Source organism: Magnolia sinica, chromosome 10 (assembly GCF_029962835.1).
Source record: "Magnolia sinica isolate HGM2019 chromosome 10, MsV1, whole genome shotgun sequence".
NCBI lineage: Eukaryota > Viridiplantae > Streptophyta > Magnoliopsida > Magnoliales > Magnoliaceae > Magnolia > Magnolia sinica.
The window spans coordinates 84,416,920-84,705,277 of NC_080582.1; the positions used below are offsets into that span (position 1 = coordinate 84,416,920).

At 40.8% G+C, this 288,358-nt stretch overlaps 9 protein-coding genes, 3 long non-coding RNA genes and 1 other non-coding gene across 19 annotated transcripts; 7 read left to right on the forward strand and 6 right to left on the reverse strand.

Annotated features, from left to right (window-relative positions):
• Positions 1-10,392: 10,392 nt before the first annotated feature.
• On the forward strand, positions 10,393-17,509 carry LOC131217239 (glycine-rich RNA-binding protein 4, mitochondrial-like). 3 transcript variants are annotated; one of them, XR_009157235.1, is made up of 3 exons: positions 10,393-10,513; positions 15,698-16,286; positions 16,980-17,509. XR_009157235.1 is itself a non-coding variant. In XM_058212092.1 (2 exons), exon 2 carries the CDS (start codon positions 15,782-15,784, stop codon positions 16,172-16,174), a length of 393 nt encoding a protein of 130 aa, XP_058068075.1. In that variant the 5' UTR covers positions 10,393-10,513; positions 15,698-15,781; the 3' UTR covers positions 16,175-17,020. The 3 variants fall into 3 exon arrangements, 2 of the variants coding, with proteins under 2 accessions (XP_058068075.1, XP_058068076.1); XM_058212092.1 differs by having other exon boundaries at positions 15,698-17,020; XM_058212093.1 differs by having other exon boundaries at positions 10,440-10,581; positions 15,698-17,020.
• On the forward strand, positions 14,737-14,824 carry LOC131217982 (small nucleolar RNA snoR128). Its single transcript, XR_009157563.1, has one exon. It is a non-coding gene; the product is annotated as a small nucleolar RNA snoR128 (small nucleolar RNA).
• A 1,740-nt stretch (positions 17,510-19,249) lies between the features above and the next one.
• LOC131217236 (probable protein phosphatase 2C 59) lies at positions 19,250-36,026 on the reverse strand. The gene is made up of 9 exons (XM_058212090.1): positions 35,879-36,026; positions 35,598-35,795; positions 30,976-31,103; positions 30,474-30,572; positions 30,214-30,372; positions 21,737-21,823; positions 21,537-21,628; positions 20,240-20,314; positions 19,250-19,796 (listed from the first exon to the last, which is right to left on the reverse strand). The coding sequence occupies exons 2-9, from the start codon at positions 35,672-35,674 to the stop codon at positions 19,641-19,643; spliced, it is 873 nt and encodes a 290-aa protein (XP_058068073.1). The 5' UTR covers positions 35,675-35,795; positions 35,879-36,026; the 3' UTR covers positions 19,250-19,640.
• A 9,882-nt stretch (positions 36,027-45,908) lies between these two features.
• Positions 45,909-76,318, reverse strand: LOC131217240 (uncharacterized). Of its 4 annotated transcripts, none has more exons than XM_058212095.1 (14): positions 75,957-76,317; positions 67,121-67,247; positions 66,732-66,978; positions 66,235-66,276; positions 64,965-65,036; positions 58,154-58,289; positions 57,794-57,951; positions 56,739-56,823; positions 56,237-56,439; positions 55,370-55,531; positions 54,214-54,363; positions 52,502-52,762; positions 48,499-48,780; positions 45,909-46,184 (listed from the first exon to the last, which is right to left on the reverse strand). In XM_058212095.1, the coding sequence occupies exons 1-14, from the start codon at positions 76,027-76,029 to the stop codon at positions 45,930-45,932; spliced, it is 2,253 nt and encodes a 750-aa protein (XP_058068078.1). In that variant the 5' UTR covers positions 76,030-76,317; the 3' UTR covers positions 45,909-45,929. The 4 variants fall into 4 exon arrangements, with proteins under 4 accessions (XP_058068078.1, XP_058068077.1, XP_058068080.1 ...); XM_058212094.1 differs by having other exon boundaries at positions 75,951-76,315; XM_058212097.1 differs by lacking the exon at positions 55,370-55,531 and having other exon boundaries at positions 75,951-76,318.
• Positions 76,319-78,746: 2,428 nt separating this feature from the next.
• Positions 78,747-82,010, forward strand: LOC131257583 (uncharacterized). The gene is made up of 3 exons (XR_009177509.1): positions 78,747-78,988; positions 81,609-81,683; positions 81,781-82,010. It is a non-coding gene; the product is annotated as an uncharacterized LOC131257583 (long non-coding RNA).
• Positions 82,011-97,683: 15,673 nt separating this feature from the next.
• Positions 97,684-99,967, reverse strand: LOC131217241 (uncharacterized). Its single transcript, XM_058212099.1, has one exon. It carries the CDS (start codon positions 99,798-99,800, stop codon positions 97,884-97,886), a length of 1,917 nt encoding a protein of 638 aa, XP_058068082.1. The 5' UTR covers positions 99,801-99,967; the 3' UTR covers positions 97,684-97,883.
• A 9,479-nt stretch (positions 99,968-109,446) lies between these two features.
• LOC131217653 (pentatricopeptide repeat-containing protein At2g35030, mitochondrial-like) lies at positions 109,447-116,880 on the reverse strand. The gene is made up of 7 exons (XM_058212601.1): positions 116,788-116,880; positions 116,477-116,698; positions 115,054-115,088; positions 114,692-114,767; positions 111,307-111,687; positions 109,845-109,879; positions 109,447-109,558 (listed from the first exon to the last, which is right to left on the reverse strand). Exons 1-7 carry the CDS (start codon positions 116,878-116,880, stop codon positions 109,447-109,449), a joined length of 954 nt encoding a protein of 317 aa, XP_058068584.1.
• Positions 116,881-126,522: 9,642 nt separating this feature from the next.
• Positions 126,523-127,406, reverse strand: LOC131217242 (uncharacterized). The gene is made up of 2 exons (XM_058212100.1): positions 126,952-127,406; positions 126,523-126,775 (listed from the first exon to the last, which is right to left on the reverse strand). Exons 1-2 carry the CDS (start codon positions 127,142-127,144, stop codon positions 126,654-126,656), a joined length of 315 nt encoding a protein of 104 aa, XP_058068083.1. The 5' UTR covers positions 127,145-127,406; the 3' UTR covers positions 126,523-126,653.
• An 8,396-nt stretch (positions 127,407-135,802) lies between these two features.
• On the forward strand, positions 135,803-146,074 carry LOC131217243 (uncharacterized). 2 transcript variants are annotated; one of them, XR_009157237.1, is made up of 6 exons: positions 135,803-135,842; positions 138,770-138,846; positions 139,151-139,218; positions 143,620-143,719; positions 144,959-145,156; positions 145,618-146,074. It is a non-coding gene; the product is annotated as an uncharacterized LOC131217243 (long non-coding RNA). The 2 variants fall into 2 exon arrangements; XR_009157236.1 differs by having other exon boundaries at positions 135,824-135,867.
• A 44,665-nt stretch (positions 146,075-190,739) lies between these two features.
• Positions 190,740-191,748, forward strand: LOC131257584 (uncharacterized). The gene is made up of 2 exons (XR_009177510.1): positions 190,740-190,925; positions 191,234-191,748. It is a non-coding gene; the product is annotated as an uncharacterized LOC131257584 (long non-coding RNA).
• Positions 191,749-192,994: 1,246 nt separating this feature from the next.
• Positions 192,995-195,468, reverse strand: LOC131217244 (AAA-ATPase At3g28510-like). The gene is made up of 2 exons (XM_058212101.1): positions 194,011-195,468; positions 192,995-193,389 (listed from the first exon to the last, which is right to left on the reverse strand). Exons 1-2 carry the CDS (start codon positions 195,367-195,369, stop codon positions 193,297-193,299), a joined length of 1,452 nt encoding a protein of 483 aa, XP_058068084.1. The 5' UTR covers positions 195,370-195,468; the 3' UTR covers positions 192,995-193,296.
• Positions 195,469-225,219: 29,751 nt separating this feature from the next.
• On the forward strand, positions 225,220-227,657 carry LOC131217245 (WRKY transcription factor WRKY51-like). The gene is made up of 3 exons (XM_058212102.1): positions 225,220-225,950; positions 226,249-226,374; positions 226,502-227,657. The coding sequence occupies exons 1-3, from the start codon at positions 225,325-225,327 to the stop codon at positions 226,659-226,661; spliced, it is 912 nt and encodes a 303-aa protein (XP_058068085.1). The 5' UTR covers positions 225,220-225,324; the 3' UTR covers positions 226,662-227,657.
• A 37,287-nt stretch (positions 227,658-264,944) lies between these two features.
• On the forward strand, positions 264,945-266,651 carry LOC131217654 (uncharacterized). Its single transcript, XM_058212602.1, has 3 exons — positions 264,945-265,391; positions 265,509-265,931; positions 266,070-266,651. Exons 1-3 carry the CDS (start codon positions 264,945-264,947, stop codon positions 266,649-266,651), a joined length of 1,452 nt encoding a protein of 483 aa, XP_058068585.1.
• The last annotated feature ends 21,707 nt before the right edge of the window (positions 266,652-288,358 follow it).

A 288,358-nucleotide genomic window follows, 5' to 3' on the forward strand; every position in this document is an offset into this window, starting at 1 on the left:
AAGAGATGCAATAAAAGTAGCTTGTTAAAGTGGCTCTTTGACAGACAAGCATTGGCAACAAAAAGTGTTCGAAGTGGGTGACCACGTTATGGTCCATCTGCACAAAGAAAGATTTCTTACCGAGATATACAACAATTGAAGAATAAAAAGATTGGACTGATACCAATCACCTAAAAGATCAATGACAACGCTTACGTTGCTAATCTTCCAGATGACATGGTGATTTCACGGACTTTCAATGTCGTAGACCTGATCGAGTATCATGAACCCGAGCAGGATGAGAACTCGAGGACGAGTTCTTTTGAAGTGAAGGGGACTGATGTAAAGAGGCGCAGATAATTTCATGACCAAGATGAATCAAAAAAGGCTCGGTCGACGATAAAAGTGATCCGAACCGTCGAACCTTAAATCAGGCGTATCTCGCAATCCAAAATGAGTTATCGGATGAAAAATATATGATTTTGGGGTAGAACGAGCTACTTTAGCCACCCAACCCGCTATGCCCGGTTGCACAAGCTAAAATTGTGAAATACCACCAAATCGACGGTCGCTTCCCTATTTTAATTCCATTTTTACTCTAAATAGTAAATTTTAGTTTAATTATAACTCTTCATCCGTTGGGTTTTAGGAGTTGCGCCCAACGTGGAAAGATGTAACGTCCTGAATTTTCACAGTTTTGGATTTCTAAAAAAAAAAACCCTTTGAAAACCTTCGATGTGACTAACTTACGTTGTCGCTATTGACCCTTGATGCTCGAAGTGAGCCTATACACTGGTGATACCAGTAAAGAACCGTACAAATTTAACTAATCAATCGTAGAAAGCCAACGAATCCGCCCAATCACTTAAGCACCGAGTATAACCTTCTGATTTGTTCGCATAGGGCCAAAATCTAGCTAACCTATCACCGACTAATCAAAACGACCATAACTAAATTAAATATCTACCTAAAGTCGGGACAACTTGGGGTTGGATCGTAATTAACAAATCAAGGTAACCCAATTATCCATATAGCCTACGAACCGATGATTTAAAGTGATTATGATTGAATCGTCATTTTCACTAATTACGAAATAAGCCACACTATGAACATAGTTAATACAAACCCTAATTATTGCGCACAGGAAATCTTGGTATCTAATTCATTCCATAAATGATTTGCTTTTCCAAACGAGCTCTTGACTACTCGTTAGTGGGCCACTAGTTCCGAAATTATAGAATAATGTCCATCTTACTGGGCTTGACATCCATTGCGAGACATCCAGTCGAGATCATGACTCAAATCGCTCAACTTGGACTCACAAGGTCAGTACATAAGTTGTGGGAATATTCTTGAAATTTAGCAAGAACTTAAGTCACTTATATACATTCGGTCTTTGCCCAAGTTGTAGCTTTCGGAATATTAGATCACGACCAAATTTGGGGCAACAACCTAGAGTAATGTCTTACACAGATCCGTATAGTTGCGGGCCCGATCGATAGTCAGTAACCGTCGAACAGACTTTCAATCATACCCGTTGATCGACGCATCCAAATGATAGGCTGATTGTGTCTGTGAGTAGATCATCGTTAGGGCCAACTATCCAATGGTGGGTGTCTACTTCCTACGCCCCGTAGTGGCCCCCAAATGGTAGAAAAACACTTCCATAAGGCTAATATAGTAAAAACCCAGCACTTAGGCTCATTTACACCAAATTTGTCACTATATAAAGGCCTTATTTGGGCACCCCCTCCTCTCATACGAATTTTATGCCCTAAAGCAAGAGAAAAAAAATGAAGAAATGGAGAAGAGAGAGAGGAGAAAGGAGAAGAGAGAGCGCTTAGGGTGTAAGTGTTGATGCACCGCCGCCCTCACATCCTATCTATAGCCGCCTCGCCATAACAAGAGTCGTCGCCGGAGTTTTCCCGACAATAAATGGAGGTAAGTGTTGAATTCCGCTTGTAATCTAAGGTTTCAATAATTGTTTGTCTCTATTCTCACAAGCTTGTATGCCGCTTAGGTATTTCAATGATCTTTCTCAAAACTATAATCTAAGGAGCGCCATGAATTGGGCGAAACATCACAAGGCGTGGATTATGAATGTTTAGGTTGCGATTTATCAATTATTTCCTTATAGTTAATAATTTATGATTGCTAATGTAGGATTTCTTGTTGTCTTAAGCATACTTATTTTTCTGTCTAATGAATTGATGAATTGCATGTTGTAATTGACGTTGTCTATGTGTTTGATGAAATGCCTAAATGAATAATTTATTAATATTACTTATCGAATATTAACTCATATGTTATGAATGTCTGTTAACATGATTTGGATAGGAATAGGGCTACGAATGTGGTCCAGACAACCGATAAACTTACACGTTTGGGTAGCCAAATTGGGTTGATTACCTTGGGTAAATTCAAAAGACACGGGTCGGATGTTGACTATCGACAGTGGCTAAGCCACGAGGGGTGCTCACGTGCTCCATGCCGGTTATGTTAGTGTGCGCCCGTACTAATCGAAATTGCCTAAAGAAGCGGTTGACATATTGTATGTTCACCATGTATGAGCGCAATTGCTTGAATCTAAGGTACCCCCTCACTATTGTAAAGATCCACCTTTAACCATGATCCTTAAGACTCATGAGCCGGGCATGGTGGTATGGGATATCGTGTTCATGTTGTTGGCCTACGCTGGGATGATGAGCCTCCCCGTAATGACCACGAGCACCACTTCTTACAACTTGCTTATCGTATTTATTTATCTAGGAGTGACAAACCTAGACGGATCAAGAACATATGATTATGACCGTTGCAGTCGTCCAATGCTTAGTGATTCGGTTAGAATCGATGTTTAAAAGGGAGGTATCCTAGCTTCCCCAAATTACTGGATACATGAGCATAATTAATCACTCGGTTAACATGATTATGTACCGCATTGCATTAGTTAGAATGTGACAAAACAGGCGTTTGGGTTGCACGTTTGAGAGAATGTTGCCATGTGCGAAACAGGTGGTCGGAGTCACGTGTTGAGGGAATGTCGATGGGTGAAGGCATGTATCATTACATAAACTTCATTCTCGCATTAAAAAGAGTAGTTAGGAAGTGATTGCATTATATTGCCTTATCATTACTGTATTGATTGACTTGATAACATGTGTAACTTTTACTTTATGGAACCACTGAGTTGATCACTCACTTCTACTTTGGGACGGTGTTTTAAAACACCAACCAGACACTAGTGTAGATACAGGTACTGCTGATGTCAATACATTGGAGTAGGCTTTCTTGGACGAAGGGGAGGAATTCTCCTATTTCCAACTCTCGGATGGGCTGATCTGGGCCATGTACCGTTGGACAGGGAGCGCTGGGCATATGGGCTTAGTTGGATGTTACATTTCCATATTTTGCTGTTTTTTTGAAATTATATATCTATACATTAAACCCATCCGTGGACCCATACTCTGGAAGGAACTTATCGATATATATGTTTTGATTTACGCATCTACTTTAATTACATTAAACCTGGAGTATGGTACGTTGTTTACTATAATTCTATGCATGCTCAAATATCCAATGTAAAGGAAATCAGGATATTGGCTTCCACAAGACATAAGTGATGTTCGGAATCTCGGGAGTCGAGCTTTGTTCGACCCTCGAAATTCAGAGCATTACAAAAGAGCTAAGAATAATTGTGAGAACAGCTTGGTGAAGCCAAATAGGACACTCATTATTTTTGGCCAAAAGCCTTGCGCACTAGTAAACATCACGACCGTCTATAAAAAGTAAGTTTATTATTTATAGTAAGTTGTGAATTATAGTAGTTTAAATTATAGTTTGATTCTGATTTCTCTCCCACTGCCTGGTATTCCTATTTAAAGGATTGTGAACTCGTTTATTTCAATCATCAATCAATTTATGAATTTATTAGAATTTATTTCTATTTTCTTTCTTTCTTTCCTCGTGCATTCGAGAAGTCTCTATGATGAGTTCAGATAAGTTCCGTGGATTCGGAACAGTTATCCTCTCGAGGAAGACAGTGCTCGACCTCACGTCCTCCCTGCGTCACTCTTGTTAGATTAAAGTAGAGATGTCAAATGAGCCCTAAGTTTTATTACACTCACATTGTCTAACTATCTAGTGAGATCATTATGACGCATGAGCCCCAAAATTGAGTCGTATCTACGGCTAAAGTGAACCACACCACAAAAGGTAGTTGGGACAATGACTCCCACCATTGAAACATTCCTAAGGCCACCTTCATGTTTATTTGCTATCAAACCCGTTCACAAGGTCACACACACCTAAAGGAAGGGACAACCTGCCACGAGGTTACACCAACTTGAATGGAAGGTAAAAAACAAATATCAATTTGATTCAAAACTTTGACGACTCCAAAAAGGTTTCAATGGTAGATAATAGATGCTCAAATCCCATTGCTTTATGAAGTATGGTCCACCTGAGTTTTAGATTTGTCTAGTTTTTCGGCTCAAGCCTTAAAACAACGTCATGAAATGGCCATACGGTTTAGATATAACACATACATCGTGGTGGCCCCCACACAAGGGATTTGTGGGGCCCATTGTGATATATGTGTTTTGGCCCAACCATCTATTCATTTTGAAAGACTATTTTAAGGTATGAACATAAAAATTAGGAAGTTCGAAGACTCAAGTGGGCCACACTATAGGAAATAGTGAGAATTGAATGGCTACCACTGAAAACCTGTTGCAGCCACATAAGTTTTGGATCAAGTTGATATTTATATTTTCCCTTTATCCAAGTCTATATGACCTTACGGATATGTTAGATGACAAAAATACATCAAGGTGGGCCGCCTTAAGAAGGTTTCAACAGTAGGGATCATAGTCACCACTACTTGTGGCGTGGTCTACTCGAGCCTTCCATCTACTTAGTTTTTGAGCTCATACAGTAAAACAATCTTTAAAAATGGATGGATGACCTGGATAAGACACATATCACAGTAGCCCGTAACAAGATTGTCTCTAGCTATGTCCTAGCGGGGTAGTACCCAATCCCCACCCCAACTGTCACGTGTGTTTTCAATTCACTTTTTCCTATTATTTTTGTGTGTGAGTCAAAAGGAGAGATAAATCTAACCCTCAAATGGATTAGGCCTAATTCTCTGTTTCCCCTCTTCCTCATTCGTGCAACCTTTATGAACAAGTTGAATGTCAAATAAGCAACACATGGGGACTTGGAAGGTTTCAATAGTGGGCATCATTATCGGCGCTGCTTCTCATGGTGTGGTCCACTTGAGCCATAGATTTGTTTTTTTTGGAGCTCATGCCCTAAAATGATTTCTCAATACGAATAAACAACATGAATAAAAAACATATATCATGGTGGCCCAACATAGCTCCTGCGTGGAGGACACATTTGCATTCATACGCAGCTTCAATGGATATGTAATTGTGGGGCCTATCCTAATGCATTTATCTTATATCCATATCATCCATTTTATTTCCCAAGTTATGTTAGTGCATGAGCCAAAAAAATGTAGTAGATTCAACTCTTAAGAGGTTTGCACCAGAGAAAACACAAATGAGCCATCTAAATATCAAGACCATGCCATAGGAAGCACCGGGTATTAACCATTGAACATTTCTCACCGACTATAAAAGTTTCGGATCTAACTGACATTTGTGTGCTATTTTTAGGCATTTGTGATTAGAGGTGGGCATCGGACGACTCGATCCGACTAACTCAACTCGTCCAACTCGTTCAGATCCGACTCAACCCGATCCGAATGAGTGAGTCGGTCCGAACCGAGTGGGCTTCGCCCAATCCGAACTCGAATCGAATCAAGTTCAAGTTACCCAGTAACTCAACCCAAAACTTGATCCGGTTAGACTCAACTCGATCTGAAACCCGACTCTCTAATAACCCTACCCGCTACACCCTACCCTGACCTGATCCCAAAATCTTTCTCTCCCTCCCTCATCCTCCTCCTTAGAGGTGGGCATCGAGTCGATTCGAACCGGATTGGGTCCAACTCAACTCGGTCCGAAACTTTCAATGCATGATTCGAACTTGATTCGATTCAGGACCGAATCTGGGTCCTCGGACTCGATCCAATCCATTGCACAGCTGGCCTGACCCGAACCGAGTCCGACTCAGTTAGGGAAATCGAGTCGGATTGGGTTGGGTAAGGTTTGGATCGAATCTTCTATTTTTTATTTTTTATTTTTTTATAGTGTGGTTAGCTTGATCTTTAGATCTGTCTTATTTTTCGGCTAAGGCCTTAAGACGAGCCCACCAAATGGATGGACAATTTGGATATAACACATACCTCTTGATGGGACCCACATAAGTTACTGACATCAATATACAAGCACGGTACACCCGCCAGTCCACTTCTCGTTCAAAAGTTAAGTGAGGTTACGGGTTGCCCTCTATTGAAACATTTATAATCATTTTTTGGGCCCACCGAGTGTGGTTCACAAATCCAGACTATCCATTATGTGTGTCCCACTTGAATGACGAGTCATACCAAGTTTCAGATGCATCCAATTTTTATGTGGGCCCCACCAAGTGCTTTTATATATTTTAGGAATGTCTTCACATGATTTTAGATGGTATGGTCCACCTGAGTTCCATATACGGCTGATTTTTGGGATATCACATAAATTGAAGGGGACCCATCAAATGCATGGTGTTGATGTTAGACATGCATCACGGTGGGGCCCACACAGCTAGACCTCGTGGAAAGTTCCCATGAGCTTGATTGCATTGAACCATTACCCTATTTATGGTAGTCTGGCAAGTTCGGTGCTCAATGCACCACGAGCCATGCGCTGCCTGAGAGGACTGATCGGTTATGCCCCCTGCCACCAGCCGATGGCTGGTGGTCAGTGCTCTGTGGACCCCACCATGATGTATTTATTTCATCCATGCCGTCCATCTATTTTTCTAAATCATTTTATGGTATTAAACAAAAAGATGAGGTAATCCTAATCTCAAGTGGACAACATTACAGGAAACAATGTTGAATGAATATCGTGGCCGTCGGTTTGGTTCGAATTGGGCCGGATCCACCGGATCGAGTCAGACATGCCCAGCTCTACTCCTCCTCTTCTAAGCTCAGCAACCCACCACCATCACCCTCTTCCTCCTCCTCTTCTAAGCTCAGCAACCCACCACCATCACCCTCTTCCTCCTCCTCCTCCTCTCTCTCCTCTCCACTCCCTCCCTCCCTCATCTCTCAATTCGACTCGGTGCCAACTCGACTCGATTCGGTACTTCTGATCGGATCGGACTCACTCCGGATCAATACAGGTCAGACCGAACTCGGATTGAGTTCAGGTTAGACCTATTTCAAAACCGAATCGAGTCGAGTCAGCCCTAACTTGGTCTAACTGGACTCAATGCCCAACTCTATTTGTGATTGACAGCCCAAGAAGTTTCATGGGGGGCGTCACCTGACTCACCTCCCTACAGCTCGGGCCTGGAAAATCAGAATTTTGAATAAGTCCGGCCCGAAACAATTCAAAGTCCAAACCAAGACCAACCCAGACTCGGCCCGAGACAATTCAAAATCCGGGCAAGACCTACCCAGGCCCAGCCCGTTGACATCCTATTGGGCATCCTCCGTCAAGGACGCTGTTGTAGGAAACTTGCAAAACAAAAGGCCATATGAGGTCCACCGCGATGGCTGTGTGGCATCCACTCCATCCATCCTTGGCACCAGCTCATGGCAGGACGCGGGCAAAAAAAAAAAGGCTGATCCAAAGTGTAAGTTACCCACGTCGCAGGGAAAAGTAGGAAGGCCACACCATGCTGAGGGACTTGCCATATGAACGGTTGGCCCCTTTGGAAACGGATTGGCTACTCCCCCTGACACCAACCTCGGGGCTGGTGGTCGGTGCTCTGTGGGACCCACCATGATGTATGTGTTTCATCCATTCCGTTCATCCATTTTTACAGATCATTTTATGGCTTGATTTCAAAATGAGAGGTATATAAATCTCAGGTGGACCACACCACATGAAAACAATAGTGGTTGGATATCCATCATTAAAATCCTCCTAAGGCCCACTGTACTGTTTATTTGACATCTAATATTTTGATTAGGTCATACAGGCCCAGATGAAGGGAAAAAACAAAAATCATCTTGATCCGAAACTTTTATGGCCACAAAATGTTTTTTAATGGTCGACGCTCATTCAACAGTGTTTCATGTAATGTGGTCCACTTAAGATTGGGATATACCTAATTTTTGGTCTCATACTGTAAAATGATCCGTAAAAATAGATGGACGGCATGGATGAAACACGTACATCATGGTGGGTCCCACGGAGCACCGACCATCAGCCATTGGCTGGTGTCAGAGGGAGTAGCCAATCCGCGTCGAGTCCCATTCCCACTGTTTTACGTACCATGGCCCACTTGAGGTATGATTTGGCTTGATTTTTCAGTTCAGTGCTGGCACAAATGATGGACCGAATGAATGTCCCAACAAATCATGGTCGGACGGGCTCCCTTTCTTGGAAGTTGACTGGGTACTGCGCCCTCCGCGACAGAATCGGTCAAGGCAGGGTCTCTGTGAGCCCAATGTGATGTGTGAGTTTTATTCACACCATTCATCCATTTTTTATATTATTTTAGAATATGAACTCAAAAATGAAGTACATCCAAGGCTTAAGTGGACAACACAATAAGAAGGCCTAACATTAAAAACTTCTTAGAAGCAGAAAAGTTTTGGATCAAAATTAAATTTGTATTTTCCATTCCCATTTGACTTCACGAATATGCAATGTTTCAACGGTGGGTGTCATTTTGGAAAAAAGATTTCACTTACTACAATTACATGATTGACACATCATACAGTAACTACTGATTATAAGTTTTATAGTTATTAGTTAGGGCGCAGTCCTTTTTTTTTTTCGAATCCCAACTATTAAAAAAAATCCAACGTGTCACACACTAAGCACAGCAGTTCCAGCGGAGGATCAACCACTACTTCCTATGGTGTGATCCACTTATCATTATATCTATGTCAGTTACTATATGATGCCCTACAAATTTTGAAAAAAATGAACGAAAGGCGTGATTAAAAACCATATGGTGGCCTCATAGTGCCCCTGCCCACACCAACAAGCATGTAGCTTAATGGTAAGCATATAGGCATTAAGTATCACCTGGGTCACAAAATTAGCGTTCGTTTCCTTGACTATGAGACTTACCTTGATGTATATGTTGTATTAAAACATGGTCTTAAAAAATGAAGTAGATGCCAATCTCAAGTAGACCATATGACAGAGATTGACTGTCCACTGTTAAAAACTCTTTGGAGACTACAAAAGTTCTGGATTAAGTTGATATTTATATTTTCTCTTAAGTATTTAATAAATATTTTAGTGGGGCTTAGGAATTTTTTTTTAATGGGACGTAGTTCATTTGGACCTGCTTTGTTTATGACACTATACTCTAAAAGAAGTACAAAAGCTAATTAGACTGTACAAATATTCAACAAGTATATCAAGGTCGGCAAGGTGGTGAGAAAAACACCAACTAACGTGTTACCGTGTCCATATATGGAATGGCTCAACAGGGATGTGGATTAGGTGAGACCTAGGCCTCTCCTGATGGGCTTAATGTATGTATTCTATATCTATGTAGTACATTAATTTGTTTGTTTTTGTTTTTTTTTTTCCAAATCATTGTAAGTCATTATCCAAAAAATGAAGGATAACCAATCATCAAGTAGATCATGGCATACAATGGTGATTGACCATTAATGGGCCACATAAGTTTTGGATCAAGCCGAGTGACTTTCCCTCATCAAGGCTTACGTGACCTCATCAACAAAAATAAACACTAGGAGAATATTAAGTTGTACCTAAGAAGTTTTTAATAGTAGAGCGTTCGATAACCATTGGCTCTCATGGTCTGCTCCACCCGATAAACGGATCTACTTTATTTTTTAGCTAATGTCATAAAATATCTGAAAAAACGGATGTACGGCATGGATGTCCCCACCGTAAGGGCCGCACGCTCGTAGATGAGTAAGGGTATCACGTAATCCGCTCTGCAAGAGTGTATAGTGAACAATGCTTCATTGATCCAGGCCGTTCGTCCGTAGGATCCGTCAGTTGATGAACCATCCATTAAAAATCTCCCACAGTAGCATATCCTGGCCACCTATACACCGCCTTTTTCCAGTTAAATACTTCTTGACCGTCTCTTTCCATTCCACAAATCAGAAGTATGGGATTATTACATCAAGGATATTTTTGGGGAGTGGTCCATCGACGGCGATCCAAAACAGACCAATGGTCTGAATCGCTGAGATATGGCCCCACCATTTGAAAAAAAACCCGAGTATAATCCGACATCCTCGAGCCGATGGCCCAGTATTATGTACAACTGTATTGCAGCGTCCGTAAATACGTGGGAAGGATAAGGGCATTTGGGAAAGATCCAGCTATAAGTAACGGCTTAGGGCTAGGGTTTTCGAAGCAGCGCCTCCCTTTAGTAGGGTTTATCTGTGAAGAAGGGGAAGCAGCTTGAGGTGAAATTCCATATTCTTCAAATCACATTTCAGCACATACGATTTTAGCTATTTCATTTTGATATAACGTGAAATTCCAATTTCTAAGGATCAAATTTCAGCAGCTACGCGTTTGGCAGCTTCTCTATTTCATTTTAGCTGTTTTTATTGATAGAACGAGGATTTCTTCTTCTTATATATATATATATATATATATATATATATATATATATATATATATATATATATATATATATCTGATTTCCTTGATGGAGGACGATGACGATTTGATTTATTAGACAAGGTTCGCTCGTCGTAAATGGCAGTTATCGCCTTTGACGATTTGTCTATTTTCCGAGTCCTCTTTCTTTGGATTTCTTCTTCTTTTTTCCTGTTCTCCACTCGTTTGTTTGGCGAGAAGGAGAGGTTGAAGATTTGATTCGTGCCACAAGCGTGTGACATCCGTGGGTGGGCCCTGTCATGGCGTTGGTCCAGAAATGGTGTCGGTCCACTCATTTGGAGAGTGGACCGGGTTGATTTTTGGTGGTGATCGTGTTCGCCATGGCCCACACGTGATGAACGGCCCGGATCTTGCAAGCATGCTGTGAGGGCATCCGCGAAATGCATCAGCATGGCTCTTGTTTCACTGCTTTGATATTGCCATTGCTGCTGCTGTGGATTTTCTATGTGGACTGTGTTTTCTGAGTAGTGATAGGGGTTGTTTGATAGAGGTGATTCACGTGCGGTGAGATTGAAGAGATGAACTGCTGCACACATGCTGTCATGCCAAACTTGCCAATGTTGCATACTTGTGTGAGATCCGGACCATTCTTACTTCAGACTGGCTGTGGTCATGCTCAAGTCCATGGATTAGGCCAATCCACTCATAAGATGGGCTACCCTCTTATAATGAAAATAAATGGTTAGAAAAGAAATCGCCAGTAGCCCATGCTCAACATAAGCCCACCGAATGGGTGGGTCGGTGCAAAAATGGTAATGCAGGGGCATCGAAGCTGCAGGAATCGAATTTATAAGAAACCCAATTTTTGAAACTTGAGTTTATGGGTGTGGAAGTTGAGAGTTTTGCTCAACATAAACTCAGATTTCAAAAAAAATAATAATAATTGGAAACTTCAGAAAAATAAAATGGGTGTGGGGTCCAATCCTTGGCAAGGCCAAGTCCTAGACCTCTCTAGCTTAGGTTTTTGGATGCCAATCCCTAGTAGCCCCATAAGTGGTCCAATGAAAAAGCAACATATATGCTTGTAAGATGTAGAGGTCTAGTGAAAAAGAATCACATGTGCTTTTTAGATTTCAGGTCTGCAGTTGAAAGCCCAAAACTGTCACTTCACAGACAAGAATCTTAGGGGGTGTTTGGACGGTGGGAATAGATGACATTAGATGAGATGAGTTTAAAAAAAATGTAATGATGGACTTTGTTAGGGAATTGTCTTACAATGCCATGGGTTTTGTAATTCCATGTGATCCTGTGCCATGGTGTTTGGATGACATGGGATGGAAGGGTTTCAATAACTCCCAGTTGGTGCTCTGTGGGCCCCACCATGATGTATGTGTTTCATCCATGTTGTCCACCCATTTTTCCATGTCATTTTAGGGGGTGTTTGGACGGTGGGAATAGATGGGAGTATGTGGGAGTGGCTTCGTGAAATCCATGGATTTTAGCTTGGGCCTGTTTGGGGTTGACGTTGGAAGTGGGTTTGCAGGGTCTTCTTGGAAGCAGCGCTGACCTATTTTGGGTTTCCTGTGGCTAGTGGTTGGTGCTAGGTGGGCCCCACCATAATATGTGTTTTATCTATGCTGTCCATCCATTTTAAAATATAATTTTAGGGCTTGATCCAAAAAATGAGGTAGATACAAATCTCAGGTGGACCACACCATGGGAAAACAGTACTGATTGAATTACACTATTAAAAATCTCCTAAGGCCAACTGTGCGGTCCACTTGAGATTTGGATCAAACTCATTTTTGGGCTCATACCATAAAATGACATGGAAGAATGGGTGGACGGCATGGATGAAACACATACATCATGGTGGGGCCCACAAAGCACTGACTAGGAGTTGTTGAAACCCTTCCATCCCATGCCATCCAAACACCATGACACATGATCCCATGGACTTACAAAACCCATGGCATTGTAAGACAATTCCCTAACAAAGCCCATCATTATATTTTTTTAAACCCATCCCACCTAATGCCATCTATTCCCACCGTCCAAACACCCCCTTATGGTATGAGTCCAAAAATGAGTTTGATTCAAATCTCAAATGGACCACACAGTTGGCCTTTGGAGGTTTTTAATGGTGTAATTCAATCACTATTGTTTTCCCATGGTGTGGTCCACCTGAGATTTGTATCTACCTCATTTTTGGGATCAAGCCCTAAAATTATATTTCAAAATGGATGGACGGCATAGATAAAACACATGTATTATGGTGGGGTCCACCTAGCACCGACCACTAGCCACACGAAACCCAAAGTAGGCCGACGCTGCTTCCAAGACGACCCTGCAAACCCACGTCTAACGTCAATCCCAAATAGGCCCTAGCTAAAATTCATAGGTTTCACAAAGCCACTCTCACCTACTCCTATCTATTCCCACCGTCCAAACACTCCCATAGAGGTTGTTTGACACCTTGGATTGGAGGGGATTTGAGGGGGTTCCAAATCACCTGGTTGTTTGGCAGCATAAAGTAACTGGGGTTTCAAATCCTCTCTGAGGGGGTTTTGCAATCCAAGGCAAGAGCTTGGATTATACCTAAAATCATTTCAATAGTTGCAGGTGTAACATGTGTGTCACTATACACTATCATTCTATTGGGCACATGTCCCACTAATGATGATCAACACTGTCCAAACATTGTCCATGTAAATCAACGGTTAAAAATCGTTGGTTAGTCACTCAGACATGATCTTGTGCCTGTGGCCCCTCTGAGACTTGGAATTTTATCATTTTCGGGCAAAGCATATAATTCAGTGGGCTTATCACAACCATTGTGTCAAAAATTACATATCTCACTAATTAGGGATATTAAAGTTGATTTAGTAATTAAATTCAAACGCCTGTAAATATACCATGCATAGGTACTTTTGGATTAATGTTGATTCACACTCCAGGGTGCCAAACACACTGGGAGGATTTTAAATCTAGGGGGTTTCCAATCCTGGGGGTTCCGAATCCATGCTCCCAAAGAGGCCGCATTTTACAATGAGCATATGGCTTAGGTTTCTATGGGTCCTAGGGACTTTTGGTTGATAATTGGGTAAAAGAGTCAGGACTCTCTTGGTATATTTCAACTAGGTTAGATGATCGATAGCTTGTTCATGGGTGGGGGTGTCTATAGTTGCCCCATTCGGCATAAGCTGTGTCAATTAAATGCCCCATATCATGCATGTATTGAAAGATGGGCTTAAATCCTCAAAATCAAAAGGATGGGGTTAGTTAACTGTTGGGATTGGAGTGATCAGACGTTGTATTGAAGATAATTTACTTTTGAGATTCTTGACTTCAATGTTACTTGAACAGGTCAACCACAGGCAATATTATCAATTGTCTAACTGGCTGAACTTTGCATGATTCAATTGAGGATTAAGTTTTCGTGAGGCTGTTGTGGTTTGATCTAATCAATACTTCTTGCCTACCACCAAGAGCTCTTTAGTGCCTTGGATAATGGTTGCGTTGAAGATGATGAGATTCAACATAAAACCTGCTGCTTTTTTTCCTTTCCCCCTATTACAAAAAAAAAAAGTCCATTTTCTTTTCAAAATGCAAAGCACATTGAAAGATAGAAATTTTATGTCTCCCTTTTTGTGTTTTTGTTTTAGCCATTTTCCCCTTTGATATTCTTTGTTTGTTGGGTATTTATATCATATGCAATATATACATGTTCCATTTTGATTTGACAGCCCTTGATAGAGTGGAATGGCATATCAGGATTCATGTAGCTGGCCTCAGTTAAATGTGACAGGGCTTAGATTATGGTAGTGATGATGATGATGCAATAGACATCTGTGTGTTTGTTCTCAAGTGTTTTTTTTTTTGTTGTTGTTACATTTGAAAAACTATCCCAAAAATGAGGCAGTCTAGACTTCAATTGACACACACCCTTTTAACACTCTCTTCCATCTGGTTTGATTTCAGTCTCTATTTGCCTTGCATGAATTTTTTTAGTGTTTCCAGTATTTGATATGATAATCCTTTATGCATTTTTGAGGATACATTGTTGCAATGATGATCAGCGATTCATTGAAAGTGTTATCCTTTCTGGAGATGCTTGATGAGATGTTAGTCCTGAGCGGTTACCTGAGCAACATTCTTCCTCAATTGAAATCCTCTTTAGAACTTAAACGTTGGCTACATTTTTGTATCTCTTAAGAAAATCCCAAAGGGGTTGTTTGGATGGCTGTAAAGTCCTCAAGTTATAAAGGGATTACAGGGGCTGTTTGTATGCATGCATTTGCCTGTAAAGGCTTTACGCTGTAAACAGATTACAGCTTTTTAGCTGTAATTTCATACCTGGTAAAAAGCCATGTTTCAGATTATGGGTAAAGTCCATACAGCCAGATAGGCATTATACATGTTAGAACACAATGGTTAATATGCATTCATCCATTTTGGAGATGCTTGACAGGATGTTGATCCTGAGGGTTATACGAGCAGCATCCTTCCTCAATTGAAATCCTTTACATTAGACTACATTCCATCGTCTCCCGGGAAATCCCTATTGCCAACTTTCAAATCAGTTTTTTTTTTTTCGAAAATAAATTCTTTAAATGATCCATCTCTTCTATTTTCTGCCAAAAAACATCAGCGTGCCAATAAATCCTTTGAATTTTAAATATTCTAAAAGTCAATTGTTCAGTAACTGTAAGGTCAACTTGGCTTCTGGGACATGGCATGTTCACATAGAGCCTCAACATGTACATGATCCAAGCCTTGCCCACATCTATCGTGATTTATTTCTGCCAGTTGAAACATAGTGTGTGGGACAATCCCTTGTGTTTTCCCCGCTGATCTTTTCTGAAATTTTGGTGGGAAAAGTGTATCGGCATTCTGCGATACCACCTACACATTCACAAAATCATATGGGCTCATGCAAGTTGTGCTGTGTTATTATTTAAAATTTCTGCACCTTCAGTCCATACTGTAGAATATATAACAGTAATTTTGGTTACTATTTCCAGGTCAACGTCTTTTAGGTGGAGGATAGACCAAAGATTGATAAAAGGAGCTGCATACACATGCCTGTGTGATCACAATAGTCAACCATGCTGATTGTTAGGAGCCTGGGCCGCCCATCTTTACTTTTTCGCTCGTATTGTGCACAGCCCTCCCCTTCCTCCCCCACTTCTAGGCTCTTTGTTGGAGGTCTATCATGGTCGGTCGATGAGAAGTCATTGAAGGATGCTTTCTCTTCCTTTGGAGAAGTCACCGAAGTCAGGATCATGTACGACAGAAACTCTGGGAGATCAAGAGGCTTTGGATTTGTACATTTTTCAGACACTGAAAATGCTACATGTGCTAAGGATGCCATGGATGGAAAGGCTTTGTTAGGTCGGCCTTTAAGGATAAATTTTGCCATTGACAAGGTCCGTGGGGGGCCTGTGGTAGTCCCTCGACTTTCCTCCATTGAAGGAGAGGCCACCAGCCAAAAATCATAAACCCCTATGGTTGGAGATGTCTATTACTTGTGTCTAAAGGCAGGATCGAAGATGCAAAATGATCCTTCCTCTACTGAATTAGAGTGCTCTCGAGCTCTGAAGGAGAATCAAGGTATGTTCTGCCTACCGAAGCAATGGACGAAAGCTATCTCTTTTCCCTTTATGGTAACAAGATTTTGCTTTTCAAGAACTAAGCCTAGGAAGTACATAGCATATCCTTCCACGACACGAAGACATGCACAGCTTCCTAACTCTCTGGGACAATAAACACGGACAATTTCCAATGAGAATGCCTGTTGCTGAAGAAGTTTATGTTTTTCCATTAAGAGGATCGATGGGTGAATCTTGAGCCTCCATCCACGACTTGAGATTTAGCTGATGGGGCCCATGTTTTGCGGGCCAAACAGTAAGGAAATGACTTCTGAGTAGGTTTTGAATAGGTTTGGGTGACCCATGATTAGACTCTTCCTAGTATGGTGTGGTTCCTAGTATAGCTGTTCCGTATCCCTTGTTCAATCAACGCGATAAGTGTGCCATCAAAACTCAACTTGATGTATCTACAGCTTAGAATGAAGAATGAAATGGCCAGGGGCCTGGCCCATTACTATAACATTATAACTTTTAGGGCAGTTTCGGATCGGAGTTTCTGTGGCATCCCACTTTGCATGGTGCCCTTGCTTTCTCATTCTTGCTGTTCTTTCCAAATAGGTCCTTTATGTAATTAATCTTTAAAAAAAAATAAATTGTTTTTTGGGTATCAGCAGCTGATATTGTCCCTTGTCCTGTCATTTGTTTTTTTCCTCAGGTTGTGGACAATGCACCATTACTTTCCACTAATCCCAGGCCTCACCTTTAATAAGCGAAAAAAGGGCCGTTTGAGTTGATGGTTGTGATTATCCCTTCAAGACAACTCCTTGGTAGGTTATCAGTGGCGGAGTCGAGTTGGATGTGGCCCAACTTTCATGATGGTTGTACAGCATTTGTTCATGCGGGAGTTGGAATTCCTAAGGGGAAATGAATGTAACAAAAATTTTCATAGGTGCAAGAGAAGATCTAACTTTTGGCTACCTATCATTTTTGTATAGTACATAGCCCTGGAAATAAGAATTAGTTCCTTGTTGCGTGTGTGCTTAAAGAGAGGTCTTGATGATCACACTCATCATGCGGGTCACCTGTATGTTTGATGTAGGGACTTTTATTATTTTTTTTTACTTTTATTAACTTTACCTCTCTTAATGGGGGCATTTCCACCGTTCCAACTATTTGTGTGATGAGTACTTCGTACGTTGTAAAGTCAACAAATAAAATGCTCTGAATTCAATTATTTCAGCCTCTTTATTATTTTGGCTCCTTTTGCTTTGAATACTACGATCAAAGGGTGGAAACATCCATCGGAGAGTTCTTTCTTGCAATCCTGATCAAAGGGTTAAATATTCCATCTTGATCCCTTGTCCAAGACCATGTGTAATCAGTGATGTCCTCTCCCAAAGTCATACCATCCAATGCTCAAGTGGGCCACAGTACAGTGGGAAATGGATTGGCCATTATATAAATATTCTTCAGCCCAAAGTACGGGGAAGTGGAAAATGGAAACGGATTGGCCATTATATAAATATTGTTTAGGCCTGCAGAAGTTTTGGATTAGAGGCTGATATCTGCTTTTCAGTTCATGCTGGTGCGGATAGGCCTAATCTTTTTTGCTCTCATCTTACAGACTGGATGTTATGCGCAGGTCATTGAGTGGATGTGTATGGATTGATCTTGCATGGAATTAACTTCAATCTCAACATAGTCCCACGACTAGCTCCTCCCTCAGACATGCCTCTTACTGATTCGGCCACTAACATCTCTTTCTCAAGCACCCCCATTGGTGCATTCCTAGCTGACTGATCGTTGTTGTTCAATTTGACGGCACTGATCAAATGTATGATAAAATGCCCCACTTCAGAGTATCAACAGTCGCTTGCCCACATACTTGAATCCAATCCATACCATTGATGTGATTAGCCCCATTGTAGCCGGTCCAACCTTTTCTTTTTGAAAGGCTAGTTCTGAGTTAGTCTCTCTCTCTCTCTCTCTCTCTCTCTCTCTCGGTGGTGGGTCTCTTTAGGTTATGTGATATCCCAAAAATCAGTCCTATACCGTCTAAAACCATGTGAAGACGTGCCTAAAATATATAAAAGCATTTGTTGGGGCTCACTTGAGTTTTGGATGCGGCTGAACCTTGGTCTGACCGCTCATCACATAATGGATGGGCTAGATTTGTGAACCACATCTCAGTGGGCCCAATAAATGATTATGATTGTTTTAATGGGAGGGTAACCCCTTTCAACTGTTGTACGTGGTGTGGCCCACCCAAGTTATGGATTGACTTGATTTTTAAGCCCGTGGCCCACCATGAAATGGTGCATCTGACTGATGGGGTAGATGTTCAACATCACAGTGGGGAAAGGTTTGCAATTTGTTACTACAAAAAAAAATGGTAATTCACATTCGCTAATTGTATACATGCCAATGCATGTCACCATTCCCTATATCACTCATTGGCAAGGACTGAGCAATTCATAGAAATAGAATACATAGTTCGACCCAACACATTTATTTGACGCCCCCTTCGGATGGGGCATGTCTTGAAAGATGAGAACTACATTGGAATATTCCTACCCCTCAATCATTTGACTCTTTTTATAATTAAAGGATTGAAATATTTCAGGGTCCTTTTCTTGTCTTTTTTGGGTATCTGCCATCAGCTGTGATGCCCGCCATATAAACAGCTTAGATCACAAGGACCCGATCCAGTGGCCAATGACCCAATGTATCCTATGTGCTAATCAAGATGTATTCCAGCAAACTTCATTTTTGCTTCAATTAGAGAATGGAACAATCCACACTCCATGGTCAAAAGATTCAATATACCTTCTTCTTTTCCAGTGGCTCCAATAAGTTTCAAGCCCTCTAATGAGTGGGTAAAACAACACAAGATCATCTAAGCCTCATCCTGAGTAATCATGGTCAGCTCTGCAAATCCTGTTCCAGTCCTCATCTTCATTCAAGCCTTATACTAACAAATCAGGGTCTCGGAAACATGAATCCTGTTCTGCCATTTTCAAAATAAACTGAATTCGACTATTTTGGAAGTGAAGGCATTTTGAACTACATCGATCAAGCAAGCAAAGATAAAGCTGTCTTTACATAATCATACATACACCATCATGCGATCTTTCCATAACCATAGCATAAGGGTTAGTAGCCTTACAGAGATGAAAGTAGGGTTTCCCTCAAATCATACAATATCTGCCTTTCAGAGGTCTGAGAGAAGTCCTTACCCTACCTTACCACATTCCGGCCTCGGATTCTACAATCACTTCTCTTGGTAACAATTTTATTTCAGGTCAGCTGCCATCGGATCCAGATGCCTCAATCTGGACCCAAGAACGAGAGTGTGCAACAAGACAGATGTGCTTTCTCAGCTCTGCTGCTGAATTGGTTCCTCTTGGCAGGCCAAGAAACGGACCACGACACAGGTGATGTTGTCTGCACTGCCTCTTTGATAGGCTTCCTGCATCAGCCTCCTTGCCGCCTGTTCAGGGTCTTCGATGGATTTAATCATGGAAACTGCCTCCTGAAAAATTTTTAGAGACCAAAGGGGAAAAGCAGTTAAGTTTCGGAAGAGACATTTCTACCTGCAAATTCACTTCTACGAGTGTCAATGAGAGCCCCATCAGGTGGGGCCCCATGGGGAATAAGCTCCAGCAAAAAAATCCAGGCTGGACCAGACATCAGCTTGGCCCACACATGTACAATGAGTGTGGAGCATTTGGATAACCATTTTTAACCATCCATAATTGCCGTATGATGAGATCCACCTGATAAGTAGACCACCCACAATTTCAGGCTAGGTCCCCTTCACCATGCCGCCCAGCCTGATGAAAAAGTGTGGAACTTGCACATGTGCTACGTTGGCATGTGGTCGCAGATGCACAATTAGCAAGTAGCATTTCTCCAGAACAGGTGCACTGAATTGCAACATATGCAGAAGATATCAGAAATGGGGTGATGAGAAACCTCGTTTGTAACAACGTCCCACAGTCCGTCACTCGCAAGGATAAGAAACTCGAGGGAGCTATCGACCACCTCTTCCTGTGTTTTTTTTTCCAAAGCAATACAAATTAGCCAGCTGAATAATGAGAAACAATGCGAGCATTGCAAAGCACATAGAGGATTACAATCACAAAATCTCAAAACCAGCTGATGAAGAGAAACAATGCGAGCATTGCAAAGCAGATAGAGGATTACAATCACAAAATCTTCTCAAAACCAGATTCCCTCAGATTTGATATTGCACTTCCCAAAGAAACTAGAAACCGAAAGATTTCTCTGCTATTTGAGCTATGCCTAGTTCGGTTCACATCACTCCTAGAGTATAATAATAATATTATTGCATGCACTCTATGGTTTTGACTTGAGTGAATATGAGAGGCATTATATCCAAAGATTGGAAATCGGTTTCGGTGTACGGGACCATTCACCACCAAAACCGGGCCGTATCTTCCTGTTTCAGGTATGGGGTTGATACAGCTGTATTGTTTATGGCCGAAACCCATTTGCATTGGGTGGTATGCACTGGTTTCCTATGCTACTTTAAACATTGATTATAACATAGCTCATAGAGTAGAATATGATGTCCTAAGAATGAAATTACATGGCCCATTCACAGTTGGCTCCATCAGAGCACCAGATTGGATCACTAAAGCATGGGCCCACCATAGTTCAAAAACACCAAAACTTAACTCAATGTTTTAATATATTTTTATTATTTAATTCATTTAAAATTGTTTGAAATGTATAAAAACAACTAAAATACCCAAGCACAACATAACAGTGCAGCGTAGTGCAGTGGTAGCATGTTGTGACCCTGTCAAATAAGGCTGCCTTTTCAATTTGTGCATAAAGTGCGTTTTAGTTTTACAACAGAAACCCAGAAGCCTGGACTAGTGACTTAGAGTCATGCTGAGTCGAACCGAGTTGGCAAAGTTTTCGAGCCAACTCGACGAGTCTTGTTGAGACCTGACCAACTCATGCCGGTCAGTGAGTTTCAATAAGACGGCTCAAAATCCCATCAATTCAAGTGAACTCAACTGAGTTTTGAGTCCATCCACCAAGTTTTAAAACTATGGTGCCCGCTTATAAAATATTCTTTGGACTGAGGGCACTATTTTCCTTGGGCTGAGGATCATATAGTTTTGTGAAGATACCAGCAATCAGAAAGTTTCCCATACAGGGTGCTGGTGAAACTCTTGTAGCTCCCAAGGCTAATGCAAAAGAATAATGTCGCATAACACATCAATGTCAAGATCATTACCTGAATCTCCGGATCTGCAACAACAAATTGCTTCAAGAGCCTGTCACCGAATGCACGGGAGACAGCAAGTACACCACCAACGCGCCAAGTGCCTACAGTTGCATGCCAGGCCAGTCATTTAACCATATAAAAATACTAATTTGCAACTTCAGTATCATATGATATAATGAGGATGGTGGTGGGGCCAGATGCCCTTTTACCGGCCCAAATCACGTATCCTCCAGCATCCTCAATCCGTTGCCGTTCGTCAGTTTGGTCTGGCTTGTGATCCCGTGAAACAGCTATAGCTGTAGGGAGTTGCACGATGGATCAATTAGATTGCAAGTTAGGAAAGGAAGTAGGAGACGAAACAAGGAATACTAAGGCTCAAAATACATCCAGATTTGGACAGCATAAACAGGCTGTGTTTGGATGCCCAAGTGAATTGAAATGCAATCAGTTTAACCAAGAAAAAATCTACAAATTTGAATTCAAATGCAATCAGTTTAACCAAGAAAAAATCTACAAATTTTAATAGTGTGCTGAGGCATTTATGAATCACAATAAAATAAGTAACCCTCAGATTGCAGTTGCTCGTATTTCAAAGTCCAACCTAAAAGCAACTCCAATTGCAATTTAGAGTCCACACCTCAACATAACTGCTAAGGATCGTTACAATTTGGAAATGCCAACCTTATGAGACTAATAATCACAATTCAGTTTGACGGTGCACCCAAACATGCCCATAAATGAAGATTCACCACATGGTTAGGGAAGCCAGTGTAAGAAAAAAGACTACGCATGTATCAGTTTCTTTTTCACAAAATCATTTCGGGCATAGAAAAAATCACTAAACATACTCTCCAAGACTTGAACCTCAGACTAGCTCACTGATGTGGACATCAGAGGATCTACTCATATGTACCAGAGACGGAGATGACCACCCACATCAGCACAACTTTCTTTGTGGATGAGAGATGAGTTCCAGATGGGGCCCGCTGGGCCATTTTGAAGACCCCAAATGCATTGGACATGCATCAGGAAGATCCTACATTGGGATGATGCATGCGGACTACTTAGGAGATCATTTTAGTCATACAATTTATATTTCGTGTCGATCCGACCGTTGGATCTTGTCGATTAGGCCATTGGGCCACTAGATCTTTCAGATCTGGGCCCCTTGGACTATGATATTGCTTTATTATGTTTTTCATTATTTTTAGGAGTTATTTGATAGTTCAGATTGATAATAAATGTTTTAATTTTCTTATTTTAGATGATGGGTCACTTCACTAAGTAAGTGACATGGTTGTAATTATGTTGAAATTTAACTCTGAATTTTTAATTATAAAAGCACGGGGGGGGGTTCCAACCTTATTGGATATTTGAGAAGAAAAAAAGAAAAAAGAAACTCTCTTGTATGAAGGAATTTTCCTCTTTATTTTTTAGGGTTTTTTTTTTTTTTTTTGGAAAAAAAACCATCCATTCCAATTAAATTGTGGAAGGGTAGAAGCTTGTTTCGTGGTGGATTCCAAGGTATTCTTCATCTTACATCTTTCCTCTCTTCTTCGAAAGGTATTTTTCTTCTCTTATCTTCCTCTTTTCCCTTCCATTATAACCTTCTAAACCCTAGATCTTCAATTTCCTATTTTTTTTCAATTTCTAAAAACCCTAATTCCCATGAACCCTAATTCTCCATATTTCAGATTTGCCCCTTCCTAACCCTAATAATAAAACCTACTAGTCTTTCCCTTGAGTGTGGAACGTGCCTATGCCAAATTGAAAGTTTTATCCTTCCATCGACCCTAGTTTTAATTGATTTATGTGCTTTCTTAGCATACGGGCATGAGATTTAGGTTAAATCAAATTTTATTTCTTATTGTTTACTCTTAATTACTTTGTGGATTGACATCTTTTGTTAATTGAATTACTTTATGGACTCTTTCATAATCTCCACATTACATGCTAGCATTAAATCATGTGTCCTGCATCAAATTTGGTATTAGAGAATACGTTTAGCATAGGAATTTTGTGTTGTATCTAAGTTAGAGTCACATCTAGGGTTAGTAGAACATTTATTGCATATAGGATCATATTACTGATTTTTTTAAAAAAAAATTATTTATTATTCTTTTTTTTAAGTATCATATTGCTGAATTTTCAGCTAGTGTTTCCATATATACCATTGCTAGATTTTCAATATAGAAATCTCAAGGCATCACATTGCTGAATTTTCAGTTTAGCACCCTTGGATTACTAACTTGCTGAATTTTCAACATAATATTTGAGAATAATGGCTTGCTGAATTTTCTAGTTGGTGTGTTCAGCTTGATCTTTAGGTTAGTTTTATCATTGTCCTAGGATATAGAGTTTCCCTTTTGGAGTTACCTTATGTATGCCCCCACTTGTTCTGGATGTAGCTTTGGTCTACATTCCACTATGAATCTAAAACAGATTAACGGGGCCCTTAACGCTATCAACAACCGTCTGACGGCTATTGAAGCGCACAATGGGACCACTACAACTTAATTGACCGTGATCAATGTGCGTGACAATCGGCTTGAAACCTCACTTCAGGCAAACCCCGACACTCAGGAAGATGTCCAATCACAAGTCATGGATCAAGTTAAGACTGCCACTTGCAATTATTAGTTGTGCCTTAAGCCAAATTGTAAAAAGTGATGATTGGTGCAGGGATTCAATTTTCCACACTTATGCCAAGTATGGTGGCAAAAATTACAAGATGATCATTGATAGTGGCAGTTGCATTAATATGGTATTTGCTCACACCGTGGACCGCTTAGGTATGCTAGTCGTTCCTTACTCTCAGCCCTATCGAGTCTCATGGGTTGATGCATCTTCAATTATGGTTTCTCAGCATTGTCCTATTCCTATCCAATTTTGTTCTTATACGGACACGTTGTACTGTGATGTTTTGCCTATGGATATAGGCCACATCATTTTGGGCAGGCCTTGGTTGTATAACATGGACGCAACACTATTCAATTGCTCGAATATGTGTTCGTTTCTATATGGAAGCAAAAAGATTGTCTTGAAGTCTCTCCTGCCCAAAAGCATCCCTAAAAAGGAGGACATCAAGACATGTAGCCTTAAAGATGTGATGAAACTCCAACTTGAGTCTCTTCCTATAGTTAATGCCAGAGAGTTGGAAAGAGAGACAAACTGATTTGGCATTGTATGCACACGTGGCAAGTAAGGTTACACTTAAAATTATTATGGAGATGCCACTTAAGGTTACACTTGAGGGTAGTGTAGAGTTACCATATGAGGTGAGTCCGGTATTGGAGGAGTCCAGTATTGTTATTCCAGTGGGCATATCGAATGAGTTTACACTCATGCGGGACATTCACGCATTGACTCCACCAAACCTTCATCACGATCAAATGAGTACTAGGAAGGAAGTGGATTTGAAAAGACAAGTAGATGAGCCTAGGACTCCTATAGATTGCATGCCCATGTCTTTGTTCCATAGGCCTTCAGAGTCGACACAGGTATCTACACAACATATGCATGACTTGCATGTAGATTTTAGAAAAAGAATCAATATAAGTAATGAAACATACAAAATGATTGCTGACTCACACCATAGGTTTAAAGAGTTTGTTATGGGTGATGAAGTCATGATTAAAATACGTCCAAAAAGGCTTGCACAAAGAATCATAAAAAAATTACAAGCCCGTAGCGCTGGACCATATAAAATCTTTAAAAGACTGGGTTCGAATGCTTACTTGATATATCTTCCACCTAACATGGGTATTAGTTCCACATTTAATGTGAAAGATCTTGTACCGTTTCATGGACCTTCCCCTAACCCTCACATGAACTTTGACGATGATGCCCTTGACCTTTTCCAAAGCCCATGTCCATTACCTGACCCATCTTCTCAACCTTTACCATCCGTACCATCCATACCTATGAGAAGAGAGGAGATAGAAGATACCTAAGATGAAGAAGTAGTCCCCACACGACATGGCGGTTACCAAGAGTACCTTGTTAAGTGGAAGGGCAGACCAAAATTAGACAATACGTGAATCACAGAGGCAGACCTTCAACAACAAGACTTGGATCTCTTCAAGTATCATTGCATCTTTATTTCGCCAGACGAGAAATTTTCTCAACCGAGGGGAATTGATGGGGACATCAGAGGACTTACTCATATGTACCAAAGACAGAGACGACCACCCACATCAGCACAACTTTATTTGTGGATAGGATACAAGTCCCAGATGGGGCTCGCTGGGCCATTTTGAAGACCCCACATGCATTGGACGTGCATCAGGAAGACCCTACATTAGGATGATGCATGTGGGCTGCTTAGGTGATCATTTTAGTTGTACAATTTATATTTCGTGTCGATCCGACCATTGGATCTTATCAATCAGGCCATTGGGCCACCAAATCTTTTAGATCTGGGCCCCTTGGACTATGATATTGCTTTATTTATGTTTTTTGTTATTTTTAGGAGTTATTTGATGGTTCGGATTGATAATAAATGTTTTAGTTTTCTTATTTTGGATGATGGGTTACTTCACTTAAGTGAGTGACATAGTTGTAATTATGCTGAATTTTAATTCCGAATTTTTAATTATAAAAGCACAGAGGGGGTGGAGTTCCAACCCTATTGGATATTTGAGAAGAAAAAAGAAAAGAAAAGAGAGAAGCTCTCTTGTGTGAAGGAATTTTTCTCTTTATTTTCTAGAATTTTTTGTTTTTTTGAAAAAACCCTTCCTTCCAATTAAATTGTAAAAGGGTAGAAGCTTGTTTGGTGGTAGATTCCAAGGTATTCTTCGTCTTACATCTTTCCTCTCTCTTCTTCGAAAGATATTCTTCTTCTCGTCTTCCTCTTTTCCCTTCCGTTACAACCTTCTAAACCCTAAATATTCAATTTCCTATTTTTTCCAATCTTTAAAAACCCTAATTCCAAAATCTCCAATTCTCATAAACCCTAATTCTCCATATTTCAGATTTTTCCCTTCTTAACCCTAATCATAAAACCTATTAGTCTTTCCCTTGAGTGGAACATGCCTATGCTAAATTAGAAGTTTCATCCTTCTATCGACCCTAGTTTTAATTGATTTATATGATTTCTTAGCATGCGGGCATGTGATTTATGTTAAATCGGATTTTATTTCCTATTGTTTACTCTTAATTACTAGGTGGATTGGCATCTTTTGTTAATTAAATTACTTTATGGACTCTTTCATAATCTCCACGTTGCATGCTAGCATTAAATCATGTGTCCTGCATCACTCATTGACAGCGCATCATGATAAGAGCTATGACAAATTCCAGACCTACAAACCATGATGCAACCAACTGCTAGGGCTACAACGCTTAAGATTGTGCATGGGGATCTGCTCCTAAAATGTCCAATGTACTTTACCGTGACCGGTTTCAGCCAAACAAGGTTTGCCTACCAGGGGCTGAAGAATACTCTTGCAATTCTGACATGGCCCAACCCCACGAAGAAAGGGGGAAAGGCATCATTTCACGCAGGGGAATCTCTAATTTCACTGTTGGGTCATATTTGATGGATGCACATGTCACTTTTGCATGAGGCTGTGTCAGGGCTGCGGTTTCTTTTATTTGAAGGGTCCTGAGCCCTGGTTGTGGGCGATCCACGTCCATTTCAGCTTATGATACCTGGAAATTGATTGTATGCAACCAGGGGCTGCAGGAATCCCCAGTTACTAGCAACCCACATCGATGATACCTGGATCCTCTGAATCCCTACACGTGTCAAGAAGTTTGCAACTGGTTTGCTTTTACTCATTTTCTAAGCATAAAAATTGCTTACTTCCATAGCTTATGCCTTTGTTATTTATCAGCAAGAAGATAACTACACAGAAGTCTATGCCCCATGGCAGACGATGAGATATTCAGGTTGGCAATTAAGATAGAAAATCACATTAAAAAATGGGATTAAGGGCCCATCAGTAACATAGTTCTAAAACTCGCTGGCTCTACTCAAAAATTGGATGATTCGACTTGGCAAGATGTCAAGCTGATCCTCTGAGAAACTTGGGTCTGATCTCAACAAGCCTCATTGAGTCAGCTTGACAATTCGGCTGACTTGATATGACTTGGCATGACTCGAGTCAGCCACCAATTCAGGGCCCTTCAAGTAATTTAAAAAAAAAAAAAGAAGAAAAGAATGAAAAGCAGCAGCCAGCAACAACTGAAGATGGGAGAGTGCGTGGGGAGCATGGCCCTGTTACCAGCATTCTGCAGCAAATGAATAATTTTATATATGTAACCATTTTAAATTGATGATTGTGGCATACCATGTGTCATTCAAAAGGTTTGGGGAGGTTGCTAACATCCCATGAAGGTGGGGACGTTAGCGAAACCCTTCAAATATTTATTCACAATGCACATATTCTTCAATTATATGTTATAATATCGAGTCAAGTCAGTTTAATACTCGTTCAAGTCTTTGAGTCAACCCTACCCGACTGGACATCAAGTCAAGTTTTCAGGTTTTTGAACTATGGTTAATAATAATAGGTTAGTTGTTTTGTTCAAGGACTAGTCGGTACCTAGGTTGCAGGAGCACGAAGTATGAAAATGGATTGAGCTTAACTAGGATATGGAAAAAGGGGGATTTAACCTGATGTTTGCTGTCTACTGCCATTTTCCAACTTCAGCAGAAGGGGTAATCATTCAGTTAGCAGATGTCGGGTCCTCAGGTATCAGGGGAGAGATGCCCGTTACACATTGCAACAGAATGTTATATTCATCAAACCCATATAATCCTCAAAATCACCTCTAAAATGGTACTCGATGATTGACAAGAATGATTTTTTGATCCTCTGCAAGATGGAATTAGTGGCCACTGACCATAAAGCTACTTTTTTCTTCTTCTTCTTCTTCTTCTTCTTTTTTTTTTTGTGGGGGGGGGGGGGGGTTTCTGTTGATTCAACGCCTTCCATTAGCTTTTGAGCTCTCCTTGGTCAACTAAGAATGACAGAAGATTCTAATCCAGAATTCTGAGAGAACCATCTCCACAAATACTGAAATGCAAAGATCACATACCTCCGTCACCATGGTACCCCAATTACTAAAGGCAGGTCCAGGATGAAATTTTCCATTAAGCAAGCCAAGTCAAGGTATTTCAGAAAAAAACCATTGTCACCTGACTTAGAAGAGAGGACTCATCTTGCCATTATCTCCAGAGGGGAAGACACAAATCTCGAGGTATCACAGAACAATCTTTATCAGGTTTATATAAATAAACAGGTCAAAGTGGATGCCAGAAAGATAAACTCACCAAAAGCCCTATGCACCAATTTGAATATGTATCTAGAGGCCTTTGGTGAGAAGCTTGTATTGCTTTGATTCTTACACTTAATCTTTATTTGATGCCCTTCCAGTTTAAAGGGTTATCACTCATTTGAACTACGATCAGGGCACCAGTAGGCCATCATATGGACATTCCCAAGGGCCTGTTTGGTAGACACCTAGAAATGAGTTCATCTCATTTTAGTTGATCACAGTAATGTATCATCGATCATATGATTGTTGGTAATTGAGATTATTTTTACTCCTTATAAAAAAGAAATATAATCTCTATTGCATAATAACTACAATACCTAAAACAAGATGAGCTCATTTCTAGGTGTCTACCCAACAGGTAAGAATTTCCAAAGCCAAATATCTATTCAGTACACATGCATATTGGATAAAACAGCAATGCTACAATGGAAATGTCCCAACACCCCTACCCTGTCCTTAAGAAATATTAGCTAGCAAAAGAAATAAATGTCCACAAGGCATATCGGAAAGTGCTTCCCCCTATAAGGGAAAAAAAGACATTACATAGCTAACATCTAGAAGGTTATCTTTGTTAAACAGCTACATCAAATTCATCCTTGATAGGAAAGCAAAATGTAGCGTAGATATGCGTTTATCACAGTTCAGATGTTTACACTGTCATGAAATAAAATGCAAGACAAATTCCATGCCTCGTGCAGACAGTATGTGATATTTCCGCAGACAAAATAGAAGCCGAGGAATGAAAGGAAGGGTATTTGACTGATAACCATGGATCCATTAGAGTCTGACTAATTCAATTTTAGTTTCCATTTAGTATGTCCCATGGGTATTAAATCATCCATTGCGCGTATGACTTGAAAGATTTAAATATTCTCACTACTCAAACCAGTTAGAATCAGTCATTGACTTCATGGAATACAAGTCAGTAACAAATTCAACAGCTTAACCAAGTTCATGAAGGGCATGTTTGCATCATTTACCAAAAAAAATAAATGAAGGGCATGTTTGGATACGTGAAATCCAGGGGAAAAGAAAGGAAAAAAAAATCCAGTGATAGTTTCCATGAGAACTATTGAATCATGGATTCCAGTTTTGAGTTCTGGTTTGGATAGGAAATGGAAATCTTATATTCCTCTCACAATACTCACCTAGTTTCTTCTGCCAAGAATTCAAATTATGGAGAAGTGAAATGATTGCTTGGTGGAATCCACTCTTTTCTTTGCTATCCAAATTCCAAACAACACAAATCATCATATAAAAGGAAAACCTTTTCCTTTTCCATTGTTTGGCCTGGATTCCATGGTTTCCAAACATGGCCTAAGTGTCCTACCAAAAGATGAACCGATCAAGAAATGAAAATTTTCAAACAGCGACTCGTAGAAAAGGAAATCTCAATACCTACCATTTCCACCCCTGCAGATAACAGCCCTTGAGTCCCCAACATTCGCAACCAGCAAACGATCCCCAACAAGAATTGCAGTGGAAGCTGTTGAGCCAGCATCTCTGTTATGAGTGACATCTGTCTTGAGAAATTCCGAATCTGTGTGGTTGTAAGCATCGGCTGCACAAGCAGAAAGGATGTCAATAGTATAATCCCAGAAACCAATGATTTGAATAAAAGTTCAATTAAGCATTTAGACTGAGAAGGGGAAAAAACAGCACCGATAGCTGATTTGGTATCAGAAATGAACTTTGGATGGTTGATCAAATTACTGAAGAGATTTTGTTTAACATACTCTGCGGCTCGAGCACCGCCATGACCTAAAAAAACAATTACAAATGCACACAACTATGAAAATCATCATCATCATCATCATCTAAGCCTTGCCCCCACTAATTGGGGTCGGCAAACTATCAAAATACATTTAAGCAAAAAAACACTTCATTTATTGCCATTGTCCAAACAGCATAACCTATGCAACAGTACAAGTTGAAGAACATCAATTTCAGATAAATTTATTTATCTGTACACAACTTTTTTTAAATTATTTTTTAATAGCCTCTCCACATTTTTTTTTGGGAAAGGCCATGGTCCCTCCACAACAATTTTATCATCTGAAAGAAAAAGAAAGCCAGTTTCTGCAAATGTGCTCAACTTCTGCAGGATTAGTGTCCTGCTTTTATGATACTAATGCATGTGCAGAAAGCAAACATTAATACTCACCATCAAATACTCCAAACAGACCAACTATTTCGCCATCGACACCATCAATTCTGGTTTCATAAAAGTCTTCCATTGAAGCCCTTTTCCCTGGAGAGCTTGCATATCCGTAGCTAAACTTCCCATTCTGACTGTTGGGAGATAACAGGTAGATCATTAGGAATGGAGACAGCCTATGCAACTTACCATGTGCCACATACAAAAACAACAAAAAATTCTAGTGTGTATATGCTGGAAAGCTTGTAAGGCTAATACTTGATACTTATAATCCTTATCACTGATTTTTCTCGGATCAATAACCATTGAAGAGAAGTGTTGCAGAATATTTGCCTTGAACATGACTGGATTGTGTTTAATGCAAGTTGATGTCACTAAGAGCCAAGACCTATACAAAATACCAAGGGGTTGTTTGGCACCATGGATTTGGGGGCGTTTGAGGGGATTTCAAATCCCTTGGTATGTTTGGCACCATATAAGTAACTGGGGGTTTCAAATCTAGGGGGTTTCAAATCTCCTCAAAGAGGGGGTTTGAAATCCACGGTGAAAGCTTGGATTACATCTAAAATCCTTCCAAGAGTTGCATGTGTAACATGTTTGTCACTAGACTATTAATCTATTGGGCACATGGCCCACAGATGATATCCCAAAACAATTAGATTATCAACTACATCACTATAATTACTTTAATACGATGATCTGCACCGTCCAAACATTGTCCATGTAAAATAATGGTTAAAAATCATTGGTTAGTCGCTCGAATGTGATCTTGCGCTTGTTGCCCATTCGAGACTTGGAATTTCATCATTTTCATGCAAAGTATATACTTCAACGGGCTTATTACAACAATTGTATCAAACATTGCACACGTACACTAATTAGAGAAATTAAAGTTGATTTAATAATTAAATTCAAAACCCTGTAAATATACTATGCATAGCTACTTTTGGATTATAAGGGATTCTAAATCCAGGGTACCAAACACAATAGGAGGATTTCAAATCCAGGGGGTTTCAAATCTAGGGTATACTGAATCCAGAGGGTTCCAAATCCATGCTCCCAAACAGGCCCTAAAACTAATGACCAAAAAATATTTTTCAATATGATGCTGTTATTTCTGTACAAATAAATTACTATAAAAATATATCTTCTTCAGAACTAGTTGGCTGAGACATGCAGTGCATGCAAACACATGAAGACAATAGGGAATGGGTGAGTGGGCAAAAGGATGAAATTTGATTTTGGGTGGAGCATTTAGGAATAAATGGTATAATATATCATTGCACATTTGCAATATAAAAGGTAGAGGCATCTTTCGCGTGTATTATTTATGAGGTTGCAAGTTTGCGATGACATAACTGGGGGCAATCTCAAGAATGGGAACTATAAATATTTAAATATAGGGGAGTTATTTGATATTCTAGCCAATTATGATGGTTGATATGCAAGCGCTCAGAAATTGTACGTGTGGCATACATTAAGTCCAATTAGACCATCCAAATTGTGTAACCCGATGTATGTAAGCCATCATACCAAAATCATATTGATCGCAAAAACCTAACCTCTGATTCGTGGACACTTGTTTGATGAATTCAGCCTGTTGGATATTTTTCATTTCAACCATCCAATAGATTTCCACCATTTTGTAATTAAGTTAGTGTACTCTTCTGTTTATGATCCATCAAAATTGGAGCCCACAAATTGGACGGTTCAATTTGAGTTACTTGTATGTGACCTTTACAGTGTCCTACTGACTACACATCAAAGATCACACTTTGCCAAAGTATTGAAATTCTTAACTTACATAAACCACAGCTTTCCTAATCTATTAAGGAGAGGGATTCTATAGATGCATGGTAGAATCTAATGATACCAAGATACACAGAGACATGGAAGGGATATGCTGTGAGCATGCCTTTTCACCTAATATTTAATGGGACATTGTCCCCATGGATATGGTTCAATACAGATACATTACTTATTTTGGAGACCAGGTTATTATAGGGTTAAATTCGGAACCTAATAGTTGGAATAGATGTAAATGAAATAAATGCTTAAATAGCAGTATTGTGCATGTGTAAATTGCAATCCAGTGGTGCAGGGCCTTTGGAATGACTAGTATAAAAACAACTGAAATAGGTAAAACCGGGTATTATCTTAAATGTCAAGATTCTATGTTTTAAACAGTTGTCAGAAAAAAAGCAAGCCTCGAATCTGCACTACAGAACAAAATATTGACAAAGTACAATCAAGCATGTTAAGATAAGCTACCTGTCAACCAATCACCAACAAGGCAAAATGAATAACAGAATTTTTGTTTTCTGAAGAATCCAATCATAAGAGATTCATCCAAATGGAGGGAGAGAGAGAGAGAGAGAGAGAGAGAGAGAGAGAGAGAGAGAGAGAGACTTCAAAAATTACATTTGTGCATTCTTGCTTTTGGCGGCAATGGGATGGGATGCGCTACTCTGCTCCATTCAAGCCTGATCGTTTTTTTTTGTTTTTTTTTTAAATAATCTTTTTTTGAAAGGTTCAAACCTGATCTTGTCTTGTTGGTGGTTTGGAGCAGAAAAAGAAATGGATGGTTTCCATTTCCGAGCAGCCCCAAATGCCTAGTAGACTTGTTCTTCCGAAAAACAAAACCAGCTGCATTTCACAGGTACATCCAAATATGTCCTTACACATCCAAATTCATCTCAATCACTATGGGTTCTTATCCAAGCGATAAACCAGAAACCAGCAATTCCGCAGCTCCTAAACTTTTGCTAGTTTAAATCAATGTTTTAAAGAGCTACACTATGTAGCATAGCTTAGCCTTAACACACCCTGATCCATAGCTCAAGTGGTAGACTGAGTGAAGATACCCTCATTTCAACACTGAGGTCTTGGTATCAATTCCCTAGTGGGGGTGGCTAACAGTGGGATGTGTACTAACAAGCTAACCAAAAAATAGAAGCTTAGCCTTAATACTAAGTAGATCATGAAAATAGCTTAAGTTGGATGTAGCCTACGTTACAAGATAATTTTTCTACATTGCATGATAATCCGCATATGCTACACGCTGCATAAACTACACCATATGCTATGTAGCTTACACAACAAGTTATTTTTCACTATAACATTAAAATCAATGAATGTTTTCAACGATTTGTTACATGTTTCTAGTTTCAATAAAAATTAGTTAATCTTTTCAATGGTTTTAGTAAATTAATATAAGTAACAATATTAAATCAGTTTCGTTGCTCTTTCTTTACCTAATTACCTTTATACTTAATCATTGCCATTTCCTATTATTTTAGGTTGCATTTGATTGCACCAAATATCACAAAATTTTGAAAATTTTCATTATTAATCAGCCTAATTTGGTGTAGAATATCATGAAATTGGTGCAACCAAGCGCAACCTTGATTAAAAATCTAGAAGTAGACATCATGTAGCTTACGCCTCACACTTCAGAGGGGTGAACGCTACGCTACATGTTATTCACTATTTAAAACACTGCTTTAAATAGCAATACTTAACCCCTATTTTTGATCTCCACACGCTTAAATTTTTTATTTTTTTTAAATAAAATAAATAAATCTCTGCACCCGGTTCTTTACAACCCACTGAGGCTTGGACAGGTTTGGTAGGGTTGAGGGTCAACCCAAGCCCAACACAACCTCAAGAGGACCCAAACCCGCAACCCGACATGCAAGATATTCCTTAACAGTAACAGTGTCAGTAAAAGCCACCACTGTTACCCTAGTGATACAGGTCGTTACAATGCTTTTTTTAAAGACCTGTATCAGCCCCATAACAGGGCCATTACGGATGGTTTTTTTTCCATGACAGCTGTTAAAACCCCATAACATGTAACAGTAATGGCCATTGTGGCACACCTTGCTGAGGTGCCCAACCCGAATTCCTCTATACCAGACCCGACCCAACCAAACCCGAAGCAAATATGTACGATTATTCCAAACCCAATTTCAAATTAGGTTAGCAATTTCCAACCCAAACCCAACCCAAGGATATTGAAAACCCAACCTGACTCATCCCAAAATCAGGTTGGCTCGATCAGATTCAAGTTGACCAGCATCCAACTAGCAGCCCTACAATCCATATGCTACTGCACACCAAAACCGGCAACCTTAACCTGTTTCGAAAGGGTGAACCACATGACAGGACAGTTACATGGCAACTCCAATACAACCTACTTCCTACCATACACATACCAGAGCGGAAGGTGGATCAGGACCGTCCACCTAACACAGCTAACCATGGATGAATCTCAGCCATAAAATCACACCGACCAGCCTAGCTTAGCAACCCAATCAATCACCTTAAATCGTCAATCAACAACAAAAGGCAACAGCTAAGATCGTCCAATTGGTAGGGTTCTCAAACAGTGGCCCATCGTAGATGGACGAACCCAATCAACCTTCCCCTCCACAGGGTTAATTGCATAATCTGAAGAATCTCAGCTTCAAATGAGAATCAGAATATCATAAATGACTCATAATACCACAAAAACATCGATAATTACAACAATACCACCGAATTGCAATAAATGAAAAATCAGTAAAAAAAAAAAAACATTAAAAAAGAATTAAGAAAGAAAAGGAGAGGGTAATATTGTAATTAACCTAAGGCCTCCGCCGCTGACGGGAGATTCTTCGACCCGCGGCCCGCTCGCAGATATACCGGAGTTTATGTACCCCATGATCGGACGGACCGAGTCGCTTCCCAGAAAGAGAAAGACGAGAATTACGAGAAGGGGATTCGTTTTCAGTGAAATTCCAGTAATGCCCTCTCCTTCGTCATCGGGAGATCCTAAATCAGTCCTGTGAGATTTCAAATGAAAGGCCGGGATTAGAGAGAATGGCAAGAAGTGTAAATTTCGGCTGATCGAGAGGCAAAATGGTACCTGGAAGCGGAGAGAAGCCATAGAAGAGAGAGAAAGGAGAGGTTTTGAGAGAGAGAGAAACAGGCTGAGGAAAAAAGGGCGTGGCGGGTTCTGTTTCTTCATGCTAAAAACGGTGGACACGTGTCGGTTTCTCATACGCTGGGACTGGCCTAGGGACGACTCGGTCAAACCAAGGGCCCTTCGAAAGAGAAATGATCATATACAGCGGCTGTATCATACGTCATAGTGCTCCTATTTGCATCCGAATAATTAGACCATCCAATCCATTGATCTAGACTGTTCATTGGGTTCATCATTCATTTTATGGTATCCATACGAACATCACATCTATCTAATGATGTTAACCATCTGATCACTAGAATTTAATATTGACGGGCAGGATCGTTTACACAAAAGTAGGTCCAGTAAAAAAAAATTGATCCATGCATTTGTTAAGACCCATCATGTTTTGCTTTTGATTGTAAAGGATTGATTTTGGGTTAGACAAAGGATGGCTAGAAAACATGCCAAGTCAATGATGGAATGGATCATCCAATCAGTGTGAAATGTGTTGTGGACTTGATGGACGGTTCAGATATATAGAAGATTGAACTGTCCAAATGACCCAATGCAAACTAGGAGAAACGATAACTCCAAGTGCTCTGAGAGCACCGGAGCATTTATAAGTTATGATACATTTATTTTTTTCTTCTAACTTTTCATGTAAGTACAATATCTTATCCGTACAAATGGTAGACCAGACCGTAAAGATAACAAGATAGGAAATTTAGGCCGATCCGATCATTGGGTGGTCCACACCGTTACACCATGTCATACCATCGGTTGCCTTACTGATGCTGATGCTGTATCGTCTTGTATCTGTACATCGGCCTGATTTTCGTATCAAGTGATTCTTTTGGTGTGGTCCGCCTTTCGTGCGGATAAGATATTCTATATATGTGACAAGTTGGCGGGAAAAAAAATAGAAGCCTCTGTATCTCATCATCTCTCCCTCCTAAAAGGAAGTTATGATACAGCTGAGTAAAGCTTGGGGAGTTAATTAGATACTCTGGCAGGGGATGGCGCTTGATACTCGGGTACTCAGAATTGGTCCACGTGGTATACATTAACTCGGAGACCACTTTAGGTTAAGTCTCGTTCCAAAGTAAGAGTGGCTGAACATCATAAGCTCTGATCCTTATACACCATTTTGCTGTGGAAATATTGCTGTGTATGTGTGTGTTTTTGTGTTGAGCGGTCCAATAAAACTCCAATTCAATATTCAGATGGTCAAATGTCATTTAAAATGGGACCTGACAACGAGGTAAGAATTGTGGACGACCCGTTAAAATTCAGGTCCGATTCAGGTAAAAATTGTCGGCCTACCGATTTAATGAGTTCGGTAGACCCAAATTTGACCCATTTATCACGGCAACTTGATTTGAATTGGAAGCGGATTGTGTCCTGCCCTGCCTGGACAGAAATTGGTCAGCAAGGGCTTTATGGGGCCCACCTTGATGTGTGGGTTTTATTGATATTCTTCGTATGTTTTTTTTTATAAAATAAATAAATAAATTTAAATCATTTATGAGACAAATCCAAAGCTTAAGTGGACTATACAATGGGAAGAGTGGTGATAATGACACCCACAATTGAAGCCTTCATAGGGCCCATTAGGATGTTTATTTGTCGATGAAGGGAAAAAATATCTTAACTTGATCCAAAACTTTAATGGCCCCTAAGAAGTTTTTAATGGTGAGCGTTTAATCCTTATTGTGTGGTCCACCTATGCCCTTATTTTTTAGGCTCAAATCCTCGAATGGTCTTAAAAAAATTATGAACAGCATAGATACAACCTATACATCATGGACAGCCCCACAAATCCCCTGCTTAGACCAATTCCATCCCAGCAGGGCAAGACACAATTCACTCATATTTGAATTATGTTTTGTAATTGAATATTATGCGAATAATACTCCAAACCATCTAATTAATAGTCGCTACCAATTTTTATGATAAAGAATAAGGATATGAATCTAGATTCAACGGATATGATCAAATGACTAGGATATGAATCTAAAAAGGTTTTAGAGAATTAGCATAATTAATTATTTTTGTTAGGCCCGACCAATTTCAAACTTATTAAAAAAAGATATAGATTAGGGGTTGAGCTTGGATTGAGTCTAGCCATGGCCATTTCAATATGACCTCACTGACACAAAACAAGAGTGGATATATATATATATATATATATATATATATATATATATATATATATATATATATATATATATATATATATATATGGGTTGGGCTAGCTTAATTCTGGTAGAAGGTTGATTCTGAGAAAAACTAGACCTGGCCCCTTTAGAGGTTAAATCAAATGTTGGAGCTAAACACAGCTCCATGAGTTTTTATTTAGACCCCACTCCTTAAAATGTCTAGGTCAATCCAACGACCATCCTACATCCGTAAGTCATTTAGAAGCCCATGTAGTTGACTAACGTTGTAAGGTCTAGATGTACACTTAAAAAACATCACAATGGTTTAGATTTTACTCTCTCTCTCTCTCTCTCTCTCTCTCTCTCTCCCTCCACATAACTCCAAAATTCTCTTCCTCTCCTTGCATCATTTTTTTCTTTATACTCGAAAAAAACATCACAATGGTTTAGATTTTACCGTCTCTCTACATATCTTTAAAATTTATTCCCATCCTTGCACCATTTTTTATTTTTTATTTTTGTATGTAGCCGGCATTTTTTCCATGATGCCTATCTTTTTACCCTTGCTCTATCTCAAATTTGATATAACACCCACATTGAAAAACATTCATATTAGAAATCAGATTCCTTGAAGAAAAACCTATCATCACTCCTTAAAAAATTGTACTTTGGCAATACTCAAAAGTAATGGGATACATAACATTTTTATAGTGAATTTTATGAAACAATACCTTATTAATAAGATATTAACATTATAGTCTCTTTCGACGTTAAGTTTTCATTAAACTACCTTATTAATAAAGTTATTGTCAAAAGAGTGCCTTAGGTTAAAATGACAAAAATGCTTTGATAATAAATTGATCAATGAGATAGCTTTATGAAAACTTAATTTTAAAATGTACTAGATGTAAATGCTATACTACTGAGATACTATTTTTGTAAAATTCCCTTTTTATATAAATTGCTTTTTAAAATTATAAGATATGTTTTTTCAGTGATGGAATGCGGTTCCTTAAAAGGCTACTTTCTGTACGTGATTAAGTCTGACCTCAAAATAAATTGGTTGTCTTATCCAATTGAGTAACACGTATCTTATTCAAAATCTTGAAAGAGAAACTTTAAGGGCCTGTTTGGTTTTTAGATTATCATGTAAATAGACTCGAAATTGGTATTTATTATTTATATCGGTAATTTCCTTATTCTGCTTTCCTTTAAAGTGACAATTGCCGTCATCTACTTTACCTTGAAGTGACAGCCATTTATGTTTGGAAGGTCTAGCTCATTGACAGAAAAAAAGCTACAATGAATGCATTAAAATTTGTGGGGCCAACTGATATGTATGTCTAATCCATGTTGTCTATCTATTTTACTTGCTCATTTTATGGTATGACCCAAGAGTGAAACAAGTGTGAAGCTAAAATTAACCACACAGAGAAAACGAAGAGAATCGAATGATTACCGTTAAAAACTTATCGTGGGCCATGAAAATTTTGAACCATGCTGATATTTATGTTTATCCTTCATCCTTGTATATGTGACGTTATGAACAGGTTGGACGACAGCCCCACAACCTTATGGGCCCCAGGAAAGTTTTGGTTTTGAATGGTACAAGTCATTATCTCCTTGCTTCCTCTAGTGTGGTTCAATTAAGCTTACAATCTGCCTTAGTTTTTGGTCAATGCCCTGAAATGAGATGGTAAAACATTTGGATGGCGTGGATCAGACATATATATGATTGTGGGATCCATAGATTTTGCCACCATGTATTTCTGTCCGATTTTACGCATATAGGTGGGATTTTCGAGATACATTTAAGAGAACTATTTCTTCCTTTTTCAAACATGATGTACAAGTAATTATAACTTATTTCCATTCATTTACATGTAATTTTTAAAACTAAACAGGCCCTAATACTCTAGTGGCACATGATAAATGATACACAGGCCCTTAGAAATTACTTACACTTTTTTTACATGATATAAGTCCAAATACTGGTTTTCCTGTTTAGTTGTATCATGAACTAAAATACACATTTAACTGATCATTTAAGTATTAGATTGGTGGACATTTGTTGGATGGTTTAAAATGAAATCATCCAATTATCTTACTTCAACAAACAAGTGTCTATGAATTAAAGATTAGAATCGGTAATCCAATCCGATGCTAGGACCATATCTTAGCAACGATGGGTCCCACAACTTAACTGGTTTTAATTAAATTAATGTGTAATGTGTATAGTTTTTTAGTGCCTGTGTATCATGTGCCATATGCCGCCAGAGTATTGTATGACTCATTGGTCACATCTTGTCTGCCGATGGGCTCAATTCAATTCGAGCAAATACCCAATTGTGAATTGGCCCGATTTGGCAGACCCGATAACTTAATTATGAGATTGAGGCCCACCTCCTCTCATACGAACAGAGTTTCTCAAGCTCCTTAGATACATCAGCTGTATTGTACTGCTTTTCTTTTTTCCGTGGACGTATCAGATCCATGCAAAAAGTGGGACACACCATGATGATTGGGTGACGTGTAATCAAGTTGTCCGTTCATTTGTGGATCACAAACCTGGTATGAAAATCAGGCTTATCCACTCATTGGCTGAGACACAAAGGAAAGATTTATAGACAGGGGATCGAATTATTGAGTGTATTGGTGTGGCCCACGCAATGAATGGCTCGGCCTGATTTTCGTACCAGGTGATCACAAGGTGCGGTCCACCTTTTTCGAAGATGGATATTCTATAATGGTCCATCGCTCAGTGCTCCAAGCTACATGGGTATATGAGGAGCATTCAATCAATTGATCTGGACCGTCTGGTGTGGAATAGACCATCGTGCAAAAGTTACAATAATCAAATGATCTATCCATCCAAAAGTTGGCCTTCGTTTTTATATCCATCCATTTCCAATCTGTGAAAGGGATGGATAGGATTATTTAATTTAAGTGATTCTTCAGAAGCGTAAGCAATCCATGATGGCCCCTGCCAAATGCACGGTTCAGATTCTTTGACATCCATGATTGTGGATTGATTCTCCTGTATTTTAACAATTTAGTGGGGAGTATGTTGGTGGTAGACAATTGGATTTGAACGTTCAAATATAAGAACGGATCAGACCGTTCCTAAAATCGAGTGTGCCACGTGTACGGAAAATGGATTATCCAAAAAAGGCCACCACCTCTCTAACCTAATCAGTGGACGTTCTTGATTCTTTTGCCACGGTATGTTCAGGTGGGAATTCGTGTGTAAGATCCAAGCCATCCATTAGATGGGCCGTGCTATGAGGGCCGGATGAAGCAAATGATTTCTAAGCCATCCATTCGTGTCCTAGTTCCTACACTGAGGCCCACCCAGTGAGTTGGGCAGCTTCACTTTCTCCACACGTACCAGAGCATGGACTGTTGCACAAGTGTGCGGATGGGGACAGGTCAGATAATATCGTAGAGCCATCTATACACAGCACACGTGGCAGGGTGACATATGAATCGGGACCATCCATCTACTTTCCTACACTGTAACGATCTTAGCCATCTGATTTAGTAGCATTCAAAGAGACGGTCGAAAAACAAAAACAGTTAACAGATAATATTCATCATCAGATGGAAGGCACCGACTAATGCATCGACATGCCACGTGTGCCGTAGAGAGATGGCTCTACGGACGGCATTGTCCTTTTGCTATCTAAGCCTTCCACGTGGATGGTGGGTGCTATACACGGTGCTGAAATTCTCAATCCTAACATCATCTAATTCGATCTGTTAGGTAATTTCTTACCTACCAAAATGAGTGACGAGAAAAAGTTCGTCATGGTGGACACTACACGTGTCATCCAACCACTTTCATCTGGACGCGGCTTGGGTGGATTCCCGGATCCACCGAGGTCGGTCGATCCCTGACTGTGGGGCCCACCTTGATGTATTTGCCTTGCATCCACGCCGCCCATCTGTTTTGACAGCAGCTCATTTAGTGGATGATCCAATAAATGAAACAAATCCAAATCTTACGTGGACCACACCACAGGAAACAGTGGTGATTGAATACCCACCCTTAATTTCTTAGGGGCCACATCTAACTTGTTGATAAGGTCACAAAGACGTGGATGAAGAGACCATACAAATATCAGCTTGATCCAAAACTTTTGTGGACCACAAGAAGTTTTTAATTGTCATTCACACCTTTTCCTGTGGTGTGGTCCACCTGAGACTTGGATCTGCTTCATTGGAACATACCCTAAAATCGTCTGTCAAAACGTATGGACGGCGTAGATGTAAGGCACATACATCAAGGAAGGCTCCACAGTCAGGGATCGACCGACCTCGGTGGTTCCGGAATCCACCGAACCCGCCTCTTTCATCACGAACACGTGGGACAGGAATTATGCGATGGGGAGTTATTTAATACTCTTGCTGCCTATACCGCTTGATACGCAGGCACTTCAAAATGGTGCACGTGGCATGTATTAACTCAAATTAGACCGAAATTGGGAAGCATCCTGTTTCTGAGTTGTACTCCAAAATTAAGATTGGCTAGGCAACCCAAACTCTGATTCCTGGACATTTTTATTTTTTTTTCTAAATAAGACCATTTTATAGCAATAAAATACCCGAATAAAAGTAATTTTTAGTTCCTGATACCACTAAAATGGTACCTATAATTTGGACGGTTTATTTCAAACCACTTGTCCACCACATGCATTTTCTGCCTGCATATCATCCATCACACCACCCCAGAGTATCAAAGTTTTTCTTTTAGATAGTACGTGTACAGTTAGGGCTGTACACGAACCGAGTTAGCTCGGCTAGAAAAGGCTCAATTCGGCTCGGTTGGAAACTGAGTTGGAGCTGAATTTCTAACCGAGTTCGAGCTTGCCTGTGCCCGACTAGACTTGGATCAAACCCAAAACGAATCGAACTCAGATGGAACCAGTTTGGTGACTCGGTTACTTTAATATTGATGTTGCTCACCAAGCGTTTGATGAAAATGCTGTACAGGTGAACTCGACCGGAACTGCCTGAGCTGCTGACCGAACCGAGCCGAGGCGAGGGGTACCGCTGTACACCCGTTCCCAAACCTGCCAAGTGAAGCCCATGGTTTTGCAATCCAGATTGCGTACTTGAATGGCTAGGAGCACCAGCTCATTGTAATCACCATCTACGACTTGGTGACGGGACATGTGCGTGTGGCCCACCTCCCCCGATGAGTGGGAAATGCCAGTGGAATTCCTGAGAATGGAGATGGAATCATGAGATTCTTCTGATCCAGGTGCATCGTCATCACATGATACCAATCCATAGACGATTGAGACGTGGAACTGTAATCATATCTAAATGACTACAATCGTTTGAAAAAGAGGAAAATGCAATCTATGATGTGGCCACTGGTAGCTGTTCTCGGGTTGCCTAGTGGAGCACACAGCACCGACGTGGTACTGTGTGCTACTGGAAAAGCTGTGGGCCCCACCATGATGTATGTATTTTACACAAGCCATCCATCCATCCATCCATTTTGCCAGCTCATTTTATCGCATGAGCCAAAAAATGAGGTAGATCCAAATCTCAAGTGAACCACACCATAGCAAACAGTAGCGATTGAATGACCACCATTAAAAACTTCTCAGGGGCCACAAGTTTTGGATCAAGCTGATATGTGGGTTTTCCCTTCATCCAGCTGATAGCCAATAAACATTACAGTGGGCCCATGATGTTTTTAATGGTAGTCATTTAACCACCACTTTTCCCTGTGGTGTGGTCCACCTGAGATTTGGATCAACTTTATTTTCGGGCTCATGTCCTAAAATGAGCCGGCCAAACAGACGGACGGCATAGATATAGAACACATACATCATGGTTGGGCCCACAGTGCTTTTCCAGCACTACACAGTACTGATAGCTAGCTCATTGATGGTGCACAATAGGGGCCCACTCTAATCCTCTAACAAGGAGAAATGATCCAGTTCTCCCCGACCGACCAATCTGGATCTTTGATCATATCCATCAAAAACTTCTTGGGTCACCATGCAAAATTCACTGATCCGAAGATCTGATCAGCCGTAAGCTGGCTTTATTTTTACAGCCATCCGTTTGTTGGGATTGCCGAAACAGTACTACTGGACAACCATAAGAGGTATATAACTCATATTACCACGGGTCCCATTTTAGATACATCATAAATGAAAATTTACAACTGATTACCCAGCTGGCCAATTGATAGATAACTAATGTGCCACTTTAATAAGGCGGACGGTCCAATTTTTATTTTTATTTAAAAAGAGGGTCCATCAATCAGAAATCAGGAACGTCCAATCAATCCAACCTTGGGTTATTTGGACCTCTGCGTCATGGGTTTCACGATACGAACATTTCAGTACGTTAATTACGCGAATGCCACACATACAATTTATGAGCGCATGCGTGTGAACCATCACACACTATCGGGCGCGGATTGGATACTGACACGGTCAGTAGCCAAATCGCTACTGAAGTGACGTCACCTAGCTCTGTGGACCCCACCATGATGCAGGTGTTGTATCCATACCGTCCAACCATTTTTAGAGATCGTTTTATGGCATTGCAAAGAGAACGAGATAGATCTAAAGTGAAAGTGGACCCCACCATAGAAAATAGTGGGGACAGTGACATCCACCGTTCCAAACTTCTTAGGGGCCACGGTAGTTTCCGATGAAGATGATATATTTTTTTTTCACTTCATCTATCTCTATGTTAACTTATGAACAGGATGGATCTCAAAAATACATCACTGTGGGCCCTATAAATGTTTCAACGGTGGGTGTGATGGCTCCCACAGTTTTATGTGGTGGGTCCACTTAAAATTTAGATCTATCTCATTCTCTTTGTAATGCCATAAAATGATCTCTACAAATGGTTGGACGGTATGGATACAACACGTGCATCATGGTGGGGTCCACAGAGCTTGGTGACGTCACTTCAGTAGCGATTTGGCTACTGACCTTGTCAGTATCCAATCCGCGCCCCACACTATCAGAGTATCATATAATTCCCTATTTTTCAATAATTTAGGACAAGGTTGCAGACATCTGTTTTTGTCATCGTTGGTTTGAACCATCCACAAGACCCAGCACTGAAGTTACATATCAGCAGATGTGTCACATGTGAGCCACACACAGGCCTGGCCCAAACAGCCCATTGTCAGCAATTCGGCACACGACATAAATGTATGTCACTGCAATTATTTATTAGGCAACACATACATCTTGTGTTGCAATCTTCAAACGTGAGCATTGGTTTCATTTTTTTCTAATGTTTACTTCTTCGTGCATGTGTGGCCTGGCCCACTCGATCGGCGGATTATGAACGTCATATGGGAAATAGGGATTTTGATCCATTTTCTGACTGGGCTCGACCAATTCTTTTCAGGCTATGGTTTGTGTCTGCTGTGCTACTCCCATTCTGGGCTTGAGGCTTGGATTGTAAGTGTCGGGTCCATCCTTATGTCCGGGGGAGGCAAAATGAAAATGGGTCAGGCCCATAAGCATTGGGCACCAGCCCAGACTAATATGCTAGCAAAGGATCCAATCTCACTATCCTAGATCGACCTTCAGTGGCAGTTTTAGGTCCATATTTCAATTAGAATGTGGATCTATAGCTGGTCTGGGTGAACCCCAGATGCCGAAGGCGTTCTGGGGATGAAGACTGTCACTCATGTATTCCGCCACTGCAGGATGTCCAAATCAAGAAGGTTTAGTCATTTCACAATGGCAATCTAGTCATTTGGAAAACTCAAATCAATGGTTGGCAGGAATTTGCTGATGCCTACCATTCTGTGCAAAAACGCAAGACAACAGTTCCTCTGGCTCAGGAAGAAAATCATTTCATTTTGGTGAATCATCTGGTCTATGTGGTTCGTCTACCTTATGAAGAAACCTAGATACACACAGCCAAAAAGCTTCTGGTAGCTTAAGGCGTGAATGCCTTGCCAAGGCAGAAATGACATCCAAAGTAAATCTATGGACCTCTGGTTTCAGTGCCATGCGTATTAGCATTGCAGTCCATACCTCTGGTGCCGAATTCACAGCAAGTCGAAATGAAAGAAACCCATTCACCACCCTCGTGAACATTGCATGTCCCTGCAGAAACACAATAGCATCACTCGCATAAGGGAATTCAAGATCATATAATCAACAACACATGCAAAAGGGATTATTGTGTACATGGTTTAGAAAGGCAGGCTGGGTCAAGTCCAACTCTGGGATTGAACAGGCAAGGTGCTTGACTGAGTTGGGTCCCTCAAGACCCTTAAGGGCCTCTTGAATAGAATGCAAAACTGTGGAATGCAACCAATTTTTAATGACAAGGCACTTGACACTTGTTTGGGAAGATGCGGATGCTGTGGCAAACTGTTTGCATTTGCTTTCCTAGACAAGAGAGTACAACCTTTATTTTCAAAATGTCAAATGAAAGAAAAGAATTTGCCTCTGATGTGACATTTTAAATGGCAATTTTGCAGGAGAAAAAATGTTTCCTTATGTGGGATTGCAATCAAAACAGTTGCAAATTCAAAGGAAAGGCATTTTCTAGGATTTTTCTTCAATAAAACAAACAGATGAAAAGGGTTCGCTTCCCCTAGTGCTAATTTCAGTTTAACCTCCCACTTATGTTACATTTTTTTCTACCTCCCTTGCATTCATCTAGTTTACCTTTAATCCAAAAAGGCCCTAAATTTCATAAGGGCTTAGATTGGGAGCTTGTAAATGGGAAATGGATTTGGAGGTAAATGAATTGAGAGTAAATTGCTTACATAGTTGTCTTTGGATGGGAGTAATGAAAATGCTTTTAAAATCAAAAGATTCTGTTTGGATGGGAGTAAATGGGAGGAATTGAAATATATTTGAATTTTTCAATATATTCACAGGAATACATGCAATATGCCAAATCAGCTTAATATCCCAACTTAGTGTACGTATGCAATATTTATTAAAATGACTGTAATAAGCCCATTGAAATATATACTTTAGCCAAAAATGAGGAAATTTCGAGCCTCAGGTAGGCCACAAACAAGCAACTTGCCAACTTTTTTTTAACCGTCCATTTAGATGGCCATCCTGTGAACGGTTTGGATCATTCTTTTGGTGTGAATTTAGTGATGTAGTCAATATTTGGATTGTTTTGGAGTATCATTAGTATGACTAATGTACGGTGGACATGTGAATAGCAACACCTTTGTTCACACGTGTGACTCTTCAAGGGAACTCAAAAAGGCAGTTCACCCCCATTTACTTCCAAATCCTCTTGTAGAGAGGATTTCATTAACATGCACATTTACTCCTATTTCATTTCATTTACATGTGTTTACTTCCATCCAAACACACCTCAAATACCATTTACTTCTATTTACTCCCAATTTCACCCATTCACTCCCATCCAAATGGCCCCTAAAGGAAGATGTACTCGGGTACACGGTTATGCACATACCATCACATGAACCTACACACACACATGAATGCCTAGCCACACATGCATGCTGTTGCAAAAAAATGCAGATGAACAGGTGCATACAAATAGGCCTGCTTCACTGCAAACGAAGTTCTATTCCGGACAGACTGTCTGGGTCATGCCGTCTTGGAGCCACTATCTAGGTCTTGGGTCACAGTCTTGGATAGGCCATCCAGGTCTTGGGTCACACCATCTTCGATAGGCTATCTAGGTCTTGCCATCTTATATGCTGTTTGTCAAACACCCTGGAATAGGGAGTAAAGACGGACAGTGACACATGGCACACGTGAGGAGCATAAAGATGGATGGTGGCATATGTTGGGAGGATAAGGTGCATAAGCACATCGACACATGTGGCGCCTGTAGGGCACTAGAATATTTATGGTGGCACATTGGGCAGTGGAACATGGACGTTGGCACGCGGCACAGTCGGTACATGTGACCCATGTGCACAGACTGTTTTTTTCTGAAGTGCACTAAAGTGGGGATGGGGTTTACTTGTCTTCATTTAAACTTTTTTAGGGACATGCTATCCTGCTTTATTCCACCTTTTGGGGACAAGCTGGTCCTTATTTTGTAAGGTTCCTGTGTATAAATGGTTTACACAAACCATGAACAAGCCGTCTGGCCCAGACAGCCTGTGCCGGATAGAACTTTCCTTGCATACAAATGGCCCTATATATGCATGAACATAAGATACACACACCAGCTTAGGTGATTCCACATTTACATGCATATGCTTTTATAGGTTACCTGAATAAGCACTAGTGTCGACCTTGACAAGTAGATTACTGCATACTGATGGTCATCAATTACGACAGCAGAGTACCCAAAGCTAAGAGTAGAAGGGTGTGTTTGGTTGCACCAAATGTCATGATATTTCATGAAATATCATGAAATTTGGTGCAACCAAATGCACCCTAAACAAAATGATGAACTCCAACAAACCTCGAAATCTGATGTCTCTCTCAGACCATGATTCTCATTGAAAATGCAACGCAGAGCTTCCCCATGAAGAAAGGCATCTCCTGCCTTGATTATGTCCTTAACAAGGAAAACCCGCACCCTTCGACCTTTCTCTGATAGAATGAAATGAAATAAATCTTCTGTCGCAGCAACAACAGAGCGCATGTCAAAGGACTTCCATCCTCGAGCATGTGAAGCATTTGTACCAGATTTATCAGATTTCTCTTCAGCTGACTCAGATGCCTGTTCAGAAATTGCTGCTACCTGGAATAAAGGAGAATTACATTTCAGAGAACGTTTGAGGCCCCAGTTGCAGGATCCCTAAAGACAAAAGGAAATTAATGGTAACTGATAAATTTATTCTCTTTAATCAGGGTCGGAATATTTGGTAGGCATTATTGATGCAGCCATCATTTGATCCTCCAATTGCTAAGTTCAAATCAGGCAATGATTTATCGTTTGATTGGGTTGTGGGGCCCACAGATCCAATTGGATGCCCCATTCAATGGTTTGATTGGCCTGTGAGCGCCCAACATGGCCCATTAATGATCCAATTGGCCTTTGAAGCCAACAAGACAAATTGGGTGATTCAAATGGACTGATTGGACTGTAGACGCCCCACAAGTCCAACAGGAAGCTGCTTTTATTTATTTCTTTTTCCACACCAACTGTTTTTATTTTTGGTGTTGTTTTAACTGGACCCAACCCTTGTATAGTAGGATGGTATTTGGACTCTTTTAGATGGCTTTTAATTTAGTCCTTTTATCTCTTTCAATACAAATTCAAGATCCTTTTAAAAAAAAAAAAAAATCAGCAAGTGAGATCACTGGAAGAAACAGCAGGACAGGAAAAAATCTGATAAGGCGATGGATAGTCCCTCCATACAAAGATATATCGACCCCTCCTTTGCAAGCGAATCTACAATATAATCAAGATTTGAAGTATGTTCCAAAACTGGCACTATTGCCTGATACGTATTGGTATCATCCATGAACAATACGGCTGTATCGGCCTGTATCAGCCCAAAACAGACTGACACGGGCAATAGGGGGCGTTACCTAGTAAACCGATTCTAAACCTTGAGTATTACTAGCTTCCCTAGGAATGAATATGCTTGACTTCCAAGGACTGAGACAGCATCTTTAGGCCATTTACAATAAAGACTAAATTCGGAGGATGTTTACTTCTCCCAGAAAGCCCAAGTGATTACAAAGGATGAGTCCCCTAAAACCATATGAGGGCCACCCACATGATTATTAAAGATATCCAGCCCAGTTTTAATCACTAACTATTCCATGCTATTAGAGTTCCCAATCCACACAGTCAGGGTGAATTTGATGGTGCCATGTTCATCCTTTAAAGCTCTCCCCCTATACAGGAATCTCTACCCAAGGAGCTCCCATCAACATCGGGCTTCCAAAGACCCAAAGGACGAATCATTGGATTTCCTTTCAAACACAGCCTCCAAAAACCATCACTACCTTCCATTCCTAGAGAAGATCCAAAATCAGAATTCCTTTGGACACATTAGAGGTGCTACCCCAATTCGCCAAATCCTTCTTAATCTTGGCCACTAAATGGGTCAAGCTTGAGACCTTGCCTTAGAAAACTCTTTTTTTTTTTTTTCTCCTTCCAAATTACCACGTAATCACATGAGGAAGCATTCTCAAGGTTTTAAGTTGGGGCTTGAATGACCAAACTGTTGCATTAAGAAAGTTCTTGAGTCAAATTACAAATGCCTATATGTGGGCCGATGTGATTTAAGATTTGGTTTATTTTGAGTAGGAATCTAGAGAAGGCTATAAAGGCTTACATACGAGATGGAATAAGAGACACTGACACTATGATTATTATTGTTATTATTGGTAGAGAAAATCACTCTTCTTTATGTTTCTTGTGATTGGGAAATCATCTAGTCATGTGATGCTTCTAGACAAACTTTGGGAGTGATTCCCTTGGGCTTTTGTGTGGTTTGACTTGACATAGTCATACTCTTTCCTTTATTTCTTTAATTTTAAGCAATTGTTGGATTGATTGAGAAGTAATTGGAACATATTGTGGAGGAAATTAATCATAGAAATTGGTATGAATTCAATTCTCTGTGGTTCATGAATAATGGGGGTCAAGATTTTGTTTGGACGACCCGCCGGGGGTTTGGGCGAATGGCTAGCGTCGTGGGTTTGCTCCCCATAGACGTAAGTTCGATTCCCCTCCCCGTTCTTTACCCAATGCACGTGATTTGCAGGCATCCGCAGGGATTAGTCTCACCTTGAAAAGGGGCGGGGATACCCATTGCCATTTTTTAAAAAAAACAAAGAAAAAAGAAGAAAAATAAAGGAAAGAAAGGAAGAAGATTTTGTTTGGATGAAATCCTAATGAGAATTACAGAGCAGCACATCACAGTTTCACCATGCCACATGCACCTCTAAATGCAGCTGCATCCAAGCAATGCATCAGGTGGGCCCCACCATGAAGATGACCTATCCAAGAATACACCAGCCAACTCACATGCACCTCTAAATGCAGCCGCATCCAAGCAATGCATCAGGTGGGCCCCACCGTGAAGATGACCTGTCCAAGAATACACCAGCCAACTCACATTGGCCATGCGTGAATGACAACAAACTGATTGAAAGGATAGACAATAGTCCAATGTTGGTGTAAATGTGGCCAGTCTGATGAGTTGACCAGCCTGATTTTTGGTCCAAATAATCTAAAAGGAGGGGTCCAGCTAATGCATGGCAAAGATACCCCAGCATGTGGGATTAACAATACTCATTAGTGTACATAGTGTTTGTAGTATTGGTATCATTACATGTATCATTCATTGGGGATACAGAAACATGCATTGACATCGCCAATATTATCACTCAAGCCTGGAAATGTATTGCTAACTAAGGGAAACGTAGGAAACACAAAGAAATAGTGGAATTTCTCAAGGAAACTTTAGGAGATGCAAAAATACACATATTTGTATATTTATGAATCAAATAATTACAAAAAAGACGCATACATGATAAGTTTCTCTTCGATGAGGGTCTAAAAGCATGTACTGTTGACTAAGGGAAACATTACAAAAAAAATGGGAAAATGGTGGAATTTTTTAATGATACTTCAGGAGATAACTAAAATACACATATATGCATATTTAAGAATAAAAAATAGCAAAAAAGACACATATTTGCATATTTATGAATCAAATAATAAGTTTCCCTTTAATGGAGCCTAAAAGCATGTATCATTGACTGAAGGAAACATTGGAGAAACATGGGGAAATGGTGGATCCATCCATCCATGCATGCACATACATATGTACAAACACACATGCTTGATCCATCCATGCATGTGTGCGTGCACACACACACATCCATCTATCCATCCATCCACCCACCCAACCAACCAACCATCCAACCAATCATCCATCCATCCATCCATCCATGCACGCATGCATATACACACACATACAAACATGCATTTCATCATACAACCATGTGCCCATAAAAAAAAAATTTAATGGATTTTTTTTTTTTAATAAACAGACTTTTGGCAATATCGATACATTGGTGATATTATCGAAATATCACCGATACACTGGTGATACAAGCGATGCCTAGAATTTGCATAGTTGAAAAGCTTGGCGATACAAGAGACGCCTAGAAGTTACACGGTTGAAAATATTGGCGATACTTAACGATATATAGCCAATACCTGGAATTTCTGATACTACTAGTATTATCAATATCACCAATCTGGAGATACAGATAATATCGGGGATATTATTTATCATATCAGGATACCCTGAACAATGTAATCAGCTATTACCAGTCAACTTGACAGTCGCATAAAAGCAATTTACGAAAGGAGACTTTCATTTTTCAGCACGTCTTGAAGAAACATTTCAGATGAACCACAAGTTAGTAATAAGAAATTAGTAAAAGGTGGTACTTGAATGTAACAAAAAACTAACAAGGAGTAGATTTCCCACCAGGCGTTCTAACCGGTTCCATCGGATGGAGCCATTGTTGCGGATAAGAAGCTCCCTTAATATTTTCCTCATATCAGGATTTGGGTCTGCAAGGAGTCTCCCGATGACAAAAGGATATGCACTCTCGAGAACTTTGAAATCAGGATCCAATGCTTTTGCAGTCCCTTCTAATGACCCCAATGCTCTTATTACCAGAGCATAATCTGGGGGCAGAGAGAAGTCAAACTCATACATAACATCATAAAACTGGTCCATTATACCCTGAAAGTATTGAATGCAAAAAATTTCAGCCACATTAATGCTTTCTTCTTTATGTCGAATCCATCATATTGTCTGAAAATGGAAAATGGTAAGCCACGGGTCAGGAAACAAACCATACTGGAAACTGGGGCATCATGCCTCTTTGTGACAATACGTTATGGGTCATATCATAGCAGGCATCATTTGAGAAGAATTTAGATATTCAGAAGATCTCAAGCTCTATTACGGAGCCCACCAATTCATCCATTGAATGAAAACATACAAAAAAGTACAGAAATTGTTTTAAAACAACCTCCAAGACATGATTCAAGTGTAGAAACTTTCTTGCAACAGCCTTCTTAAAACATGACATATATAGAAACTGTCTTGAAATAACCCTCTTAAGACATGATGTAAATAATACTACAAAGTATAGGAAATGTCCTCAAACAACCCTCTAAGACATACTTACTCCAGGTCCAATCCTCCGTGCCATAATAAAATGTATTGAAGCAGACCCTTACCATGGAAGAGAAGTACATGATCCTTGACCCAAGGATACGCATGGTATCCTTGGGCCTCGAGACTGTACAAGGGAAGGGGCCCATGGTTTGGCTACCCAGAAAGTTGATCAGAGAGGCCTCACTGCTCTCCCCCCCCCCCCCCCCCAAATCAAAGGTAATAGGAATGGATTCCCTAGACAAAGGGCAGATCAGATAACACCCTTCTAGATAAAATGCTGCCAACATTATTTTGCTTCTCTTCCAACTTGGACAAACCATGGCCCCACTTGTAGAGATTCAAGGCCTGAGGCTACTATACATATTCACAGGTTGAGGGCATAATTCGTCTAACATATAGTCCAAGCCATGCAGAACAAGAGGGACTATGTGCTTCAACTAAACCAAGCAGCAAACATCTTTACCAAGATGTCTAGCAAAATATCTGGGAGCACTCAAAACAAGATCGCCGAGCTTATGAATTCACGACAGGCACTAAACTGTTTGAATGTCAATAAATCATCTCATAATCATTATTGCATTAGAAGTGGTACTTCCGCCATGTCTAGAAGTAACCATGTTTCTTCGGGAAGACAACTTGATAATATACAAAATAAGATAAAAACAGGTGGAGCTGTTCTCGCCCTGCTATTGGCTTGGAGAGAATACCAAGGCACATGCTAACCTTTTAAACATATGCTTATCTGTTTCAGGAAGGATAGCCAATTTAACCGCAATTTCGAGTTCATCCAAATGGTACCATTTTGCAAATCATCATGCATAAACATCAATGAATATGTGACTAAGGTCGCATTGTTATTCATCTTTATCAACTTCAACATGAAAGCAGAACTAGTTATGATCCCAGATAAACTAAGACCTCCAGAAAGGGAAAATATTAAAAACGAGGAAGAAGAAGAAGACAATTAAACAATGAAATAAGAAAAACTAGAAAAGGACGGTGATACAAACCTGGAAATCCTGTGTTTGTCTGGATTCATCACCAAAGGATGCTTTTAAGGCATCTGCAATTAACTGAATATCTTCCCCTTCGGGAACAAACCCCAGAGAAAGAAAGTCATTTGCCAAGCCCAGGGAGTCACGGTTAACAAAGTGCACAAGCTGAAAGAAACAAGTTTGACTTAGTTACAAAAAAATTATACAAATGTTCAGGATTAACTGCAATACCCAACAAAGCAAGGAAGAAAAGCCACTGAGCACGGGAAGTTCTAAAGAGACAATGAAGAAACAGAAGGTCAAAGCATAACTATATAAATGAATAATTAGCTCCCCATAAATAATTAATAATTTATAGGATTCAATTACATGCTCGAGATCTACTTATTCAACGAAAAATAGAAATGGGAAATGGGCACCTCACAAAAAAAGAAAAAAGAAAAAAAGATTCAAATCTTAAGGCCAATGGCAAGCTATTTGGAGAGTCAACAACATATGGGAGTGTTGAGAATCAACCCCTTCTGCAAAGCCATCATGTTTGTCATATTATGTGGCATTGCACTTGAAGGAATCGTACTCAAATTAAACCCATCAGTTAGTAACATGATAATCAGAGTACTCTCCAAACATCAGCTAATCCAGTTTATTGTGCTAGAACACGGTGTAGAACATCACTTCATTTAGTAGTAGAGGATGTGGTCAAGCCTGAACACATGAGGAGCAAAGAACAAATAGCAAACCAAGGACTAGAAGAACTTCTGGACCATTTTTTATTGGACATAGTTCAGATACACACACACACACACACAAAAATTTAAATAAATAAATAAATAATCCCAAAATTAGCAACTACATTCACACTCCACTTTGCTTTCTCCTACTCAGCACTGGTCTCCTGTCATGTAAGACCAGCAAGTAAGTAGAGTTCTTAACCTGGACCGAGCATTGAGATATGCCAACCACTTGTATTACAGCAAGTACAAGACTAGTTAATAGTGCCACCAGCTTAAATCAGGCAGAAGTTCAGGAATGTGGAAAATTAGTCTGTGAGTATATCTTATATATAATTGAAGTAAACCTTACAAGCATGCACAATCAAATGTAAAGGGACTAAGAATTTAGAGCTGCCATGGATATTCTGCAGTAGACCTATGGTGCAAGGAAAACTAACCACTTGGATAAGTCCTACACGATAATGACGTGGTATATCTCCCATCATACCAAAGTCAAAGTATGCAAGGGATCCATCTCTTGTGGCAACAAGATTGCCAGGATGTGGATCAGCATGAAAGAAGCCCTCTTCAAGCAATTGCCTGAATGAGCAATAAAGTCCCTAATAAACCAAATGAAAGAAAAGTTAGAGTATGTTATGGTTGGTCAGATTTTATGTTCTAACATCTAAAACCATGCCAAGTGATTGATCTCAACAAAAAACCAGTACTATAAGCATCGGGTTGATCCATGCATGTGCTGTGCCTTTTTTCTTTTTCTTTTTTGTCATTGTCAATTCTGAGTAAAAGTTCTGGTGCTTGATCATGATGGATATGAGTTTCAAGAACACTGGTGAAATGACAACAAAGGTTGGGAAACAAGCACCAGAGCAATTTTCATATTTCAGTTCCAAACGGACCATATCCAAACCAATACAAAAAATACCAGTCCATGATTCAGAACCAAACCAGGGACACAGCTCCAAGTTTTGAGGCTGAAGCATTCAAACGATGGAGATATCACAGGAGCGGTTACATAATGGCCATACCTGTGGTGTAAACATTACGGGTTACGGGGCGAAACGGCCATAATGGCTGTTACAGAATATATGGCCCGTTACAGGCCCGTAACAGGGCCCGAAGCAGATGTTTTTTTTTTTCAAAAGAAAAAAAGAGAAGGCCCGTATCATAATGGTAACATTGGTGGCCATTATGGCCACCATTACCGTTATGGAATACATTGATCATAGGTCATTCTACTGATCATCAAAGTTATAAGAACAAAGCTACATATCATGGTTTCACTGAGGAGCAATATATACAGAAACCTGATCAATCAATTGCTTTCGGTTCAAAGATGCTTCCATCATGCGATCCACGTCAGTGAGTTTGATACCATCTATCCATTCCATTGTAAGCACAGCCTTACGGGTGAAGTTCCAATATATTTTTGGCACCTTGATACAATTTTTCCTTGAATTTCCAATGCCATCCACAGCTGATTTTCTTTTATTATTGTTCTGATCACTGCCTGTCAATCAAAAGCTGATTTTGATCAACGTGTTTCAAATGCACCAGTAACAATATTGTTTAAGAGTTATGACAATAGCCAGCATCAAATCTCAATGTCTTGCAGTAGCTTCTTTACAGAAGTTACTTTAGGACAAAAAAAATTTTCAATCTGCCAGAGCAGTAGTAAACTTGTAGTTCTTCATTTTCTCTGACGAAAGAATGCCAATAACATTTGAGTCCATGGCAAATAAAGGTAAAAAACAAAAACAAAATTAAGTTTTGCAAATGTGAATATGAAAAGTAGAGTGGAGGCATTACTTGGATAGAAAGCATAAAGTGAAGCAAACCGCTCTGCATTCTGTGCCTCTGAGATGTAATCAATTTCTTCAAACATGTGCCTGACCTGCACAGTTACATAAAGCCTGGAGAAATGGATAAGCTTGTCCTCCAGCTATCATCTTAGAACCAAGTAGAAAATACATATCAGTGAAGAAGAAAAAAATTAACAGCAAATTGCATTTGGAACAATCAATAAACTATGTAACCTGGGCATCGACAGATCTCAATGTCGCATTACAATTCCTAGCAACTAGATTTGTCAACACATCCATATAAATGCATTGAAATGTCAAACATTATTGAATAGCATAGAGTAATTATTTATATGTAAAATATGCCAAAAAATAAAATACTCCAATAAAACCTAAAATTACATGTGAAAGATTCCAAAAAATAAAATATGATAATAAAACCTAATATTTAACATTATACATTGAATTGTGCCAAGGTTGTAGCTGTCTTCATGCTTGTCTGCATTGATGGATGTTGACAGAGCAGGAAGCTAATAAGTGTTGTCCTTGCTTCAAATATTCAATAATTACAAGAGATAAATGGCGCTGAATTTTACATGACATACAGATCTCATTCTTTTATTGATTAGTTAACTTGGAGATTAAGTATAGCCAAGGAATGTTCATTAATTCCTCCAGTCAGCTAGAAGATTCAAAGATCCAATGCATATGAGCAAGGACCAGCATGGTTTAAACCAAGTATGCATATGAAGATATGGAGTCTTTGTGAATTATTTTGGGACCAGTCAGCGAATCCTACACAATGCCTCTTATCAATGGACTTTATGATGATGTGTTATCATCTCAAGTCTTTTTTTCCTTTTCTTTTCTTTCCTTCTGTTTTGCTGATGATCTAAAATCTGTATTAGATCATACTCAAAATGTTCCAACTGACAGCATAAAAAAATTGCAAAATGCATAAGATTTTGAGACAGAGCACTATATATTACAAGGCAAGTATCCACATAAGAAAACCCTAACATATTAAAGGCAAAAAAAAAAGGGAGAGAAATGGTAGCGCACCATCTCATTCACTGCTACCAATAGATCCTTCCGAGCCTTGGCAAATCGCTTCAATTGGCCTCCAATCATATTAAACAATAGGGCGTCAAGAGTCAATGAGAGTGACATACCAGGTCTCTGCACTTTAACAGCGACAAGTTCCCCAGAATGCAGGTGAGCTGCATGACTTGAAACAACAAAAGAAAGCATTTAGACCTGGATAAATTAACACAAACATTAACGAATATGTATTTATGTATGCATAAGTTTGTATGTGCAAGAATCCACTTCAAGAGCCGCCATGAAGTACACACAAGTACAAAACCATATTACAAGGAGAACAACACATGCCCTCATATCTACAATGATAGATTCTCTAACCTTTATACACCTGCCCCAGGGATGCTGCTGCAATAGGTTTCTGGCTGATATCAGCAAAAATTTGTGAAACCGGAGCACCCAACTGAGACTCAATTGACCTCATTGCAACATGATTTGGGAAAGGTGGGATTTGATCCTACCAATGAATTCAAAATATACAATTAATAAATGAAAAGGAAAGAATTAAGGGCCCTCTCAGAATTGAGAAGATTGGGAATAAATTTGCAGCTCTTAAACACACCAAAAGAACTAAGAAATTAGGATAGTCGCAACATGTAATGGCTCATATTAGATTAGTAGTAGGGGTTGGATGTGTGAGCCAATCAAATCATTTTTCACGACAATCATGACCACATAATGTATGGAAAATCTTCATGATTCATGACTCGCATTAATTTCACAGAGAAAAATAAACTTCCAGAATAGAATCAGGTCTAATGTGAAACTATTTAACACATGCACAAAAGCAGAAACCATTGTAATTGTGCATGATTTTTCAGTAATGTTTGTTACAATGCAGGGTCACAGAAATTTTAGTTATCTCAAAAATGAAAATCTTGGAGGTGGAAAAAGGAAAGGCAGTCGTCGAAGAAGACAGTAACTTCTCCCGCAGAGAAGATGAAGGGGATTGGGTGAAAGTCCAGAGTCGAAGGAATGTCAAGGCCTCCGCTCCTTTCGGAAGATCCAAATATTTCTCCTATCCAACCTTGTTCGTTAAGGGCTACCCTCTTGGGTGGTATCCTCTGAATCTTGAAAAGATTTTCGGTCGTGCCGTTGCAGTTATGGAGGTGATAACGCCAAGAGATAAACAAAGTGGGGAGTATCGTGGATTTGCCCTCATTCGTATGGGTAGTGAGGTCGAAATTGCTAGAGCAGTAAGCATGATTCACAGAATGAGTTTTGGAGGCAAGAAGATCCTAGTGCAACGTGCGAGATACGGCCCCGAATCGCTTCCTGGTTCGCAGGTTCCTCCCAGGCAGGCTTCATCCAAACCTACTGTCCCACCTCCAAATCCCGTCTATCGCCCTAAACCTCAGCCTTCAACTATATCGTTCCCTCAACCATTTAAGGATGCCCTTCTCCTCGGTGTTCCGATTCCCTCTCCCAATGCAGTGCATGACAATCCCAAGGTCGCTTCGACGGAGATGGTCTTCACCTCCTCACCTGCTGATGATTTTGAATCGGTATCTGATCCTTTTATCTCGGTTGATCAGGATAGTTTCCTTCAAAACAGTGCTAATGTAGCCAAATCTATTGTCCTCACTACTAAAGAGGGAGTCACCATCACGGTGGTAAGAGATTGGATCTTCGATACGTTCGGGATCAAGCACGGCTTGCTTGAGTTCAAACCGTTGGGCCTCAATTCTCTCTGGATTAGGGCGGGGGCGTCTTTTCTCTCTAGTTCTGTGGAGACCTCTCCATCTTCCTCTTCTCCAGTGATCAAAGTTCTGCCATGGGAAGAATACTCCATCTTCGGAAAAGAAAACATATGGGTTCTAATAAGGGATATTCCGATGGAATGTTGGTACGACGAGTTTATAATAGCAGCGGCTTCATCCCTGGGGTTTCTCCTTGAATTGGACTCTAAGACAAAACTTGGAATAGAAGTTGGGATGATCAGAGCAAGGATCAAGAGGAAGAAAGGTTTTCCTCTGCCAGAGGCAGTAAAGGTAAGAGTCGATAAACGAACTATCTTTCTTCCTGTTAAAATGGAGATTCCTGGTGTTTCCCATCCTCGTTGGGGAGAAGTGTGGAGCTTGAGAGAATCGGGGTGCTCGACAATGGTGGAGTGGTCAACATTCAACGATGATGTACTCTCTCGGAGCTCCTGCGGATTACTGGATGTTTGTCAAGCGGGAAAACAAGACTCTCTCCATCAATGTCTCCTTCTGAATGAGACGTGTCCGCTCCTCCGGAAATCCGCCTCCTCTGCCAGATGAGTCACTTCGCTTCGCCGCCACGTTATCTCGTGCTAAAGAGGACGTTACACGTGTCCTCAATCCTGCTTCTAAATCTCGCCTTCTCAGCAATCCTGTTCTGCTAAACGCTCCGGAGACGACACGTAAATCTTGTCAGCACGCTTGCATTAATGAAGGAGGCATGCCTCCCGATTCAACTCATCTCATCTCTGACGCTGCTTCAGCTCCCATCCCAGCCGTCCACATGTCTGATCAGCCTTCGCAGCCCGTTGCCGATCCCTTATCTCCGCACGGGTCTTTCGGTCCGGGTCCGGGTTCGACCCGTTTCCATTTTTCGCCGGACAATTGGGGTCCGATTAAAATATCTACCCCATCTAAAGGTCCCCTTCTAGTCCTTCCCTCTTTATCGGGTCCTTCTGGGTGTTCTCCTCCAATCAGGTGGGGAGACGCTTCGTCTGGGGGAGCCGACTCTGATAGTATGATCTCCGATTGTCAGACCTCCAGCTCCCCGCCTCAATCCCCTGTGTAGCTATCCGACTGGACCGAAATGGGCCCCCTCACTCTGTTTCACGAGAACCAGCCCAATGAAGTGCTAGACGCCGAACCGCTGCAGGCCTATTCCAACTGCCACCCTCATCAGCAAGACCTCACTATATCACCTCCAGTCATGCAACTAGAAGACAGCTCAGGGAATAGCTCGGAAGGTAACAGTAGAAAGGCTATATTCGACGAAATTCAGAATAAGAAATGGATTCATGATGCGATCGGACACGTTGAAAGATCCCTCGGATTATCTTTCGGGAACAGACCAGAAGATTTCACTAGCTTGTTCCAGTTTATTGAAGATCATGGCAGACCCCTTCCTGCTTCTCGAACTCCTTCCAAACCTAGCTTGCGGTCCTCCAATAGAGAACTCCTTCGTCTTCATTTGAGTCCAGATCCAGCATCGTCGGCGGCGGGTCGTCGTGGTCGTAAGGGAGTCCGGGGCAGCATAGTTCCCCAATGATTATAATCTCCTGGAATGTTAGGGGCTTGGGGTCTAAACAAAAGAGGGGTCTGATCAGGGAATTCATCAGGAAAAAGAATCCGGACATTGTTTGTCTTCAGGAAACAAAAGTTCCCCGCTTCTCAAACAAGCTCATGTCGTCGATTTGGAGAGATGGTGATGTTAACCGAGTTTCTTTGGATGCGGTGGGATCTTCGGGAGGCATTTTGGTTGCTTGGAAATCCTCCAATTGGGCTCTGCAATCCTCTGCGATAGGACAGTTCTCCGTCTCCGTCATTCTTCAAGCTAAGTTCTCTAATTTCTGCTGTAATATTATAAATGTTTACGGTCCTAATGACGATTCTATCAGGTCCTCTTTTTGGAATGATCTCACTTCGGCTAGACAGTCTTTCTCAGGGCCTACTTGCTTCGTAGGAGACTTCATTGTCACGTGATTCTCTGAGGACCACTCTCGTCTCAGGAGAACCTCTCCAGCCATGATTCAATTCTCCGATTGGATCCACTCTCAAGAACTGATCAACCTTCCTCTATCAGGCGCCTCATTCACGTGGTCCAATTGTTGCCGATCTCCTATCCAATCAAGACTGGACAGGTTCCTTCTCTCACCTGAGTGGTTGGAGTCCTATCCTTCAGTCTATCAGGTCGCCCTCCCCAGAACAACATCTGATCACTGTCCGATCATGCTAGCCACAGACAATGCTAATTGGGGCCCTAAACCTTTTAAATTTAATTCGGCTTGGCTCTCTGTTGAAGGTTTTAAGGAAAAAGTGGTGGAATGGTGGCACTCTTTTCAGGTGGAAGGATTCGCGGGTCACCGTCTATTATGTAAGCTCAGATTGCTTAAAGACAAGATCAAGGATTGGAAGGTCAATGATCCCAACAAAAGAGAGAAGGAGACTGATTCTCTCCTGGCTGAACTACAGCAGATCGATGTCTCTTTTGATGGCGAGGAAATCCCGTCCGAATTCTTATCAATGCAGATTCATATTATTCAGAATTTATTAGCCCGAGCTTTGGAAGACGAACTTAATTGGAAGGTTAAATCCCGTGTGAAGTGGCTCAAAGAAGGAGACAGAAATACCAAATATTTTCACAACATTGCCAATTTAAGAGCTCGTGCTAAAATCATTCGTTCCATCATTGTGGAAGATAGACAGATTGAAGACAAACATGAGATAAGGCAATGTGCGATCAATCATTTTCGATCTATCCTTACCTCTGAAGGATGGATCAGACCCCGGCTTGATGGTATCGCTTTCTCTGCTATTCAAAGATCTAAAGCGGATTTGCTTGAGGCTCCTTTCTCTGTCGAAGAAGCAAAAGCAGCTGTTTTTGCTATGTCAGGAGATAAAGCCCTTGGTCTAGATGGTTACACTGTTTTTTTATCAGGTTTTCTGGGACATTCTTCAATCGGACATCATGGCTTTTCTGAACGAGTTCCATGAAAGGGGTACGATCTCTAAAGGTTTAGGTGCTTCCTTCATCACTCTGATCCCCAAAGTCTCCAGTCCCTCTTCCCTATCAGATTATAGGCCTATCAGTTTAATCGACAGTCCTTACAAAATTCTAGCCAGGATTCTGTCCACAAGACTTGCTGCTGTTATGGGGAACCTCATTTCAATCCACCAAAACGCATTCATTAAAGGAAGACAAATCATTGATGGGGCGCTAATCGCCAACGAATGCTTGCATTCTTCTCACAGATCCGGCATAAAAACATTATTTTATAAGCTAGACATAGAAAAGGCATATGATCACGCTGATTGGGATTTTCTGCATTGCATGTTCCTCAGAATGGGCTTTGGTGATAGATGGCGACAATGGATCAGATCGTGTGTTCAGTCTGCTCATTTCTCTATTCTATTAAATGAATCTCCTCATGGTTTCTTTCCCAGTTCGAGAGGTTTACGCCAAGGCGACCCTCTTTCCCCTCTGCTGTTTCTTCTCATTGTTGAGGCTTTGTCGCAAATGCTGCTTAGAGGGGAGGCTGCGGGTCTATACAGAGGCTCTATTGTTGCTGACAATGTAAATCTTATTTCACATATCCAATTTGCCAATGATACCCTAATTATGATCGATGCGGCTGATTCTTCTGTCAACCATCTTCATACGACACTAAGGTGCTTTGAGGTTGTCTCAGGTCAGAATATTAACATGGCTAAATCCAAAATTTATGGTGTGCATGTTTCTGATGAGGAGCTCTCCGACTTTGCTAATATTCTCGGTTGCACGCCGGCTTCATTTCCTACGTCCTTTGTTGGCCTCCCCCTCTCTATTAGTCCCCCCCCCCCAACCCACGGTGATGTGGGAAAAGATTGTTACTAAAACTCAAAAGAAATTAGCTATATGGCAATGTCGTTATCTGTCAATTGGGGGTAGAATCACTCTAATTAAGGCTGCGCTATCCAACCTTCCTCTTTATTTCATGTCTCTATACAAATGTCCAAGTCCTGTGCTGAAGTGTATAGATATGCTCAGAAGAAACTTTCTTTGGTGCGGCAAGGAAAATCACAACAAATTTCATCTAATGGATTGGAAGGAAGTTTGCTCTCACTTCAGGAATGGGGGAGCCAATATAAAAAATCTTAAGATCATGAATTCGGCTCTTCTGGGTAAGTGGCACTGGCGTTTGGGTAATGAAAACGAAGCTTTATGGAACATTATCGTGAAAGGAAAATACGGGACCAGTCCTGGAGGTTGGTGGACTATTGATTCTTCCTTTTACAGAGCCTCTTTTGTTTGGAAATGCATCTTGCGCCACAAATCTGTTGTGCTTTCTAACATATCTTTTGTTCAGGGCAATGGCATGAGAATTCGATTTTGGGAAGATCAGTGGACGGGAGAGTAGACTCTCAGAAATAGATTCCCGGCCATCTATAAATTGCGGCTAACAAAAACAGCACCATTGCCAGCAACTATTCCTATTCGGGATCCATTGGGGTTTGGAAAATCAATTGTCTTAGAAAGCTGTGTGATCGGGAGGTCCTCGAGTATGCCCATCTGCTTCAATGTCTTTCTTCCGTCTCCTTAGATTTATCCTCCCTTGACAAGCTATCCTGGAATCGCCATAGGTCCGGTATGTTTTCGGTGAAATCATTATATGCTGCAATGGCTCCCATCTCCTCCACGGCATCTTCAGTCATCCCTTTTGTCTGGAAATATGCTGCTCCTCCTAAGTTCTTATGTTTTGCTTGGCTCATTGCCATGAATCGGATCCTCACGATTGATAACCTCAGAAAAAGGGGGATGCAGCTTGTCAACATTTGTAGCTGCTGCATGCGGGAAGAAGAGACTGTTGACCATCTTCTAGTTCAGTGCCCTTTTATTAACCTCATCTTGTGGGACTTTTCGCCTAGATTCAATTTTATTGGATGCATTCCTAACTCTACTGCTTCCTTACTCGCAGTTTGGCATGGTCATAAAATTGGTAAAGTCAAAACCAGAATTTGGAGAATGGCATTCATTGCAATCTGGTGGGCAGTTTGGACAGAAAGGAACGACAGAGTTTTCAATGACTCTAAGGCCACGGCCAAATCAGTTGGTTCCTTCGCCAAAAAGTTGATCTTTGAGTGGGTTTTGAATGTTATGGGTCTAAAAGATTATAATCTTCTTTTCTTAGGTTCCTAGTTTTTTCTGGCTGCTATCTCAGCAGTTCTCTTTGTATCCTTCTTCTCTTTTAATATAATTTCTTCGTTACTTTAAATTTAAAAAAAAAAAGAAAAAAGAAACCATTAAAACAACAAAACATCAACAAACAGTCTACTGAATCCAAGCTTCTAAAAGGCAACAAGAAAAAAGCCAATTCTAGGTACCCAATAGTGCAATTTTGCTTGTATAACCATGTTCCTGAGCAGAACTTGGAATCAGGACAAAGATAAAAGCATACCTGTAACTTAGCAAGCTCTTGGCAATAAACGTTAGGTAATATATCTGGTCGAGTGCTCAAGGCTTGCCCAAGCTGTAAACCAAGAGAAAAGAAAGCTGAACAGTCAAGAACAAACTAATGATTAACACTGCAAGCATTACATCAATAAACCACAAAAACCTGGGAATAATTAGAGAATGGAGTAGAGAACAATCTAGGAATCCACAAGGCCACAGGATACCATGAATCTCAAGGTTTGTACACTGTACATAACCCAATCAAGCAAAGAGGCCTGACTCCTATAACCACAGTTTACAGTGCCTTCAAAGAAATTGTTCCCTGAATGTATTGCATTGCTCGCAATCGATTGATGATTACCCAAAAATATACATTTGCATTTCAATGTGGAATATTTTCATATTAAAGCACCACCTTTTTCTCCATTACCTTGGCTCTATTATTCAAAAAGAATGGAGACATCGATAAGGATCTTTACAATGGAATTACAGCTGGATGGATCATATAGAGATGTGCCTCCAGAGTGCTATATGATCACTGCTTGCCTTTGTAAGTTTAAGGAATTTTTTTCAAGACAATTATTCAGGAGGCTATGCTTTGTGGGGTAGTGTGCTGGATGGTTAGCAAGCAACATGAGTTGAGGATGACTGCTGCAGAGATGAGAACCTTGAGATGGGTCAGTGGGAAGATAAAGAAGAAAAGAATGACATCAGTAGCCAAAGAAGCATGAGAGTATACTCAATAAGAGTTAAAATGAAGAGCATAGTAAGACGGTTCAAAGAATGGAGTCAGCTCCAATAAAAGGGGAACCTTGATTAGGGTTGAAGAGCCTGAAAAGAGGATGAAAAGAAGTCCTAAAAAGACAGACACTGAGGTGGTAGAAGGGATATGAAGGTTGTTCACTTGCCAAGGATAGGGGTCAGACAGGAATGATTGGCTAAATAAGATTTTGTAAAACTGACGCCAATTGTTTGGGCAAGGCTATGATGATGATGATAAAGTGAAGTACTTGTATCAAATTAAAAGCTACAAATCTAAAACAAAAAGACCCAGCAAAGGGAGCAGTACCCACCAAAGTCACAATTCAGGCATGCACCGCCATCTGTTAACAATATTATGGTTCACAACAAAGTTTGCTATTTCCTACAACTAAATTTTATAGTGGATTCAGGGATCCTAAAGGAATATTGGATGCAACTTAGCATATGTGAAACATTACACAATTAACTTCTCAACTAGCGGTTTAATGGTAAAGTTGTAAAGAGAGAGTTACCTTGGTATAAAAAGGCCCCAAGCGGATTAGAGTCTCCCGAAACTGGGACAAACCAAAACAAAACAGTCAACAAAATGAATTTCAGGAAAAGGGCTCATCTATCTTTGTGAGTGCAGTTCATATATCTACCTATCCATGTGTAGTTCAGATATCTATCCATCCATGTGTAGTTCATATGACCCTCACTCCCTTCCCCTCCCTCTGTGTGTGTATGTAGCCCTACCATAGTCAATCCCAAGAGTCCGGGCAAAGGAGGAAGGTTCACGCCAGTTGGGCAGGTGATAGAAAAACTTCTGCCAGCCTACCATGTAAATGCCAACCCCCAATTGATGGGAGAAAGGCGAAGATGATTTTGATGATTATATGTGTGCTTGTGCACATGCAGATGCGTGTGTGTGCATTGGCATGTATGGATCTTCATCGAATAAAGAGAAGTGCAGTGAGGTCATAGAAGGAAACAATAGACACCATCGCTGACATGAATTAAGGAGAAATACCTTAATAGCACGTTTACGTATGTCATGAACAAAAAAGTGCCATATGGTCAGCTTAGCTACATGGAATGAGATAATTGCAGCTCTGTACAACGCCAAGAATGGACCAAAATGATAGAAAGCTGAAACACTTTTCGAGCTATAAGTTCCAAGGGCATGCCCAAATTCACTTTCCAGTGATTCTTTCCTCAATTTTGCATACTCTGCTGATGGCCTATCTCCATGGACGCTAGAGAAGCCAGTAGAGAAACTGTTCAAGTAACACAACACTAATTAAAAAAAAAAAAACATGTGGTGATTCTAGAGCAGCTATTTCGAACAATTTCCCATATCTAAGCTATCATAGACACATCAACATAGTGCAATATCTTAGAAAAGGGCAGTGCACATACGAATGCTGATGAAATAGATATGATGGGAAACAATCAACTCTTCTCCAGCTTCTAAATTCAATAATTGCTTGACCTCTAAATAGATGCTTCCACGATAGGTTTCCAAAGATATTACCATCATGTAAAGCTGCAAGATAACAGAAATGAGAAGTATTTAAAAAACATAATATTAGGATGGGTGTTACAAGCCTATAATAAATTCTGCCATGATGAAAAATTGTCTCCCACACAACCATGATTGATCAGACTCTTTTACACAACTATTCTATGAGAGGCTTACCATCTCCAATGGTCTGTTTCAGCAATGTAAGAAAGAGCTTTATTTGAAACCTCACATAGAGAAAAATAGAAGGAAACAATGCGAGGGGGAAGTTACATGCAGAGGAAAGAGAGGGAAAAATAGAAAGAAACAATGAGAGGAAGAAGTTACATGAAGAGGAAAAAAAGTCTTTGAGTACATACAATAATAATCACTTCCCCTTTTAACTGTCAATGCTTCTTTTTAAGGACATCTTTCAACTAGTCCTTTTCCCTGTTTTCTGAGCTTCTCTCTCATGACCTTTACTGAGGATTTATTGTGATTAGTATGTTAGATTTATTTGTCCAGTTCTTTTTTTCATTCAGATACTATCTTTCCACTATTACGATCATGATGATGCTTCTAAACTTGCATAATAGTTATTACTTTTTTCTTTTAATGATGCTTGTTTAGATTGCAACTGAGGATTTCAGGTTGGTTAGAAGTTGGCATCTCTTGAGTTTATAATGTTCTTGTGTTAGGAGAGAATGGAGAGGAAAGTTAGTTCTTGAAGGGAGGTTGTGCACCTTAAGTTGCATTACATATGGAACCAGCCCCCGCTTAGGTGGCCATGGAAACTAAAGTTCTATTTTGATAGTTTATTAAGGGAGCCACTTTGCACACCACCTTGATTGATTTGCTTGCACGTGTTTCCCTTTTGGAGTACACTTTAAAACTATTTCAATTCCCAGAATGTTGTACTGTTTCAATTCCCAGTATAGAAATGGGTGTGTTGGCATCAAAATTTTGCTTAGTCCAAACTGCGCAAACCATAACTGGCCAGCACAGGACAATCCATGCTCATTCCCAGCCTAGCACAGGACCAGCTGATGTGTTGACCAAGGTCAGTGTGGAACCCTTTTAAACACTCTCCACGCCAGCGGTCAAGGCCAGTGTGGGTCTGATTGTCCACTCCCCGCTCACTGTCCAAGGGCAACACAAGATGATAACAGGCAGTTTCCAAGGAACCAAAATCCACTCCACTCACTATCTATGGCCAGCGCGGGACCAAGTATGCCGTACCGCGCTAATTATCTACAGGCTGTGGCGCCTTTCTCTTCAACAGAAGTCCATTCTGCGCTAACAACCAAGGCCAACAGGACAATATTTTGCACTTAGGCACGCCAATGGAAAGTACTTCGAGTCGTCCAATGGTAGTGTGACACGCGTCTATAACCGCCTAACAAACTTCTAGGCAGGAAATAGCCATGTAACCACTTCATGGCAGGAAATAACTGTCTCCCATCACTATGAACACTCCATTAGGTTTTCATCCTATAACTCATGCCATTTGGTTCCTAGGATTGCTTAGGAGCTCTCAAAATCCTTTGCAAGACACTTCTCTTCCTTCTCCTCGCACCAATGCTCGGGATAAGGTGAGAACGAGAGTTTAAGGACTCAAAAACTTTTGAAATGTTTCTTCGCACCTTTAGACATCCAGAAGTGGCTCTGCGCCAACTGTCTAAGTACTAGCAATCTGGGCCTGCACTGACTGACTGAGATACATTAGCAGTGGTCTAGCACTGACTGTTTAGGGTTGGGTGGCGATCCCATACTGACTATCCAGAGCCCCAAACAATGGCCCTGCATTGACTTTTGAACTATTGAATTAAACCCCCAGATGATCTCAGGCAAACTGTGAAGGCAATCCGTGCTAACCTCTGGTTTCTCTATCAGATGGCACAGTGTTGGCCTTTTAGATGTCTAAAAGCAAATCATACATGCTGCTGGAACTTTCGAACTTCCTGGAGCTATACAGTGAATGAACACTAAGGCTATTGGAGTCCTTGAAGCACCAGAATGCTTGCCTAATCGATGATCTGGACATTGAAGATAAAGAACCGGAGGTTAGAATTTTATGCATCATTTGTATTACTCTACTTTGTACCATACCATGTAATAGACTAGTTTTCTCTGATTTTTACTTTTAAATCAAGGGTTTTTTTTTTTTTTCCTTATAAGATATGTAATTAAAGGCCTCTGCCATACCATAGCTTGGAACATACTTTCTTTCCAGATTAATAAAAGCCACTCAATGGGCATGTTTGGGTGCATATCCTTGCAATAGAGTTAATGATCAAATTCATATCAAGCATTATCGAGCAATAAACATTTGTGATGAACAGCGTGTAAGCAAATCAATTAGGGCAGGTGTAAATATCAACTCCCAATAGTAGATTGCATCCACATCCTCATCAAGACGATATAAAATCTGCTTCTCTTAGACATGGATAGACATTTTCCCAATCTCCCAGACTTAAAACATCAACTTCAATATCCCTCGTACTTAAATTTCCTATTTTTAATTTGCCATTTTAATTATAGGGAACTATGCATCGACTACACCAGGAATCTCAATGAACCCAACTATTGCAATTGCTCAGGATGCCCTCTTTTAGCTTTTAGGGTCTATTTCTTAGTTCAAGATCCCTTTTATTAACAAGACAGGGATTCCCTACAATGATGTTGTACAACAATTAAAAGGGATGCAGTGCAGCTTGGTAGCACGTTTGTTTTGGGTACAAAGTGTCACGGGTTCAAAACTTATCATGCCTACCTATTATTTCTTGTATCCATCTATCTTATCCAGCATCCAATTTGTACTCCCAAGTTCATTGAGGCAACATGCTTTCTTCTTTCCAAGAGTATCAAGGATTTATAGGTTCCCAAAAGTCAGAGAGAGCAAGAATAGGAACAAGACTAAAAGAATCGACCTCCATCCAGCAATTTAGCATTTCTCCCTCAAAATGGGATGCCTCAAATCACAAGGAGATCATGGCTGTACAAATCTTTTGCTGGTACCAAAAAAAGAAAAAAGAAAACAGAAAACAGAAAACCGTGTGCTTGTTTCTAGCTTCTTCCTCTGCTTCCCAAAAGTCAACAACGAGCAAGGATAGGCACAAGACTAAAAGAATCCACTTCCAGCCGACAATTTATCATTTCTCTATCAGAATGGGCTGACTTAAATGATGAGAAAATCAGGGCTATTCTATTCGTGTGCTTGTTTCTAGATTCTTCCTCCGGACACTTGATTATTTAAGAACACGATAGAAGGGAAATGACTTGCACCTTGGAAAAACAGCTTTTATTGTCAATCAGCTAAAAGAGAGGGTGAAGTCATTTTCAATTTCCTTTAATCTCTACGGGAGATAATACCATTGCAGATGTATTGGCTAAAGTGTAAACGGGCAAGATTTGTGCGTGGTTTCATCATATCTAAATAGAGATATAAAAGTTATTCTCTCTTAAATAAATAGAATGGAAACAAAGGTATAGAATTTATAGGCTTCTCGGATCTATATGGGATCGGGAAGATTCCAGAAATCTTTCCAAGTTTATCTAGAGAGATAAAAAAACTAGAGATCTCCTCGAGTCTATCTAAAAGGTCTGTATGCATAACAACAATACCTTGATGGTACATAGAAATTGCACTATTATTTCTTAATTACTCCCAATCAAGATGTGACAGTGAGTGAAGGCAGAACACCCAATTTGCTACATATCCTGTGATGATGATCCCAAGGAAGCAGGTACAACTATAGTTCAACTGCTTAGAATATGAAGCAAACATGGTATGAATCTTCCCTGAGGCAAATTTCTCAAAGACAAGATGATAACCAAGCCGATGAGACCGTCTTATAAAATTAATGAGAATTCAATAGCTGAATCTAGAGAATAGATGAAGTAAAAACACTACATAAGGTTATTGAAATAGAGAGAAATAAACAACTTGCCAATATTGAAATCTCCGAACTAGTAACTAATAAGTAAATACAAACTTCAAATAACTCGGGGAAAGTTTTGTGTCATCTAACTCCTAGAAGAACCCTTGTTATAAAACCTAATGACATATCCTAGAATCCCCATTAAATATTTAACCACGATTTTCCATCTCTTATCTATCCAAAATAGGATACTCTTTATCCACTAGGAACTAGCCAATTTGTAATGGCCTAAAAATAGCATGTGTGGATCAAGAGAATCAGCCCTCAAAATCATCAGGTCAATAACTGGAAATTAAAAAAAAAAAAAAATAGCAACTGTAGTTCCAGAAATTTGGCCCAAAAATTGCAACAAACTCTTCAAAAATTCAACACATGGTGTGCCCCATCTTAAGCTTTGATAACATGCAAAGAACCTTATATATTTATTTATTTTTTAGTATAGAAATTATTCTCTATTAAACAGCGTGAAAAAAAAAAAAAGAAGATGGTGAGATTAAACTTATTATCATGAGGTTGAACTCACGATTCATGCTATGGAACTTCGGGAGAGAGTGATTGAGCAAAGATAAAGACATGAGACGAGTGTATCAGAAAACCAATTTGGATATATGCCAAGAAGGTCAACCGTTAGGGTTTCCAACTTAGACAACTGATGGAGAAATATGGGGAGAAGAGGAAGGATCTCCACATGGTCTTTGTTGACTTATAGAAAACAAATATGTCTCTACTAGAGAGATAATATCGTGGGTATTGGAAAACAAGAGTCTCGAGAGGATATATTAATATGAGATAATGTATAAGGACACAATAAAAAATATCATGACCATAAGTGGATCGACAAGTGAGTTTCCAATTACAGTAGGCTTACATCAAGGGTCGGCATTGAGCTCCTATCTTCTTGCATTGGTTATGGACAAGTTAACAAGACATTTACAGAAAGAGGTCCCGTAGTTTATGTTGTTTGTAGATGAGATAGTTTTGATCAAGGCTTTGAGTGGCAGATTCAATAGAACCCATGACAACCTTTTTTCAGAAAAAATAAAATAAAATTCAATTGGATTTTTTAATTGGGAGGATCCTAAATATGGTCTCTCTCTTCTTCTTTCTTTCTTTTGTGTGTCTTGTGCTGTGTGTTTGGTACATGTATCTGATTATGTAACAGGCCTTTATTTGGTAAGAATGTTGTATGTTAGGCAGTGTTAACTTGACTTGCTGAAAATCAACCAAATTGACCTAATCAAACTAAAAAAATAAAAAATAAAAAAATAAGAGCACGATTTGGCACATTAAGGCCCATTAAATACAGCAAAATAAAGATGATAATACAAAAAAGTGATGATTTACCCCTCCTTCCGATATTTACCAAATTGATCCACTCTACTCCGATGTCCATCGAAACCCACTAGAATATTGTGTTTTGATCCTCAAAATATACCTAGATCTTGTTTAGAATTAGTTTTAAATCTCCCTTAATAATTAAAATAAAGAAAGAAATGGAAAACGAGAGAATTGAAAATAATAATAAAAATTCAAATAGGAGTACAATGGCTGTATCAACCCATAACAGTGCTAATATGGCCCATTTTCACCCCCATATCATGTAATGGGGGTTGACCAATATGGTTACGTAGTGGCCAATACGGCCGTGACATAACCATTTTTCAAAACTATGGTTTTGATTGATGATACCAGGGAGGGGTTAAACATAAAGCTAGGGCTACAAAGCAATACTATAAAATCTAAAGGTATTTAAAATCAGTCGGACCACAACAAAATATATGGTATGCAATTTTAGTAACAATAAGTGTGGAAATGAGGAATTAAGATTGATGACCAAGAAGTGCCCAAACTTAGCCTTTCTGATATATTGGGTTGAACATTCATGAGAGTGGAGACATTGTAGATGAGCTGGTAGAGATAGCGTAGTATGCGTGAGTGATCCAGGGTTCAATCCCTGGTAGTGTTACCTTTCATAAATAAATAACCATGAGAGAGGAGAGATTGAGAAAGAAGTTTCTCATAGAATTAGAGCTAGGAAGATGGAATGGAGATGTGCATTTGGAGTTTTATATGGTTGCTGCATATCAATCAAACCGATGGGAGAGATTTCGTAGGGTAACTATAAGATCAGCCATGCGTTACAGGACAATGCTAGGCAATCAAGGAAGAACAAGTTCATAGGATGGGCGTAGTTGAAGTGATGATTTTGGGAAGAACATGTTCTTAGTATGGGCATAGCTGAAATGATAATGTTGAGATAGTTGTGTGGCAAGACACGGAAGGATAAATTATAAATGAATGCCTTCAAGGGAAGGTAATGAGATGAGGGGAAGTAGACTTCGATAGTTTGGCCATGTGCAACAGACACCCAGAACTGCACCCGTTAGGAATGATGGGTTCAAGTAGAAGGCTCTAAGGGCCTGTTTGGATGCCTGTAAGTTCTTTTAAGTTGTAAGTGACTTACCTGTAAGTCACTTACAAGTGAAAGTTACTCATAGGTAACCTGTTTGGATGTAAGTTGTAAGTCACTTACAGGTAAGTTAGTTTTTCTGTTTGGATAACCTGTAAGTTACTTACAGGTAGAAAGTTGTATATTCACATCAAGCAGAACTTAGATTAGGGAATTGTTATAAAATGTTATAATCATATAAAAAAAATATAGGATCAAATATGTTATTTTCTTAAGCCCATCAAGATGAATATTTGAGATAATTATTAAGCTAAAACAATCATCAAGTGAGTTATAAAAGTGGGGCCACGAATTCAAAATATCCATAATATGGAGTAATAACTCAATTTAAACATTGAGAATAAACTTCCTCAGTGAAAAACTCGGCAACACAAATAAGGTGGGCCTAAAATCTCCAATGGAGAAACGGTTGGGCAGAGTGGATATATAACACATCATCAAGGTGGGCCCACGGCAGGGGTAACACCCACTACCGTGTTACCAGTAATGCAATCAGATTGTGTACCCAGTTGCTGGTGTACTTTTATTACACTAAATAAATTTAGTTGGGCCCACTATAAATGTATACCCAAAGCTCAAGTGGACTATATCACAAGAAACAGTAGAAGTACTGATTTGGACGGTTGAAACCTCTCTAGCGCCCATAGCGATCTTTATTTGTCATCCAACTTGTTCATGAGATCACGAACACCCGAATGAGGGGGAAAAAAATCAGCTCAATCCATAACTTCTGTGGGCCCCCAGAAATTTTCAACGGTGTACACTCAATTCACACTATTTCCTGTGGTGTGGTCCACTCGATCTTTGGATATAGCTAATTTTCAAGTTCAGGACTTAAAAAATTAAGTATTAAAATGGATGACCGGTGTCGATCAAATACATACATCATGGTGGATCCCACATATTTTAAGCATCACTCAGCACTCAATCCCTTCCCGCCGATTACTCAGCTGCGGACAGGTTGGCAAGAGTTCTCTTGAGAACTTTTTGAGAACTCATCACGCATGACTTAAGTCCAAAATCTGAACGGTCCACGTGATGCTGAACCCCATGAAACTCCTATGACCCAACTGTTACTTTGATCTAAAACATTGGTGGGCCATAACAAAAGAAAACATTTTCCTACTTTGATTTGTATCTCTCTTTTCTATGGCCCACCAGAGTTTTAAATCACGGAGAAAATTAGTCCCTGACGGTTTCATGGGATGCTGTATCACATGGACCGTTCGGATTAGAGGTCCATGACACGTGTGAAAAAATGCACACATGCGCAGGTGCGTATAAGTGAGCATGCCTTATCGTGTAACGTCAAGCCACTACCGTTTTCAAAGATTAAAAAAGGGTTGATGAAACCCTACCGTTTTCAAAGAGAAAAAAAGGGTTGATGAAACCCTAACGTTCTAGGGGGAGAAGAGACGGAAGGCGGTAATTGCAGGAAAAGATTGCAGAGACGGAGAGAGATTGCAGAGAGGAAGGGAAGGAGGGGGAGAGAGATTGCAGAGAGGGAGTGAACGAGGGGAAGAGAGATTGCAGAGAGGAAGGGAAGGAGGGGGAGAGAGATTGCAGAGAGGGAGTGAAGGAGGGGAAGAGAGTGCTTGGGATGGAGAGACAAAACCTTCAAATCCCCTTTGGTGCGTTTCTCCCTCTTCTCCTCTTTTTAAAAATCGGACCGTTGAGCCTGTAAGTGACTTACAGGGAAGTGACTTCCCACCCCCATCCCCCTGCAGTTTTTTGGTAGATTTGCCTGTAAGTGACTTACAAGTTGTAAGTTACTTACAGGTGATTTTTCTCCCCCAAACACTACCTGTAAGTGACTTCCCTGTAAGTAACTTCCCACTTACCCAACTTACAGGCATCCAAACAGGCCCTAAAAGGGCAAGGGGAAGCCCAAAAGGACATGGGTTCAGGTAGTAAGAAAAGATTTAATGACGTATTGTTTGATTGAGGAAATGGTTGACAGAGTAGTATGGCGGAACAGGACTTTTTCAGCTGACCCAAATTATTCGGGACTTGGGTTAAGGCTTAGATGACGACTGTGGCAGCATCATCCCGGATACCATACACTTACTGAGGTGCACGGCACCCTCCATGTGATTAGACCCACTCAATTGTTGCGAATTTCTGACAGTCGCCCATCCGCAGTATGCCCTAGCAGATGAACCGTCTGGGACATCACACCATAGCTGATCAAATTCAATTTCAAGTCCGTTACAAAGTCCAGATTTGAGAAAAATCCAGGACGGTTTCTAACCACTTCCAACTGTTATTTATCGGAACATACATGCAATATAAAACACAGAATTCAAATGAGATAAAGAAAGAAATAAGAAGGTTTACATCTACCCGCCGAGTACACCGCACGCCCCCAAACAGCTGCGACACGCCGCCTGTTGAGGCATCCCCCTAAATTCATCATGGGCCAGTCCTGCTCTAAGAAAGGACGATTTATTCAATCCATTTCATACTGCTCGACCTGGAAATCGCATTCCGTACTAGGTAAAGGGATTCGCCGTTCTGCCGAGCAGGTGTTCGACGAAATGCGTGTGTGAGACACAGCAAGATGGGATCCCTACGCGTATGACGGCAGACGTTTCGCTCGCAGGATGGAGAGGGAGAGACGAGAAGAGCGCGAATGAAGGTGGCGAGAGTGAGTAACAAATGACCTGCCACGTAGCGCGAACTTGCCTTTGCGTGGACCCGAAGTAGCTCTGCAGCTTGGAGGGAGTCATATGATACTCTGGCAGAGTATGACACTTCATAAACAGGCACTGAGAAAAATTTACACGTGGCAGATATTAAATCAAAATCAAACCGACCAAATTTTTGTATGTCACTGTCAGCATGTTACATCCAAAAACCAGATTTTCTGAACGATACTATCCTCTCATCCGTGGGCACTCGTTTGTTGAAGTAGCACCATCGTAGATTTTTCATTCTCAACCGTCCAATAAATGTCTACCAATCTGACAGTTAGATAATCAAATTAACAGTAATTTTTTTAGTTAGAGGTGAATCTAAATAAAGAATTACAATTTGGAGAGTTTAATCTAACTTGCTTTTATGCGACTTATGCAATTTCTAAGTAATTTATAAGTACGAGTATCATCCATCATAGTCCGCCAAAGTATCAAAGCTCTACTCCCATTTGAAAGCCTACACGCGGGCAAGGAGTCGAGGTGGACCACACGATTGGGCGATCCAATTTCTGCGTCCTTGGGACCCATCAATCAACATTGAAAAATCATGGTCATGGGATAGTTCATTTCTTCGAGGAAATTCGGGTGGACCAACCCACCCAACATGATCAGGCCAACCATATGGACGGTTTGGATCCCTGAAGTATGGCACGTAATTGATGGCCTGGATCGAGTCACCCTTCTATTACAATCGATTTGGGTCGTCCCTTCTTTGGATAGATCAGATGTTTATGATCTTTCATTCGAAGTGGCAGGGTGACATACGAATCACGACCGTCCACAAGGTTGGCCCTGATCGAGCCCAGCTCAGAAACCATGGCTATAGAAAACTCCCGTCCATAAATATTTTGGTACGTCAGCCATAATTATATGATAGATGGACCATCGTCGTCCACATAAACGGACTGTATTGCGTAATGTAACACACAGCACGGTCGTAGGTACGAAAAGATTTGTGGGCCCCACCATGATGTATTTTTTTAATCCACACCGCCCATCATTTTTCCTGATTATTTTAGGGCATGAGAAAAAAAAATGAGGCAGATTTAAATCTTATTTGGACCACGCTATGGGAAACAGTGGTGATGGAACGCCTACCATCAAACTTCTACTGTGTGGTATCTTTATCGTATGTCGAATTGCTAACTATCGGCCTACATGACTTATGGATGGTCGTGATTTTATGAGCTACCTGACTTACGGATGGCCGTGATTTTATGATTTTATGGGCTTATCTAACTTATGGATGGTCATGATTTTATAATTATCCGATCAAAACAATGCAGCGTACCCGACGGAGGGAGCGGATTAGGTGAGACCCCGGATCCACCTACGTGGGTGGGACCCTTGGCTGTGAGGCTCACAGTGAAATCCATACCGTCCAACCGTTTCAAAAGCTCATTTTAGGGCATGATCCAAAAAATGAAGCAGATCAAAATCTTACGTGGACCATACCGGTGATTGAATCCCTACCATTAAAAAAATCATAGGTGGCACCGGAATGTTTATTTGCCATCTAACCTGTTGATATTTGCCATCTAACCTGTTGATAAGGTCACGAAGATCTGGATGAAGTGACCACACAAATATCAGCTTGATCCAAAACTTTTGTGGCCTACGGGAAGCTTTTAATGGTTAATTACCACTGTTTCCTTATTATGTTGCACCTGATATTTGGATCTGCTTCATTTTTTGATAATGCCCTAAAATGATCTTTCAATATGGATGGACGGTGTGGATGTAGTCACATACATCATAGTGGGCCCACAGTCAGGGGTCCCACCCACCTCAGCGGATCCGGGGTTTAACATGATCCGCTCCCCCCGATGGACGAGATAGATCTCATGAAAGTTCCACATATGTGGCTCTCGGTTCGCAGGGCATCTAGCGCAAACTCATTTTTAAGGGAAACGGATTGGCTACTACCCCTGCCTCTGTGGGTCCTACTATGAGGTATGTGTTTCATCCATGCTGTCCATCTATTTTTCCAGATCACTTTATAGTATGAGACCAAAAATGAGATATATCCCAATCTTAAGTGGACCACATTACAGGAAACAGTGTTGAATGAGTGTGGACCATTAAAAACCTTTTCGGGGCCATAAAAGTTTTGGATCAAACTGCTCTTTGTTTTTTCCCTTCATCTGGAGATTTATGATCTAATTAACAGATTGGATGTCAAATAAACAGTACAGTGGGCCTTAGGGGATTTAAATGATGGATATCCAATCACTATTGTTTTCGTGTGGTGTGGTCCACCTAAGATTTATATCCCTATCATTTTTGGATGGAAACCTAAAACGATCCGAAAAATGGATGAAGGGAATGGATGAAACACATACATCATGGTGGGGCCCACAGAGCACCGACCATCAGCCATGGGGCTGGTGGCTGGGGAGTAGCCAATCCGTTTCCATTTTTAAGTGCCTGCGTATCAGCCATCACTCCCTGCCGGTGTATTAAAGTTTTTTCTCTTCCCAAAATTCTCTATTCGATGCGGTTTTGGTGCTTGAACTTTGAAATCAGGAATCTCTCTCCCTATCTCGATCTCCATCTCGATCTCCATCTCCTTCTCCAAAACCAGAAGTGCATCGCAAGATGAAAATGGATAGTCCGTGGGTTCTAGATTCCGCTTCTCTTCTGGCCGTCGTTCTCATCGCGGCCCACGTCTTCGCCCTTGTAATCTCTCTCTCTCTCTCTCTCTCTCTCTCTCTCTCTCTCTCTCTCTCGTTTGGAAGATTAGTTCGTTTTGCCTCTGACGCGGCTTAGGATTGGCCGCCCATTAGGGCCCACGTGATGAGTGCTACGATGATCAGAGCCATCCATGTTGTGGACTCCATGATATATGGTACGCCTTACGAAATCTACGCGGATCGGATGAAAATAAAATTTTCAATGGCTCGCATTCGACTTAAAGAATCGATGGTTAGGATTGTCACTGAAGCGTGATTACGGGAGCAGGAGTTTATTTATTGCAGTAACTCGAGTTTGGGCGGTTCATATCATTGGACTGTCTCAGCATGTGGGTCCCAGAGGGTGGTAACAGAGGCAAATCGAATTTTTGATGGAGAGATCCCGGCCATTCAAATGCCCTGGCGAAGGATTCAGGCCATTCTGATCATCAGGTGGGGTCCGCTTGATGGAAAGACGAAGAAATGACCGGACGCGGTTTGGCTAGTGACGCGGTGGTGCTATGTGGACCCACCATGATGTATGTGTTTTATCCACGCCGTCCATCAATTTTGAAAGATAATTCTAGGGCTTGATCACAAAAATGAGGTAGATCTAAATCTCAGGTGGACCACACCATGGGAAAACAGTAGTGATTGAATGTCCACCATTAAAAACCTCTTAGGGCCCACTGTAATGATTATTTGACATCTAACCTGTTGATTAGGTCATACAGTCTTGGATGAAGGGAAAAAATATATATCAGCTTCATCCAAAACTTTCGTGGCCCCCGATAAGTTTTTAATGGTGGGCGTTCAATCAATACTGTGCGGTCCATTTGAGATTTGGAAATGATCTTGAATAATGGATGGACGGAAGGGATGAAACACATACATCATGGTGGGCCCATAGAGCACCGACCACTAGCCATTAGCAACTGGCAGGGTCAGTAGCCAATCCGTTTCCGAAATGACCAGCCGTCCATATTCAACGACGCGTGGGGCCCTGCTGATCACTGACTTGCCTGTTTTTGCCAGGACGTTCACAGCGCGCCACGCCTGATGAATGGCCAGGATCGTGTAACGGGCAACGGCCAAACACGTGTGGACTTAGCCATTAGTCAGCTTCTTAAAATTATGCGGACACGGATTGGGGATTCCTGTAACCCCAAGCACTGTGGAGCCCACCGTGATATTCATGTAATATCCGCTCCGTCCGTCCGTTTCATCATCTAAGTTAGGGTGTGAGCCATAACACGGGGGAAGATTCAAAACTAAGTGGGCCACAGCATAGGAAACAGCGTGGACAGAAACGCATACTGTGAAGTTTATAAGCCATCCAACGCGCTCATAAGTTAAAAAAACAAATATCAGACCGATCCAAAACTTCTGACACCTAAAAGGTTTCAACAGTTATGTTCCATTCCCCTCCACTTCTTATAGTGTGGCCCACTTGCGTTTTTTTTATCTCCATCTGTTTTGTGCCAGGGCTGAAAGTCGGGTGCGTTTGGTTGGGTTAGGACGGGTCGGTGCTCAACCCTAAGCCTGACCCAAGGTTCCTATACCTCAACCCTAATTTAATCTAACCCAACCTCGGGTTGAAAATTATTAACCCAAGTTGGCTTGGCAAGGTTAGTCAGGTAAACATATGCTAATATTTTCATTACGACATTAGTCTATTATATTTTTAATACATTTTTATTTTTTATATTTATAATTTTATTAATTATATATTTAGTTATTTATGGTAAATAAGTTCATTTTTTTAACAAACAACCTAAAATATAGGACAAATATTCTTTTCAAAGTAGTATTGTTTCTCTAACAAACTATTTGGGAGAGAGAAATCGGATGTATCTTGTTAGCTTGATCATTACTCAATTATAATTTCTCATGCCTTCAATATAGATGATCAACACTCAATTATATAATTTATAAGGAACTTCTATATTGATTAGGATGAGTTTGGTCTGACAACTTGGTACTTCAACCTAAGTCCAATCCAAGTTTTATTGAGTTGGTATTTGCATGGCCAAGCCTGAGGCCAAACCTGGTATATTCTAACCAAGCCCAATCCATTGTGAGGTCAGAGATGGGTCTGTGGGGCTGAACCCGCCCAACTTTCAACCCTAGTTTATGCCCATGGGATGGCAGAACGGATGAAAGGGTTAGATATACAATAACTACACATCCGGCCCCCCCGTTCTTGGGTTTGCAGAGATTTAGATTCGGCCCGCACTAGGTCGGTACTAATTAGTAGGACACACCATAGATGTATGTGTTTTATCCATGCCTTTCCCATGTGATTTTTGAGCATGAGACCAAAATCGAGGCAGATCCAAATCTCGGGTAGACTACACCTAGCTTAGATGGCAAATAAACATTACAATGGGCCATTGGAAGTTTAATGGTGAGCGTTCAATCTATAATGTTTCCTATAGTGTGATCCACCTGAGACTTAGATATGCCTTATTTTTGGGCTCATAACCTGAAATGAGCTGTTAAAATGGATGGACGGAGCGGATAAAACACATACATCACGGTGGGGCCCATAGCACCGACCGGTACCGAGAAACAATCATTCCCTCTCTCCGGCGGATCTTTGACATCTTTCTGTAATTGGTCATCAGATTTACGGGATTTACAGGTTAGCCATCCAGAGGGTATCGGACGAGCAGCGCCTAAAGAAAACGCATTAGAAAACCGTGAGTTTTTCTCCTATCCTTCGAATTCTCTCTCTCTCTCTCTCATACTAATCTTTCCACGACATGTATTTCATATTCCCTTTGATTGAGGAAAAAGATGGAGGAGAAAAGCGAGAGATGGGCGAATCTGAAACGGATCCAAACACGAGCTTTCCGAATCCCCATTTACAGAAAGCAAAGGTTTGAGTAGTTTTCCAGTTTCAGAGATTTGGATTTCTAGCGTTTGGCTTTTGAGTGAACATCGTCTGTAATTATACTATTTCCATTGTTTCTTTCTGTCGTTTGGATCGGTATTCAGTAATAGCATATAACGCCTGTTTTAACCAAGCTTTGCGGGGCCCACCATGTTATATGTATAACATCCAATCCGTTCATTAAGTGAGAACTGTTATGATCACCGTAGATCCAGGATATCAACCCAATTGGGCCATTGGGAACAACGGAAAATTGCTTCTGAAATATCTATGTTTGGACAGTGTGGGCTGTCCTGAATTCTGGATAAGGCTAATTTTTGTATTTTCCTTTTATTCGGGTGAGTCACACCTGATGAGCGGATTTGATGAAACGTACATAGCATGGTGGCCCCACACATGAACTTACGGTTGTCGTCTCATACCCATTGTTTTCTGTGGTGTGGTCCACCTGTGACTGATTTTGGCATCGGGGCCTAGTGTCGAGTACCTGTAGATGATGGGCGGAGTAGATGTCACATTGGTGGCCTGGTGGGCCCACAGAGCTTTATTTTGGGGACGTGGATTGCCTGCTATCTCGATCTCGTTTTAAGTTTGTGTGGTCCAAAGATAGCTGGGCCCACTGTGATGTTTGTATAAATCCATCCGGTCAATCCGTTTTGCCACTTCATTTTAGGGTATGAGATTAAAAAATGCGATAGTTTCAAAACTCAAGTGGGCCACACAACATGAAACAATAGGAATTGAACCCTACTATTGAAACATTCGTGGTGCCACACAAGTTTTGGGTCAGGCTTCTTTTTTTTTTTTTTTTTTTTGTGCGCGTGTGTTTTCAGTTTATTCATGTAGGAAAGACATTACAAAGGGTTGGCATATAAATATCACGGACGATTTCAGAAAGATATCTAAAATAAGCATTTGCCTCACTACCTTTTTGTGGCTCACTTGAGTTTTGGATTTTTTTTTATTTTTTTTTGTCTTATGTCCTAAAATGGAGGAGCAAGACAGACAGGTTGAATTTCTCACAATTATCTTAGTGAACCCTACTTCCTACTATCTTGCTTTTCGTACTCGTCACTTTATTGTTGTCCACCCATATAAAACAAATATTACCACCAGCTTCGGGTTTGGGCCGCTTCAGATCCCCGGTGTGTGAGGAAGTGGAATACACGTCAAAGATCCATGGCAATGGCATATAAGGGATCGTTTGGCACCAAGAATTTGAGAGGATTTCACATCTCCTTGTATGTGTAACCGAGAGTTTCAAATACGGGGGATTTCAAAGATGGAGTTGGAAATCTAGGGTGGAAGCTTGGATTACATCAAAAATCCTTCCCAGAATTCGTCATTAAGCTACTAATCTATTGGGCACATGGGCGTCTGTTGACATCCCAATAATCATATCATCAACTACATGACTATAATTACTTTAATAGGATAATTTGCATTGTCTAAACATTGTCCATGTAAAATCAATGGTTATAAATTAGTTGTTAGTCACTCAGATGCAATCTTGTGCTTGTGGCCCATTTGAGACTTGGGATTTCATCATTTTCGAGCAATATATATATTTCAATGGGCTTATTAGTGTCAAACATTACATATGTACGCTGATTAGAGATATTAAAGTTCTTGTAGTAATTAAATTCAAACCCCTGTAAATATACTATACATAGGTACTTTTGGATTAGGGGGGATTTTGAATCTAGGGTGCCAAACACAATGGAAGGATTCCATATCCGGGGGTTCCAAATCCACACTCCCAAACAGGCCCAAGCTCAAAAGTAAAATAAGGGTCAAAGGTCGATTGGGTCCAAAGGGCAAAGCCCACCATTACTAGGGTTGTGATAAATCCATTAAACAATTAGGATCATCTGCTTTGTACCTTTTTCTAGCGTGAGCCATTGTAGCTATGGTTGGCCTGCGGGTTAGCTGAGTCAACCCAAATGCATAGCGGGTGGCTCTTGGGTTGGAAAATCTGGCCCGTGTAATTAAATAGGCTGTGCTTGGATTGAAATCATAGTCAACCAAAATCTGAATTAAAAAGAAAACATGACTACAATTTCTTCAGCATTTAAAACATTGAGTATTTCATATATATATATATATATATATATATATATATATATATATATATATATATATATATATATATACACTTTTTTGGACATATCAGATTAAACAATTTCATTAGAAAAAAAAACATTTGAGAGTAATTTAGAAAAATAAAGATTGGGGTGGCAATCTATTAATAGATTTGAGAAATTGGAAATTTTAAACATGTATGGATCAATTTATATGGAGATTATTTGAAAATGAATGATTTAAGAGGGACAATAAATGATATTAAATCCCTGTTTAATTACTTAGATAAATTATTACTTATGCATGCAAAAAAATTAATCAGTTTAATTAAAATTTTCTATTTAAATCTCTTTTATATATAATATATAAAAGCATATACACATATACATCGCCTTTGCTTTTACACCCCGTTTTTTGGTCCAAAGGGTATTAAACATGGGCTTTTCTTTCTTCGAAATTTTTGCGCTTCCATTCTTTGATTGAATTTTGAGTGTTTTTTAATGGAACAATCAAGACGGAATTGAACGAAATTACCGTTTTTCTGTCAGTTTGTAGCTCTGTTTTCCTAGCTTACAAATGACTGATAAGAGTGAACCCTGGTGGGCCCCAACAAATAAGCAGCTCAGATGGCCCGCACGATGGAATGTACAAATGGAATTAGTGTAATTTTCAATTTGCAAACTGTCTACATGACTTACAGTTTCGATAGTCCAAGTCCCAAGCCTATATAAAGGAGAGTTGTGTTAAGTTGGCCCCGTATAAAACTTCCACCACGGATGGACGGAGTGGATTTCTCACAAACATCACAGTGGGCCCCACCTAGCTTGGCTTGGGCAGGCAATTCTCATCATGCAGATTCATTCCGTCCATTAGTTTTGCTGGTTGACAAATAAGACAGGAATCTAATGTTCAGGCACATCCAAAACTTATGTGGTCCACGTCAACTTCAATGATTGCTAAGGAAAACGTCCACCGTTGAAATGAGTGAAGAACCATATCAATTTTTATTTCATTTCACGGTGGCTGCTGCGGTCAAATGAGAGAAGCTCCCGTTTGCGCTCTGGACTTATCAAACGTCTATTTGTGGCCTGTGCCCTCCCTCGAGTTGTGTAACTAGCACTTAGGTAGTCCCTTCGTGTCATACGGAGGAGGGATATTTGTATGAGTGGTATTTGTGTATCTACCTATGTAGGCGAGGACCGCTCAGCTAGGGCCTGCCAAAGGAGCAACAATATTCATTGACTTGATGAATTCTTCTTCAACAGCCCTAACCTATGTCAAAAGCATCTCCGGTTTCTTTCTAGGCAAAGAGCCCATAAACCGGTGACCCACTGATATAGAGAGAGCTAACCGAGAATTTCCCGAAATCAAATGGAGCCAACGTACTGAATCCATTTCATTTGACAATGACACTCCTTTTAAGATGATTTAACAAAGCCATCAACTCTACAAACGCATCATCGTGGAGATCTCTACGGAAGACAGGACACCTTCAGAGGATCGAAAAAGCTTCTGAACAGAAGCATCTATATCCAAAGCAACCTGAGCCAACCGAGGAAAGAGAGACTCAAGATTTGTGCCCTTTAACCAGACTTCTTTCCAAAATCTGGCATTAGATCCATTGCTAATCGACAAACCGTCATCCCCACCACCTATATGTCACAACCCAAACATAACACTAACCCTAGGCGGACGTCTATCCGACCGTAAAACCGTAAATTTTAAAAAATAAATAAATAAATAAAAATGTCCTACAATGGACGGTTGATATGTTACTGTAGTTACCAAGCAAGTCTCACAGACTAACATTTTCACGCCCACAACAACATCGAGCCTGAAAAGAAACTGATCACCTCCAGTCAAGGTACCACTACTCGCAGCACCTACCCATCTTCCCTGCCTGCATGCCACCTTGTGTAAGACATCAGTAACTTGAATAAAGTAGGCCACACCATGAAGATCGCCCAGCACAAAAATCAATCTGGTTTGCTAATCAGGTGCACAACACCATTGGAATCAACAGATAACATTTAGGTATGGCCTACCTAGTGAATGGATCAGCCTTACTCTTGAAAACAGTGATTTTCACCATGGGGGCCACCATTTTCACATAGCTGATTTTCTAAGAGAAGTGGCACATTAACAGGAAAGACCGTGTGGTTTTCTAAGTATAGCTAAGGATCAATGCAACAATCATGACTCATTCTTGTATGATCTTCTTAAAAGATTTCCCATACATGGGCACTGACCTCGTATCGGTTTTCTAAGCATCTCCCCACTGCTTCAGATGTCTTTAGGTATTTGGTACTTTGTTGCGCCATGGATAGGTGGCCTGAAAAAGCTGATGGCATGTTCGTCTCCTCCACAATTCGGGCATTGGGGTAGGATTTGTGACAGGCATGCCATCTGCACGGTCTTCTCATTCCACGCATATGGCAGGGGCTTTGTCATCAGCCAAGCTTCGTTCAGTTTCAGCAACGACTATAACAGCGCAGTTAACTATTCTAAACATTTCGTTTATCCATGCCAGTGGAGATATTTTGTCAATGTATCAGCTAAGAAGAAGGGTGTGAGCAAGCTCTGTGTTGGCATTCCTGTCCATTCTATCCTTTTGTTATCTTCTCAAAAAAGTAAAAAGAAAAAGAAAAAGAAAGGAAGAAGGAGAAGGAGAGGGAGAGGGAGAGGGAGAGGGAGAAGAAGTGTGTTGGCATTCCATCTGTTCTTTCTTATTGTTTTCTCAAAAAAAAAAAGAAGGGAGGACGAGAGGGAGAGAAGAAGAATGAAGGCAATGATAGTTGCATAGCCACAATAAGCCCATAATCTCAAAACCGATAGCATCACACCAACCATATCCGATTAGGTATCAGACCAACCGGATGCACAATAGGATTGCAACTCGGGCAGGTTGGGTTGGGTTGGGGGTAAACCTGAGCCTGACCCAAGCTCAAGAGGAACCAACCCAAAACCCACAACCTGAAACCTGACTGGACCCGGCCCAAATACATAACCCGAGGACCCTAACAACCTAACCTGACCGGAGGTCAGGTTGGGTCAGTTGGGTTCAGGTTGACCTGATCCAAGTTGCAGCCCTAATACACAGCATTCACATAAACATATAGCACACCATGCTTATCCAAAAGAGCCTGGATGAAGAAGCCCTAATCTAATCCCCCTCTTTTTTTTTCACTGAATGGCAAGGGTTAAAATGCATTAAGGCCGACTAAAAGGGAACAACAAAATGTCAGGAGGAATTACAAGGATGAAGAAGAACCATCCTGGTGCAAAGACCCAAAGACCCCAGAAATCTTCTCGTAAGCGCCATGAAGAACTCAAGACCTAAAACACAATCAATGACCCCCGCGGATTTATCTGATTTACTCTCAAAGGTTACTTCTGCTCCTAAACTGGTCCACCATAGGGGGCCTGGTCTCTCTTTTTCTTCTTTTTATTTTTATTTTTTATTCATCTTAGAGTAATGAAAAGACTTTATTAAAGAAAGAGAGAATAATAATACAACCAGAAAACACTGAGACTTCAAAGCAGGCAAAACATTGCATGCAACCCCAAGAAAACCCCAGCCTAAGGCAATAGATGCATTTCCTAGCCTATATGATCTGCCTAGAAGCCCCCTCTTTTGTATGGACACCTGCAATCATTTGCTTCCCTTCCAATGTGAAGAAAAAGAAATCGGGAGGCCTTTGCATAAATCCAGCGATTCCAGAATCTTGTCCGCCACTCTCCATGGTCATCAACCCGAAGTAACCCAATGGAAGACATGTTTGGAGTCCCCCCTCAGTTGCTGCTGGCTTTAAAAAACATATGGACACTACTATTTTCGTTGATCTATGTCATTCATCTAGCAGGCCCCACCATGGGATGGCTCATGCCCCAATAGATCCCTATCAAACTTAAAAATGGACAATTCCAACCAATGATCCACACTCAATAAGGCTTAGTCTGACTATCTACATCATTCAATGGGGGATATCTTCAAGATGGGCATCTCCAATCGACAATGGCACCCACTACACGAATGACATTAACTATAAAAAGCCAAACAAATTCCTCAACTAAACATTGTATTTTTCCACATTTATAAACCATCTCAGCTTGAATTTAGGAAAAAGCATTCCTCCTATCAATACATTATTTACCTCATGAGATGGCTTAGCCCCCACTAATTTAGCTACGTGACCAGTTTCAAGAGATCCATTCTGCAAAGGGTTGAGAAGAATGATAATTTCCAACATGGTTAAACATGAAAACAGATGACTGATTCAAGAGAACATAAAGCACAACCTTAACATTCAAAGCAAAAGGCAAAAGCACATCATTTCAATGAGACTCTGTTTGGACAACAAAAATCCCCAGTATTAGGATTCCCATACAATCATAATGACAGCGACTAGAGTCCGCAACAAGGTTTGCATTGCCATTTCACATAAAGTGCCCCAAAATCACAAAATCTGAAAATGGCACTTATACAGGGGTGAAATGGCCCACCTCAAAAAGTGGTATGTTTTTTGGGCTGCTCATATCATTTCCCGTACATGCCTTTGCACATCACGTTTCAGCGGATATGCCCATGAGACGCAATTTTCTTCACTTTTTCCTTACATCTTCGAGTATTTTATTCATTTAAAGCATTGTGGTAGGCTAGGAACTCATGTTTTACTAAAATTTTGGAGATCAAAACACAAGATTTGAGCATGATTCGACAAATCAAAGTGCAGAATAATTAATTTAATAGTCATTTTTATAATGACAAAAATATAAATTACATTGTGCGTATTAAGCAGATAAATTGCAACTTTTACACACTAAAATAGCATGTGCCATACGCTTCAGGAGTGCTTCTCCGAACATACACATGCACATCCACACACCACGCCACACCACCCACACCCACCCACCCACACACAAGTCATTTTCTTGGATTAAGTTGGGATAACAAACATATAATTACTTATAATAGCATGTTATTCGCGATATTGCACACATGACATACATTTTCATTGCAGAGGCATTTGTGGTGGTTCAAAAATGTATGAAGCCCCTACAGTAAAAGCAAGGTGTTCCAAAACGGTAATGGTAGCTGTAATGGCCACCATCGTTACCGTTATGATACGGACCACAATAGCCGTTACAGCCCCCATATCGGTTGTTACGGCTCTTTTTTTATTTTTTGAAAAAATTGTTACAGGACCATTACGGGGCCATTACGGGCCGTTACGGCATGTTTTTCTGTAATGGCCGTTACGGCCATTTCAACCCCGTAACGCGTAACGGTTATAACCGTTACCGTTACGTAACAGCCGTTACAGCCATTACATAACCGATTTTGAATACCTTGAGTACAAGTTGCCAATTAATCAAATAATTTCTAATTCCCATGAGCTTAGACGCTTCCTTGAACACAGGCATGCACATCCTCACACTGTGACACACCACCAACACACCCACACCCATACCCACCCACCCACCCACCCACACAAGTCATGGTCTTGGATTTAGTAGGGATAACAAACATATAATTACTTATAATAGCATGTTATTCAAGATATTGCACACTTGACATATATTGTCATTGCCGTGGCATTTATGGTGGTTTAAAAAATGTATGAAGCCCCCTACAGTAAAAGTTGTCAATCAATCAAATAATTTCTAGTTCCCATAAGCTTACAAACTAAATTTAGAGGTCAGAGACTCACTTTTCATCCATACAGGCTAACAACCAACATTATTACCAAAGAATGGTGTGAAACACCATAGAGTACATGTCAAGAACACAAATAAATGATAGATTCTTTTGTTTCACTTTTTTTTTTTTTCCTTTTTTATGATATTCTCCCATATTTTTTCGGTCAAAAAAATCCAGCCAACACTGTCTTTGATATGCTGCATATAGAATCATTTTGGGGCCCAGCCAATACACCCACCTATTACAATATTCAGTCTAGGTAGGGAGAGAGTTGTGTTCTCTGTTTGAGGGTAGTCTGATTACTTTGTATCTAGTATTCTATTAATAAATGCTCTCCATGGGTCATGGGTGAGAAACATGGTGTGTTGTAACCGCCATTATGGGGCCATAAAGGCCTTTACATAAACGTAACGGTGGCAACCGTTACACGTTATGGGGTCTTAACAGCCGTTACGGAAAGAATGACCCATAACAGCCGGTACAACTCCCGTAACGGAAAGAATGACCCAAAACTGATGAGAGCCATTGTACCACTGACGGATCTTTATTTATAGACGGGGAAAGTCCTTGCATAAAGATACACAAACACACACCACAGGCACCCCCCGTTACGGAAAGAATGACCCATAACAGCCAGTACAACTCCCGTAACGGAAAGAATGACCCATAACCGATGAGAGCCATTGTACCACTGACGGATCTTTATTTATAGACGGGGAAAGTCCTTGCATAAAGATACACACACAGGTAGGGCTGTTCACGAGTCGAGCTAGCTCGAAAAACTCACTCGACTCAACTCGAGTCAGCTTGAATTGACTCGGCTTGAATGGTCGATTCGAGCCGAGCCAAGCTAATTATTTGAAGCTCGAGTTCAGTTCAAGCCGAGTTCAACCAGGGGGCATTTCAACTCGACTCGACTCGAAGCTCGAACTAGAGCTCGACTCGGCTCGATTAATAAATATATTAAATAATATATATTATATATATTAATATAATATATATTATATATATTAATATAATATATATATATATATATATATATATATTATACTAATATAAGTTTTAACTTTTTAACTTAAAAAAAAAAAAAAAAAAAACCCTAGAGTCTCTACCCGACCGCACGCACCCCCTTTCCCTTTCCCTTTCTTCTCTTTCTCTACCCGCTGCCAGCCACACGCCCGCCCGGACCACCACCACCAGTTTTCATTTCAGCTCTACAATAGTATGATTTCAATCTCTTGAGATCTACTTCTTGGGCGAGAAACCCAAGAAATTCGAGATGGGTTCTTCTTAGATTTGTTAGAGCTTCAAGGAAATCCAATGATCTGATTGGCTAGAGCTCTTTACTTGGATTTCTGATCTGTGTTATGCTCTGTTTCTTTTCTAGTACTTGGATTTCTGTTGGTGGAAGAAGATCAAGAATAGATCAGTTCTTACAGGTTTCCTCATCCGATTCAAAGCTTTGTTTGGTTTTTTCATCGGGTTTTGCTTTGATTCTCCTAAGATTTTTGAATTTTTCATCAATGGAGGAGGATCAAGAACATAATCCATTACTCTCTCACCCAACAAGCTCGAGCTCGACTCGACTCGAACCACTAGCTCGACTCGAACTCGACTCGACAGCTTTGACAAACAAGCCAAGCTTCAATGTTGAGCTCAAGGCCAAGCTCGAGCTCGAGCTCGAACTCGAGTATAGCATGGACAAGCTTAGCCGCGCTCGACACGGCTCGAGTCAGCTCGGATTGACTTGGCTTGAATGGCCGATTCGAGCCGAGCCAAGCTAATTATTTGAAGCTCGAGTTGAGTTCAAGCCGAGTTCGACCAGGGGGCATTTCAACTCGACTCAACTCGAAGCTCGAACTCGAGCTCGACTCGGCTCGATTAATAAATATATTAAATAATATATATTATATATATTAATATAATATATATATTATATTAATATAAGTTTTAACTTTTAACTTAAAAAAAAAAAAAAAAAAAACCCTAGAGTCTCTACCCGACCGCACGCACGCCCTTTCCCTTTCCCTTTCTTCTCTTTCTCTACCCGCTGCCAGTCGCACGCCCGCCCAGACCACCACCACCAGTTTTCATTTCAGCTCTACAATAGTATGATTTCAATTTCTTGAGATCTACTTCTTGGGCGAGAAATCCAAGAAATTCGAGATGAGTTCTTCTTAGATTTGTTAGAGCTTCAAGGAAATCCAATGATCTGATTGGCTAGAGCTCTTTACTTGGATTTCTTATCTGTGTTCTGCTCTGTTTCTTTTCTAGTACTAGGATTTCTATTGGCAAAAGAAGATCAAGAACATATCGGTTCTTACAGGTTTCCTCATTCGATTCGAAGCTTTGTTTGGTTTTTTCATCGGGTTTTGCTTTGATTCTCCTAAGATTTTTGAATTTTTCATCAATGGAGGATGATTAAGAACAAAATCCATTACTCTCTCACCGAACAAGCTCGAGCTCAACTCGACTCAAACCACTAGCTCGACTCGAACTCGAACTCGACAACTTTGGCAAACAAGCCAAGCTTCAATGTTGAGCTCAAGGCCAAGCTCGAGCTCGAACTCGAGTACATCATGGACAAGTCGAGCCCAGCTTGGCCCACCTCGACTCGGCTCGGCTCGTTGCCCACCTCTACACACAGCAACACCCCCCCCCCCCTCGAAAATAATAAAAATAAAAATAAATAAATAAATAATCTGTAAGGTCCAATACTGACATGACGGATCTAACTGTACCATCCAGTGTTGTCATATGCGACCGCATATGCGCATATCCATATGCAAATCGCATATGCGATCATGGCATATGTGACCATGGCACATACGCGATCGCATATGTGGCATATGTGAAAATATGCGATTACATACAGCATATGCGATCGCATATTGGCCATGCACATTGAATTTTTTTATTTTTTATTTTACAAAAAAACAACATTTTTCCTATAAAAGGGCTTCCAAATCTCCTCCATTTGCAATATTCTCACTCCAAAATTCTCTTACTCTATTTTTCTCTTACATTTCTTAATTATAAGTGCTCTCTCTCTCTCTCTCTCTCTCTCTCTCTCTCTCTCTCTCTCTCTCTCTTGTATTTCCTACTTCCAAGTGATCTTAATCTCTCCCTCCCTCACTCTTGGAAGTTGGAAGATCAAGATTCAAGAACTTTCAAGTTTCAAAGAAGATAGTTTGTTGATTTTCTACAATAATAAATAAATAGCTTGTTAATTTTGTTGTTACTTCTTGTTAACTATATTGTTAAATGTCGATGACTTAATGTTTAATTCAATGATTGTATCTCTCTCAAATGTATTTTAAATATGTAAAATTAGTTATCTATTAACTTAGAAAAGTTCTCCTTAGTTTCTTATATATTTTTACATTTTTTTTTGAATTTTTCCCTTATATATATATATATATATATATATCATGTGCGGTTGCATATGCGATCGCACATGATCACATATGCAATTCAACAACATTGGTACCATCCACCATTCCACACATCATACTTGCAAGAAAATACTTCCATAAGATGTTCTATTCTTCCTAAAATTGCCACAACCAATTACTTAAAAATGAATGAATCGTAAATATAATCTTTAAATTCTTGCACCTCCTTCCTGGTGTGCCTTACGAAGGTCCCCCCATCTCATGAGATGGAACTTGTGTCTTTCTTCCTTCACGATCTCTGCAGCCTCTAGATGATCTTTGCCAACCATTAGAATAGAGGCATAAAGTCAGCAAGTTAAGAGCACTTTTGGTGTAGGTTATGAAGCCTCCCAAAGGTAGGTAACTACTTTTACACACATCGAAAGTGTTCTTTCCACTCGCTTGACCACCCAGTCCCATGGACATCTAGTAGTTCTAATTCATAATGGACAAGATATGTTGAAGGAAGGCAACTTGCAATATATCCAAACGAATCTACCATCCCCCAAACACCACCCCTTTCCACCTGAACTCCTAGGATCTCACTTCTTTGTTAGTTTTTTTTTTTTTTTTTGCCAGAGACTGCTTTGAATTTGAAGCACCTCAAACTTCCTTAATTTTGAAACTTTAGATACGCCCGCATCGGTAAATAGAAGTGTACTGTCCGCAAATTGCGGATAGGATGACTGGAATCTAGCTTGCACAACCTAAAGTCAAAGATGAACCCTCCAAGATAGCCTTCTTGATCATTCTACTCAAAGATTATGCCACAATAACAGATAGGTACAAGGACAATGGATCTCCCTGGTGCATGCCTTGGAACATTTGAAGAAACCTTTTTAAGACCCATCAACAAACACCAAGTGATGAGCCAAGCCTATCCACTCAGCAATCCACCCCCTCCATCTCACACCAAAGCTCATCCTCAGCATATATTTGAGGAACTTTTAAAGAAACTTTTTGGGGTCTTGACTAACCCGACCTTGTCCTAAACATTTATTGATCTTAATCCTAACCATCTGTATTAATAAAATATTAATCATGACTAAAAAAATGCAACTCAACCAGATAGCCCTTCCATAGATCTGCATTGCAATAACACACTCAACAGAGAGATTAGAATAGCATGATCTTGGGCTAGTTTGAAAGCCTCAAAAGGCTTTTTTAGATGGAATGATTTCATGTCATTCGGAAATCATTTACATCCCAAAAAGTGGCCAGGAAAAGAATGAAAAATAACGGTACCATGAGTTGACACCTGAAGCGTGCTTTTATTCCTTTTCTTTTGCCTCATCAATGCTTCTGCATCAAAAGATTGTTGAAGGAAGAGCAAGTGAAATTTATCTCCACCATTACTCCATAGATCAATAGGGAGGGCGTAATATGCGATCATACAGATCATGGCCCACAAGTGGTCCAATCAGATTTTAGATCCATGTGCATTGCTCATCTATGCAATATTCACATGCGTGCACTGTTCAACCATATATGTGCATGTGTTTGCCTGAATTGTTTTCCAAAACTTTCCTCTTTTAGATGACAATAGATTTAATTTTTTTAATTTGTAGACTTGTGTTGGATTGAGATCTTATTGGGCTTGGGCTGAAAATCCTCAACCCGACCTAGGTTGGTTAGGCTTGGGTTGAGGAACCCAAACCCAGGTATGTATGTAGGTAACACGTGCATGCGTGTTTCCTCTTATTCGTAGGCTTGGGTTGAGTTGAGATCTTGTAGGGCTAGGGCTGAAAATCCTCAACCTGACCAAGTTGGGTTGGGCTTGGATTGAGGCCTTGGGCAACCCAAAACATGATCCTGTGCATGTGCATGCGCGCGCATGTGTTCATGTGTATGTGTGTGATGTACTACACATATAATTATATATGGGAAACACTATTATGGCAATGGACATTGAGCTGGGTCAGGCCTCAAGCTGACTTCTCTTGAGATTGGGTTGGGTTTGGGTTGACCCCCAACCAAACCATACCCACTAGATACCTTGAATTTATATAGGAAATTTGTATTAGAAGGAAAAAGGAAGATAATACACTTCATATACACGATGCTTTGTAACCCAACTCTAGCAAGAAAGGATTTCCAGAATTCTATGCTGATCTCTTCGGCAATGTATATTTCCAGGCCCTTCATTTCAGGCATTTTCTTTACTAGAAGATTTTCAAGCACATCAGCTGCACCACCAGTGGATACAGCTGTTGTTGGGGCACGTTGATCAGATTGCAACAGCTCTAGCCCACTTAGCCCCTGTGATTTCAAAGGCTTCGTGGTCCCCACAAAGTCCAATGCATTCAGGCCTCCGCCAAAGGCTAAACTATTATATCCATGTCGAAAAGCTAAACTTCTTGTTGTGGAATGGGCTTCTCGTATAAAATCTTTGAAGATTGTAATTTTTCTTCTCCTTTGATTGTAGTTTTTGCACCACCTCGACGTTTTGTCAATAAAATTCATCTTTACTCTTAAATAAAAATTTAAAAAAAAAAAAAAAAAAACATGAGACTAATTCCAAGACAACAAGACAGAGACAAACAAGACTGGACAAGCCTGACCTAGACAAGTTTTCTAGGTCCTAGGAATAAAATTTTACTGCTATCGAACATGCACTAAGGGTTTCTTTGGTATGAATACGACACAAAATAACTACTGTACAAACGTTTAGTACCAAGGTGTAATCATCACATCTTTTGCCCTCACTTCATTTGTCTGTTTAGCAATGAAGATATCAAAATTGTTAATAAAAGAAATCCATAAATTGCTACGTTTTTAATATTATGGTTTAATTGCTAAAGGACAAGAAAAGGAGAGTTTTTTTTTTTTTTTTTTTTAAGGATAAGAAAAGGAGAGAAATTTTAACTAAAAAGGTGTAATAGTTGCATTTTTGCATTAAATGTTCCTACCATAATATATTTTGTATCCTACTACTAAACTAAGTCAACATACCATAAAGGATAACAAAATAATTTGGCTTTTGGACCACTTAGGTAGGTTAGATGAAGTGTATATCCCATGAAGCAGCATCAGATCTAGGACAAAAGGGTGCTTGCAACCAGCTCGAAAACTCCCAAAAGCATGTGCTTCCAAACACCTACTAACAAAAAATTGGAAATATGGGTGCCAATGCTCAATTGGTAACCCCTAGCAGTTAGGCGTTGGTGGAGTGGTTCAAGACAAGCACAAGGCATTAAAATTCCAGCTTGATTGGTTAAGGAGATCCTAACCGTGTTGATTTGATAACTATTTTTGTGACCTTAAGATGGTCCAATAATTCTTTATGGACCTTCCCGTGGTGGAAGGAGATTCGAGGAGTGTTGTCAACTAAGCTTCCGCTTTGTGTACAGCTTCTTGGAAGAGACAACCTACTGTTACTGAGATTAAGGCTTTGGACTTTGTTGGGTCAACTTGTTTTTGCATTACTCCTACATATGGGAACTCAATTACAGATTCTCTTGCCAAAGATAGTGTGTCAAGGTCGTCTCTTGTAAAAGGCTGACTCTATTGCTAGTCTTTCTTTCCTTTTCTTTAATAAAATTTTGCTCTATCAAAAAAATATGGCTACTTAAGCTAAAAAAGGTGTGAGTGGAAGTTTTTTGTAGCTCCACTTGGACTCGTCAGATTCCTAGTTCAATATAGTGAGTCATTCATAGATGCAAGGAGGGATGAAGCACGATTCAGTCTGAACATGCATATTTTCGCAATTCCCAATGCCTTAGAACAACCCTAGACATGCTAAAAGAAATCTCCTAAAGAGAAGCAAACAAAATTGGAGCTTCCCTTCTCAAAATAAAGGGACATCATCGGATCTAAACAATGTGGGAGGCATATGGTGGTTGGAACATGAAACTCTATATGTTTGGAGAATAAGCAAAGAATCAAAAGGTTCAAAGAAAACTAAGTCAAGGTTTAATCATTGGGATGTTCTTTTCTCATTAGATCATACACACACAAAATGGCTCCTCAGTTCTACCAATCTGCCTTCCACAAAAAGTAATTGAAATCCCCACCATGTAGAATCTAGAATCTTCTAACTAACTCCTCCCTTGTCACAATTGCATTCTGAATCAAGCAAAAGGTTCAGGTAACCTGGCCATCTTAAAATGGCTCCTCAGTTCTACCAAGCTCACTTCCACTATACCAAAAAGAGAAGACATCAAAATCACTGCCACTTTAATGGTGATAGAAGTAAGGACTCCATGTGGTCAACAATACCTCTATATTAGTTCTTGACCTTACTGTCTTGATTCTTCTTTTCCTTCGGATTATCAGGAAATAATAATAACAACAACAACAACAATAATAAATCTTCTTGCCCCGTACTTTGATAGTATCTTTTGTAATACCAACATTTTTTATGAACTAACAACTGAAATTAAATCCACGAAAGTATCTTCCACATAAACATCATTTGTACCAGCAATTCTAAATGAAGACCTTCATAAATTCATGCACAAACAATTAAATTTTCAAAACGAATCCTACTTAAAGAAAATCTGTATGAACCACAATCCGCACCTTCACATTAGATTCCAAAGCTTTGAATTTTCCATCACACAGTCAAACAAATTCGAAAATGTACGAAATAACACAAAACGTACTATTTATTGAATGGGCTAACTAAAGAAACATCAACAAAGAACAAAAAATGTTTCTATATAAGAACAAACCGGATATGAATAAATCGAACCCAGTTCAAAATATTACAGACACAATCGCACCTCTCCGAAAACCACAAATGATAAGAGAACAAGAGGGGGACAAGAAAATAGTCATTTAACCCAGGTCAGTTGCACATATAAATCCCACTAGCGTACCTGTGATTCACTTGGTAGAAGTCTGGCTTGTCATCGGAAACGGGACTTAGAGAAATCCCAGAAAGCGTGCTAGCTCCTTGCACTGAGAACTTCACAAAAGCAACAACATCGATCTCTTCCCCTGACTCCAGCTCGCTAGGATCAATGGGCATCCGTGCTCTTAGACATCCAGGCGGGGCCTTCAGAGGAATATCCTGAACATGCCATCTCAATTCTCTCTCTGCCCGATTCAAAACTGCCTTTGGTGACACCTTAAGCAGTGTAGGGTCCACGGGCAGCTTCAAAACAAACGTCACATTGTGCAACGGTGTCATCAACTCGGGATTCGGTGCATACTGTACCATCACAGAAAGCAGCGTCCCGCTGTGACGCTGAACCAATCGGACCCGCAAAGGAATTGGGGTGAAACGAGGCTGCAAGCTGTACTTCAAGATAGGCACCGGCTCCTCAACAGCTTCAGTCCGTATATGAAACAGCCCATCTCCAAGGCTGCTGATCCGAGAGCCCTGCATCACAACCCTCTTCACCCCAGTTGTACCATTGATTCGGAAAGAGAATTCAGTTTCTTTCCCGCCCGATTCCTTCATTGGCAGCGTTTTCAAATACACAATGCCTTGCAATCCAACTCTGGCAAGCAGGGATTCCCGGAATTCTACACTGATCTCTTCGGCAATGTACATTTCCGGGCCCTTCATTTCGGGCATTTTCTTTACTAGAAGATTTTCAAGTGCGTCAGCTGCACCCCCAGTGGATACAGCTGTTGTTGGGGCAGGTTGATCTGATTGCAGCAGCTCTAGCCCACTTAGCCCCTGTGACTTCACAGGCTTCGTGGACCCCACAAACTCCGACGCGTCCAGGCCTCCACCAAAGGCATTGTCTAGCCCTTCAAAAGTTTCTGACAGCGTAGCCTCCTCATTGCTGAACTCAATCCCGCCATAATCCCCTTCAAAACCCTCCACCCCAATGAACGTCGACTGGGTCGCCGCAGCTGGCGGAAGCGTCGTGACCTCGAGGCCAGCCAGCGCTGTTGCAACATCAGATGGCACTGCAGGCCCGTCCTTACTCTTCTTGAAACCACCCACGAGCTCTTCCGGTTTGTTGATCACATTGCTCGCAGCAAATGGGTCTTTCTCCGCCTCAGGGACGGATTCTTCCGGTTTCTGCTGCGGCTGGTCCTGCGGGTCGGCCGGGGCAGGGGCAAGCGTGGCTGCAATCTCATCCCCGGCTGCCAGCGTCTCTGGCGGCAGCTCGAAGCTCGCGCTCGAGAAGAGCTCCACATTGGCCTCGTGCTCAGTAGACAGCCCCTCCACGGCAGGCCAGACCTCAGCCCCACGGACACGGTTCTCAGCATCGATCGCGGAATGGACCATCTTGGCAATTCCCTCGCCATGGATGGATGAGAGGATGGTAGCAAGGCGGATGCTGCTGACGCCACGGAGGACGATGTCGAGCGCCATGTAGATCTCAGCGTACTTGCGGTGGAGCTTCTCAGGGGTCACTTCAACGCCCCGACAGGCGGCGACAACGACGGACACGGCCTGATTGACGGTCTCGATGCATTCGAAGACGTTGGAGAGATCAGCAGTGGTGATTGCAAGGACATAGATGGAATTCACAAGGCGGTAGACGACGCGATACTTGGATTCCAGGCCAATGAGGATCTGGCCGCTGGAAGCGGCAAGGGGATCGTCGCCGAGGGATGAGGTGGGGTCCGCGTCAGATAAGATGGGGTTCGGGTTCGGGCTCTTACCGGAAGAGAACGATAGACGCGTCTGACGGAAAGAGGAAAGGGCGGAGAGGGCGCGGGCCGGGGGGAACCATTCTCGGGTCTGGAGGAGGATGTCGGGTCCATTGGTAGGTTGGAGCGAGAGAGCCAAACACGCCATTCTCTTCTTCAATCTTGGGTGGCTGGGATTGAAGGGTCTGTTAGGGTTTTGGGGCAGTCATGGAGGAAGGGTTTGAAGAGACTTTTGTTTCGGATCGGGATAAGATGGGATCTGTCGCGTTTGAATCGTCAGATCTGATTTGAGAAGCAGAGAGAGGGAGAGAGGGAGCGAACTTCTACAGATTTTTTGATCGAGCATTTCTTCGATATGAGACGAAAAGAGAGGAAAGGAACGGAGAAATTTACAGCTGTACGATCCATTTATGGACCATTTACATTTGTGAGCCCACTTCTTTTTACCTTTCAAGAATAAGCCCCGTACGTACGGACGGCTTCCAAAAAGTCGAAAATGCACCCTGCTTTTCCTTCCGCAGGAGGATCGAGCGCTGACGCTCACCGATCTCCGGGTTGTACGAACGGTTCAAAAGTGATCAAAGTTACACGGCCCCACAGTTATGTATTTATTATATCCAAAGATCAACTGGACCACACTACAAAGAGCAGCGGAAAATTGACTTTCACCGTTGAAACTTTTGTAGGGCCCACCATAACATTTAGTTTCCATCCAATCTATTCATAATGTCACAAAGACCTGGATGAAGAGGAAAAACAAATTTTGTAATGATCCAAAACTTCTGGGACCCCTAAAAGGGTTTCAAAGGTAGACGTTCAATCTTCCACTGCCTTTTATAGTGTGGTCCTTGATAGCTAAATCTATCTTATTTTTCTTCCCAAACGTTAGTACGAGTTGGCCAAATAGATGGACGGTTTGGATATAACACATACCTCATAAAAGACCCACAAAGGTGGTGGGGATTACAACAGAAAAAAAAAGCTTGTGTCTATGGCTACGGATTATAACCGTAGAGATAACAACAGCCAATGCTTTTTCAATATGTCCTCTACTATGCATCGAAGGTCTTTCGATATGTACTTCGATATATCGAATGTCTTTCAATTAATCGAAAAAGGTCCAAAACTGTCCAGCAACTTTGCATAAAAAATCTCGCAATTTTTTATTAATCGAAGATATAGCTACAGATTATAGCCGTAGCCATAACTGCAGTCCGTAAAAGTCTATGCAAATTTTTTTATTTTTTATTTTTTATTTTTTTACATGGAAAACTTTATTCTATGTACATTTTTTTTTAATACATATTTATATAAATTTGTATATATAAGCATATAAAAAAAAATTCTCTAGTTTTTTTTATTTTTGTCTTTATTCATTTAATAAGAATATCTTCTAAACTAAAATTAGTTACTTGACGTATCATATATGATTTTGGGGTAGGAGAAGCTATTTTCGCCAACCAACCTGATCATTTTCATAGATTCCATCAGGTCGATGGTTGAAAATCCATTTCATTCACTTCGCGATCAATTTCATTCAGTTCGCGGTCAATTTCATTAACTTCACCGTCTTTTCCATGCATTTCACGGTCAATTTGCTTCACTTCAGGGTCAATTCCATGCATTTCACGGTCATTTCCGGTGATTCCGTTTAGATTCACGGTCATTTCCATGCACTTCACGTCAATTCCCTTCACATCATGGTCATTTTCATGCATTTTACGGCCAATTCCTCACTTATGTGTCATTTCTATGCATTTCACGGTCATTTTCGCGATTTCATTTAGAGTCACGGTCATTTCCAAGCACTTCACGGTCAATTCGCTTCACTTCACGATCATTTCCACGCATTTCACGGTCAATTCACTTCACCACACGGTCATTTCCATGCCTTTCATGGTCATTTTCGGTGATTTCGTTTAGATTCACGATCGTTTCCATGCACTTCACGGCCAATTGCCTTCACTTCATGATCATTCCAGCATTTCACGGTCATTTTCACTGATCAATTCCGATTTAATTCACGGTCATTTCCATGCACTTCACGTCAATTCCCTTCACTTCAGGTCATTTCCATGCATTTCACGTCAATTCGCTTCACTTCATGTCATTTTTATGCATTTCACGGTCATTTTGCGATTTCTTATCATTTAAGATTCACGGTCATTCCATATCACTTCACGGCAATTCCCTTCACTCCACGGTCATTTCCATGCTTTCACGGTCATTCCAAACAATGATTCACGGTCCTTTCCATGCACTTCACGGTCAATTCGCTTCACTCATGTCATTTCCATGCATTTCACGCCAATCCTCACAATTTCTAGCGATTTTGTTTAGATTCACGGTCATTTCCATGCACTTCACGGTCATTCCCTTCACTTCACGGTCATTTCCATGCATTTCACGTCATTCGCTTCACTTCGGTGTCATTTTTATGCATTTCACGTCATTTTGGCGATTCATTTAGATTCACGGTGAATTCCATGCACTTCACGGTCAATTTCTTCACTTCATGGTCATTTCCACGCATTCACGGTCAATTCATGCCCCTTCACATTACGGTCATTTCCATGCATTTCACGGTCATTCGCTTCACTCAGTCATTTCCATGCATTTCACCATTAATTCCCAGATTCACGGTCGATTCCATGCACTTCACGGTCAATTCCCTTCACTTCACGGTCATTTCCATGCATTTACGATCAATTCGCTTCACTTCAGTCATTTTCATGCATTTCACGTCAATTTCGGCGATTCGCATACACTTCGCGGTCAATTTCAACACTTCACGGTCAATTTCTTCACTTCATGTCATTTCCATGCATTTCATGTCAATTCGCTTCACTTCTAGTCATTTCATGCATTTCACGGTCTTTCGGCCCTTGTTAATTCATGGTCATTTCCATGCACTTCACGGTCAATTCCTTCACTTCACGGTCATTTCCACGCATTTACGATCAATTCGCTTCACTTTACGGTCATTTTCATGCATTACGCGGTCCAGTTTAGATTCATGGTCATTTTCATGCACTTCATTTCCTTCACTTAGGTCATTTCCAGCATTTCATAATTCGCTTCACTTCATATCATTTTATGCATTTCACGATCATTTTCGCGATTCGTTTAGATTCACGGTCATTTATATGCATGGTCAATTTCTTTCACTTCACGGTCATTTCCATGCATTTACGATTAATTCGCTTCACTTTACAGTTAACGTGTAGATTCATGGTCATTTCCATGCACTTCATGGTCAATTCCGTGAATTTCCATCATTTATATGCATTTACAATGATGAAACAAATACCTCACTATCGCAATTTCATTCACTTCATGGTCCATGTCATCGACCACAAGATCAATTCAATGCATTTCACGTTAATTCACGGAAATGACCATGAATCAGAACGGAATCGAAAATACCATGAAATGCATGGAATTGCCCTGTGATTGACCGTGAAGTGCATGAAATGACCGTGAATCTAAACGGAATACCATGAATGAGAATGACCGTGAAGTGAAGGAAATAGAATGCATGGAAATGACGTGAATCGAAGTGAATGACCTAAATGCATGGAGATGGAAGTGAATTTACGAATGGAAATGCCGTGAATGCTAAATGACATGAAGTGAAGAATTGACCATGAAATGCATGAAATGACCGTGAAGTGCATGGAAATTGGCCGTGAAATGCGTGGAAATGACCGTGAAGTGAAGGAATGACCGTGAAATTGAAGTGAAATGATCGTGAAGTGCATGAAACTGTGAATCTACAGAATCGTAAATGACCGTGAAATGCATGGAAATGATTCCGTTTTGATTGAAATGACCGTGAAATGCATGGAAATGACCGTGAAGTGAAGTGAATTGACCGTGAAATGCGTGGAAATGACCGTGAAGTGAAGGCAATTGATCGTGAAGTGCTTGGAAATGACCGTGAATCTAAACGGAATTGCCAAAAATGACTGTGAAATGCATGGAAAAGGCCGTGAAGTGAAGCGAATTGATCGTGAAATGCGTAGAAATGACCGTGAAGTTAAGGGAATTGACCGTGAAGTGCATGGAAATGACCGTGAATCTAAATGGAATCACCAGAAATGACTGTGAAATGCATGGAAATGACTGTGAAGTAAAGCAAATTGACCGTGAAATGCGTGGAAATGACCGTGAAGTGAAGGGATTGACCGTGAAATGCATGGAAATGACCGTGAAATGCATGGAAATGACCATGAAGTGAAGCGAATTGACCGTGAAGTGAAGGGAAATGACCGTGAAGTACATAGAAATGACCGTGAATCTAAACGAAATCGCCGGAAATGACCATGAAATGCATGGAAATGACCGTGAAGTGAAGCGAATTGACCTTGAAATGCATGGAAATGACCGCGAAGTGAAGGCAATTGACCGTGAAGTGCATGGAAATGATCGTGAATCTAAACGGAATCACCGGAAATGACCATGAAATGCATGGAAATGACCGTGAAGTGAAGCGAATTGACCGTGAAATGCATGGAAATGACCATGAAGTGAAGGGAATTGACCGTGAAATGCATGGAAATGACCGTGAATCAACACGGAATCGCCGGGAATGACCATGAAATGCATGGAAATGACCATGAAGTGAAGCGAATTGACCATGAAATGCATGGAAATGACCGTGAAGTGAAGGGAATTGCCCGTGAAGTGCATGGAAATGACCGTGAATCTAAACAGAATCGCCGGAATTGATCGTGAAATGCATGGAAATGACCGTGAAGTGAAGCGAATTGACCGTAAAATGCATGGAAATGACCATGAAGTGAAGGGAATTGACCATGAAGTGTATGGAAATGACCATGAATCTAAACGGAATCGCTGGAAATAATCGTGAAATGCCTGGAAATAACCATGAAGTGAAGCTAAATGACAGTGAAATGCATGAATAGACGCGTCTGACGGAAAGAGGAAAGGGCGGAGAGGGCGCGGGCCGGGGGGAACCATTCTCGGGTCTGGAGGAGGATGTCGGGTCCATTGGTAGGTTGGAGCGAGAGAGCCAAACACGCCATTCTCTTCTTCAATCTTGGGTGGCTGGGATTGAAGGGTCTGTTAGGGTTTTGGGGCAGTCATGGAGGAAGGGTTTGAAGAGACTTTTGTTTCGGATCGGGATAAGATGGGATCTGTCGCGTTTGAATCGTCAGATCTGATTTGAGAAGCAGAGAGAGGGAGCGAGGGAGCGAACTTCTACAGATTTTTTGATCGAGCATTTCTTCGATATGAGACGAAAAGAGAGGAAAGGAACGGAGAAATTTACAGCTGTACGATCCATTTATGGACCATTTACATTTGTGAGCCCACTTCTTTTTACCTTTCAAGAATAAGCCCCGTACGTACGGACGGCTTCCAAAAAGTCGAAAATGCACCCTGCTTTTCCTTCCGCAGGAGGATCGGCTGGTGCTCGAAGACGAGCGCTGACGCTCCTCCAACTCCCAGTTGTACGAACGGTATTTATTCTACCTACAATTTTCTCTGATTCGTATATATATAAATATGTATATATAAGCATATAATTTTTTTACTCTCTTTTTTCATTTCTTTCTTTATTTATTTAATAAGAATATCTTCTAAACCAAAATTAGTTACTTGACGTACCAAATATGATTTTAGAGTAGGAGAAGCTACTTTACCCAAATAACCTTGTTATTTTTCAAGTTTCCATTAGGTCGATGGTCGAAAATCCATTTCATTTACTTTGCGGACAATTTCAATTAGTTTGTGGTCAATTTTATTTATTTCATTTACTTTGTGATCAATTCTATGTATTTTATGGTCAATCTCGGCGATTCCCCTTTACTTCACGGTCAATTTCATGCATTTCACGGTCATTTTCGGCAATTTTGTTTAAATTCTTGGTCATTTTCATGCACTTCACGATCAATTTCCTTCACTTCACGGTCATTTCTATGCATTTCGCGGTCAATTCGCTTCGCTTCACTTCAGTGTCATTTCTATGCATTTCACGATCATTTCCGACGATTTTGTTTAGATTCACGGTCATTTCCAAGCACTTCACGGTCAATTTGCTTCACTTCACGGTCATTTCCACGCATTTCATAGTCAATTCACTTCACTACACGGTCATTTTCATGCATTTCGTGGTTATTTTTGGCGATTTCGTTTAAATTCACGATTGTTTCCATGCACTTCACGGTCAATTCCCTTTACTTCGCGGTCATTTTCATGGTCAATTTAGTTCACTTTACGGTCATTTCCATGCATTTCACGATCAATTCGCTTCACTTCATTGTCATTTTTATGCATTTCACGGTCATTTTTAGCGATTCCATTTAAATTCATGGTCATTTCTATACACTTCACGGACAATTCCCTTCACTCCACGGTCATTTCCATGCATTTCACGGTCATTTCCGGTGATTTCGTTTAAATTCACGGTCATTTCCAAGCACGTCACGGTTAATTCCCGTTACTTTACGGTCATTTCCATGCACTACACGGTCAAAAAAATTTACATACTTATATATACATATTTATATAAATATGTATTAGAGAAAATTGTAGGTTGAATAAAGTTCTCCATGTAAAAAATAATAATAATAATAATAATTGCATAGATTCTTACGATCCATAATTATAGCTACAGCTATAATTCATAGCTATAGCTTGATACATATCGAATACACTTTGATATGTATCGAAAATTGTAAGATTTTTTAAGCAAACTCGCTGGACTATTTTGAAGCTTTTTCGATCAATGAAAAGATATTCAATACATATCGGAAAAGTATAGGCCGTCGCCATAGGTTGAAGCTTTTCTCTTTTTTTTCTCTTTTTTTTTTTTCTGTTGTAATCCCCACTGCCTTTGTGGGTCGTTTTATGAGATATATGTTATATTCAAATCGTCCATCTATTTGGCAAACTCGTATTAATTCTTGAGACGAAAAATAAGATAGATTTAGCTATCAAGTGGACCACACTGTAAAAGGCAATAGAGGATTGAACATCTACCATTGAAACCCTTTTAGGGGTTGCAGAAGTTTTGGATCATTATGAAATTTGTTTTTCCTCTTCATCCATGTCTTGTGACCTTATGAATACATTGGATGGAAAGTAAATGTTACGGTGGACCTATAAAATTTTTAACGTTGAAAATCAATTTTTCCGCTGCTCTTTGTGGTGTGGTCCAATTGATCTTTGGGTATGATTTTATTTTTTTTGATAATGCTCCGAAACGATCTCGAAATATGGATGAACGTTGTGGATATAATAAATACATAACTGTGGGCCCGCGTAACTTTGATATCTTTTGAACCGTTCGTACAACTCGGAGTTCGCGGAGCGTTAGCGGCCGATCCGCTTGCGGAAGGAAAAGCAGGGGCATTTTTGACTTTTGGGAAGCCGTCCGTACGTATGGGACTTATTCTTGAAAGGTTAAAAGAAGCCGTCTTTGTAAATGAGCCATAAATGGGTCGTACAGTTGTAAATTTCTCCGAATGGGATCCGGAACGGGAGCAGATTAGGTGTTACCCTTACCATGGGGCCACATTGATGATTTATTTTACATCCACGCCGTCCATCGGTTTCTCCAGTGCATTACAGTACTTTTTCCTATAATTAAGAAGATCAAAATCTCAAGTGGACCACACCACAGCAAGCAGTGGTGATTGATTGCCTCAACATTAAAAATTCCAAAAGGCCCATTGTAAGATTTTATTAATTTGTATTTCACATCCAACCTGTTGATAATATCAATAATACCTGCACTAAGGGAAAATAAAAATATCAGCTTGGTATAAAACTTTTTGGGCCCACAAAAAGTTTTTAATTGTCATTCAATTGTTTATAGTGGTATGGTCCACTTGAGATTTGGATCTTCTTAAGGTTTGGGGTTACATTCTAAAATAAGATGAAAAAACAGATGGACGGAATGGATATAAAAAAAATGCATCAAGAAAGGCCCCACACGGTTGGGGTACCACCACTAAGACGTTAACCGGGTAACAGCTAATCCGCTACAGGAACGGGATTGCCTACGCCGTCCGTAGCTACAACGGTGCTCTGCGGACCCACCATGTTCTATACGTTTTATCCACTCCGTCCATCCATTTTTCCAGATAATTTTAGGCCCCCATTTCAAAAATGAGGCAGATACAAATTTATATGGACCACACCGAAAGAAAACAGCGGTAATTGAACGCCACCGTTAAAAACTTCTTGGTTGGCCACATCGCAGGGAACATCCGGCTGGGAGGGCAACGCACATTTAGTAGTGTGTCGGACCTACGTTGGTTTTAATTCCATCCAATCCATTCATCCGACCTGCCTCTCATGGATAGAGGTACGGCCAAAAAATCGCGCTATTAAAAAAATTAGGTGGGCCACATAACGTGAATTAGAGGTTTAGACATGATTTTACACTTTTCTCTACGGTGTGGCCCATCTGAAGTTTTCATCAGCTGATTTTTTGGGATCGGAGCAAACACAGGGTGGCACACCTGATGGACGGGGTGGATCTCATGAACATAAATTTGGACGGTGATGGGATGTGTCGACCAACATATCTATCAGCTGCTTTAAAAAATCAAAATAACTCATTGTACGGTAACGCCCAACTTGCCGTAACAGTGGCCCACTCATTATTGGACGGTGATTGAATGTGGGGGAGGGCATTTCTCATCATCTGGCAGCGCATGACGCTTGATACTCAGGCACTCAGAAATGTACACGTGGCATGCATTAACTGACTAAATTGTAGAACCCACTGTAGTCACAGTTTCAAAATCAGATTGGATGAGCCATCATAAACTCTGATTCATGCTATCTTGGTTTTTAAATAGGACCATTGGATGGATGTTTTCATTCTCAACCGTACAATTAACTTCCACAATTCCAATGGTCAGATGATCAAATACTCTTATTTTTTTGGCCGATGATGCGTCCAAACTGAGACACTTAATTTGGACTGTTTTGGATTACTCGAAGTATGCAATTTTTAAGTGCCTGCGTATTATCTATCATCCACTGCCAGAGTATCAATCAAATATCCATGGACGGGAATATGTCGGGCCCATGTCTTATTCATCAACTGGACGGCAGTGAGTCGTGCGCATAATTCTCTCTGTACACACGGATTGCCGGCAGCCGTAAGCTCTGTGGGGCCACTGTGATGTATATGTTATATCCACTCCGTTCATCTGTTTCGACAGCTCATTTTAGGGCATGAGCCCAAACACGAAGCAGATCCAAAGCTCAAGTGGACCACACCACATCTCTGACCGTGGGGACCACCATGATATATGTACCTTACATCCACACTGTCCATCCGTTTTGACAGATCATTTTAGGGCATGATCCGAAAAATGAAGCATATCCAAATCTCAGGTGGACCGTACCGCAGGAAACATTGGCAATTGAATACCCACCATTAAAAACTTATCAGGGACCATCGGACTGCTTATTAGCCATCCAACCTATTGATAAGCACGCAAATATCAATTTTATCCAAAACTTGAGCTTTACTTCAAACTGAATTTTGGGATATGTGTGGTTCACTTATCATTCCTACTTTTATCTATGGTGTGGTCCACTTAGTTTTGCTTCAAACTGAATTTTGGGCCAACATCTTAAAATAATCTGGTGCAGCTGATGGACGGAGTGGATGTTACACATACAACATGGTAGATCACACATATCTTCTGGTAATATAACTTGGGCTAGAATAACTTTTGCCATGCCGGCCAGATCACAGACCAAGGAAATAGGTCCAAGCTCAATCTCAAGCTGGGCCAGGCGGTCCATCACAGTAAATTCAGATGCGTTGGGGGGTGGAGAACCGTCTGTTTCAAAAATTCAGCAACTATAAACATCCGAAAAGCATGAGCAGCAATATGAACATCTGGTAGGACACACCTACGCAAAACAAATGAGCTCTCAAGTGAAACTGGAAAGCAGGGGTGGGATTACAATGATCAGGTGATCCACATCTACACAACAAATGAGCAGTTGAATGAAACTGACCTACGGTTCAACTTCTGTGTACATGTGTAGTCCACTTACTGATTATATTGCCTGAAAAGTTCGTCCCATCCTACACACGCGTGACTCATTTTCACGTGTGGGGTATGCACGCTCGACAAGACTTGTCGAACTAGCTCGTAAACTCAGGCCAATTCAACATGATTCGACCGTCACTCACCCATTTGGCTGCTTCTTCAGGCTCGGATCGACGACCTAGTTCCAGAGCCCACAATGCAGCTACCATCAGGCGAAGGTGTTCTCTAACAGTATCGGCCTCATCGTTATCTTTACGATACAGATCGTAACGGTTGTTATGGCACCTATAGCGGCCGTTACGGTCTCTTTTTTTATTGAGAAAAAAATCTTAAATAACTTGTATTTGCCCCTAGTGTTGATTAAAAAGTATGAAAAACTTATATTTACCCCATAACAGACAATTACAAGGCTGTTATGGCCTTTACAGGGGACGTAACGTGATATTAACGGTCCATAACGGCTATTACGGCCGTTACGACCTCGTAACGTATAACGGTTGCCACCTTTACCTTTACATAACGGCCTTTACGGCACACCATAATCAGGGCAAGCACTTACAAGTGTGCACGACCTTGGGTTTTTTTCAAGTCAAGACTTCAAGTAAACCCAACACAGTTCGAAACTGAGGATGCGACCACCAAGACGGTTTGGTTGACCCTAAAACCACAGCCTCTGCTTAACAAGAGAAGGCCAAGATGGGCCAAGTGAGTCTGACTAGACAGACTTGCAGTTGAACCCAATCAGGAGCGGATTATGTGAGACCCCATGCTCACCCAAGACGGTGCAGCCCTTACCGTGGGACCCACCTTGATGTATTTACTCTGTATCCACCTGTTTTTTCATATCATTTAAGGGCATTATCCTAGAAATTAAGTAGATCTAATTATCAGAAGGACCATACCATAGGAAAAGGTTGTAACTGAACGTTTTACCGTTAAAAACTTCTTAGGGCACACCTTAATGTTTCCATGGTGTTTATTTGCCATCCAATCTGTTAATGAGGTCGCATAAGCCTGTATGAAAGTAAAAAAACAAATATCAGCTCAATCCAAAACTTTTGTGGCCCATTAATGGTCAATCACCACCATTTCGTATGGTATGGTCCACCTGATAATTGGATTTGCTTAATTTTTGGAATAATGCCGTAAAATCATCTGAAAAAATGGATGGACAAGCGTGGATACAGAATAAAGTTAAGGGCCGCACCATCTTGGGTGAGGCCGTGGATACAAAATAAATACATCAAGGTGGGTCGCACGGTTAAGGGCCACACCATCTTGGGTGAGGCCAGGGTCTCACCTAATCCAGTCCCAAACCAATCACACAGAGATCAGATCTGACATACGTTCCAGAACTTAAAACATTGCCTAGCTTAATAAATATAAAGGGCAGGAATTCACTGCACACCCACATGCACGCGGATGGCTTATTCTTCAATCGGCCAATGAATTCCACCACCTCCTCAAGCCGTCCAGCCTGTCCACACAGATCGACCAAGCATGCGAATGGTCTTCTCTCACTTCGATCGATGGGTTTCTCATCAATTCATTGTAGTACTCCATTCTCTCATCAACTAGGCCCAAGTGGCTACACACAGAAAGTACCCCAGCATATGTGACGTCGTTGGGTTCAAACTCATTTTGCCTCATCTTATCAAACAAATGGATTCCTTCTCTGGCATAACCATGGTGGGCAGATGCAGTGATCATCCCATTCCAAGATCCCAAGTTCTTCTGGTTTGACCGATCGAACATCTCTCTGGCAATGCTGATCTCGCCACATATTGCATACATGCTTATGAGAGTTGATTCAACGAAGTTGTTGAACTGAAAGATGGTTTTGCTCATGATCTGATGAATTTGCTTTCCTTCACCAAGACCAGCCAAACTGCTACTACAAGCACTCAAAACGCTCACAAAAGTTCCTTGGTTGGGTTTAATTCCATCGTTCAGCATTCGTGAGAAGATCTTCATGGCCTCTTCACTCTGCCCATCATGCACATGGCCCATGATCAAAAAAGTCCAAGTAATTACTTATGATGTTGGAAGCCAAACCTGCTTTTCTACTTTTTAGCGAACTCGTATTAAGGCTTGAGATGAAAAATGAGACAAATCTAGCTTTCAAGTGGACCACACTGTAAAAGGCAGTGGAGGATTGAACGTCTACCATTGAAACCCTTTTAGGTGTCACAGAAGTTTTAGATCATTATGAAATTTGTTTTTCCTCTTCATCCAGGTATTTGTGACCTTCGGAATAGATTGTATGGAAAATAAATGTTATGGTGGGCCCTACAAAATTTTTAACGGTGAAAATCAATTTTCACCGCTGCTCTTTGTGGTGTGGTCTAGTTGATCTTTGGATATGATTCTTTTTTTTTATTATATAATGCTCCGAAAAGATCTCAAAATATGGATGAATGTTGTGGATATAATAAATACATAACTGTGGGGCCCATGCAACTTTGATCTATTTTGAACCGTTCGTACAACTCGGAGCTCGAGGAGCCGATCCGCTTGCGGAAGGAAAAGCAGGGGCATTTTTGACTTTTGGGAAGCCGTCCGTACGTATGGGACTTATTCTTGAAAGGTAAAAAGAAGCCGTCTTTGTAAATGAGCCATAAATGGGTCGTACAGTTGTAAATTTCTCCGAATGGGATCCGGAACGGGAGCAGATTAGGTGTTACCCTTACCATGGGGCCACATTGATGATTTATTTTACATCCACGCCGTCCATCGGTTTCTCCAGTGCATTACAGTACTTTTTCCTATAATTAAGCAGATCAAAATCTCAAGTGGACCACACCACAGCAAGCAGTGGTGATTGATTGCCTCAACATTAAAAATTCCAAAAGGCCCATTGTAAGATTTTATTAATTTGTATTTCCCATCCAACCTGTTGATAATATCAATAATACCTGCACTAAGGGAAAATAAAAATATCAGCTTGGTATAAAACTTTTTGGGCCCACAAAAAGTTTTTAATTGTCATTCAATTGTTTATAGTGGTATGGTCCACTTGAGATTTGGATCTTCTTAAGGTTTGGGATTACATTCTAAAATAAGATGAAAAAACAGATGGACGGAATGGATATAAAAAAAATGCATCAAGAAAGGCCCCACACGGTTGGGGTACCACCACTAAGACGTTAACCGGGTAACAGCTAATCCGCTACAGGAACGGGATTGCCTACGCCGTCCGTAGCTACAACGGTGCTCTGCGGACCCACCATGTTCTATACGTTTTATCCACTCCGTCCATCCATTTTTCCAGATAATTTTAGGCCCCCATTTCAAAAATGAGGCAGATACAAATTTATATGGACCACACCGAAAGAAAACAGCGGTAATTGAACGCCACCGTTAAAAACTTCTTGGTTGGCCACATCGCAGGGAACATCCGGCTGGGAGGGCAACGCACATTTAGTAGTGTGTCGGACCTACGTTGGTTTTAATTCCATCCAATCCATTCATCCGACCTGCCTCTCATGGATAGAGGTACGGCCAAAAAATCGCGCTATTAAAAAAATTAGGTGGGCCACATAACGTGAATTAGAGGTTTAGACATGATTTTACACTTTTCTCTACGGTGTGGCCCATCTGAAGTTTTCATCAGCTGATTTTTTGGGATCGGAGCAAACACAGGGTGGCACACCTGATGGACGGGGTGGATCTCATGAACATAAATTTGGACGGTGATGGGATGTGTGGACCAACATATCTATCAGCTGCTTTAAAAAATCAAAATAACTCATTGTACGGTAACGCCCAACTTGCCGTAACAGTGGCCCACTCATTATTGGACGGTGATTGAATGTGGGGGAGGGCATTTCTCATCATCTGGCAGCGCATGACGCTTGATACTCAGGCACTCAGAAATGTACACGTGGCATGCATTAACTGACTAAATTGTAGAACCCACTGTAGTCACAGTTTCAAAATCAGATTGGATGAGCCATCATAAACTCTGATTCATGCTATCTTGGTTTTTAAATAGGACCATTGGATGGATGTTTTCATTCTCAACCGTACAATTAACTTCCACAATTCCAATGGTCAGATGATCAAATACTCTTATTTTTTTGGCCGATGATGCGTCCAAACTGAGACACTTAATTTGGACTGTTTTGGATTACTCGAAGTATGCAATTTTTAAGTGCCTGCGTATTATCTATCATCCACTGCCAGAGTATCAATCAAATATCCATGGACGGGAATATGTCGGGCCCATGTCTTATTCATCAACTGGACGGCAGTGAGTCGTGCGCATAATTCTCTCTGTACACACGGATTGCCGGCAGCCGTAAGCTCTGTGGGGCCACTGTGATGTATATTTTATATCCACTCCGTTCATCTGTTTCGACAGCTCATTTTAGGGCATGAGCCCAAACACGAAGCAGATTCAAAGCTCAAGTGGACCACACCACATCTCTGACCGTGGGGGCCACCATGATATATGTACCTTACATCCACACTGTCCATCCATTTTGACCGATCATTTTAGGGCATGATCCGAAAAATGAAGCATATCCAAATCTCAGGTGGACCGTACCGCAGGAAACATTGGCAATTGAATACCCACCATTAAAAACTTATCAGGGACCACCGGACTGCTTATTAGCCATCCAACCTATTGATAAGCACGCAAATATCAATTTTATCCAAAACTTGAGCTTTACTTCAAACTGAATTTTGGGATATGTGTGGTTCACTTATCATTCCTACTTTTATCTATGGTGTGGTCCACTTAGTTTTGCTTCAAACTGAATTTTGGGCCAACATCTTAAAATAATCTGGTGCAGCTGATGGACGGAGTGGATGTTACACATACAACATGGTAGATCACACATATCTTCTGGTAATATAACTTGGGCTAGAATAACTTTTGCCATGCCGGCCAGATCACAGACCAAGGAAATAGGTCCAAGCTCAATCTCAAGCTGGGCCAGGCGGTCCATCACAGTAAATTCAGATGCGTTGGGGGGTGGAGAACCGTCTGTTTCAAAAATTCAGCAACTATAAACATCCGAAAAGCATGAGCAGCAATATGAACATCTGGTAGGACACACCTACGCAAAACAAATGAGCTCTCAAGTGAAACTGGAAAGCAGGGGTGGGATTACAATAATCAGGTGATCCACATCTACACAACAAATGAGCAGTGGAATGAAACTGACCTACGGTTCAACTTCTGTGTACATGTGTAGTCCACTTACTGATTATATTGCCTGAAAAGTTCGTCCCATCCTACACACGCGTGACTCATTTTCACGTGTGGGGTATGCACGCTCGACAAGACTTGTCGAACTAGCTCGTAAACTCAGGCCAATTCAACATGATTCGACCGTCACTCACCCATTTGGCTGCTTCTTCAGGCTCGGATCGACGACCTGGTTCCAGAGCCCACAATGCAGCTACCATCAGGCCAAGGTGTTCTCTAACTATCTTTACGATACAGGTCGTAATGGTTGTTACGGCACCTATAGCAGCCGTTACAGTCTCTTTTTTTATTGAGAAAAAAATCTTAAATAACTTGTATTTGTCCCGTAGTGTTGATTAAAAAGTATGAAAAACTTATATTTACCCCATAACAGAGCTGTTATGGCCTTTATAGGGGACGTAACGTGATGTCTGTCAACGGTGCATAACAGCTGTTATGGCCGTTACGACCCCGTAACGTGTACTAGTTGCCACCGTTACCTTTACGTAACGGCCTTTACGGCACACCATAATCAGGGCAAGCACTTACAAGTGTGCTCGACCTTGGGTTTTTTTCAAATCAAGACTTCAATTAAACCCAACACAGTTCAAAACTGAGGATGCGACCACCAAGACATTCTGGTTGACCCTAAAACCACGGCCTCTGCTTAACGAGAGAAGGCCAAGATGGGCCAAGTGAGTCTGACTAGCAGACTTGCAGTTGAACCCAATCAGGAGCGGATTATGTGAGACACCATACTCACCCAATACGGTGCAGCCCTTACCGTGGGACCCACCTTGATGTATTTATTCTGTATCCACCTGTTTTTTCATATCATTTAAGGGCATTATCCTAGAAATTAAGTAGATCACCATACCATGGGAAAAGGTTGTAACTGAACATTTTACCGTTAAAAACTTCTTACGGCACACCTTAATGTTTCCATAGTGTTTAGTTGCCATCCAATCTGTTAATGAGGTTGCATAAGCCTGTATGAAAGGAAAAAACAAATATCAGCTCAATCCAAAACTTTTGTGGCCCATTAATGGTCAATCACCACCATTTCGTATGGTCTGGTCCACCTGATAATTGGATTTGCTTAATTTTTGGAATAATGCCGTAAAATCATCTGAAAAAATGGATGGACAAGCGTGGATACAGAATAAAGTTAAGGGCCGCACCATCTTGGGTGAGGCCATGGATACAGAATAAATACATCAAGGTGGGCACGGTAAAGGGCCACACCATCTTGGGTGAGGCCGGGGTCTCACCTAATCCAGTCCCGACCCAATCACACAGAGATCAGATCTGACATCCGTTCCAGGCCTTAAAACATTACCTAGCTTAATAAATATAAAGGGCAGGAATTCATTGCACACCCACACACGCATGCGGATGGCTTATTCTTCAGTCGGCCAATGAATTCCACCACCTCCTCAAGCCGTCCAGCCTGTCCACACAGATTGACCAAGCATGCGAATGGTCTTCTCTCACTTTGATCGATGGGTTTCTCATCAATTCATTGAAGCACTCCATTCTCTCATCAACTAGGCCCGAGTGGCTACACACAGAAAGTACCCCAGCATATGTGACGCCGTCGGGTTCAAACTCATTTTGCCTCATCTTATCAAACAAATGGATTGCTTCTCTGGCATAACCATGGTGGGCAGATGCAGCGATCATCCCATTCCAAGATCCCAAGTTCTTCTGGTTTGACCGATCAAACATCTCTCTGGCAATGCTGATCTCGCCACATATTGCATACATGCTTATGAGAGTTGATTCAACGAAGTTGTTGAACTGAAAGATGGTTTTGCACATGATCTGATGAATTTGCTTTCCTTCACCAAGACCAGCCAAACGCTACTACAAGCACTCAAAACGCTCACAAAAGTTCCTTGGTTGGGTTTAATTCCATCGTTCAGCATTCGTGAGAAGATCTTCATAGCCTCTTCACTCTGCCCATCATGCACATGGCCCATGATCAAAAAAGTCCAAGTAATTACTTATGATGTTGGAAGCCAAACCTGCTTTTCTACTTTTTAGCTGATAAGTATGTTGTTTACCAAACATACTTATCTGCTTAATAAGTAGAAAACATGATAAGCTACTTATGGCATAAGTAACTTATCTTGAGTAACTTATGATCCAAACACCCCCTTAAGTAAAATTTATGCTTCTCTTCCACTCCCTACCATAAGAAATCTCTCCTAATTTGTCCAGACGAACCAAAACCGACTTTGGGCATCTAAATAAAGACAAAATACACTGGGAGATCAGACATGATTGCCTTTATCAACATCAACCTTCCCTCTAAAGACAAAGCCTCCTTTTCCAACTTGATAATTTCCTTTCAAATCTACCCACCACCTTCTCCCACAAGTGCTTGCCACCAGTTTCCCTACACATAAAGGAAGACCTGAATAGTTCTTCCAACTCATCCTTAGTTAGATGGACCCCCCAACACCATACTTATATTCACCTTTAGTCTAGAAACTGCCTCAAAACATGCCACAATCTTCCTCAGATTATCCACCTTGCATTTCCATCACAAAAAAGTATAGTGTCATCCACATATTGAAGGAGTGGCAATTCAAACTCTAATTTATCCATCTTGAAGCCTTTTATCAGATATGCTTCCATACCTCTGTATACCATTCTGCTTCAAGCCTCCATTAATACTACAAATAAATATGGAGATAGTTGGTCCCCTTGCCTCAAGCCCCTTGATGCTGAAAAAAAACCTGTCAGAGATCCATTTACCAAAATTGAAAGCCTAGCCCACTTCATACAAGCCTACATCCATCCTCTCCATTTTTTTACCACATCTCACATGATTCAACATGTAATCTAGGAATTCTCAGTCCACATCATCATAGGCCTTTTCTATATCTAACTTACAATCCTTTTTTTTTTTTTTTCCGTGACCTGAATCTATAACTTCATGCGCAATTAAAGCACTATCCACTATCAATCGTCCAGCCACAAGCCCCTTGTGATTTAGAGATCACTCCAGATATAACTACCCGAAATCTTAATGCCAATATCTTTGGTAGAATTTTATATGGACTTCCAAGCAAACTGATTGGCCTGAAGTCCCGCAAACTGTCTGCACCATTTTTTTAAACCAAGGCGATAAAAGTAGAACCCAACTCAAATGCTATTTTACCTTTGTCATGAAATTTATTTATGAAAAGCAATCAAGTCATCTTTTGATCGTTTCCCAAAATTCTTGCAACAAAAAAGGCTATAGGAAAGCCATCTCTGACCTGGGGGCCTTATCCTTTCCCAGCTCTTCAATTGCCCGCTTGATTTCTTCTATTGAAAAATGTCTTTCTAGAGCATCCACCTCCTCCCTTGGAATTATATCAAAACAGAGTGTCTAATTTCGGTCTAGACCAATTTCCACCCAAAATGCCACTATGGCCTAGCACACCTTTGCTTGCTCCTCAACCCTCACTTCCTCCACTACTACACTTTTATTTTTGTTAACCCTTGCACAATTTGGTGTTTCTATCACCTTTGAGCCAAGTTGCTCTAGATCTCTGCCTTCATTTTATTCATCCTCCCTTAACATAGCACTATATTTTGTATTCTAAATCTCCAGCCATGCTATCTACTCTTCTGGCAATTCTGCGTCCTTATCTTTGGTGTTTAATGCTTGAATGCCCTTTAGGACTGATGATACCTCCACTTCTCAATTGCCTAAAACCTCTTTTTGCTTTAAACCCTAAGCTTTTGAAATAAAGTGAAATGTGCATAACCTTGAACAGCCAATGAATACCACCAGTTTTTTTTTAAATCAATTCCTTGAACCCTTCAACCTCAAACCATGCCAATTCAAATCTAAAAGGACACGGACCCCAATTCAAATCTGCCCTCCCAAGGAATTCATTAAGCACTTCCAAAATTATTCTTTAACTCTCCTAAAAAGACTGGAAGAACAGAAGAAAATCCATAGGGACTCAGCGCCTTGTCTTTCCCAAGTTTCATAACTACATTTCTGACTTTTTCCTCCACAAACTCATCCAAACAAATCCACTCAATCCAATGATTTTTTTTTTTTCTAAAACTTTAAGTTATCAAGAAGAGTCAGGATACCCTTCTTGTGAAGATTTTCAAAGAATTCAAGAAACAACCCTTTAATCTCTGTCTGGTTTTACATGATCGCTTCTCCAATTTTCAACCTAGAGAGAATTTGTTCCCTGGCATTGGCAATCCGATGGTAAAAGGTGGCATTCCTCTCTCCTTTTAAACCCCAAGGTCTCCAACTGTTGCCTCCACGCAATTCTTCTAATCTAATTGTCTCATTATTAGTTATTATTAATAATTTTTTAACAGATAACAAAGAATTTATCAAAAATGAAAAGGATACTGAGATCTAACCTACAAAGCTAGGAAACTCAAAGGCCCCAGATCAGATTGCAGTGGAAAGACCGTGCTCCAGTTAAATGAACTGTTTAACCGAAGGGAAACAGCCAAAATTACCCAACAAGGTTGGACCAATCATTGCCAATCTGGAAAAAAAAAAAAAAAGAAGGGACAGCCTGCTGAATTTAGAGGACCGAGACACCCAATCAACAATTGTTTTGTGACATTCTCTTTCATATTATCTGGTGATGCTCTTTTCCTTTACTTTTCTTTTTTCTTTTTTCTTTTTTTAAAGTTAACAAATAAAATAAAATAAATAATAAATAATAAAAATAAAGGCCATTAGGGTGACCTTTACCCCCTTAGTCAGGCAGCTGAGTTTCCTCAATTTATCCCATTCCTCAATTTGATCAGGAACTAGATCCTTGCTTTCTTTTACCTTCCTAAGAGTTCCCCGCTTCCTAATAATCTTCTCTTCAGTTGTTAAAGCTTTCTTCATAATTTTGAAACAGACCAACCATCAGAACCTAAATTCTTTCCAGCACTTCTCTACCATATTGTTAAACCTAGGAATTTGAATGCACAAGGGCCTCAGCAGCACTTCCCCACTCCAAGAATTAGGGAACAATGAGGTCTGGGAAGGGCCCTTGGTGAATGTTGATGCAATTCCCAATATAAAGAAATGAAGAACCTATCATATATGCACATAACTGGGACTTCTTGGTTATTGCACCAAGCGAAAAGTTTATCCCAATTAATGGAATCCAAAAGATAATTTAATGCCAGAATGTAGACCTGTACCAAGTATCGAAAATTTACTCACAAGAATATGATTGTGTCAGAATGCAAGCAATGCACCAGAAGATCTACCCAGCCACTTAAATCATCACTTTTGATTCACAAGAGAGACTGAAACAGAAAATTCACTGATACCACTGTCGGAAATGACCAGGACAACTTCTTCCCAAACTGCCCAAATACCCCAGCCCAACCTTTTCATTTTTATTTTTTATTTTTAATTTTGAAAGATAACGGGACTTTATTAATAAAAGAAAGGGAAAGAAACAGAAAACAAAAGCAGCAGCCGATACTGCTGAGATAGCAGACAAAGGCTACAAGCCAAGAAACAAAAGATCGGAATCCTTCATGGATTCAACATGGGTAGCCCATTCAATAATTAGCGCTTTAGTTCTAGATAACACCCAAGCCGCAGAATTTGTAGAGTCCCGAAAGCATCTGCCATTCCTTTCCTCCCAAACACACCACCAGATGGTTCCACAAGATGGATCGATTCTTTCCAAGCTTCACCCTGTTCCAATCCGGAAAAAAGAAAAAAGAAAAAAAAGGAGATGCGGCACCAACTAACTTCGAAACGAACCCAAAAATCGGCCCAAATAGCAGAGATGAAAGGGCAGTGAAGCAGCAAATGGTCCACCGTCTCCTCCGCCTTTGTGCAACACAAACAAATGTTCACTAAGCACATCCCTCTCTTCCTAAGATTATCCACCGTCAGAATTCTCTTCAAAATGACCAGCCAACTGAACGCGATGAACTTGGGGGGAGCCAGAAATTTCCAAATTTGAGTACAGTGATGATCGACGGAGAAGGGAGATTGGTCCAGCTACATATAAAGAGAACAGACAGAATCTGCTGGTCTTAGACATTGTCCAGATCAGCGCGTCATCGATAAGAGGGTTGGGATGAGCCGTATAGATACAGTCAAGGAGGTCCACAAACTCTTGGACCTCCCAGTCTTGTGGGTTTCTCCTGCAGTTCACTGACCACACCAACTTTCCAGCAACAACAGAGTAGCAGTCGGCAACCATGATACCAGGATTTGGAGCGAGAGAAAAGATTAAGGGGAATTTGTCTCTAAGCGGGATATTCACCACCCAACAATCTTTCCAAAACCAAATTTTTGACCCCTTGCCAAGTTGAAATTCCACACCTTGCAGGACCTGATCTTGAGTGGAGATGATACCTCTCCAGACCGCTGACACCTTGTACCGTGAAGAAGCGTTCAACCACCAACCACCAACTGATTGGCCGTATTTGCCTTTTATAACTTTGTTCCACAAACTATTGCCTTCAGTTCCTAAACGCCAAATCCATTTGCCTAACAAAGCCCTGTTCATAAGCTTCAGATTTTTTATACCTGTCCCGCCTTGATTGAATTGCTTGCACACGGATTTCCACTCCACCAGATGGAATTTATTCTTCTCTCCCTTGTTGTGCTAGAGAAAATCTCTTCTTTTGTGCTCAATAATCTTTAGAACTGAAGGAGGACATTTGAATAGAGACATGAAGTAGATGGGGAGATTCAAGAGAACCGCCTTTATAAGGGTAACGCGACCACCGAAAGAAAGGAAACGACATTTCCATTTAGCCAAAAAGGAGTCAAATGTAGAAATAACCTTATCCTAGGCTGATTTGGGAGGGGCGCCAATACACAGCAGAAGACCGACAAACGTGGATGGGAGGGAGCTCGCTGAACAGCCAAAGAAATCCGCCCAACTATTAATTTCCTCATCTTCCAAATTTATGCCAAAGATCTTGGATTTAGCCAGATTAACAGATAAACCCGAAACAACCTCAAAGCAGAGAATGGAGGTGCGGAGATTGTTGATTTTATCAAGGGAAGCGTCGCTGAAAATCAGAGTGCCATCAGCAAATTAAATGTGAGAAATGGGGGCGGAGAGGCCCTGAATGGGAATACCAGCTAAGATCCCAGCTTCCTGCCTTGAAGGAGCATTCTGGAGAAGGCCTCGCCGACGATAAAGAAGAGAAAAGGAGAGAGAGGGTCCCCTTGGGGCAGACCACGAGAACTGTTGAAGAAACCAAAAGGGGAACCGTTTAGGATAATAGAAAACCGAGCAGAAGAGATACACTCCCCAATCCATCTTCTCCAAAGAGGCCCGAAACCGAGCAGAAGACATCGAAAAAGCGTATGATCATGTAGATTGGGAATTCTTGCAGCCCAACCTTTTCATGGAAATGTTGCCCATCCTAATGCAACCAAATGTGTGACACACGACATCTATAGTGGGTCCCAAGAACCGCCCAAATTCAGAACCAAATCTCCAAATCCATTTCCCGAGAAGGGCAAGGTTCATATCACTAAAACTTCTAAGACCAGCTCCTCCCTCCAACGGCTTGCAGACCTCTTCCCATTTAAGAAGGTGATATTTCCTATTTTCCTCGGCCCCTTTCTAAAAGAAGTCTCTTCTCAGCTTCTCAAGTCTATCCAACACCACCTTGGGGCACTTAAAGAGAGACGTAAAGTAAACTAGCATATTGAAAAAGGCCACCTTAATAAGAGTTAAATGGCCGCCGAAGGATAAATACCTACGTTTCCAGCTTGCTAGCTTTCTTTCAATCCTTTCAATCACCCTACACCATAAGTGAATTGGCAGCTTCCCAATACAAAGAGGAAGGCCTAGGAATGTCGAGGGGAAGGGCCCCACTTTGCACCCAAAAATGTTTGCCAACTGACCCAATTCATCCCGATTCACATGAATACCTAACATTTTCAATTTAGCAACGTTAATTTTCAGACCCAACACCGCCTCAAAACGGACGGTTATTTTCCTAAGGTTATCCACCAGTGTCACCTCCGCATCACGAAAGAGGACAGTGCCATCTGCATACTGTAAATGACTAATCTGAGGACTGCTAGTTGAAGCCTTGAAGCCACTAATCTGAGGAAACATACCAATGTTTTTATATGTGTTTAGATCTACAACCTGCTAAGAAGATTGTTTGCATATAGTTTGTTTGTTTTTTTGAAAGATAACGATTTCTATATTGAAAAGAAACGGATTACAAAAGTAGGGATAATCAGTCCGCTGAGATAGCGAGCAGGTTACCCACCTAGAAAAGACAAATTACATCCCTTTAGAGAAACTACATTTGAAGCCCATTCCACCATCAAGAATTTCACCCTACTAACTAGAGAATCTGCCAAATTTGAAATATCCCTAAAGCATCTCCCATTTCTTTCTCCCCAAACTGTCCACCAGATAGCGAGGAGGGCCATTCTCCAAATCTCCTTTCTGCAGTTTCTTAGATCAGCACCTTGCCAGGCTGAGAGCAAACTGTCATCGGATTCTGGAAAAGACCAATGAATACCAAAAAGGGGGAGAATAGCTGCCCAAATATAACTGACGAGTGGGCAGTTGTTTGCATATAGTTGCTGATGGAGTATTCCCAATGAAGCGGTTTCCAAACAAGTCCAATTGAATCCTCCTGGAGATTTTCAGTTTCTTATCCAGTTAGGAACTTAGGATCTAGAGTATTCTGGGATGTGCTGCATTAGAAAGGGTATGAAAACACATAGCAAGACGTGCCCTCATTTATCCGTAATCACTATACAGATACATGAGTATTTGACCCAGGTAGTCCAGTTTCTTTTGAAGGATTGGGTCTTAAAGCTCGCGGTTCAAGAGAAAAGTATATGAGTCCGCTGTCATGGACTTAGCTTTCTTCCCATGTGGCACTCATGCCATGCCCAAAAGCTCCACGAGTTAGCCTTCACCCACTTGTGCCACCAAACCCTAAATACCAATTACTAGCTCGGGCGGAAAGAGAGAGAGAGAGAGAGAGAGAGAGAGAGAGAGAGAGAGAGAGAGTGGAATAAGAAAGCTACCGGAACCCACTAGAGAACTCTAGATGGGGCATTCATCCAACAGCCAAGGAAGCTCTAGAAAGCTTACTAACTATTCTACACAAGTTTAGTTACAAGAATCCACTAGAGAGCTCTAGAAAATTCCAGTTGTCTCTACACGACTCTAGCCTATTCTAGATATCTCTACACACCATGTACAGGTCAAGAAAAAATTGGTTAAATCTTAAGTGGGGCTCCAAGTCTGAGACACCATGTAGCCATTAACTTTTGCATATAGAGATGCCAAAAGGGGCACAATATCGAATGTAACATGAAGAAGGCCTTCAATAAATAAAATTGATGGGCAGACTGCTTGCGCTGATGGTTGAAGTTTGAAAACCAACTGCACAGGAAAGGCTCAAAAACTAGAGGGAATGATTGGGATATGAAAAAGTCTCTCCCATTCATATTTCCTAATCCCTAGTAATTATATTTTGCCCGAGTTCTATTGCATTTTCCTCCATGATTCATATCATCAGTAAGTATGCATGAAGGCATATTCAGTAAAGAGTAAAGCCCACGCCCAAGCTCAAGCAGAAAACCCTTAAGCATTAAATCCCTTTTGGGACACCCTCCACAGCTTTGCACACTCCTGATAGACCATCAGACCACTAGAATGCAAGATTTTGCAAAAGAAGGAATGCTCAACTTCTGCAAGAAATCCAAGAGAACAAACCCTGTTTCTATATAGTTTATGCATTTCGCGGAAATTCTGCATCCTATTGTGGCCAGAAATGGATGAACAAAGTGTGGACACAACGCCTTCTTGACATCTAGGAAACGAGAATAAGGTTACCTGGATTGAATGTTATTGTTATAGACCTTACATAGTGTTATGTTATATATATATATCATTACATTGTAAATACAAAGTTTCATTAACTTAATCAATAGTAAGAACAAAGAGCAATAATTAGTGTTGTTAACTATAGTGATCTTGATCACAGATGACCCATAATCCAGAATGCTCGATCCAGAATGGAAAACGATGTGCATTTTGCGTTTTAGGTAACATTGAAGAGGAATGGGTATAGGTATCTCATTTGATGCTCTAAGACCATGGAAGAACTGCCAATAGTGTAGAGATAGTTGTAAATTGTATCTCACAAGGTACCCATACCCCTACACAGTACATGGTACAGTATCAGCGCTGTCATGATACGATAGCAGTAACTGCACAGGTAGATGCACAACATGGTAGCCATGCCTTAATTGAAGTAGCCATCTATAGAGCTATGCCAACAAGAGAAAGACCGCTTTCTAGAATAGACGGCGAGGCTGTCATAGCAATGGAAATTGACTTACTTTTTTGCACGCTTGCTAATATAAATGGTTTCTAATAAAAAAAAAATATATATCCTTGCACTTCATGGTGTGGGGGTTGGAAACGTGTATTGAAGCCTACTTCCATCAAACATGAGGCAGAGAAACCATTCAACACGAAGAGACACAATCAAGCATACAAATTCTCTTCATGAGAAGCAAAACCCAAAAACTTGGAACCGAAACACGTTGAAGCCAAGTCAACCTGATTCCAGTTGAACCCACCCCTCGAAGCACATATCGATGTAGTTGTTGTCATTATCGTCATAACCTTGTACCAACTATATGGGGTCAGTTTTTCATAACCTCGTCCCAACCATATGGGGTCAGTTTGATCATGATAACTGCTTGGCAAAAGTTCAACTAGCTGCCTACCTGATACCACCCATCCTCCTTTACCCAAGCTGGGGACTGACTGGCTTATTTAAAAGATAAAGAGATGGTCATGACTCCTATAGTAGAGCACATATGGATTCTATCAAAGGAACTTCAAAAGCTCTCAACATCCATTTAAAAATATGACCTGTTTTCTTTCTACCCACACAAGTCAACATGAGTAAGAACATTTTTTGTTTTGATCCACTTGGGAAGCTGAGTTTTGAAATCCTTTCCTACAAGAATTCTCCCCTCTTTTCGGGAAGGACGTTTGGGCCAGAGCCCAGGAACTCAATTTTTAAGTGAATATCATGTTCCAATAAGCTACATGCTTGAACCTAAATAAACCAATATCCACCATGATTGTATCAGAATCTTGATAAATCCATTAAAAAAAGCACACACCAGGAAAATAAATTGAGATTTAATGGGAAAAAGGAGCTACACCAATGCTGACACGTGGAGAGAAATTTGACTGCTCCACAAAACAAAATCGTCCAACCAAGCTAGCTGATAGGTGATAAACTATATTCCATTGAACACCTTCAGATCAATCAAAATAACCAATGAAACAGTCATTAATTACAGGGCTAGAAAAGGCTGCGTGTTTGCCAACAATCACGTATCAATCCAGATCACCCAAACTGTGGGTCCCGCCATTCTTAATGAGGCACATACCACAACTTACACCAATCAGTTTATCCTAATCTTCCAACACCGACCGATCAAACCGACGGTCAAAATCCAACATTCAAAATCAGATTATCAAGATCATCCAAACCAGCACAATCCCCATGCCACACCCCATCCACAGCGGACCCCACGATTTACAGTGGGACACGGCAAAAGCATACCATAATCTAGCCCGAAATTCCTTAAAAGTTGCACCAAATCACAAGAAAACATTCCAAATTCGTGTATTAAAACGCGTCCACATTTCCAGAACATATTATTCAACCAAAAAAAAAAAAAAAAACCACTCAGCACAAGATCTATACATGGAAGTCGGCCATACTGCAAACCCTAGACGGGCGGTATGTTGGAGAAAGAGAACCCTTTGTAGCCCTTGTAGGCGTAGTACGCGATCCGCGTATAATAGAACCCTGGTATGAAAAGAAGCGATCCCAGCGACGCGAAGAAAATCCCTGCCCCGAAAAAAGAAGGAAATTATACAAAATGCCCCTCGAAAGAGAGAATATATATTTGTGTGTGTGTGTGTGTGTGTGTGTGTATATATCTAGAGAGAGAGAGAGAGAGAGAGAGAGAGAGAGAGAGAGAGAGAGAGAGGAAGGTCTGGTATTTCTGTAAATAGAGGAAATACCATGGGCTCTGTCGCCTCCGATCTTGTTGTAAGCCATGTAGAAGCCGAGGACGATTCCTAGGGTTCCAAAAACGAGGAGAGCAATGGCGAGTGCGATTTCTTTGATGGGGGGTTTGTTGTGAATGATGTATGAAGACTCTCCCACCATTATATCTTCGTCTGAGATTGAGAAGGCGTGATCAACGTACGCCATTTCTCTCTTTTTAACGGTGAAGATAGGGTTTTAGCTGATCCGCGCTAGATTTAGAGGAAATATAGAGAGAGAGGTAGCTGTATTGGGGGAAGAAAGAGGGTTTTAGCTGATTTCCGCTGGAGAGAGAGAGAGAGAGAGGTTTTGGTGAAGGGTTACTTGCAAAAGAGAGAACAGAGGATTTTGATGGGAGGATTGGAAGGACGAGTCGTGAGGTTCGAGAAGGAAGAGAAAAATCGTTGCGTGATTGAAGCGGCTCTTTTGTTTATCACATGAAGTTATTTAATACTCGGGAGTGGATTACGTCTTACCCCATGCGGGGAAACGGATTGCTACTCCCCCTGCCACTAGCCCGGTGGCTGATGGTCGGTGCTCTGTGGGCCCCACCACCATTACGTTCATTCATTTTTAAGGATCATTTTAATTTTAATATTAAAAGTGAGAGTGTTGTAAATCTCAGGTGGACCACACCACAGGAAAACAATAGTGATTATATATCCACCGTTAAAATTCTCCTAAGGCCCACTGTACTGCTTATTTGACATCTAATCTGTTTATTAGGTCATACAGACCCATTCAAGGGAAAAAACAAAGATCAGGTTGATCAAAAGCTTGTATTGCTCTCAAAAAGTTTTTAATGGTCCACGTTCATTCAACACTGTTTCCTGTAATGTGGTACACTCGAGATCGGGATATACCTCATTTTAGATATCATACCATAAAATTATCTATAAAAATAAATGGACAGAATGGATGAAACATATACATCATGGTGGGGCCACATAGCACCGCCCATCAGCCATTGGCTGGTGGCAGGGGGAGTAGCCAATCCGTTTCCCCATTCTGGGTGTTACTCTGACAGTGGGGTCCACCTTAACGAATGTGTTGTATATCCATGCCACCCATCCGTTTCTTCAAATCATTTTAATAAATTAGTCAAAAAAAAATTTAAGAAGATCCAAATCTCAGGTGGACCACAGGAGAGAGTAGTAACTAAGCATCCTGTAGCGACGTGCCAATCCGAAAAGGAGTGACGATGCACGGCCTTTGACCACCTTCAAAAGATACAGCAATTGGGACCCTTTCAAAAGAAGAGTTTGCCAAAAGCCCGAGCTAAAAGCAGCCGTGATTTATATTATTTGCCAAACAGGCATGATGAAAAGCAAATGAGAAGAGTAGCTCTGTATAAAACTTTAGTGGCCCACGATCAGTTTTTAATGGTCATTCACCTATTTTTTCAATGATATCATATGAGATTTAGGTATGCTTATGCTCTGGGATCAAGTTTAAGATTCGAAAAATAGATAGAAGTTGTGGATATACAACGCATCCATCAAAGTGGCCAGAGTAACAAGATCCAGATGGGATGGTGTACCACACATCGGTGAGCTTTTTTCTACCGTACGCCTCACCTTCAAGCCAACAACCTTGCCACGCCCGTCCAAACTTGCTATACCAAACAACGCACCTGGTGTGCGGACAACTTTTCACCGGACCAAGATTGGCCGGTGTGCATGGACGAGCACTGACGCTCCTCGAACTCCGAGTTATACTCACAGTTCAAAAGAGATCAAAGAGTTACATGGGCCCTACGGTTTTTTTTTTTTTTTTTTTTTTCTGAGTTAGCTTGTTAGTATAAGCCCATGTCAGTACACACACTCCAAGTTAGCCACCCCCGCAGGGATCAATACCAAGACTTCAAGTGTTGAAACGAGGTATCCCCACCCAGTCAGCCAATTGAGCTATGGATCTCTGGGTGGGCTTGTACTAACAAGTATATATTTATTATATCCACAACCTTCATCCATATCTCGAGATCATTTTGAACTATTATAAAAAAAAGAAATATATCAAAAAATTGATTTTGGGAAAATTGATTTTCACTGTTAAAAATTTTGTAGGGCCCACCGTAATATTTATTTTTCATCCAATCTATTCATAAGGTCACAAAGACCTGGATGAAGAGGAAAAATAAATTTCATAATGATCTAAAATTCTGTGACCACTAAAAGGGTTTCAATGGTAGATGTTCAATCCCTGCTGCCTTTTACAATGTGGTCCACTTGATAGTTAGATATGTCTTATTTTTCATCTCAAGCCTTAATATGAGTTCGCCAAATAGATGGATAGTTTGGATATAACACATACCTTGTAATGGGACCAACAAAAGTAGTTGGGGATTATAACAGCAAAAATTAAAAATAAATAATTAAATAATTAAATTGGCATAGTCTGCCACAACAGTCTGTGCAAATTTTTTTTATATATAGAAAACCTTTTTCTTTACATTTTCTCTGATACATATTTATATAAATATGTATATATAATAAATATGCATATATATATATATATATATATATATATATATATATATATATATATATATAAAAAAAAATCTCTCTCTTTTATTCATCTAATAAGCATATCTCTTAAACCAAAATGAGTTACTTGGCATACCATATATAATTTTATGGTAGGAGAAGCTATTTTAGCCAACTAACCTGGTTATTTTTTAAGATTTTATCAAGAAGATGGTTGAAAATTCATTTAATTAATTCGCCGTCAATTTCAATGGCTACGGTTATACTCAGTAGCTTTAGAGCTTAAGCTTTCAAAAATCACATTTGATAAAGTATGGCATTTCAATAGCTACAGTTATTGCTATGGTTATAGTCCATAGCTATAGGAAATCCAGCTCATTTTTCAAAAAGCAGGGGCATTTTGATCTAGTAAAAGTGCATCTGTACAATAGGCAAATATTCTTGAAAATTAAGTATGGGAGGTCTTAGTAAGGTGCGTGGCTCATAAGTAATTCGTACGGTAGGAAAAATCTCCACATCGGCCATATAGCTGGTGTGGCACGTGTCGTGTAAGACGAGCACTGAGACAAACCGAGCACCTGAGTTGTACCAATGGTTGGAAGCCGATTGCGTACTGCAATTCACTACCCTCAGTGTACCAAGTAAATTCTGCTAGGTCTACCATGATTTATGTACTTTGTCTATCATTTTATTAGATAAAAGGCACGTCAAATGTTCAGAGGACCACACCAAGGAAAATGATTGAATTGAGCGTTTATAGTTGAAAACTAACCAAGGGCCACAAAAGTTTTAGATCAAGCTTGTATTTGTGTTTTCGCAAATAAACATCACCATGGGGCTTAGAAAGGTTTCAACCATGTAGAGCATTATCCCACTGTTTTTCATGGTATGATCCACTTGATCTTTGGATAAGCTTTAGTTTTCGACTCAACCTCTCAAATTAAATAGAAAAACGAACAAACGACATGGATAAATTATATACATTCAAGGTATGCCCAATTGAGTTTACTCAGCATGATAAAAGAGTACTGAGTATCTCAGTAGGCAGCTGAATTTCTCAACTGTTCAAGGGAGATCAAAGTTACATGACCCCAAAATGATGCATTTATTATACCACACCGTTCATCTATTTTTTGATATCATGATTGGAGAATGGGCCCAAAATGATGTATTTATTATACGACACCCGTTCATCTATTTTTTGATATCATGATTGGAGAATGAGCCCGAAAATAAATCTTTATCTAAAGTTTTAAGTAGACCACACCACAAATAGCAATGAGAAAATGACTTTCAATGTAGGGCCCATCTAATCTGTTCACAAGGTCACAAAGACCTGAATTAAGAATAAAAACATATATTGTATTGATCTAAAACTTATGTGGCCTCAGAAGGGTTTTAATGGTAGACATTCAATCCACCATTGCTTTTTGCAATGTGGTCTTCCTGGTCTTTAGATCTGTTCTATTGTTGTGCTCAAGCCTTACAACTAGCTCGCCAAATAGATGGATCGGTTTAGATATAACACATACCTCATAATGGAACCCACGGAACTTGGTGACGTCAACACACCAGCTAGATGGATAGTGTGTGGTACACCAGCCAATCCGCTTCCGAGTAACACCCACTAGCATGTCTCCCGGGTAACACCTGATCCACTCCATTAATACTATGGCTGCATGTGACTTTTGATACTCAGGCACTGAGAAATATTACATCGTGGCATATCTTAACTCAAATTAAACCGCCTGATTTGCAGAAACCACTCTACTTAAGTTGTATCACCGAACAAAATATTTCAACAGCCCAATCCACTCGTGCATATTATTTTTCTCGAATTAACATCATTGGTTATTTTTCATTCAATATTAACCGTCCAATAAAATGTCCACTAATCTGCTGTTTGGTTAATAAAATAAGCATCCGTGATACATCTAAATACTTACACATAAATTAGGCGTTTTAATTTAAATTACATTTACTTGTATAAAAAATTTACAAATTTTAAGTAACTTTCAGCAGCCTGTGTATTGTCCATCAGACAGAGCATTAAAGTTTAGTTTTTCTGTTTTGGAAGTTCTTAATAACAATAATAATAATTAAAAAATAAAACTTTGTTAGTTAATACTCTGGCGGATTTTGATGGATATAAGAGGCACTTGTAAATTAGTTAGAAATTGCAAACGTGGCATATCAATATTCAAATGAAACCGTTCAAACTATGTAGGCGATTGAGATGTTATAAGAAGTAAAAAGACACGGTTATTTGATTATCACCTTTGATTAATAGACATTTTTGGACGGTTAAAAATGAATATGATCCAACGTCTTATTTCAACATACATGTGATGTGACGTAAATCTGAGATTAGGATTTCTCAACCAATCTTTAATTTTTAGAGAAGTATTCTTATTTTTTAATTTTTGACAGGTGACTTGGAAACAATTGGTTTTACAACTTAATTTGAGCTTACGTATGCCACGTGTATGCTTTTTGAAGTGTCTGCGTATCAAGAGATCTGCCTAATATCAAACGACCCCCTGCTTTCGGAACGCGGATTGCTGATGGGAATTGCATGTTGCCCTCCAACGTAGTTCCTGTGGTCGGAAGCTTTGTGGGCGGGTCCACAAAGATACCCGGGATAAATCCGATCCGTCCATCAGTTTCTCGATATCACAGTAAGACAGGTGTTCATAAACCATACAGATCCAGAAGTCAGGTGGGCTAGGCTGGGTTATACTTGTTCCTACTGTTTATCGCAATGGTAATAACCCTGTTATGCGAATTCAATCAAACATAAGGCTTTATATGTGATTGACGCAAGAAGTATGTGAGGTCGAGCGGTCTCTGGGGATTAACTGTTCCAAATCCACACATACTCCTTGAATTTGTGAGGAAAAAAATAAGAAAATAAAAAATAAATTATATAAAATTTGAAATTGATTGTTAAGGATTTATTCTTTACTCATACTTCTCAATAAACTATTTAAAATAATAAAAATGAACAAATAAAAATTATTGAACAATGTCAATTTCATTATTTGAATAGGTGACTTGTTACAATGATCAAAGTATTAAAGATAGTGTAGAATAATAAACAATCGATAGGTAAATACATGACCCATCTATTAGAATAGACGATTGAAGTGAATTGCCAGTATTAAGTGAACAAATAGGAGTGATTGCATAAGTAAGAACTTAGTTAATCGAAATTCATCAACTTAGGGTTGATGATATTTAATATAAACCGATGGTATTACAGTGGTGGACGGTAGTTTGTAACGATTTATGTTAAAGTTAGGATAAGCTAAGTTAAAAGATAATAAATTAAAGATAAATTGAAAAGTAAATAGATGTGTTTTACATAGGGCCTCGAGCTAGTCTTCGCATGATCCTTTTATAGCTCGTCGAGGTAGTAAAAGTAAAACTCTCTATGAGTTTCACTATTGATCCTGAATCATTCATGTTTATGGCATGCATTCCAAATAGAGGACTCCAAATAAATTCAGAACTGATGGCTTCTTGAATCTTTTTCTCATAGTTGATCTATTTATGGAAGATTTTTGCGACTTGCTAACCAGATTCAAGATTTATTCAGGAAACCTCATGGGTTAATCCCATACTTCAAATCGATCATGGCCACTCATCTGATGGCTTACTTCCTGCATTCAACATTCGGTCTCATTCCTTGATGGTTTGGAGTGCTAGAGGAGATAAATGGTCTGGATCCATTAGATCCTAATTCTAATTGAAGCGTTGCCACAAGATTAGATCATCAAGGACATCAAGTCCTTCATTCTTTTATTGTGATTAATGTATGACCTGGGATCAAATATGGCCGTTGTCCATTTTCTTGATTTCAGTTCGAACCATAATTGAATTTGCTTGGATAAGGGTTCAATCTTTGAACATTCGAAACCTTTTTAAGCATTACAGACTCTTCGAACGTCTCTAGAAAAATCTCCCATTTTAGAAAAATTGTAAGATGTGGCCTCACCGAGCATCTCATAGCTAATTTTATAATGGGATACATTCTCGTCTTTTATAGGCATGTTGGGCATACTATCGCATTAATTAACACATTAATATGTAGCCATGTGGCATCCATCAATCCGCTCCTTTAAAGGTATGCATATGAGTCCATGCCTCCGCATTAATAACTAAATGTGTAACGTCAACTGAAGAGACCTAAGTGTGAGTAGGATTTTCACTAGCACTAACTATGCAGTGTCAACAAATGGTGGCCTTTCAATGGTCCACGTCAAATGTGTTGAAAATGGGTGTAAACAAACCAGATGAACGGTTTGGATGGCATGCAAACATCATGGTCGGCTCTATGAAGGTTTCAACAGCTGTTGTTTCCGTTCTCATTGTTTTGTATGGCGTGGCCCACTAAGTTTTGGATATGCAGACTCCTGTCTTGTTATGATATTGAGAAGTTTGTGGATGAAATGGATTCATATTTGCATCTCCATTGGCTTCGAACAAAACTTCATGTGTGTGGCACACGCATCCCATTGCATGTAACCTCAACGTATGTTCATCTGTTACGCTGGCTCGGGACAGGGAGTGAGTCTTGATATGAGGCCGGTATAAAGACACCTCATAGAAAACGGTGGGTGTTGAATACTCACTATAATAACGTTTTAGGGCCACAGGTTTTGAATCTAGTTGATATTTCAGTTTTCCCTTCGTGCAATTATTAGCAACCTTGTAAACGGGTTTTGATGAAAAATAAACATCATAGTTTATTTTACTTCTATAGTCTATCATCTCTTGTAATTTTACTTTTATAGTCTACTATTCTCATTTTATCGCATTGGTTTTTCACATACAATTTGAGTTGTCTTTTTATTAGGTTTGTTTATGTGATTATGATTACTTTACTAAATTCTACTATATGTGTTTCCACCGGTTCTAATAAAACTTATTTCCTTCAAATGAGTTGGAAAATAGATGAAGAAAGCGGATAAAACACATGTATCGTAATGTAGCCGAGAGAGTTTACTCACCGCGCCATAGGTGAGTTCCTCACTACACGATCCACCCAGGAATGTTATCGCTGATCATTTGAAATCAGAAGCCGATTGTGTCCCACCCCGCCTGTCTCCTTCAGGAAATGGGCATATCTATGTGGGGGCCACCATAATGTATCTATTTATCCACACCGTCCATCCCTTTTCTTGGATCATTTTAAGGAATGATCCCAAAAATGAGGCAAAAAGGGATGGACGGCGTGGATAAAGAGATACATCATGGTGGGCTCCTACACAAATATGCCCGTTCCCGGCCAGGGGTAGGACGCAATCTACCCGTTCTCCTCTTCATCGGGTGGGTCCCACCACGTATATTGTCCCTGGAAAATCAAGCTGGTCATCAGGCTCGCCACTTGTCAGCTAAACGAGGGCCCACCAGATCAATAGACGGTTCACAGGCAACCACCCAAAATTCCACACCCAACAAACCCAAACTAAACATTCAAATGATGGGACCCACGACACAGGTCATGACTCAAAACCCTTTTATCGACGAACATTTGTTTGCCAATGGTACCAATAACAACGTTTCATCTCACCGTCCACCGCACATCAACCAATAACATCTAAGGCTTGTAATTTGGACGGTTTTGATTCAACCATCTTGAATTAAAAAAGCCACGTGTTGTGAAAATACAAATATCAACCTAATCCCAAAGGGAAACGGATTGGCTACTCCACCTGACACCAGCCCCGTGGCTGATGGTCGGTGCTTTGTGGACCCTACCATGATGTATGTGTTTCATCCATTCCGTTCATACATTTTTAAATATCATTTTAGACTTGATCTAAAAAATTAGCGGTATATAAATCTCACGTGGTCCACACCACATGACAACAATAGCGATTGGAGATCCACCATTAAAATCCTCCTAAGGCCCACTGTACTGTTTATTTGATATCCAATCTGTTGATTAGGTCATACAGGCCCAGATGAAGGGAAAAAACAAAAATCAGCTTGATCCAAAACTTTTATAGCCCCCAAAGTGTTTTTAATGGTTCACACTCATTTAACACTCTTTCTTGTAATGTGGTCCGCTTGAGATTGGGATATATCTCATTTTTGGTCTCATATTGTAAAATGATCTGTAAAAATAGATGGACAGCATGGATGAAACACATACATCATGGTGGGGCCCACAGAGCACCGGCCACCAGCCATTGGCTGGTGTTAGGGGGAGTAGCCAATCCGTTTCCAGTGGATTTTACACGCACGTCGCGGTGGGCCACACAAGGTTTTGTGCTGCAGTGAACTCCCTGTAATAAACTCCCGTCTGTAATCCCATTCTCTCTCTCTCTGTCTCTCTCTCTCTCCCAAAGCCTCGATTTCGCGCCTCAGATGAAGTATGTATTTGCTTCCTCCACTCATGTAATTATCAAGGAATTTAAATTTTCACCCACCCTTTTTGATTTGCCTACACTTCTACACCGCTCCAATTCCTGAAATGGTTAATTAGTGTCCGCAAATCACTGATAGTGGATGTAAAATGTAAAGATCGTCTCCCTATTATCATTTTTATTTTTGCTAGTTTCGGTTTTTTTTTTTTTTTTTTTTAATTTTGTTTTCTGGATGTCTCAGGGTTCGTTTGGTTCCACCAAATATCATGATTAATCATTCTAATTTTGTGCAAAATATCATGTAATTTCTTGATATTTTGCGCAACTTTTTATAATATATTGCAGGGAACATTGGTATTTATGATTTTTTTTTAATGGTTGGAGATTATTGGATTCTTTAGGATCCCTTTCCGCCTTGACGCGAGAGCATTGGTATACTCGGGTTTTAGTTCTTGACTATTGGGGGCCCATAGTTTGGTAATCCAGAACGTTGGTCTGTAATTTCATTCAGTTGATGGACCACTCCCCGTTTGGATGTTAAGTTGCTTAAGATAAGCTACTTATTCCACAAGTAGTTTATCTTAGTTTCTACTTATTAAGAAGATAAGTATGTTTGGCAAACAACATACTTATCAGCTTCTCCTCTCTTTCGTCTCTTGTGATGCCTCTCTTCAGCGACTTATGAAAAGTAGAAAAGCTAAAAAAATTAACTGAATTGATTATGTACTTTTAAGTAAAAAAGTTACTTATAACTAATCATAAATCAAACTTACTTATCTGAAATAAGTCACTTATCTACTACTGTAAGTAGAAAAAGTAACTTATTTGGTGGTATCCAAACCGGCCCTAAAAGTATCCTCGACAAGACAAGCCTAACCTTTTGGTTTGTGGCCTACAAATAGACAACTAATAGGAGAAATATAGGAACGGCCCACATTCTACTGAAAACAATTCCAAGATATGCGGCGAGGATATCACGTTCTAGGATATCTTTTGGAGTAAAGATGGACTATGGCATGTGGGGAGCTTAAAGATGGATGGTGGCAACACATGTAATGGGTGCATGTGCACGTTGACACATGTGGTAGCATATGCGGGTGTTGAAATTCTGAACCATCAACAAACCCGGATCAACCTTAGGTATTAGAAATTCGGATATAATACTACCGTTAATCTGTGCACTTTGTGGAAGCATGTACAACGAAGATAAAACATAATAGCCAAACAATAAAGCAAGTAACTACAAAACACAGGATATTTAGCATGTAAAACCCTTGCGGGAAAAACTTACTGCGCAAAACGACAAAAATCCACTATAATCAAACCCTCAGGGATTACACCACTCACCTTCTTCGATTACAGATGAAATTTAGATCTCTCCTTGCGATGCACACAAAGGAAAACCCTAGTCCCTTGAGAAAATCCATTCCCAAGCCCTTTCAAGTGTTTAGTATCTTCTCACCTTGCAAACCCTTGCACTTAAAGAGAACACTCGTTAAATTACAAGCCCTAATCGTGATAGGACTTAAATACTCCAATTTGTGCAAATTTGCGTAACATGTTCAATCGGACTAGATATAACCTTCGGTCGAACTGAACCAGCCCGACTGCACTTTTCGGTTGAACCGAAAATGTGCAAATCTTCACAACGTGCAAATTGAGAGACCACCCAATTTTCGGTTGAACCGAAAAAGACCTCCGTCGAACCGAGATAGGGCTTCTCTACATAACAGATTGGCAGAATCCAAGGCATCCCGCACAATAGTAGGGCACTTGAAGATTGATGTTGGCGGGTGCTTGCACATTGATGATGGCACATGTAATGCATGCTTACGGAACATTGTGTTCCCACATGCACCAAACTAGGGATGATCTTCTCCACCTTTATTCCACCTTTTTAATTGACATACTGCCCTTGTTAACAATCAGTTTTGGGGACATTGTCTTTATTTTTCTCGGTTCCCAACTTCCCATGCATAAACATGTTAGACAAACCATGGGCAGCCTATCTGCCCTAGATAGCCTGTGATGGACACAACTATGCATGCATCCATTATCCATATGAATCCCGAGTATGTCGTGCATAGCCTTGGCAGAGGATCTTGTAATGCTTCTTTGCACACATACCTGCATCTCATTAAATTGCAACATAAGTCTGCTACACTGCAAGGGACCATGAGAGTAGCAACTCGCTTTCAATGATTCATCTCAGTCATGGACTCTCCTGTGGATGGATCATATACCAAAGTCGCCGAGCTGACGATCTTAAGCATTAACCATTTGAATTTTCTTGTTGAACTTGGACGGTTGACCAATTTTTACCCTTTCAACTATCCGTTGATGGCCACCACTTGAACTGTGAGGAACATACAATTGGTATGGTTTTCGGGCTACGTTTTGTTCACAAATGGGATGTGTGATTCTATGGTTTCAGTTGACTTACTTGGGTGACATTTCTATGGTGTATGTGTTTTTGCATGGTTTCTTTGTGGCTTTAGGAACTAAGCTCTTTGGTTCTTTCCACGATAATCACTTACTAATAATAATCATCATCATAACCTCATCTTAGCTATGTGGGGTTGGTTTCATCAATCCTATTTCGCCAATCAATCCTATGTCCCCATCCTCGGTAAGTGAACAAGCCTTTAGAGTCGAAAACTGCTTTAATCTGCTCTTCAGTTGTCACTTCAATTATTTAAGCATATCAAGTGTCCTACCGCATTTATAGGACTCAAGTTTAGAGGACCAAAAAAGAATAGTCACCATGACAATAGTGTTTATTTAGTAAGAAGAGTTTCAAATTTATGGGACCAAACATGAGTGGTTACTTCTGTTGGTTATTGTTATTAGTGACTGTTCATGCTAATGTAGTGGTTTGGGAGTCACTATGGCCTATGGTAAATAAAGTTCACTCATTTGTTCCATTTTGATAGGTTTTGTCATGGGATTCAGCAAGATTGAAGTGAACTTGAGGAGGTTGCTCAATGCTGCTCCTCAGCAAAAAAATCAGGTGAGCTTGTGTTTTATGCTCATTTTTCCTTGAAACATGGGTGGGATAAGATAGTGGAAAGCTCCCATTTTTATCTCAACTATGGTTAGATGCTAGTGTATCATATCGACCTTTGGAAATGCTAACACCAAAATTTACCCTTAGTCAGGAATAATAGTTGGTAATCTCGAATCTCACATGTAGACTTTTTGTGGTTTCACGGCTTATGGGACTTGTCAGTCTGTGATTGAAGAATTTTAGCATGCAATGGTTATGTCATACTGGATGAGTTTTATATCCTAATCTATGTAATTGAACCATGCAGTATGTTGCTACGTCGCGTGAACAGCTAGAACAGCTGGTGGCAGATAAATAACTAGAGCGCCTACCAAGGTCTGCATAATCCTTTTGCATTCTTGTAATTTTCTTCCTTCTTCCGTGGAGCAATGCACATGCATGTTTCTTTCCTCAACGGTTGTGTGGACCATGCAAAGCAATTATGTACTGACGTGATCGTCTTTGCCTTTCTCCCAACAATGTAAGATTCGCTTTTAAATGGTAGATTGGCAAGAGTTTTATGATCAGCTGCCACTGGACAGTGAACAACCTCTTTTACTCGGGTTCTTGGCATTTGCCATAACAAAGGCTCACATTAGCACCACTCTCATTGCAACATAGTCCTACTGAATGTTGACTCCCATCCCAACTATAAGACACACGCCCTAGAGGACAACATGTGTGAGTAGAGGAATGGAGGGCTGTAAACTGCTAAGAATGAAGCATCCACACACATTGTAGGGTTGTGTTCAATATCTGCCAAGTAATAAAAAGTACCATCACAATGCTTTGTTTTAATTAAGTAGTCAGATTCCCCTTGCCATGTACTTGTTTTGAGTCAATACACATGCATCTTCAATTAGTTTGTTAGTTTTCTCATGCTCTCTTGACGGGTTTTTTGAGTTGCTTTGAGAAAATCTCTTTTGACTGTCTGTGATTTTTATCTACCTCATATATGTAATTTTGGCATTATATATTCATAAATCTTGAGAGAGTTTTTTTTAATGGTTCTTAAGCACTATTATGTGATGATACCTATCCGCAAATGACTATTTGTTATCAAGTGAATATACTTTCACCCATAAAAAAGTCCTCTAATGTTTACTTCAAGATATGCGTTTGGTAGGTCCTAGTGTCCTTGAGAATCTAATAACTTGAAAAGAATATGGGAGGATATTCCTTTCACGGGAATGTTGGAGCTTGTCCTTGGATTGAGATGTGCATCCCAAATGTCTTTGAGGTACGGAGATGTGCCTGAGAATTGTTCCATCTCCAATCGCCACGAGGAATCTTGAGTTGTGTCTTGTAGATGAGTCATTTTTTTATATATTGTAATTGGTAATATTAGGTCCAATGGGTGTACCAATAGAACTTAGTAGTTCCTGATGGTTGAAGAACTAAAAATGTCAACCAGCACAGCATTTTCAAGTGATCTTGTTATCCTTGTAGGATATGTTACCCAAACTTGTGTCTTACTGGGCTTTGTTACCCAAGGATGGCAAGTTAGTGTCATGGGTATGGTCCTACACTTAAAATTTAGTTTTAGGTTGAAAAAATGCTCTACTTTTATATGACTGGGTTATATAACTTGGAGGGAAATTGCCCTTGATTGCTAGATGCGAATAGTGATTTGAACACAGTTACAGGGGATGTACAGGGGATGTGATTTACCATTTCTTGAAAATCCAGGATAAGGATATGGGTATTCCATCTGTAACAGGATAGACCCATCCTATAAATTTTAGGCCCTGTCCCTGTTGGGTAGACCCCTAAAATGAGTTCATCTCATTCTAGTTAACATTAATAATGTATTAAAGATCAAGATCTCTAATACGTAATTTCTGTTGACTAAAATGAGAGCCACTCATTTTTAGGCATCTACCAAACAGTTAGTTTTTCTAAACAGTGTAGTGATTTGTGCCTTTCCATGCTAAATTTAATGAAATTGTTAGCGCTCACATTTTTTACAGTACACACAAATATATTGACAGAAAAAAGCAACACAATTGTTAGAATATCAGAAATAAAGAATCCACATATGATGGGATTCAATTAAAAGCATTTCTCACAAGTATCCTAGAGTATCCGGTACCATTATTGGAATCATGTTGGGTCTGACATGAGATGCTGAGCATACACGTGTTTGAGTAATTGCAAACAATTGATTTCTGTAATTCCTTGCCCACTTTTTACCATAATGACATTTCAGTTCGATATCTATATCCTAGGATTTGGAGGTTTAGCTGCTTGAGGGGGGAGGTAGCTCAGTCACTTACTGGTTTAAATATCTACGCTAGGTAGTGTGTAGCTTATGCTACTGTAGCTAAGCCTTAACGCTATGTAGCTCATAAAAATAGCTCAAGTCACGTGTAGCCTATGCTACTTGATAATTTGCATAGGCTAGACGCTATATAGACTACGCTACACGCCGCGTAGCTCTCGTTACAAGTTATTTTTCACTACAACATTATAATCAAATAATGTTTGAATAATTTATTACATTTTTTCCCCCCTATTTTCAATAAAAATCAGTTAATCTTTCCAATATTTTAGTAAAAATAACGCAAGTGACAGTATAAATCAGTTTCATTGCTCTTTCTTTACCTTTATACTTAATCATTACCCTTTCCTATTACATTGGGTTGCATTTGATTGCACCAAGTATCATGAAATTTGGTTAAATTTCATTAGTTATGAGTCTAATTTAGTGCAAATTATCATGAAATTGGTGCAACCAAGCACACCCTTCATTAAAAATCTAGAGGTAGTGTATAGCTTATGCTACCTGCCATGTAGCTTATGCCTCACGCTTAAGAGGGGTGAACGCTATGCTACACGCTATTTGCTATTTAAAACAATGGCTGGAGGTATTAAGAAAAGATTTGACGACTCATGGTTTAACTGATGATATGGTCCTTAATAGAGTGGAATGATGGGAGGTGATTTGGATAGCCATCCCCAACTAATGGTGATTAAGGATTAGATGATGACTATGATGATGATGAGTGGCTATTTGGTTGGGCCAATTTTTGGTTGCCCCATGAATCTCATATTCGTAAAAGATCTCCAATCCTGTTGTGGAACTAAAGGAAAATTTCATATTATTTCTCTTCCCAAGGGTTTTATGCCGTTTTATTTATTTATTTATTATTATTATTTGGAGGAAGAAGATTTAATGGAGGCGTATCTCGTGGGACTGCGGCAAGCGGTAAATCAAATGCTTCCACTCCATCCATGGGAACTGAACTTTAAAGCCTCCCAGGTGTATTTCCCAAAAGCACCGTTCTGGATACGGTTATACGATCTCCCTTAGGAATTTTGGGAGTATAAAAAATTGAACCGCATCTAGTTGGCTTTTGGTTGGGTCCATCACATGGACCTGGTTAAAGTTAGGACAGATCTGATTAAGTTCGGGTTGGGTCCAATTGGTTTTAATAGTAGAATTATATATGTTTAATATGTATTGATTATTCTAGCAAAAGAAATGAGTTCTCCTAAGCCTCACGAATGTAAAGAGAGTCCGTTTACACACCATCAACATTTAAAGTGGTGGTTGCGTGTGTGATCTAATCCATCCATCGGGTGGGCCAAATGGCAAACTCAACTTGAACCTAGATCCACAGACCCAATGGGTACCCGAACCTGATCAGATTTGAGTCTGGGGTCTTCAAGAACTAGACCCAGACCCAGAAGACCCAAACCCGGTTAGCCTGTACGGGGACCATAGGACCCGAACCTACCTGACCCATTGACAGCCCTAGGTTAAGGGAGTTGATATCCAAATGCCTAAAGGCCAATTCTGGCAACACTTTGTTTATGAATTGCTTTCACAAGTTTGCTTCAGCTGTGGGAGGATCAGTCACTCCTGACTGGCCTGCCTGAAAGATATTGCTGAAACCAAACCTTGAGAAGCCATTCCCTCCTCCCAATTGGATCATCTTGCAAAACTGCAAATCCACAATTCTTTTGAAGAAAAACCGTAGGGTGACAAGATCAGGCCTTGGTTTGGAGTCTAGTCCTCACTTATCCTATGTATTCTACATCCGCACCTGTTCCTTAAAAACCATGAGGAATTGTAAGGTGCTGGACAGAGTGATTGCGTTCTCATTGCTGATGCTCATGATTCTGTACAAGCGGGTGCATGGTCTGGCAACCAAAACTGTTGATCTCGTGGGCCCCACCTTGGATGGGGTGTGCCGTGTGCCCCAACAATCTCTTGATTGGAAGATCCCAACCTTTAGATATTTGGCCTTTTCTTCACTGAGCATAGACCATTTTTTCCTCTTAAATATTTATTTATTGTCTATAAATAAAAGTTTTGGGATATCCCAATCCGGGATATCCTGGGCATCCCATCAACAGTGGGGCCCATCAGATCACCAAAGAATGGCCCCATGTGTAAGGAATCGTGTGCTGCTGATGAGTCAGGATATTAATGGTCGTTTAGATGCCTGTAAGTTTGTAAGTAGAAAGTGACTTAATGGGTAAGTCACTTATGGTTGGTGTTTGGGGAGGAAATTCACCTGTAAGTCACTTAACAACTTAGAGGCAAAACTGCCAAAGCAACTTCATGGGGCTGGGGGTGAGAAGGTCCTTCCCAATATGTGACTTACAGCTGAAAGTCACAACTTAAAACTTATAGGCATCCAAATGACTTATGATTCCTCAACACCATCTAATGAACTTGAAGAAAGATTGCTGTCTTAGATTCTTATCATTTGTCTTCTCATTCAACAGAAAGCTTCAAGAGGATTTGATAGATGAAATGGTTAGGTTAGCAAAGCATCTGAAGGAGAGTAGCCTCATGATGCATCAATCCTTGCAAGACACTGAGAAGGTAAGCGTTGTAATTTGCTAAAAAATCTTGCCTCATTTCATAAAATCATAAACAGCTGAGATGCCCATGATAAGGGGATGTTTGGGGTGCTTATTTCCACTCTCTGGATACTGTTTTGATTGATTTCTCATTTTTTTCCAACTGCTTTCAATCTCTCACAAGATTTGGAAAGTAAAGCAAAAGCTAGGAATTGTTTCTGTAATAATGGGCATTGGATACATGAGTCACACCCGTCAAGGTTAGGGCTACAACTTTGGTTCAGGTTGAACCCACCTAATTTCTGGAAAACGCCAACTCGATTTGGGATTGGATTGGGTTTGGGTTGAGCAAATTCAGCTGGGTAAAGTCGGGTTGGGAATAATCACATGTATTTGGGTCTGGTCGGTCCAGTCGGGTAAAGTATAGAGGAGTTTTGGGTTGGGTTGGGTCAGGCTGCTGGTTGGGTCGGGTTTGGGTTGACCCTGACCCAATATACCTGAGTTGCACCCCTAATCAAGGTTTCAAAACACCAAGTTGGCTCAAAACTGATGAGGGTCTGAATCTGAGTTGATTCAGAACTCTAGCAAATTCTCTATCTGGTCTTTTCAAATTTAAAGCTGGTGTCACAATTTTTTGTTTGAGTACTAGATTTGAGCTTCTTGAATACTTGATCGGGTTTTTCTATTAGTTGGTCAAGATTTCTTGGGTTTTAGAAGAACTGAGTTTCTTACACGACCCAATTCACTTTTACTGGTGATTTTTTTTTTAAAAAAAATAAATTTCTTTATTGAGTTTTAAAATGTTAATACAGTCAGGGTTTTAGATGCATAGATGCTTTGGATTTTGAAGCCAATTGGATTGCTCGAGAGTTTGTAGTTGTATGGAGGAAGCCTATAATCCGCAAAATGCAATTTGTGCCAGATGGTTCAATGATCCATACTGTTTATATGATTGAACCCATTCTAGATAGTGGGTGAACCAAACATCTCCCACATGGGAAAATCTTCAGTATGTGTCCCTCAAATAAATAGTTTAGAAAGAATACACAGCAACGGTCCACATTCAACCAAAACAAGGCCAGAGCCATGGCTTGGATCCTTGAACCATAGACCTCATTGTAAAAACTGAAAACCCAAGCATTCTATAGAAACTTTCATGCCAAGCATTGTGTGGCGCTTTCTACCATTAAATCAATGTATATTTTGAATTGCTTATTGATTCTTGCTCGGGGAAAATTTAAGTTGTGTTTTGTTTCATCAGATAGTCGATTCTACAGAGAGAGCAGTGGAACATAGCCTGGCAAGCACGGGTCATGCCATTGCAAGGGCCATAGAGATCTATTCCGAGAGTTTCAAGATCACATGCTTCACGTGCCGCATAATCTTTCTCACGATGTGCATCTTTTTCACAGTTGTGCTGCTCATTCGTGTGACTTGAATCCCCGTTGATGCTTTGGAGGTAAAAAGCCCGTTCCCACTTTCCTTTTTTATCCCAAGCTTTGCAAAATACGATTATGAGTCTGGGATGTGCCTAGTGAGGGTGCAACTCAGGTGGGTCAGGTTGGGTTGAGGGTCAACTGAGCCTGACCCACCTCAAGAGCACCCAACCAACAACCCAACCCAACCCGAATTCCAACTTGCGCTGCCCAACCCGACCTGACCTGACCCAAATACATGTAATTTTCCCAACCTGATCTCAAATTGGGTTGGTGTTTTCCAACTATAACCTGACCTGAGGACTGTGACAACCCGACCCAACCCAGGCTGAACACAGGTTGGTCAATTGGGTTTGGGCTCATGTTTCAGTTCTCTATGGGCCCCACCTTGGGGGATGGCCAAAAGAGATATTTGGCCTTCAGGATTATTGCTAACCATCTGTCTGTTGGACACTCATCAAACATTTATGATATGCCAATCCAGGATTTATTCTTTTTGGGGGCATACCCTATCCATGGTCTGGTCTAATCAGATCAATGGTCTGGATCACCAAACCGAGGGGTCCTGCATGTACAGATTGGTACATCAGCATCAGGAACCTATAATTTCTCATATGTGATCGTGATAGCAGCATCGAGTCCAGCAAAAGGGTTTTAGTGATCGGGAATGACATCTTCTTAGTGTTCTGTTCCTTTATGGGACGTGCAGCGATCAGTTCAAAGACAATGGTCAGGTAATTTGAGCCCGGCCCAGTGCTGCAAGTCCAAAAGAAGGCATGATGATGGTGACAACGACGCTGGCAGTGGCGATGATCTGCATTAGTGGCAATCTTTGGAATCAGCTTGTCTATGCAATGCAGAACTTACAACCTTTGTGGCACTTTCTTCGATCGGTATTAGATTGTTCTACTGTGTGAAATGGACTCAGCCATTGTTCAGAAGATCCTGTGAGAACGCGAAGGCGATGTGGTGCATGTGTGTGGCTTTTGGGCCACTTGTGGGTGGTGAGAGAAAAACCAATGTCTGCTCATCAGGTGGACCAAGTGTATTAATTAGGATTTGAGCCATCCATTTTTCTCACACAAGTATGGCCAACCTGATTTTTTGGCGAGCCCGTCGAGGTAATGCTTATGGATGTATCAGAACCTGCACAGGTATTCCTTCCTGAGCCTATGCACCTCACTTTTGGCCTGAAAAATAAATGGGCCGAGCTTGGGTTTACCTGCAGCCTTGCCCCATTGTTGCTCCCCAATGATAGTCTGCATTCTTTCCTGCCAACATGCCATTTTTGTAGAACATGGATCCATGAAAATGGCAGGCCGCATGACAAAGATCCCCCACGAAGAACATCGGAATGGCTTGCTCACTGTGGAAGCTACAATGCTGAAATTAATGGACAATAAATGGTTTGAGTCAATGAACAGGCATATGCTGCATAATGACTAGCTCAGATGGTTTGTATGATATGGCCCATCTTTCGCATGGCCTGTATGATTACCATGTTCATGTCCTTAAAATGATACATGGAGATGTTGGAAATGGAATATGGTAAGAGCTCTTCACCATACAAAACAACAGATGTGCATTGGGCCCACCGATCAAGCAGGCCTTGCTGTGAGTGGCATACAGTTGCGAAACCCAACCTAACCATTCGATTGGTATAGTGCCGTCGATGAGTGCCGATGGGCCATACTAGATTTTAATGGGTTGGGACCCAACCGTTTAGAAACTGGGTCAGGTTTGAGCCCACCATTTTGGACCCAGTGAAAGAAAATGGCTATAGTCGTAAGGGGATTGGTTGTCTTTGGACCCTGTTAAAATTGGGTCAGGGGTCGGATTGGGTCAGGTCAAGTTGATTTTAATAGTAATTATAAATACAAATATATATTAACTATTCCAGCAATGGTAAAATCCAAGAGACGCTTCATCATCGTCGGAATTTTACTGGGGAAACAGCAGGAAAACTATGGCTAGGATTGCCTAATGGGAGTACTTTTTTCACAGGTGGTCCATCCACACTCAAGCCCACTAGAGAGATGGTGCCGATCGGTACGTCCGCCGATCGCATGTGAGCTGGAATACATCACTTCCCTTCATCACGTGATCACTCAATTGAAATGATTTCACTTGTGTTTGGCCTGACATGAAGCGAATGTTGGAAAAGCTTGTCTTATTTTTATTAAAAAGGATGAAGATTTTTATTTCATGTTTTGGCATTTTTAGGCCTCCCAAGTCCTCGTTGAATGAGTTATTCTAGCCAGGACTGGGCATGGGGCCCACTGTCCTGAGTGTCTTAATGAGGTTTTTGGATGTTTTTCCATTATTTTCTTGGGTGGTGCCTACCATGTCGTGTATATGTCATCAAATCCGTGCATTATGTGGGCCATGATAATGGGATGCGCCCAAAATCAGGCACCTACAACCATTGAGTGGGTCACCCCTATAAAGACGATTGACAATCATGCAAAGCTCCAAATTCACATGGTGGCCCACATGCTGCATGGTTCGGTCGGTCTGATTTTTTGGGCGACCAACTTCTATGGTGGGGCTCCTGTACTTCATGGTTTGGACGCTATAGCATACCCAGGTGGGCCCTGCACCGGGTCCTTTGGGAGCGGATTCGGTGACGCCTGGTAACGGCTTAGTAGGTGAGGTCCTGACCGTGGGGCCCACCTTGATGTATGTGTTGTATATCCATGCTGTCCATCAGTTTTTCCAGCTTATTTTAGGGTATGGTCCAGAAAATGAAGCAGATCCAAGTCTCAAGTCGACCACACCCAAGGAAAATCCGTGGTCATTGAATGTCCACCATTAAAAATTTCCTACGGCTCATCGTAATGTTTATTTGCCATCCAATCTGTTGATAATGTCACACAGACCAGGATGAATGGAAAATTCAAATATCAGCTTGATTGAAAAACTTTAGTGGACCCCAAGGAGTTTTTAATGGTGGGCATTCAATTCCTACTGTATGGTCCACTTGAGATTTGGGTCTGCTTCATTTTTGGGACCATGCCCTAAACTGATGGAAGGCATGGATATACAACACATACATCAAAGTGGGCCCCACAATCACGACCTCATCAAGGTGGGCCCAGACCTTATCTAATCCGTTCTCCTTTGGTGTAATTGATTCTTCAATGAGCGGTAGAGGAACATTCCTCTCGGAATTTTCTTCATTGCTAGGCTTGTAATATCATTGGCTCAAGTTTCTTCAAATCTCACTTATCTTTATTTGAAAAATCGAGACATCTACGTGTATCATACGTTATTCTCTATTTTCTATCCATAATGATAACGAAAACTGACTTGGAGAAATGGGAATTTGAAAACCTTGAGACTCGCGATTCCGGATTAGAGAAATGCTAGGACATGTTTGGAAGTACCCAAAACGCGATTGTTGCCCATGTGTAAAATCGGCGAAAATGGTCGCACCCGATGCATTAGGACCTTTTAATTCTAGCAATGACAATAAAAATAAAATTGCAGATGCTTGACAGAGAAAGAAAAAGTGTTAAAATCTTCAGTGGTTCAAGGGGTAGGTTGCTGTGTTCCATCAGTCGTAGGTGGATGCGTGGTTAGGTACTCCATTTTCCCATTAAAATTTAAAACCAAACTTAAATCTATGTTAGAGAAATAGTTGTGGGTACACTAATAAAAGATGCATGCATTTCCGAGAACCGAGAAGAGAAGAGTTGTGGTGGTTTCGTCGATTCCATGGGTGAATAGGAAGTTGGATCTTTATGAAATCGACCCTTTATCCGCTAAGGAGAAGTTTGGTTTCAAACTCTGATTCGAATAGGAATATTCTATTATGATATATGGAGCCTAATCATGAGATGTAATGTCCACCTGGCCAACGCTATTTTGGGTTGCAATTTCACATGGTGTTTTTAGGTAAACTCTACTTGATTTTGTGGTAATATATATTTGAGAGAGAGAGAGAGAGAGAGAGAGAGAGAGAGTTGTATTTAGAGGTGGGCATTGAGTTGAATCGGACCGAGTTAGGTCTAACCCGCCACGATCCGACTCGGTATCGAGTCTAGCATGCCTGACTCAATCCGAGTCCAGGTCTAGGTTGGGTTGATCTGAATCGAGTCCGACCCAGTTAGAAATACCAAGTTGGATCGAGTTGGCATTGATTCAGATCGGGTCATCAGGCTGGACGGAGGGGATAAAATGGATAGACGGAGGGGATAAAATACATAAATCATGGTGGACCTCATAGAGTTTACTCAGTCCACAACCTATTTCCTTCCATCTTCATCCTCTTAACAAAAAAAAAAAAAAACTAGACACGCACTTGATGGGCCATTGGTTGACGCCTGCCGGAGAGAGAGAGAGAGAGAGAGAGAGAGAGAGAGAGAGAGAGAGAGAGGCCATAGGGTTGCGCTAATGGGTGCCGGATGGGAATGAGTTTTGTTTTTTAGATCGGGGCGTGCGGTGGGGTAGGGTAGAGTGGATTAGAAATTAGGGTTATACATACAGACACATATCCCCCACCCCCCCCCCCCCCCACACACACACACACACCATACCTGAGTTGAGTCGGGTTTTGGATTGGGTCGAGTCTAACGGATCGAGTTTCAGGTTGAGTCGGGTCGAGTTACTGGGTAACTCGAACTCGACTTGATTTGAGTTCAAATTGGGCGGAGCCTACTCGGTTCGGATTGACTCACCCATTCGGTTCGGGTCGAGTCAGGTCCGAAAGAGTTGGATGAGTCAAGTTAGTTGGATCTAGTCTATTCGTGCCCAGCTCTAGTTGTATTGATAGCTATTTATTTATTTATTTCTTCTTTGAGCATAATGGATTAGTGTGAATTTGCGAACATATTAAGAGAGAATCATGTAAATATTTGTGTTGTGGTTTACAAATTTTTTTTCTCTTTTTATTGATATTTTCTATGTGTGGTTGAGAAGGATCCCTTCTCCCACCATATGGCACGCTAACCGCCTTATATGATCCACATCTCTGAGTGAGATATTGATGGTAAGGTTTCTAGCATTTGAAATCAGAGCCTACATTACTTCATTGAAAATGACAACCTCAGCCAGAATGAAAGCAGCTAAAAATTAAAAAGGACTACCTAGACATAGGTTCGAGTGAGTCCCTCTCTGGAATGGACCACTCCAGACATATGGTGTGGAGTGTGGTGGTGTGTTATGATTCTTTAAGAGCCTAGCTTGATGTATTTCATTAGTGTATTTTTGGCCTATTTGTTGGGTCTCTCACAAAAGAGGAAACAAACAAATGATAATGAGGTGTGAGGAGAATGCTTCTTTTGATGGAGATGCATTTTGTTTGCACATCCAACTAATAATTGGGGTGAAAATGGAGTGGGCCCCCTTCAAATCATTCAGCAGCGTCGAAAGTGAAGACCATGTTACCTCAGACTACCAGTTTTATGTATTTCTACCCTAATTTGATGGGCCTCCTTATTCAGCTAAAGACAATCAAGCAGTTGAGAAAAATAATTCTTGATTTGGAATTTATACTTCTTTATATAATTTTTAAAAATTGTAAAATAGAACTTGCTTAGGTTGGTATTCAGAAAAACTTTGATACTCTGGCAAGCATTGCGACAAATATCACCAAGATTTGGAAAAATCTCATGATATTTTCATGGAAAATTCATCAAACAATATAATCTCAAAAATATTGTGAGATTTCAAGTTTTTGAATTTTTCTTAATTTTATTGTGATATTAATGAAATAAATATTTAAAAGTTTAAATTAATTCATTTTTACCCAATCAAATAAGAAAATATCATTTAAAAATTCAACAGAAGAAAATGCTCCAGGCTCAATTTTATTATTATTTGGAAAGTTATCAACATGTATCCTTCAACAACAGGATGGGAAGTTTGATCAACCATAGCTTATTACAAACTTTTAATATTTCATTTTCAGTAAGATTTTCCAACAACATCGTGAGAACACTTAGAAATTACTCAGAACTCCATACATAGCATGTAAGCAATTCAAATTTAACTGTCCAAATTAATTATGGACTCCGATTTCATCACGAACAAAAAATTCATTTATTTGATTTTCTGACTATGTTTAGATGGACATTTATTGAACACCTAAAAACAATGAGAAGTATCCAATGGTCCCATTCAATAAACAAGTGTCTAAGAATCAGTGTACAACTTCTAGGTTTCTGTGTATCAAGCTTCATACTCTAGAAGAGTATTAAATAAATCCAAAGTTCCCGGATGGAAATCAATTTCGAGCCCCATACCAAGATAAAAAAGACAAGCATGCTTGCCATTTTCTCATTTATCACAAAATAACTAATACCACACTGCCAATGAACATACTTAGATAAGATGGACCCATCTGAGGAACATTTAGGATCTTGTTTAAAAGGTTTACTAATTCAATGGGTTCCTATACATGAGAGTTATATACTCTTGCCAGGTTATGGTCTTTAGCTGTACACATCCACATGCAAATATAAAACACGCGTGAGATATGAGCTTTCCATAAAGTTGAAAATAATGCTTATATGATCTTCTGCTTAAAAAATCAGAACATTTCACACTTAAGGTGGGCCACAATGTATAAAATTAATTAATGGTCAATCTTTTTCATAGCCATTTATTTATTTTGATATCCTATGGTCCACATGAGGTGCAAAGCGGCCTGATTTTTATTCTAGAAGATCTAAAAAACATAGCTCAGATGGAAAGCTCCGACATGTCACATTGCGGCGAATGTGCTAGCTTGTGCATGCTGGTGGAATTAATAAATCTCTCTTACTCATGTGTGCCATACATGCTATTTTTGGATCAAGGAATGAATCTCTTTATCCTCTGTTGATTTTTCCTCATTTTCTTCCTCATGTTCTTCTAAATCATCGGCTAATTGAGAAACCTTTTTGACGAAAGGGATGGACGTGATAAGGTCGGGCACTGTCTTTGTCAATGATAACTAGTCTGAATCCACAGAGTTTCTCTGGACTCCTCATAGAGATTCCTCAAATCTACGAGGGAAAAAAAAATAAATTCTAATAAAAAAAATTAACCTAATTGATGATAAAAATGAATTTACGATACTTCAAATGGTAATACCAAACTTAGGAAGAGTTTTCAAAATCAAACTCCAACTCAAACTCTCTAAATCGTGACTTACTATAAATAATAAACTTACTATTTATAGACGATCATGATTTCCACTAGACTTTACGGTTTTCGGCCAAAAATAGTAAGTGTCCAATTTGGCCCAACCATGTTATTTCCCTAATTTTTCTAAGCCCTTTTCATGTCGAGCACAACTCCTAAAACTCAATGGATCAAAAGTTATGATCGACCTAAAACTTACTATAAATATAAAAATGGAAATAAAATGGATTTTCGACCGTCAATTTGATGGAATCTCGTAAATTCAGCATGAGCAATTCGGCATAGCAGGGTTGGTTAGCTAAAGTAGCTTCTCCTACCCAAAATCATATATGCATGGTACGTTGAATAACTCATTCCGATTTGCAAGATATGCCTATTTTAAGGTTCTGATGGTTCGGATCACTTTCGCCTCCGATCAGGTCTCCTCTAGTCCATCTTGGCCATGAAATTGTCCAAGACCCTCTCTACATCACTTTTTTATCGCTTTCTTCCACTTCAATAGATTTATTTTGATTTGTGTTATCATTTCAATTAGTCATAAGTACATTGGATAGAAATTTCTTCTATTGTTAATTTCTTCCTCCCGCTCTTGTAAATCGTCGGCCAATTAAGGAACCTTATATTAGTTTCTTCCATTTCAATAGATTAATTTTGAATTGTTTGATCATTTGGATTAGTCATAAATACATTGAATAGATATTTCAAACATTTTATTCAATTTTCCAAATAAGTCTTCATTGTTAGGTGACAAAGCGAGTCCTTTGAAATTTAAACTAGGTGCTGATTCTTCAGCCAAAGCACTCATTGAGGTCAAGGAATGACAATGTACTTCTTGTGTATTTCAAGTACACAAAAGTCTAGTCAACATTCATATTCTGTATGTGTAATTGATTTCAAAGTTAGATGTGGCAGTGATCTGAGCCCCACGATATAGGGTCCACAGCAGATGATCATACTGCTTGGAGGAAGGATCCTAATAATCCAATCCATGACATTTTAGTTGGACCCTGAAAGACAAAATTACAAATAGTTGTCCATATTTAGCAGGTCAATTGCCAATGGTAGTGAGATTTTTGAGGCATGGACTGGACCATATAAGGTACAACCCAAGGTTGCATCTCATTCAAGCATGTCATGTGTACAGAAATTTGTTACACCCATTTTGGCTACAAACACCCCCTTTTCTTGATTCTAGTTGCAAATTTCTTGCAACAGTTGTAGGGAGCCTATGGCAACAAAAAGATATGTGGGGCCCACTTTGGTGTGTGTGACATCCTCTCCGTCCATCATTTGCTCTGGATCATGTTAGGATGTGAATTTAAAAATAAGGCCGATTCACAACTCAAGTTGGACACACTAGTGGGGATGGGGACGCCTAATGTTAAAACCTTCTTGTGGCCCACCGAAGTTTTGGATGGCATTGATATTTGGTTTTATTTTTTGTCCGTGTGGGATTAACCTTACGAAGAGGTTGGATGACATATAAAATATCATGGTGGGTAATGTGTAAAACAAGAAGAAGAAGATCACCATCTTCCTTAAATAATCAAGATCTTGAATCTACAAGGTGAGATCTTGAATCTAGAAGAAGTAATAAAAATTCACATATTTTATTATATAATAATTTAAGATTATTCGATTACATTACTTACACGGATGACCAAAACCCTAATTTGATTAGAAATTGTCATAATAACAAAATTTTCCTCAAAAAGCTAAATTTGTTAATGGCCTATTTGGATTTATGAAAAGCATAAGAAAATAAATAGTATCTTTGGAAACTTTATTTCCAAGAAATTGTGAGAAAAGAAATATTATTTTACTTTTTTGTTTTTCAATGAGCTTTTTTAAAAAATTAGAATTTATTTTCAAAATTTTTATTTGGCAAAATAAATAGTATTCTTTTTGATAGTCACCAACAAGTACCAGATTAACACATGTAGGATGCATAGAGATGAAAAGTGACATACAAGGCACACATGGGTGTGGGTACTTAAGCTGAATTCTTGCGTGCATGGTACATGAAATATGCGTGCACATGAAATATGCTTGAAGTTGTACGGTGGCATATGGCACAAGATGCGGGTGCTAAAGCTAGATAACAGCTCTTGTGCACATTGGTACCATTGGCACATGGGATATTTAGAGGATTGAAGATGAATAATGGCTCGTGCCACATTGGTGCAGTTGGGGCACAAGTAAGATGAACTATGTTATGTGGGACACGATATGATACATGTGGAGCGCAAGAGAAGGTGGATGATAGCACATGTGGCACATTAGGACATTGAAGGCTCTTTGAACGTGAGACATAACAAAAAATGGATGGTGGCACATGTGACATAGTGGCACGCATGGATATGACCAAAGATGGATAATGTCTCATTTAGCATAATATAGTACATGTGAGGTGATTGAATATAGATTGTGGCGTATTTAGGCTCTAATCCTTGATAAACTTATTTTTCTTTCATAGTACGAAAATACATTTATTAGGAGTGAAGGTCAGTAACAATAAAGAGTGAAAACTAACGTTTCTTATGAGCAAAGGTTTAAAAGTGGAAACACCATTTCCTTTTCCTTGCTTCTCATGAATCCAAACATGCCCTAAAAGTAAAAACAATAATAAATTTATTGGAATATTCTTAGCATGACTATAAGCCATTTTCAAAAATACAAAAATTCTAAAACTCCAAAAAAAAAGAAGATACTATGAATATATAAATGATTAAAATTGGTAATTTTTTTTTTCTAAAATCTTAATTTTAACAAAGAAAACATATATTTTCTCATGAAATGGACTTTGGTGACTAACATAGCTAGTAAGTATATTATTTTGAATGCATGGTTTCTTATATAAAGATTGATAGGTCATGCATTTAGTAACATGCTTGATCAAAAGTTATGATCTTTCACCAGTCAACCGGCCATGCATTTAGTGGCGATGCTCAGGTCAAAAGTTAGTCTTTAACACTCAAAACTTGAAGAATAATTTTTCTATATTAGGAATGTAGTTTTTCAAATCGGTTATGCCTGGGACCTACTTACATCGCACTTTTATTCACGGTTTTGACAATCTACTTTCAATTTTCCTTTGGGTTTCTTTCGGTGCAACTGTACTGGGAATGCATTTGCTGCCCATGAATTTTTGTGTGGGTGGCGCTATCCCAACTGCTCCCTGTGGTGTGGCACACATGACTTTTGGATCGGCCTCATTATATATATATATATATATATATATATATATATATATATATATATTTTACGTCTTAACATGAGCTTTCAGTTGCCTGGGCTCGCTCCCACATGTAGGAAATTAGCGTCCCAGCTTAAGGGATAGTATTATACGATATAATATTTTGGGGCATCTAGACCGCCCAAACTGTGCGACCCAGTTTGGATGAAGCAGAGCCTGAAAAATCAGGCTGATCCGGCAATCCTAACCATCAAATTGGTGACCATCAAATGGACGGTTAGAAAGAAATTGGTCAGTGGTCCAAATTTAATAGGCGAAATCAGACGGTTAATACCATTTGATCAGAGCCATATTGAAGCTATGCCCCTTGGTGGGCCCCCGACTAGTATCCACGTGTACGTTGGATGACTCGGCAGGAGTTCTATCCAGACTGCACCAACCTAATGCCGAATGATCCAACGGAAGTGGGTTGCTTTAACTTGCGTCGCAAGATTGGGTGGCCTCTGTCAATGAGTTTGTTAAGGTGGACTCCACTCCGTGTATTTTACACAAATACCCCTAAGAGTAGGACAGATACGTCCTAAATAGCATATTTTCAAGAAAAACGCAGGTTTACCCTGCAAGGACAAAATTGTCCACAAATCTCGCTGGAATGATTCCCTTATTCCTGCATAAAATGACATGATGCATGAGAAAAAAACGCGGGAGCATTGGACAGGGACAACCACCGTTTTGTATTAATCCATACCGTCAAACAGACGGACGCCGTTTGGCTAGTTCTATCCAGGCCGTACATCCATTTTCAGCTCATTTTACAGTGTGAACCAAAACATGAGGTAGATCAAATCTCGGGTGGACCACACCATAGAAAAATAGTGTTGACTGAATGTCTACCGTTAAAAACTTCCTACGGTCCACTGTAATGTTTATTTGCCATCCAACCTGTTGATAAGGTCACAAACTTGGATGAGAGGAAAACACAAACATCAGCTTGATCCAAACTTATGTGCCCCCAAAAAGTTTTCAACGGTCATCGTGGATTCCCCATTGTTTCCCTTGGTGTGGTACACCTGAGATATGGATATGCATTCCAAGATAACATTAAATCTACGGAAACTTATTTGAAAATTTGGGAATATATTTCCACGGTACTTAGATTTATACTTTTTAAATTCTGCTTCTAACTTAATAGTTTCAATGATAATATGGATTTCTAATTCTCCAACTTCTTATTTTTTTTTTTAAAATAATTTTTTTGGAATTTATTAAGTATAGGTATCTAATTCATGATCCTATCTTAATCGTGTAACTTATGATGGTATATGCCCTCAAGCCCAATTAATCCCATTCTCATGGTCTGATACAAAGTGTAACACCCCAAGTTTTTGTGGCCTAATTTCGAGAAAAATGTGTCATCAATATAGGTAAACGTTTGGACAAAATTTGGTGGTTGATAGATGGTGAAAATGCCTAAATATGAAATTTCATTTGTCGTGCCAAAATGAATGAATTAACTTCAAAGTGGTCATCATTTAACTGTGTACGAACATATATCGAGGTTTAAATTTTATATAATCTTGTAATTATATGAGGTCAAAGTGTGGTCCAAATTTTAGTTGTGATTGACGGTGGAAAGTGAGTAATTTTAAAAATATAGATTTAAAAAGAGTTGATAAACCTAAAAGGAAAAGCTGAGCTTTTAACATTTTACACTCGATATATATGATGGGCAATACAATTTGTTCATATAAAGGAAAATATTCTACTACGATTACCTATGAACTTTCTTTACTTGAAGGACACTAAAATCAAGGGTTAAGGGATTGATTTGTCAATTGGACCACTTATACTATGATGCAAGGGCTAAAATTCTATGCGTATGGTTAATGTATGATATATAGGCATATGATAAAATTTCACATCAAACGGATCATGAGAACCATGTGATCTAGAATTTAAGAGTCTAAGTTAATGACATATTTGTAATTATTTTTGGTATGAAAGTTTTGAAAAATCTAATAATTCTACATGATAATAGGTACGTTTCTAACCAATTTTTATAAAAGAATTCATATCAAAATTATTACAAATAAATAGTTATTAAGTAAATAAGTTAAAATTATCATTAATTAAGGTGAGATACATATATCAAACAACATGATGGATGATCAGATGTAGAGATGGGCATCGGACCGAGTTGGATCGGATTGGGACTAACCCGATTCGGTCCGAAGTCTAGCTGGACTGATCTAAACTCGATTCAATCTGACACACGGTTGGCTTGACCCGAACTGAGTCCGACTCGGTCAAGGAAACCGAGTCGGATCGAGTTGGGTGTGATTCGGATAAACTTTTTTGATGGTGAAAATCATTATCCTCGTTATTATTTTCCGTGTGGTCCATTTGAGCTTTAGATATGATTCAAATTATTTTTTTGCTAAATGATCTAAAATGATCACAAAAAATGGATAAACGAAATGGATATAAAAAATACATCATTGTGGGGCCCATGTAACGTTGATATCATTTAACCTGTTCGTAAAACTCGGAGCTCGAGGCGTTACAGTAGTGAACGTCACAGCAGCTGTAATGTAACGTGTCGTGCAAGCTTTGAACCTTTGATGGTAGCTAGCAAGTTCTGTAGGTGGCTATAAATCATATCATGGGATATTTGTTATATCCAAACTGTCCATTCATTTGGCAAGCTCTTTTTAAGGCTTGAGACGAAAAATAAGATAGATCAGACTATCAAGTGGACCACACTTGAAAAATTATTCTCAGCTACTATTTATGGTGTGGTCCAGATAATCTTTGGATATGATTTATTTTTTGGATAATGCTCTATAATGATGTTTAAAACTATATGAACGGTGTAGATATAATAAATACATCACTGTGGGGCCCATATAACTTTGATCTCCTTTGAACCGTTTGTACAACTCGGAGCTCGAGGAGCGTCGGTGCTTGTCTTCTCATGACATGTGCTTAAGCTATAGGCTTATGGACGCAGATTGCGTACTACCCCTGCACGTCCCTAGCTTCGAACGGGCAGTTCTGTGGGTGGGCCCACCGTGATGTATCTGTACATCCAAACCGTCTATCCCTTTTCTCGTATTATTTTAAGGCATCAAAATAAAAATGAGGCAGATCCAACAATCAAATGGACCACACCATAGATGATTCTTGCATTTAATGCTTTATGCATTTTAATGCAACCAAGATTATTATTTGGTGTGGTCCACTTGAGCATTGGATATGCCTTATTTTTGTGTTCATGCCTTAAAATAATCTGAGAAAAGGGATTGACGGTTTAGATTTACAGATACATCATGGTGGGGCCACCCACAGAACTGCCCGTTTGGAGCTAGGGACTGGTGGGGGTAGTACACAATCCGCGTATACTATATATATAGGAGGAGGGGTAAACGTGTAATTCATTAGTTACTACACCCGGTCTTGTCCGGATTGAATCGGATCGGATTTCAGTTCGGTTCGGTTCGGTCGGATTTGCTATTTACTCGAATCCGATCCGATTACCGTTCGGATCTGCCCGATCCTACCCGAACCTGACCAATCAAGGCCATCGGTTCTATTCGAATCGAGGCGGATCGGGTCGGATCCGCCAGATCGGGTCCATCTTGCCCACCTCTAATTAGATGACATGTGAAAAATAGAAAAATTTGATGGTTAGTACTTTAACCATGTATGTGTGTAGATGTATGGTCAATTTCATAAACGGATGAATACAAAGTGAGTTTTTGGAGTGATTAAGAAGTAGAACATATATACCATTAGATTCAAGTGACTTGTTCACATATGTAAGTTTGTCATATTATAGTTTTGATGATAGTTTAGGCATATTCATAGGTGGTGAATAAGATGAATGGATCAACAACTTGATTCGATACGTGTATGAGCGAATAAAGAAATAAGGTAGTTAGTTTACTATGATCAGGCAGTCCAAACTCAAAGTGGATGGTTAGATATCTTTACATAACGGTGAATAGTTGATTATGATGGACAAATGAGATTATGAGAATAATTAGATATATGATGATCATGTTTTAAAAATCAACGGTTGGATTACTTAATATATAGATGAAGATTATTCCCAACAACCAAATTCATGTTTGAGAATAGATGAAAGATTATGATAAACTAAACTGGTGATATACATATATATATTAAATTAAATTTTATAATAATACTAGAGAACTTTCAATACTCGAGTATTGAAAAGTTCGTACGTAGTGTTACATTTCATCTCTTGTAATTCATTGCTCGTAACGAATTGATCATCACTTTGTATTGTAATATTTTTCGCAAGAATTTTTCATGTAAAAAATTTTATATTCTTTATAGTTGCTTATTCTTTTCCGTATAATTTCTATCATCTGTTTGATTCGTTCTTAGATTCTCCTGCACGCATTAAGAGTTTCAATGCCCAACATACACATATAAGAAAAAAGGCACTATGAGGGCGAGCTTTGTGAGCTTCATCGTGTTGTTTGATGGACATCCATGCCATGCATTTGGTGGGCCCCCTCTTAGGTTATGGGATATCTAAAATATCACCAGTATCCAAAGCTCAAGTGGGCCACACCATGGGGCCCACCTAAGTTTTAAAATGGCCTAAAATTTGGTATAACCTCATCTAAGTGGGACACAAATACAATGGATGACCCACATCTCACTGGGCCTATATATAATTATGAAGGTTTCAATAAGCGGCACCTAAGTGAATTGGGCTGATTTTTAACCCTATGGCTCACCATGGAAGGGTACATTTTATTAAAAAAACCAACAGGACCCAACCCAATTTAAACCAAACTCAATTGATGGACCTTTCCCAAACCCGTTTGTTAACCGGGTCCAAAAGGCAATACACTGAACCCATCCTGATCTCTTATCGGATTCAAATGGAGAGATCCGGACCCATTAAAATCCAGTCGGGTCCATTGGGTACTCGCGAATCTCTATACCCATTGACCGCCAGACTTTATTTATTTATTTATTTATTTATTATATTTTTTTTATTATTTGTGTTACCTTGTTAGTACGCCTCACTGTGTTCCCACTTCACTGTTAGCCACCCCGGCCATTAACAGCCAGACATCATTCATGGGGCGCATCTTTAAATATAAAATTAAACTATTCAGATGGTAGGCCCACTTTATATGGTTGTATAGCAACAAATGTATTAAAATTATGCCATGATTTGTTGATTAATTAATATCTAATGGACATCAACATGAATAATAATCAAAGGCACAGATTCAACAAATAAAATTCTCATAAATCAGACATAAAACATCATCCATTTAATACCATTTTAGTTTGATAAATCCATCTAAAAATAATTATCTAATTAGAACGGTCCATTCGAGTCGCAAATGTTCCAAATGTACAAATTTAAGTGCATGCATTTCATTCATCATACTCTACCGGAGTAGCAAATACCCTTTGGCATTCCGTGGCATTCTCATAATTTTGTTGTACATTAGGCCTTGTATTGTTTCGCTAGCAAACAAACTCATGTTCCTTCGTTGCACATGTGGCGTGCCCGCAGGAAACGTCGTCTCTCTCTCATCGGCTGTCTCTCTCTCTCTCTCTCTCTCTCTCTCTCTCTCTCTCCTGTTGGATCGCTCTCCCCCACGAAAAAATTGCCTGCAATTTCACCTCTAAGGATTGCTGGGGTAATCTCTCTCCACCCCAAGAAAAATCTAGTGGAATTTCACTACCTGTGCGATGATTGTTTGTTTTGAATCTAATTCCATGGTATCTCTACCTTTCTCTTTTTCTTTATTTTGCTTTGAATTCTTTAAATCAATTCAAAGAAGAGAGAGAGAGAGAGAGAGAGAGAGAGAGAGAGAGAGAGAGAGAGAGAGAGAGAGAGTACAAAGAATCCAAAGAAAGGAATAAAAACAGTTGTGAATTCTTTAATGATAAAAAAAACCATTTTCACTTAAATCCTTCTTCCATTAAATAAAAAAACTGTACATTACACCTTCATACAATCCAACAAATATTTTTTATATTATCTAAAATAATTATTTTAAATAAAAATATTATTTCCCATGAAATATAACAAAGAAATTACATAATACAAGATCAATCAACCTGATTTAATTTTCTTCGTGGGTGGGACATGAAGAGCTACGAAGATCGAATCCAGATTGGCAGGTACGACGAAGTAGCCTTGTGGGGGTGGCCCAGTTTTCCGTTTTGACGGCCGGCGTTTCCTTGGAGCCGGCGGGCATACTAGAAGCGGCTTTATAACGTTGGATTTCGGCGTGTGGCACTCTCCTTCGATCTCATCCGATGGATCTTTGACGGCGATCTGTATCGGGGCAATGGTAGGGAATTCGATGATGCCTTCCGTGCCCATGATTAGTTGATGGATGGCTAGAATTCGAGTAGTAGATTGGGACCCAACTGAGAAAACATGCCAATTACGCTTTGGGATGTTGCACCAAGGATTTCAATTCATGGAGAAACGGTGTACGTGTGTTCATACACACGTGGGAGGATGATGGGAAGAGAATGGTAGGAGAAGGATAGAATATTTCAAGACAATGCAAGTTGCAGGGCAGAGAGAGAAAGAGAGAGGCTTGGAGGGTGTAATAAATGGCCGAAAACGATACTGCTTTAGGCTGTGCTGTGGTGTAGGGAGGAAGATTCATATAAGAACGGTTTAAGTACAGCCGGTTGTACCAGAAGTTACAGTACATCCAGCTGATAACTTACATTCTTTTAAGTTAATACAAAATCCAACCTTTCTAATAGGTTGGCCCCACCATGAGGATCACCTTAGGTAAAATCAGCACCATCTATTTATCAAGTGGGCTACACCATAAAAGACAATTTGTAGCCATTGATAAATAGAAAAATACAATATGGTCCATCCGATAAGCGTTTTCAGATAAGATGTTTATCTTGATGGGTTCTATCTATCGGATGGATTGGATATTGCATGTACGAGATAGGTTGGAAGTTCTCCGCTGGGTGGACCATAAGTTATTGTCCAACGAATTGAAATTGAGACCATTCCTTTTCCTTGACCTGAGGAAATGATCGGTTTTGTCTGTTGGGATAGATATCAAATGTTATAGCTGGTGTTTTGATTTCGTGATGGAACAGTCGAGGGATTGAGGGCAGAAATTGGACGGTTAAGAAGAGAAGTTACACTAAGGATCAACATTAATGGTATGGATCTTCCTATATAAGATTATTGGGGGATGCTCCATCCATGTTGAATCATATCATACCAACGGTCTGGATCACTGATCCATGGTCCCTACTTATAAAAATTCAAGTGGGGAGGAAGAGAGGAGAGGAATTAGAGGATATGCATGGCATCATCGAGCTTTTAGTTTGTAAAGCGGGGCCCACGGTTATGATCCAATATTCATTCCGATGATCTGATCAGATACGAAATGGACGGATGATTGTGTCTCTAGGATTCTTGGATCCGATCCTTCCAATCTTCTACCCTTTTCAGTTGAATGTGGAAGGTCCCTGTATATCATTTGTTTGTTCGAAACAGATCCAAAGGTTAGGATTGTTCCATTGAGAGAATTTTTTGCATCATACACCAATGTGGCTCAATTGTAGGAAAAATATGGAACCAAACCATGGCCCCCACATATATAAACTAATGACGTGAAATGGCACATGTGATGTTGTTTATGCTTAATCTAACGGTGCTGGACCTAGCGAATCAACCGATGCCACAGGGAGATCTCGATAAGAGATAAATTGTAGACCGTGTTCCGTATCTCTCTCGTATGATAGAGTTAACTACTCCTTGTAATAGTTTCATGACTCACAATAAGTATTAACAGAAATACGATCATGGCTAGTGATGAATTTAATCAATGTATCATAGCATTGTGTGATGAAAGCTATTGTAGTTGAGACTGTTTAAAGAATTACGAAGCAATGTAACAATAATATCAAGTTAGCCAATTTTCATAATGGAGAAAAAGGATAACAATCACCAGTACATGATAAGAAGAGTAGAACTCCCATCCGCGAAGTAAGAATAAGACGTGCTTATAACTAATGACCAACTCACAACAAATAACTAGTACCCCATGACTTCGTATAATGAGTAATAACTATCATTGCCCACAGATGATTATTTCTACATCAACGAACAAGACATGACGTTGAAAATCTCTATCTAGCTATCGCCTAAAAATTTTATAAATACAAGGAGATCAAAGAACTTCGAGCCCTCGCTAACCCAACATAAGACAACTCCATGCTGTAATGCTACTTATTTTATCTTATCTTAACTTAGTTAATTCAGTCCGTTTATGTTAGGGCATTGGACTAACTTTAGCTTTTGAGTAGTACAATTCCATTCTTCTACATTTAGGTCGTTAGAACAAGGAAAACTTTAGCTTTATGACCTTGCCATTTATGTCACAATCGTTGGATTATAGAGGATCATCTCTCTTTTATAAGTTTCCATCTTTTGTTAATGTAATTTCATTTGCTCTACTCTCACACTGTTTTAATTGATCAGGCTTTATTATCACATAAAACAAGTCTTTTGGACTGAAAGGTAAACAGAACTTACTAAAAAGAAGAACACTCTCTTTAAATTGTATGATCGCTAACGGTCTATCTATTTATCTTAATGCTTGGGGTCAAATACATTTAGTTTGGCTTGAGTTGCAATAAACTCTAACATGCCTGGCATCAAATACACAAACTAATGACCACATTTCAAGCTAAAATAATACTTAATATAAAATCCACTATCCTTCAAATGGGCTAGACCAATTTACTAAGTGAACCCTAAAAGAAACAGGTCCAAAACTGAAGTGAAATTTGAAAGTTTGAAAAATTATTTCATTGATGTTTTGCTCGAGACTAGCAAAATGCTGGTTGACGGTATATTCAATATGAAACATTACATTTTTTTCTAATTATATTCTAGTTTTATGAACATAATAATGCTTAATCGATATATTTATACATTTAATTTGTATTGCAACAGGAAACGGTGAAAATAACGATACATTACTTAAAATCTTTCTTAGTCTCATTGCCCAACCCCTTGATAATGTGAATTTAGGGGTGAACGGAAAACGAAACAAGTATCAGCCAATGAGCATTCAAAGGCAGTCTTGGAGGGGTTTCAATGGTCGCTATTTTCATCTTCACTCTTTCTGGTGGTGTGCCCTACTTGAGCTCTAAATTTGTCCTATTTTCTGGACACCAGTCAGGTAATGAGCCCCTTACCACCCTCAACAATAATTTAGTTGGTAGAGATGGGCCTACGTATGGCTGAAAAATCTTTAAAAAAAATTTAAGTTTATCTAGTGAACCAATCAAATCTCGCCACATCATATCACTATTGACGGCGGTGACAGTCTCACTACCTGACCTGGATCTCTAATTTTTGGGCTGCCATCCTTAAAATAATCTGGCACAACTGATGATCCGTGTGGATGTCATACAGCTGTCCCGATGAGCCCACACAACAATTCACCTACTTTTTGGAGCGTGGCCCATCTGATGAACGGTATGGATCGCCCGAACCGTGGGCTCCACTTACAGAAACCAAGGGCTCCAGGATACTATGTCATCCTGGGGCCGAGGATCATATAAATTAACCGACCTACTGATGCAAATGATTATGGCGAATAATAGACAGGTTCTTGGAAGGCACAGAAAGCAACGCAAGAATAAGATATTGGAGTTAAGGCAGCCTTAACTAAGGCCAGCTGTTCAGTTCTCCGCCGGGTTGGGCGTTGTACGCTCACCCGCGCATGTTAGACACCGCCCTTTCACTATCTTGCTTGCTGGTTGTACGGGGCGAAAATCTCTCATCGCGACAAATGAGAAAATTGTACCCAGCCCAGCTGCTTGGCTCGTCATTTACACGGTGGGGTTCAGGTTGCACCGAAGGGTATTTTCGTCTTTAAGGATCAAATCGAGGGGGTATTAATGTCATTTCACACTATCAAAGCTGAGTTGTACAAAACAATTTACCTTAGCTCAATTACTCATGATTTACTCCGTCCTGCCCCTGGACACTAATCCGTCCAAGGAAAGGATCTGTGGGGCCCATATTGATTTATAGGTTTATCTACTCCGTTTATCCACTTTGGAAGGTAATTACAGGGCATAATTCAAAAAATGAGGTATATCCAAGCTACTATGGACCACACCACAGGAAGCAGCGGTCATGATGAATTCCATCGTTGAAACCTTTCTAAGCCCACTGTGATTTTTTATTTTCCATCCAACCTGTTCGTAAGGTCACATAGACTTGGATGAAGGGAAAAAACAAATATCAGCTTGATCCAAAACTAATGTAGGTCGTAAGAAGTTTTTAATGGTTGGAGTTCAATCCCAACAGTGTGGTCCATTTGAGCCTTGGATATGCCTCATGTTTTGTATTAAAATATAAAATTATCTTAAACAATTCATACACGGTGGATAAAACCCATACATCACGTTGGGCCCACATATCCCTGCCCGAACCGATTAATGTCCAGCGCGGGCAGGACGCAATCCGCCACATCGATACCCTACAAGTGAAATGACCTAATTGCGCTTAACGCCACGAGAGGTTTACTACAGTACATTCGGACGTATCCTAATTGGGTACATCTGGACTTTTTAATCTTTGGATCTAGGCCATATCTCAATAATTCTAACCGTTTTTTAACGGATCTTTCATCTTGGAAGGCTGAAAGAAGAAAATAAATCTCTTTTATTTGAATATTTCAAACCGTCGATTATTTCAATCTTTTCTGAATACTGACGGTCTCTTAATTCCTTGGATAATCAACAGGTTGAAATAATTCAGGATGAGAGATTTAAGGGATATCTACTATCCTCATTGTGGGCCATTATGTAAACGGTACAGATCATTAAAAATTATCCTAATCCAACCGTTAAAATATGCACGTATTCTTGTGTAGTAAGACCCGATGTATTCTAGCAAACATATGTCAGTGGGACGACATCTAGGTCCGATGACATCACTACCATTCATTGGAAAATGACCAAATTGCCCTTCATGTGATTATTACGCCATCTAAAGGTGAAAATGCACTAAAATTCAAATAGATATAGTTCATCCGAAAATGACTCAATTGCCCTTCATGCGCATATTATACCGTTTTACCATCTAAAGGTAAAAATGCACTAAAAATTCAAATCATTACCGTTCATAGGAAAAATGACCAAATTGCCCTTCATTTGATTACTGTATCATCAAAAGCTTAAAATGCACTAAAAATTCACATCAGTACTGCTAGTAGGAAATGACCAAATTGCCCTCGGAGAGATTATACTATCTAAGCTCGGATCTTCGCCACGTGTTAGGCAAAAGCTGATAAAATCACGTGGTTTTGTTAGGTGGTGGTTATAATCATGCGCCCTTCCCTTCCCTTATTTTAACAAATGAAAAAAGACAGCCATGTGACTCCTCGTACTAACGAGTTCGTTTCACCTACGTCGCGACTAAGGGTCGCCTGCATGTGTGGCCCATTGGGGTCTACATGTAGTGATTTTTGTCTGATCTTAACGGTCAAAGATCATGGTGCTGACCTAGATGGGCCATGGTGAGAAACTTACACTGAAGAGATGATTCCAACCATCATATGTAGAGGTGAATGTTTGGACTGTAGGAAAGAAATTTTCAAACGGATTACATTCAACTCCAGAAATCAATTGTTAGGATGATCCTTTAAGCACGTAGATCATTGTTCTCGTCATCCAACAATATTTGAAAGTGGGCCCCTTGGGGGATACACGCTGTTATAATACAATCCTGAGTGTAACAGTTCCTTTTCCCTCAGTGGGGGACTCACGATCAACAGAATGTGTTGCTCAATTGTGTCCCAAATGTAGGACGATCTGATCACCGGAGCCGTCCATATTTGGGCGTTATTCCATCAATCCTGTCGTGGATATCCTGATTAATGAGTTGGATAACATATATTCAGCACGGTGGACCCCACATTCTGTGTGGAAGTATCTACATTGGACGTTCTCCTGCCCACAGTCTTCTGTTGTTCGTTGTTGTGTGGCCCACTTGAGTTATTTAAGGAGATGATTTTTGGGATGCAGGACCTACATGAGGCATTTCATCTAATGGACAGTTTCGATGGCACTCATATATCACAGTGGACCCCACAAATCTCCAACGTATGTAACTAGGACAGTCCGAACGTACGTACGGGATCATTCCCAAATTTTAAACTAGACAGTAAAAAGAAGCAAGCCTTTTTTTTCTTTAAACCCTTTCAGCTTTTCTATTTTTTAATTACACTGTAAAAAGTACGTTTGCTGTCCCCAAAATCCACTTTTTTCATGCAGAACAAGTGCCAACCTGGCTAGAATGTTGGAGATCTGAACCATGAATGAGATGGCTACCCCCATAAAGATAATGTAAAGAAAAAATCAGGCTGATATACTCATCAGGTGGGCCACATTCATATCGAATGTGGATAGTTGTGAGATTACTAAACCGTTCATACTTCCGGTGCAGGAGTTGCCTGCCGATGAGTGCACCAGCCCATTTCAGCCTGCGGCGATCTCCATGGTGCGGTCATCTTATGCAACGCGGGTCACATGTCCTACACCAGGCACGTGTTCTTCGTGTACAAGATGCACGTGGGGAAGGTGCGTGTGGGGCTTTCTAACCTCTTTGACAAAAGAGCCGCACTAGCGTACCTCGCAGTAGGTACCATATACTAGGTACATGTGCATCGAGAGACACGTGGTTGGAACTTTCATGAGATCAAATCCGTCCATCAGGTTCACTGCATTATGCACAGCTAATCGTGACAATCCAAAACTCAGATAGGCCACGTCCTAGGAAAAAAATGAGATTGAACACCTACAATTATTTTAGTGAGGGGCCACCACGATGTTTATATGCCATCCAAACCATTCATCTGATGTAACTCGTGAGGATAAAAGAATTACTCAAAATCGCATTTTTCTAAGACTAAAGTGGGCCATATCACTTGAATTTAGAGGCTTGTAGGTATATCTGTATGGGGTGGGTCACCTTAAATTGAGTCAGTATAATTTTTGAAACCAAGGCTAGAAAGGAGGTGATGCACCAGATGAATGGTTTGGATTTCATGCACGTTAAGTCCTTCTCCGCGTTAGAGCGTGACCCGGTAGGTACCAATCTACCCCAGTAGGTCCCACCTAGAATTAGGTCATTTTTTTTGGAATCCAAGGAATGCCAACTTCACAAGCAAACAGATACTCTGCATGGACACCTCACACACACGTATGAGATCCCAGAAAGTCATGAAATGGACCCCCCCATGGATGTGACCAGGTCCAAGAGATTAGACAGAGTATACAACCGTTGCGGTCAACTTATTTGGTGGTCCGATACACGTGAGTCTGGAAGAAATGGACGGTTAAAAAGGAGTTGACTGGTATAGCTATTTACGTGCGGCAATGAGGTAGGAGCTAGTTGCCCAGGTCTTTTGTTGGTGTAACCACTTACCCACGTCAACACTTATTATAAATGTACGAAAATACCCTCACAAATCCACCTGGATTTCACTAAAAACGTCAGTATTACACCATTCATTTCATCATCATCGTCTAAGGGCTGACCAGGTCGGCTACCTGATGCCTGTTACGGCACTCAACTTGAAATGGGACCACTCTATTGGACGCGTATTAGGTGGTGAAACCCACTCCACCTCCAGCTATGGTGAAATGACTTGTAGATACGCGGTATCAAATGGATGAATATGTGTTAGACTAAAAAGGTTTGAAAAAGAAGGCACTTATAAAATGAGCCAATCAAATGGTGTCACGTCGTGTCACCAGTGTCGGAGGTGGTGTGGAATTCACTACACAATCAGTCTCTCACAACATGGAATTATTTTGTCAAATGGATTTAGATAACCTTAGGAGAACCCAACCCATAATTCAACCCAACCCTAATTCTAGCCCGAGATGTCCAACAGGAACTGAATTCCTCTATACTCAATTCTAAGAACTTGATCCAACCCTGCTTAATCCAAATATATGTAATTATTTCCAACCCACCTTGAATTGCTTATCTCGAACGCAACCCAATTTCAAACTAGGTTGGATTTTTCCAACCCTAACTGGACTCAAGGACCCCGCAACCAACCCAGCCCAACCGAACCTGAACAATTGGGGGGGATTGGTCTTGGCTAAAGATCATTATGACTGAGTGTTCTAGATATACAGTGTTATATCTTAGTTAATATGTGATGTTACTGTAAGCATATATATGTGATGTTATGCTAAATATACATGGACATGGGTTAAGTGGAGAAATGATGAAATGATTTCTACTTGATCTTGGGAACTTGAGATTCTATGTAACATTCATTAATCAAGAGAGAGTTGTGATCCATAAATTTTAGTTTCATGAATAACAAAGCTACTGTAATTATTATATGTTTTAGGACAAACTTGTGGTTAGAGGTGTACACGAGTCGAGTCGAGCTGAGCTTTCCCTAGCTCGTGCTTGACTCGGATTGCTCGAGTCTCGGTTCGTGCTTGGCCTTCAAGCTCGGAACAGCAGCTTGTGCTCTGCTCGGCCGAGTTCGAGCCCAGTTTTCGAGCCGAGTTCGTCGTCGCTAATGAGCAACAGCGGTAGCAGCGGCTGTGCGGCGGTGTGGGTAAGGGAGGAGGAGGGAGAGAGACGAGTAGAGAGGGCCGTACGGGTAAGGGAGGAGGGAGAGAGTAGGGAGACTGAATGGCCGTGCGTCGGCGCGGCTGTGTGGGTAAGGGAGGATGAGAGAGAGAGAGAGAGAGAGAGAGAGAGAGAGAGAGAGAGAGAGGAGCTTTGCTGAACTAAGAGAGAGGGAGGAAGAGAGGGTTAGGGTTTAGGCTTCATGCGGGCGTTGGGGGGGGGGGGGATTTTTTTTTAAAAACGGGCAGGGTATGATTTTTTGTTTTGAAGGGTATATATATCCTATACCGAGTTAAGCTGAGTTTGAGCAGTATTTGAGTCGAGCTGACACAAGATCGAACTCGACTCAAACTTGTTTCGAGCTCCAAAAATTAGCTCGATCGACTCGGTTCGAACTCAGCTTTGATCCGAGTTCGAGTAGTATTCGAGTCGAGTCAAGTCGAGCTGGCACAAGATCGAACTCGGCTCGAACTCGTTTCGAGCTCCAAAAATCAGCTCGACTCGGTTAGAACTCAGCTTCGATCCAAGTCGAGTCGAGCTTTTTCGAGTCGAGTCGAGCGAGCTACCGAGCTAACTTTGCTCATATACAGCTCTACCTGTGGTCATCATATGATGAAAATTATGATCATACTGAGTGAGCGGATTAACTTGGGTTAGGATGAAAAGTTTCTATCATCAAGCTTAATTTGGTACTATTGGTATGCTTTTATCCTAATTCATACAGAAGTGTGAGTGTATCATTGAAAATGAATTTTCTTGGACCTTTCAAACACTTACATTAGTAGATTAAGATTAAGTTACTAATTTGAGTGCCCATTTACTCGTACTATAGTCATATTTGATAATACAATGGAATTTGAGTAATCCTTAAGACCTGAGTGAAGATGCAGGTCAGGGTCTTGATTATATATGCTTAAGCTCTTCTTAAAAGGGTATTGGGTTGCCACTCAAAGTAGGTGTGGATAGGTGCATAGTGATCTTTGCTTAAATTTCTTAAGGAATGGTGTATGAGGGAGGTCTAACAGATTATTTGTTTATTAGGTGTTTTTTCCACTAGGATCATCATTTGAATAGTTTTAAAAGGCTTTATGAAGGTTTCTAACCATTGAAATCTCATTTTAACCATTATTGCAGTTACACTTGTTTATAATATGATGAACCATCACTTTACCGTATAGAGTCTTTGGTAGGATGTCCATGGTAGTGGAAGGATTGGATTATAAGTACATGCGTGAATAAGGTAGGTTACATGATTACATTTGTAGGTAAGAACCCGTAAGTGATATAATTCTGTAAGCCTAATTCCTCCTTAAATAATATCCTATCAAGAGAGGATCACACCAATTCAGAAAGAGAGAGAGAGAGAGAGAGAGAGAGAGAGAGAGAGAGAGAGAGAGATTCCCATGTTTCCCTCTGTCCATCTCAACCACATGTATGGGTCTCTTAGGTGACCTCTACCCTAAAGGTTGGCGCCTCTAACTCTACCTCAATCTAACATTGATTGGAGAGAAACTTACTATGTTAAAAGATTGACATCAACATCGGATGGTGTTTTTGCATCACCCACGCTACTTCAAGTAAAATCTAAACTTGTTGATCAAGGGCTTTAGGACTTTGTAGAAATTTGAGATTATCAAAGGCCGGCCTCTTATGGTTAATTAAAATTTGTTTGTTTGTTTGTTTATTTTATTTTATTTTCTTTAACACTTTATTTCTTTGCGTTTCATAGCGCACACATATGCACATGATTTTACTAATGTCCTCACCTTCATGGTATTTTAGCAACATCCTCAAGCCTTTCAAATGACATATGAGGAGACCTTAGGTGTTTATTTTTATTTTTATTTTTATTTTTATTTTTTAATTTAATTTTTTTTTTTAACAGTTAGCTTGTTAGTACACACCCATGTCAGTACACACACTCCATGTTAGCCACCCCCACTAGGGATCGATACCAAGACCTCAAGTGTTGAAATGAGGCATCTCCACTAAGTCTGCCAGTTGAGCTATGGATCTGGGTAAGGAGACCTTAGGTTGATACCAGTTATTCATTTATTCTTGCAATTAAGAGCATGCTGTTGTGTAAGAATCACGTTGATGGGATGATATTCACCCGTTGGATGAGAGAATTTGTTACAACCGTCTATTAATTATGAGCCATAAATTGTCAGAATCATCAAATGAAAGTATTACTTACAAAGTGGGGCTCTCTCTAATCTGTATTATGAGAAATTAGTGTCCTTGTGCATGTGGTTGGTGAACTAAAAGGTGTGTTGCAGTTACTATGAATTTAAAACTTCCTCGGGACTTCAATTTACCGTAACATGCCCTAAGTCTTGATAAGCATCAGAGAGTACTTTTCAGGTAATAAAAAATTACTGAATCCTCTTCATCACCTTTTATTTTTTCTTTTTGTAAAATTCATTGTTGTGCATTGTTGGCCCACAAGGTTTATTTGTGACATCAAACCTGTTCAGTTGGTACACCTTATCATGATGATCAAATAAAGTAAAAATCATGCTAATCAAACATTAGGTGGGCTGCATGTGAATTTTTAGTTTGCTGAATGGTGTAATTGTTTTACTCCAACCCCAGCAGTCTCTAGCTACAAACGGGCAGTTTCGTGGTCAGGCGAGGATTAGCTATTGAAAGGTTGAGTAGCGAGACTCGCAACTGAAGTGACATTACCTAATCTATGGGTCCCACCATGATGTATATTTTGTATGCACCCTATCCATCCATTTGGAGAGATCATTTTTGAGCAGCGGGACTCGCAGCTGAAGTGACATTCTGAAGTGACATTACTTAATCTATGAGTCCCACCGTGATGTATATTTTGTATGCACCCTGTCCACTCATTTGGAGAGATCATTTTAGAGCATGAGCCCAAAGATGAATCAGATCCAAATCTCCAGTGAACTCCATCACAGAAAAAAGTGGAGAGAGTCAATCCCACCATTAAAAACTTCCAAAGGGACACAAAAGTTTTCGATCAAGCTGATATTTGCGTTTTCCCTTATTTTATGTCTACATTAACCTGCGAACAGGTTGGATCTCAAATAAACATCATGGTGGACCTTGGGAATGTTTCAACGGTGTGCATCACTCTCCCCACTGTTTTATATGGTGGGGTCCACTCAAGCTTTGGATCTGCCTCATTCTTTTGATCATGCCTTAAAATGATCTCTCCAAATGGAATGACAGTGTGGATACAACACATACATTTTCGTGGGCCCCACAGAACTTGGTGACATCACGTCAGTAGCAGTGAGTCTAGCGAAAATCAACCTCTCAGCAGCTAATCCGCGTCCGTTTTTTCACGGGCGTTCATTCCTTTTTCCCCCCTCATTTTAAGTTATGTGCACAAAAGTGATGTAGATCCACTGCTCATGTGTCATTAAATGCACGAATCATTAAATTTAAGTTAGTTGCATTAAATATAAGTTGTATTAAATGAAATAGTTAACTTTGGTATGGTCCACTTTACCGTTGGATCTGCTTCATTTTTATGCACATACTTTAAAATAACGTTAAAAAAGAGTTAGCCAGCGTGGATACACAGATACATCAAGGTGGGCCCACTCACAGATTTGTCCGTTCCTTGCTTAGAGAGCTGGGTAGGACGCAATCTGCACCCTTGTTTTCTATGGTTGTGGCCCACCAATGATTGAACGACTTTATTTTTTATTTATCTAATCATCATGATGCGGTATTCCTGTTGGAAGGGTTGGATGTTATACAAATAACACGTGGATCCCATGATCCTGAGCCCCACCATTTTTTAGAAGAAAATGTGGATAAGGGCATTTTGGTCATTTTAACGTCAGAAAGCGATGCTCTAGGTAAAGTCATCATTCACGAGGGATTCGGCGGAAGAACTCTAATTTACGAGAAAGTATCATGTCCAACCGGTTGAACCAGGAGTTATGTACGACGCAGTTAATAAATTCCATCATATTAAGTACAGATTAAATCCAACCTGTACAATTGATTGGATCATCATAAGGATCGTAATTATAAAATTCATCGGTATCGAATCTTCTAGTGGACCGCAATTTGTATTTCCATCTATCAAAGGTGTAATTTGTTTTATTTTGTGTGACCCACCTTGTAAGTATATAGATTTTATCTTCTCATTATATAATTAACATTGTGGGACCAACCTATTAGAAAGATTTGATTTTGCATGCATTTAAAAGGTTTGGAGTTATCGACTGGGTCTCTCTATACATCTATCCAACCGGTTGTACATAACATATTCTCATTAGTATTTTATTTATTTGCTTTCGCTCCGGACCCTCACATGCTTCCGGCGTCATCACCCACGTGCAATGAAAAACGGAACGAGGAGTGATAAAGCGAACTTCATGCGAGTGCACTTTTCTGGTACTTGCTCTAACACGTAGAAATGCTATGAACTTGGGAGATATCCATACCGTTCATCAGGTGGGCCCCACCATGTACAATCCATGGAACAAAAATTCGGATTGATTTGATCATCATATTGGCCACATATGCAAAAATGCAGTGGACTATAAGAAATTGACCAGTTATGTTGACTGTTTTAAGGATCGACAGATCTGCCTGACTTTAGGGCCATGGCATGTTCATGCTGGGCCATACATGATGGATTTCTGGATCTTAAGTACGTGTTCCATGTTGGCACATGTGCCGTGAAGTACTTCGTCCATCTCACACGACCGTTTTAAAAAATGGCGGTGAGATGGACCCCTGTGTTAGGTTTGCACCATGCACTAATTAAAATACTCGGTGACCATTCAACCGTACATATGATTATAACATTTATAATTAGCAAACTCTGTTATGAAAAATATTTTCAATAAAAAAATTAATATATAAATATATAAAAAATGTTTGTAAAAGCTAGGTTTTTGTGTTTTGGGAATAGTATCATGTAAGAAATGAGATAAGAAAAAATTGTCATAATAAGTACGGTGTTGAGTACCTTATTATTTGCTTAATGAATTTGAGAAGAATTGATACGCGTACGGTGTCGGGCTTGGTGTGATGGCGTGGGCATATGAGGCAGTGTGGCTGTAGAGGCGCTAGTGTTTTGACTCCCTTATAAACTGGTGCGACGGTGGCTAAGAGAGATGAGTTAGGTGGCTGGAGTGCTGTGTAAGAGATCTAAGATAAACCTGACTGCCTTATATAGGTATCGTAATAAATCGAACTATGAAGAAATTATTGCATGTGGCTACCCTAATAGTCATATATGGCTAGCAACTAAGTTTAAACGACTAGCATGCAACTAATTTTTTCATATGCAAAACGGTTAGAAACTACCAAATAATGACTAGTTTCTTATCAATAGTCAGAAACAATCAACTGAAGTTATAACCCTAGATCAAAACGTCCAACTACCCTAACTTATATAAATTGAACTTCGATGGTTTATTTGATCATCACAAAGCACTTGACTCATTCTCTCATATAAATCAATAAAGCTTCAGAGTTGTCTGATCAAGCCATCAATGTTCAATCGAACCTTAGCCAATAAGTTCTCGAGAAATAGACTGGTAAGTGGTCTAAGCCAGCAATTTCTTTTTGACTTTCTTTCTGATTTTAAAATTTTTGTTTAAGTTTTTTATCTACCAGCAAATTGCGTACACAGAGTTTAATTAGTGATTTCTTCATGCTAACTAAATGCAGAATTACGCACAAGCTCATGATATCCTAGAACTATTTGCCTATGATCTGTTAGCAATCTCAATTACACTAAGAAGGGCCAAATAATGCTTTAAGAACTGCGTGATCACACATGCTTTAGCCTGTCCTTAATATTTTTGGTTTCTTTCCTTCTTTTATTAATATTTTTTTATATTAATTTTTTTTTTTTAAATTACAGAAATTACAAATCTAAAATTTGAGAATATCAACTTTTAAACAAATTCCTTTGTAGCTCATGTTTGTCAGTATTATAGGCACATCAAAGATGTTTGTTTGTTTGTTTGTTTGCTTGCTTTTTAAAAAAAAGTTCCATCTAATGAATAATTCGAAAGATTCAGTCTGATTTGCATATATTTTCACGCCTAACCTACAAAAATGTGTATCCTACATGTTTTAAACATATAACATGCATATTTACGATGCAGTTTTAAATTGAAAAATGATCGCGCAACTAGTTATTTTTATAACTATTTGGCGTGTGGGGTCCACCATGGTATTTTTATGACATTTAGTCTATCAAACGAGTTGTTCCACTGTGAAAATGGAATTTCTCAAAAATCAACTCACGAGTCTGTCCTAACCCAGCCTTCGTCCTCAGTCCCCATTGCCAACGACGGGTTTGGCTGATGAACCCAACACCAGCCAGCTAACCCCATGATCTATAGTACGCGGATTGCGTCCTACCCCCGACCGTCTCTAGCCCTGAATGGGCAGTTCTGTAGGTGGGCCCACCGTGATGTATCTGTACATCCAAGCCGTTAATTCCTTTTCTCGCAGCATTTTAAGTAATGAACACAAAAATGAGGTAGATCCAACGCTAAAGTGGACCACACCAAATAATAAGCTTAGTTGCATTAAATGCACGTAGCATTAAATTAAATGTAAGAGTCACATAATATGTGGTGTGGTACATTTGAATTTGCCTCATTTTTGTGTTCATGCCTTAAAATTACAGGAGAAAAGGGATGGACAACTTGGATGTGCATATACATCATGGTGGACCCACCACAGAACTGCCCGTTCGGGCTAGAGACAGGCAGGGGTAAGACGCAATCCATGTCTATGATCTGTATATTTTATAAATGCTATCCATCTATTTTGCCAGCTTATATTATTCTGCTCCCAAGAGGCCTTGACCTAGATTACATTCAATATTAGGTACCCATGCTCTCACACACACACACACCGGATGGTATGCAATTTTATACTTGATAATTTAGATCAAGGATCTCGTAGTTAGTTGAAGGGCGGCGTGGCCAAGAAGCAGCCAGCTGACTGCCCCCTTCAATTGGGCCTTTATTCACTGTGCGAACAAGGTCTTGGAACAGAAAGTATGTATGGGCATTCTGGGCAGGTCGCGAGAAGCCGGTCAAGGGATTACTAGTGGACAGGGTTTTACTAGTGACCCAACATCAAACAGCTAGCTGGTGTCAAGGCTCTGTGTGCCCCACCATGATGCATATATTTTATCAACGCTGTACATCCATTTTACCAGTTCATTTTAAGGCATGAGCCCAAAATGAAGAAGATTTAAAGACTGCACCATAGGAAACAGTGGTGATTGAACTCCCAGCACTGTAAGTTTACTTGCCATCCAACCTATGTAAGAACTTTATAAGGTGGGCTTTATTGATCAATGGTCTGGATTATCCTAAAGGTTGGACTCTGTAAATGGGTAAACTGGTAGGCCCCACTTCAATGTCATCTGCCCAGTGTATCCGTGCAAGTTTGCGTGAGGGGCTGGAATGCCATAGTTGTGATACTTACAGCTGTTTGTATACCACAAAGATTGAACAAGTATGTAGTCGTGGAGAGAGAGAGTTGTGATAGGTTTCAATCTTTCTTTCCCCAGCAACTATATACTATGGCTTGGTCCCCGATCCTACACACAAGACAGACAAACTAGTCTTATCGAATTATCTGAATTAGGGTGTAATGAGAGGAAGAAGATCTGGTTCTCTTAAACAGGTATGCTTTATCTCCCTCCATTGATCACCATCTTCTATACATAGTGAGATCCGTGGGCCAATTCCGCATATCAGGTAAGTCCCACGACCTGTTAATTAGGTCACATAACTTAGGCGAAGGGAAAAAAGAAGTATCAGCAGCCCAAAGAAGATTTCAACGGTAAGTTTTCAATCCCCACTATTTCCGAAATCACGGAAAGCTCATGTGGGTCCGTGTGTGAACGTGCAAGGCTCTTTTCACGCGTGTGCATCGGGGAACCTCTTCTGAATATTTACGGAGATTAGTATTCGTTGGATCATGACAATAGTCATTAGTCATAACTATTATAACAAAAAGACTTCTTGGCCACATCATATCAACGGTGCCCAGCTCGCTTTCCATCTTGCCGCAACTAAGGATGCACCATCTGTCGCCATCCACTGGGGCCCAGACGCTGACTGGTTTAAAGATCAGACCCGTCCATATCTTGAACTTATGCTATGAGAGTCACCTAAGAAAGTTAAGCTGAACGGATGGTTATGATGATGATCAATTTAGAACAAACGAAAAGAGAAATTCAATGGCTCACATTCAGCTCTAAAAATCAAAGGTCAGGATCATCACTGATCACTGAGGCGTGATTATTAGAAAATAGTTTATTGAGGGTAGTAACGATGATAGGGACGATTCACATCACCGTTCTTTTCACCGGAGCAAGATTAAGGATCCAAAATATATTAATTATCTTCCGCATGAAGTTCCTGTGCTGGAAACGTAGGTGGGGCCCACAGTCATGTTTGTGAGAAATCCACCCCGTTCATCCGTTTTCTGAGATCATTTTAGATCTTGAGACCAATCCTTATCAGGATCCAAGACTGAAGTGGGCCTCACTAAAGGAAAAGATGGGTAGGGAAATTCTTACCGTTGAAACTTCCCTGGGTCGACATTGATGCCTACATGCCATACATACCGTTCATAACGTTATTCCCATGAAGATGTACTGAAAACAAAAATATTAGCCTGATTCAAAACTTCTGTGGCCTCACAAATATTTCAACCGTGGACGTTCAAACCTCACGTTTTCGGCCCACTTGAGCATTGGATCCGTCTCATTTTTGGCCTCTCGTCCTAAACTGATCTCACAAAACGGATGAACGTGGTAGATTTCTCACAAACATCACGGTGGGCCCCACCTAGGTTCGCTCGCAGCCCAGCACAGGAACTTCCTTTCGTAGGAAATCCGCGTCCCTTTTCACTCATCCGCTGAATTTGTTTGTAGAAACCGTTGCATGGGAACAAACAGTCTCCTTTTGAAGCACACGTCCCTTTGCCCTAGCCTCTAGTATTACTGATGATGATGATGATGCCGAAAGTGGAGGACCATATCCATATATATCGATGGGTGGTCATTTCACAAGTGGACCATCGTCCATTCAATGAAGCCATCAAGGTGATTTGGATCCCGTATTTTACAAAAGACAAAGTCAACAATGGCAAACCCGTGGGTGGATAGGACGTGGTTTGGATGATGACCCCAACATCAGCCAGCTAGCTGGTGTCAAAGCTATGTGGGCCCACTATGATGAATGTGTTTTTATCCATGCCGTCCATCCATTTTTCCAGATCATTTTATGACATAAGCCTAAAAATGAAGCAAATACAAATCTTAAATGGACCACACCACAGAAAAAAGAGGGGATTGAACTTTTACCGTTGAAAACTTCTCACGGGCACAAAAGTTTTAGATCATTTTTTTCCTTTCATCAAGTTCCGTATTACCTTATGAATAGGTTGGATGACAAATAAACATTACTGTTGTCCCTAGGAAGGTTTCAATAGTATAGGCCGCTGTTTTGTGTGGTGGCCCTGCTAAGGTTTCAACCGTGGATGTCATTGTCTCTTCTGTTTTGTGTGGTATGGTCCACTTGAGCTTTGGATCTGCCTCAGTTTTGGACCCATACCCCTAAAATGACAAGGCAAAATGGATGAACGGCGTGGATAAAACACATACATCATAGTGGGGTCCACAGAGATTTGACATCAAGTAGCTGGCTGATGTTGGGGTCACCAGCCAGACCGTGTCCTTGGTGGTGGAGGACATGTCTGCTTGATCAAAACTTTGATACTCTGGCAGAGCAAGATGGATGATACGCAGGCATCTAGAAATAGAATTTACATGGTGGCTAATGCTGTAAATCAAATTAAACTGTCCAGATTATGGTTAGATGCAGCATGAACCAAATACTTCACTTACGTGAATATCGTACTGTCGGATTGGTGAACACTTGTTGGACGGTTTAAATTAATGAAAGAATCCAAGTTCAGATTTCAACAAACAAGTGTCCAATGAATCAAAGGACAGGATTTTTCAACCAATATTATTTTTATACCGTGACTTAATTGGTTTAGCTTAATGTCTACCTTGTGTATAATTTCTCAGTGCCTGCATGTCAAGCATCATATGCTGCAAAAGTATCATATGACTTCTGTAATGGATGCCATGAGATGTTTTAGTTTTATACATGTAACAGATTCATCAATTGAGGGAACTCTAAATTATAAATATTGGTCTCTGTACAGTTTTGGACATCCCCAGTCAATTAAATTGTCAGGACGATAGGTGGATAGAAATTTTAAAAATATCTCTAAACACTTTGGACACTTTTGGACTTGTTCGATTGCTTGAACACGTTGGCTCGAACTATCAAGGATTGCTCAGTTAATGTCGATCAATCAATGCTTAAATTGATAGCGCACATGATTTTATAGATTTACGCGTATTGTTTCATATTCCAAGTGTCACATTATATATACGGGTGTAAACAAAATTATAGTAGATGCTAATAGAGGACTAAACGTTTGTAGGGTTTGAAGATGTGAAAACGAAGATATTTTTATATTTGTAAGTGATTTCATTTCTTGTACTTTTGCTTTCATATATAGTGATTTGTTGTCGCTCTGTGCCGTGATTTTTTTCCCTGCAATGGTTTTTCCACGTAAAATCCGTCTGTGCTTGTGATTGCTATGTTTGCAATTGCTTAATCTAATGTGATCTGAATTCTAAATTTACTTCTGCATATTATCAACAAGTGGTATCAGAGCGAATGCTGTGATTCGAGTTTGGATTGGTATAATGACAATTAAATGATCACACGTGAAGTATGAAATAGAGAAGTTCATTAAGAAAAAAAACTTCGAACTATGAAAGGTAAAGGTAAGAGGACATCTTGGTATTGAGAAGCATCAGCATTTATGAGCGACGAAGAGTGGGAAGAGTTTGATGAAAGAGCAAAATCCTCGATCCAACTATATTTGGCGTACAATATCTTTTACAATGTCCTTGATCAAAAGACTATTATAGATAGAGCTGTACACGAGTTGCGTTAGCTCGGTCATCTCGCTTGACTAGCCTTGGCTAGGGGTGCACATTTAACCGTTGGAACCGTGTAACCAGACCGGAACCGTTGGATCGGTCCGGTTTGGTCTAGTTCTAGGGTGCTAATGGTCCAGTTCCAGTTCCAAAATTTTGAAAACCGTTGATTACGGATCAGTTCCAGTTTAGGGTCCTGTAGAACCGATCCGAACCGTTAACCGAACCGTTGATCTGAACCGTAGAACCGATCCGTGACAGGAACCGCAGATCCAAACCGTCAATCCGTATTTAAAACCAGAAAAAAAATCCTAACATGCATAAGTCCCTGCCCCTGCCCTCTTTCTTGCGCCGCGCTCCCTGGTCCACCCGATGAACGGCCTGGATCACATGTACAGCATGTGGAGAGCTGGTTTCAGAGACTCAACCATTCCTGAATTGAGATGAATCCGTTATGCTTCCAGAGATATTTCTCTAGATGTGGTGCCTGATATTTCTCTAGATTTGGTGTCTTCCCAGCTTGTTTGGTTAGAGCCTTGCATGCCTTGTTTGGATGAACTATCGAATTGCAATTTGATTATCACCCCAGTAAGGCTAGCATCATCGAATTGTAACTTCTTAGCATTCATATTGAGTGGGTCTAGGCTCCAAATTGTAATTACTTCACTTTCAATGCAATGCACTTGTGCATCCAAACACAGTAGGTTCTGGGAATTTTCATGGTTGAAGGCTTGGTTTCATAACCATCTCATCCTCTTTCTTATGAAATAATGGGCGGACGCCAACTCAATTCTGCAGCGCTCTACTCTTTTCCGTTTACGTCAGTTTGAGTGCATGCCAATTTGTTGTTTTCTCATGTCGCAATGTGCTCTCAGCTGGTAGGCGAATGGAAGTGTGGATGACTGCAATTCTGTTGGCAAGATTGTTTGTTGGTTGGGAAGAAATGATGATGACAGTGATTGGTTCTCAACTAATCTTTGATTTGGATGAAACCCACATCAGCCAGAATCAATAATTGATTTTGCAAAGTACTCTCACAACCCTAATTCGATTTTCAATCCTCACTGCTCCCGACTTGAATCTTGTTTTCAGGAGATGGAGTCAATTTTTGGAATGCTTCCTTCCGTGGCTAACCATGGCTCTAGCAGCCCAAAACCGTGGATCCGATCCGAGACCGAACCGTTCTTCATGGTTCGGTTCCGGTTCAGTTCTAGGATGCTAACGGTCCGGTTCCGGTTCCAACATTTAGAGAACCGTTAGGAACGGTTCGGTTCCGGTTTCACCCCAAAACCAGACCGAACCGACCCATGTGCACCCCTAGCCTCGGCTTGAAATTGGATTCAGATCGAGTCAAGCTGGTTTTTGGAGCTCAAAAAAATTTTGAACCGATTTTGAGCCTGCCTGAGCTCAACTTGACTCAAATCGAATTGGCTCGGTGACTCGGTTATTTTGATAATGATGCTGCTCGTCGAGTGTTTGATGAAACAACTCAACGAAGTATTGTTTCAGGTGCGTACATTCTTTTTGGGATCGGCTGGTAGCGAGGAATGGATACAAAATAAATCACTATATAAAAAAAATAAACTTTACATTATAAGATTGTTCTCGTATCTTCATTTTGATGTTGCTCGTCGAGTGTTTGATGAAATACATGTAACGTGTTGTTATTGTTTTGCATTCTGTGAGAAATTGAAGATACATTTTATGTGTTTGAGAAAATGTCACACAAGCTTGAATTGGCTCGAGCTGCTGACCGAATTGAGCCGAGCTGAGCTGTGCCAAGCTTAACTCGGTTCGACTCGTGTGCAGCTTTAACCATGGGACTTTGGAAGAAGTTAGATAGCTTATACATGACGAAATCGTTGTTGAATCGTCTTTACTTGAAAAAACAATTCTATAATCTGAAGATGATAGAAGGGTCAGATCTTAATGAACATATGAGCGCGTTCAATAATAAGATTTTTTACAAATTAACGAGCATGGAAGTGAAGATGAGCAAGGAATATCAAACCCTAATTTTATTGAACCATTTTCTAGAGTTTTATGATACTTAGACACTATGTGCCATGGTAGAGAGACCATTGATGTTGAGACTGCCATCTTAGCCCTTCAGTCGAGGGTATTGAGAAAGAAGGATAACAGTGTAGGTTCCTCTACGGATGCATTGGTAGATAGGGGAGGAAATTCAGAGCAGGAGAAAGAAAATTTATCGCATTCATGGTCCAAGTCTAAGGGGAAGGGAAAGATGAAGTGTTGGAACTGTCAAGACTTGGGCATATGAAGAAAGATTGACAAAATCTTAAAACCTAAAAAGTAGAGAAATCAAATGATTCATTGAGGGAGATAAATTAAACGAAATCTAACATAGGTGCGAGCATTTATGATGTGTTGATAGTGTTTAAAGTCGGTCACTTATACAATGAATGTATGAATGAGTGGATTTTGGACACGGAGGCATAATATGACATGTGTCCTTATCGGCGTTGGTTCACCAGTTACAATGATTATGATGGTGGCCACATGTTTATGAGCAACGATGTTGCCTGTAAGGTTATTAGAATTGGAGCAGTACATATTAGGATGTTTAATGGGATGTAACATATTTTGACAGATGTGAGACACATTGTTGACCTACAAAAGAATCTAATCTCTTCAAGAGCTCTCGAGGCAAATGGGTGGAAGTTCATTGCTTTTGATTGTATACTAAATGTTTCAAATGGGGCACTCGTAGTAATGAAAGCATAGCAGAACGATAACCTTTATAGGTTGATTGAGAATACTTTATGGGGTAGAGCTACAATGTTTATAGAGGAGTACACGCCGACATGTTTGTGAGATGCATCTACGCTACATGAGCGAGCGCGGCATGAAGGTACTTTCTAATTGTTTAATATTGATTCCTGTATTTAAAAGTGTTGATTTTGATACATACGAGCATTGTATATATGAGTGTTAAACACACTAGCTTAATCAATCGAGAATTACTCGATCGGTGTTGGTCGATCAATGCTTCGATTGACGACGTGCGTGATTTGACAGAATTGTGTGGATTGTTTCCTATTTGGGGTGCGATACCGTATATATGAGTGTAAACGTGATTAGGGTAGATGCCAATCAAGGGCTAAATGTTCTACGGTTTGAGAAGGTGAAAATGAGAATTTTTCGAGCTTTGTAAGTGATTTCATCTTTTATACTTTTGCTTTCATAGTTATTCTCTACTGCTTTATACCGTGATTTTTTCCCACAAAGATTTTTTCATGTAAAATTTATGTATGCTTGTGATTGCTTGTGTACGTTTGCTTAATCTAGTGTGATCCGAATTTGGAGTTTGCTTTCATGGATTGCCAATAATGAACAAGTTACCATTAAAAACGCCAACTAAATAGATTTTTGTCATTTTCTCAAGTAATATATATGGAAATTATCCCATATATAACTAGTTGTAGAAAAATAGTGCAACTAGCTTCAAGAGGTTTATTGGGGTGTATATGCCACCTCAATGTAAAAATGGGACTTCCAAAAGATCAGGCCAATTCGACCATCAAGTGGGACAACATGTGAATTTGCAGTGTTTTCAGTGGTTGTCGATTGTTTTATTTATTTATTTATTTATGGTGTGGTCCCCTTATATTGGATCAACTTAACCTTTTAGGAGTCCCAATTTTAATGAAGGGACAACTTTGTTGGATGGGTTCGATTACTTGCACATACCTGGTTGGGTCCCCGCTTATATTGGATCCACTTAACCTTTTTAGGAGTCCCAATTTTAATGGAGGGGCAACTTTGTTGGATGGGTTGGATTGGTTGCACGTACCTGGTTGGGTCCCCACTTATATTGGATCCACTTAACCTTTTTAGGAGTCCCAATTTTAATGGAGGGGCAACTTTGTTGGATGGGTTGGATTGGTTGCACGTACCTGGTTAGGTCCCACACAGTGGCACACTCTCTGTCTCATTTAGTTAACTTGATTATGTAATAGAGATTTTGATCTTTAGTTATGTTATTGAAAATGAGATGAAATCATTTTTATGCATAAATCTTTTTATTCATTTTTAGTTATGTATTTCGATCTTTTTACGCATAAAAATGATTTCATTTCATTTTCAATAACATAACTAAAGATAACTAAAGATAACTAAAAATGATTTCATCAAAATCTTTTTTTATATGTGTATTTGACTGTAGATTTAGAGATTTTGATTTTGATCAAAATACATAACTAAAGATAAAAATCCATGTGATCTCATTTTCAATAACATAACTAAAGATATAACTTAAGGGTATGTTTGGATGCCACCAAATAAGTTATTTCCACCTAAAAGCTAATTTTTTTTTATATATATATATATATATATATTTAAAATTGCTCAATCACTTCAATTTAATAAGTAGAAATTAAGATAAGCTAAGGTATAAGTTAACTTAACTTGAGTAACTTACCATCCAAATGCCTGCAAGTAACTTTTTTATTTAAAGTTAATCACTTCAATTTAATAAGTAGAAAACAAGATAAGCTACTTAAGGCATAAGGAGCTTATCTTAAGTAACTTATGAGTCACATCGACTCAGCTGAGTTGAGCTGATTAGCCTTAGGTGAGTTGTGACTCACCTATGACTAGGCAAGTCGGTGCAAGATGCGGAGTCTTTTGACAATGGTCATGACCCTACTTTTAAACTTTTGACTCGAAGCTCTGATATGATAATGTCATTTTTCTGTGGGTTTAATTTTTTCCACTTTCTCAATGACAATTCCATTAAAAAGATTTGAAGCTTTATGGGGGTCATTTTCGCAAGGGCTGTGGTCCACTTGAAAAATAATCCAAGATGATCTAATTGATATCTATGACAAAAAACAGTTGGCCATCATTTTCATTTTGTTATAATTGTCTTTTGTCCTTGATTATGAAAGTTTTTAACTTCCACAAATTTCAAGATATACCATAGAATGCTCAGGCAAAAGGTTGTACCATATCATTCTGATTTTTGAGTTTAGCTTGTTTGGTTTTCCAATTTCCTATGAAATACAAAGTAAATGAGTGTAATTATCATTTTTAGTTTTTGTTTAAACTGAAGTTATGGTTTCTAAATCTACAGTCAAATACACCTATAAAAAAAGTATGTAATAAATTGTAATCATTACATTTTTATAATATAAAGCTATCATTTTTAAATTGATTTCTTAGTTTAATAAACAATACAACAAAATCATCCTTAAAAAAAATGTAAGTGATATCACCACACAATTACAAAATAATATAATTATTACAACTTTTATAGCCATTTACCGTTCTAAATGAAGTTATAATTATTAATTTTATATTGATTTCTTGTTTTAATAAACATTAATACAAGGAAAACATCCTTACAATAAAATGTAAGTGATATCGCCACACAATTACAAAATAATATAATTATTACAACTTTTAATGGATGTGGGACTCCTGATTCATTAATCTAAACAGTTGATATTACAGAACCTAATGTGGACGGGCCGCCGCTAAAACTCCTCCAAGTTGGAAGAATCCCAAGCCATCAATAGTTGCTAAACTATTGAAATATTTATGTTATACATGGAAACCCCACTATGAAAATTGGACACCCCAAAAACTAGGCCAACCCAAATATCATATATGGGCCACTACATGTGAAATTTTGTAGATGGTGTTTCATTGTTTTCTGTGGTGGGCTCTACCATGTTGTACATATGCCATCAACCCATGAGCCCCACCATCATGATGGGATGTGGAGAAAACATGAGATGACCATTCAAAAGCTTTGAATTTCACATGTATCTTACATGATAGTTGGATCCCCATGAGTTTTCAAGCATCTAATACACTGTCCAGGTTGGATGCCACAGACAGGACTATGGGCCCATGCACCCTACTTGTAGAATGAGCTTAATCTACGGAACTGCAGAGGAAGAATGGAGCTTTTTGGTGCATCATCCTTCCAATGATTCCAGCTGTACCAACGGTTTGGATCATTGAACCATGTGGTCCACTTGTACAGTCCCGATCGAACTCCTGCCAGGAGGGTTGTACAGTACCTCTATTTTTAAAAAAGGACGGTTCCAAGCCTCTGATAGTCAATCCGTTCTAGCCTTCTCAAAGGATTTTAACTTGGACATGTGATCAGAGGCCCACAGAATTTCGTACCATCTCTGACTTGTTATTTAATATTTTTGTTTTTATTTAAAGCCAACCATCACCTATACAACCCCAAGAAAGCTAGCATGCAAACTCATTTTTCCTGCCAGCGTGTCGCATGTATATGTGGAGGATATTGGTACATTGACTCAGACCGTTGGCTGTCCAGTCATCTCAATGGGGATGTGCTGGATGAGGATTCCTGATCGTGGGGCCCACGCCGTGTATCCGTTCTGAAAGCTCATTTTTGGGCATGATCCCAAACGTTTAGTAGATTCAAATCTCCGGTGGACCACATCACACCTACCACTGCAAACTTCTAATGGGCCACCGGAATGTTTATTGGCCATCCAGCTTGTTGATAAGCTTAGAAAGACCTGGATGAAGGGACCACATAAATATTCGGCTTGATCTAAAAATTTTGTCCACTAAGTTTTTAGTGGTCAATCACCACTGTTTCTTGTGGTATGGTCTACCTGAGATTTGGATATGGTTCAATTTTGGGATCATGTCCTAAATAAGCTGTCAAAATGAATGGACAACACGGATATGAGGCACATACACCACAGTACGCCCCACAGTAAGAGATCCACAGAATCTGCGTCAACTTAATGAGTAGACAACCCTTTTTTTTTTTGTTTTTGTTTTTCTTCATTGTGCAATCTTCATCAGATGGCCCACCTTTTGCATGGCTTAGATGTCCTATATGTTGAAATTTGTGCTTTTAAAAAATTAAAATATTCAAAAATTTTAAAATTTTCGTTTTGCCATTAAAACGATTTTTAGAAATTTCAAATTGAAAAGTGTGATATGTGCTTTTATTCCACATCGGAAATGAAAAGAGGAATATTGTGGTTTATATGTGAATGTGTGTGTAGTATTCTTACATGTGTGCTTGGGCTTAGGCTTGAGCATGAGCAGTGTGGCTATACTGGCGCTAGCTGGCACACTTTGCACTTCGCACGTGCACATCATGTCGTAGATCCCTCGCGACCTTATATGAACTGTCCCGAGACGGTATGAGTGGTCTAGTATGACCTTAGGTGTGATATGTCTGAGATGAGTCGAGATTTTATAAGTAACTGAAAATGGTCGGATTACAATTCAAATATAACCTATCAGCAATTGATAAGAGGGCGAATCACACTTTAAGAATAATGTATATTTTACGTGATTCGGCCTAATGAAATGAAAATAATTAATCTTATTTTACTTTTATTTTCAGTATTTCCAACACATTTTTCCAACACTATATGTATAACACATTGGGAAAATTGAGCTTGCATGCTCACTTAAAATGTTCTAAAATATTTTTAAATGCAATATTACTTACTTTTTTATACATAAGAGTATGAATGGGCTGGGTTAGGGCCAGTCTAAGCTTGGTTCAATCCTGGCCTACATTGTTTAACATATGCATGATCTTAGCTCATGATGGGCTAAATTAGTCCAGCTTGAGCTTGCCCAAAATGTTCATAATATGCTTGAGCTGCCTTAAATGTTTATGATAGACCTGAGCCCAAGTGCGAGCCCAACCTCGAGCCCGGTTCAAGTCCAAGCTTAAACCCGTTGGCAGGGAGAGAGAGGAAAGAAGTCTTATAATGGAAGACAGGAACCCTAAACTTTTATAGAATAAAAAACCCTAAATCCCATCAAAAGCCTCCTATTTATATTGTCACCGAGCTGAGCTCTCTATATACATGGCCCAATTGTGAAATAGTTTAAGCCTTATATATATATATATATATATATATATATATATATATATATATATATATATATATATGTTTGTGTGTGTGTCTGTGACACACATATATGAAAAATGGACAATTCATCTGGCTCCACTTAGATGGGGGCTTCTGAGTGGTGCGCATATGTAAGAGCTTGACCTTTTCCAATGCCAAGTGCATTGAATTCAGGGGCAGTTTGGATGAGAGTCTATGCAGATAAATGGGGGAGATTTGGCAGAAATAAAGGTAAATGACATTTGAAGTGTGCTTGGATGATATTAGATGCACCGAGTAGAAAAAATGAAATGGGAGTAACTGCGTATGTAAGTAAAATCCTCTCTGATAGAGGATTTGGAAGTAAACGAGGTAAAATAATTTTTTAAGCTTCCTTGGAGTAAACAAATGTGCTGCTATGTGTTGGGGGACCACATAAGCAAATCTCAAATTCGAATAACACAATGGTAAGCAAACGCAAACAAAGTATGAATAAATACATATGAATTTTATATGAAAAAAATTCTCAGGGAAAAAAGTACTGAACAAAAAAATAATGATCACAATGAAAACAATGAGTATACACGTGGCATGCATTTATCTTAATTTACATCACTCAGACCGGGAGCGGATTAGATGAGACCCGGATCCACCAAGGTGGGTGGGACCTCTGACTATGGGACGCATTGTGATGTATGTGACTGCATCCACACCGTCCATCCATCCGTATTGAAAGCTCATATTAGGGCCTGATTAAAAATAAATAAATTTTGAAGTAATTTTAAATCTCAGATGGATCATAATAAGGAAACAGTGTGATTGACCATTAAAAACTTCTTGTGCGACGCAAAAGCTTTTCATCTATGTGTTTGTGACCTTATCAACTACTTGGATGGCAAATAAAATTTCAGTGGAATCCATGAAGTTTTTAATGGTGAGGATTCAATCATGACTGTTTCCTGTGGTGTGGTCTACCTAAGATTTGAGTCAGCTTCATTTTTTGCATCATATCCTAAAATGAGCTTTCAAAATGGTTGGACGGTGTGGATTTAAGGCACATACATCACTGTGATCCCCACAGTCAGTGATCCCACCAACCTCGGTGGATCTCGAGTCTCACCCAATACGCTCCTGTTCAGCCTTCAGATTGTGGCCCCACTAAGAAATTGGCCTCAACCGAAAAACATATTCAACGGTTGAAATTATCCGATTTTTTAAGATCTATGGCCATCCAAACAGTTGCTTAAGAAAGCCTGCTTCAAGCAATTAAAAATTTGGGCCCAGTATTACCACCTCCTGCGTACATTCGGGCCCAAAAGTCAATCTGGTCCACTCCTCAAGTAGGCCACAGTGCAAAAGAAGTAGATGTTTTAGCTGTCAATTCATTTTCTAAAATGTGGCCCACCTAATGGTCGGTGTGGATTTTCACTGCAAATGCAAGATTTGAACATGTGCTAGTGTAAAACAATGCATGTTTGGGCCCATGAACTACACTGGTCGATTCCTAACTGGGCTTTGAATTGTTAGAACCGACCCAAATGAACCTGGCGAGCAAGGCCCAAGATCCAATGGGCTGGGCTAATCTCTTGATTGTGATATCTATCAAATAGAGGGCAATCAAAGTGATATGCATGCAACTCAGTCGCGGGGCATTGGCATGTGTAAGGTCCCTTCTTCAGTAGGTCTGTGATGGAGTGGGCCCGGCCCATCAAAAGAAATGTTTTTTTTTTTTTTTTCTCATAGAATAAGAGGAGAAAGGAGAAGAGAAAAAGATTCTGTAGAAGAAAAAGATTAAGAGTTTCTACCACCGAAATCTTTGCATACGGGTTCGCCAAGGTCCATTCATAACACTAGTTTCTTCGATTGTCTTCTCCAATGGTTGTACTGGGGGTTTTTCTAGTATCGCTAGTTGGTGAGAAATTCTTTTCTTTGATTGTGTTTGTAATCCACCTTTGGGTGATGTTGTTTGAGTATCCAAGAAAGGTCTCATGATGAATGTACTTTCATTATTTCTTTTATGGTGGATTTATGCTAGACTAGATCTCGTGGTTTTTCCCTTCACAGTATAGAGTGTGAAAAAAAATCTCTGTGTCTCTTGCACTCTACATGTTTGATGATTTGTTTGCTTGTGTAGGAAATGATTATCGTCCATTAAATCTCTTATATTGTTAATCCCATTGATTTACACATGGAAGGGAAAGGTGTGTGGTTTCCCAACAGATCGATTGTGCACAAGTGCAACATGTATAATAGAGATATTTGGGTGGACAGTCAAAAGATACAGACCATTTTTGTTGGGAAGTTCGGCGCAACCAAACACTCCATTGGTAATGAGACAAATGAAAATCGTACATTGTATAATTTTGAAGACTCCATTATACCTGAATCATTTATCATCACTGCATATGATGATTTCAGTATGATTTCCAATCCTCCTTTGGGAGGTTATACAGCTCCTGAGTATGCAATTCTAGGAAAGTTGTCTGAGAAGGCGGACATATACAGCTTAGGCATTCTGCCGCTCGAGATTGTTGGTTGCAGGAAAAACAAAAATCTTACTCTGCCATCAGAAATGCAGCATTTTCCTGAATATGTATTCTTTCAAGCTTTCCTGTCCTTTACTTTCCTTGTTCATGTTTTTAGGCATGTAAGCTTTATGAAAGATCAAGGGTCATTGATCTGGTGGATCCCAATCTTTGACAAGATGTGTATGTGGAAAAAGACATCTTAAAAGCTATTGATGTAGCTTTGTTGTGCTTGCAACCTATTGAAGACTGAGGCCTCCAATGTCAGAAATTGTGGCCTTATTAACATGCAAGGTGGAAATGGCCAGAAAAAAAGACATCTTAGAAGCCATTAATGTATCTTTGTAAGCTAAGCTGAACATACAATGTGTGTCTAAGTGCATTTAAATTGTCTTAGGTGAACTTACATCCTGTTTGGAATCAGGGAATTGAAACGATCGATTCGATAAATCCATGAACATGTAAAATTCATGGGTTTGCATTGGATATCGATTTGGTAATTTCCAAAGTCCACTACTTAGAAATTAAGCTACAAACATATGTATTTGGGAGCATATATTACAATCAAATAACTTTTATTGCTTTATGCAATTTTCGCATTTGTGGATTTGCAAAATCTTGGATTTGAATTGGCCCCCTAATCCTTGGATTTATGGGGGTTTGGATTTGGGAAATCCATGGACGTAACAAATCTCTAACGGAAACAAACAGGGGAGATGTGAAATCAAAGGATTTTAGAAATTCCTGCCCAAAATCCCTCACCCCAAACCTCTCTTTAAATGCAATTCTAAACCGTATGCGCTCAAACACAATGAATGATGTATGCTAAAGCTTAGTGTACAAAGCCTAGTATTGGATCTGGCATCTTTTTAAAAAAAAAAAAAATATTATTATAGTTGTGCGAGCTCGTCAGCATATGTAAGAGGAATGTCTAATCAAATTACTTTGTAGCTTAATGCAACAATACAAGGAAAATGACATTGTATGTTCAATTCTCTGATTTGATTTTCTCATAAGACAAGAATGGTATTCAAGAAAGCCTTAGGGGTCATTTGGAGGCCTGTAAATGGCTTAAGTAGTAAACAACTTACAGGTAAATGATTTACAGGTGTACATCATTTACACCTGACCTACTTGACTTTAAGCTATAAATGATTTACATGTAAATGATTGCCTGTGTTTGGATAGCTTGTAAAATGTTGTAGTCCTGTAAATGGAGAGCCAATCGTTCCATTTATAGCTATTAGGCTACAAATGGAGAGCCTGTAAATGAAATCCAAACTTTTTGTCTGTAAATGAGATGGGGTAAATGCTGTAAATCATTTACAGTGATTTACAGGTTGTAAATGATTTACAAGCAAAAAAGGCCATCCAAACACACTGGGTTGTAAATGATTTACAGGTTGTAAATCATTTATAACTTGTAAATGGGCTAAGTTATAAATGATTTACCTGTAAATCATTTATAACTTGGCCCATTTACAAGCATCCAAATGGCCCCTTCGTAAAATCTGCATAAGGAAGAGAATGAAAACCATATATTGGTTTCCTTGCTTTTCTAAAAGAGTATGAAGAAAATGAGAAATGTAAGATAGGGGTGCATGTATAGAAAAAGAAAAAGAAAAAAAAATACTGCAAGTAACAACTATTTAGAAAGGTGCAATGGTAAAACGGTTTAGCATCTTGCTTGTTCTTCTTCTTAATCATTTTCATTTTCATCATCATCTTCTTCTTCTTCTAACTTCTTTGCTGTATTCTTCATTTTCTTGTCTGTTGTCTTCTTGGTATCATTTTCTTGTCCGTCTTATTCTTACTTTTCTTTACGACCTGTGTTTCTTCTTCGGAATTAACCTGCAAGTAGAGCAAAAGAACTTGAATTTAGCGAGGAACATGGTATAGAAAGAAAGATTTCATAATCCACTTTTCATTTTCTTCCTCTCCTAAAAGTAAAACTAATTTGAAATTGCCAAAATTGATAAGATTTTTATTTATTTTTAGTAAATGAATTTTGTTGGATGAAACACACAAATATATACTTGTGATGGTGATGGTCCCTATGTGTAGCATGTAAATTGTGTTGGTAATCATGTGGTGGTGAGTTCTACTATTTTGAGTAGTCAAGTATTAGGGCACTACCTTTCATGTGTATGGATGGTTGTTGCTTAGCTGTTTGCTTAGCAACTAACCTGCATGATCCACACACATCCACTCGTGTGCAGAGAGCCTTTTATTGATTATTTCATCCGCTACAAATTGTGTAGGCTTAATGAGTGAGTTGAGCCCAATATATCATATATTCAACTCTATTTCCTGGCCTATTCAACTTTTTTATGGAACTAATTCGACTACTTCCAACATTACTAATGTTATGGAGTTCAACTATCTATTCTTGTTTTTTTTATTTTTTTATTTTATTTTATTTTAAATCTGCATTTCAGAAAATTTCAATGTCGAAGTAGTGCCTGAATTCACCTCTTTATTAATATGTTGTGCATCTTTTTTCTGGCGTTTCTTCATCTCTTCGAGCACATTTCTCATCGCAAGATCCGGATCCTCATTGAAACCCATCAAGAACTCTGCAATATCTGCCGGAGTGATCTGAATTGAAGGCAAGACCACCTCCACCTCCTTCATCAGCTCATGATCCTCTATATCAAGATAATTCTTCACTAGTGTCTTAAATGCCATAAACTCGCAGTACGATAGACTGATCTCTTTATCTATCCGTCCTGGCCTAAGCAATGCGGGATCGAGGTTCTCTTTGTGATTGGTCGTGAAGATCATCAACCTCTCTCCGCCACACGGCGACCACAAACCGTCCATGAAATTCAGTACACCGGACAGGGTAACCCTGCTATGCTTGTTATCTTGGCTCCCACTCCCCACTCCCTCCATTTCAGAACTCTTCCTCTTTTTCCCATTTCTCCGATCCGAAAGATCCAACATGCAATCCACATCTTCCACTACAATCACTGCTTTACTCGAAGTTGAAACCAAGAGCTTCCTCAGCTGGATATTCGACATAACCGAAGTTAATTCCAAATCATATACATCAAACTCTAGAAAATTCGCAATTGCCGCAATCAAGCTCGTCTTCCCTGTTCCAGGTGGGCCATACAGTAAATATCCACGTTTCCAAGCTCGTCCAACTCTATCATAAAACTCGCTTTGATTAACAAACTTCAACAGATCATTCTTAATCCCTTCCTTCAGATGGGGATCTATAGCTATGGAATTAAATGTGGATGGATGCAAAAATGGAATCGAGCTCCAAAATGAGATGCTAACCCCACTTTCCTCTCTGTTACTAAAGAGCCTCCGATTACGATTCTGGAGCGTTATGTCCGCGGCCTCTTTCAATACATGAGGGATATACTTTGTTTGTACTGCATCCTTGTGTTTGGCATAGAACGATAATTCATAGTAGTTGGATTTGTTCTGATTGTCGCCTGATTTGTTCTGATCCTTGCCCGACGCTCGCAAGGACCATCTCAATTTGAAGCCGTCGAATGTTTCCTCTATGCTCTGGTCCTCTGCCATTGCAAACAAGAGCGAATTTGAGCTTCTGTCTGTTGACATTTTTATAACATTTGCTGATGAGAAGCACTTGGAGCTTAAGTAGGTTTCAATAGATTCGTAGATGTTGTTGTAGAAGTCGTTCTGCAAACTGGGTTCGTTGATTAAGATTGACATGGTGGGGTTGAGAGATCTGTAGTACTTTAAGCAGTAGGAAATGAATTCATGGACTTGGGGAGGGATGAGAGATGGGATTGATCGAATGAGCATGACAGTGGCAAGAAAAGAGCTTGTCAAGCTCCAATTCCAGTCCATCTTTCTTGGATTGAAAGAAGAAGAGAATGTGAAGTGAAAGAAGTAAAACGAGAAGAATTGTAATCTTCTCCGCTTATGTTCTTCTTTATAAGAGAATGAGAATGTGAAGGAAGGTTTTTAAACATTTTTCCAGAGATAACAGGAATCCCTTAGCACGAAACTCGGTAGGGCCCACATTGATATATGTGTTTCATCAAAGCCGTCCATCCATTATATCAGCTCATTTTAGTGTATAAGCATGGAAACCACAAGCTTCCTCTCTCTCTCTCTTTTCTCTCTCATTCTCACCTTTGATAGCCCTGAACCTTTTAACGAACTCTTGCAAAGCTTTAGGAAACTCTCTTATATTCTCTAGAAAAGCACTAGGGACCCCTATTTATAGTTTAGGCAACTCCTTTTCGCACCTCTTACAAAACCATCTCAAATTTATGCAATCCGCACCAAATCTGGACTGAATCTAGTCTTCGACCGGTCGAGCGGACCTTCGACCGGTCAAGCAGTGCAGAAGAATTAACACAATTGGTCGCTGGAATTTGAGTTGAGTTAAACCTTAACTAGTCAAGCACCACCCTCGACCGGTCGAGCGAGGCACTCGACTGGTCGAGCCTAAGAAGAAAATCCCCATCAAGAAGCAAGTTGGAAACCCAAGTGGGCCACACTTTAAGAAACAATGGGGATAATGATGGTCCATCCAACCTGTTGATAAGGTCCGATGATGATGGAAAAACACAAATATCTGCTTGATCCGAAACTTTTGTGGACCCGAAGAAGTTTTTAATGATGGGCATTCAATCCCATAGTTTCCTTTGGTGTAGTCCACTTGAAACTAAAATGAGATGGAAAAATGGATGGACAGCGTGGATGAAACACATACACCATGATGGGCATCAGGGAGTTTGTTCACCAGTGGGCTGAAAGAAATGAACGGTCTGATTTCACTATCACTTATCATGATAGTGAAAAGATCGAATAAGTGCAAGTTTTGGTCCATGATGCATCTAGATTCCAAAAGTTAATTTGGACAGTTCAATTTGACTTGATTGTATTCCATGTATGCAATTTCCATGTGCCTGAGTATCATGTACCAGACTCTGCCACAGTGTCAAAGGTTTTTTCATGAGCAAACCCCTGCGTGCAAAGCAATGGAAATGGACGTGAAAAGACCAAAAATGTGACGTGTACAGAGTAAACTCCATGGGTTCCACCGTGATTTACTTATCCATGCCATCCATCCGTTTTATCAGTTCATTTTAGTACACGAGCTTAAACCTAAATTACATTGAAAGCTTAAGTGGACCACACCATATGAAACAGTGGGAATAACGATGACCACCGTTGAAACCCTCCTAGGGCCCACAATGATGTTTATTTTCCATCCAACCTGTTGATAAGGTCACACAGTCATGGATAATGGGAAAACACAAATATCATCTTGGTCCAAAACTTCTGTAGCCTCAGTCAAGTTTTCACCGGTAGACAATCAATTCCCACTGCTTAGTGTGGTATGGTCCACTTGAACATTGGCTATGTTTCAACTTTCGGCTCATGACCTAAAATGAGTTGATAAAATGAATGGACGACATGGATAAGACAAATAACAGTGGGCGCCACAAAGTTTACTCGATAGGACATAACGATCCGACTTACTTTGGACGCAATTAATGTCCAGATTCCGAACCCATCACATAATTAAAGGTCCTTCGCGCGGAAAACGCCACTATCTAATATTCGGATTCGATAGGGACCTCTTTCGTAGCCGGTTCATTGGTGGAAAAGCCACGTGGCCCAGCATGGTGCATGTATTTTATCGATGCCATCTGCTGTTCGGACGCGGATTTCCTGCGAAAGCCTTCCGCAGGAAGTTCCTGCGCTGGATGGGGCCCATTGTGATGTTTTTGAGAAATCATCCGTTTTTTGAGCTAATTTTAGAACATGAGACCCAAAATGATTAGGATCCAGAACTCAAGTGGGCCATACCAGATGAAACAGTGGGGAAAGGAATTCCTACCGTTGAAACCTTCCCAGGATCCACCTTGATGTTTATATTCCATCCAAACCGTTTATAAGGTCATTTTCACTGAGATTAAGTGAAAAAGCCAAGAAATTAAACTGTTACAAAACTTTTGTAGCCATATAAATGTTTCAATGGTGGTCACTAAATCCCCACTATTTCCTCTTGTGTGGCTCACTTGAGTTTTTGATCATCCTCATTTTTGGTCAAATGTCCTGAAATGAACTCGTAAAACGATGAACGGAGTGACTTTCTCAAAAACATCATAGTGGGCCCCACACAGAATCTTGCGCAGGAACTTCCTGCGAAAGCCTTTCGCAGGAAATCCTCGTCCTGCTGTTCAATTTTCTAGCTTATGATCCAAATCTCAGGTGGACCGCACTACAGGTAACTGTGGTGATTTGATGCCCACCACAAGGCGACAAAAGTTTTGGATATGCATCCTGTCATAGATGTTTATGTTACCTAATCAATTGATCGGATAGCAAATAAATATTATAGTGGGCCTTAAAGGAAGCGGATTGGCTGGTATACCTCACACCAGCTATATAGCTGCTGTAGGCAGGGGTGTGCATCGAGTCGAACCGAGTCGAGCCGGCCTCAACCAGACTCGCCTCGAACACAGGCTGACCTCAGCTTGAAATCAGCTTAGCTCGGTCCTCGAGCCTGACTGGTCAGCTCGGCTCAGCTCAGCTCGGTTCGGTCAGCAGCTCGGGCCAAGTTCGAGCCAAGATCAAGTTGATTTCGCCATTGAGGCATTTCCGCAAACACCTGAATTGCAACTTCAAAAATTCACTGTTTTACAAACAAAGGCAATGGTTTTACGGGTGTTTTGTCAAACACTTCCAAGTAACATAAACCCCCCCCCCCTTCCAAAAAAAAAAAAGAGAGAGAGAAAATGTATGTATTTAATGTACATACCTTGCTTGCCACCAGCCACATTTCGTTGAGTCATTTTATCAAATAGTTGGTGAGCAACATCAATGGCAAAGTAATCGAGTCACCAAACTGGTTCGATCCGAGTCGAGTCGAGCGAGCTAACCGAGCTAACTCGGTTCGTGTACACCCTTAGCTTTAGGTACGTGTCGTGTGAAAACGAGCATTAACGCTCCTTGAGCTCTGAGTTGTACGAACAGTTCAAAGGAGATCAAAGTTACATGGCTCCCATAGTTATGTATTTATTATATCTACAATGTTCATCTATTTTTAGAGATCAGTTTAGAGCATTATTCAAAAAATGAATCATATCCAACGATCATCTGGACCACACCATAAATAATAGCAGAGATAATGATTTTCACTGTTAAAAAATTTGTAGGGCCCACCATAACGTTTATTTTACACCCAATTTGTTTATAAGGTCACAAAGACATGAATGAAGAAAAACAAATTTCATATTGATCCAAAAATTTCGTGACCCCAAAAAGGGTTTCAATGGTAGACGTTCAATCCCCTACTGGTTTTTGCAGTGTGGTCCACTTGATAGTTAGATATGTCTTATTTTTCGTTTCAAGCCTTAATACGAGATCGCCAAATGAATGGACGATTTAGATATAACACATACCTCATGATCAGACCCACAGAACTTGCTGACGTCAATACAACAGCTATTTAGCTAGTGTCAGGTACACTAGCCAATCCCCTTCGGCTTAAAGAAGTTTTGAATGATAGGCATTCAATCATTACTGTCTTTTCTGATGTGGTCCACCTGAGATCTAAATGTGCCTCATTTTTAGACTCATGCCCTTGATCTGGTAAAATGGTTGGACGGACTAGGTAAAACACTCAAGTGAACCACGCCATAGAGTAGTGGGGATGGAATGCCTATCATTGAAAACTTTAGGCGCAGTTTGCATGCCGCCGACTTCGGTGATGTGTTGACATGGAAAAGTTCTCTAGGCTCCGCCATGATGTATGTATTATATCCACACCATCAATTCATTTTGCAAGATCATTTCAGAGCATGAGCCCAAAAATGAGGCAGATCCAAAGCTCAAGTCGGCCACACCGTAGAAAGCAGTAGGGATTGAATGCCTACCATTGAAAACTTCTCGGGGCCATTCGTATCAAGCTGAAATTTGTGTTTTCCCTGCATCCAGGTCTATGTGACCATATGAACAGGTTGGATAGCAAATAAACATTGTGACGGGCCTTATGAGGGTTTTAATGGTGGGGCATCATCGTCCCACTGCTCTTTTCCTAGTATGGTCCACTTGAGCTTTGGATCTGCCTCAATTTTGGGCTCATGCCCTAATATGATCTCGCAGATGGATGGATGGTGTGGATATAACATATACATCAGAGTGGTGGCCTTGATGTATGATATGCAGGCATCTAGAAATTGAAATTAATAGGAAATTGAACATCTGCCTAATGCAAGAGCCAAATTAAACTGTGCAAATTATGGTTGGATGCAGCATGAACCAAGAATTTCACTTATTTGATAATCTCATTGTCGGATTGGTGGACACTTACTGAACGGCTAGAAATAAAAGAATCCCAATTTTAATGAAGGAGCAATTATGATGGATGGGTTGGATTCCAAAAACACACCAGGTTGGGTCCCAAACACAACTAGTGGCACATTCTCTTTATATCATTTTAGTTAACATGATTATATAATAGAGATCACGATCTTCACCTATGTTAATGAAAATGCGATGAATTCATTTTTACTTGTCTACCAAAAAGGAACCTTTTTCACCTATTCTTTGAAGCTTTTTTTTTTGGCCCTCTCCACCAGCCAATCTGATGTGAGTTTAGTGACAGTCATGACCGTCCTTGAATGACTCCGATGTGTCGTTTTTCACTTTTGCTTTTCCATTCTTATTTTATTTTTTCTGATACCAGCCAATGTGATGGGAGTCCAGTGAAAGTCATGACTGTGGTTTTAAGACACGGATGAGTCTAGTTTAGTTTGACCTGTCCGAGTCAACTTGAACTCAGTTGGACCTCATCTGGTTCAACGCTAAGGGTCACTCCTACTCAGCTGAGTCTAGCTGATTCAGTCCCAACTTAGGTGAGTTGCGTCTCAGACCTACGACCAGATGAGTGGGTACAAACTGCCCAGTCTTTTTAGCATGGTCATGACCTGACTTCTTAAACTTTGACTCAAGCTCTGGACCTGGTAATGGTTATTTTTCTATGGGTCTAATCGTTTTCATGGACAGATGCTTTGGTTAAAATGAATTGAAGCTATGTTGGGGTCGTTTTTGCCAGGTTAGTGGTCCACTTGGAAAAAATATCCTAGGTAATCTAATTGATTTCTATGAAAAATTGGTCATTCTTGTGGGGGGGACCGGGGAAGCACACGGAGATGAATCAAGCAAAGTATTTCAATTGCACAATCAAGTCCAATTACAAACACTTCGAATTTAACATGAAAAAATTCTTTCGAGAAAAAACCACGGGACAAAGTGACAGTTATGCACTATGAAAGTAAAAATTACAAGAGATGGAGATTACCCAATTCGAACAAGCCTCGAATCTCTCTTACAAGCCCTTGAAAACTATTAGAATGAATTAGAAAACTCTGAGATATATCATATTCCCGATTACACCTATATATATATAACCTTTATGAGAATCGATTGAAATAGTAAACAAATCCCACACTAATGCAACTCTGCGTAACTTTATGCAATCATTCGATGGCACTTTCGATGACACTTCGATGTCATCGAACTAAACACCAAAACATTCCAGCGACTAAACATGAATTTTCTGAATTTTTTCAATGGCATTGCGCAGCCTTCGATGACATTAAAGTCTGCTCGATGACATCAAGCTATCATCGACAGATTGTTGATTTTCAAATTTAAAGACATCAAATCAACAATTTTATCATCTTTATTTTGTTAAAATTGTCCTTTAACCATTGGTTATGAATGTTTTAACTTTAAAAATTTTCAAGATATATCATACAATGCTTGCTCAAAACGCTATATAGTATCATTCTGAGGCCACACACATGCTAAAAATCTCCCAAGTTGGGAGGCCTTTAATAGGTGGCCACCTAAAATAGGAGGCATGTTCCGATATGAGTCCTTCTAAAAGCAGTTTATTCTACCAGTTCTATACATGCGCTTACCAAGGTGTGTGCATGACATCTAATCTGCACATTAGGGTCATGCCATGAAAGTTGGATCCTCAAAAAATTAGTCAATGCATCACATGAACCAGAGTCTGTGGAGGGTTTTGGATAGTGTTTCATTGTTTTATGTGGTAGAGCCTATTATATGTTGTGTATGTGCCCTTAAAGCATTGTGTATTACTCCCAAAAAATAAATTATACAATCATTATGTGGGTCAGCATAAAAACAACAGATGACAATTCAAAAATCTTGGAAGTCACATAGTAGCTCATTCTTGGGTGGCATGAATTTTTTTTTAAAAAAAATTGGTGCATCAGACTATCATGGTAAGAGGACCCTTCCAAACACATTGGATGCCACACAAGACTATGGGCCCCATGCATTGTTATAGTTGTAGAAAAAGCTTAATCCACGAGGATTTGTATATGTTGTATCATATTTTTTTACAATTTCTAGAACAACCAATTAAGAATGGACATGTGTCATTATATGAGAAATATATAACGTGTGAAAGATCTTTAAGGATATTTGGAGCGCTTTCTACAGAAGTATAGCTAGTGCTGAGCTGGATTATACACGTCAGTTGATGATGAGACACGACTAAGAGGCAAGATGTGGCTGAGAGATATCCAAAAGTAGAATAAGCAGCCGAGAGAAGTCCAAGAGGCAGAAAGCGGTGGAGCAAAATGAACGATTAAAAGGACACATGTTAAGAAGAGACGAAAGGATCTAAAAGAACAGCATGGCAACGGTTCAACTGTCATAACCGTTAAAATAAATAAGAGAAATGCATGAAGAGAAGTTGTAATAGAAATCTATATATAACAAGAAGTTCAATAAAACGAATCATCTCATACCAAATAAATCAAATTATCTTTCCTTATCATATCTTAGTTCTATCCTAGGAATAGTGGTAATCCTTAGTTATAATCTAATAGCAGTAATTTTTATCTGTAATCCATGCCTATAATTTTATGCTGAACTATTCCCAGTATCAATATAATCACTATATCTTTGAGAAAAGAATCTTATTGTTGTTCCCTATGATCGACCATAAGTATTTCCTTTTTGTTTGATTGTTTCTACTTATAAAAGTTTTTTCATATGGAAGGCAAGGTGCAACCCATCTTTGAAGGAAAAATCTCACCCTTTAACAATCGCTTAATCATCTTACAACCATATTGCGAGTGTTTGAATAAGCGATCGATCTTCTTAGGTATCGGTTCTATACGCTCATGTTTGTCGTATATGCCTATCTTGGCACTTAGGGTCAAGTCGTTCAGTTTGAATCGAGCCACACAATCGGTTCTGGCACGCCCGCACAAGTCACACATGATTGAACCAAACCAAAAGCCAACAATTTTTGGCACGCTCAATGGGACATCAATTTTTTTGTATAAATATCGATGCAATAATTTTGTGAAAACATAAGCTGAAGAGGTACTTGTAATACTTCTGTTGTTAGTGAACTTTCTGCACCAGAGGAAAAAAGGTAGGTGCAGCCAGTACCTGAGTTCTTAAATCCACAACCAAACCGACGACATAATTTGCCAAACCCAAATAGGGCATCTGCATCTTGGACAGATCCTCTTAAGATCATGGCGGATGGGTTATGCGATATGCACATGGGGAGTCAACAAATTTTAGAATAGTCATGAACTCAGGTTGAGCAATCACAAATCTAATCCGAAACCTTCAATAGGTGGATGGCCAATTAGACTGAGAGTTTAAATCGGATGATGGCTATTTTTACTTAAAGAGCAGATTCTATGCTTTAGTAACTAGTGCATTAGTAAACTGTCGAGACTAATTCTGTCGAAAATCTGTTGCTAGTATAGGTAGCACCACTAGTACTTCTTCTACAATGAAACACACACCCTACTCTAGTACAGGAGGTCCGGAATGTTCCTCCGCTTACTGAGTGTAGACGATTTGAATGGGATAATATGAATTCCATTCCTAAGGCCATAAATCAAGGAACACCCAATAGGTAGCCTTTCCATAGGAATATCCCTCACAATGGGGAACAATACTCGATAAGTCCTAAACCGTCACCAATAGTTGAACTATACTATCTGGACCATGATCGAATCATACAACTGGTCTAAGAAATAGCAAGCTAAGTTATCGGCCATATTACCACCCCGATCTACCATAAGCTTTATTTAGAATGGATTGACCAACAATTTTCATTGTCGTGACTAAATTTGATGTTTTACGATTAAGATGGGCGAGTTCGATTAAGATGACCGAATTTGATGTTTTTTAACCAAGATAACTGACTTTGATGTTTTTTTGACTAAGAAGGCCGAGTTCAACCAAGATTGGTTGAATTTAATATTTTTATCCGGTCGAGCAGTTGCATTTATGCATCAAACAACGAACCAATGTCGCTCTCACCTTTTCAATTAAAGGCGAGGTGATGTGGGTGAGTAATGTTGTACCTTATTTCTGACCATTCTTAAAAAAATCAATCACACGTGTTATTACATAGAAAATATATAGCGTGCAAAAGATCTTTAGAGATATTTGAAGTGCTTTCTATGGAAGTATAACTGATGTTGAGCTAGATAATACAGATCAGCTAATGACGAGGCACGACTGAAATGCAAGATGCGTCTGAGAGGTATATAAAAGTAGAATAAGCGGCCAAGAGAAGTCCAATAAATGAAAAGTGGTCAAGCAAAGGGAACGGTTAAAAGGATACATGTCAGGAAGAAAAAAAAGAGACGAAAGAATCTAGAAGACCAATGTGGCAACAGTTCAGCTGCCATAACCATTGAAATAAAGAAAATAAGCGCATGAAGAGAAGCTGCAATAGAGATCTATAAATAGCAAAAATTTTAACAACGCAAATCGTATCTTACCAAACCAACCAAGCAAATCAAATTATCTTTACTTATCATATCTTAGTTCTATCCTAAGAGCAATGATAATCCTTAGTTATAATCTAGTAGTAGTAATCTTTAGTTGTAATCTAAATTTATGCTTTTACGCTAGACTATTCCTAGTATCGATATAATCACTTTATCTTTCAAAAAGATATCTTACTGTTGTTCCCAATGATCAATCATAAGTATTACTTTTTTACTTGACTATTTTTCTTCTATAAATATCTTTTCATTCGGAAGACAAGGTGTAACTCATCTTTGGAGGAAGAATTTCATCCTCCGACAATCACTAATCATATTACAATCATATTGTGAGTGGTTGAGTAGGCAACCGATCTTCTCAGGTCTCAGTCATATACGCTCCCATTTGACATATTTGCCTATCTTGGCAGTTGAGGTCAAGTTGTTTGGTTTGAATCGAGCTACACAATCGTTCTAGCACGTTGGCACAGATCATACGTGACTGAACTAAATCGAAAGAAAAATGGTAGAGGAATTTTATGAAATTTTTGATTAATCATCCATCTAATGAGTCCAGCTACATCAATGGTTTGGATCATTGAATCATTTGGTGAACTTATGAGTCCCAGAAGCATTTTATAATGTTATAAAATATTAATTTTATAAAATATATTTTAAATAAAATAAAATATAATATATATTAAAAATGTTTGCAAAAATCATTTTTATGTGGTTTTTAAATAGTCCCACATGGGAAAGGGAAGAAAAGATTTCTTGGTTTAAATGAAAAGTGTGGAGTACCTTATTATTTGCCTACCTAATCCATGGGCTCGGGCTTCGTCTCGGTCTCAGTTATGGGCTCGGTGCGAGGGTGTGGGCATGTGAGGCAGTGTGGCTGTAGAGGCGCTAGTGGCGCACTTTGCACTTCGCACATCCGCATCGTGTCGCAAAGGGTCGCTCCTTCGCTAACCGGAGTGAGACATGTGCGAGTCGCGATGTGACTAAGTAGCTAAGGCGAGTGGCTAGTTGGAAGTGAGACTAGAGGACTGAGAGAGAAGTCCTTCAGTATATATAGAGGGGCTGAATATAACTGTTGCAGCAGATGTGTAACAACCATGTAATTAAGTGCAGAACTATGCTCTAACTGCTGTATGACTAGCCCAATAGTTAGAAAATGGCTAGCCAACTCTCACAACATTCAGCATGCAGCTGCTGTTATGAGTCATGCACAACAGTCAGAAAACGGCTAGTTTGCTAACAGCTAGAATTGGCTTAATGAGATTTATTTCCTTGGACCATACCCCCAGCCACCAATGCCTATATAAGAGAGCCTGGATGGGTTTTCAAACAATCATTCAACCCACTCCAGCAGAACCATACGAACTGAGCCATAGCTACTCCTCTCTTATACTCCAGTAAGACAGCAAGGTTGAACCATTGCTTGAAGAATAGACCAGCGGTGTGGTCTAGAACGGTTCAATTGAACCAATAACTGAAGAACAAGAAGAACAGACCAGTGCAGTGGTCTTACGTAAAGAAATCTTCTTCTCTCGTTTTCTTTCTGGGATTTTTTCTTTTTCTGTATTTCTATAAGACTGTGTAACAGAGTTCCAGTAGTGGGCCTTCGTGTTTGCTGAACGCAGAGCCACATCAGGTTCATCTTATCCTTGAAGCGGTGTGCCTATAATCTTTCAGCATACTCAATTCACTTGAGTACAGGCAAATAATGCTTTAAGGACAGCGTCCCAGATGTGCTTTAACCTATTATTTTTTTAGATCAACTTAGATTTTCAATTTTCATATTTTACAGAAAAAAACTATTTTGTAAATATCCAACATATAATATACCTCTATTTTTCAAAAAGGATGGTTCCAAGTTCCGCAAGGCAATCCATTCTAGCCTTCTCAAAGGATTTAGCTTGGACATGTGATCAGAAGCCCACGGAATTTCGTCCCATCTCTAATGTGTTTAATAATTTTCGTTTCTTTATAACCAATGATCAGTTGCAATTACAGGTGAACACGAACCGGGCTAGCCCAGTTAACTAGCTCGACTCGGCCCGACCCGGAACTGAGTTCGGTCCGGGACGGGCCATTTTCTTGCTACGAGAACATCCAAAATTCGGAATATCTACCCCTTGAATGCTTTCACGTTTATATATATATATATATATATATATATATATATATATATATATATATATATATATATATATATATATATATATATCCTAAATCCTTACCTTGACCATTTGAACTTGTTATAATATCTGAAACTGGTCCGAACTAGCCGGATTGCTGATTGGGCCGAGTTCGGGCTGGATATGTTGGCCAGTGACTGGGCCGGGCCGGGTTCGGGTTGGGTTTAGCTGGTGACCAGGCCGGGCTGGGTTGAGCCTAGTTCGACTTGGTTCGGCTCGATGTACACCCCTACCTTGCAATCCGAAGACTACTAACCAAGCATGCAAACCATCTTTCCTACCAACGGTCACATGTTGAGGACATTTGTATGAGTTAGACTGTTAGCCGTCCAATTATCTGAACTGTTTGATGTGATTGATGAGTGGACGAGCCCTCTTTCTTAATTGGCCAGGGAATCTTCCTCATGTAGCCACTTTTTAAGTGGTTTGGATGGCCACTTTTATTTTTATTTTTATAATCCATTATGTAACGCACATCAATCACCCATCTAGTGTGCTCCACCACTACAAGGACTTGTGAGTGATGAGATAGGTAAGAGCATGACTTTTATGGAGCTAGGTGTGTTGGACGCAGATTTTGTAGTGAGTGAGTAAACACAACGGGCCCACTAGTGTATGTGTTTTATCCACACCTTCCGTCCATTTTTCTAACTCATTTTACTGCATGATCTCATACATATAACATATGTTAGAAATAGTGGACCAAAAAAATACATTGGATACTTGATCAAGGGGGTGGACGGTTTAGATCTGCAATATGGTACAAGTTGGGGCCCAAAATGTGTGGCATAAACACTATCTATATATGCTCTGTTGGAGCACCATACCTATTTAAGTAGTTGGAATCGCAGGAGTTTCTCACTTTCGGATGCGGATTGCGTCCGACCCCCGCCGGACAGTAATCCGTCCGGGCAGGGCTATATGAGGCCAACCGTGATGTAATTGTTTTATCCACGACGTTCATCATTTTTTTCAGATCATTTTAAGATATGGCCCAAAAAATGAGGCAGGTTCAATGCTTAAGTTGACCAGAAATTGGGGATTGAACTTCCACCATTAAAAACTTCTTCGGGCTGTAGAAGATTCGGATCAAGCTGATATTTGTGTTTTCAATGCATCCAAGTCTACATGACCTTATGAATAGGTTCAATGGTAAAAAAAAATAAAATCACGGTGTCCCTTAGAATAAGGTTTCAACGGAGGGTGTCATTATCACTGCATCTTCCTTTGGTGTGGCTCATTTGAGATGTGGAGCGGCCTTATTTTTATAATTATATCTTAAAATGATCTTAGAAAAGTGATGAATGGCGTGGATAAAACACTTACATCACGGTGGGCCCACAGCGTTGAAATCGGCAACCATCCATCAATGGTAAGATGTTTTCGACTGACCTAATTCCATATAAATCATGACCCATCAATGGTAGGATGTACGAGCATGACTTTTCCAGGGCTAATTGCGTTGGAAGCGGATCATGATGTCATTGAGTAAACACTGTGGGGCCCACTGTAATGTATGTGTTTTATCTCCGCCATCCATTCATTTTAAGGCACGCTCCCACACATGCAACACATTGAGGAAAATTGAGCTTGCATGCTAGCCTAACATGTTTTGAAATGCATTGTTTTATCCCACGTAAATCACTTTTATTTTTATTTTTATAATTTATTAGTCTTTCCCTGCACATGTGGCGTGCATGTATCTCTCACCTGGTATGTTCTACCACGACGGGACCTGCGAGTGATAGGATACGTAGGAGCATGACTTATTCAGGGCCTGGTGCATTCAATCTCATTTTAGGACATGATACCATATATGCAATTAAAAAAGCCAAGCTCACATGCTAGCTTAACATGTTTTGAAATCCATATTAATATTCAAATTGAGTCACTTCTTTATTTTTATTTTTATAATTTATTAGATTATCCCTACATATGTTACACACATGTATCACTCATCTAGTATGCTCCACCATAACACGGACTTGTGAGTGATGGGATATGTAAGAGCATGACCTTTGATGTGGATCGTCCATCATGTTGTGTGTAGCCCGCTCTATATCAGTTGTCCACCATGTGCGCCCCACCTTCAATGTGGGTTGCCCATCATGTTGTGTGTCATTTATCAATAGATGCCGACCTTTGATGTGGATCGTCCATCATGTTGGGCCACCCTGACAAGTGATTGTGGGTCGTGCATTTCAGGCCTAAGCCCGGGTTGTGTGCCTAGCTAATAGGTCCAAAGCCAAGCTGGGTGGGCCACCCAGCAAAATGCTGCCCCCAATTTCAGACACATGTACGAATGACCCACTATACATGTGGTTTGCGTTTATCTCAATTTAGATCGTTCAAACTTCAGATTGTGGCCCACTAAGAAAGAGGCCTCGCCTACAAAACATATTCAGTGGATGACATTAACTGAAAATTTAGATCAATGGCCATAGTTGGTCAATCTGGTCCACTCCCCGGGTAGGCCATGATGCAAAAGAAATAGATGTTTTAGCTGTCCAATTTGTTTACTAAAATAATGGTCGGCTTGGATTTCACTGCAAATGCAAGATTGGAACAGGTGCTGGTGTAAAACTGGCCCATGCACGATTGGGCCCATGAACTTGATGGGTCTGTTAGTAACTGGGCTTGAACTTTTAGAACCGACCCGGCCAAGGAAACTAGGAAGGATGCAAAAGCCAGGTCTGAGATTGGGCTGGGCCCACCTATTGATACCCGCCATGCATCTCAAATGGTCAGACGATCACAGCCGTTCCAAGAGGAGGGATTGACAAATACATGGCAATCAAATCAGGCGTGGGCCGTTGGCATGTGTAAGGTCCCTTCCTTTTGGTTGATGGAGTGGGCCAGGCCCATCAAAGATGCCCGATGAGAGAAGAATCCAAGCTAAAACTCAGGCCCAACAAACTGTCACAACTGGAATCAGTTAAATGAACGTCTTGTGCCCTTCACATATGAAATATGTACCTGCAATCCCTGCAATCTCATGTTGGCTATAACATAGTCGGAGAATCTGGACCGTCAAATTTTTTTATGGTGGGGCCCACCATTTGGATGTCTATGGAGGCACATCTACAATGGTGTCCAAACCAAGATGGATTATTGCAACATGACCCCAATAATGAGGAAGATACAAAACATAAATGGGCCCCAATAGGAAACAATGGTGATGGGCTCATGCCCTAAAATGAGCTGGCAAAACGGATGGACGGCGTGGATATACAACACATACATTGAGGTGGGCCCCACAGTCACGACCTGACTGAATCTGCGTCCAGTATTTTTAGCGTTATACTAACATAGGTTGATTGCTAACATGACAACCATCAGAAAGATATAGAATTTTGTGTGTACCTTGAGGCACATTTAGATTCTCAATCTTGATGCTTCTTCCCGTCTTACAAGACAAATGGGCCCCACAGGGTCACCCCCAGAGCGTTCGATCACCGTGGATTGAATTTCTTGAGATCCAGACATCAAATTGCCTTGAAACTTACGGGATTCTTCATCTTGGTGGTCGACTTAACGGAGCAGATATGATGAATGAGCTTATCATCCTGGTCTGGCTACATTTTCCATTAGATTGTGATGTAGAGCGGGTGTGGACAGTTTCATGGCCAAGATGAATCAGAAAAGGCCCGGTCGACGACAGAAGTGATCCGGACTATCAGACTTTAAATCGAACGTATCTCGCAATTTGGACCGTTAGACCTTAAAGAACATCTGATTGATGGTCGTTTCTTGTTTTAATTCCGTTTTTACTATAAATAGTAAGTTTTAGTTTGATTATAACTCTTCATCTGTGGGGATTTAGGAGTTGCGCCCAACATGAAAAGTACTTACAATAATTCGAAGAACAGCGTGGTGAAGCCAAGTAGGACACTTACTATTTTTGGCCGAAAACCTTGTGCACTAGTGAAAATTATAACCATTTTTAAATAGTAAGTTTATTATTTATAGTAAGTTGCGAATTCTAGGTGTTTTAGTTGTAGTTTGATTCAAAAATTTCTCTCATTGCTTAGTATCCCTATTTAAAGGGTTGTGAACTCGTTTATTTCATTCATCAATCAAATTATGAATTTTATAGAATTTATTTATATTTTTCTTATTTTTTCCTCGTGCATTCGAGAAGTCTCTATGAGGAGTATAGAGAAGCTCTATGGTTTCGGAGTAGTTATCCTTGAGGAAGACAGTGATCGCCCTCATCATGTTCATCCTTGCGTAATATAATTGGAGTAAATCGATAAGTAGGCCCTACTAATTTGATAGGCAAGCATCTTTTGACAATCAACAACAACAAGAATTAGCCGTTGCTCAGCAATCCTGTCATTAATCTGTCACTTCTTGTTGATGTTATAATCTAGTTGTCCTTGTCAGCCTATTGAACACCTGTAAAACAGAGAGAAATAAGAGGTCCTGGTTGTAGCCGGGGGCCGTCCAATGCCTGAGTCAGTGTAGAGTTGCAATGGGTGTAGTCGGGCTAAGGTCATTTAGCATACCTTTTTTTGTAAGGAGTATCTGTTGAGGGTCAAATATTGCATATTAGACTCCAGTTATTACCTGAATTACGAACATGATACTGTTTTAATGGGCTATTTTAATCGTGTTTGTGATTGAAGGAGAATTGACGAGCATGGATTGAAAATGATGCTAAAGGTATGGATTTGACGCTCTAGCATCAATAAGGCATTGGACGGGACTCCATGGGACCAAGATTGAGGATTGACACACCAGAGATCAGAGAAATTCCAACCACTTACTTCAAACAGGCCTAAAAAATGTCCAAAATGTAAGATCACAATGTTTCCACCATCTGATCGACTCGAAACTTCATACATGGTCTGAGGACCATAAATTAACTGTACACGTCTAATTTAAGCCATTGGATCATTGTAGAAGTGTCCAAATGGACAGATCAGGCCATAAATTCTTGATTTGGGGCCCACCTGAGATCTGGATATGATTCAAAGTTGGTCTCATCCCATCTGGTGAGGTGATCAAATAGATGGTCGGAGTAGATTTGGCATATATATCACGGTGGACCCCACTACAGATTGGATGTGCACAGGGCAGATGTGCGTCGGACGTGCACCACGAGTCCAAGACGGTCAAACCGCCTTGGACCCGAACTCCTTCCAAAAACGGCAACTGCCAGAGCATTTTTCAGAAGTTGGTGGGCCACCATCATGGACCATCCGTCTAATCTAAACCGTCCATCAGGTAGCCTGGACAAATCCGTCCCAACCCAAGAAATTTCAGGAGAAACAGTAAGCAGGTACACATTCAATGTTCAGCCAAAGTTAGCCTCTGCACTGCAACATTAATAGGAAGTTGACCGTTTGAGGGACATTGTGGGCCACTATCAAGACTCCTCTGAACAATCTACACCGTTCATTTGTTTAGCCATAAAAAAATAGACCGTAAGGACGTTCTCCCTTTTTGAAGGAGAAGCCTTGTGCATTGAATATGCTAGCAGAATTCCTGTCTTTCCGATTGGTTACGCAAGACAGCTGGCTGTGTCGTAAAGAGGTCTTCGTAGGAGGATCCGTAGGGAGTACGCCACACATGGAGAAAGGTTGAGAGAAAAAAATAGAAAGAATCTTCGCAGGAAATCCCAGAATCAATGGGATTTCCATTGCGCATGCGAACAGGGCAGCCATCGCTGTGACTTGATGTGGCCCACATCTGTGATCGGTCTGGGTAATCCAATCCATTTATCATGCTCATAGGATAGGTTCAGACTATCCTAGCTTGTTTCACACTGAGAAAACATCCACAGCGCACACAAACTAATCTGCAACCGGTCACATTGCAAGGACTTTTGTGCAATCGTGTATCTTCTCTTCTTGCGCACGAAATTCCTTCACCGACTGATACAAGCCGACCTCCAACATCTATAAAAGAAAGAGACGTGAAGAGAGAAGGCATTCAATCTTTGGACGATTGCAAGGGAGAGAGAGAGAGAAAGATAGAGAGTAGTTTCTGTTTTTGTTTTCTTTGGTTTTTGGAGAGTTCCGGCCGCATTATGTCGGGCTAAATCTCTTAGCTAGGGCTAAGAGGTGAAGCTTATAGCGTGATGGGAGAACTATTTGCTTGTGCCTTTTGTTTAGACTAAACTACTGTTGATTTTAGTAAATTAAGGGAATGTTTTTAGTTTTAATGGTCTGTTGTGACTAAAATTACAATGGGTCTGCGATAGCTTTGAGCATGTTCCTTTCCTTTTTTATGTTTATGACGTCAGGAAGCCCTCTTGTTCACCATCGTCTCCTGGGCATGATCGGATGATGATACCCTTCCTAATCTTCATATCATGTTGATTGGTTATTAATTAGTTTAATTCTGTTGTTTACTTTGTCTCCTGGGCATGGTTTGGTGATGGAGTCCATTCTAATTCATATACCTTTCATCTCTTGAAAACTAGAAGAAAGGAAGATCAATCTTGATTTTTATGGTTACACCCTTCAACTGGATGAAGATAGACTCCAAGTCCAGATGAGTTTTTGATGCAAGCATAAGATCTCCCTGATCTCTATAAGTAGATTCTCTGAATCCCTAGTTTCCTACCTTTGAATTCTACATATTTTAGTTTACTATTTCACCATTATTCCTCAAATCCACCTGATTTAGATTTCATCTTTTTCTAGTTCTAGTTCTAGTTATTTTCAGATTACGTACAAGGTTCAGTCCCTTGGGATTCGACCTCAGTCTCACCGAGTTTATTACTACATCACAATCCTATACTTGGGGAGTGAACAGTATCTCTATTAGGGGTGTACATCGAGTCGAGCTAGCCTCAACTCAACTCGGCTCGGCCACTGGTTGACCTCAGCTCGAACTCGGCTCGGCTCAATCCTTGAGCCTGACTGGCTAGCTCGGCTCGGTTCGGTCAGCAGCTTGGGCAAGGTCAGGCCAAGTTCGAGCTATGTAACACCCGAAAATTTGGGGGTCGTGCATACACTCGACTCCCAAGTTTCTGAGTATCACTTATACTAATTTTTACTAATTTGCGTTTAATCAGGTTAAAATGCGCAGCATGGAATTTCTTAGAATATAAAATATAATCACAATTGGTCTATTGAAATGAAAGAGGTCAATATATATATATATATATACACACACACACACAAGTCCAAAAAAATGTAAATGGGTCGCTCAGGGCGTTGCCCAATAAAATCACAAAAGAACGACAAGTCCAAAAGAATAGTGCACTGAGTCCACCACTCAGCAATCCAAAATAGGCAGCAAAAGTCTATAATAAGCCGCCTATCAGCTGGAAGTAGGACAGCTCATCCTCCTCGTCAATGTCAGCGCCGCTTGGCTCGAACTCATTGTCACCTGCAGCTACTGAAGAGTCTGGTTGGTGTTTTAAAACACCATGCCAGAGTGGGAGTGAGTGATCAACTCAATGGGTACTATTAGTCTTAAGTTACAATAGACATCAATTAAATTATGGATTTAATGAAAGGTAATACAGTCATAAAAACTAACTAATCTTGTTAATGCATGTGCATGTATAATGATATGATGCATGCCCTCACAACAACACTCCCTTAAGCGACTCCATCTAACGATCGCATATGACCAACACTCCCTCATTGCAACCTCGACTGTGAGTCGCCACCCTAACTAGTGCGATGCATGAATAATGTTAACCAAGTATTTAGTTAATTCCCTTCATCTAACTGATTGAGGAAACTAGTACACCCCAAGTATCAATGCCCTCAACTAGTTGCGAAGTCTAAGCCCCTCAACGTACGAGGTCATTGCTCTGCGATCCTTGATCCCGTCGGGTTCCTCATCCCCGACTTCAAGTACATGGGGAGTGCTAAGAAAAGGGATCGCTCGCGGTCACTACGGGGAGACTTGTCACCCCAGCGTAGGCTGACAGCTCGGCCACAGTGTCTCATTCAACTATGTCCGGCTCACAAGTCGATGAATCGGTTCCAATTAGTTATCAATGGGCTACAACGGTTGTAGGGTGTTATAGGTTTTATACATATATGAACAAACAGGGTTAACAAACAAGGTTGGTCAGTAAGTAAACTATGCCGCTCGAATTCAGGCGAGTACGTGACAGACGACATCGGGTACGAGCGACCCATGTAGTCGAACTACTGCCGCCCATATACACCCGCCCAAATCCACGAGTTTAGTCTCAGGATAGTCCTACCAACGGGACCACTTACACTCTCCTCATGTTCCTGACCAACCCAAGGGTTTGATGGTAATCCACAACATGCCAACGGTCAGGGTCATCAACTAACATAAGCAATACCATGCATCCATATTTCCTAACACACAATTCAAATTTTTCCTACAAAGCAAGCTAACAATATTATGAAACAAAGGTGCATGTGTGGTCTGTGGGTTAGTGAGGAAGCTAAGCATTTCATATATCTTATACAACTAAATTGCACTAGAGTTAATGAATCATACATGCCATAAGGTAACATCATATAGGAACCAAATAAGCCATGAACATGCAATCATCCATTTATAATAAATCATGTGAGAGGCAACAAACATTTCCTAACTATTCTACGTAAATTGAGAGGATCAAGGGTAAGGTCTTTCCTAGATTTCCTCTAAATTCTCCAAATACATCATCCAAGCAATCAAAATTATTAGATTCATAATAAAATTGCTGCTAGGCCACCTAAGGATAATAGTCCACACCTATATATCGTTGAAGATTTGAAAAACGACCTATGAATGCAGAACTCGGTGTCGATCAACCGGAATCCTAAGACAATGTACTTGCATGTTAGAATTCCATGTGAATCCACCCTTAACATGTGAAATTTCTAAGAGATGAGGGTTTACCTACTCAATCGGTGGAGAGAAGCTCTTCCAGTTGTGGGTGAAGGATTTGTTGAGGAAGAGGTGAGGAGTTGTAAGAATCGGTCTCCTTTGGGCCCCACTAGAGCTATGACCTACCTTCCCTCTTCTTCACTCTCCCTTCCTCTCTTCTTCCTTTCTTCTTTCTCCCTTTTCTCTCTTCTCCCTTTCCTTTTTTCTAGGGCAAAATCGTATGGGGAGAGGGGTGCCCAAAAAAAGCTCCTTTTATAATGTCAGATTTGGTGCAAATGGCCCCAAGTGTTAGGTTTTTACTATACTAGCCCTATGGGAGAATTTTTCTAGCCTCTAGGGCCCAATATGGGGTGTACAAGTCGATATACACCATAGGATAGTTAGCCCTAATAATGATCTACGTATATATATGATTGGCCTGCCATTTGGATGCGCCGATCGACAGATATGATTAAAAGTCTATTCAACGGTCACTGATGGTCGATCGGGGCTGTGAAGTTTGATCATAAAACGACGGTCCGAAATCCTCAACTTTGCCTAAGAGTGGACGACCTAATTCACTTAAGTTTCACCTTCTTTCTTTATAATATTTGCACTTCTCATACACTCGTCCTTTGACTCAAGTTGAGCGATTCTGAATAGTACCTATGTCCGACTCCCGTGATAGATGTCAAGCCCAGTAAGACGAACATTATTCTATAGTTTTGAAACTAGTGGCCCGCCAACGAGTGGTTTAGAGCTTATTTAGAAAATCAGGGCATTTCTGGAATGAATTAGGTATTGAGATTTCTCGTGGGCAATGATTAGGGTTTGGATTAACTATATTCATAGTGTGACCTGTTTATAATTAGTAAAAGTGGAGATTTGGTCAAGATTACTCTAAACCGTCGGTTTTAGGCTAAAAGAGTAACAGAGTTGATTGGGTCTATTAGTCAAGATCCGGGCCTTATCTGACTCGGCTTTGGTTAGATTTTTACTTCAGTTATAATTGTCTTGATTAGTTAGTGATGGGTCGGTTAGATTTGGGCCCTATGTGAGTAAATCATGGGGCTAAACTTGGTATTCAAGTAATCGGGCGGATTCGTTGGCTTCCTACAGTTGATTAATCGGACTTGTGCAGTTCTTTACTGGTTCCACTCGTGCGTAAACTAACATTAAGTGTTAATGGTCAGTAAGTGACAATATAAGTTAATTACAAAAAAATTTTTAGGATTTTTGAAAATCCATAACAGTGAAAATTCAGGATGTTACAAGCCAAGATCGAGCCGAGTTCGTCATTAAGGCATTTCTCAAAACACCTGAACTGCAACTTCGAAATCTCATTATTTTACAAACAGAGGCAATGGTTTTACAGGTATTTTATTAAATACCTTCTAAGCAAACAAAAAAACCAAGAAAAATAAAAACAAAATGGGTATTTGTTTCATGTACATACCTTCCTTGCCACCAGCCACATTTCGTTGAGTCATTTTATCAAACAGTTGGTGAGCAACATCAATGGCAAAGTAACCGAGTCACCGAACTGGTTCGATCTAAGTTGAGTCGAGCTAGGGCCTGCTCAAACTCATTTTCGAGCTCAAAAAATCAAGTCGACTCGACTCGTACTCAGCTTTGAATCGAGTTGAATCGAGCTTTTTCGAGTCGAGTCGTACACCCCTAGTCTTTATTCATAACCCTTTGACACTACTGTATGTGACAGTAAATTTGCTAGATAGATATGTATCATAGAAGGGGTATTTCCCTCTATATACTGCGCTCATCTTAACATGATTCTCGACGATGATCTTGGATAAGAGGGATGTGTAATCCTACCCATATACAAAGGGGATCTTCCCTCCTTTCCTGTGGTATCCGAGGCTAAGGTTGATAGCTAAGGTCAACCTCTGAGTGGATGGATGAGGCCGACCTTTGAGGTCAGGGCCCTTGGCCGAAGCTAGTCCTCGAAGTTGACGATCAAGGTCGCCCCTTTAGGTTGGCAAACAAAGTCGTCCCCTTATTTGAGACCACGGGGCATCAACTAGGAAATTGATGCCGTCATTCATGGTTGCCACTGGGTTGGTCGTGGGGCTCGGGGTCGGCATCTAAGGTCCAGCTCTTATCCAACCCCATGTCCAAGCCAATTCCTTCATTATTTCTATCTAGCTTGTTCCCGTGTTTGATCAGTTCAATTTTATCTACAACACTTCTCACCATGGATTGAGCATTTTTACCTGAAAACTTTTCATGGCAACACTAACTTTTAGTTCTGATCGTTGATCCCATGCCCAAATCAAGGACGATAGACGAAGGGAACTTGACAAGCCAATGAAATAACTCCCGGGCCTTGACAAGCCCATTCATCCATAGCTTACACGGCAAATACTAATCAGGAAACACACACGTTCCACGTGCGCGCAGGACGAGAGACTCTCATCAGATGGTACTGGTGAGAAGCTCCCTACCGTAAAAATCAGACAAACCCACACGTGGCAACACATGCACGGGAGCTGATTAGGTCTTACCCGAGTGGTTGTTGCCGTGAAGGTGGGGCCCATCTTAACCTGTGTGTGTTGTATATCCACACCATCCATCAGTTTTTCCCACTCATTTTAGGGCATGGATCGAAAATTGAAGCAGGTTCAAATCTCAAGTGGACCACACCATAGGAAACAGTTGCCATTGAACGCTAACCATTAAAAACTTCCTAAGGCCCACCTTAATGTTTATTTGATATCCAACCTGTTGAGAAGGTCACAAACACTGGACGAATGGAAAACACAAATATCAAACATTTGTGGATGAGCTTGAAAAACTGATGGACGGCGTGGATACACAACACCTAAATCAAGGTGGGTCCCACAGTCAGGGCAACACGGCAACACCTGATCGGCTCCCCACTTGCACCAGCCATACTATTGGCTGGCATTTATTAAATTGTTGCTGGCTAATTCCACACGCGTGCGGGAGCAGTTCACATCCATACACGGGCACATGGTTCATAATCTGACACGTGTGTGAGATCAGTTCTTTCCATCAGGTGAGAAGTGTTTAGATCTTCTGGCATAAAAGTCATGCCTCTTCACGCCTAAGATGAAGCCAAAGCGTATCAAAACAAATGAACGGCTAGAGAAAGAACTTTGACGGTCAATGTACTTTGAATTCTGGTCCATCTAAAGCGTGAAGTTGTTTGATTTTTTAGTCAGAACATCTAAACATTATTTCAAACTTTTTGAAAAGCTCAGATCTCACACACGTTTCATATCTGCACGTGTGCCAGCGTGTGGATGTGCATGGATCTAGACACTGGATTCAGCGAGCCTCTGTTTTGTAAGTCAGTGGCCCACCTCGGCCTAACTGACAAATGAACCAACAAAATTTCTGGGCCCACAAACAGATCACCCAATGAACATCCGGCCTTCTAAACACACGTAAAAGTTGGCACGTGTGGTACGCTTGTGTTTGATATGGCCTCGTACAGAAAAATAGAGAGGGGTGTCAATGGGCCGGGTCGGGCTTGAATATTGGAACTTTCAATAAATTGGCCCGATGGCCCGACCCGAAATATTTCAAAATCCGGGCCGATACATGCCCTAAGCCCGGAACGGCCTGTTTACAGCCCCAAAAATAGTTAAGCCGTCCGAAGAGTGAAATAATCCATACTCATGCACTTAGAAATCTTATATGTGGATCATATCCAATTCATGTAAACCGTCCAAACAATGGGACACACTTCTCACGCCTCAGTATCCTAAAATCTCACTGAGAAAATGTTCAAAATTTTCTCACTGATGGAAATGCAATGGACGGTTAAAATGAGAAGTACCCAACGGTCGCATTCAATGCAATAAATATCTATTAATCAGTGGTTGAGATTGCTCAACCGATACCCTATGTAGGCCATAAAATGCCAATGTCGGTCAAACGTTTAAAAGGTTTAATTTCAGTTACACGTATGCGTAGTTGGCAATTCCATAAATGCACGAGTATGAAATATCACACTACGCCAGAGCATCAAAATACTCCAATTTTTTTCCGCAATGACTACTTGCCTACGAGCCTATGGCTCGGTCCAATTTCAAACCCTACCCATTTTAAAAGAGACTAATACTAGCAGTGGAATGATGATACGCAGCCACTAAGAAATTACTTAGGTACTGCATACGTGGTATATAAATAATTAAAATTAAACGGTCCAGATTATAAGTTCAAGTTCAAATGTATCATGCACCAAAATATACGCTTACTTGACTTTCTGAATATCCGATTAGTGTTCATTTATCAGACGGTTAAAAATGAATAATATCCAATGGTCCAATTTCAACAAAGGAGTGTCCATGAATCAGAGGTTAGGATTATTCAAAAAATCTGATTTTGATCTTTTAAATTGAAGACAATGCGTTCTACAATTTAGTCGGTTTAATTTAATTTTAGTTATTTTATTCCATGTTTCTGAGTGCCAGCGTATCAAACTTCATACGCTGCCAGAGCATCAAGTAACTTACCTTAGAAAACGGTAAACCGAGTCGGGGCCGGTCATTCACCTGGTCGGGTCAACCCACGAGTTTTGTTCGTTCGTTGACTTCAGATCCCCCACTCTACGCAATCTCTTCCCTCGATTTCCGGCTTTTCCATGGGATGCTTTGCCTCCGCTCCAAGCCACCTCTCCACGCGCATCTCAAGATCCGGACACACGTGCCAACCCCACCTGCGTTGCATAACGTGTGGGCCCCACCATCCAATGGCCTGGATCCAAAGAAAGTCAAGAGTCAACTATCAAGTGGGCCAGACAGGCACGGAAAAAATGAGGTTTTATGGTCATTTTTATTTATTTGACGGTCATGATGTTCTCCCAGATCATATGGAAGGAGAGATCCAAGTGATGGACGGCTCGGATGCTCCACACAAAGGTCATGTTTTAGCGCGTGTGAGCTCGTCTGGAAAAGTGCGCGTGGGATTGGGATAGCTGTTTTTAGTGGGCGACAACTAATACTCATGGCTCATGAATCCTCGTGCCACGTGTTGCGAATCGGATGGCTTGCGACATCGAGATCCTCGCGATTTAAATTAATCTAGTCAACTAACATTATGGCTCTTCGTCCGTTGGATGGTTCTGACTTTTATCCAACGGCTGTAGTCTCAAACCGGCTTTACCCGGTTCTAGAAGCGAGGAGAGTTGGTCAACAGATTGATTGCAAAAGCAACGCCTCTGGGTGGTCCCCACAGGGAGTCAGGTGCTCCATTTTCTCGGCAATTTCTCGGAGATTCGGAGGCATTGTCTCAAGAATTTCTCGTCAATAGTAATCGTCCTTTATGGTGTGCGTTTGCAACCATCTGCAGATACGATCACATTGGATGGTGCTCTTTCACTCAAACACCGGATATGTGGGCCCTAGGGCTGAAATTGGGACGGGTCAGGCCCACCAAGGACGTGTGTTGGGAACGACCTGAGCCCGACAATAGATTGTGGGCCCCTTTCATCTGTCCAATTTACGGCTATGATGATCGAATGGTTAGAAATTTTAGTGGAATTGTTTGATGTTTGTTTGGATGAATACCATATTCATGAAATTAGCAATTTTTTTCAATTACCAAGTTTATAAATCAGACAATTAATGTGTTTGATTAACCTTAATCGCTGAAATCACAACCGTCCAATTAAGAAAAGAGGCATAAAAAATGAACTTCGTAATTGGGAAAGCTAAAAATTCCCTGATCCATGAAGTTGAGAGCACTCTAATTTTAATTCTAACCAGTGAGACGTTGATCTTCTGCTTCATGGCTCTAGAATCTCCTTAATACGACAATCTTAACCTTGTAATTTGAGGCCCACATGTGGACGGTTAAGAAGAGATACACGAGAATGGTCCATGTCTGATTAAAAGATTTTATAATTTGTTCACTTGAATCTTGAATGTAACAATCAAAGAGAGATATTTGGGGCATTCTCAAAATTTTGGACTCAACAAATCAATGGTGTAGATTAATGAACCATTGGCCCCACTTGATAGAATTTAAAACCCATGTATGCCTTTCAAAGATGTGGCCCATACCACTATATCATTCCTCATTTCCAAAATAGGTGTAAGCGTCCAACACCATCTAAGGTGGTTGGGGCTGCGGTTGATTTTGGGCTTGCATTTTGAATCAGTCAAGTTGGAAATGTTGTGCTGACTTACGTAATTTTGATTTTGATTTTTTTTTTCAGAGCAGGTCCATCACATTGACAATACTACATGTGTTACATAATGTTTTCTTTTAAATCATCTTCTAGAAGATGTTATGGTCCAAAATTTCTATGGCTATGGATAATTTGGACCACTCAATTGAATTACTCTTTGGTTGACAACGACCTCCATTTGTTGACTATAATAAAATAGTCTATTATTGATTTTGTTCTCAACAAGAAAGTGATTTTCTTCGCTTGTCACTGTTTGGAGAGGTGGTCCATTGCGGTAGGCACGTGGATTCATTTACGTGCATTGATAGTAATGTGGAAATCTAGTAAAGGTTAGGAAATGTTGTGGCGGAGGCTGCCATTCATTATTCTTATTTTTCTCTTTTGTTTTTCTTTTTTAAGGGAGCGGTTGGTCTTCTCACAAGGTGTGTGTGAGTAAACTCTAAAAAAGTACTTTAATTATGTAAGGAGTTGGAGTTTTGGATTTGTAAATCTGTAATTATGAAAATTCAGAATATTTAAAAGAAATCACTCGGCTTTAATGTGATTTGCTCGCTTTTGGACGTTGTCCATACTATAACAAGAATACCGAACAATTAACTTCTAAAATACCTCAAATACTGTCTCGTTACACTGGCAGACTCTATGTACAAAGACCCAAACTACTATTGTGTGTCTAACCCGAAGATGCCCAGAGAAAATAATTTATGTAATTCTTTCTTACAGATAATTAGAGAGAGCCAAATTAATTGAATAATTAAAATCGGACTCAGAGAAGTTCTTTTATAGACTTCAAAGGAAATCGTGAATGGGCATGTAAGCACCCCTGCCAATGGGCATGGCTGTTGGGATTTCGGAAAAAACCTTTTAGTTTTTCGACTCTACTCAAAAATTCAAAAAGTGATTGTTATGATCAACCATTGAAAATTTTAAATTTCAAAAGGCAACAAAAAGTTTTGGGTTTTGCAAGCATACTAGCATCTTTTGCGAGTATACTTTTGGAGCTTCATGGAAGGTTTTTTTTTTTTTTTTTGGTGGGTTTGGTGATGAAAGGTTTCAGCCGATTTCTAGGGTTTCTATAAGAGATGAAGGTGAGGCATATTATTTGATTTCTCTCCCTTCTTATAACATGTCCTAAGCAATCCCATAACTGTTAGATGAAGAATAAAGTGTCTGGATTCAATCTAAGGTTTCTACTCGCATGAGCTCTCCACCAATGGATTTGGCTTATCGATTTCGAACAGTTGGTGATCTGCGTGCTGTATAAATAAAGGGTTGGGATGATTTACAACAAACGGTTAAGATGGCGAGAATAAACCATATATGGATCATCAACTCATTGCTTAAATAGATTTCTACTTTAGAAAAATCCACTTGCATGCTACTCGACTTGTGCTCAAGCGTGGTCCCACGCATTATGCAAACTCGTGAGGAATCACTCAGGGTTTGGTCGAATTTGAGTTAACTAGATTTTGGCTGGTTTAGATTTCCCATGTGACTAAGTGAGGTGGGCCACTAATCGAGCAAGTGGCGTTCGTCCATTTGAAATGGACGATGGTCGAAAAATGGTGAAAAGGAAGAAGGAATTTTACTTCTTTGGGCTCAGGTCAACCCCAGTTTGACCTGCTTATGGTTCAGTGCACAACAATGCACTCAGCCTAATGCTCACGCAGGGAGAAAGTGGGGGTCCACAACAATATGTGATCTAATCTGCATTGACAACCAGCTTCAACAACTTGAATTAGGTTCTAATCCATGAGTGTGGCATATCTATAGTCCAGGTGGACTACTATTGATTTATATGCCCAAATGATGATATTAGACTATCTAACAGTCAAATTGCTATCAAACCTAATCAATCCCAATCCCAAAGGGTCTTAAGGACTGTTCGAGGAAATATAACGACTGATGTTGTATTAGATAGTCTAATTTGTGAAATTAAGTGATTATTTAACTGACGAGACATCATAGACCTGGTGAATGGTGGATATGTTAATCAATGTCTTAAAATTTAGGGTGGACGGTTAGATTTAAGCTAGAATGTAAGTGGCGGTTGGGGTGGGTTACATATAATACACAATAATAATAAACAATACATATATATATATATATATATATATATATATATATATATATATATATATATATATATATATATATATATATATATATATATAATTTATTGAACTAAAATATCATATATACCAAACATCTTAAGAGTGAGGGCCTCATGTTAAGGGCCCGTTTGGATACCACCAAATAAGTTACTTTTTCTACTTAAAGCAATAAATAAGCAACTTATTTAAGATAAGTAACTTTTGTATACACACACACACATGCACACACCCCCACGCACTCATGCCATAGTGGTATTTCACCACCTATGGATACTCAAACCCTTGACCGGGTGTTGAAACTCCTAAGAGTCTACCACCCCTGCAGGAGTAAAGGTCCTTGTTTATAATTATTTATAACTCATTTAGTTAATGAGTTTTTTACCACCAAATAAATTACCTTTTCTACTTAAAGCAATAAATAAGCAACTTATTTAAGATAAGTAAATTTTGTTTATAATTATTTATAACTCATTTAGTTAAAAGTTTTTAATCACTTCAATTAATTTTTTAAAACATTTTTACTTTTTATGAGTTGCTAAAACTTGGTAGAGGAGATGAAAGAGAAAAGAAGTTGATAAGTATGCATGTTACCAGATCCACTCATCTTCTTAACAAGTAAAAACTAAAATAAGCTACCAGTGGCACGAGTAACTTCTCTCAAGACTCGAAAGATCCAAACAGGCCTCAAGGACCTGATATTACACAAAATCTCAATGATAGCATGTGTTGCATGTGCAAAGATGATTTGATATGTCCCACAGCCACCAAAATTGTCACTTTCCTTGGTGGTCCTAAAACCACCAAAATTGCCCCTTTCCTGTGAGGGTAGTTTGGGAGTACGTTGGACCACCAATTTAGGTGACCCAACCATCTTTTGAACCCATGCGTTTTTATTAGTGGGAGGTGGATGCAATTGAGGTGGTGGTTCGGTGGACTTCAATAGTCCACGTTGGATACTCTGTGCAATTTGCCACAGTTTATAAGATTGTGCGGACTCTTCCATGGTACATGTACCTTACATGTACTTCAATACAGACCATCCAGTCGTGGCCTATTATCTAGATTGGACAATCTGAACGGTTAAATCGGTGGCCATTGAATGGATGGTTAAAAGCAACAATCGGATTCGACAGTCTTATCTCAACAGATGATCAGATGCTTACGATCACTTAATCAAAGTGATTTTCCAGCTAGACTACGCAGATAGTGGGACCCACAGTTCGGACGGTCTGGATTATTTAAAACTCGCCAAAAGCCATTTAAAAGCAAGTTGCCACAGCGTAACTAAGTGTGGCAAATGACCAACGTGTCTCTGTCACCAAGGTCAAAATTTCCCACCATTGCGAAATATTCAAATTCTCGTGATATTTACATAATCTCGCGTTAAATAGAAAACCCTTTGCTTTTATTAAAGCGAAACGGCCCCACCACCTACTCCGTCTACGGAGCCGCTGATTTGTTTTTTTAGTCTTGAAAATCTCAAACCAATCTGAGCCGTCAGATCTCAAAGCTGGTTTGACTCTAATTCATTGATTTCCCTGCAACCGGTTCTCCCGGTTGCAACCGCCCGTCTCCTACATATAACGCTCTCGCCTCTCCATTCTCTTCTAACTCTTCTTCCCCAATCCAGAGCTTGAATCTGACTTTAATGGGAGTCTGAGAGCAAGCTTTCCATCTCAGCCGTCCATCTATCATCTCTTCTTCCAATGGCCGTTGATCTGATCGGATACTCGACGATGCAAGATCAGATGGCGATCCAAGAGGCCGCGTCAGCGGGTTTGAGGAACATGGAGCAGCTGATCTTTATGTTATCTCACCAGAACAATCACAACAAAAGCCCCGTGGATTGCAGGGAAATTACAGATTCTACCGTCTCCAAGTTCAAGAAGGTAATATCGATCTTGAATCGGACCGGACACGCCCGGTTCAGGCGCGGGCCGGCTTTGCCGCCGGCTCAGGCCCCGATCCAGACGCCACAGACTCAAACCCTAACCCTAAATTTCACAAAGCCGAGCCCTAATCCCAACCCCGCCGGGGAGGTTGCGACGAGCCAGTTCCCGCCGGTGGCCAAGGAGACCTTCAGCATCTCGCCGCCGATGTCGTCCGCGAACTCGTCGTTCATGTCGTCTATCACCGGAGATGGGAGCGTCTCGAACGGGAAGCAGGGATCTTCGCTCATGCTGGCGCCGGCGCCGGCCGTTTCTGCCGGAAAGCCGCCGCTTTCGTCGTCCTACAAGAAGAAATGCCACGGTCACGGTCACGGGCACTCCGATGATATCTCTGGAAAATACTCAGTCTCCGCCAGCAGCCGCTGTCATTGCACCAAGAGAAGGTACGCACTCACGAGATCTCCAAACACCCACGCAAGATCGCGATTGTGGCATGAGGTAACTAACGTGCGCCCGGCTTCGATGGCTGTAGATGCCGCCTAAGGAGGATCATGCCTTTTGGAACGGCTTGCCTACTGACATCTAGCCGTGCGGCGCACGTTAGCGAGTCGCATGCGGTGACGCTATAGCGGGATCTGATTCCTGCACCACCGCTACGCCGCTCCGGCACAGGATAGCGGCGGACGTTAGAAACCGTATTTTTGTAATTTTGTATTTATCGTTGAATGTCATGTATTGCAGGAAATCTCGCGTGAAGAAGACGATCCGAGTTCCCGCGATAAGTTCGAAAATGGCCGATATACCGCCTGACGAGTTCTCGTGGAGGAAATACGGCCAGAAACCCATCAAAGGGTCCCCTTACCCAAGGTATTTTAAACGTTATTTGACACTTGACAGTAATGACCCTTGCCACTGAAGATCCATTCTAAAATCTCTGTGGGCAGTTTTGGAAATACAAATGGCAGTTTCGTAATTTTCTAAAATCCTTGTGCAGGGGCTATTACAAGTGCAGCAGCTTACGTGGCTGCCCGGCGAGGAAGCATGTGGAGCGAGCGCCGGACGATCCGTCGATGCTGATCGTCACCTACGAGGGCGAGCACCGTCATTCCCAAACTGCCCTTCCCGAGGCAGGAAATCTCGTGTTCCACCCGTGAAATATGGGGAGAGAAAAGGAGTACAATTATGTAAAATCGGGGAGTTTTAGGGGTATTATTGTAAATTTAAACGGCAGCGACGGAATCCAACGTCTCTTAATGAGTTTATCATTTTTTTTCTCACTTACTGTAATCTAAATAGATTTGATTCTTTCTTTTGAAATCGTGTCCCGCGGGAGTTTGTCGTTTGCTGCACCTATGAAGTCAACAGAGCGAAAAAAAAAAAGAAAAAAAGAAGTAAGACAGAGAGGTTGGGGTTGTTGGGTGGTGGGCCCGGGATGTAAGTATTCTGGGAGAAGTGGTCAAAAGACATGATGGTGGTGGGGCCCACCCAACATTTGTCTTGTAGAGGGAGTTTGATGAGGATTCTTTCTTTTATAAGGTGGTGGGGCCCACCTCTTTTGTCTTGAATTGGCTGCCGCGACTTTGAGGGGTGAAAAGATGGGGCAGGTGGGGAGTGGGCCATGACGCAGACGTTTTGCTGTAATACTACGCAGGAAGACAAAAGGAGAGAGGACGTATGATGTTGAGAAGATGGACTTCATGCGAGTATACTTGCATTATATTATTTATTAAATGATCGAACGGTTTTCCAAGTCAAAAGGAAGAATAAGGCATGCGTGTGAGATATTCGGCAGGGAGAATCGCAGAGCGGCAATGGGCGTTCACACCGTGAAACGTGGCGGTTGGGGTGGGTTACGTTGCGTGTGGCCCACCATTAAAATTCGATGATAATTCATTGGCGTTTCGTGTGTTGACTGTGGCCGTTGAAAGTTTTCATTGTTTTTCCATTGATGATGGTCTATTTAGAGAGATGGGTTGTATTAAGTCCTTCTATCTCCTTTGCCATGTCAGGAAACCACAGATCTCATGCCCAACTTTTGGTGCTCCTTTGATTTGATGATTTGTGTTCTTTGTATGGTAAAAGGATGGTTGGATTTATGCCTTTCATAATTAAGATTATAAACACTAGAAAATGAATTCTGTTATAAACAATATGAGATTTTCATAATTTGAATATTATTATTATTATTAAGCTATTTGGGTGTTCACAAATAAAGGAAGCGGATCGATAATTCGTCCAGGCAGGGTCTCAGGGTCAGGGGCCATATAGCAGATAAAATGAGGCCAATTCAAGGCTCAAGTGAACCACTGAGAATTAGACTCTCACCATTAAAAACTTCTTGTGAAGTTTTGGATTAATTATATATTTGTATTTTCCTTTCATTCTAAGTTTATATGAATTTATGAACATATTGGATGGCAAATAGACATTACAATGGCTGGCCTCTGCTTTGATGCATTAATTTAATGCGTGAAGAAGGAGAGAGTACTTGGATGGGATAAGCATTTAATTCAGGAAGCAAGAGAAAGCATCAAGTATTTAATGCGCGTAGCAAGAGATAGGACACACACGGCTTCCACAAACAAGGGTGGCAATTGGCTGAACCCAAAGTCATGGTCTAGCCTAATATAAATCCCAATGGACTAAAGAGGCTTGACCTTGCCCTGGCTTAAGTGGGCCAGGCCAAGTCATGGCTTAGCTACTGTCAGGCGTTGATCAAACCAGGCCAATGCCGTCCTGTAAGTTAAAGATAAGTCAGAAGTAGGACAATTTGGTGACTGCTTCTTCTTTCTGAGTAAAAGATTATATATATTCATCAACTAAGCATATACTTCATATAATCATACACCATATGCATGAATTTAAATAAATATATCAATATATTATTTACCGTCTAAAGTGGTCCATGTGTATCACTCTTCCAGAGCATCAATATTCTTTGCATTTCAATAATTATAGTCTAGTTACTATTACCTATGTACTATGTATCATACATTTTGACAATGGACTTGGTTATTCATCACTGGCCCTTACCCACAGCTCAGCCTAAATAGGTGGCTAGATTTCAAGCCCTGACCCAGATCTTTGGCAAAGGGCCAGGTCATTTGGGTTGTGCTGGGCAACCCAACCCAATCCCACCTCTGCTCATGAAGTTGTCATGAACTGTATTGTGAAAATAATATGTATGCAATTTGTCAATATCCTTTTCTATTCCAAGCAAGAAGAAATGAGTAGATGCATATAGAAAAATAATATTTTGTAAACCTACTTTACATACGCCAAATGTTTTACAATTTCGACCATTTATGTTTAAGCACTCACATGTATAGCATGTAGGGATGGCAATTGGTATCTGAGCTTGAAAGGCACACCTGATTTTTAGGATGGGCTGGCTAGGGTCAATAATGTATGGCACAACCCATTGACCCAGTTCTATCATGAAGTGAGTCACTGTTATACATATATATGTGTTGTTTGAAAGTATTTTTGGGTACGTGGTCTTGTTAATTTTCATAATCAAAACCATTTAAATGATTGAACTCCTCAAGCGTGGGAGGAATACTATCACCCCATTTGTCACCTTGATTTGGTGGTAAATTTGAGTATTTCAAATCCAAATAGTTGATTTTTATGTTCAGCAACCTTGGATTAGAGATAAATAGAACTTGAGGTATTTCAAATATAGCAAAATGCCGATATTGAAGTGTACTCCAAGAAAGATGACTCTTTTGTCTCCTTAATTTAAATTGCATGAGAGCCGCACATGTAACAAAGGTGTCTCTAAGCTATTAATCCATTGGACACGTGACACACTATTAATATCCAAAACAATTTACTTATCAGCTCCAGTACTAAAAATACATCAATAGAATGATTTGAACCATTCAAATGTTGGACATTTAAATGAATGGTTAAAAATTGTTGATGAGTTGCTTATTTGTGATCCTTGCATTTGTAGCATACCCAAGGCTCAAAATTTCATCTTTTTTTACTACAGCATATATTTTAATGAGCTTATTAGAACCATTCTATCAAATATGACACATATATTAATTTGGAATGTTAAAGTTGATTTAGTTAATCAAACATAACCCTGGTAATATACCAAAGAATTACAATTAGAGCTAGGCATGTCTGACCCGATCCGATGGATCCGACCAGATCAGACCCAATCTGACTTGTTTCGAACCGAATTGACGGCCTTAGTGCGGATCAAGTAGAGTCATTCCATTCAGATCTGACAGTTTTTCAGATCGAGTTCAGATCGTGGTCAATCCGAACCGATCTGAATCAAATGGATCCGATTCGGACCGATCCGATCCGGAGTAATACTTATGAATATTTATCACATATATTTATCTTATAAATAAGTTGGATGACAAATAAACATCACTAGAATCTTCTAGTTGCAAGCCTTGGATTATTAGGATCTTCTAATTTTGGATATTTTTGAGTCATGGTTCATCCATTGTGGGGTTGATAAGCTCAACAACTCTGATCATTGGACCATGGGCCCACTTGTACAAATTGAAAACATAAGATACTATACACCACATATCCTCCTTCATATCTCTTGGACAAGATATGATTTTGATGAGGAATGCTCAACTGCGAACCAGTTCGCACGAAAGTCCGACAAACTTTTTTGAGAACTCATCATACATGATGAGTCTCGAAAATCTGAACGGTCCACGTGAAGCAAAACCTCATGAAGCCCCCCTGGTACCAATTTTTACTTTGAACCAAAACTTTATTGGGCCATGAAAAATGAAAACAGTTTCTTCCCTTGATTTGAATTTCTCTTTTCTATGGCCTACCAGAATCTTAGATCAGGGTGAAAATTCATCCCATGAGGTTTCACGGGATTCCGCATCTTATGGACCATTCAGATTAGACTCCCATGACACGTGTGCAAAGGTGCACACGTGCGCGGGTGCGTAGGTGAGCATGCCTCTAATTTTGTAATGGCAGATACGGAATAGCCAGAATTAACGTGTCGTGCACAGCACGTTAACACAGGCACAGCTATGTAGATACATGTTGTGCAAAGACAAGCGGAGACGCGCCACGAGCTCCTATCCATTTTTTGTGATCATTTTAGAGCATTTGAAAAAAAAAAATGAATCATATCTAAAGCTCAAATGGACCACACGGAAAATAGCGGCGAGGATAATGATTTTCACCGTTAAAAAATTCGTAGGGCCCACCATATCGTTTATTTTCCATCTAATCTGTTAATAAGGTTTAAAATATATGAGTGAAGAGGAAAAACAAATTTCATATTAATTCGAAACTTCCTTGATCTCCAAAAGGGTTTCAATGGTAAACGTTCAATCCCCCACTGTTTTTTGCAGTGTGGTCCAACTGATCTTTAGATCTGTCTTATTTTTCGGCTCAAGCGTTAAAACGAACTCTCCAAATGGATGGACAGTTTGGATATAACATATACCTCATATTTTGACCTACAAACCCAACCCGATCCGACTCAGTTTCCCTAACCGAGTCAGACTCGGTTCGGGTCAGGCCAACTATGCATTGGATCAGTTCGAGTTAGATGTCCCGGACTCTGTCCCAGATCGGATCGAGTGTAGGTCAGCCCATGTAGATTTTGGACTGAATCGAGTTGGACCCAATCCAATCCGACTGGGTCCGATGCCTAGCTCTAATTACAATGACTTCCAAATACAAGCTCCCAAACAAAAGATTATAATTCCAGTGCATTTCAACTAAACACAAATAAGGATTGGAAATCACCTTGATTCTAATGCAATTGTGATTTGGATTATCATGCATTTCAAATCCAAGCTTCCAAACAAGTCTTATAAAAAATTTCATAGATTTGGATTGTTTCAAACCTTTAATCGTGTCACAACAACCCCATCTTAGCGAATTTGATGGATGGGATATTATATGATATCGGGGATACTTTTTGTGGCCTTTGATATTTCTTTCAACACAATCAAAGATTTTAGAAGGTGGACATGAACCAGCCAGGTCACGAATATTTCAAAACAATAGCCAAACCTGGCCCCGCTCGACAGATTATAGAAATGATTAAACCAATTTCAGCTCAAAGGCCTAATAAAATTCAAAGGGTCTCTAAATTTTAAGAGTTTTCGTAGTATATGGTGGGAGAGATGGGGATATATAGACACGTACAACTATTTTTATTTTAATGATCTCTCTCATTAAAATTAATGGAAACACTTGAGGCCTGTTTATTATTGGGCTAACCTACAATGTCTCATAAGACATGTCAAGTTGGGTCTAGTTGTCCATATCAATGGGCCCCACTTGGTCAAGTCCAATGCCAAAGGGGCCGCGTGACCTATCCAAATTGGGCTTCTGGTGTGGAAAGGGTGGTGGACCCTATCTTATGGATGTGGATGATTTGATCATCCTCTTGACTTTTTGGGCCCAAAGAATACTTCGATCTTGGTGGACTGTTGTTTTTGATGTCTTAAATCAATTCAGAAATAGGGTCCGTCGTTGTCATTGACAGATCATTCAATGTCATCGAGTATTGTTTGATGGTCGATGCCATCAAACAGTTACTCGTTTTCATTGAGATTTTTCGAAATTTCGCCAGAACTAATTAGGTGTATGCTAAATGCTCTCAAGCTTAGTTTCGATGCCATCGAAATCCAGGTCCCCAATAAAAACTCAGTTATAAATAGGTTGGACAACATAAAAACAACATGGTAAACTTTTGAAAGGTATCAATGGTGGGCCTCCCATCCACAGTATTTGCATCATAACATAAGCCGACACAAGTGAGATGTAACGTACACTTATATATTACTAAAACACTCCATTCCGTGTGGTCTACCACCAACTGCCATCTGACTGGACCATTCATCTGCCGAACCTTCCTCTGTTGCGTGGTTAGGATCGTTCAACTACAACATTCATGTTCTTGTGTTATACATGATAGATGTGGTTCAATTGTCTGACGCTTACAGTGATGTACGACGCACTATCATTCAAAGGATGACTGAAAGACTCTTGAGCATTTAATGTTGACCGTTGGTTGGACTTACTCCAAAGGCCCGTAGGTAGTTTCAAAAGTAATCCAATCAACATATTGGATCACCCAGACATCTGATTTTTTGGGGGTATGCCCGTCCACGAAAGGACTTAAAACTTTCAGGGAGCCCGTGCAAAAAAAAAAAGAAGGTCCGCCTTGGGGCCCACCTATGTCTTGGATCATCAGGCTGATATTTGAGTATTACCTTGAGCCTGGTGTGACTCACCTTGTGAAGGGATCAGATGGCATATAGACATCACAGTGGCCCAAGAAAGTTTCAATGGTGAATCTCTATTCCCATTGTTCCAAGTGTTAGGGCTCACTTGAGCTTCAGATCCGCTTATTTTGACGATCACATTCCAACATGAACAGGCTAGATGGAGTGGATGTCACACTGATGTTACCATGGCTCTACAGAGCTTTTTGTGTTGTAGGACCATGGAAGTACACTGAGATGAATCAAGTAAAGTATTACAATTACAAAGACAAGTATAATCACAAACACTCAAAATTTAATATGGAAAAACCTTTGTAGGGAAAAAAAAAATGGCACAAAGTGACAATAACGTACTATAAAAGTAAAAAAATTGTAACAGATGGAGATTACCCAATTCAAACAAACCTCGAATTTTCCCAAGCTATGCCCTTGAACCCTTAGAACGAATTAGAAAGCTCTCTTGAACTCTATAATTCTCCTAAATCTCAATTACACCCATATAGATATATACTTTATGATAATCACAATTCAAATAGGAAACAAATCTCGCACTTGTGCAATTCTACGTGTGCGCTCAATGGCACTTCAATAACATTGGCAGACGGTAAATGGCATCGAATACCCTTGATGACATCGAAGAAACACCAAAACATTCCAGCGACTAAACATAAAATTTTCAATTATTTCGATTACATTTTTTATTGAGACTTCTTCGATGGCATTGACGGCTTGTCGATGGCTTCGAAACCCTTTAATGGCATCTAAGAGGATACAAAAAGTATCCAACAACCATCATAGAATTTATTATTATTTTTTTTTAATGACATCACAGTTTACTTGAGCGTGCGTGTACAATTTGCAAATTTAAAACATCAACAACATTTTGTTGTACCCGATCTTGTACAACAGTTGTTGTAGGAAATCAGCGTGCGTGTACAATTTGCAAATACACGTGTTAGTATCGTGCGGATGCGTAAGCAGGAACGGGACTCAGTCCGGATGAAACGAAGAAGGTGCCTCCCACGGACGTGCTACATGGCACACGTGTAAGATATTCCTTCCATCAATGAAGATTCCCCGATCTAAAAATCACGCCCGTCCACTCATCAGGTGGGTCACAAGTATACGTTAAACGTGTAGACGATGGTCATTTTCAAATCTGTCTCGTGCAAGTTTGGTCCACCTCATCAATGGATGGCTTATTTTCAACCGGAGTATTTTTATGGTTGTTCCATCATTGTTTTTCACTGCTGACTCATGATGCCAAACTACGTTGGACTCAACCATGTCTGAAGTAACTCGGGTGAGTTGTCAATCGATACCAAGTCACGTACTCACACATGTTCGGTTCCGATTTGTGGTGCCCAGCTGGGTTAGACTCGAACTGAGTCTGAGTTTACTCTGGTAGAGTGTGATAGATGATACACAAATACTTAGGAATTACCGGTGTATAGTGGGTCGCGGACGATTTCATAGCCAAGATGGATTAGAAAAGGCCCAGTTGATGACAAAAGTGATATGGGCCGTCAGACCTTAAATCGGGCGTATCTCTTAATCTGGAATGAGCTATCGGACATACCATATATGATTTTGGGGTAGAACGAGCTATTTTCCTTGCTTTTTCCTCGTGAATTTGAGAAGTTTTTGTGAGGATTCTAGAGAAGCTCTGTAAATTCATAGTAGTTATCCTTGAAGAAGACAGTGATCAACCTCATCATGTTCATCCTTGCGTCAATTATATTGCATATGTGCTCCATTTATTGTATCATGAAGTGAAATTTGCAATTAATTTATAATTTGGATCGTGCGACATTTATTGTACGGTTAAAAATAAACATATCCAATGGGCCCATTCAAGCAAACACGTGTTCACGAATTAGAGGTTAGGATTGCTCAACCAATCTGATTTCAAGATGGACTTATAAGTCTGTGTGTGTCAAGTGTCATGCTTTGCTAGAGTATCAAATAACTCTTTTATGGTCCGTTTGGATTATAAATTACATAAATAATACATTATAAAAGTACAATGATAATAAACTCTTTTACTCATATGTTGAAAACATTGCATTTTACTATCATGTTGATGATTCTTTTTCATTACTTCAATATCAAATCATAGAGAAAAATAAAATAACAAACAGTATTTAGATTATAAACTTTCAATGCAATACGATGTAAAATTGTAATTTACAATTCAAATGGTGTAAATATATAATTATTACAATTTATGTTGGGTCTCTTTATGTTTCACTGGAATTCAACCATGTACAGTCGTCATAGCTTCGTTTCCTGTTGGAAGCAGCACCAATAGTCTCATCCACCACATTGGAGGCCGTCGCTGTTTGAACCCTGTAATCAATCATAAAGATGTACCACACGCCTCATCGTAGACATAGAATTGACACCTATAGCTTTACACCTAATCTCTACAATCATCACATGAATCATATATTCCCAGTGTTCTAGCGAGGAAAACAACATAGAAGCATCCCATTTCTCAAACAGGATTTGAAAGCATTAGTTTAGGAAAGCGATTGCCTAATTCAGACTATTTCATAGAGGTGTGGTGTGTGGATTGTGCACAATTCATACATGAATGACACCCAGATCTACAACTCAAGTGGTAGACCAAGTGAAAGATACTTGGTTTCAACACTGAGGTCTTGGTATCGATTCCGTAATGGTGGCTAACAGTGTAGTGTGAACTGACAGTGGGTGTACTAACAAGCTAACAGTTATAAAATAAATATAAATAAATATAAATAAATAAATAAATAAATAAAAACATGAATGAGTCATGTACAAAGATGGTGTTGAGCTGGTGCAGGAAAGGCGCGGCTTCGGTGTATTGTTGACTGTGGGGCCTACCGTTACATTTCTTATATCCACACCATTTCTCCGCATCATTTTAAGGTATGAGCCAAAATACGGCTACAGGAAACGGTGGAATTTGACCATTAAAAACTTCTCAAGGGCGACAAAAGTTTTGGATGAAGCTAATATTTGTTTGGTCCTTTCATCCATGTCTTTGTGACCTTATCAATAGGTTGGATTGAAAATAAACATTCTATGGCCCCCAAGAAGTTTTTAATGGTGGATGTACAATTAACACTGATTTTGGTGGGGTGGTCCACTTGAGATTTAGATATGTTGCATTTTTGAGCTCGTAACCTAAATTAATCGGGCAAAATGGATGGAGGCATGATATAATACACATACATCATGGTGGGCCCCATCCACCGAAAAGACCCGTACTATACCATGCAAACATAATACCGAAACAGAGAATATGACATGAAAATAATTTATACTTCTAAATGCACAACCTAAAACCTGCAAAATGGTCCATTCTTAAGTTAGTACATTTTTAGAAGTGGACTATCAGTCGAGGCTGCATCTCTCACCAATAAACAAACAGATAGCAAAGAAACAAAATCTAGAAAAATCCACCCATTCAGTATACCATATATAATATGATTGGACCATTTTCTTTTTCGTCCCAATAATCTTTATGATGTGACCCACCTTTTTTTTATGGATTAGATGTTATGTTTTACGCTATGATATACGAAAATCATGTGTTAAAATAATTCAAAAATAAAAGATGCCAGCTTTCACTTTCAGGGAGGAAAACTATGTGATGAGGTGATTTGTTGTGTGTATATATAAGAGGTGACTCGGACGAAAATTGCATGCTGTGGTACACACTACCCGCCGTTGGTATGTTGACATGGCAAAGTCATGTATATGTAATATGGCACCGTTTGCGCGAGATCATTTTAAGGCATGAATTCAAAAATGAAGTAAATCTAAAAATGAAGTGAACAAAACAATAGAAGATAGTGAGGAACATTCACCACTGAAAACTTTCTAATAGCATGTAAATTTTGATGAAATCAAATGCTTTTGTGTGAAATAAACATGTACTTAAAAAGGTTTCAATTGTAATTGAAATTATCCCTACTATTTTCTGTGTTATGATACACTTCAGCTTTTAATGTGCTTCATTTTTGTCTCCAAGCCCTAAGATGAACTCTCAAATTAAATAGACAGCATGAATATAACACATACATCATGGTTTATATATAACTTTGCAACATAAAGATCCTATTAATCAATTGAACATGGCCCACCGACAATGCGGACCACAATTTTTCCAAAAAACACAAATTGATAGGAATAAAAGAGAGGAGAACGGATATTTATAGGTAAAAACACTTGTTAATGTATGGTCCGGTCCGATGATACTTACCGGTCCAAGTAGAGGATAAGTCCCAACATCTTATGTTTGTGAAATATCCAACCCGTCCATAAGGTTTTTTACATCATGAAGATTTTTCTATGAAAGAATCAGTACAATCGGCTCATCAAATGGATAACACTTTATAAAATAATTAAGATTATAAACACTAGAAAATGAATTCTGTTAGAAACAATATGAGATTTTCATAATTTGAATTTTATTATTATTATTATTATTATTATTATTATTATGCTATTTGGGTGTTCACAAATAAAGGAAGCAGATCGATAATTCGTCCAGGCAGGGTCTCAGGGGCCATATAGCAGATCCAAGGCCCTAGAGAGCCTCGCTCAATGATGAGGCCGATTCAAGGCTCAAGTGAACCACTGAGAATTGAACTCTCACCATTAATAACTTCTTGTGAAGTTTTGGATTAATTTTATATTTGTATTTTCCTTTTATTCAAGTTTATATGAACTTATGAACACGTAGGATGGAAAATTAACATTACAATGGCTGGCCTCTACTTTGATGCATTAATTTAATGCGTTAAGAAGGAGAGAGTACTTCGATGGGATAAGCATTTAATTCAGGAAGCAAGAGAATGCATTGAAGTATTTAATGCGTGTAGCAAGAGATAGGACACACTCGGCTTCCACAAATAAAGGTGGCAATTGGCTGAACCCAAAGTCATGGTCTAGCCTAATATAAGTCCCAATGGACTAAAGAGGCCTTGACCTTGCCCAGGCTTAAGTGGGCCAGGCCAAGTCATGGCTTAGCTAGTGTCAGGTGTTGATCAAACCAGGCCAATGCCGTCCTGTAAGTTAAAGATAAGTCAAAGTAGGACAATTTGGTGACTGCTTCTTCTTCCTGAGTAAAAGATTATATATTCATCAACTAAGCATATACTTCATATAATCATACACCATATGCATGAATTTAAATAAATATATCAATATATTATTTACCATCTAAAGCGGTCCATGTGTATCATCTATCACTCTTCCAGAGTATCAATTTTCTTTGTATTTCAATAATTAGTCTAGTTACTATTACCTATGTACTATGTATCATACATTTTGAAAATGGACTTGTTTATTCATCACTGGCCTTACCCACAGCTCAGGCTAAATAGGTGGCTAGATTTCAAGCCCTGACCCAGATCTTTGCCAAAGGGCCAGGTCATTTGGGTTGTGCTGGGCAACCCAACCCAATCCCACCTCTGCTCATGAAGTTGTCATGAACTGTATTGTGAAAATAATATGTATGCAATTTGTCAATATCCTTTTCTATTCCAAGCAAGAAGAAATGAGTAGATGCATATAGAAAAATAATATTTTGTAAACCTACTTTACATAAGCCAAATGTTTTACAATTTCGACCATTTATGTTTAAGCACTCACATGTATAGCATGTAGGGATGGCAATTGGTATCTGAGCTTGAAAGGCAGACTTGATTTTTAGGATGGGCTGGCTATGGTTAATAATGGATGGCACAACCCAATGACCCAGTTCTATCATGACCCTGTTATACATATACATGTGTTGTTTGAAAGTATTTTTGGGTACGTGGTCATGTTAATTTTCATAATCAAAACCATTTAAATGATGGAACTCCTCAAGCGTGGGAGGAATACTATCACCCCATTTGTCACCTTGATTTGGTGGTAAATTTGAGTATTTCAAATCCAAATAGTTGATTTTTATGTTTGACAGCCTTGGATTAGAGATAAATAGAACTTGAGGTATTTCAAATCTAGCAAAATGCCGATATTAAAGCGTGATCTAAGAAAAATGACTTTTTCGTCTCCTTATTTTTAAGGTGCATGAGAGCCACACATGTAACAAAGGTGTCTATAGGCTATTAATTCATTGGACACATGACACACTATTAATATCCAAAACAATTTACTTATCAGCCACAACACTAAAAATACATCAATACAATGATTTGAACCATTCAAATGTTCGACATTTAAATGAATGGTTAAAAATTGTTGATGAGTTGCTTATTTGTGATCCTTGCATCTGTAGCGTACCCGAGGCTCAAAATTTCATCTTTTTTTTTTTATATACTAAAGCATATATTTTAATGAGCTTATTACAACCATTTTATCAAATATGACACATATATTAATTTGGAATGTTAAAGTTGATTTAGTTAATCAAATATAACTCTGGTAATATACCAAAGAATTACAATTAGAGCTGGACATGTCTGACCTGATCCAGTGGATCCGATCCGCAGATCGAGTAGGGTCATTCAGATCCAACAGTTTTTCGAATCGAGTTCAGATCATGGTTAATCCGGACCGATCCGAACCAAATGGATCCGATCTGATCCGATCCGAAATAATTCTTATGAATATTTATCACATATATTTATCTTATGAACAGGTTAAATGACAAATAAACATCACTAGAATCTTCTAATTGCAAGCCTTGGATTGCTAGGATCTTCTAATTTTGGATATTTTTAGGTCATGGTTCATCCATTGTGGGGTAGATAAGTTCAACAACTCTGATCATTGAACTATGGGCCTATTTGTACAAATTGAAAACCTAAGATACTATACACCATGATATCATCCTTCATATCTCTTAGACAATATATGATTTTGATGAGGAATGCTCAGCTGTAGACCAGTTCAAACGAAAGTCCTACGAACTTTTTTGAGAATTCATTATACGTGATGAGTCTCGAAAATATGAACGGTCCACGTGAAGTAGAACCTCATGAAACCTCCTGGTACAAATTTTTACTTTGAAGCAAAACTTTGGTGGGCCATGAAAAATGAAAACAGTTTCTTCCCTTGATTTGCATTTCTCTTTTCTATGGCCCACCAGAATCTTAGATCAGGGTAAAAATTCGTCCTCTTGGGTTTCATGGGATTTTGCATCTTATGGACCGTTCAAATTAGACTCCCATGACACGTGTGCAAAGGTGCGCACGTACGCATATGCATAAGTAAGCATGCCTCTGATTTTGTAATGGCAGATATGGAATAGCCAAAATTAACGTGTCGTGCACAGCACGTCAACACAGGCACAACTGTGTAGATACGTGTCGTGCAAAGACAAGCGGAGACGTGCCTCAAGCTCCGAGTTGTACGAACGACTCAAATGAGATCAAAATTACATGGGCCCCACAATGATGTATTTATTATATCCATACCGTTTATCCATTTTTTGTGATCATTTTAAAGCATTTGAAAAAAAAATGAATCATATCTAAAGCTCAAATGGACCACACTGAAAATAGCAACGAGGATAATGATTTTCACTGTTAAAAAAGGTTAAAAATACATGGATGAAGGGGAAAAACAAATTTCATATTAATCTGAAACTTCCGTGATCTCCAAAAGGGTTTCAATGGTAAACATTTAATCCCCCACTGTTTTTTGCAGTGTAGTCCAATTAATCTTTAGATCTGTCTTATTTTTCGACTCAAGCCTTGAGGCAAACTCTCCAAATGGATGGACGGTTTGGATATAACACATACCTCATATTTTGACCCATAGACCCAACCCGATCCGAACCATACCCAACCTGATCTGACTCGGTTTCCCTGACCGAGTCGGACTTGGTTCAGGTCAGGCCAACCGTGCATTGGATCGGTTCGAGTCAAATATCCTGGACTCGGTCCCAGATCGGATCAAGTTCGGGTCAACCCATGTAGATTTCGAACCGAATCGAGTTAAACCCAATTCGATCCGACTCGGTCCGATGCCCAGCTCTAATTACAATGACTTCCAAATACAAGCTCCCAAACAAAAGATTTGAATTCTAGTGCATTTCAACTAAACACAAATAAGGATTGGGAATCACCTTGATTCTAATGTAATTGTGATTTGAATTATAATTCATTTCAAATCCAAGCTTCCAAACAGGTCTTATAAGAAATTTCATAGATTTGGATCATTTCAAAATCATATCACAACAACCCTATCTTAGCAAATTTGATGGATGGGATATTATATGATATACTTTTTGTGGCCTTTGATATTTCTTTCAGCACAAGCAAAGATTTTAGAAGGTGGACATGAACCAGCCGGGTCACGAATTATTTCAAAACAATAGCGAAACCTGGCCCCGCTAGACAGATTGTAGAAATGATTAAACCAATTTCAGCTCAAAGGCCTAATAAAATTCAAAGGGTCTTTAAATTTTATGAGTTCTCATTGGGTATAGTGGGAGAGATGGGCATACATAGACAACTATTTTTATTTTAATGATCACTCTCATTAAATTTAATGGAAGCACTTGTGGCCTGTTTATTATTGGGCTAACCTACAATGTCTTACAGGACATGTCAAGTTGGGTCCAGTTATCCATATCAATGGGCCCCACTTGGTCAAGTCCAATGCCAAAGAGGCCGCGTGACACATCCAAATTGAGCTTCTGGTGTGGAAAGGGTGGTGGACCCCATCTTATGTATGTGGATGATTCGATCATTCTCTTGACTTTTTGGGCCCAAAGAATACTTCAATCCCGGTGGACTGTTGTTTTTGATGTCTTAAATCAATTCAGAAATAGGGTCTGTTGATGTCATTGATAAATCATTCGATGTCATCGAGTACCGTTCGATGCCATCAAACAATTACTAGATTCCATTGAGATTTTTTGAAATTTCACCTGTTAGTTGCTGAACTAATTAGGTGTATGCTGAATTCTCTCAAGCCTAGTTTCAATGCCATCGAAATCCGGGTCCCATAAAAACAACGTTGTGGGCTTTTAAAAGGTATGAATGGTGGGCCTCCCCATCCATAGGATCCATCGATGTCATTGACAGATCATTCGATGTCATCGAGTACTGTTTGATGCCATCAAACAGTTAGTTACTCGATTCCATTGAGATTTTTCAAAATTTCGCAGGTTGGTTGCTGAACTAATTAAGTGTATGCTGAATGCTCTCAAGCTTAGTTTCAATGCCATTGATATCCGGGTCCAATAAAAACAACGTTGTGGCCTTTTAAAAGGTATCAATGGTAGGCCTCCCCATTCACAATATTTGCATCCTAACATGAGCTAACACAAGTGAGATAGTAACATCCACTTATAAATTACTAAAACACTCCACTCCGTGTGCTCTCCCACCAACTGCCATCTGACTGGACCATTCATCCGCCGAACCTTTCTCTGTTGCGTAGTTAGGATCGTTCAACTACAACATTCATGTTCTTGTGTTATACATGATAGATGTAGGTCAATTGTCTGACGCTTACAGGGATGTACGACGCACTATCATTCAAAGGATGACTGAAAGACTCTTGAGCATTTAATGTTGGCCGTTGGTTGGACTTACTCCAAAGGCCCGTAGGTAGTTTCAAAAGTAATCCAATCAACGTATTGGATCACCCACAGATCTGATTTTTGGGGGGTATGCCCGTCCACGAAAGGACTCATAAATTTCAGGAAGCCCGTGCAAAAAAAAAAAAAAAAGGTCCGCCTTGGGGCCCACATATGTCTTGGATCATCAGGCTGATATTTGAGTATTACCTTTAGCCTGGTGTGACTCACCTTGTGAAGGGATCAGATGGCATATAGACATCACAGTGGCCCAAGAAAGTTTCAATGGTGAATCTCTATTCCCATTGTTCCAAGTGTTAGGGCTCACTTGACCTTTAGATCCGCTTATTTTGACGATCACATTCCAACATGAACAGGCTAGATAGAGTGGATGTCACACCGATGTTACCGTGGCTCTACAGAGCTTTTTGTGTTGTAGGACCGCAGAAGTATAAATGAATCAAGTAAAGTATTCCAATCACACAATCAAGTATAATCACAAACACTCAAATTTTAATATGGAAAAATCTATGGGAAAAAAAAAAAAAACAATGGCACAAAGCGACAATAATGCATTATGAAAGTAAAAAATTATAGCAGATAGAAATTACCTGATTCAAACAAACCTCGAATCTTCTAAAGCTATGCCCTTGAAACCTTAGAACGAATTAAAAAGATCCCTTGGTCCTTACTCTTGCTTGGGTGGTAGACTCTCAAAAGTTTCAACACCCGGTCAAGGGTTCGAGTACCCATAGGTGGTGAAATTCCACTAGCGTGAGTGTGTGGGGTGTGTGTGCGTGTGTGTAAATAAAAAAAAGAAAAAGAAAAAGAAATAAAAAGATCCCTTGAACTCTATTATTCTCCCAAATCTCGATCCATAAGTATACACTCTATGATAATCACAATCTAAATCGGAAACAAATCCCGCACTTGTGCAATTCTGCGCGTGCGTTTAATGTTACTTTCGATGGCACTTCGATAACATTGATAGACTGTAAATGACATTGAACGCCCTCGATGATATCGAAGAAACACCAAAACATTCCAACGACTAAACATGAATTTTTCAATTTTTTTCGATTACATTTTTTTATAGGATTTCTTCGATAGCATCGATTCGATGGCTTTGGACCCCTTTAATGGCATCAAGGAGGATACAAAAAGTATCTAACAACCAACATAGACGTTTTTATTTATTATTTATTTATTTGTTTTTATGGCATCAAAGTTTACTCGAGCATGTGTGTACAATTTGCAAATTTAAAACATCAACAACATTTTGTTGTACCCGATCTTGTACAACAGTTGTTGTAGGAAATCAGCGTGAGTGTACAATTTGCAAATACACATGCTAGTATGGTGCGGGTGCATAAGCCGGAACGGGACTCAGTCCGGATGAAACGGAGAAGGTGCCTCCCACGAACGTGCTACATGGCACACGTGTAAGATATTCCTTCCATCAATGAAGATTCCCCGATCTAAAAATCACGCCCGTCCACTCATCAGGTGGGTCACAAGTATACGATTAAATGTGTGGACGATGGTCATTTTCAAATCTGTCTTGTGCAAGTTTGGTCCACCTCATCAATGGACGGCTTATTTTCAACCGGAGTATTTTTATGGTTGTTCCATCATTGTTTTTCACTGCTGACTCATGATGCCAAACTACGTTGGACTCAACCATGTCTGAAGTAACACGAGCGAGTTGCCAATCGATACCAAGTCACATACTCACACATGTTCTGTTTCAATTTGTGGTGCCCAACTGGGTTAGACTCGATCTGAGTCCGAGTTTACTCTGGTAGAGCGTGATGGATGATACACAAATACTTAGGAATTACTGATGTATAGCGGGCCACGGACAGTTTCATAGCTAAGATGGATTAGAAAAGGCCTGGTTGACGACAAAAGTGATATGGACCGCCAAACCTTAAATCAGGCGTATCTTGCAATATGAAATGAGCTATCAAACATACTATATATGATTTTGGGGTAGGACGAGCTATTTTCCTTGCTTTTTCCTCATGGATTCGAGAAGTCTTTGTGAGGATTTTAGAAAAGCTGTAGATTCAGAGTAGTTATCCTTGAGGAAGACAGTGATCAACCTCATCACGTTCATCCCTGCATCAATTACATTGCATGCGTGGTCCCAGTTTGGCATAATCATGAAGTGAAATTTGCAATTAATTTATAATTTGGATCATGCGACATTTATTGCACGGTTAAAAATAAACATATCCAATGGGCCCATTCAAGCAAACAAGTGTTCACGAATTAGAGGTTAGGATTGCTCAACCAATCTGATTTCAAGATGGACTTATAAGTCCATGTGTCAAGTGTCATGCTTTGCTAGAGTATCAAATAACTCTTTTATGGTCCGTTTGGATTATAAATTACATAAATAATACATTATAAAAGTACAATGATAACAAACACTTTTACTCATCTGTTGAAAACATTGCATTTTACTATCATGTTGATGATTCTTTTTCATTACTTCAATATCAAATCGTAGAGAAAAATAAAATAAGGTATTTAGATAATAAACTTTCAATGCAATACAATGTAAAATTATAGTTTACAATTCAAATGGTGTTAATATGTAATTATTACAATTTATGTTGGGTCTCTTTATGTTTCACTGGAATTCAACCATGTACAGTCGCCATAGCTTCGTTTCCTGTTGGAAGCAGCACCAATAGTCTCATCCACCGCATTGGAGGCCGTCACCGTTTGAACCCTGTAATCAATCATAAAGATGTACTTCACAATTAAAGCCTCGTCATAGACACAGAACTGACACCTATAACTTTAATCTCTACAATCATCACATGAATCATATATTTCCAGTGTTCTGGCGACGAAAACAACATAGAAGCGTCCCATTTCTCAAACAGGATTTGAAAGCATTAGTTTAGGAAAGCGATTGCATAATTCAGACTATTTCATAGAGGTGAGGTGTGTGGATTGTGCACAATTCATACATGAATGACACCCAAATCCATAGCTCGAGTGGTAGGCTAAGTGAAAGATATCTCGTTTCAACACTGAGGTCTTAGTATTAATTCCCTAATGGGGGTGGCTAACAGTAAAGTGTGAACTGACAGTGGGTGTACTAACAAGCTAACAATGATAAAAAAAAATTTTAAAAAAATTTAACAAAAAGAAAAAACATAAATGAGTCATGTACAAAGATGGTGTTGAATTGGTGCAGGAAAGGCACGGCTTTGGTGTATTGTTGACTGTGGGGCTTACCATTACATTTCTTATATCCACACCATTTCTCTGCATCATTTTAAGGTATGAGCCCAAAATACGGCTACAGGAAACAGTGGAATTTGACCAAAACTTCTCAAGAGCGACAAAAGTTTTGGATGAAGCTAATATTTGTTTTATCCTTTCATCCATGTCTTTGTGACCTTATCAACAGGTTGGATGGAAAATAAACATTCTCTGGCCCCCAAGAAGTTTTTAATGGTGGATGTACAATTAACACTGATTTTGGTGGGGTGGTCCACTTGAGATTTACATATGTTGCATTTTTGAGCTCGTAACCTAAATTAATCGGGCAAAACGGATGGAGGCATGATATAATACACATACATCATGGTGGGCCCCATCCACCGAAAAGACCCATACTATACCATGCAATCACAATACCGAAACTGAGAATACGACATGAAAATAATTTATACCCCTAAATGCACAACTTAAAACCTGCAAAATGGTCCATTCTTAAGTTAGTACATTTTTAGAGTATACCCCTAAATGCACAACTTAAAACCTGCAAAATGGTCCATTCTTAAGTTAGTACATTTTTAGAGGTGGACTATCAGTCGAGGCTGCATCTCTCACCAATAAACAAACAGATAGCAAAGAAACAAAATCTAGAAAAATTCACCCATTCAGTATACCATATATAATATGATTGGACCATTTTCTTTTTCGTCCCAATAATCTTTATGATGTGACCCACCTTTTTTTTTTATGGATTAGATGTTCTGTCTTAAGCTATGATATACGAAAGTCATCTGTTAAAATAATTCAAAAATAAAAGATGCCAGCTTTCACTTTCAGGGAGGAAAACTATGTGATGAGGTGACTTGTTGTGTGTATGTATATATAAGTGGTGACTCGGACGAAAATTGCATGGTGTGGTACACACTACCCGCGGTTGGTATGTCGACATGGCAAAGTCATGTATATGTAATATGGCACCCTTTGCGAGATCATTTTAAGGCATGAATTCAAAAATGAAGTAAATCTAAAAATGAAGTGAACAAAACAATAGAAGATAGTGAGGAACATTCACCACTGAAAACTTTCTAATAGCATGTAAATTTTGATGAAATCAAATGCTTTTGTGTGAAATAAACATGTACTTAAAAAGGTTTCAATAGTAATTGAAATTATCCCTACTATTTTCTGTGTTATGATACACTTCAGCTTTTAATGTGCTTCATTTTTGTCTCCAACATAAAGATCCTATTAATCAATTGAACATGGCCCACCGGCAATGCGGACCACAATTTTTCCAAAAAACACAAATTGATAGGAATAAAGGAGAGGAGAATGGATATTTATAGGTAAAAACACTTGTTAATGTATGGTCCCGTTTGATGATACTCACCGGTCCAAGTAGTGGATAAGTCCCAACAGCTTATGTTTGTGAAATATCCAACCAGTCCATAAGGTTTTTTCCATCATGAAGATTTTTCAATGAAAGAATCAGTACAATCGGCTCATCAAATGGATAACACTTTATAAAATAATTAAGATTATAAACACTAGAAAATGAATTCTGTTAGAAACAATATGAGATTTCATAATTTGAATTTTATTATTATTATTATTATTATTATTATTATTATGCTATTTGGGTGTTCACAAATAAAGGAAGCAGATCGATAATTCGTCCAGGCAGGGTCTCAGGGGCCATATAGCAGATCCGAGGCCCAAGAGAGCCTCGCTCAATGATGAGGCCGATTCAAGGCTCAAGTGAACCACTGAGAATTGAACTCTCACCATTAAAAACTTCTTGTGAAGTTTTGGATTAATTTATAGGTTTGGCATAATACAACTCGAATTTAAACCATCCAAATCCTGAGGCCCACTTTAGATAGATCATAAAATAAAAAATCAGATTGATTAAATAATTTTAACCTATGATTTCATTTGGACCGTTGAGTACTTTTTAGTTCACCCATTCATTAAATGTTAAACAATTTTTTAATTAGAAATTTATTTTTTTTTATTCATCACTAAAAATATGTAGGGCCGTATTTTGGACGGTTTGATTTGAGTTTTCTGAATGCCACTTGTACCATTTTTTTAGTGCTGGTACATAAAGCCCTGGGCACTTTAAATGTTTCCCACGTATTCCAAACCTCGACTCTGTGATAGCTCACTTGGTTTTTAAAACAGTGGTGATTCATCCACCGCTCATCTGTCATTCATGTACGGTCATCGAGACCGCCCAAATTGTGAAGAGCATTGCCTGTGACGCCAGCAAAAGAGATATTCCTGTGCTCGGGGCTGTATCGGGCCCACGAAGATGTTTAAGGCAAATCCACTCCATCCATCTGTTTCAAAAGACTACAATGGGACATAAGTCTAAAAATCAGGCAGATCCAAAAATCAGGTGGGCTTACCCAAACGAAACAGTTGTAACGGAAACGTTCACCGCTGAAACCTTCCTAGAGCTAGAGGTGGGTATCGAGTCAAGTCGGACCGGATTGGGTCCAACTCGAATCGATCCGAAACATTCAATACACTACCTCGATCTGATTCGGAACTAAGTCCGGGTCCTCTGACTCGATCCGATCCGTTGCACTGCTGGCTTGACCCAAACCAAGTCCGATTTGGTCAGGCAAACTGAGTTGGATCAGATTGGGTACGGTTTGGATCAAATCTTCTATTTTTTTTTTTTTTTTTATGCAGTGTGGTCCACTTGATCTTTAGATCTGTCTTATTTTTCGGCTAAAGCCTTAAAGACGAGCCTGCCAAATGGATGGATGGTTTGGATATAACACATACATACTTCATGATGGGACCCACAGAACTTGATGACGTCAATACAACAGGGTAGTACACTTGCCAGTCGCTTCAGGTACTTGAGAGGGGTTACGGCCTTATGGGTTACCCTTCCATTAAAACATTCATAATCATTTTTTGGGCCCCCAAGGTGTGGTTCAAAAATCCATACCATCCATTATGTGTGTCCCACTTGGATTAGGAGTCATACCAAGTTTCAGATGCATCCAATTTTTAGGTGGGCCCCACTAAGTGCATTTATATATTTAGTAATGTCTTCACATAATTTTAGATGGTATGGCCCACCTGAGTTCCGTATATAGCTAATTTTTGGGATATCCCATAATTTAAATGGAACCCATTAAATGCACGATGTTGATGTTAGACACGCATCACGGTGGGGTCCACACAGCTGGACCGCATAGAATAATTTCCCTTTTCCTTCCTTTCTTGGGCACTGGGCAGTCTGGCAGAGCTCGGTGCTCCGTGCACCTCGAGCCACGAGTTGAGGCATGAGAGGATGGATTGGCTACTCTCCCTCCAACCAGCCAATGGCCAATGGTCGGTGCTTTTTGGACCCCACCCTGATGTATTTATTTTACCCATGTCATCCATTTATTTTTCTAGATCATTTTATGGTATTAAACCAAAAATGAGGTATATCTCAATCTCAACTGGACAACATTACAGGAAACAATGTTGAATGAACATTGTGCGGATCGGATCAGATCCATTTGGATTGGATTTTAGATCGGATCGATTCGGATTGGCCACTGATCCGAACTGGATCCATTGTACGGTCGGATCTGAGTGGGCCTACTCGATTCGAACCGATCCTAGCCTTCGGTTTCTGCCCAGCTCTACCTAGAGCTAAACATGATGCTGACATGCCATCCAAACCATTCATGGTGTTGTTACTTCTCAGATAAACTGTAATTACAAATATCAATATATCTTCCTGATATTTAAATTTGTAAAAAAAAAAAAAAAAACTTCCATCGCCCGTGCATTCAATTCTCACTATTTCGTGTGATGCGACCCATATGAGTTTTGGATCTTCTTATTTTTAAATTCCTGTACCACTGTGATATTTCAAAATAGATAACAGAGTTAATTCATCACGGAATTCTCTGTGGGCCCCATACATGTGCAGTTCAAAGACATGTTGGATTCGGATAATGTTTCAATGAACTCGCCATAGATGGAAGATACTAAAGAAGAACAGGTCCACATGTTGAGCGATTTGTAACTCACCCAAGAAATTCAGCCTACCCAACCCATTTTGTTACATGATCTTAGGGACCAGTGGGGGCAATGGGATGTGTAGCCCACCCAACTTGGCTTTGAGTCTGGATTGGACCTAGCCTATGAGTTGGGCTCAGGCCTCGCTTGATCAATTTTTGTGTTGGACTTAGGCTCAAGTTATTTTAAGCCTGACTGAAGTTTTTATGTATGCATGTTATTTTCTATGAATATGCTATTATAATTCTTAACCAGGAACTCATTTATTTTGAATGCAAATAGTTAATTTCACTCATCTAAAATGTTTATATTTTTATGCACGCATGGCCCACTTGGCAAAACAGATGTAGGAGGAAAATTCAAGAGGGAATATGCGGATTTTATCTAGAGGTATACACGAGTCGAACCGTCGAGCTTGGCACAGCTCGACTCGGCTCAACCACTAGCTAACCCTAGTTCGAACTCAGGTTGGCTTGGTCCTCGAGCCTGACTGGTCAGCTCAACTCGTTCGGTTGGCAACTCGAGCCAGTTCAAGCCAAGTTTGAGCTAAGATCAAGCCTGTGCAGCATTTTCACAAACACATAGAGTGCACTTTTAATTTCTCACTTTATGTAAAACAGCAGCAGCTGTTTACAGGTATTTCTTAAACACCTTACAGGCAGCATCAAAATCAAGAAAAATTTGTATTTGTTTCATATACATACCTTCCATGCCACCAGCCGACACTTCGTTCAGTCATTTCATCAAACACTTGGTGAGCAACATCAATATCAAAGTAACCAAGTCACCGAATTGGTTCGATCCGAGTTCGATTCGAGTTGGGGTTTGATCCGAGTCAAGTTGAGCTCGTGCAAGCTCGAACTCGGTTCAAAATTTTTTCGAGCTCAAAAAATCAGCTCAACTTGGCTGAAACTCAGTTTCGAATCCAATCGAGTCGAGCGAGCTAGCTAACTCAGTTCATGTACAGCCCTAATTTTATCACTTTATAAGCTAGGTCGGGATGGGCTTGGGCCTGCTATGCTAGGGCCATACTCAAGCCAAGCATAACCATCCCATTCTCCTCTCTCTCTCTCTCTCTCTCTCTCTCTCTCTCTCTCTCTCCTTCTTTTTCTCTAATGCGGCCTTTGTTCCCGATGGTTTAACTAATGCAATGACAATGAAGTCAAGCTTGGCCAATCCAAGCCGGGTTAAACAAGTTCTTGGACTAATAAATGGCTATATGCTGTGCTTGCATCCCTTTTAAAATAGAAGTCTTAGGTATTTGGAGCTCACACTCAAACATGAGCTAAAGTAAATGAATGGAGTGAATGTTACATATAAACCATAACAAGTTTAACAAAGTCTTTTATTGCAAAAGCTCCTTGTGATAAGTGTTGTAGGAAATTTACATCCCTTTCTAGTATCCACATGAAAGGGTATAGATATGGACTATCCACTTGCTACTTACCTTAGATGGCCCATTGTTAAAAGCCATTACCAAAAGGTCAATATGGTACCATCACTGAGGACCTTTCATGCCCCTCTTGTAACCATGCTTTCTAAATACAAGCATACATTCCTTTAAAACAAGGGTGTCAAATAGGGGAGTCCAGGTGGCAGCTCAGTGGATTAGTTCCTAACTAGAGGGCCTACTTTAATGTATCTGTTGTATATCCATGTCGTTCATTTACTTTCTAGTTTATTTTAGGGCATGGCTCTAAAATTGAAGTTGATCCATAGCTTAAGTGGTATATTGAGTGAACGATACCTCATTTCAACACTGAGGTCTTGGTATCAATTCCCTAGTGGGGCTGGCTAACAGTGAAGTGTGAACTCTCCGTGAGTGTACTGACAAGCTAACAAAAACAAAAAACAAAAATCAAAAAGGTAAATCCAAATCTCAAGTGGACCAAATCATAGGAAATAATAGTGATTGACCTTTAAAAACTTTATCTTATAGGCTATAGAAGTTTTGGACCAAGCTGATATTTTTGTTTTCCTTACATCCATGTCCGTGTGACCCCATCAACATGTTGGATGGCAGATAAATTTTAGGTAAGCTCTAAGAACTTTTTAACGGTGTGTGATCAATTACTATTGTTTCCTATGGTGTAGTACACTTATATTTGGATCTACTTCATTTTTTTTAACCATGTTTTAAAATGAGCTGAAAAAAATATGGACGAAGTACATATACAACACATACATCAAGTTGGGCCCCACATTCAGGTCCACCGTAATGTATATTTTCCATCCAACCTGTTGATAAGAGGTCACACAGACGTGAAAACAGAAATATACGCTTGATCCAATATTTTTGTGGGCCCCTAATGTTTTTAATGTTGGGTATTCAATCCCCATTGTGTGGTCCACATAAGATTTGAATCTGATTCATTTTTGGGACAATACCCTAAAATAAGCTGAAAAACTAATGAACGGCATGAATATACGACACATACATCAAGGTGGGCCCCACAGTCAGGGCCTCATGCACTAAGCGGTTGCCAGGGCCTTTCCTAATCGGCACCCCTTGCAAGTTCCCTCCCTCTGTCTTTTTCTTCTTCTTTTTTCCCGCCCTTGTTTTGCAGTGAGGTTTGCTTGAATGCATGCAGATGTACTGTAATGAGAAACGTCAGGTACTCTACCTTCTGGATTTTATTTTATTTTTAAAATGATCTAAAGCGTTTATTTGATAGGGATAATCCTAGAGGGGGGATTGGCTAAGTGGCATTAGATCTCGACGTTTGACTTTTGGTGAGCGCACTCATTTCAGATTACATTGACGGCTATACTTTAAAGCTGGATTCAATGTTGCAGGCTTTTCTGAAAGACATTCTCCAGTAGAATATCTCAACCCTTTGATCATACAGAGATTCCTATGAGCATTGACGATCAAAGCAAAAATAAAAAAAGTCAAATAATAGGAGTGAAATAATCCAATTGAGAATTCTTCTTTTTTTCTTTCCGGTTGAATTTAAAACAGTCCATGGCATTCCAAGCCGTCCCATACTCAAAAGGCAAAATGTCTCTTTTAGGAGTGACACTCAAGAACCTGGACCTGAGCCCATAAAAAAATTGGTGGTCCAGCCCAAATCATCACAATGGTCCACTCCAAATTGATTTTTTTTTAAAAATCTATTTCTACTTGAATGTTCTTAATTTATTCGTTGATCGAGTGGACCGCACATGCACAAAGCAATAGTCATTTTTGAAAAATGAAACCAGAGGTCTACATTCTACATTGATAAATTCCCTAATTGAGGATTAGAATAGCATATTCATGGAATTAAAAATTAGAAAAAAAAAAAAAAAAAGCATTTAAATATAAAATAGAATCGAGTTGGAGTAAAACGACCTGAGCCCGAGCCCGAGCCCAACCTGAATTGATCGGGCCATGCATGCAGGGCACAAGCCTAGCCCATGGACCAAGCTAGTAGGTCCAAGCCCAGTCAAGCTAGTAGGTCCACAAAATAATTATAAACTCCGATTATGGTATTTGCGCCATTGAGCACTTCAAATTTCAACCGTTGATGAAATGTCCACTAATAATCCATCCAGCAAAATAAATCAATGCAAATATGATTTATAATCCATATATCCAGGGACCCACAATAGTTTATTTTTATTTAATTATAGGACACATGAAAATTTTCTTAGTGCAAGCGTATCAACCATCATAATCTGCCAGAGTATCAAAGTTTTTTCCATAAAATATTTAATGCCGTACGGACAACAGCGAAGGATAACCATCTCATGTCCCATCCTCCACATGCGGTGCCCACATCTACACGCACTAGATGAATTGTACGATAGATGCTCTGCGAATAATCATACGCGGGTTTCCAATTCCGACAAGTGGGACCCATTCTTCCAAAATCCAGACCGTTGATCTATCGGTTCCCACTTTAGATGGACCATAGCCCAAAGATATCTCAGACTGGAAGAAAACTGTGTTTGGAAATCTTTCATTTGTATATGGACCGTTGCTATATTTCTCTTCTTCAACTTCCATTTTTGGCATACTTTTTGGGTGTGGCCCATCTGTGGTGGCACACAACAGAAGCATGGGTCCCACTTGTAACAGAAGCTAAGCATAACGTGCATTGCTTGAGGTTGTGTATCCTATAAATCTACCAAACGATGTCTAGACAGACCCTACCTTATCACATTATATTTATAGACACCCCATCAAACCATCACCAATTATTATTGAGAATTGTTCACATTCAACTAGTTGGACGATTAAGGTACTGTCCAACAGCGGATAACTTCCAACCTATCATATGAGTACAAAATCCAACCCGTCCAATGAGTTGGCCTTGGCATATGAATCTTTTTTATTAGAAATTAGATACATTCAATTATTAAGTGGTCCGAACCATCGAAAATAACATTCAACTGCTGAAACAAATACAATGCGAGTTTGGTCCACCTGAGAAATTGATGTGGGTGGTTTTTTATAAGGAAATACTTGTAGTCGAACCAAACTATTGGACGGATTGGATTTTGTATGCACGCATAATGTTGAAAGTTATCTGTTGAGTGGACGGTTACTTTTTGACGACTTGACTGGATGTGAGCATCTCTAATTATTATTATTATCTCACCTTCTCATCCTAGTCAAGATGGGTAGGCCCACCATCTTTCAGTCTTACTGGCTAACCACCTCAAAATTCCCAACGCCGCACAATTACGAGAGATCCAAGCTGTCCATTCGACTGGTGATGTCACCAGATGCATGGCCCAAGAACTAGGTTGGTCCACTATCCGAAATAAATGGATGGTTAAGCAAAGAAGGCCATTCATATGTGGCCCACTTGATGACTCCACTAGACTGATTCTTTGGGCCCACTTAATGGACGGCTTGGATGTTGAAATGCATTCCTCATTAGCACATATGGAGATTTGTAAAGCATACATACGTGTGGGATTATCATACCTTTTAAATAACAATACATTGGATATACTTTTCCGAGAGATAACCACTCTAACGAAATCACAAGAATTATTTTAAAGAGAAACTTTGATACTCTGGCAGAGTGCGATGGTTGATACTCAGGCACTTAGAAAATACTTTGTTATTGCATGCTTGGCATACTAGTAATTCAAATTAGACTGTCCAAATCATGGGTCTTTGTTTAAATGCAAATTAACCAAAATTTATATTTATCTGACCGTTGGACTGATGGGCGGCTAAGAATGAAAAATATCCAGTGGTCATATTTCAACAAACGAGTGTCCATGAATAAGATGTTATTATATATTATTCAACCAATCTGTTTTTGGGATCGTGACATAGCAACAGTGGGCCCCATAATCTACTAGGTTAATTTGATTCAATGTATGCCACGTGTACAATTTCTGAGTGCCTGTGTATCAAGCGTTTCTATTTATTAAATGACGAGGAATATCCACCTCTCTCTCTATGGACCAAAAGGCTACTGTCCTTTGAGCACATACAGCCAACATGATACGTGTGCGAGGCATCCAAGCAGCTGGAAAGGTGTACCCCACCTTGAAGATCACTGGGTGAAAAAATCAGCCCTTCCCATTCATCAGGTAGGCTGCATCATGGTAAACAATGAAAACTTAATCAGTTTATTTTTGTGGCCTACCTGATGAATTGATCAGCCTGATTTTTCTCCTAATGGTATTGAAGGCGGTCCTTCCTTATCAACGGTTCAGATTTATAATACACGTGGGCACTTTGGCTGTATCCAATCAGTGGAATGCAACCTTGTGGTTTTCACTGAGATGGTTAGTGAATATTCCTCCAGATACTACACAGAGATTTCCAAGCCACACGCGTGTGCAAGTTAGATGATGCATACGCCACCAAACATGTCATCCTGTCATCAGGTGTAATATCCAAGCCATCCATCAGAAGGGTACCACCATGTAGATTTCCAATCACAAGAATCAAAACTGTCCACTAGTCAAATGGGCCACAATTACTGAAGAAATGTACGGTTACGAAAACACCCGCCAATATTTTCTAACCCCTCCATTTATTTCTAACATCATGGTACACCTACTGTTGGCCCAGCTTTATCTTCCAGCGGCAGAATCAAGTTGATAAGGTTACATGATGGATGGCTTGGATATTTCGCATGTGTGGCATGCGGTGGCGTGTGCACACCCGTGTGGGCTTAACAAAACTCAATAAACATATTTATACTATTGGATAAGGCACAAAAGCTAAAATATCAGATTGGCGCATTACAACCCCATCCAACTCACCCTCAATGAGTCAGGGCCACTTGATTGGTTACTCGAACATGGACCACATTAATCCCATCTCTTAATCTTAATTTATAACTTTTACTAACTCCACATGCATGTGCAAGCATACATGCCACGTGATCCACATGTGCTTGATCGGACCGTTTCATTAGGTGGGCCACACTGTTTAGATCTCCCCAACTAAAAATCAGGCCAAACATTCACACTTCAAGTGGGCCACGCCACAAACAGCAATGAACGGCTAGAAAATTTATGCTCACTATCTGTAACATATCGTGGCCCACCTGTGGTGTGAAAATGCCTGATTCAATTGAGGTAGAAGGAAGGCTTGGATCTTGCACACGTGTTACATATGAGGTGTGTCCATACGTGTGGATGGCAGGCTCCACACGCTTGTGGTAACAGCAAGCTTGTTTGCACGTGGATCCTATCTTTATTTTTATTATTTTAATTCAAGATTAGAATATCTGTCTTTTAATTCAAGATTAGAATATCTGTCTGCCAATAGCAAAAAGTCTACGAGAGAATATAACCTTAGTTTTTAATTAAGCAATGGGAAGGCTTCTTTGGTAAGAAAAGTCATTACATGAAATATCTAAGAAAGAAAAATTATCAAGTGGGCCAAGTTCATGAAAACCATACCATGCACCTGGTTGCATTTGGGCTGGGTGGAATCCATGTAACCAATCTGGACCGTTGATTAGGCGGGGTCCACTCTCCCTGCTCATCGAGGGACGCAAATCGTCAAGTGGATGGCATTCAGAAATGGATGGAGAAGAATGTCTAGGACCATCTGATTGCTGTGATTTTTGTACAGTAGAAAAATAAGAGTGGACAACGCCTGATGGACGGTATAGATAGGCGATGTGGACGAAAACAAGATCACATGCAACTAAGTGCATGGGAAGGCATCCATACGCTTATAACCGATCTGGTCGCTTCTCTAGAGGTGCATGCATGATATCTAGAGGTGCATGCATGATAACTTGTCATGGAGTCTCATCTTTGGACATGTGGCTTGTGTAGAAAATCCATACCGTGCAAATGTCAGCCCTCATCATGAAGATCAACCCCCTCAAAATCTATGCTAAACCGCTCACTAGTGGGTCACACTTGCATGTTGAATCAGACCGTCGGTTATCAATTGATTCCAAAGATATGAGGCACCTGATGAGTAGCTAACTTGAATTTTGTCCCAGGTGATCTTCATGGTGTGACCTACCGTTTTCATGGCACAGATGTCCTATAAAAGTGGCACGTTTGCAGAACAGGTGGGACGGTATATTAAGTTGTCATGCAGGTAAGTGTAGGTGATGATGTGATTGAGATAAGATCCTCATTATTTATATCATTTTTGCGTTTGGAAGTTTTGAAAGGTGGTAGATGAGTTGCGTTTGGAAATGTGATCTACCTAAATTTCAATTGATAAAATAAAGAGGATCTTATCTCATTTGCAATTTGGGTCATGAAGTAGGAATAAAGAATCCTTATTAAGTTGGTTCCTATTTCCCCACCAAGACTGCAGTGTTTGTTGAATAAACTTACTCTACACTGTGTGGGGCCCACTGTGATGTGTGCGTGACATTTTTTTCCCCTGGCGTTCAACCTAGAGGCTGATTTTGGAACTTAGGTGAGCAATGTAGTGTGAAAATACATTAAACCATTAAGGGGAGTTTTGACTGTACGTTAATTAAGATAAATTATTTATGCCTCAAGTAGAGGTGGAGACGGGATGACCCGATCCAGCTAATTCAACTCGTCCGACTCAGTTCTATCCGATTCAACCCGAACTGAATGGGTGAGTCAGTCTGAACCGAGTAAGCTTCGCCCAATCCGAACTCAAACCAAGTCGAGTGCAGGTTACCCAGTAACTCAATTCGGTTAGACTTGACTAGATCTGAAACCCGACTTGACCCGACTCTCTAACCCTACCCGGCCTCGATCCCAACCTCTTTGTCTCTCCCTCCCTCATCCTCCTCCTCTTCCAAGCCCAGCAACTACCCACCACCATCACCCTCCTCCTCCTCCTCTCTCTCCTCTCCACTCCCTCTCTCCCTCCATCATCTCTCAATCTGACTCGGTGCCAACTCAACCCGACTCGATACTTCTGACCGAATTAGACTCGGTCTCGATCAGTCCAGGCCAGACCGAACTAGGATCGAGTCAGGCATGCTAGACTTGGTATCGAGCCTGATCGAGTTCGGGTCAGGCTGTAACATCCTGTCCAACCAGCACAGTATCTTGGGGTGTCCACGTAGGATTTTCAGCAGGATCATTCGTTTAAACCACTCACGGTGGGGTACCACAAGTTAATTAACCTAGGATCAGCCCATTAGGATAGACCAGACAGGTCATGATAGGAACCGGTGCGGGCCGTCAGGCCAGATGGCTCGTCTGCACTTAGCAACAGTCCGTACGGGCTATACCGCGATGCGGGAAGGTCAGAAAATTACAAAAATTCAGGGAAGTATAGATCTCACTGGGCTTGGGGACCATTGTGGACCACGGAACTGGTGGACACCCAGAAGTGGGATCTAACACTGGCTAAATGCACCCCACCAATGCCAGGATCGGAATCTGGCACTTATAAATGAAACCGAGATACCAGGTTATCCAGCTGTTGGATCTCTTCTACATTTACGGTGAAGGTCTAATGAATTTTCCTACACCCGTCCACAAACTCTGTGACCCGATCGAGGAACGGTGACTGTTGATCGCAAATCGGACCCGTACGATCAAATCCCAGATCCGATCGTCCCCAAATTTTGCATGGCCCTTCATCGGGCTATGGAGCAACTATCTTATAATTTTCATGGCCAGATGGCTACTAGAACTGCTCCAATGACCGGATGGCCCCCACCAGGCCATTTAAAAATCTGAACCGTTGACTCAAACCCAATAACCGTTAATCCATTTGTTCTCAAATTTTACATGGCCCCTCATTGGGCCATAGAGCACCTACCCACCAAATTTGATGGCCGGAAGGGTGTTAGGGCCGCCCCTAGGCCAACATGGAGTCCTAGAAGGCCATTGTGGGCATTTAAAGAAACTTAAGGCCAAAAGGCCCAAGTCTAGGAAATAAAGCCCTAGCTCTCTTATAACTCCCTCCTTTACTACAACCACCAAGGAGTAGAGAGAGAGAGAGCAAAGGATCAAAGGAGAGAGAATGAGAGTATGAAGGAGAGCTAGGAGGACCCTAAATCAAGGTGGGGCCCAACGAAATCAAACCCCACAACTCCCTACATCTTCTCCAAGAAGAACCCCTCATCCACAACTGCCTTTTTCACTCCGTTAATCATCTAGGTAAGATCCATCATCCATTTTCGTTGAAACCCATGTGATTGAGAAGGATTTTACTTGGGTTCTAACGTATAAATGTTGTTTTAAGGATTCTGGCCGATCAACCCCCGAAATCCACCCTCCTAGGTCGATCTCACGCCTTCTACAAATTCGAAGGTGCGGACTATTGTTCTTAGGTGGCCTAGTACTAATTTTAGTATGAGCTTAATGATTTTGATTGCTTGAATGTCATATTTGAAATTCTAGAGAAACCCTAGGAATTATATATTTGTTGGAATTGTATAGATGTGCATGCTTAGCTCTAAAATTTGGTGTTGATCTTACCTCTCACATGATATTGTGTATGGATGATAGTATGCTCATGTTTTGCTTGCTTCCTTTCCCTCATATGTGGTGCTTCATTGCGTGTATGATTTATTACCCTTGTACTCATGATTTCTTAAGATGGAGGAAGTGCTTAACTTCCTCACGAACCTACACACTCACAGGTACCTTGTTTCGTGATAATGTTGCTTGCTGGTTGGAGTATTCATTTTGTATGGTTGAGATGCATGAGGACATGACATTGATATGTTAATTGATAACCTGGATAGTTAGTAGGTTATGGATCATTCTTATACTCTTGGGTTGGTTGGGAACATGAGGAGAGACGGTAGTCCCATCGGTAGGACTATGCTAGGGCTAGACCCGTGGGTTTGGGCGGGTGTGTTCAGGTGACTGTAATTCGACTACATGGGTCCCTTGTGCCCGAGGTCGCTCGTCTCACGCTCGCCTGATTCGTGCGGTCTAGCCTACTGTCTGACCAACCTTTTTTGTTAACCATATTTGCTCATACCTGTATAGAACCTGGAACACCCTACAACCGTAAGTGGCCCACCAATATTCGATTGCAACTAGTCCATAGCCTCGTGAGCCGGGCATGGTGGAATGGGACACTGTGTCCGAGCTGTCGGCCTATGCTAGAGTACCACGCCTCCCCATAGTGACGCGAGCGATCCCTTTCTCTCGGCACTCCTCATGTACTTGAAGTCGGGGATGAGGAACCCGACAGGATCACGGACCGCGGGGTCTCGGCCTCACGCCTTGGGGGTCTTGGCCTCGCAATCAGTTTGTGGCATTGATACGTGGGGTGTACCAGATTCCCCAACCTACTGGATGAATGGACTTAACTAATAACTCGGCTAACACGATCACATCGCACCGCATTAATTAGGGTGGCGACTCGGCAATCAAGGTTACTCTGAGGGAGTGTTGTCATACGCGATCGTTAAATGGAGTCGCTTGAGGGAGCGTTGTGGAGAGGGCACGCATCATATCATCTATCATGCATGCACATTAATAAGATTAACTAGGTGTTTATGATTGACTATTTTTCATTAAGTTCATATTATAATTGATGTCTGTTATAACTTGAGATTAATAGCATCCACTGAGTTGATCACTCACTCCCACTCTGAGACGGTGTTTTAAAACACCAACCAGACCCATTCATAGATGCAGGTGACTCAGTGCCGGAGGAGCCTGGTGAGGCGAGCTTTGAGGAGGAGAACGAGCTATCCTACTTCCAGTTGATGGACGGTTCTCTGCCAGCTTGAGAGGCGGGATTGGATCGCTGAGCAGGGGGCTCAGTTCTATTCTTTTTGGACTTACTTTTCTTTTTGTGATTTTGTGGGTGGCGCCATGTGCGACCCTTTTATTCTTTTGGACATGTATATAGATATATGTTTGATCTCTTTCATTTCAGTAGACTTGTGTGATTATGTTTCATGTTCCAGGAAATTCCAAGCTACGCAAGTAAACCGGATTAAATGCACATTAATGAAAATCAGTTATAAGTGACTCTCGGGAACTCAGAAGTTGAGCACATGCGCGACTCCTGATTTTCAGGGCGTTACAAGTTGGTATCAGAGTATGGTTTGAAATTAATTGGGCCATGGGTCATGAACTCACTAACGCGTCCACTGACTTGAGAGGGTACGCAGTAGAACATGCAACAGGGACTTAGGACGTTAGGAGTCATCCCAAACCCTGAACCAACAATCGTAGACTAAGGGTAGGACCTCCTAGGAAGTTAGGAATGGGTAGCGAGAGAGAATAGTAATCCTAGAGAAGGCCAAATCCCAGGTCTTCCTTCCCAAGCGTGCTTAGAAATTCATCATCCTAGTGCATAGAAATCCCTCATTTCACCATCCAACGCAATGCTCATTTAGCAAAACCTATGAAATGAAGTTGAGCCCCTTCACACTCAAATTCCAGACATGTCATTCTCCGCCTTGAGCAGGGATTGGCATTGTAACCCCGCTTACTATAGCTTAATGTCATGGGCCAAACTGGTCTGAGGCCAAATTCATCTCCCCAACCGATTCCCTTAAAGCCTCCTCGCACCCTCACTCTGCCCTCAAACTTCCTCGGGAGTTTGACAGGAGCGAACCGGGAATCGAATGGTTGGACGGTTGAAGCCCTCGTCCAAGTCCAAGTGAACTAATACTGGGTCGAATGGGGTGGTACTGACCCGTTCGGGGATTATTAGGTAGGTGCGAACGAGATTGTACTGGAAATAGGGAGAGCAGAGGAGAAATAGGATTTTAGCCCCTAAATGGGGAGAATCTTATGAAACAGATAGGTCCACTGAGTAAAGCAGCTCCTTCTACCCCAAAATCATATATAGAACGGCCCAGGGGGCCTTACGAGCTCCAGGGAAAACACCCGAAAGGCGGACCCCGCCGCATACAAATGGGGGGCGGCCGTGACCCCGCCTGTCAGCGCGCACAACGCCAGGGCGCCCCCGCCCGAGCACCCAGACCCCCCTCGTCCACGCATGACCCCGCCCGGATCACCACTGCGTGCGGGTGACCCCGCCCGGACCTTAAGAGTGTCCACGTGACCTCGCCTAGACTTCCAGCAGACGCGCGTGACCCTGCCTGGGTGCGCGTGACCCCGCCCGGATCCGAACCACCTAGCTCCCCCTCCCCTTCCACATACACACATGTGGGGTCCCCTCTCTCTTGCTATTTAGGAAAGTTTAAGGATCATTACCTTCACTACCACTTCACACTACCCTTTTAAAACCCCTAGGAAGAACTCCCCTCTCCCATTCCCAAACAAATTCTTAAACCCACCTTCTCCATCTCCCAACTCTCTAGTTCATATACTCCACACCATTTCCACCATCCATTCTCAAACCCCATTCACCAACTCAACATCAAGTCCCTTTTTCAAATACCTCCCCTCCGACAAAACTTCCATCCCTCTTTCCCACAACTAACCCAAACCCTTTCCCAACATACATTCCTCAATCTTCCTCAACTTCCATCTCCAAAGCTCATCAACCCATCTCATTTCTAAAACCTATTTTCCAAGCTTTTCAAGGAAAACCCTCTCCTTCTCAAAACCCCCTCTTATATCCAACTCAACCTCAAGGCCCCTTCAACAACCCATCTCCACCCCACTTTTCCTCAAACAAATTCTAAACACATTTTCAAGTCCTTCCCAAAACCATCCTTAGGATCTCCCCTCCCACACTCACCTACATTTCTCACACTCCCGCCATCTTAGCCGAGGGAAATGGCATTCTTAGCAATCGTCATCTCTTTCTTCTCCATTACGGCGATTCTTTCCCTCATGGGGAAGAAGAGGTCGTCCCCCGCCGAGCCCGGACTGAGCTGAGAAAGGCAGAGTAAGCAAAGGGCCAATTCGAAGGAGAAGACAGTCTCAGAGGTCCGATCCAAGCGAAGAAATGATACTCAATGGGCTCTCGTGATTCAAGCGTCTCAACCACTCGTCGAAGATGTGCGAAATTTTCGCGTACGCAAAATCGCCTTCGAAGCTTCCATGGAAGAGCACCTGTTTGATGATATCGCCCTACTCGGTCGGCTTGTGGTGAAGGGATGGGGTCAAATATTCTATGGGGATTCCCAGGCAGATGAAGGACAAGTGAGGGCCTTTTACGTGCGAATCAGAAATCCTCAATTCAAGCCCTTAGGCTTTGATCTTGTGGTGGGAAGCAAGATGTTCCCATTCGGGGTGGCGGACATTTCAGACGTACTCGGGGTGCCGCTAGGAGAGGTGCAAATTGAGGAAGGAAACTTGGATACGAGTCGAGCCCGCAACGAGCGGACTCGCTTTTTGTGTGGACAGGTTGCCCAATGGAGACGTGAGGTCGGCCTGAACTCGACCAACTTGACCCCTGACTACCGTGCACTTCACCGCATCTGCACCCACAATGTCTACCCAAGGTTGAAGAACCGTACCGAGTGCTCTCGCTATATGGTGGAGTTCTTATATCAGATAGGCCAGGGAGCAGATGTATGCCTCCCCAGCATAGTACTCCCCAGATCGTGAGGGCCGCAAGGGCGACTCGGAAGGACGTATGCCTCCCCTTTGGACGTCTGGTTTGTCGATTGGCCCAGTAATACGGTGTGGGCGGATCAGATGGAAATTATATACCGACATAGATACTGGGTGATGAGATGTTGAACAAGATGAAGATAGGCCCCAAGCAGCGACAGGCCCACATCGATAGATACTGAGACCCTGTCGAGGAAGAAGAGGATAGCGATGGAAGCGAGGAAGATGAGGATGAGGATGAAGCTGAAGAGGCGAAAGAAGCGGAAGAAATTGATGTAGTTGGCAGAGAGGCCCATACCATTCCAGATATACGCGAGCGGTTAGATGCGCTCCAAGCCGAATTAGCGGGGATCAAGGAGGGCCAGGCGAGGATTGTGAAGAACCAAGTGAAGCAGGATAAGTGGAACAAGAAGATATATCTGGTCATAAAGGCCCTGATCTGCTGCAGAAAGGGGGAAGAAGCGCCGCCACTTTCGCCCTACTCAGACGAGTAGCACCACGACTCTATTGATGATTAGTAGTCTGTTTTAAGTTGATTAGGTCCAATCTTATGTACTGACGGATGCGTAAGACTTTTGCTTAACTAGCTTGTATTTTCTTTTCATTTAGCATATCTAGTAATCTGTGTAATCCATGTTATAGCATTTAACTGGCCATGTTAATGGCATTTTGAAATTAATGATAATGTATGGATCGACTTGAAGTTATCTTTGCTAGAAGTGTGCCTTGCCTGTGTTGTGGTTATAGTCATGAATATCAGGCTATAGGTCTGGTATGCCTAATGTACGCGATGCTCTAGTGACTAATACTCTAAGGAATTTCTTTCCAGAAAATGCCTCCGTGAGAGGAGAGTTGATACGTCCGCCTACCTCATGGCGGCTTGGTTGAGAGGGACCTCCTCCCCGACGATCAACAAGGCCCCCAAGGGGAGAACGGTTCCCAAAATACGAGTAGCACTACCCAGGAGGCGGATCCAAGTGCTCCGCCACCGCAAGCCGCGACACCCGTACCTCCTACGCCACAGGTTATGGATTGAGTGGACTAGATGTTTCTTCTCATGCAACAAAAGCAACAGATGATGGTTACTAATATGCAACAACAACAGCAGATGATGACCACTATGATGGAGGCCATGGCCCAGAACATGGGTATGCCGCAACCGGCGCAAGCTGGCTTAACTGCACCCACAAACAACGTGAGCAATCTGTTTGAGCGGTTCCAGCGGTATAGGCGCCTACTTTCACCGGCACCCACCGCCCCGAGGAAGCGGAATATTGGCTTAATCGAGTCACCAAACTATTGCGATCTCTCCATTGTACTGAGGCAAAGAACGTTGAACTCATTTCCTACCTCTTTGAGAAAGAGGCGGACTTATGGTGGGAAAGCGTCCTCCGCTCCATCCCCGAGAACCACTGTGGACGTGGGAGGAGTTTGAAGGCTGCTTCAATGAAAAATATCTCCCTCAGACGTACCAGCATGAGAGGGAAAATGAATTCATCTGCCTCCAATAAGGGGGGATGACTGTAACGCAATACGAAAATCGGTTTACAGAATTGTCGCGCTACGCTTCCGAGATAATCGTTAACGAGGCGATTAAGATGAGGCGATTTTCAGCAGGGTTAAGGAGCGGCATACACTCAAAGATATGTTATGCCAGCATCAAGACATATATCGAGCTCGTTGAGATATCGATACGGGCGGAGCAGGATGAGGAGCGTGTCACACGGACCCGTTCACAGTTAAGGCCACGAAACAGGATGGAGGGACCGTTCTCTTCTTTTGCAGGAAAAAGGTCGCGCCCTAACTCTCCGCCCCGATTGGCCGCCACACCGGCCTCTTCTACACGACCTGCCCAGACATGTAGCTACTGTAAGAGGGTGGGTCACTCTGAGCCTTATTGTTTTCCCAGGATGAGGGACCTCAGCTTCACGCTGCCACAGCGCAACAATAGGCCCCCACAGCAGGCATTGCAGATTTCGCCCCTACGGGCAATGAGGCCTAGCCAGCAGTTTCACCATCCACCAACACCTCAAGTTAGGCTGCCACCACGGCCTATGCAATGACCGAACTTTCCACAGCAGGCTCGGGTTCATGCCTTAGCGGCCGAGGGCCAAGATGCAGTTATCCCCACTCTTACAGCCTTTGAGGTGACGGCTTACATACAAGGTACTCCCATATTTCTATTAGTGGACACCGGGTCCACAGCTTCTCTCATATCACATGCCACCTTCAAGCATCTAGGACTACGCTCTACTCCATTCGTTGGAGTAAAGATCATTGCCACTGCCGGTACTGTCTCAGAAGCAACGAAGATATGTCGGGATTGCCCCATTGACTTGGGATGCAAGGTGACGATTGTGGATTTAATAGTGACCAAGATCTTTCATTATGACGTCATCTTGGGTATAGACTGGTTGGCCATGATGAAGCCGGATATCGACTGTGACACTCTGACCGTGAAAATATACGAAGACGACGGCACTTCCCTCACATTCTCAGTCCAGGTTAGCCACGATCATAGGATTTTGTGTTATGCTTCATTGGAGGACGGATATGAAGGGCCCTCGATAACGTGCACACCCGTGGTCTAAGATTTTTGGGACGTGTTTAAGGCCATACCCGGACTTCCACCTTGACGTGAGATAGACTTCACGATCGATCTGGTTCCGGGTGCCAAGCCCATCTCCTTGCCTACTTACCGCATGCCCCCAAGTGAGATGGAAGAACTGCGGTCTCAAATCGACAATTTGCTAAAGTCAGGCTTCATCCGACCCAACATATCACCATGGGGAGCCCCGATCTTATTTGTGAGGAAGAAGGATGGCTCATTACGTCTATGTGTAGATTACAGGAGATTGAACCAAGTGACGGTTCGGAACAAATACCCGTTGCCCAGAATTGACGATTTATTCAACCAGTTGAGGAGTGCTCAATATTTCTCAAAGATCGATCTACAATCAGGGTACCATCAGCTGCGAGTTAGGGACAATGATATACAAAAAACGGCCTTCAATAACTGTTTTAACAATTATGAGTTCCTAGTTATGTCGTTCAGGCTCACCAATGCCCCAGCGGTATTCATGGACCTCATGAACAGAATCTTTAGGCCATTCTTATACAGATTCGTCACCGTGTTCATCGACGACATATTGATTTATTCAAAAGGCCATGAAGAGCATAGAGAACATTTAAGGGCAGTCTTCGAGACCCTAGAGAAAAATTAATTGTTTACACAATTTAGGAAATGCGCCTTCTGGAAGGAGGAGGTCAAATTTCTAGGACATGTAGTGTCCAAGGAAGGAATATCTGTGGATCTCGCCAAGGTGACGGCCGTGCAGGGTTGGAAGCAACCGAAGTTGGTCACGGAAGTGAGGAGCTTTCTTAGTCTCGCCGGCTATTATCGAAGATTCATTAAAGACTTTTCGAAGATAGCCCGACCGCTATCCTAGCTTACGCGGAAGGATCTCAAATTTGCATGCAATGAGAAGGCGGAGGCGGCCTTCCAAGAGTTGAAGGACAAACTGACGTCGGCACCTGTGCTTATGCTACCTGAGTAAGGGGTCAAGTACACCGTCTATACTGACGCTTCTCATGTGGGCTTGGGATGTATACTCATGCAAAAGGATAGGGCAATTGCTTATGCGTCTCGGCAGTTACGGAAACATGAGGATAACTACCCTACACATGACCTCGAGCTTGTGGCGGTAGTTTTCGCATTGAAGATATGGAGACATTATCTTTATGGTGAGGAGTTTGAACTTTTTTCTGATCATAAGAGTCTCAAATACATCTTCACCCAGAAGGACCTGAACATGAGACAGCGTCGCTGGATGAAAATATTGAAGGACTTCAACGTTCGATGTCTCATATCACCCTGGCAAGGCCAATTTGGTGGCGAACGCCATGAGTCGTAAGAAGACAATCGAATTTGCGGCCCCGCTAATAGTGAGAGAGTGGGATATGGTGGAATTCGTTCGAGACTTCAACATGAAGCTAACCGTGGAGGAACCGTACGAAGTCGTAGCCCACATTCAGGCCCAGCCGCTGCTTAACGGCAAAATCATTGAAGCCCATGAGGGTGATGAGTTATTGAAGAAGATGAGGGAAAGAGCAAGGAATGATGGGAAGTCTGAGTGGAGGATCGGTACTGATGGAGGGTTGCGGTACCGAAACCCCCTTTGTGTTCTAAACCTTCAGGGACTACGAGAAGAAGTCCTAAATGCCGCTCACAACTCCAAGTTAGCGATGCATCCTCGTAGTACCAAAATGTACCAGGATCTGAAGCGAAATTATTGGTGGGACAATATGAAAAAGGAAATAGCAGTTATGTGTCCCGATGCCTCATGTGTCAACAAGTCAAGGCTGAGCACCACCGACCACTGGACCTATTGCAGCCCATGCCCATTGCATAGTGGAAGTGGGACTTCATATCTATGGACTTCATTGCCGACTTGTCCAAGACAAGGAAGGGGCATGACTCGATATGGGTGATTGTGGACAGGCTAACCAAATCAGCCATTTCATGCCGATCAAGACATCTAGCTCCGCCGATGATTTGGTCAAGCTGTATATCAAGGAAATCGTGCGACTCCACGGCGTACCGTTGGAAATTGTGTCTGACCGGAACACACGATTCACGTCGAACTTCTGAACCCGCATCCAAGAGGCCATGGGAGTGAAGTTGAAGTTTAGCACCGCCTTTCAACCGCAGATAGATGGGCAAACCGAGCGGGTGAACCAGATTTTAGAAGACATGTTGCGGACTTGTATTCTGGACTTTCAGGAGAGTTGGGACGATTGTCTCCCTTATGCCGAGTTCGCCTACAACAATAGCTTCCAGGCTAGCATCAATATGGCGCCTTATGAGGCTTTGTATGGGCGTCCGTGTCGAGCCCCGCATTGTTGGGAGGAAATTGGTGAGAAGAGTTTGCTATGATCGAATCTGGTGCGGATCACGACCGAGAAGATTGGAATTATCTGGCGCCGCCTCTTGACGGCTCAAAGCAGGCAGAAAAGCTATGCCGACACAAGGCGGAGGGACTTAGAATTTGAAGCTGGGGACCACATACTTCTCAAGATCTCCTCAATGAATGGCGTTTTACGCTTCGGCAAGAAGGGAAAGCTCGCGCAACGGTTCATAGGGCCCTTCCAGATTTTAGACCGTGTGGGTGCGGTGGCCTATCGCTTGGCCCTACCCACGCCTCTAGCCTGAGTGCATAACGTCTTCCACGTATCAATGTTGAAAAAGTACGTCCCCGATCCTTTGCATATCATCAAGTAGGAACATGTGAAACTCAAGAAAAATACCACATATATTCTCCGGCCCACTCGAATATTGGATAGGAAGGAGCAGGTCCTACGCAATAAGGTCATCCCATTGGTTAAGGTATTATGGACCCATCACGATGAAGAGGAGGCCACTTGGGAGACGGAAGCAGAAGCCCGCAAGCATTACCCAAGTCTACTTTAGTAATACAAACAAGTACAAATTTCGAGGACGAAATTTAATTATAAGGGGGGTAGATTGTAACATTTCATCCAACCAGTACAGTGTCTTGGGGCGTCCACGTAGGATTTTTCGCAGGACCATTCGTTTAAACCACTCGCAGTGGGGTACCACAAGTTAATTAACCTAGGATCAGCCCATTAGGATAGACCAGATAGGTCATGATAGGACCTGGTGTGAGCCGTCAAGCCATATGGCTCGTCTGCACTTAGCAACAGCCCGTACGAGCTATACCGCGACGTGGGAAGGTCAGAAAATTACAAAATTTCAAGGAAGCATAGATCTCATTGGGCTTAGGGACCATTGCGAATCACAAAATCAGTGGACACCCAGAAGTGGGATCTGGCACTGGCTAAATGCACCCCACCAATGCCAGGATCGGAATCTGACACTTGCAAATGAAACCGAGATACCAGGCTATCCAGCCGTTGGAACTCTTATATATTTACGGTGAAGGTGTAATAAATTTTTCTACACCCGTCCACAAACTCTAAGACCCGATCGAGGAGCGGTGACCGTTGATCGTAAATCAGACCCGTACGACCAAACTCCAGATCCGATCGTCCCCAAATTTTACATGGCCCTTCATCGAGCCATGAAGCAACTATCCTTTAAATTTCATGGCCAGAGGGCCACCAGAACCTCTCCAATCACCAGAATGGCCCCCACATGGCCATTTAAAGATCAGAACCGTTGACTCAAACCCCATAACCATTCATCCGTTCGTTCTTAAATTTTATATGGCCCTTCATTGGGCCATAGGGCACCTACCCACCAAATTTAGTGGCTGGAGGGGTGTTAGGGCTGCCCCTAGGCCAACATGGAGTCCTAGAGGGCCATCGTGAGCATTTAAAGAAACTTAAGGCTAAAGTGTCACCCCCCGAACTCGAAAACCGGACTCACAAAATTTTTGATCGCCGAATCCGGCGCCGATAGCCTTCATAGAACCACATTCTCAGCTCTCAGCACCCATTTACCAGGTTCCGATCCTGGGATACTACAAGGAGAATTTATAATCATCAGTTTGATTCATAATGAGCATAACCCACGAACAATAAACACAAGAACACCATCACAAAATCCACTATGATCAAAAGCTTTAAGTACAATGCATCTAAAAGGAAATACAAGATAATGCGACTAGCAAAACTCCAAAGGCTTGACCGCACACTCCTACTACTGCTATGCTATAGCTGCATCCTGGCGTCACCTGCACGCATCAATCATGCATAAACTTATAGAAAGCTTAGAGGGTGGTGTAAGTGTGTGCGCAATATAAGCGTGCTCAGAGTGCAAGGTCAGAGAAATGCGGGATCATACTGATGAACATATGTATGCAATCAGCCATACCAAGGCCATGCAGTGCAAATCATGAATACGATCGGCGACATCAAGGCCATGCGATGTAGAATGCAAGTCAAGCATGTCAATCTTCATCCACATATTAATGCAGCTCCTCACTAGAGCATCAAATCAGTGCGGTTCTCAGTATGGATAATCATCGGGGTCAAGTACACTCCACGCCAGCTTGCCGCCCCTATCCGGACGGACAACTGGGAGAGTGGAAGAGACCTCACTATTCGCCTGGTAATATCGGGCCCGGCTCATCGATAGCAGACCGATTCCTCAAGCTGGTCAAACTCAACCTAGTAATTGCCCCCTCACTCAGGTGGGTAAGGTCACATCCCTTCCCAACCGACCACGACACAGTGGGAGACGCAACCTACTGGTATACGGCCCTCGCGCGCTCATGTATTCACTCGGTCTCGACGTTGGAGTCATCCTCTGGTACCATTGGGTTTAGGAATTTTCACCCAGGGACATCTATGGCACCCGTATGCTAGAATCAAATATTTCTGGTATCTAATCCTGTCATCCACGATGTGTCTGTGGAGGCTATGGCCCTGATGTCGCTAGGGCATACAGTAACTACAATCACACAAATGCAAGTGCATGAGTCACACTATCAGTCATGCAACAATCCTGCGTGTACCATGCACTTATATGGGGCAACTCCGCATATCAGGGAGCCCATAAACAGTCCGCCCGAAGGCATATGCTATGATCGGTCACTCCTCACATCAGGCATACATATGATGCGGATGATCATGAATCATGGATCTATACTAAACATGTATAATGAGATGAGCTCTGTGTATAACGAAGATGGGCCTAGACGGCCTACTTACCACAAGTATGGGCCTATCAGTGGGCCTTAGGGAGAGTTATAATGCGGATATTTAACCAACATTATCCATTCAATGTGGACGTCAAACCAGCATTGCTCCCAAGGCATGGCCCATTATGAATGTCAATACATATGCTATGGTGGAGTCACACTACAAGGGACATTATGTACGTCCTATTGGGCCTCGACCCATGGGCCTCTAATACATCAAATGGCCTCATACATGGGTCTCACATATACATATCAAGGTGGGCTTCAATGATGGGCCATAAATGCATCAACATGGGCCTAGTCGCATGGGCCTTGCATACATCACAATGAGCCTCATGATATGGGCCTTATACAAATCAAGGTGGGCCTTGTATGTATCAAGGTGGGCCTCAACGGACAGCCCACAAACATACCAAGATGGGCCTTATCACATGGATAAAAAAATTTTCCAAATGATTAGACGGTTTGGATGAAACACATGCATCATGGTGAGGCCCACCCTAATGAAGGGTGTGGATTACAATACATACTTAAGTGGGTCCCAAGTGGGCCTACCATAATGTTTATTTTCCATCCATCCCATTAACAAGGTCACTCAAACCTGGGGCCCAACCTGGGCCCATTGAAATGTTTATTTTCCACTTAACTTGAGCCCACTGTAATGTTTATTTTCCATACAACCTGTTGATAGGGTTACGTGGACCAAGGGGGCCCACCATACTATTTATTTTCCATCCAACCTGTTGATAGGGTCGGTGGACCAGGGGCTCACTGGAATGTTTATTTGCACCCAGCCGGTTCATAGGGCCACGCGGTCAGGGAGGGGCCCACTGTAATGTTTATTTTCCACCCAACCTGCTAGTGAGGTCACATGGACCAGGGCCCACGGTAATGTTTATTTGTCATTCAAACTGTTGATGAAGCCACCCGAATCTGGGGCCCACCGTGATGTGGTCCACAGATCCAGCCCGCCCATTATGCGTGTCCCACTTGGCAGACCGTTCAGACCAAGTTTCAACTGCATCCAAATTCCAGGTAGGCCCCACCAACTGATTTTATATGTTTAAGCATGTCTTCACATGATTTTAAATGGTGTGGCCCACTGGAGTTCTGTATACAGTTGATCTTTGGGGTGGTCATATGGTCCGAGGGGACCCATCAAATGCACGGTGTTGATGGCCGAAACGCATCAAGGTGGGGCCCACAGTTAGGCCGTGAGGGCCCTGCCTCATTCGCCCGTCCGCCAGTGCCGCAGGCGCTGCCTGCGCGTGCTTCTGACAACAGCAGCAGCGCTGCTGCTCGTTGTCTATTTTTTTATTTTTATTTTTAAAACCAGTTTTTACATAGTTTTCCTGGGGTAGGGCCCACATTAGATCGATCCGACCCCACCACTGGTCCCTGTAGATCGATACGATCCCATAGAGTCCAATATTGGGATGTTTCAGATATACAGGAGCATCAGGGATTAAATCAAAGGTAGGAACACTGTTTCCTATACCATGGCCCGCCAGGAAACCAGGTCAGTCTCATTTTTCGGTTCAACGACTAAAATGACCTGAGGAAGAGGATGGTCGGCTTGGATTGTATAAAAACATCAAGGTGGGGCCTACATGAATGACCCACCTCTCCCTTCTCTTTGGCTAGCACGGTAGTACACTCCCATGTCAGTTTACACTTCCCTGTTCGCCGACGTCCAGCGTCCAGGGACGCTGGACAACATCCATAAACACATCATTGCGGTGGGTCCCACGTGGACGTGGCCCACCAACATATATACATATAATATATATCTTATATTATATATATACAATACATATTATGTTATATATATTATATATAATATAACATATATAAAGAAGGATGTATTGGGCCCATCCAAACAGTAGATGGTGTGGATCATCACCAGCAATAAGGTGGGCCACACCGTCTGATGTAGATGGACGGGGTAGATATAACACATATTGGTGGGATCCACATCATCACAAAGAAAGAGAGAGAGAGAGAGAGAGAGAGAGAGAGAGAGAAATACACGGTGAGATAGAGGAACCCCGCCACTATGGGCCCTCTTGGTTAAATCACATACATCAAAATGGGTTCCACCTACAAGTGGGCCCTAAAATCAAAAATAACGGTAAATCACTCACCTTATCTTCCTTCTTCTTGGTCCCTTGGCCTCAAATGCTCCTTGCCTTTGCCTTGGACGGTGGATGATGGGGTTTGGATGGTTGAGATGGAAGATGAGAAGGTGGACCACACTTGGGAGGGAGACAAAAGCTTGGACGTTTTAGGGTTCTTAGTTACTTGGAGAGATTTTTGAGAAATGAGGGAGAGAAAGAAGTGATGGGATGATAAGGATGGGTGATGTAAGGAAGGGTATGGGTTGGGTTGAAAATTTTGTAAAAGGTGTATGGTTATTGTTGAAATTTGGAAAAAGAGGAATGGTGAGGTGGAAAGAGAGTGGACTTTTGGAAAAAGAGGGATGGGTTGTTGTACTTGGGGTAAGGCTTGTACTTGACATAGATTGATAGGACATATCGTAGAGATTCCCTTGAGATTCGCAACGCGCGGCGTTTCTTCGGAATAAACGCAGATCGACATCTTCTAGCCTGGGTATCGGTTTGGTGCGCAAGTCGCAGCGTTGGAACCGCGGCGACGGCGCGATCGCTAAGATATAGGTTTCGGTTCGAGCTGACTTCGGTATGCGGGACCTGGTTTAGGATCGTGCGCAATCATCGAATACGGTACGAAGGTTGCCGAAATTTGACCGGAATGACCGCGGAAGTTAACGGAACAGTACGGACTAGGACACGGGTCTTACATAAAGGGCCCAAGTCTAGGAAATAAAGCCCTCGCTCTCTCATAACTCCCTCCTTTACTACAACCACCAAGGAGTAAAGAGAGAGAGAGAGAGCAAAGGAGCAAAAGCGAGAGAATGAGTGTGAAGGAGAGCTAGGAGGACCCTAAATCAAGGTGGGGCCCAATGAAATCAAACCCCATAACTCCCTACATCTTCTCCAAGAAGAACCCCTCATCCACGACTACCATTTTCACTCCGTTAATCATCTAGGTAAGATCCATCACCCATTTTCGTTGAAACTCATGTGATTGAGAAGGGTTTTGCTTGGGTTCTAACGTATAAATGTTGTTTTAGGGATTCTGACCAATCAACACGCCTTCTACAAATCTGAAGGTGAGGACTATTGTTCTTAGGTTGCCTAGCACCAATTTTAATACGAGCTTAATGATTTTGATTACTTAAATGTCATATTTGAAATTTTAGAGAAACCCTAGGAATCATATATTTGTTGGAATTGTATGGATGTGCATGCTTAGCTCTCAAATTTGGTGTTGATCTTGCCTCTCACATGATATTATGTATGGATGATAGTATGCTCATGTTTTGCTTGCTTCCTTTCCCTCATGTGTGGTGCTTCATTGCGTGTATGATTTATTACCCTTGTACTCATGATTTCTTAAGATGGAGAAAGTACTTAACTTCCTCACGAACCCACACACTCACACGCAACTTGTTTCGTGATAATGTTGCTTGCTGGTAGGAGTATTCATTTTGTATGGTTGAGATGCATGAGGACATGACATTGATATGTTAATTGATAACCTGGATAGTTAGTAGGTTATGGATCATCCTCATACTCTTGGGTTGGTCGGGAACATGAGGAGAGACGGTAGTCCCATCGGTAGGACTATACTAGGGCTAGACTCATGGGTTTGGGCGGGTGTGTTCGGGTGAGTGTAGTTCAACTACATGGGTCCCTTGTGCCCGAGGTCGCTAGTCTCACGCTCGCCTGATTCGTGCGATTTAGCCTACTGTCTGACCAACCTTGTTTGTTAACCCTGTTTGCTCATACCTGTATGGAACCTGGAACACCCTACAACCATAAGTGGCCCACCAATATTCGATTGCAACTGGTCCACAGCCTCGTGAGCCGGGCATGGTGGAATGGGACACTGTGTCTGAGTTGTCGGCCTACGCTGGGGTACCGCGCCTCCCCGTAGTAACCGCAAGCGATCCCTTTCTCTCGGCACTCCTCATGTACTTGAAGTCAGGGATGAGGAACCCGACGGGATCACAGACTGCGGGGTCTCGGCCTCACGCGTTGGGGGGTCTTGGCCTCGCAACCAGTTTAGGGCATTGATACGTAGGGTGTACCAGATTCTCCAACCTGCTGGATGAATGGACTTAACTAATAACTTGGCTAACACGATCGCATCGCACCTCATTAGTTAGGGTGGCGACTCGGCAGTTGAGGTCGCTCTGAGGGAGTGTTGTCATACGCGATCGTTAGATGGAGTCGCTTGAGGGAGCGTTGTGGAGAGGGCATGTATCATATCATTTATCATGCATACGCATTAATAAGATTAGCTAGGTATTTATGATTGACTGTTTTTCATTAAGTTCATATTATAATTGATGTCTGTTATAACTTGAGACTAATAACACCCACTGAGTTGATCACTCACTCCCATCATGGGACGGTGTTTTAAAACACCAACTAGACCCGTTCATAGATGCAGGTGACTCAGTGTCGGAGGAGCCTGGTGAGGCGAGCTTCGAGGAGGAGGACGAGTTGTCCTACTTCCAATTGATAGACGGTTCTCCACCAGCTTGAGAGGCGGGATTGGATCGCTGAGCAGGGAGCTCAGTTTTATTCTTTTTTTACTTACTTTTCTTTTTGTGATTTTGTGGGTGGCGTCATGTGCGACCCTTTTGTTCTTTTGGACATGTAAATAGATATATGTTTGATCTCTTTCATTTCAGTAGACTTGTGTGATTATGTTTCATGTTCCAGGAAATTTCAGGCTGCGCAACTAAACCGGATTAAATGCACGTTAATGAAAATCGGTTATAAATGACTCTTGGAAACTCGGGAGTTGAGCGCATGTGCGACCCCCGATTTCCAGGGCATTACACAGGCTTATTTCAAAACCAGATCAAGTCGAGTCAGCCCTAACTCGGTCCAACTCAACTCGATGCCTGACTCTAGCTTCAAGTAGCTTATCTTAGTTTCTACTTATTAAGCATATTAGTATGTTTCATAAACAATATATTTATCAACTTCTCTTTTATCTCTCTTGATTTTCTTTACAACAACTTATAAAAAGTAGAAAAGTATAAAAAAATAGCTGAAATGATTAAAAAACTTTTAATAAAAAAAGTTACTTATAACTAATCATAAATCTAAAATAAGTTACTTATTACGTGAGGAAAAGTAACTTATTTAGTAGTATCCCTTGGTGTGGCTTGTTGGAGTTTTGTAACAATTTGATTTTAAAGGTGTTCAATAATAATAAAAGCACATCTTATAAATGAAAGAACTGGATGATGTGCAAAACGAAAATGCTTGTGTGAATTTCCTAGCTAAATTATTCATACGAGGAGAACAACTTCATGTGACGAGATCCAACCTGTCTATCAGGTGTGTTACCCTGTGTTTGGATAGTATTTAAAAAATTAGGATGATTCAACACTCAAGTGAACTACACCTCAAAAAACAGTTGAGATGGAAATTTGGCATGAGACCTACTGTGTTGTGTATGTGCCGTTAAATCCACTCATATGACACATAGAGGTGTACATGAGTCGAGCTGGGCACATATCAACTTGGCTCGGCTCAGTCCTCGAGCCTAATGGGCCAACTCGGCTCGGTTTGGTCAACAGCTTAGGCCAGTTCGAGCCGAGTTCAAGCCAAGATCGGGCCAAGATCTCCTGTGTAGCATTTTCACAAACACATGAATTACACCTTCAAAATCTCATTGTATGTAAAACAGCAGCAGTGATTTTATAAGTATTTCATCAAACACCTTCTAAGCAACATAAAAATTAAGAAGAAAAAAAAAAGGGGAGGGTATTTATTTCATATATGTACCTTCTTTGCCACCAGCCACACTTTGTTGAGTCATTTCATCAAACACTTGGTGAGCAACATCAATATCAAAATAACTAAACTGGTTTGATCCGAGTTCGATTCAAGTTGGGTTCGATTCAAGTTGACTTGAGCTCAAGCAAGCTCAAACTCAGTTCAAAATATTTTTGAGCTAACAAAAACAGCTTAACTCAGTTTGAACTCAATTTCGAACCGAATTGAATCGGGCTTTTTTGAGTCGAGTCGAGTGAGCTAACCGAGCTAACTCGGTTTGTGTACAGCCATAATGACACATGGTGTTTAATATTCAAGTGAGCTACCCGCACATGAATTTTGAGGTTTTAGGTATGATTTTATATCGGTGTGGGCCACTTAAGTATCGGATTCGATTGGTCTTTAAATCCATGGTGAAAATGTTGTTTTGCATTTAAGGAAAGAGTGCATGTGATAAATGTTGGTCCCACGCACCAGCATAAGTCAGACCGTCCACGTGCCTACGCAAGTCAAGCACCGCTCTAAAGATGGTAATGCCCACACAATCTAAAGCTTCTTAAAGTTTTAGGCATGATTTTACATTGTTACCAATACACGGCTCATTTATATGTCTTGGATTAGATTGATTTTTAAAATCCATGGTTAAAATGTGGCGGTACATTCTAGAATGTGATGCATGTCCCACACAGCCTCTGTATGACTTAGACCGTGCCACGTGTCTATGCAATCACGCTAATTCCCACACGTGTGGTTGTAGGGATTGGTGGCCACCAATTGAACGGTCCAGATCAATGATGGTCAGATACCATGTACGCATTTTTATGGTGCGACTCACATTATCTGGAAAGCTCACGGTCCAATCATTGATCCAGAGTGTCCAGGTGGGCCATGGTTGTTTGATAAGGTTACCAAAATCCCTGTTTGACTCTTACCTTTCACACTCAACTTTACAAGCCTCATGCCTTCACAAGTGGAACATCCTAGCCATCCATCAAGTGGGCCCCACTGATTTGATTACCTGGTCTGGAAATCGGTCAATTACGAAAGGGTACATGCGTACTCAACCCGGCTCCTTCTTTAAGACTTCCATTGTTTCCGTACCTGATTGGTTGAACTTCTCGAATTCTTGGCCAGGTCATCTACACTGGGGGCCCACCTGATCCGTAGTTCCATGTGGAAAAGGAAGTCAAACCAACGGCTCACATTCAATGGGGGAAAAAATGAGGTAATCAGCCTCAGAGGTCAAACGAACGATGCAAATCTTCGTGTCCAGCCCGTCGATGATGGGGCTGAGAAGATGAAAGGTTCATTTCTAGCACGTGCGTGAAGATAGAGCTGGGCAGGACCCGACTCGACTCGGCATATTCGACTTGACCGACTTGGTCGAATCTGACTCAACCCGAACCGAATGCCGGTTTTGGATCGGATCGAGTAGACCTACGCGGATCTGAATTTCGACCAAGTCGAGTTTAGGTTACACAGTAACCCGACCTGACTCGAACCAAAATCCGATCCGAAATCCAACTCGAACCAGTAATCGGATAGTATATATTCAAAAGAAAAAAGAATCCTAAACCTACCCGTCCCTAACCCTAGTAGCCGGCCGCCGCACCCAACCCGATCCCAAAGTCACATACTTCGGCACCTTTTCGTCCTGCTCCTCTCTCTCTCTCTCTCTCTCTCTCTCTCCCCCCCCCCCGGTCCGCACAGGCAACAGTCCATGTCTGGCCACCCGTCCGCACAGGCAGCAGTCCCGATCCGGCCACCCGTCCGCACAACGACATTAACATACATGTAATTTATTTTTATTTTTATTTTAATTGAATGGCCTGGCCCGTTGTGGTTCATCCAGGCCAACTCGGAACGGCCTGGGTTCGCTCTGTAGTGCGGCCGGCCTTGACCCGATCTAGTCGAACTTTTGACCCAATCTGAACCGTAGCTAGGGTGTATACGAACTGAGCTAGCTCGGTTAGCTCGCTCGACTCGACTCGAAAAAGCTCGATTCGACTCAGTTCGAAGCTAAGTTCGAGCCGAGTCGAGCTGATTTTTTGAGCTAAAAAATGAGTTCTAGCCGAGTTTAAAATGGCCCCAGCTCAACTCAACTCGGATTGAATCCAGCTTGAATTGAACTCGGATCAACCCGGTTCGATGACCTGGTTACTTTGAAATTGATGTTGCTCACCAAGTTTTTGATGAAATGACTCAACAAAGTGTGGCTGGTGGCAAGGAAGGTATGTATATGAAACAAAAACCCCTTTTTTCTGGATTTTTATGTAAATTGGAAGGTATTTTATCAAATACTTGAAAAACTTTTGCTGCTTTTTACCAACAATGGGATTTTGAAGGTGCGGTCCAGGTGTTTTTGGAAATGCCGCATAGGAAAACTCGACCTGATCTTGGCTCGAACTTGGCCCGAACTGGCTCGAGTTGCTAATTGAACCGAGCCGAGCTGGCCAGTCAGGCTCAAGGACCGAGCCGAGCCGAGTTCAAGCTAAGGTCATCTAGTGGTCGAGCCGAGTCAAGCTGAGGCCAGCTCAACTTGGTTTGGCTCGATGTACACCCCTAACCATAGCCAACTCGATTCTACTCGGTATCTTTGACCGAGTTGGACTCAGTTCGGATCAGCCCAACCAAAATTTGGTTCGGATTGTGTTAGGCCCATTGGACTCAGTCCTGAGTTGGATCAAATTCGGGTCATAGGTTCCGCAGTACCGGATCGTGTCGAGTTGGACCTAACTCGGTCCGACTCGACTCGATGACCACCTCCATGTACTGAGATACAGCATTTAATAAATCTTCTTTACCATAGGATGACATCTTTAAGAATCCCCGCGCAAACCGTACGAACTTGCAATGTAACCCATGTGCGCCCAATCCAAACCTCGATCTTCGGTGGGCCTTCTGGGCCCCACACGTAGATACGTGTCGCAATTTGGATGTTATCTATACTTTTTCTGTGCAACGCTCCGCTGGGAAGTTTTCATCTTATCGGAGCCTAAGACGGATACTTTGCAGTGTTTGTGCGACAAGCTTGTTCTACGGCTACGTGTGCGGGGCCCACCATGATGTGAAAATGACATCCAATACGTCCATAATCTCGCCTGTTCCCTTTATACGCCAAAATTCACGCCGACCCATAAATCAGGTGGGCCACACCGTATGAAATCACTTCGAAAACCACCCTTTCACCTGTACTGTATGGGGGTGGGCAGGATGGGGACCCGGTTTGGCTAGTGCGGTCGGTGCTATGTTGACCCCACCATGATGTATGTGTTTTATCCATGCCGTCCATACATTTTGAAAGATTATTTTAACACTTAATCCCAAAAATGAGGTAGATCTAAATTTCAGGTGGACCACACTATGGGAAAACAGTAGTGATTCAATGTCCACCCTTTAAAAACCTCCTGTGGCCCAGTGTAATGGTTATTTGACATCTAACCTTTTAATTAGATCATAGAGACTTGGATGAAGGGAAAAATATATATCAGCTTGATACAAAACTTTTGTGTCCCCAAGAAGTTTTTAATGGTGGGCGTTAAATCAACACCGTGCGGTCGAGTTGAGATTTGGATCAACCTCATTTTTGGGCTCATATCATAAAATGATCTGGAAGAATGGGTGGACGGCATGGATGAAATACGTGCATCATGGTGGGGCCCACAGAGCATCGACCACTAGCCATTGGCTAGTGGCAGGGTCAGTAGCCAATCCGTTTCCGGCAGGATGGCATTGGGGCAACCATGAAGCGGATTGCGTAGTGAGTAACTCTACGCTTAGCGTAGTGAGTAAACTCTTTGAGGTCCACCATGATTTATATAATTTATCTGCTCCATCCATCCATTTTAAAAGTTAATTTTAGATCTTGAACCCAAAAATGAGGGATATCAAACGTTCAAATGGCCCACACCACAGGAAATAGTTGAATCTACCGTTGAAAAATTCTTGATGGTCACAGAAGTTTTGGATCAAGCTTCCATTTTTGTTTTCCATTCATCCATGTCTGTAAGATGTCATGAACAGGTTGCATGCCAAATAAACATCACTGCCGGGCCTAGAAAGGTTTCAATGGTGGAAATCATTATCCCTTCTGTTTCCAGTGCTATTATCCACTTCATCTTTGGATATGCTTCAATTTTGGGCTCAACCCCTTAAATTAGATAGAAAAACGGATGGACGGCGTGGATAGACCACATACATTCAAGGTGGGCCCAACTGAGATTACTCAGTGCAATAAGAGCGTACTGAGTTACTCAGTACGCAATCCGATTTCGGGCAACCGGCACCGCGGGTATCTGATGGATCCGATTCGAATTTAACAGTTGCTGGTTCTTTTTTATTATTATTATTATTATATTATTTTTTTTTGCATAATAAATAAAATAAAATCATGTCAGGTCTGATGTCCAGTCCTTTGGTTCTGGTTAAAAACAGGGGCCAATTAGGTTCGATTTGAGTCCAATTTCGAACCAGTTAAAACTGGGTTGGGTTGGGTCGAGCCTGGTCCCAGGAAAACCAACCTGCCACATGTAGCGTGTGGGGATGGCTCTACGGGCTATACTGTATTAATGGCAATGGGTTGCTAGATCGATGGACCTGACCAGAAATCAGGTCAGGTTAAGGTCTTACCTTTTGTGCCCCTTCAAAAATACTGATCAATTGGGTTATCAGTCGTCCAATTATTTTAATATTGGGTTATGAGTCGTCCAATTATTTTAATGATATTATAATTTGAATGGTATGTAGTGTCACCTTTAGTTGATTTAGACCATTCATTCATATCTAGGAACTAGTTTGTTGGTGGAAGAATCACAGTGATGAGATGATCCTAACCCATTTAATGGGGCTAATCTGTTACAACCATAGGAGTCACAAATCATGTGGTTAGAATCATCAAATCACTTAAGCGAAGAATCAGAAGGAGATTGAAAGAGATGGGCTTCATTAGTAGTTGTATTAGATAGAGATTTGAAAACTGGCGGGCATTCCAAGAGCGAAACATTCTCAATAGACGGAAATGCGCCTCATTTTAATGGGAAAGGATGGATGAGGAATAGCGAGACTAGCACACGTAATAAGGGTTGTTCGTCCTGACTTGGGATGGGATAACTCTTGACTGGTTTAAGCGGTTGGCCCCAATCTCTATCAGATGATGATATGACTTTGAAATTACTTTCAATAAAAGGTTTTGGGTCAAAGAGAGTGCTTCCTTTCATTAAGCAAGTGCACGGAAGAAGATTCGAGACGGCTAGTCGGAGGGAAAGTAGACATTCTCTTGGTCAGATAGTTGGTATGCGAGCAGAGGTAAGCTCATTAGGTAGCCGTAAAAATCATATCTTTCATCTTTCGTTGGTCTTTAAAATCAGGAGTCACTTTGGGCATAGAGGTCAAAGGCGGGACTTTAAATTATGACTGTGACTTTCGTCGACAATGGTGCTCAAAAGAACCGCCTTGTCCCAAAGTGAAAGAGCGACGAGAATGCCCTCAAAGGCAGGCTGTTAATGCCTAAGAGGATCACCTGCTAGCAGATAAAGATTTGTATGGAATGTGTTGATGCAAATGTCCGATTCCTCCTCTTGGACCTTCGTGTACCTGCACAAAAAGGGGACAAAGGAGACCCTGGCTTGAGCAGGGGACCCTCCGATGTCAAAGTCAGGCCTGGATTCTGGGTCTAAGAGTATTGAGGAGCTTTTTAGAGAGAATTTGTTTCGTACCTCTCAAGGTGACAGGGGTCCTTCTTTTATAGCTGCTGGGACATTTGTCGCACAAGGATTCTCTTCCCGATATTGAGCGCGGGATCTTCTCCTGGTATTACGGAAATAGGATCCCGCCCATCTTGAGCCTTCATCCGATCCCGTGAGCTTCGGGGTCGGAGATCTTATCCCAAGATATCCGGGATGAGGCCCGACCTAGCGATGGTCGGTCTGGCAAGGTGGTCCGCCCGACGCATGCCCGGAACACTGATGAGTCGTCCGAACCGACTCAACCTTTGTCTCGGTTTAGCGAATCATGCCTCGGACTTGACACATCCTTTTGTGACCCGAGGCATTAAGTCCGAGTGTGCGGACTTGTATTTTTTATCCCCAACAGTAAGCCCCCCTTACTCCGTGTGTTTTATATGACACTTAGGAGTAGCAAGTTTCGAGTCGGTTCACAACCCAGTCCGAGACAGTAGGTGGTCATTTAATGCGTTCCATGTCGCCTTTGACGAGAGGCGGTTCGGTTCCTGACATCGCATGCGCCGTCAGCCGTCAAATTGCTCATCCCGCCAATGAGGGCTGGATACGTAGCAAGGGCATTATTGTCGTCAGCCGACGAGCGCCACGTGTCGAGTGGGGGAATCGATGCAGGCGTCGAATCATTTTCTCATTAATTACTCCCGCCGTATGGCAATCTTATAAATTGGTGGGGGTCCCGCATTTTGAACTTCTATTGCCATTCCTACTTTTCATTCCCTTTGGAGCCTTCTCAGTCTTTCATCTTCTTCCTTTCCTCTCTCTTAAACGTCAGCGCTTCCTTCCGCCATTTCCGTTTTCCTTTCTCCCTCCGGTGAGTTTCTCCTTCCTCTTTATTAGATAATAATGGCGGATAGGGGTTCTCGAAGTCTCCAGGGGGGAGCTTCCGGAGACGAAGGCGAAGGGCAACATTTTTGGAATGTTGCGGAATCGCCTTCCTTACTGACGGAGATAGCAGTGGATGCCAACGCTGCTTTTCTATTTGAGAGAGTCACTGAAGTTCCGGCGGAGCGCCCTGCTTCTGTTGTTCCTTCTCGTGGTGGGTCGTCTTTATTAACCCGCCCGGGAAGGCCTAACTTCCCAAGGGGCATGGAGGAAGATGAGGAGGAAGAAGATGAAATGTTGACTGCCGAGGGAACCTCCGATCCAGTTCCTGTCGATGAACCGGCGCATGCCGAGTCTGAAGGAGAAGGATCGGGGGAAGATTTAAGCGGTCCGGTTCCCTCAGTTTTAACTGAGGCGGACTTAGACAGAATCCGAATCGGGTATCACATCCCCGAGTCGGTCATCACCTATCTCCCCCGTCCAAATGACTTGCCGGATCACCCTCCTGCTGGGGCGGTCGCCATTTACCAAGTGTCAATGCAATGCGGCTTGCGTCTGCCCCTTCAGGCCATCGTCCGGGGAGTACTGTCTCGCATTCGGATTGCCCCGGGGCAGATAGTCCCGAATGGGTGGAGGAACTTATTCGGGTGTGCGGTGTTGTGGGCCGAGATGGAACAGCCACCGCTTACAGTCGACGAATTTCTCCACCTGTACCAAGTGCGGGTGAATCCGAACTACCCTGGCTTCTACGTCTTCGCTGCTTGGCGAGGCGGAGGCGGTTCCCTAATCACTGACCCTCCCACTTCCAACAAACATTGGAGAGAGCGTTGGTTTTGGGCATGTGGTCGGTGGGAGATGGATGAGTCCGGGCCCTGCGAGGCTCGTGTTCCTCGGACATTCCAGAGGGCAGGTGACTTGGATTTTCTCTCTCTCCCCTTTTCATTTTTTGTAATATTCTGAGTCTGAAGGACTTGTGTCTGGCAGATATCCCGAAGAAGCGGCCGAAGCTCGGCTCCAGTGCCTCGGCTCGGATCAAAGAGTTGAGGACGTTGAATCCGGCAGCTAGATCTTGGAAGGAGCTTTTACAGCCGGAGCGCCTTCATCTTGCAGGTCTAGATTCGGAAGTCACAGGTAACTGAAAAATGTATCTTTTGAATTTTCTGAATTTTCCCCGACTTACTTCGTTTATTTTTTTTTTTTTCTTAGATCTGCCCGAAGCCCGTCCTAACCTCAGGATTGTTCCCGAGCCGACTCCCTCAGAAATGACTGGAGCTCGTCTTCCCCTTAGGGCAGTCACGAAGTTGAAGGCTCCTCCGCGGTCAGCTCTTCTGTCGGAGCCTCGGCCGCCTAAAAGGCAAAGGGCGGTGCAGAAGGAGAAAGAGCCAGCGAGTTCTTCTGCCCCTCCGGTCGTCGTAATTCCCGACCCAGAAGAAAGGGCTGAAGAGACGGCGGCTACTGCCTCGGAACCTCAGGCGGCACCCGACTCGGCAAACGTTGAGACGGACGTTCCGAGACGGGAGGAAGAGACCAGGGCCGCGTCTTCCAGAGGGAAAGGTGAGACGAGGACCGCATCCTCCAGAGGGGAGGAGACGAACCAGGAAGGGCCGTCTGTCCTGCAGCAAGTGGTATCGGGGATGGTTCCCTGGGCCTTAGCCCACGGGGGCGAAAGAGAGTTCGTGAGGCTCTACAACGCCCCGTCATCGCAAACCGTCGGCCATGCAGCAAGGGTGCTTCTTGAACTCGCTCCCTGCTTGATTAAGGCCGGCAATGAGCTATCCTCGACTCATTGGCTGCAGACTCTTCTGTCGGAAGCCGAAGGGCGACGCGAGGAGGCCGAAATCCAGGTCGGCGTTCTGACAGGCGAGGCGTCCCTTGCCCGGAAGGCTGCCGAAGATGCGAAAGCAGAGGCGGTTTCCTCCAGAAGAGCCTTGGAGGATGCGCAAGCAGAGGTTGCTCGGGTACTGGCTCTTCTCTCCGAAGCTGAAGAAGAGAACCGGCGAGTTCTCGCAGTTCATGCTTCGTGCGCAGATGAATTAGCTCGGGCTAAGCTTGAAGCGGCAGAGCATATTCGACAGGCCGACGAGAAGACTCGGGAGGCTGAGAAGGCCAGGGACTAAGCCGTCCAAGCTTTCCTTGAGTCGGCGGAGTTCGAGGACGAGAGGGACCGCTTGTTCCAAAGCGGATATCTGGAATGCGTCAAGGATATAAAGAAATCTTTTCCTGACCTTGACCTTTCAGAAATCGAGGGTGGAGCAGCCTCGGAATCCGAGAACCCGGACGCCGCTGCTGAAGACACTGCTGCTGGGGACAAGGCCGGTGCATGAGGACAGTTACCAGGGCCCTTTGATTTTTTCTTTCTATTCACTTTGATGTATTCACACATTGTATTTGTAGGTATTTTGATGAATGAAAAGAAAAATGCTTAGCTTTACTCATTTGACTTGGCTTTAATCTTTCTTAGTTCAGAGTCTTTAAACATTGAGTACCGAGCTAAGGATAGTAGGCCTTGAGGTGTTCAGCGTTCCAAGGGTGAGGCAATAGTTGTCCGTTTAGGTCTTCTAGCCGATACGTTCCTGGTCGGATGGTGCCTGAGACGATATAGGGTCCTTCCCAATTGGGTCCCAGCGTACCCGACCCAAATTCCTTGGTGTTGGAAAAAACTTTCCAGAGAACCATATCTCCCATTCGAAACCTTCTAATCTTAACTCGGGTATTGTAGAACCGAGCCACTTGTCGTTGCCGCGCCTCCGTGCGCAGCCGCGCCACTTCCCTTTGTTCGTCCAAAAGGTCGAGTCCGAGTGCAAAGAGTTCTTCATTCTCTTCTGCATTGAATGAGGTGATTCGAGCCGAAGGTAATCCGACTTCAACGGGGGTGACGGCTTCCGAGCCATAAGCTAGTGAAAACGGAGTCTCTCCTGTGGCCGTTCGAGCTGTAGTTCGGTAAGCCCAAAGAATTTTCGGGAGCTCTTCGGCCCATGCTCCTTTGGCCCGGCCAAGCTTGGTCCGAAGATGTTGCTTGATAATCTTGTTAACCGCCTCAACTTGTCCGTTGGTTTGAGGGTGATGAGGTGAAGAATAAACGTTTCTGATTCCGAGGTTGTCGCACATCTCGCGAAAGCTCCTATTATCAAATTGCCTTCCATTGTCTGTGACAATGGTACGGGGTACTCCGAATCGGCAGATAATATTTTTCCACACAAACTCGGTGATCTTCTGCTCGGTTATTTTAGCTAATGGCTCCCCCTCGGCCCACTTCGTGAAATAGTCCACTGCTACCACAGTAAACTTGGTCTGACCTTTTCCCATAGGGAGCGGGCCTATGATGTCGAAACCCCACTGTGCGAAGGGCCAGGGACCAGTCATCGGCGTCAGTGCCTCGGGGGCTTGCCTCGGAATTGCCGCGAATCGTTGACATTTGTCGCATTTTTGGATGAGCTGGCGAGCGTCATGTTGGATAGTGGGCCAGTAATATCCCTGTCGTAGGACCTTATGGGCGAGAGATCGCCCTCCAGAGTGGTTTCCGCAGATTCCTTCATGGATTTTCCGTAATACATAGTTTGCCTCGCAGGGTTCGAGGCACCGCAGCAACGGGGCGTAGTAACCTTTCTTATAGAGGGTTCCGTTGAGTATGGTGTAACGGGAGGCTCGGATCTTAATTCGTCGAGCCTCGGCGCGATCCTCAGGCAACTTTCCTTCGTCAAGGTATTGGCGGATTGGATCGATCCAGGATGGTTCCGAGTTGATTGTATTGACGGCCTCGCTAATTGGTTCATCTATACTCGGCTTATCGACGTATTCGACAGGGACGGACCTGGGTATTTCATCTTCATCGGCTGAGGCGAGCTTTGCTAACAAATTGGCTTTGCTATTTTCCGTACGAGGGATCCGAGTGACACGACAGAGTTGAAATCCGTTGATAAGTTCTTTCGCTTTCTGCATGTATGCCCTTAACTGGTCTTTCCGTGTCTGGTATACACCGGTAACTTGATTAACAACCAACTGAGAGTCGCTGAAAACACTGAGGTGCGTGACCTCCAAGCTAGCGGCGAGACGGAGGCCGAGTAACAACGCTTCATATTCCGCCGTATTGTTCGACGCTTGGAATCCAAGTCGTAAGGCATACTGTATATAGGTATGATCGGGGGTTTCAACAAGCCCCACTTGCCTTCGAGTTGGAAGAACCGTCGACAAACAGTTTCCAGGGAATAGGGCAGGTAAGGGTCGGGGGAGCGGTTGTTGTTGGAACTGCAACATCCTTTGGCATATCGTTGACCGGGAGCTTGAATGGTGGTGTTCCTTCGGCGATAAAATCAGCTACTGCTTGCCCTTTGATTGCTGCCTTCGGTCTGTATTGAATGTCAAATTCACTCAATTCGATGGCCCATTTCGTGAGTCGGCCGGAAGCTTCTGGTTTCTGCAATACCTGGCGAAGCGGAAGATCGGTCATTACGATGATGGTATGGGCATGGAAGTATGGCCTGAGTCGGCGAGAGGAAGTGATTAAAGCCAAGGCCATTTTTTCCAGGCTTGGGTATCTTGTTTCTGCCGGCAATAATGCTTTGCTGACGTAGTAAACCGGCAGTTGCTTTCCTTCGGATTCTCGTATCAAGGCCGAGCTAACCGCTGCCTCGGACACCGCTAGGTAAAGGAGCAAAGACTCCCCCGATTCGGGCTTTGATAAGAGAGGTGCAGAACCGAGACATGATTTTAATTGTTGGAATGCCGCTTCACCTTCTTCCGTCCAGTCCATTGTTTGTCTTCCTTTCAACTGTCTGAAGAAAGGGAGACATTTATCTGTGGCTCTGGA

What these genes read in the sequence shown, in the direction of transcription:
- LOC131217653 (XM_058212601.1), bottom strand. Translation starts at nt 116,880, where the DNA reads ATGGGCCATGTGCATGATGGGCAGAGTGAAGAGGCTATGAAGATCTTC. An exon ending in CTGAAGAAGCAGCCAAATGG is followed by an intron (nt 114,768 to 115,053) that starts GTGAGTGACGGT and finishes TGTTTTGCGTAG; the next exon opens with GTGTGTCCTACCAGATGTTC. An exon ending in CTGAAGAAGCAGCCAAATGG is followed by an intron (nt 109,559 to 109,844) that starts GTGAGTGACGGT and finishes TGTTTTGCGTAG; the next exon opens with GTGTGTCCTACCAGATGTTC.
- LOC131217654 (XM_058212602.1), top strand. Translation starts at nt 264,945, where the DNA reads ATGACTGTAACGCAATACGAAAATCGGTTTACAGAATTGTCGCGCTAC. An exon ending in ACAATAGGCCCCCACAGCAG is followed by an intron (nt 265,392 to 265,508) that starts GCATTGCAGATT and finishes TTTCCACAGCAG; the next exon opens with GCTCGGGTTCATGCCTTAGC. An exon ending in CCCTCACATTCTCAGTCCAG is followed by an intron (nt 265,932 to 266,069) that starts GTTAGCCACGAT and finishes CCTTGACGTGAG; the next exon opens with ATAGACTTCACGATCGATCT.
- LOC131217240 (XM_058212094.1), bottom strand. Translation starts at nt 76,029, where the DNA reads ATGATGAATTTAGGGGGATGCCTCAACAGGCGGCGTGTCGCAGCTGTT. An exon ending in GACAAACACAGGATTTCCAG is followed by an intron (nt 52,763 to 54,213) that starts GTTTGTATCACC and finishes CAATACTTTCAG; the next exon opens with GGTATAATGGACCAGTTTTA. An exon ending in GGAACCGGTTAGAACGCCTG is followed by an intron (nt 48,781 to 52,501) that starts GTGGGAAATCTA and finishes CCTTTATTCCAG; the next exon opens with GTAGCAGCAATTTCTGAACA.
- LOC131217236 (XM_058212090.1), bottom strand. Translation starts at nt 35,674, where the DNA reads ATGGGGTACATAAACTCCGGTATATCTGCGAGCGGGCCGCGGGTCGAA. An exon ending in TTGCAGATCCGGAGATTCAG is followed by an intron (nt 20,315 to 21,536) that starts GTAATGATCTTG and finishes AAAAAAACACAG; the next exon opens with GAAGAGGTGGTCGATAGCTC. An exon ending in GGGACGTTGTTACAAACGAG is followed by an intron (nt 19,797 to 20,239) that starts GTTTCTCATCAC and finishes AAAATTTTTCAG; the next exon opens with GAGGCAGTTTCCATGATTAA.
- LOC131217242 (XM_058212100.1), bottom strand. Translation starts at nt 127,144, where the DNA reads ATGGCGTACGTTGATCACGCCTTCTCAATCTCAGACGAAGATATAATG. An exon ending in CGGAGGCGACAGAGCCCATG is followed by an intron (nt 126,776 to 126,951) that starts GTATTTCCTCTA and finishes TTTTCGGGGCAG; the next exon opens with GGATTTTCTTCGCGTCGCTG.
- LOC131217244 (XM_058212101.1), bottom strand. Translation starts at nt 195,369, where the DNA reads ATGGACTGGAATTGGAGCTTGACAAGCTCTTTTCTTGCCACTGTCATG. An exon ending in CACAACATATTAATAAAGAG is followed by an intron (nt 193,390 to 194,010) that starts GTGAATTCAGGC and finishes CTCTACTTGCAG; the next exon opens with GTTAATTCCGAAGAAGAAAC.
- LOC131217241 (XM_058212099.1), bottom strand. Translation starts at nt 99,800, where the DNA reads ATGGCGTGTTTGGCTCTCTCGCTCCAACCTACCAATGGACCCGACATC.
- LOC131217239 (XM_058212092.1), top strand. Translation starts at nt 15,782, where the DNA reads ATGCTGATTGTTAGGAGCCTGGGCCGCCCATCTTTACTTTTTCGCTCG.
- LOC131217245 (XM_058212102.1), top strand. Translation starts at nt 225,325, where the DNA reads ATGGCCGTTGATCTGATCGGATACTCGACGATGCAAGATCAGATGGCG. An exon ending in TGTCATTGCACCAAGAGAAG is followed by an intron (nt 225,951 to 226,248) that starts GTACGCACTCAC and finishes CATGTATTGCAG; the next exon opens with GAAATCTCGCGTGAAGAAGA. An exon ending in AAAGGGTCCCCTTACCCAAG is followed by an intron (nt 226,375 to 226,501) that starts GTATTTTAAACG and finishes ATCCTTGTGCAG; the next exon opens with GGGCTATTACAAGTGCAGCA.